At 34.9% G+C, this 288,358-nt stretch overlaps 1 pseudogene; it reads left to right on the top strand.

Annotated features, from left to right (window-relative positions):
* The first annotated feature begins 215,445 nt into the window (after positions 1-215,445).
* Positions 215,446-216,177, top strand: LOC150020259 (protein FAM204A pseudogene; annotated as a pseudogene).
* The last annotated feature ends 72,181 nt before the right edge of the window (positions 216,178-288,358 follow it).

The following is a 288,358-nucleotide window of genomic DNA, read 5'->3' as shown; positions in this document are numbered from 1 at the left end:
CAAAGGATTAATAAAGGTTTCTGGGTTTTGTTTATCTGTTTAATGACAGGAACAATATGAGCATGCTTTTTTTCCAAAGGGAACAATTTCTGAATCATTTACCACTGTTTTAAATGTTCTCTATATTACAGTCAATGATAAAAATAAAAATGTTCATGATCATACTGTACCTGAGCTGTGGGTTTCCTCTGGGATATGAGTATCTTATTTCTGCCATTACTGTAGATTGAAGAAATCTCAAAATTTGATGTTTCTAAAATAATTGTATATGTCTCTGGGTATCTGGAGTGGTAGTTGTTTCGATTAATGGGGCATCTGCTTAATAATTTTTTGTAGCAGTCTTTTTCATGACTCCCTAGATAAAACCTTCACTTTTTTATACTCTAAGGTTGTTATTAGCACAATGAAACACTTCTTGAAATGTAAAGAAAACAAGTTTTATTTGAGATATTCTTAACAAGACTCTGTAATCCATAAGGTAGGTTCAAAACAAACTATTTAGAAGAGGGTAATTAGTCCATCATAGCCAAGGGCTATTCCAGAGTAATATCTGTCTAGCTAGTCTGTGTTCACTCCTAGCAGCTACTTTTGAGCACTTCTGATGTAGTAGCTTAAACAAATTCCTTTTCACAATTATTTATGTATGTTAAGATGTTCTAAGTGTATACAAAAGAAAAAAATTCCATTTGACTATTTTCAAACTAAGATATAAAGCTAATGTAAATGTAATATTCCAAATAAAATATAGTATGACAAAATGAAGGCCAGTGTAATTATAAGCAACAAATAATCCTTTGTTTTATACTTATATACACCACAGATATTTTGGCTGAATAAACAATAAAATAATATCTGTGTTATGAGTTGTCAGGGCAGCCTTGCTCTGAGAAATCACCCCGAGACCACTGTGGGATCAGGCAACAGGTTTAGTGAGAGAAAAAGGGGGAAGAGGGAGAGGGGGAGAAGGAAATAGGGAATGGATGAAGGGAGACTTCCACACGGGACCATAGGAATTGCCTGCCTGGGCTTCTTCGAGCAGTTTTTTATACTTGCCAAACACACATTTTGGTGAGGGTGAGTTTGTTTATCAACATATTCAGTAGGTTGTTTACATCTTTTTGCTTTTCCCCACAAGGTTAGTTAACATATCCAGGCAAAGTCCATTAACATTTCATCTGAGAACAAGCTAAGTTCATCAGCATTTCCTATGGAAGTGGGATAGGAACAGGCTTATTTGCATATATCAAAAGCTCAGGTGGGCATTCTAGCTGCCTCCATGTTCTGACATGTGTGAGCCTGTGTACAAGTATATATGTGTACTGTATTGTAATTTATACATCTCACTAGTTTCTAAGGGCTCATTACTAGGAATGAGAAAGTTCTTTCTTGGCTGAGTGCAGTAGTGGCTATAATATGCAAAATTTTATACTTCACTTTTATTGTTGACACTATCACAGATGGAGATTTCCCCCACCTTTGCTCACCTCCACCCAGCCCCCACTTACTCTTCTCTCTGGCCATCACCACCCTGTTGTCTATAGGTTATAATATGTACGTTTTTAAGGAGATTTTCAAACAGAGGAGAATTGTTCTGTGTGATCTAGAAAACAAACAAGTTTGCAGTTGGAAAATTCAAGAGGAAAGTATAGCCACTGAAAAATGACAATAAATTGTGAATGGTCAAAAAACAGAAGAAAACTTGATCCATAATGCAGCCATGAGAATTTGGATTGATGATGTCACCTGGGAAATTGGGGATTGAAATGCTGAGCACTTGGAAAATATGAAGTGGGCTGAGGTTCATTTATCGGTACATATGATGCCATGACAGATTTGGAATGTGTGAAAAACAGAGCAAGCATGTAGACATATTCATACAGTTGTTTGAAAGTGTGTGCTGTATTAAAATCACATCTTTCAAAAAAATGGAAATGGACAAATACGTCAGAGAAACATGACTTTTATTTTCAATTTATAAAATTGAGGCTCATCTGTGTATTGTTATGTTAATGAAACTAACCTTATGTTATGAAGGACTCCAAGGCGAATATGAAGTTGTGACTATGTCACAGTTTCATCCTTGACTTAGCATCTTTCAGTAGTGTCTCAGAGCATGAGACACATGGCAAGAATGCTTACAGGATTTACGGGAGCCCAGTGATCAAGCCCTGCCTTTTCTAGAGCTTTGCTTTGAATTGTTATTCTTATTTTTTATTTTATATTCTGGAAGTCAATATACGTACTCTATTACTTCAGTAACTTTATATATATGTGTACGCATTAACATATGTATATATACACACACACATCTACATATAGTTCTTGTAAGAAAATGACCCCAATGTCTTCCTATGTGTCTGATTTTGTATTTCATATATTTTCTCATTATGTTACAGAACCCCTGGGCTGCTCCAATTGAAAACAAACCCACGGGCTCTTTAGTTAGGGGCCCAATTGCCCACCGCCAAAATTATAACTCTCAATACCAGAGTTTAGTGAAAAGAAAAAAAATTGTTTATTTAACAGTTATATAGATTTAGTTATTTGCAGATTTCTGTTGTTAAGTCTTATGTTCTTTAAAACACCCTTTAACACATATCCTTGCCTCCTCCCTACCAAACCAGGCTAGTTTTAGGAAAGTTAGAGAAACCGTTTCCCTACTTTCCAAACACAGTTCAGCTTTACCAGTAGCTGCCAATCATTCAATCCTGACTGGGGAGACCTCGTCTGTGTTATGGGGTCCACCAGCTTTTAATCCAGAACCTCGTGGATTCTCAGCCTCCTTGTAAACTGCATAGTTAGTCCTTTTGTAATCCACATGGTCAGTCTGTTCCTTTTCAAAGCAGCAAGGTACGTCCCTTCCTTAACATGCATCCTCAGTCCCAGTTAAATTCACACAGTCAGCCTCAGCCTCAGTCAAATCCGCACAGTCGGCCTCAGCCTTAGTCAAATCCACACAGTCAGCCTGGCTAAAATGTCTGACGCTTATTTTTAAATCCCTGACTACATCCTCTGATGCAGTGGGTGCGGTAACCAGTTCTGACCATTCACAGAACCTCACGCAGGCTCTGTGTGCTTTCTCCACACCATCCCCTAGTCCCAGTCCCCTCCCATCTACCTGAGGCTTTGGATGCATTAAAGCCATTTTGCATAAAAAAGACACTAGCCACCAACCTCAGGCATGTGGAGGCATTCTAAAAGCTGCTTCCTTCTCTCCATCCCCCAGCCTCAAACTCTGGGTTTTTTTGGGACACCCCTGTTTCTGTAACAATTAGATTATATGATTCATGAAGGATGTTTTTCCCTTGGTCAGGTATCTCAGTAATAATTAAAATGCCTATAAGTAGAATAACTGCTTAATAAATATTTGTAGATTAAGTGGATAAAGGATTACATCAAATACTCATCAATAAATTATTTTGGTAGGAAATTCTACTTTGCTATGGTACCAAAACACATTTGTTTTTTTCTAAAACTTAAGATAGTTCTAAACTATTTCTTAATAAATGTTTTATTGAAGCATTTTACTGTAACAATTGTAAATAACTATGAATATTAATAATGATATTTAAATTAATTGGGAACAAATTCTGTATGAGACTCTATGCATTATCATTTCCTCTACAACACTATGATGTAAGTTCCATTTATGTCTTCATTCCATGTTGCATATGAGCCGTTTAGACAGAGACAGGCAAACTGCATAAGATCACATGACTAGTGACTGACAGGAAAAAGGTATAATCCTGGCAGTTTACCTATGAATATTTTACTCTTAATTATTTTGCTAGGCTGTTCCATGTTATTTTTTCCTAGGAACTCAAAATGTTTAAAAAATAATGGTTGTATTTATTCTAGAAAAACGTGAAAATACCATTCACCAATTCATTCAACTGTTTATCAACTGCATATTAAATGTACATTCTCAGCTATACATTGGGATATAGATAATCAAGAATAGATGGGTCCTGCCACTTGAGGCTGACTATTCAGTACCAAAGCCAGGGTAGCATAGAGACTAACATGGTTGGCTCTGGAAAGCCCACTCAAGTCCACCTCTAGTTCCATGCCCTTGGGCTAGTAACTCCTCTTTTCTTCAGTTGTCTCATCTGTTAAAGTTACTACTATATGGAATTAATGAATTAAATACATATAAAAAGCTTTGTACAGAGAGTTTCACAAGGCAAACAATAACTTCACTTTGGTGAAAGGGTCAGACACTAAACAAATGAAAATGCTGGACAATTTAGGTACTCTAGGAAAAGGGAGCTATGTCTTATGTGAAAATTGACCAATAATCTATCCTGTGCTAAAGATGCCTAGAAGCAACATCTATGTATGCGATGAGGAATTAGTCCAGGAAAGCAAACTTACATCTGCTGTGAGATAAAATGTGGTATCTTGACTGTGACCATAAAAAAGAGAGCAAGACTTAGCATCAGACAAGAATAAATTCTCTAGGAATCCTTGAAAAATAGATGCCCTTAAACCAACCCATTTCAGAAAGATATTCAATCAAGACATGACCTCTCCCTTGAGCAGAAACCAACATGAAACCTTGAGGTTAAAACAAAAATGGAGATAAACAAATTCAAGTAACAAACCTTTCTAAAACTCTCTAGGTAATAGACCTTCCATACTTGGTTATAGCTATATCAATTTATTTTCCTGTGTCTTTCGGTTTTGAAGTCTATTATATAAACCAGAAATACAATAACAAAAGGACAAAATACAAAAACAAAAGAGTAAACAAAACCAGATCTAGTGACAAAACAATTTCACTCTTTGTTTGCATATCCATCTCATTGTCCAAATAAATTTCTGTTGATTATGTTCTCTGTCCTGAGAAAAATATTTTATGAGTTCAGTTGACATCATTAAAAATACTAATACTCATACTTATATCATAAAGTAAAATGTTAAATTGTTATATTTCTAGCGTAAATTAGAAACTAGTTATATAGAAACTTATTAAATAGTCAAAAATATTAATTCACTCAGAATCTGACATTTCCAAGATATTTGGAAGAGTTGTCAAATTTAAACACAGGAATTGGGACTTATTTCCATTTTTATCTATGCCTTTATAAATTTTTAGGTCCAAGTCAGATTCCTTTTTTAAACACTCAAATTTAGGTACATGGATAATATTCAGAATACTTAGTAATCAGCACTGTAGTATAAATATAGGAATCAACAGGTTACAGAAACAGGGGTATCCAAAAACCCCCAGAGCTTGCAGGCTGGGGGATGGGGAGAAGGAAGCAGCTTTCAGAATGCCTCCACATGCCTGAGGCTGGTGGCTAGTGTCTTTCTTATGCAAAATGGCTTTAATGCATCCAAAGCCTCAGGTAGATGGGAGGGGACTTGGACCAGGGGATGGTATGGAGAAAGCACACAGAGCCTGCGTGAGGTTCTGTGAATGGTCAGAACTGGTTACTGCACCCACTGCATCAGAGGACGTAGTCAGGGATTTAAAAATAAGCGGCAGACATTTTAAGGGGTCTGGTGATGCAGTTTTAAGGAAGGGGCGTACCTTGCTGCTTTGAAAAGGAACAGACTGACCACGTGGATTACAAACGGACTAACTATGCAGTTTACAAGGAGGCCAAGGTCTCCCCAATCAGAATTGAATGATTGGCAGCTACTGGTAAAGCTGAACTGTGTGTGGAAAGTAGGGAAACGGTTTCTCTAACTTTCCTAAAACTAGCCTGATTTGGTAGGGGGAGGCAAGGATATGTGTTTATGGGTGTTTTAAGGAACATAAAGTTTAACAGCAGAAACCTGCAAATAATCTAAATCTATATAACTGTTAAATAAACAATTCTTTTTCTTTTCACTAAACTCTGGTATTCAGAGTTGTAATTCTGGCGGCGGGCAATTGGGCCCCTGACTAAAGAGCCCGTGGGTTCTGTTTCAATTGGAGCAGCCCAGGGCTTCTGTAACAAACATGTAAACAATTTTATCTCCTTTTGTTACTAAAATTTTTTAATTATAAATTTTAAAAGTATTTAACATGTCACTTAACTTGTAAGACAGATTAATCAATTTACTCTGATAATTTTGAATCATCTATTGATAGTGACTATTGACAGACTGAGTCAACACTCGAAGGCTCTCCTTGTACTAATTATTCCAGGCACATGAGGGAGCAAGCACTGATGGGGAGATAGAGGGTTGGTGTGAGGATTCTTGGTCTCACAGGGAGAGGAGGGAGAGAGAGGGTAACAATGTCATACCATCAGAATATGCTGAGGTACTGTATACCGTGAGAACAAATAAAATAAACAGCTTCCCCCACTACAGACCTTATCACAAGGAGCCAAAATGGCCCCATTTGCTCATGCCAGCCACCACAAATGGATAGTTTTCCAAAAAGTAGATAACTGCAAAGTTATCTGAGGAATAAGGCATTTCCACATAGCAAACTCTGAACATCCATGGGTCTTCCTGAGTCAGGGCCTGGGCCCAGACAAGGCTAAGTATTATTGTATTTGTGTTTGGTGGTGGTGGGCGGGGGGGGGGGGGGGGGGGGGAGGGAGGGGCGCTGGTTTGGAGAGGAATATGCAATAAGCTCTGGGGAACAGCCTTCCCCCATTCAAGAACTTTTCAACCTAGAGGCGACTCACATCTGACAGAGCTAAAATATCTTCATCAACTTCACCCCACATGAGCACAACAAAATCTGTTCTCCAATTTCCAACAGGACCTGTGTGCTACATAAATCACATGCTGCATACTGGAATGTGTATTATTAAGTAATTTTATAATTTATTGAACAGTATACTATTTACCAACCAGGGCACCCATACTGTATCAATCTTTTTAATACCCACTACAGCTGTGACAGTTTAAACTGACTGTAGTGTAGACCTCTGATTAATTACATTTTGTTTGGCTGGTGTTCAGGGCTCGCTACTTTAAAAAAAATGGTGGATTAATGATGTTTGTTATAAGCTATCCCTCTGCTGGTGGTTTGCCCCATTCCTGCCATTCACTTTTATAATTTAAGCTAGTGCTGTTGAAGTTTGCTATTTCCTGCCTTGCACTTGCTTTATCAGCAAAGCACATGTTTGATTTAAGTACAATAATTTTACCCTTGAAAAATATTGTCTCAAATAACTCAGAACATGTGTGTCTAATAGTGAACAAGAATTAATTTTATTCTCCAGAAACATTTTAATTTAATTGATCTCAAGACCCTTGTCTAGGAGGACATATTAACTTGTTTTGCTTAATTGTTGTTATGGGGATTCAGTTTCCATTTGAACTATGTTGATGAATTTTCATAGTTTCTCTGTGTTTTTTTAAATCATTGTTATCTGTTTCACTATTGATCATTGAATTTTTAAGGTTTATAACTCTAGAATTTGTAAAAGTTAAAATACTAATCATGGTTTATAATTGAATTATGAGATGTCGTCGTCGTCGGCAGCCGTCCGTCTCGAGAGACGATGGCGTAGCTTCCTGAGAGTCTATCTGCACCGCCGAGAATGACTGTGCAGTCCGATTCGGGAGTGACAATCCCTGCCACACATGTTACAGGTGAAGGCAGATGGCTGTTGTTGCTGCTGCTGACGCTGCTTCCGCCTCGATCTTTTCTGGACCGCCTCCTCGTTGCGCGCAGCCTCCGCGCGTGACGTACCTTGCCTGACCGCGAGCCTCCAGGCTAGGCGGTCGTCTGCTTGTACTTCCCATGTGTTGAGATTGATGGAGCATTGTGTCATGTCCTTTTTGCAGATGTCTTTGAACCGCAGTTTTGGGCGCCCTGTCATCCTCTTGCCTTCTGCTAGCTCGCCGTAGAGGAGGTCTTTGGGGATACGGCCTGCATCCATTCTTTTGACATGGCCGAGCCACCTGAGGCGTCTCTCGCTAAGAACTGCATGCAAACTGCACATATTGGCTCGCTTCAGCACCTCGGTGTTGGGGACCTTATCCTGCCAGGCGACATGCAGGACGCGTCGCAGGCACCTCATGTGGAAGCTGTTGAGTTTCCTTTCGTGCCTTGCGTAGGTGGTCCACGTCTCGCTGCCATAGAGGAGAGTGCTGAGTACGCAGGCTTGGTAGATGCGCAGTCTGGTTTTCTCAGTGAGGCTGGAATTGTTCCACGCTCGCCGGTTCAGTCTGGCCATAACTGTGGCTGCCCTGGCGATTCTCCGGTTGACCTCCAAGTCGACTGACAGAGAGCTCGAGATGGTGGACCCGAGGTAAGTGAAGTCGTTGACAACCTCCAGGGTGTATCCGTCGATGGTGATGCATGGGGGAGTCCCCGTGCCTTGAGCCATAACATTCGTCTTCGTCAGGCTGATGGCTAGTCCGAACTCCTTGCATGCGTGGGAAAGGCAAGTGACTAGCTGTTGGAGTCCCTCTTCGGAGTGTGATGTCAAAGCTGCGTCGTCGGCGAAGAGCATCTCACGGATGAGCACCTCTTTGACTTTGGTCTTGGCTCGTAGACGGGCCAGGTTGTAGAGCTTGCCATCGGATCTGGTGTGAATGAAGACACCCTCGCTGCAGTCCTTAAAGGCGTATTGGAGGAGCATGGAGAAGAAGATTCCGAACAGCGTAGGCGCGAGGACGCAGCCCTGCTTTACTCCGCTGCTGACTGGGAAGGCCTCAGAGGTTGCGCCGTTGTAGGACACCGTGCTGTGCATGTTGTCGTGAAAGGACATGACCACAGCAAGCAGATGTGGTGGACAGCCAATCTTCCGTAGCAAGCTGAAGAGTCCGCTTCGACTGACCAGATCAAACGCCTTCGTGAGGTCGATAAAGGCGAGGTAGAGTGGTTTATGCTGCTCGTGACACTTCTCCTGCAGCTGGCGTAGGGAGAAGATCATGTCCACTGTTGAGCGGCCAGCTCTGAAGCCACACTGGGACTCTGGGTAGACGCGGGAAGCAAGGGTCTGCAGGCGGGCAAGAGCGACCCGGGCGAATACTTTGCCGACGACGCTGAGGAGAGAGATGCCCCGGTAGTTGTTGCAGTCGCTGCGGTCTCCTTTGTTCTTGTACATGGTGATAATGTTGGCGTCTCTCATATCCTGGGGGATGTAACCCTCCTTCCAGCAGAGACAGAGTAGATGGTGGAGCGGCTGTAGCAGGACTGGTTTCCCGCTCTTTAGGATTTCTGGAGGGATTCCGTCACTTCCTGGTGCTTTCCCGCAAGCGAGGCGGTCGATGGCTTTGCCGAGCTCTGCCGCAGTAGGTGGGGTGTCTAGCTCCTCCATGACTGGTAGGTCTGGGATGGCGTTAAGAGCAGTGTCTGTTACGGTGTTCCTCGTTGCGTACAGCTCGAGGTAGTGCTCGGTCCACCGCCGCATTTGCTGTTCCTGGTCAGTGATGACCTCACCTGTCTTGGACTTAAGGGGGGCGATCTTGGAGGGGATTGGGCCTGTTGCCTTCTTGATACCCTCATACATTCCTCGTGCATTGCCTATATCGGCGGCTTCCTGAATGCTTCTGCACAGGTTTAGCCAATAGGTGTTGGCACAGTGGCGGGCGGTCTTCTGGACTTTGTTCCTGGCAGCCCGTAGAGCTTGAAGTGTACTGGGAGTGGGCGTGACCTTGTAAGCCAGCAGGGCCCTCCTCTTAGCCTCGATCACGGGTTCCATTTCTTCCCAGTGAGCCTCGTACCAGTCAGCATTCTTCCGCTCTTTCTTCCCGTAAGCAATAATGGCGGAGTTGTATATGGCATCGCGGAGACGTGGCCAATTGGATTCGATAATGTCATCTGCCGCCACTCCCTCGCCGAGTGCATCTTCCATCTTGTTGATGAATTGCTGGGTCTTAACTGGGTTGCTGGCACAACTGGTGTTGATGCGTGGGCGACCCTTCATCTTGGAGTGGTGCAACCTCTTCGGCATTATGCGCACCTTGCTTACCACGAGGGCATGGTCCGTGTCGCAGTCTGCACTGTGGTAGCTGCGGGTGAGGAGGGTGCTGCCAATATCCGTTCTTCTGGTGATGACGAGGTCAAGCTGGTGCCAATGACGGGAGCGGGGGTGCCTCCATGACACCTGGTGGATCTCTTTGCACTTGAAGAATGTGTTTGTCACGCACAGGCCGTGGTGACACAAAAGCTCAAGCAGTCGCTGACCATTCTCATTGATCTTTCCTCTCCCAAAGTTTCCGAGGCAGGTGGGCCAGGCCATGTGGTCGGCTCCTACTCTTGCGTTGAAGTCTCCAAGGAGATAGAGAGCGTTACTTCTGGGAATCTTGGATAACGCTTCGTCCAGTGCATGGTAGAACTGTTCTTTCTCTTCGGTGGTGGCGCAGAGGGTTGGGGCATACGCGCTAAGAATGCTGACTGGGCCGAAAGTTGTTGACAATCGGAGGGTAAGTAATCTCTCTGTGCCTCCTGTGGGTGGCTCTATGGAGTTAACAAGCGTGTTCTTCACAGCGAACCCAACACCGTGCTGTCTTGGTTGGTCCGGAGACTTCCCTTGCCAGTAGAAGGTGTAGTTGGTTTCTCTGATAGTTCCGTTGTCGGCCAACCGGGTCTCCTGTAGAGCCGCAATGTCGATGTTTAGTCGTGCCAGTTCCCTATTGATGACAGCGGTTTTCCTGGCACCCTTGATCCACGGAAGGTCTGCAGTAAGTCCGGGGCACATGGTCCTGATGTTCCAGCTAGCGAGGCGAAGAGCCGGAGGCTTCTTTCTTGTTGTTTGCTTGGAATTAACTGGTGCGGGTGTTTTGTGGCCCACTTTTCGAGAGGCGCCTCTCTGATCCCCACGCACCCAGTGGGGCAGGCGAGCCATGGCGAGACGGTAGCTGTCCAGTGAGGTGCGATGACCTCTCCCACCGTCAGAGGAGACCCCTGGCGCTCGTTTCCTTCGCCAATCGGATGAGCTGATAACCGGTATCTGTCTCCTCCCGTGTTGAGTCGACATCTTGCGATGACGCTGGAGTGTCCTCTCAAGTGAAACTGAAGCTACAGAGCCTGGGCAGGGTGATATGGAGGGTCTGCTGTTGCCCATGCAGCAGACCCCCCCTCTCTTCGCAGCTGAAGGGTCCAAGGGAAAGACAAAGTCAATACAGCTTGGCTTCAGGTGCGCCGCAGGAGTTGCCGGTGTTGACTACAATGTCAAACCGCCTTAGGGACTCCGGCTCCGGATTTTCTGTCGGGGTTTACTCCCTTAGCCTTTCCCCTGAAGAGGTATGCCGCAAGGCAGCGGAGGTTTTTTGGGGTCAGAGTTTTCCTTCTCTGATTTTAGAGATGTCCTTCCTCTTTCCTCCTTTACAGTCTTGAGGGCAGCATTTACAGGCTAAAATAGAAAACTGGCAGTGTAACCTTCTAAGCAGATACTACCAATACCCTGCTTGGGTATACTCACCCAACAATAAACATCTCTTAAATGTCCTCCAAGTGCCATGCCTCGAATTAGTAAATGGCAGTGCAATGGCAGCCAAACATTTGGATCAGTTTCACTAAGTAAACCACCAACACAAGTAGGTTTTTAAAACAATAGAATAGTGTCTCATTTTATTAAAAATAATAACTATTTTTAAGCAACTTACCAGCAACACTGAATAAAAACCTGGCTGTGTTTCCCACTGTTTCAACTGCTCCTCAGCTGGCTTTAACACAGTGGCGTCGGTTGGTCCCGCGCCCCACGCTTGCAAGTCCACGCGCCACCGCCCACTGATGCCGAAAGCGATGTAAGGAAGAAAAAAAATACATTTCAAAATATTCTAATTTAACTGCTTAAATGAATTTTATTGAGATTAAACACATAAGCTTATAAGTGATACATGTAAAGAGAACAGATTTATATGTTTGCATGAAAGAAAGATTTTAAATATTAGGCTTGAAGTTGCTCATGATTATAAACTACTTGAAATTGAGGAGAATTTCACAATATAAAAACATTAAATAAAATACTATGTGTATATGTCTATATTTTAAAGTTAACCTTAAACTCTATAAACATAAGGCATATTCTGGGATTTACTGATGGAAAGCATGTTGATCCCAGTGGGAAATGGTTTTTAAAAGTCTCTTAACTGTGTTAACTAGTGACAGAGATGAAGCCAGGGAATTAATCAAGGAACATATCTCAAAGGGCTTCTCCAACAAGGTGAAGCTTTGATTTCCTCCTGAGGAAAATGTGAGGTCATTAATGGTTTTTTAACTCTCACATCATTCATGCCTCTGCCATTGTCACGTCCTCAGAGACATCTTCCCTGACTGACTGATCTAAAATGGAAGGTTTTTAAAATTATCTTTTTGTTCCCTTTTTATTATTGCCCATAGTACTGGCCTTGCCTTCCATTATTTTATTTATCTATATTTTATATCTATGTGCTTAATGTCTAACTTTCTCATCAGAGTTTAAGCTTCACATGAGCAAGAACCTTATTATTTTTGCTGTTATTATTATTCCCAGAGCCTGCAGTAAAACCTGGTACCTAAGCACTTTAAATGAATGACTGCTATTATAATAAACACATGAATTGTATATAATCAGTAAAACTTTATCTATGTGTTAAAGCATGGGCAATGTCACCTAATCAGAAAGTAGGTAAAAACTGAAACTAAGAACACAATAGTCACAAAGCAGCCTAAAATACAGAAGGTACAGATATATCCCGTAATGTCAGTGCTTTAGGAGTGTTGAGGAAAACCTGTGCCTTTTCCATAGAGCTTATTTACTATTAATTACATGGCTATCTGATTTAGAGGACTATATCAAGTTTGAAAAGCAGAATATTAGAGAAACTGAAAGGTGGTCCATATGTAACCAGAGCATGCTTTTGGAAACTCAAAAATGATCAGATCACATTACTCCCTGGACATGGTTGAATAGTTCTTCCCCCACACTTCTTGTCCACTTAGAATCTGTGAATGGGACCTTTACCAGATATAGTGTTTGCAGATGTAATCAAGTTAAGAAGAGGTCATACTGGATTAAGGTGGGCCCTAAACCCAATGACTGGTACCCCTGTATGGAGAAGGGGATTTGGATGCATACTGAAGAAAGAGTCATGTGAAGACAAAAGGAGAAATAAAAGTCATACAGCTACAAATAAAGAAATGCCAAGGATTGTAAGCAACCACCAGAAGTTAGAAGGATGTACGGAAAGATATTTTCTTAGAGATTTCAGGAAGAGTATGGCTTTGCTGTTAACTTGATTTCAGACTTCCGAGCTGGCTTGGTCAAGTCCTATGTCATCTAAAATTTTTTATTTTCAAAATAAAAATTTTATTTTTGCTTATCATTGTCAGGAAATTTTTTGAAATTTAAAAAATTAATAGCAATGTAAAAATAAATGTGAATGAGTTTTTTAAATAGAAAATAGATTTTTGCCTGAGGAAAAAATGACCCCAATATTACATTTTATTGCCATATATATGATATTAACCAGTTTTGCATCTGTTAGAAAATTCATTTTAGCCTTTCTTATATGTGTACATGTATGTTCTTCATATTTCCTTTGAAACAGTTTTAATATCTCAATGGTTTCCTCATTAATGAGATAACATAAGTCACTGACATACATTCATTTTATATTTGTATAAATGTCAAGATTTTGCACTTTGAAAATTAAAGTTTACCATCCCATCCCACATTCATTTCAGCTGGAAAACCACTATCAGTGAATTATTGAATTAAAATCTCAGTCATGTAATACGCAAATCACTTTTTTCTGTTTTTGAATTATACACGTTTCTTAAATATATTTTCTTAAAGAACAAGCAATATCTACAAGCCTGCCTGCCTTAAGTTCATTAAGCAATTCTTTGACTATCTGTAAAACCTGATTTTACAGACAAGCTACGTGTATTTTTAAAAATCCTTTAATTTCTCCACTTGACTCTTACTACAGGAGAAAATTTGAAATAGCTGATCTAATCCTACCAACATATGCTTAATAATGCCAATTTAAAAGTTAAGTCATTAAAACAGGGTTGTCAGATAAAATACAGGAAACCCAGTTCAATTTGAAATTCAGATAAATAACAAAGGGTTTCTAGTATAAGTATGTACCATGCAGTATTTGGGACACACACCTATTTCCCTATAATAAATAGTATTTACTTTTACCTAAAATTCACATTTAAATACTGTACTATATGTTTATTTGCTAAACCTGGCAACTTTACACAGGTTGGAAGTGATACATGTTGAATGGAGCTGCCTTGCAGTTTAAAATCAACCAGAAGAGGGTATGGGGGGGGGAATAAATGGTAATGGGAAATATACAATAAAATTTTAAATAAATAAATAAAATCAAGCAGCAGAATCTAGAGAGGGAGGACCTCTCTATAATTGAATTACTGCCTAAGCCACATCTATTATTAATAAACACTGTACCTCAGTGCTGAATTGTATCCACTAGTAAGTAGCCTGCATACAGACATCTATGCTAGCTGAGGTGTTTCTGGCCATGCCACGAATACATGCCCCAAAATTAAATAGTCCCTCTTTACTAAGTGTCTTAGTCCATTCAGGCTACTACAGCAAAGTACCATAGACTGGGTGGAAATAGAAATCTGTATAAACAATAGAAACAAAAGAAATATATTGCTTACAGTTCTGGAAGCCAGAAATCTGAGACCCAGGTTCTGGTGAGATTTCTCTTCTGGGTTGTAGGCAGCTGACTTCTTAATGTAGCTTCACACAGTGGAAAGAGAGCAAGAGACTTCACTTGATCTCTTTTATAAAAGCAAAAATCCCAGTCATGAGGGTTCCACCCCCATGACAAATGACCTCTCAAAGGCCCAAACTCCAGATATTATACCATTATACTGGGGGTTCAGATTTCAACCTATGAATATGGGGAGGACACAAGCATTCAGTCCATTGCATTCAGGCCCCCCAAATGTAAAACTGACACTCTCTTCTGGACTTCACTATGCCTTTTGCCCCTGCTCCCCACACAGAGGCATGTTAGTGCTAATACTTGCAAGTTGCCTGAGGTCCACCTTGTTGCTAAAAGCCCAAATGTACATACACCTTTCTAACTTTGCTTGAATGCACATTGGAATCACATGGTGAGCTTTAGAACACTATGATACCTGGGTTTCATCCTCAACAATTCTGATGTAACTGATTTGGGATCCTTCAGGTGACCCTAATGTGCAGCCAACGTCCAGGTGACACTGATGCTGTTAGTCTACAGAACCACTGCCATATAGAAAGTGCCACTCACCTATGCATACAGCCAAGACCAAAATACTAGGTACCCTCTGGTTTAATTTTGTTCCTATGCTTCAATTCAATTGCAAAAACCAAATAGATTTGGTCTCTACACATTAACAAGGGAAAACTGTCCCATCCTCCAAAAAAAGTTCAAGTTTTCAGCCCAACTTCACCTAAAACCTACCCACACACTTATTTTATTCATAAACACATCGACCAAAACAACCACCTAACTTTACACCTGTTGCTTCAGTGTTGGGATCTTTTGGGAGCCCTCATAAATATCATCTCTTTCCATATCTAGGTTCTAAATAAATTGAGGAATAACACAAAGGAAGGACATCTTGGGAACAAAATATCATCTTAGTTTTGACATATATCAGGTTCAAGGACTTGAGTGTACCCCTGTACTTGGCCTAGGCCTACAGTAAGTCAACCTAACTCTATAGGTATTAAGTCAATACATTAGTTTCTGATATTAAAGACTGAATAAAATATCAGTTTTTTACTTAGAGAATTGATTGATGCACATCATAGAAAATGGTATCAGGAAACCAGTGTAGTCTGAGTAAAAGAAGTCAGTTTGGTAATCTTTTTGCATTACTAATCAATCTTTGGCAGTTTAGTGGATCAGTTTCCACATGAAACCTCTAAATGTCACTTAACTAGATTACTCATTTAACCTGAAATTGTCTGCTCACTCCCTCACTCACCCTATTAGATTTTAAGCTCCTTTAAGGAATGAAATTATTTCTTTTACCCTTAATCCCAGTATTCTGACTAGATTAATGACATTATAAATATCAGTTTAATTATTGTAATATAATACAATAAGCACCACTACCAAGATAGAAGAGACAGACATCTCTATGATCTTACCTGTTACAAAAAAAGCTCTAAGACACAGAAATGATGGAAGAGACATCCCAAGAACAGGTACCAATTCATGTAAGTGGAGGAATAAAAGAATATGTTTTCACATTTGGAAGATATCAAGTAGTGAATAGACCTGGAGACTCGTGCATATAAGAGGGTGTACTTGCTTTGAAATATGGCTGGAGTCACTTTATGATGCATCTGGTAATCATTCTAAGAGATTTAAAGGCCTATGTTTTCCTCAAGCAACTATTATACAAACAGCTATGCAATTCCCAAAAGGAAAAAAAAAAGTACTTTTATTGCACTGGTGGACCTATAAAGTATAACAAAATAAATTACATTGCCTAAGCTGGATCCTGTTCTGATTGATAGCTACATGTAAAGCTAAAGATCTGCAAAACTTTCCTTCATCTCCAATCTGTTTGCCTGGAAACACATGAATAAAAAAAATATATTTTCTATTCAGGGCTTTAGATCTTCCTTTTGATCTTTTAAACAAAAATAGTAATAAAAATAATAATAAAAACAACAACAAAAATAATTCTTATGATAATATCTGAGAGTTGGGTAGGCAAACTGATTAAAGCAGAGAGCCTTTGGAGTTTGAGTGCAAAACTTAGCTCTGCCTTTAACAACCTGAATTACATCACCTACGTGTATCAATCCCTTTGCTGTTGGTGAAAATCAGGCTCTTCCATGGGATCACAAGGAAAACATTCCAAGGACTCATGAACAGGAGGTTATGATACAGCAAGATGAATCATTCGGGTAAAAATTTGCCCCTGGGTCCTGGCTGGTGTGGATTGAGCATTTGCCTGCGAACCAAAGGGTTGTCAGTTGGATTCCCAGTCAGGTCACATGCCTGGGTTGTGGGCCAGGTGCCCAGTTGGGAGCACACAAGAGACAACCATACATTGATATTTCGCTCCCTCTTTTTCTCCCTCGCTTCCCTCTATCTAAAAATAAATACATAAAAATTAAAAAAAAATTTTTTTTAAGAAATCTGCCCTTGGGTTTCTAATTTCCCATCTCCTTCCAGCCCGCCGTGGAAAAAGTCAAAACTTGGCCTCAGCAAGGCCAAAACAAAGGCTAAGGCCCAAAGTTTCTGCTTCATACTGAAGCTTAGTCTTTTGAAACCCATACCATCTGCTCCAGGCCCCAGAAGCTGCTAGCCTTGAATGGGCTCCCAGGCAAGACAGCACATGAATAAGCAGAGCAAAGTGCCTTACCTGGTGGGTGAGAAAGAGAGAAAGCCTAAGCTTTTTTTGTTCCCATTAACTTGGGTTTGGAACAGAACAGGTGTTTTACAAATTAACCAATAAAACTTAAAAAATTTCACAGGCTTTTTGATGGGTCCACACTTTAGTTAGACTGAGGACCTCCTTGGTCAAGCACCTCCCCTTGTGCCCCCTAACAATTCGGTACTGGAGCTGGGGAGAGAGGAGCCTTAATTCCCTTGGCAGTGAAAAGCTGTAATCCCCTGGAGTATGAAGCTATAGCTTCCGGACAAAGAAAACGCACTTATGCTCCTCAGTTATTAAGCTCCATGTCCAATATCTTTTTCTTCCTTTTTTTCTAATGATTAGGTAACTACCTATGGTAACATTCCCCCTTGAAAACCTTTAACCTTGTGATCTCACAATGGTAAACAGATGGTCTCGTATTTTGTAGGTGCTTCTTGCTGTTAAAGGAGAGTAGTCCCGCCTATCCCCAGGCGCAGAGGGTGTGCCTGTCTGCTAATGAAAGAAAGGAGCCTTCCCTAGGAGGCATTATATATGATGTCTAGAAGATAATGATATCTAGAGGATGATGATGTTGGACAAGCTGGCATCCTTGTCATATTCTACATATAACAAATCTGACAAGGAGGTTAAAAGCCATAGTCCACAAATGAGGAAAATTAGAGTAACCAAAGGTCTGGTAAGAGATAAAAAAAACAGGTGACAAGACAGGAACTAACTCTACAGTGTCCCTGACTAAGTTGGAGGAAGGCTTCCCTAGAGGAAAGTGTGTCAAACCTGATTGAAGCCCTTTTCTTTACCATACTCAAATTAGGCTGAGGGAAACATCCTAAGACTTTCCCCTGAACCACTGTGGACCTTTTCTGTCCAAACCATTAGGTAAGAAAAGGGAAGGCAGCTTCAAACAAAGCCAATAGACCACCCCATACTTCACCCACTTAACCATCTAGTCCTGACAACAAATCAAACCGGCCAAACTGTACCTTTATTTCAGGAGACATTGAATCAGATGAGCTTCTAACATAAGTCCCATACCATGTAAATTAGCAATAGGTTAAAAAAAAAAAGGTCATAGGTATACACCCTATGAAAACAGAAGGAAGAACATGAAGGTTAATGAATGCAGCAAATTATAAACCAGCGTTTGAGTCTGTAAGACTATCGGTTGAGGAGACTTCCAAGTGAAAGCCTTTTGCTAGAATAAAATTAAGCAGTGACAATTTAATAGATCTTACTTATCTTTGCTGATGTCATCAGATGCTAAGGTAAATTTTATATGGCATATACAGACACAACATTAGAAAAAAGTTTTAGTTCCCAATAACTTCTAGTCCAAAGACAGGAAGAAGAAAATAAAACATGCGTCTGGAGGGTTGAAGAAAACTAGAAGAATTCAGGAACTAGTTAGCTCACAGTCAAACAAAACTTCGAAGACAGTTAACTGCAATAGAGTCTAATATTCACAACTGGGCATTGTGATTTCCAGCGAAACACAATTTCTCTCCTTAAAATCATCTTCATTTTAATCAAAGAGACTGCATTAAGTCCAGTTTTAATTTGGCCTGATTATCTGCATAAACACAACAAGCATAGCCATTGATCTTATAGGGTCTTTCAAATCTGCTTTGCTGAAATTTCACAAGGAATCTTAGATTGAGCTCCGGGAAAAGAAGTCAAGCCACAGTTGCCATCAAATGCTGCCGGCAATACCTTTAGATTGGGTAAGGTCCTTACATTTTTGAGGTTCCCAAAAATATCCTGATGCTTCTTCCTTGCCATCTTTCAGGTAAGTAACCTTTGTTCCTTACCTGGAAAGACTGCCATGAACCATGTGACTAAGCAAGGTATAAGGCTATTTCTTCAGTGGGCTTTTATTTGCTTCAAAAGTCAGTCCAAATTCCTCAGGTTTTCTGCTGACATCCAGAGTCCAGGCATGTCTTCTTTAGTCATTCCAGCCAGTCTTAGTTCATAAAACCACAATCAGAAACTGATCTTATTGAATTTATGCAAAGAAACATATTGCCATGACTTACTCATGAAGAATTACCGAATTCCAGAGGGATCAGGTAGGAAGGAAAATATAAAGCAAAAGGAAAATTCTTGTACTTTTGACAGTGAAACTCCAAATCTGTATTAGCTAAAAATAAGCAATTTGCAGTCTTCAGAGTAGCAAACACATTCCATAATTTTTAGAAACATAGGCTTCTTCAATGGCAAACACACACTTCTGAGAGACATACTTCTACAAGACAGGTACTATATAGCAAAACTCACTAACTTAAAAGTTACAGCTGAATTAAATTATATTGATTTGCTCAGATGGCCAAAGCTTTCTCTTTTGATAAATTCTGCTTTCCAGAATATGCATTTTAAAAGATGACTCAGATAAGAGTTCTTAGAGACCAGGTATTTGTATTTAAAAGATAGACCTTGGTTTCCTACAGTCAATTATTTATAAGCACTTTTCTTAAGAAATATAGAGTTAAATTTTTGCCAGTGTTCAAGTGTGCACCCTAAAAGAAGGTCTGTCAAGGGACTGTGAAAGGAGATTATATTGCCTATTGTCTTCAGGGAGAGAAAACTTTCATCTTCGTAAAACAAGAATATATTGGGCACCTGATGGGAATTGAGTGTCCCCAATTTTCCCTAGCTGCACTGTTGTGTCACCAGGGCCAAGGATTCGTACATGACCTCCACTGCCAGCCTCAGCATCCTGAGACTCCTGTGTAGCTCTTCCCACACGGGGAGCTGAGACTTTCCCAAATAGCGAGACAATTGTCCAGGTGGTGATCAAGTACTGCTATGGGCTTTGTTTAACACCACACAGGCAATTCTATGGCCTCTGGCTTTCCTGGAGGTTTCTATCCTTGCCTCTGTGCGATGTGTACCTAGTACCTCCACTGCCTTAGGTAGAAAAACTCATATAAATAACCTTTAGCAGTTGGGCAAGTCCTAGCAGCCTCAGTCCTTCAGGAGGCGGGGTAAAGTGAGGCAGCCTCCCCTAGGAGGGGAGGGAGCATTTCCTGTTATCCTGGCCAGACAGAGATTTAACACTCCACACCCTAAGAAAAGCCTATTGGTCTTCTCTAGGGAGGAATTTATAAACCTTTAGTCAGTCCCCAAGATCAGTGACCACTTACGTCTGAGGCTTTTTATTTATTAGTTATACCTATAAGGGCAGAAACAAGCAGCTGTGTTTCCATCAGGAGTGGAAAACAGCAGCTACGGATCCCAGGGGGACACTCTGGTCCCAGCAACTGCTTCCACCACCCTAGCAACATGCAGTTGTTAGGGGTGGGACCATGGGTCACTTGACAGCAGCAGCTCCAGCCAGTTGGCTCTCTCTGTGTCCAGGCTGTGCAAGCTTCCCTGTGTGCGGGAGAACAATGCTCTAGCTGGAACCCCTTACCTCTGGCGTATGGCCCAGGCTTCACTGAGGAAAGCTGTGCGTGGAGCTGCAGCCTGAGCCTGCAGGGGCTGGGGACTTGAGCAACTGCCTAAAGAGCAGGGATTCCCAAGCTGCAGTCTGGGCAGCTTACCAAGTGCGGTCTCACCCAATGAGGCGACAAGCCCATTCTGCTGAGCTGCAGGAGGTCAGGAGCCTGTGCAATCTGAGCTGCAGACAAACAACAGGAAAAGACAAAAGGAGAACTGAGCTGTGTGCCCTTGTTGCTCAAAGATTGGCTGGGCTTGGCATTGGTTTACCAAGGTCCCCCATTTTGCACACCATGTTGGGGGTGCCACAGAGGAAGGGGATGGAACAGAAGGATGAGGCCAGGATAAGGTCAATGTCCAACTACCTTTACTCCCTTTCTTTATAAATAATTAGCTTGCTACCTTCATTTGTAAAATGGGCTTATTATAATATTTATCTCATAGACTTGAGTAAAGAATACGAGGTGGTCCAGAAAAAGTCCAACCATTGTTAATATAATGAGAACAGATTGTATAGCATTGATGTGACCTGGCAGCCATGGAGAGAGGAGTGGAATGAATGCACATGCATGAACAATGATGACTTCACTATTCTAGTAAGTGGGGGTGGCAGATGCCATTGAGTGAGCATGTGTCCTGTGTGGCCATCCCATTCAAAATGACTGCGCAAGTAGAACAATGAATCTGCGTCGAATTTTACATTACGCTTAAACATTCCTTCATGAAATCTATCCTGATGATTCAGAAGGCTGCAGCTATAAGCAACTGGTGATTGGCAGCTTCATCATGAAAGCACACCCACGTATGCATCATGTCTCCTGCAAAGTTTTTTGGTTAAACATCAGATCACTCAGGTGACTTAGCCCCCCATTACTCCAGCCCAGTTTTGATGCCCTGTGACCTCTGGCTTTTCCCAAAACTAAAATCACCTTCAAAAGGGAAGATATTTTAGACCATTGATGAGATTCAGGAAAATATGACTATGATAGGGCAGCTAGCTGATGGCAATTCAGAGAACTGTGTGAGGTCCCAAAGTGCCCACTTAGAAGGGCACTGAGGCATCAGTGTCCTATGTACAATGTTACTTGTATCTTCTTCAATGAATGTCTCTATTTTTCATATTACATAGCTGGATACCTTCTGAACAGACATTGTATATGAATTGATGAGTTAACTCCTTGTTAGTACATTAATAAAGCCTACATAAATAGTATCTGTTACTAATGACAGCAGCCTATTCTAAGTGCTTTCTACTTATAATAAATATATTTTTCTAATATTTACTTATATTTGCAATAAAATGGACATTGCATAAGGCAATATCTGTGTTCTTAACTTTGGATCTAACAATCTCCAGGTTTTGGTAAAAAATTAAATTGTGATTTTATACTCCATCTGCAAAAGTATTTGGTAACAGAAGTCCTACCCAGAAAAGGGAAAGTTGTTCACCTAGAGAAAATAGTATTTTCCTACATTAGGAAGCAATTTATATTCAGCAGTAAGTCAGATGTTATGTATTCAGAGCATGATAAGGACTGGATTTGTTTAAAAATCTCTCTTAGTCTGCAATGTAGAAATGTCACGGTATCAAATGCGTATAGTTCATTGCCAGTTGAAAGAAAAACATTCCATCAAAAATAATAGTATAGTTTATGAGCTTTACTTATAGATATCTTGGGTCTTGTGCTATAAATGCTTTTTAAGAAGATATTTAGGTCAACTGACATTATGGAAATGTTTTGTATAAGAGTGATATAATTTTATGTACTTTTTTTTCTTTGAATTGCCATTTAATTCAGTATAAAACATTCTTATACATAATGTACAAAATTGACATATAATGAATGGTGTATAAAAATACAGACATAGAGAAAGAGACTTATGTATTATTCTTGAACACAACCTTTTACCTTTCTCATGTTTCTACTACACTTTTTTAAAATATTTTATTTATTTATTTTTTAAAGAGAGAGAAAGGGAGGGAGAAAGAGAGGGAGGAAAACATCAATGTGCAGTTGCCTCTCATGTGCCCCCAACTGGGGACCTGGCCTGCAACCCAGGCACGTGCCCTGACTGGGAATTTAATCGGTGACCTTTTGGTTCACAGGCCTGCACTCAATCCACTGAGTCACACCAGCCAGGGCTACACTCCTTCTTAAAAGAAAAGAAAAATACACCATATGGCTCAAGAAATTAATAAGGTTAGTTTAATAATTGAGTAAAAGTAAGGTATTAAGATTATTTCTATTTCACATATTTTTTGGCATCTCTAGTATTAATGACCATCCACTTGTTCTAAGAAATGCATTTTTTTTATTCACTGCATTTTTGTTTGGAGATTCAAAAATGTCTAAATATCATGAATAATTCAACTTATAAACTGTACTTCAATACCCATGGTTTGTATCTCTGAATTTGTAAGGGACCTGGAGGATTATATGGGATTATTTAAATTATGCTTTGAAGAATTCTACATAAATTAAGTTACTGTAAACATTAAATGTATCATTACTAGCTAGTTTGTCTTACAACATTTTTGTGCTAGTACCATATTCCAGAATTAATATACTATTCAAAGCACTCAAACTGTTTTTCTCATAAACATATTTTATATTGAATATAGATATTTATTGACTGACCCAGACATAGGCCAACATAAAATGTGTATTTTTATTAAGTGTCACTTTGGGCCAATGCAGAATTTGCAAAATTCTAGAGGATAAATAACAATTCTAGAGGCAAATGCCAATGGTATATGGTTATAAAGAAAAAGCAGAAGTAGAAACAAATGAGATAACATTAAAATAATCACTTACCGTTTAAAAAATAGTAACTGATTCTCCTTTCAGTCTTTTGAGAGTCCAGAAACACTGTGCTTTTCTTATTCTTATTCTCCTAGACAGACCTCAGTGGGAAGCTTGTAGACATTCTCCTTAATAACCTCATTAGTACCCTTTCATGTACGATTTGCTGACTATCATGATCTTACCCCTGAAGAGCTGTTGCAAATAAGTTTCCCTCTGTACTCACAGAAACATTTCATAGAGAACCTCTGGTGAACACATCTAAGTTTCAGACATTTGTTTTCCAAATGCCATCTGTTTTGACATAAAAATATTCTCTAGGAACTAAGAGAATAATGTAATGAGGGGAAACTAACACTTGTCATAGACTTCTAAGACATTTTTTCTTATCTGGTTTTAAAAAGAAATTGAAGACCTTCTAAAGTTTCTTTTTTTTTTTTTTTTTTTTTTTTTTTTTACCATGAGTTTACAATAGAATATCAGCTTAATTTGTCGATGTCAACTTTGAAAAGAAATATACATATAAACTAAAGCATCAACATCTAGTACGGTAGAGTTTAAGAGCATTTTTTGTTATTAACTGAATTCTTATTAATCATGTATGATTAAAATGGTGATTTTTAAATGAAGATCAAACAACAGAAAAATGAAAGTAATGGCTCTGCTCTAAACATATCTATACCATGATGTGAATTTATACAAAATCAACACTTCAAAAGAAATTAATGGTTTAATGCAAAAAAAAAAAATTATTATTTTAATGTGATTATTTGCTTGCTTGTTTTGTTTTGTTATTTTAATGAGGGCACTTTATTTAATCTGGCTTTCTTTTATTGGAAATCTACTTCCCTTAGTCTTAAGTTCACAATTTCTAATATGCAGGTCTATCAAAGTCTATATCTTTATAGATATTTTCATCTATGTTCTGCAAATCTGTTTCTTTTATTTATTTTCTGTTTTCACTATTGAATTTTCAGCATAATTAATTCTGCTGATTTATCTTAGTAGTAATAAGATATGGTGGCTTGATTGAACTGATACATTTATTTGTATTCCAATAGAAAGAATTCCAGATCACTTACTTTTGGATGACATTTGGTGATATTTTTAACCTCCTTTGTCTCTGTGTCATTCCCCATTTAAATACTTGAGTTAATCATACAGCTTACCAAACAGGTTAATGCAAAGATGAAATGAGTAAGGCATTTAAAAGGACCCAGGATTCTTCCCTAGAATGTAGTGAATATAAATATAACTTTAAAGTATAGGAAATTTAAATATAATTAAATATTTTTAAATAATTATCCTTTAGTTACATGTGTTATATTCTATTTAACTCTAATTTCCTTTTTAAATGAAATGGTTATATTTTCATGTTGTATATAGTAATGAATTATATAAATCTAAAAATCTTATAGCATTAAATATAATTTTATACTTGAGATGTTTCTATTTGTTCTTGACCCTGCTAATTAAACCATTATCTTTTGAACTATACTGTTATTGACTATTTATAGCTAGGGGATATCTTAATATCTAAGTTTGGGTAGTTTAACTGGAAATATTTGGGGGAATTAATCAGAAGCAAAAGGCATAGTGGCAAAGGTATGAGAAAAGATACAGAAAGATATAATCCAGTGTAAAGATCCATTTTAAAATACCTTTTAACAAGTTATTTTGAAAATTGTTTATGACTCTTCTTTATAAACATTAAAATCTTCTATTTATTATATCTGTACTATTAGCTTGCTTTTATTGAATGTCTAGTTTCTTACAGAGCAGAAGCCTGGAAGCTATACCAACAGCAAGGAATGGCCGAGGAGAAGGAGAAGGTCAGGGAGGAGGGAGAGAGCAGTCTAAATGACAGGGGAAGCAGGAAAGAGCAGGGCTGGGGTAGCCAGGGGAGGAGAAAGGGGGTCGGCAGCAATATGGAATGGATGCGGAGAGAAAGGCTGAGGCAGCGAGCCAGGCTGCTGGGCGTTTCCCACCTCAGCAGGACCCGGTTCAGCACCCTGGTGGCGGGCGTTCAGGAAGCTAGACCACAGAGGTCAGAAATAACTGCATGTAAGGATATAACATCCAATATAAGCTATTCTTTCAATGCCTCCAGCAGAAACAAGAAGAAAAAGAGAGCATAGACAGGAAATAGAGCTTCCAGGCTTCTGCTCTGAGCGCTCGCATGACCCTGTATCTACCTTCTGAATGAGTCTGACTCTCGTGTTTTGATTAGAATGTGGGGAAGAGTGAGTGGGTGTCAAGTGCTTCTGCTTTGAGGCGAGATGACTAAGAAGATGATGGTTTGCTTATAAAAAGAAGCAAAGTGAAAAGAAAGAAAAGGAAGGAAGGAAGGAAGGAAGGAAGGAAGGAAGGAAGAGAAAGAAAGGAAAGAAAGGAAAAAAAGAAAGAAAGAAAGAAAGAAAGAAAGAAAGAAAGAAAGAAAGAAAGAAAGAAAGAAAGAAAGAAAGAAAGAAAGAAAGAAAGAAAGAAAGGAAGAAAGAAAGAAAGAAAGAAAGAAAGAAAGAAAGAAAGAAAGAACTGTGCTGGGTGGGGCTGAAAAAAATGTATTTTAACCTTGGTATTTCTTAGCTTGAGACTGGGAAATCTGGGTAGAGATGTCTGGCCATAAATTGGAAACATACAGACTTCGTATGTTATACAACAGATGAAACCTTTGGAGTAGTCAAGACTGTAAAGTGAGAAAAGAATTGATTTGAGGATAGAACCTTGAGAAATGCCTACATTTAGGTGAAGAGCCAGTGAAGAAGGGAGTGTACGGGAAGAGAGTCAGGTGCCCTGTCGAGGAAACAAAGAGAACCAATGCAAGAAAATCAAGTGTCAGATGTCCTGGAGGTAATAGAAAATGAGCAATAAAAAAGGCCATTTTATTTGGTGGTAGGCTGTTGGTGAATTTAAAGTGCAGCATAGCGGCATCTTTAAGGTGCTTATAGTTTAAATAATCCAAGGAAAAGTGTTTTTCTAATCTGTTTAATCCAAGGCTTAAATCCAAAGTGTTTTCATTAGTGTCAAAGACAAAGTTAAGTGCTGGTCATAAGGGGACTTCTGGCTCTGAGTTTAACATAGGATGCATTCCAGCCACTCCAATGGAAGGGTTCTAGTCTCCTGAAAAAATGGAATCATTTCTTCTAACGACAAGATGCCAAGCAAAACTGGGATCTTTGAGTTCTTTAGAAGGGAGGGCAAATATATCCTCTAGGATCCCTAACTGCACAGTCTGTGACCCTCAAATTCTTATCTAAGGAGATCAGATCATTAAGTCTTGTTTCCTTGGTTTTCAGTAAATAAGTCAACCAGGCCAGTATCTTAGATCCTGCACCCCAACTATGAATATAATTTTATCAAACAATGTGATTTGTAAATGTCTCATTTTTCTTTCAGGGGGTCAGTCCATCAGAATTTTGCTGACTTCACTTTTGCAACTGGCAAAATGACTGGACACCTCTTCACATTAAAAGGAGACATAGATTCAAATATAGCTCTTAATCTTACCAATAAAGCTTCGCTAGCATTCTTACAAAAGCATTTAGGTAAGAAACTAATGTTTTTTTCATGCCACAAATCAGATGACTCTCAGGACAAAACCGTCTGTCTTAATACAGCACTAGTCTCATGTTAACAGTTTCCAATTTAACATCGGAAGTCAGTTTGAAAACAAAAATTTGAGAAGTCAGTTTTGCTGCATTGTATGACATATGTGCACCCTGGCTGGTTTGGCTCGGTGGATTGAGCATCGGCCTGCGAGCTAAGTGTCGCTGGTTCGATCTTCCAGTCAGGGCACATCAGAAAAGGAAAACTCTGACTCCAAAAAACCTCCGCTGCCTTGCGGCATACCTCTTCAGGGGAAAGGCTAAGGGAGTAAACCCCGACAGAAAATCCGGAGCCGGAGTCCCTAAGGCAGTTTGACGTTGTAGTCAACACTGGCAACTCCTGCGGCGCACCTGAAGCCAAGCTGTATTGACTCCGTCTTTCCCTTGGGCCCTTCAGCTGCGAAGAGAGGGGGGGTCTGCTGCATGGGCAACAGCAGACCCTCCATATCACCCTGCCCAGGCTCTGTAGCTTCAGCTTCACTGGAGAGGACACTCCGGCGTCATCGCAAGATGTTGATTCAACACGGGAGGAGACAGATACCGTGTCACTCCCGAGTCGGACTGCACAACCATTCTCGGCGGTGCAGATAGACTCTTAAGAAGCTACACCATCGTCTCTCGAGACGGACGGCTGCCGAGTTTCTTACAAATAAAGCTTCAAGAAATTTAGCTTTAACTCTTGGCTTAAATTATCTTTGAAATATGGGAATTTCTAAGTCAAAGGAGAAAAAATGGTTATATTAAAAATAGATGAAAATCATAGTCATATTGTTTTAGTTGTTTATGAGAAAATATATTTGTATTTGGTTTTCTGTCTTAAATGATTCCATATTAAAATACATTTCACCTTGGCCAGTGTGGTTCAGATAGTTGGAGTGTCATCCCATAGACAGAAAAGTTGTGGGGTTGATTCCCAGTCAAGGCATATACTTAGGTTATGAGTTCGATCCTCAGTTGGGGTGTGTGCAAGAGGCAGACAATTGAAGTTTCTCTTTCACATCAATTTGATGTTTCTCTCCCTCTTTTTCTTCCTTCCTCTATCTAAAATCAATACAAATCATATCCTTATGAGAGGATTAAAACAAACATTTCTATTCTAAAATATGATAGGCCTTTTTCCTTTAAATGATTTAATTACATTTTTCACAATGATTTTTTCTTAAATTAGCACATTTTTTATTAAGTTGATGTGAGCTTGTAGAAGACTGTTATCCAAATGTACTCAAACTAAGGTAATCAAGTAACAGTTTTACCATCACAACATACTAGAAAAATACTTTAATTGCTAGGGTAGCTGCCAAGCCATGCAATAAATGGATCTGAATTCTGGCTCAACTAATTTGTGTAAAAATTTTGTATATCTTTGTGAGTATTACATTTTTTAATGTGAACTAGAAAATATAAATGGATATTATTCCTGCTAATTAACAAATTAATAATAAATTATTAAATTAATATTTTAATTATGACAAAAGTTTGGACACAACATAGATTAAAATAGTCTTTTTTAATATATTACTGAGTTTTAATAAATTCTCTTATAGAATTCTCATCTATTAGCAAAGATAAAAGAATATAAACAATAAATGTTTTCCAGTGCAATTTTTGTTTTGTAGAATTATGACATTTCAAAAGTGCATTAAAATTACAAATATTATTACATACAGGATTTATAAATTAATATTTAACCATTTGAAAAAATAAGCTTAGAAAATAAACATTTCCTATAAGAAGGAAATAACATTCTAATGATCTGAAACTGTAGGTTAATGATGTTTAAGGATCTCTCTAAAGGACAAAATACTGCTTTAAAACTAAAATACCATGACCTGAGATTAAGAAAGATATTGGTAATACCATTCTCAAAGTGTATTTTTTGGAGAGAACTATAAAGGGAATGAGAAATTTAAAAAGAGGAGCATATTTAGCCATCAACATTCTAATCACTGCAGGTTTTTTCTCTATGGCACCAGGGAGGATTTTACAAATTATTATAATATAAAATACTATATTTTACACATAAAGACATATTTATCTTTAATTTTTCTCCATTTTTACATAGTTTATCCTCAAAAGGTCATCTTCATTTATGTCGCAAGGAATATAGGAACCAAAATTGATGCCCTTTCTAGATTTTCATGTCCACTTCAAAATTGATCCACTTTTTTAAAAACAAATTCTTATCTTTTTCTCTTACCCTTTCATTGAAAAAAACAATAAACTACTTTTTTTTCTACACTTTACCTTATATTTTAGCTATTTCTCTAAGAGTTCCTTCTATAATTTATCCTCTGTAATGGATCAGGATATAGCATCTAGTTACTAACTAAACACTAATCTAGGCACTTCTGTGAAAGTATTTTGTACATGTGATTAACCCCTACAGTCACTTGATGTTAAGTAAAGGACATTATACTGGGTGATAGAAATGGAACTCATTTATTAACTGAAAGAATTTTATAGCAAAGCTGAGGTTTCCCTGAAGACGTAATTCTAACACTGCAGCGCTACAGATTTCCTGAGACATACATGGAGAACTGTAGTGAAAGAAGATCCTCCAAGTATGCAAAACTAAGCAGTGTATGACAAAGGCAAAGGAGGACTTTAATACTGAGATAGAATGGCCCATTCTGTGAATACCAGTCAGCCTCTTTCCCTAGCCACTCCTGTCACTGCCCTGTGAGGTCATGAACAAAGTGGTCATGGTAACAGGAATGAAAATTACACATGGGCAAAGCAACATAAACTTCCATTCACCAAAGATGATCCTTGAGTGACACCCTACCACCATCTTATCCATTAAAAAATAAGTCATTCTAAAGTACTTTGAAAAAGCATGGTGGTTACCAGAGGGAAAGAGGGATGAGGTGAGGTAGTAAAGGGTAAAAGGGGTCAAATATATGGTGATGGAAGGAGATTTGATTTGGTTGGTAAACATGCAATACAACATACAGATGATGTATTATAGAATGATGTACATGAAATCGTTATAATTTTATTAACTGATGTCACCCCAATACATTTAATTAGAGAGAGAGAGAGAGAGTATGTGTGTGTGTGTGCATGCAGATAATTAGTGGTATTTTTTTCTAAAGAACAGACAATGACAATGAAACCATAGTTAAGTGAGTTAGTTGGAAAGATCTTGGAAGGATCTTTCAAGACAAAAGATATTACAACCTGTTTTTTATTTTTTAATTTTTATTTTCTTGTTTGTTTATTTATTTATTTATTTTTAGAGAGTGAGGAAAGGAGAACGAGAGCGAGAGAAACATCACTGGGTGGTTGCCTTTCACTTGCCCCCAACTCTGGTCCCGGCGTGCAACCTAGTCATGTGCCCTGACTGGGAATCAAACCAGTGACACTTGGTTTGCAGGCCAACACTCAATCCACTGAGCCACAGCAGCCAGGCTTTGTTCTTATTCTTAATGAGAACTTTGATGATGCGTAAAAGAGTGGATCATTGTGAATCAAAGCCATTGGTGAAGTGGATGTTGGCCATTGTACCAAGGAGCAGTAAGAGCTTGAGAGAACAAAAAGCAAAGGTTATAGGTACAGATAGATAGGTTGTTAGATAAAATAATGATGATAGTTCACTTCTGTTAACTTCTATTTTCTCAGGGAAATAAGAAGCACAATAATAATCAGAGAGAGGAAATAGAGAAAGCGTGAGTATGTACATGTATGGCATGTTAAGAGAAAGGAAAGGTATAAACCAACTGCCTGAGAGAAGTTAGTATGTATGAAAGGTACACTGAAAAAAAGTTGGAAAAGAAAGTACATAATATAAAACTATCATAAAAATCTAAATTTTAAAATACAGATAATTAAAATATTTTATTTTTGATAGGTTTTAAAATAAACATTTATATTAGATAACATAAAATAAAATTTTGAAATATAACTGATAATACTTCAAGAGTATACATTTCAATGTAAAACCTATTTTGTTATATCTTTGAAAAGTAACATGCCTTACCGTATTGAATTTTCAATGCCTTGTCTACGAACTTTTAAAACTAACTGTTCTTATGGGCAATATGCCCAAACAGCTTGCAGTTTGTTGAGTCATTCATAGATAGCTGAAACTGAATTCTAACCATCCCCAGTGGTGGGAGTTTAATCATTTGGATCACTGCTTGCTCTGGAAACAAACTGAGCAGAAGTTGAAATTATCGTCCTCCCAACCTCAATAAACACTCTCAGTGGCATTGACCTATTTAAGATTTCCTGGCTAAACTGCACCAGGCTTCACTGAAACTCAGACTATGTTATCAATACACAGTGATGTCCACATGGCCCGCAACTATTTATTCTAAAAGAAAAAGAAAAGTCCTAACATCATCACCCCCTTGCCCCACAGGTTCATTTATTCTTCTCAACAGGTAGAAACATTTCACTCAGTATTTACTGAACATCTTCTGTGGGCACAATACCAGGAAACTGGTGATAGCAAATGAGCTAGATTATATTGTTAGCAAGCAGATGTTTGAGCATTAGGTGTCACCTGCGACTTGTGGGGTACTTGACTTAGCTGATGTGTGAAAACTCAGCAAAGCAGCTGGAATCCTTTATGTGAATGTGTGTGAGTTTTTTGCAAGGATATCAGTAAAAATGTAGTTCTTAGGAGATTGTTTTCCTGGTGTATAAATTCAGAAACCTCAAATATCAGAGCTCTGTTTTCACCAATAACAATGAAGACATCCATAGAAGTTATGGAAAATATTTATGCATTTATTCCTCTGTCTTGCCACTTCTCTCCAAAAAATGAGTTTTAATCAACAGAAAGATGAGCTTACAGAGTTAAATCTGAGATAAAACCAGGCTACCATTGTAAATATAAATGGATTTTTCAATTTTTTTAAATCTGTGAAATATATTATTAGATTAGAATAGTCAAAGGGATCCTAAAGCCATTGCCTCTCTAAATGCTGACAAAATATAGCCACTCATACAAAAAAAGAAGCCTTTTTATGCCTCAAGTAAATCAACTAATTTCCTATGATTACCTAGAAGTATTGATTAGTAAAACAATTCTGACTGACCTGAATCATCCTCCTAATTTTAATTATTTGGCGCATTGCTCTTCTCAGCAATGACTCTTTCACACTTCTTCCTTTTATCCCATGCTCATTGGTCCCCTCTCTCTCCCTTTTTAATCTCATTCTCTATGGAAGGAAACTTAAAAAAAATTAAAATGTATATATAACTGAGATATTAATCTGATTGATACTTATCCAAAATCATACTTCTGGTCTCCTCAGCCCAAATTTTCTCCATCAATCTCAGTAGATGACAGCTTAATTCTTCAGATTACTCAAAATCACAATTCTAAAGTCACCTTGCTAGATGACTGGTCTCCTTGCTTCATGTCCCACACTCAAGTTATCAGCAAATTTTCTTGGCTCTATCTTCAGAGTATAATCTGATTCCAACCACATCTCATGAAATACACCAACACTATTCTTGTTCAAGCTATCAATTGTCTCACTGCTCTTAGTAACGCCCAAACTAGTCTCATTTCTGTTGCCCTTGCCCTCTTCATCTCATTCTCCATGTTAGGCAAAGTAGTTACTTTAACATCGAAATCAAATCAGTTTATGCTTATTACATAGAGTCCAATGGTTTTCCATCTCTCAAATTGGCCTATGAGGTGCTACATGTTTGGTGTCCTGCCCTCTTGTTCTGATCTGGTCCTCTTTCAGTCTTTAGCTTCTTTGCTCTACCATAGCCATACATGTACCTGCTACTTTACTGCTCCTTGCTAATGCCAAATACATTCTAGCATTAAGGTGTTTGCATTTCTTTCCACTTGGAATGATCTTATCTGGGGTAACTCCAAGAACACTATTGCCCCTTCCTCCAGGTCTCTGCTCAAAAGTCAGATTGTTGAGATACATCTTCATTTCCTAGCCCATGAGAAATCACCCTCACTTCCTATCCATACATCTTATCTTCACTGAGAAAGACTTTTTCTCATAAACCTTATGTGAAAGAACAAATATTGATTTCTCCATGTATTTTCAGTTTCCTGGCATGTAAGTGTAAGCTCTATTAGAGCAAAGGTTTTGGTGTTTTGTACAATACATCCAGGAGTTTTAAAACATTGTTTAATCTTTACATTTATTATTCTAGGTCATAGCCTACTTATACACTTTTTATTTTTTCAACAAAACTTAAAAACACATTTAAAATTAGATTATATTTTTAACTGTCTAAAACAAAACCCATATGGAGATTGGACCTAATCTCCATAGTCCATCTACTTAATAGTGGGAAATAACAATAAATAAATTAATTAATTAAAACCTCAATTTCTTTGAGAGGTTCCTCAGTGTCTTCCAGTGAGCTGAAGTGAAAGAAAGGATTCTGATTTTCTCAATTCTTAAGTAATTCATCTAGAAGAGCATATGGATTAACACAGCAGATGAGAGAAAATGAATGCAACATCTATAAATAAAAATACTACTAGAGAGTTTGTCACTGTGTTTTATGAAATTCTGCTTCTAGATAAGAGTTTAAAGGAAAATGTTCTTAATATTATGAAAGTATAATTACACAAAAACCAGGAAATAACCTCAGCAACCTGAGTACCCTCTTGTAATTGTTATACAAAACAATTAAAATTTGGAATTCCAATTTATAAAAGATCTGAGAGCCCGGATCACATTGTACGGTTTAGGAAATCTCTTTCTCTTAATCAAAAACACTAAGTGACTATGAGAGAGCAAATCAAAAACAGTCATCATAGAAGAAATAGAAGTGGCAGTCAAATGAAAAAAACTTGAAATGAAGTAAAGTATAATTTTACATATAATCTTAAAATTTTAAATATATGACATGCAAATATTAGATCCATAAACTCTCCCCTGTGCAGAGGGCAAGGAGAGACTGAAGAACGAGGGACACCACTCCAGGTTGGTAGGTGGTAGTTTTAATAAGCAAAAGACTTTCATATGAGGCTTGTCTCAGGAGGTTACAAGACAGTAGATCTCCACACCTGATGACCAGAATCTTAAAAGTTTATAAAGAGACCTTAACTGGGGTCACTCATGTATTTAGTCCTGATGGTCTCAACAATACTTTATTCTCTCAAAGCTACATTCTCTCTTGAAACAGCTCTTTGTGGGGAAACCTTGGGTGGAAAATACATTCCAAGGACAGGAGTGGGAATGAGGAGCCTCCAAGTGACAGTCTCCAGTTCAAGGGTCAAATTGTGGTCACATCCTCTTGATGACCTACTCCAACACAAATATTAAACAAATGCATGTTAAATATAACCAACATACCATTAATGAGGAACTATACAATGTTTAAATATATGTTACTTAAAAACATTTTGAGTTTCTTGGTGTTTACAGGCATTAAAATTGTTCGGATAAAAGTGTTGGGTTGGATGTAAGACTTTTCAATGTTCTTTTTCAGGAAAGAGTTGTTTTACAGTTAGATGGTGGCAGCTCTATGTTATCTTTGGAGATGCTGGAATATCTGGCTTGATTTTTAGTCAAAATAAGGCTTCCCTTACTAATAATTTGTGATACACTGTTTAAAGCCTGAAAGTCCTCTGGTAGCAAGGAGTGTTTGTTTATGGATGCCTTTCACCTCCTATAACAAGTTAGGCCATTGGCTTGGCTAAGTAACCATAGGGACATAAGGTACACTGCTGGAAACATCTGTCCGGAGGCTCCTTGAAACCAAACTTCATTGCACAAATCTTGAAAGTTCAATTCAAAGACAATGTTTATCTTAGCGCAAATAAAGACCTCAGGAAGGGTAAGCTTTGATGTCTCTTGGACTTCCCCCTAAGGTTGCCTGAACTCTCTTTCTTTTGCCTTGATTACAAGCCTCGCTTGCATATGTTCTGTAGTCTCACAGGCCCTTGGAGTTATCTCTGTAATATTTGCAATTATACAAGGCAATTAAACAACAACGACAAACATGCAACATCACCAAAATAAAGCCTTTGATGTAATCTTTTGTAAGAGAGAATTCTTTGCAACTCTCCTAGATAAAAATGCACAACCTGATATGTAACTCTGTGGTACCTGGCTCTGATTGAACAGTAAATAGCAAATCAAATAAAAAATACATTCTTTTAAAGAGTTAAATAATTCTTCAGAGGACTTGTGCTCAAGTGAAAGGACATACTCTTTAACCTTTTTTTTATGTCAGTTTTGAAACATTTTTCTTAAGAATGATAAAGTAAAATTGATATGATATGGTAGTTATTATATTTTCTCCTTTCAAGATATAATGATAATGCTCTTTATTCACTTCCTGGGGAGTGATATTTAGAGGACATATTTAGTAAGATCCAGGGAAATTTATCTAATCTGCTATACTTAAAGTTATCTTTGATAGGGATGGAAATCCCTTAAAGAACCTACACATTACATTTGTTTAATCTAGATATAAATTAGCACAAGTACATGCATTGTGGGAAACTTACATAGTGCTGGACAAAAACCTCTGAAACAATGTACCTTGAATTCTTTTAAGCATTAGAAATAGCATAGTGAGCAAACTGGACATTCTGCTAGTCTACTGTATAGCTAGAGATGAAGGGAAGAAAAGAATTATATGAAAGCTTAAAGTGAAACTAAGAAAAGGGGAAGGTTTCTTCATAATTTTCTTGCATATTATATATATATATATATATATATATATATATATATATATATATACATACTATTCAGACCATATATATGAGAGTTTTACATTTGTTTCTTAATAAAAGGCAAAATTAAGATATAACATATATCTGACCACAGCTTTCAATACATTGAGCCTCAAATGATACAAGCTAATATCAACTTAAAAAGCATGAAAAGCTTAGAGCATAAATGATATTTGAAATGTAAGATGTCCTTTTGAAATACACAATTTTTAAAGAAGATTTAAATTTTGATTTATACACAGCATTACTGTGAGGCATTCATTGACCATTCAGTTATTTCCTAAAGTGTGAATTAATCCACAGAATCTTAAATACTTTTGTCTGGTGTAATGTTTGACTCTGAGTCTCAGGAAATCACATTTTATATGATTTTAATATATGCTTCCATCATTTAAATAAAAATGCAAAATATGAACTTTGATATAGGAGATTTTGAAGGTCATAGTTTATTTCACAAGATATAATTTGAATGTAATGTCACATTTTTCCTTTATATAATTATGTGTATAGAAAGTATTTATTTATGATATTTCCTTTGTTGCTTTTTTCTAAAACTTTTTTAGCCTTTATAATTATGACTAGTTATTCCAGGAGGTGCCGGAATTTAACTACCCATTTTGTTGCTAATGGCATCGAGATCTAACAGTGCATAGTTAACTTTGTTCTATCAAGAATATTTTTAAAGTATTTACATAAAAGCCTAGTCAGACATTTCTCACAGAATCAAAGATTGATTTTTATCTTTAATTTAAAGAAAAATAATTTGTCTAGAAAATATATTCTATTTAAATTCTCTGGAGATTTTATTATGATAATTATGAACTCTGCTTTTTGTAAAATTAAATTCTTTGTAATTAACTGAAAAATAATGTGCAGCAGTGTTTTCAAACTGTAAAAACAATCTGGTCTCAAAGATTAAAGTACCTCATTAGAGCTAAAATATAATGATCACCTGAGTATTTTTCCAGCAGACTAATTTTGTTTTACAGCTATATTTTTACCACATTTATTACAATATCTTTATCACATAATGAGAAGTGAGTATGTAGGTGCTTAATGCTGACAAGCTGGGAAACTTGCACAAGCTCCTAGTCCAATTATGGACATGTTCTAGAGGTCAGAGGAAAATGTAAGACCGTGAAGAGTTACGTTATATCAGTGAGAAAAATAGGAGAAATAAGAAGTACTCTGACCTGATGAGGAACCGAAGTGGGAGAGTTGAGGAGGGTCAGTCCCCAGATCTCAGGGATACATAAAGTAATAGGTGGGTATTTGTGAGCCTTCTTTTTCTCTCAGACACATTCCCTGAGCAAATTGTTGTTCATTAGCCAAAATAAAACAGAAAATGTGTGCTCCAGAGCCACATCTGAAGGACCCAAATCCCAGTCACTTGGGACATGGAGTCAATAATTACAAGTATAGGCAGGTGCGAGGGTGTCCCCTTTATTCCCTGCTCTATACATTCAGCTGACTACACAGGAGGAAAGTTTTCAGAAGGGAGCAGAGTGTAAGGAAAGGGCAGAAAGGATGCCTTAAAAGGTCTAGCTCTGATGTGTCTTTACTAGTATTGAAAACAGTCCAAGAAAAGGAACATCTTAATGGAAAACGAGTTCATACGCAAAGAAACAGAGGTAATGCTGGTTCCAGTATGGTAGCGTAAGTACAAAAGAACAAATTCTTCCTACTAATTACACTTAAAACAAGGCTCTTAAATGAAAACCAAAGCTTGTAGATTTCAGAGGCAAGTCAACTTGGAGAAGCAACTCTCAAAGAGAAGATTTCTGTTTTTCTTTTTTAAAAACCAGACTCAGCTTTTTAATGGCTATTTTTATCAAAAGGAAAAAAAAAGGTTTATTGAGGTTCAATTGAAACAAAAGAAGTTCTTACTGAACATATACAATTGGATGATTTTGGATATATGCGAACACCTGTGATACTATCATCATAGTCAAGGTAACAGACATATCCGACACTTCCCAGAGTTTACTGTGTCCTTTGCTTTTTGTTTGTTTGTTTTGGGGTAAGAACATTTAATGTGAGATCTACCATCTTATCAAACTTTGAAGTGCATAATATCATGTTGTTAACTATAGACAATGTTGTAAAGCAGATCTCTAAAACTTACTCATCTTGCATAACTGAAACTTCATAGCCACAGAAATAACTTCCCATGTCCCCTCTTGCCCACAGCTGGCAACCAGTACTGTATCCTCCGCTTCTAGAAGTTTGGCAATTTTAGATTTTTTATAAAAGTGGGAATATACAGTATTTGTCTGTCTGCACCTGGCTTATTTTATTTAGCGTAACATCCTCCAGGTTCATCCATATTGTTCATCCAAACAAAGGCAGGATTCCCTTTGTTTATAAGGCTGAATGATATTCCATTGTGTGTGTATATGAAATTATCAATTTATATATTGATGGGAAGGGGAAAGGCTAAGGGAGTAAACCCCGACAGAAAATCCGGAGCCGGAGTCCCTAAGGCGGTTTGACGTTGTAGTCAACACCGGCAACTCCTGCGGCGCACCTGAAGCCAAGCTGTATTGACTCCGTCTTTCCCTTGGACCCTTCAGCTGCGAAGAGAGGGGGGGTCTGCTGCATGGGCAACAGCAGACCCTCCATATCACCCTGCCCAGGCTCTGTAGCTTCAGCTTCACTGGAGAGGACACTCCAGCGTCATCGCAGGATGTCGATTCAACACGGGAGGAGACAGATGCCGTGTCACTCCCGAGTCGGACTGCACAGCCATTCTCGGCGGTGCAGATAGACTCTTAAGAAGCTACACCATCATCTCTCGAGACGGACGGCTGCCGACGACGGCTGCCGACGATATTGATGGACACTGGGTTTGTTTCCTTATCTAAGCTATTGAGAATAGCACTGCAATGAATATGAGTATGCAGATTTTTTTTTCAAAAACCTGATTTCAATTCTGTGTGGTATACACCCAGGAGTGAGATCCCTGGGCCATATGCTAGTGTTAGCAAAACAGCAACTGGAATTCTACTGCCTGCAGCTCCATAGGCAAACTCTGGAGGCAGAGGTTTGATAAAAAGGAAAGAGATCATTTATTCAAAAGCTACATAATTTTGGATGAGTGGCAGGCTTCTGTCTTAGAGCCCATTTCCTTTAAAAGCCTCCCAAAGAAAAAATAAAGCTGCCACCCTTTGCCAGGCCAGACCAGTTCTAGGCTGCACCCCGAGTTCTTTTGGAAAACACAGGCAGTTGCCCCGTGATGATCCGATCCAGGTGGCTTCACTGGTTCCTGGTCACAGTCTGGCTTCAGGTAGTTTTTGGACCATGCAACACGGGGCCAGTCATTAGTGCTGCCACTGCTTCTCACCGGAGGGGCCCTGTAATGCTGCCAGACCGTGTGGTCTCCAGGACCTGAGGGTCTGCGGACAATGCTAGGCCCTCGCCCCAGGGGGCGGGTGAGGGAAACCAGAGAGCCGGACCAAGTCCCGCCTGCCCTCCGTTTAAATCTTCAGCCCATCTTGCCAGTCAATCCAGGCTGGAGTCCATCACACTCATCAGCCTGCACACTGTCACTGCCCCTCCTCCTGCCGCCATGATAACCTCCATGCTACACGTGTGTTGTGACATTTTCAGTCCGTGCAAACTCTGTGCAAGCTTCCTCCGACTTTGTCACAAGCCGCACTAGTGTGTTTACCCATACCTGTGGGTATGGAAATCTATCAAGCACAGGCTGCAGCTCCAATTCTTCTCTCTCCAGTGCTTCCTAACTCGTTTCCAGGGTCCCTTCCCTCAGTCCAGCTATCTGGCCAGATTCCCTTGTAACAGTAGTTCCACACTTAATTTATTGAGAAATACCTGTATGGTTTTCCAGAGCTGCCGTGCCGATTTACAACGGCAGTGTACAAGGGTTCCAATTTCTTTACAACCTTGTCAGCTTTTCTTATCCTTTTTAATAACAACTATCCAAACAGTATATGAAAGGAGATACCATACTTTTTGATTTGCATCTCCCTGATAATTAATGATATTGAGGATCCTTATACCTGTTAGTCATTTGTATGTCTTCTATGGAGAAATATCTAATGTACACTGAAAACTACACCATTGATGAAAGAAAAGAGACACAAATAAATGGAAATATAGTCCATGCTCATGGATTGAAAGAATTAGTATTGTTAAAATGTTCATACTATCGAGAGCAATCTACAGATCCAATGCTATTCCTATCAAAATCTAAGTATGAAAACTGTAAATAAAGTGAAAGGTCCCTTGAATGCCTTATCAGGAGCCCAGCATTTATATTCTGAGAAGGGAAAGGAATGCTTTGGTCATTAACAGTGGTGTCCAGAACTCCTCAAAAGGTTAGGGTCACTAAAAAAAATTTTTTTAAAAGGGCAGGAGGGAATGTTCTAAGTTAAAAGAATTGGTGGAGTGACTTCATTGGCCATAGAGTTTCTTTCTGACATAGTAAAATGTTTTAAAATTGATTTTAGTGATAGAACACATGTCTGTGACTATACTAAAAACCATTGAAGTATATTTTTAAATAGGTGAATCATGTGATATATATTAATAATTATTTAAAAATAAAAACAGTGAAAGCAAACAACAAAAAGTAGAGGCATATGTATGGGATGAAAGTATTCAGCTTTGTGACAGACTGGTATGAATATGGTGAACTGCACTCCATGCAATAGTTCAAGAGGCTTGTGAGGTGTCAGCATTTCAAGGTCTGAAATCAGGGGCTTTCTATATAATACTTATTTAATATACTATATCCAGAGTGCAGAGAGTAAATTGGAAAGGAGTGCTGAGGAGTGAAGCTAGGAAGGTACACAAGTTTATCTTACTGATGGGTCATTGCTGATGAGGTAACGTTCCTCAAATTCTCAGATCAACAGGAAATTCAGAAGTGGCTATTCTCCAACCCCAGACACTTGCCTTCTGATATTTTCTTTGCTGATCTAATAAGGGGAAAACGGCAAGAAAAAATAAAACTTCATGACTCAGATATCTGAAGCAGTGACACATGAGCTGAGCTGAATTATTATATCAGCATTTATGACCAAATACTAGCCAATGACAATGATAAATGGAGTTTGCTGAGATCTCGGAAGGAGCCCAACATATTGCAACCCTCTGCCATCTGAGATCTATACAAACAGAAATAAGGAAAAGTATTGAGGTAGGTAGAAAAAAAAATGTTTATTTTTATTACAGATAAAGGCTAAGTTAGAGGGGATAGGGTTTATCTGCAAATAGTAAGTTTCCTGATACTGAACCCCAACTTCAGACAGCTGTACCCAGTGACCCAGTGTCCATGCAAACAAAGCAGTGCGGGACGAGGCCAAGCCTGTCAGTGTGAAAGGCTTGCCAGACCAGAAAAGAACTCAAATTGCCTATGGGCCAAGTGTTCCAGACAATGAAGACAAACTAAACAGAGCTTGCCCTGTCCATTCTTCTAAAGGTACCATTTTCTTAAGGAAAGTGGGTCCCCTGAAGGAAAGGGGCAAGAATGTTATACTAAAGCACTCCCATCACATGAAATAAAACATGAGTGCAAAAAACGCATTCTATCACACAGAGGGATTCAGTCTTTAAAAGCAGCAAGGTAAAGGCGAAGGGATCAGGAACGGGAACACCATTGTACTGGATCTTATTTCCTAGGCTTTGTAGTCAGTATATTAAATATGATCACTTATTTCATTGAAACATATAAGATAACTTTTAATACCTTTATCTCTTGCTATAGAAGAAGAACTGAGAATGAGTGGAACTAAATTACTCTTCCAAGACTAAATTACAAATAAATTAGCTCCCAGGAAGTATGAGAAATTTGTGTGGAACACAATGCTAGCCAGTGCATTTACATTTTTAGCCTATATTGAACACATTCAAGATCTGGAATAGAAAATCAGTCTTAATATCTGCTTTATTAGTGAAATATTTTTAATATTCTGTGTCATTGTATCAATTTTAAAACAGAATTGGGCATTCATTAATCAACATAGAGCAAATTTATTAAACCAGAAAAAAACATTTTCATATTTAATTGAAAAATACACTTTTGACCATTACAGTGAATGATGATTAATGCCCACAGTCCAGTGTTCTGAAGATTATGGTGACTGGTTACCATATTCAGAAGCTATAGACAAATTAAGGAGAAAACATTTTGTATTAGCAATAATTATTTTTTACCAAACAGTGAAAGGACCTTTTGTTCTATAACAAGCTTTTTTAAGTATATACATTTTTACCACTTTAGAATTGTTTTGTGTAATAATGATATAGTTTAGGAACTTACTAGAATTTTAAATGGACAGTTATACATTTTATTTTTATCTACCTACATTCTGCCAATCTAATTACAGCTTCTACATATAGTATTATTTTTTTTGTCAATGTAACTCTGCATCAAATTGAAGATATACAATTTATAATATATTTAGATTTCTTAAATCTGGATAGTGATTATCAAATAAGTATTCTAGCCAGTATGAGTTCATAAGCAATATCTGACTTGGAATCAAGGTTATAAAATTCATATAAATTTTTCTTAATTTCTTTAAATTGACATAATTAATCTTGGGAGTGACATAACAATCATTTCTGTTATATGCTACATAAAAAAGGCCAACTGAGATACAATGTGGAGGTCCATATGAGAGTCTGAATAGCATCAGGCGAGGATCTTCACAGACATCTGGGAGGCTTCATACCACACAATATAATTTTATCTTTAATATTTCCAAAACTAATCTCCTGAATATCTTTCTTCCTTAAAGACCTCCTCCCAGTCTTCTGTGTCCCTGGAGGAAGCTTTGAAGTTAAACAGATACATCTGTTTCATGCCTCATCTAATTCAAGAGTATATGCTCTTCAAAGTGCTATCTCTGAAAGGTGTTCAGAATATGATTAGTCTTCACTATCTCCAAACTCTTACACTTGTACAAACCTCCAATACTGATCTCCTGAACTAGGGCAATAGCTTTGTATCTGTTTTCAACACTTGTATTGTACCCAAATCTGAAGCTTGATAGCTACACGATAATTAGAATGATTCTTCTAGAATGTATGGCATCTTTTCACTCTTCTCCCCAAAACCATGTAATAGCTTTCCATTTCACTCTAAGTAAAATCTATACTCCCTAAAATAATCCAGAAGTCTCAAATAATGAATATCTGGTACCTTGCTCTCTTTATCACCCACCACTCTCTACATCAATCATTTCATTACAGACACAATGGTCTCATTTCTATTCCTCGGACATTCCAAATTTGCTCTCAGTCCAAGGTCCTTACACTTGCTCTTCCCTGTATCTAGAATATTAATTTCTCAATCAACAACATGGATCCCTTACTTCTTCTATCCTCTGTTCAAATGTCAACTTACAACAGTAGACTCTTAGAGCATCACTATAGAAAAACAGCCACTGCCTCTTCAGTTTCATACTGCATTTCCAGCTTTATTTATCTTAATAACAATTATTGTGAACTTAACTTATTAAATAATTTTAAGAATATAAGTTTAATGAGAAAGGTACTTACACTTTTATTCTTCACCACTTTATTTCTGTGTCCAAATACTACAAATAGTAAACTTTCAAAGAATATTTCTTGAGTAATTAAATGTTGACTGTGAAGCTCTTAAATTCTGTCAGATTAGATCATAGAATGAATTTGAACTTTATAATGACTTACTCATTTTCCTAATATGCATACTTTATGGAGTGTACTTATAGTGTATAAACATTTGATAATAATATGAAATAAATATGAACTTCTTTAAATTTCTATTTGACTTTCAATATTCAGGACAGTACTTTAAGCTACATGTATATTTTATGCAAAGTGGCTCTAAAAATAGATAGCCAAAATTTAGCTCAGCCATACAAATGCAGATTTTTTTTTGCCAAAATAATCACAGGGAGGTATGAAAAAAAGTTGAAAGTATTATTCTGTCAGAAATACTTCTCCATAGAAGTAGGAGGTCAGAGAAATAGAGGTTTATCTTAACATGTCCCAGCTCTTCTTTCCCTCATGACCACCATCCTAACAGGCATACTGAACTTAACCAATAAGCCTCTGCCTTCCAGATGTACATCTTGTCCTTGCTCAGAAAATAAGTTTATTAGAACCTTCCAGATTCTGCTCCCACCATTATAAGGCAGCTCCAAAAATAGCATCCTCTGCACTTTGTTGATCCTTCAGAGTTGCTGATAGGCAGTTTCACTTGGACTCAGAAGCTCCTCAGAAGCCCCTGATGTGACTTTGAATAGAAGTGTCTCCACTACAGGTTCTTGTAATACTCCAGGATAGCAATTTACTAAGTAGCATTCTGTTTCCCATACTACATTGTCAAAATAGCCATTTAAAGATTATACAATGAAACAAGAGCATATCAGGGATCTATTTCAACAATAGTATGGCAGTAATATATTAATGGCCCAAATCCTTTCAAATTATTAAATAAGCAATAAAATACCAAAATCAGAACTTTCTACTTACTTGACAATTGCTTATAATTTCATCCTTCCAATGGCTACTAACCAAGAGGTCCTTCAAAAAACCAAATAGATGGGACCTATAGCTGCAGTGGGAAAATTGCAGTTCTGTGGGCTGCCTGTGAATAGATGTGTATGTTTCATTAGTGGAAAATTACTACGGCAGTGCATGTGTTCTATGCACCCAATCCAGCTTTTATCAGAAATAAGAAGATAAGATGTCTTGTTCCCTATATAACTTGATTCTTTTTCAATGAGTTTTCAATATGTAACACCAATATGATCACCGTGTGTGTGGGTTACACTTTTCATGTATAATTGTCAGGGGAACCGTAAGCACTTTGAGAAATGAGTCATTGAGCCAATTCATTATAATTTCTAGCTTTGTGAATTTACTTTGTCCTAGGGAATCATTTTGGGTTTTTGTTTGTTTGTTTGTTTTGATTTGGTTTGGTTTTGGTTTTGGTTTTCATTCATGCAGATACCAAAATGAAATAGGCTGAAATAGGCATTTCCTTACAGATTATGACAATGCCAGAGAATGAGAGGTCAGCAAGTAACCATCTTCCTTAATATTGCCTTTTTAGATCCTAAAAATGTTTTAAACTCAATCAAGAGGCAGGTCAAACTGCAAGAAGAATTAAAAAATATATCATATGTATCAAATTTCAAGTCATTTATAAGCAGCAAGTACATTTTCTAAGATTAAGCCTGACATGAAAATTATGCTACCTGCTTGTAAAATCTATTTCTCTCATCTATAAAAGAAAAAGACTAGACAGAAATATAATTCATTGATCTTAGATAACAAGAATATTTCTGTATGTGTGGCTTCAGTAAGGATGAGACATTAACCTCGCTCAGAAGTAGATTAATCCATCCAAAGAGCATTTAGTAATTTTCATGAAAAATTTACTCATGCAGCTTTTAAAGTCTTTCATGACACAAGTTTGCCTTCCTTTAGAGATAAATCTACCAGATGAATATGTCTTAGAATTTTAAGCAAATATAACTTATTTTTATTAGTCAGAGATGGCATAAAGTTATGCCATCTACTTACTTTATGTGCCGAATAATGAATTTTATTCATTGAATAAGTAATCAATACTGCATATTCAATTCAGTTCTGCCTTTCTGATGAAAATTAAGTAGTGCTGTTCAAATTATTTAGTCTTTTTCCTCTCAAAAAGTCATTTTCTGTAATATCATAAAAAAACTGTCCATGAGTGTGATTTTTACTGCTGCCTATTAGATTTTCATCATGAATGATGTGGCAAAAATTTAGATTGCCTGTAACACAGAGATAATGTTTTCTTATGTTTTGCAATTGACAAATTGTATCTTGACTTTGTGTGTGTGTGAGAGGAGACAGGGGAGGTTAATGACCAGTGTGTTAGTACAGCAAACATTTCCCTGTTATGTCCCTCCATTTTGATAGTCTAGGAAATCAATCTATTAATAACAAATTATATCTTTCAACCAAGTAATCAATACTAGTTAATGCATTGTTAAAATTGACATTAATCACAATCACTTTTTCAGAGATAGCATCTCTCTATTCCATCTTACAATTAACAGCTTAATGTAATGCTTATTTAGTAAGCATGCTAATACCTGCTTCTGTATTTAAGAAATACTTTTCACTTTTCTCCCAAATCAACCGGGGAAAGAATGTCTTTAAAAAAATGCCCCCAAAGCCACATCTCTTAACATTATAAGGTGTTTTAAAAATTGGGTGGTCATGCAAATTAATTATATAGAGAAGGTAAAGCACACTATATCCACCTGCCAATAACCACATGGCAGTTGCTCCCAATGCATGTTATTTATGTGTGCTTTCTGGTGCAATTTCAAATAACTTTCCAGCTCACATTACTTTCCCACATCAAGATTTACTATAGGTGTAGCATATACTCTGTTGTAGAAGTTAGAAACAGAGAAAGATATACTTAGAATACTAGAAATAGGTCTTTTCCTGACATTGTCAGAATAGCCTATTTTGTGCTTTTCGTTCACTTCCAAGAAATATTTTTTCCTTCATGAAGTGTAGAACGAATGGTGCAGAGAAGCTTAAGTCTTCATCTAAAAGCTCACAGATGCATTGAATCAAGATCATTAAAATGACTGGTTTGCATAAAGTAGTCTGTATTCATGGCATTCAGCAGGATCATTGCCTCAGACATGACACTAAAAAATATCGGTTAAGTAAAACTTAGTTTAAAAAATATCTGAAACAGAAGAAGAAAAATAGCATGCATATATTTCTGAGAGAAATGCTTGCAATTTGGGAGGACAAGTCTTCCAATGTTTAAGGATGGATATGATAGAAGTTAGAGGATGCCTTTATATATACAGAAGTTATAATCAGGAGCAATGAAAGGAAGCTACAGAGAGACAGATTTTAGACCAACAGTAACAAGAGTTCTTTACTTCTATTGCCATAAACCAGATTAGCTCTCTTAAATAGCGAGGTGATAGTCATCAGTTATAAATCTTATAGGCATGGTTCCTGAATTTGGTAAAGTTTAGAAGAGATTACTAATCAGATTCAATTTGTTTCCTAGACTATGAGTTTATATTATCCATATAGCACATTCTAATCAAATTACCTTTGTTATTTATAAAAATCAATTTAAGGTAATGTGCAAGATTTTTGACCTTTTCCCATGCCAAAAATATCTTAGTAGAGAGAGAGATCCATGTTAATCACAATGTGTTATGAATGATTTTGGACTTCCCAATAGGTATTCTTTCTGTAAAATTTTATTCGGCTCTCCAAAATGATATACATAGTATGTCTTAACATTCATATTTATCCTGCTAGAGAACATGAGGATTCTTCAGATGACTCATCTTATTTTGACAGTTATTATTTTTTATTTATCTTTTATGGACCCATTGGCCATAATCAAAATTTTATGAAATCTGAATGTCAGAGTTGCCTGTGGATTTATTTAGAGTAAGAGTAAAGAAAAAATGTATTGTGGAGCTGAAGAATATATTAGCTCATGCTATATCTGAAGGAGAAGGTACAAATTAAAAAAAATTATTTTAGCCAAATACCTCTCTGAGCTCAACTGATTCTTATTGAAAGGCAAGTTGGCAAGTTTCAGGAAATTTTGAATCAAATTGTAGTGTCTACTTCACTAAGGTGGAAGTAGGGTTCTTATTTTATTACATATGGTACTTCCTCTGCCCTACTCTTCATCTTCTGTTAGAAAATTGGAATGCCTACAGTCTGTGGCAGAGCCTCCACACTAAGTAGACCACCCTTTAGAAACAACAATTTAATTCAACCCTTGGCTGATGTTAGTTACTTTCAGCAGCTGAATCTGGAAAAAAATCATTTTAAAGACAGGACAGCAGTGGAGACTTTGAATATTTCTGAAAGAAAAGAAAAGAAAGAAAGAAAGAAAGGAAGGAAGGAAGGAAGGAAGGAAGGAAGGAAGGAAGGAAGGAAGGAAGGAAGGAAGGAAGGAAGGAAAGAAAGAAAGGAAGGAAGGAAGGAAGGAAGGAAGGAAGGAAGGAAGGAAGGAAGGAAGAAGAGTTACATTAGAATCCCGCTGGCATGCTTCCTGAAATAGGTACCATCTTTTTCATGGACTAAATGTTGTTTTCATTACTCTCTGTTATTAACACTAAGAGCTCCACTGCTCATTGTTGAGGTAGGATTTAAGAGGAAATGTGCTCCCAAATAAAAGAGAAGAGGGCTTTAAGCAAACTAAGTCAAGGGCTTATCTGAGCTTCTCTGGTGTTTAAACAAGATTTGCTTAAAACTAAATATAAGATTTGTTTTCCAAAGTCCAGATTTGTTGCCTGCAAATATAAATCTCATGATACTTGCATGCTATTTTTAAGATTTATTGTCACATGGGTATCTTTCATATATTATAATCTTTTTTTTAATTAACACATTTTTACATATATAAATTATTTTCCAAAGGAAATTTTTACCATTGCTGCCAAGTTAAATAAGTCATTCCCAGCTAATAAAAGATGTAGAAGCTCAGGCTGGTGGTTCCTTTGGTAAAAACATGCCCTCAAAGACTTGTAGATTGGTACACTAGTCTATCACTCAGTTCCACGAGACCATAACATCACTTAAAAGGAATTTTTATGCATATCAATTCTTCTTGTTAAGAAACAGCTCTTGGCTTGATTCTGGACTGGGAGCTGATAGAATTAAATCTCTATCCTTGGAAGACTGCATGACTATGAGAACTGAACTGAAAATTATCTATTCTGCCAAACCATGAATTTCGAGGTGCTAAGATGAAGTGGTATATGTAGCATATGAGCTACATATGAGCAGGTTTGGAAAACATAAATTCTTCCATGAGGATGTGGCCTCTTCTCAGGACAAACTCTCTGTATTGTGTTGCCTCTTCTCCCACCCATACTTATGAATTCACAGAGAATCTTCTCTCCAGATCCAGTGATAAAAGAAAACACATTGATTTACTGCTGTTACTGCATTACTGCCTGAATCAGCGGATGCCCAGGAAGACAGGAAACCTTTTGTGTGGAAAAAGTTTTAAAGAGCACAGCTCAGGTTTGAGTTTAAATGGAAGGAGGTATGAGCCAGGCAGGGATCTAAATGCTGGGCTTATCTAAGTGTTCATTACAATCAACAGGGCCTTTGAAAAAGCTGAAATTGAGAGATTGCCAAGTACAAATTTCTGTCCCTCCTCTGGTGGCTGGACTCCCAAGAGCAGATGTGAAGTCAGGGCCCATGGTCACCAAATATGTTTTGTGCATCCAGTTTAATTTTCGTATTAACTACCTGTTAACATCCACTTTGCTTGTGTTTTCCTGATGAAATGCTAACATATGTCACAACAAAGAAACCCTCGTCCATAGAACTTTGTTTCTAGCTCACTTCTCTGCTCTCTGAAGTTGGCGAACTCCTCTGCACTGCATCTCAGAGTCTAGTGTCCTGGGATTGATCTGGTTTTGCTGCTTCATGACATCATCCAGCCCAGGAAACCAGAGAGAGCTCCCCAGATGTTTTAGCTATTAAGCCCAGAAATGATAGGGGTCCCTTCTCACAGGCCAGTACTATTTAGTTGGAAAATACAGAGCTGTGCACAGGTATAGAACCCAGCGTTGAACCATCATTACAAGTAGTCACAGCTCAAATGGTACACAATCCCCATTCTTACTATCCATGCATAACGAATACATTAAAACAAAATGTTATAGCTCACAGAGGTAGAACATGGATCAGTATATTAAAACAGTATAGTGAAAAACCAAACATTTGTATGAATTTGAGTTTCTTGGAACACTTAAAAAAAGAGAATTTTCTTTTTGAAATAGGAAAGTGACAGAGACATTACAATCCTTTCAATCTATCCCTGGAACAAATTGGGAAAATTAAACAATATGAAAGCAAGTATCCTTTTGATGGACTTTTATGTAAGATATTTAAACTATGTATGTGTCATAGACTACATATCCTGACTGGGTCCTGACAAGTATAACATGAAATAATGTGTTTGAAAAGTAGTATTTTACTTTAGGAATATTAAGAAGTAACTGGATTGAGAAAAAAAGAAAAAGGAAAAGAGACTCACAGACATGGACCAACAGTGTGGTGACCGAGGTAGGGGAGCGGGGAATAAGGGGACTAAATAACGATGGGAAAAAAATTAAAAATATATACGGATGATTGAAAATAAAATATTAAAATTAAAAAAGAAGCATCAGTGAATAGTTCTAGATCTCACATAGAGTCTATAACTAATTTACCTTAAAATACTAAATGTAACATGACCTTGGTTCTGTTTCCACTGTCCTCCCTGTCCCTCTCATTCACCTTGCCACCTCTCCACCCCACCCCCAATATCCCACACATGTGCTGCCTTTGGATTCCTTAGGATCTCTTAGGTTAAACGTATAGTTTAGGTGCTGATACTCAAGCGGGATTTATTATTTAACAACAGTCATTAATGCCAACATTTCTGAGTTGAAAAAGGATTTTGTGTTTTTTCAGACTCAATGAGTACACTAATGCTTTGCCTTCTCAGAGATCAGTCACCCCTCCGTTCTCCCCCCAACATTAATCCATCCCCAGCATCGCTCCCTCATCACCTGTATAACTTCATAGATTTCTTTTAAGTGGCAGCTGTATTTGACTCTTCTGTTGGTCAAAAAATAACTTTTTTTTTTTTTTTCTTTCTGGGTCATTGGGAAAAAGGGAGTTAAATGTGTATAACAAAAAGCTTTATATTGTGACTACGTAGGTTGTAAATTTCTCTTTGGACGCTGAAAAGCTATTCTGTTTGAGACAAAAGCAAGAAATAAATTTACCTATTTTTTTAATCAGAGTAGAAAAATAATTCTTATCAACCAGGAATCTTGTTGTTTTTACATGGTATTGTTATTTCCAAATGAGAACAGAGATTTCAGGTTCATTGTTCACAGTGAAACTGAGGATCCTTATGACTTTGATTGAATTTAGTTTAAATCCTAACTCTAGAAATAGTATATATATATATGCCTATATTCCTCACAGAACTAAGTCTCCCCCCACAACACACACACACACAAATAATCAGCACCCCATAAACAACTGAAGACAGTAGCCCAGACCTAATAGTCACATGGTCTGAAACTGTGGCAGGCTAAAGATAACATCTTGACTTAAGTTATGTTTCAGCTCCTGAACCCTCAGGAGAAATGACCCCTGGCTATTTTCCCATGAGACCAGACAGAGGGACACAGAACAGACATTAGAGCTGTCCTCAAGACCTAAAGAAATAATTCACCACACTTACCTCACCTCTGACCAATCAGCTCCCAACATGATCCTGAACCCCCAACCCACAGTGTCCTGTGATTTTTTCTGATATAATTTGTAATCTGCACACGACCAGTGAGTTCAAGTTTTTGAGCATTAGCTGCCCATTCTCCTGGGTGGTGCCATTCATAATAAAATAGCCAATATTTTTCCACTGCAGTTCTCAGGGTCTAGTGTTTGGCTCTGCTAGAGCCAGGTAGATGAATTTTTTCTGTTCTATAATAAAAAAATGAAGAAAAAACTCATTGCCTTCAGAAAAAAATAAGCAAAAATAGAAGTTTATTTAACTGGTGAATTCAAACAATTGAAATTGGTAGTAATAATTATTGATAAAATATAATCATAATAATCATCAAAGTCCTGGCTATAAGACTTTTTTTAGAGTAGATTTGTTAGTCATGAGTTTAATTAATATTGTTAAAATTAGAAGCACATCAACTTCTGTCTGTAAATTATTTTTTATATAGCCAATTGTATGGTAATAAAAGGAAATTATGATCTTTACTATAGAATGTACTATGTTTATGTTCATAAAACTCAGTGTAATTCAGAAATCCATTACACATACAGCTTTCTATGTACCGTGTCAGACTGTAGATGTAAAAAATAATAATATTATATATCCATTTTTAAAGTCAAAAACGTTTTTTCAAAACCAGATTTGGAAAAGATTTGGGAATTTTTTCTCTTTTATTCCTTTTTCCACTTTCTTTTCTTTTTTTATTTTCATCTTAGCACATCCTAATAAAGAATGAAAGCATGCTTATTGGCTATTAATTTACTGAATAGACTTTTCTTTCTTATGTTTCATTTAAGAACAATAAATAACCATACTTATACTAAAAAGAAAAGAAAAGAATACTGAAGTTAGCTCATTAAACAGTACACTGAAATTTGTTAAATTCTGATAAGATTCTTGTTATCTAATTAGGTTAAATTTTTTTCAATTATTTTGAAAATGTGTTTCAAGATTCTGTATAATTTAACCTCTAAGAGTAATAGAGACCAGTGAAACATTGAACAAATGATGATGTTACTTAGCAAAGATCCTGGCTTTCCAGGGAAGGTAAGCCATTCGCCAGTGAACTAAAAGAGCAGAGGTTAATTAAACCTTTAGTTCAGAAAAAAAAAGGGGGGGGGGGAGATTTACAGTGTTAATTTACTCACCCAGGTTATCTCTTTCTGGACTGGTATTGAGTCCTTAGTCAGCTACTCAAAAAGTCAGAAATATAGTATCCATGACACCATTTACTGATTTATTCAAGTGGAGCTTAAATAAAACACCTTCCTCGTGTGAGATTCTAATTTGCAGCTTGTGTTCAAAGAATCTTACCAAGAGTAAAACCATGTCCCCTCCATTCAACTCTTACCTATTTGCAAGGCAAAAGTTGATGATGAAGAAAAAATTAGAAGAAACTAGTTTCTCCTGTCCACAATCACTGGAATAATTTTGCAAAGTATGAGCTAAAGATAAAGATCTTCCATTAAAAAATAAATAGGCCCTGGCTGGTGAGGCTCAGTGGCTTGACCATCGGCCTGCGAACCAAGTGTCGCTGGTTCGATTCCCAGTCAGGGCACATAAATACGTTGCATGTCAGGTCCTCAGTTGGGGCGCCAGTGAGAGGCAACCACACAGTGATGTTTCTCTCCCTCTCTTTCTCCTTTCCCCTCTCTCTAAAAATAAATAGATAAATAAATAAAACAAACAAATAAATTATAAAAAAATGAAAATAAAATAAATAAAATAAATAGACATTGATGATGCTTCTGTACAGACGGGAATAAGCAGTTTAGGACAGAACCCACAAATTGACAAAAAGCTATGACTTTTGGCTCTACCTCATCTTCATATAAAACCAATAAAAACTTTTGGAATTACAGAATTAAGACATCTAGCCCAGCCACCAATCTTGACAAGTATGAGGTACAGCATTCCCTCACTTATCACGGGTATTACGTTCTAGACCTCCCCACGAAGTAGGAACCTTACATTTATTCTACAGTCTTAAACCTACGTAACATTAACAACATACGTATACAGTACCGCAAAATCCCGTGATATAGCGAAGAATCTGCGATAAATAATTAAATTAATATTTTTTTAAATCCCGCGATACGGTGAGGCCATGATAAGTGAACCGCGATATAGTGAGGGACTACTGTACTTCCTAGTTCCCTTACAATATCTGTTATCACTGTGACTCTTTAGTCAGCTTCCGAAACTACAATTAATAACGTAGTTTATACATAGCTCTGATATTTAGCAAGATCTTCCTGTTTTTAAAAATATGTTCTCTAATATATATATATATACATATATACACACATATATACTTCTCATATATAGCAATTTTTACCTAAATTTATCCTTAAATACAGAATAAAACTAATCATTGACAAAAATAATTATGTGTTATAGTATGAAACAGAGCAGCAATTTCAGAAGCACAAGTATCAAATAAAGTACTTGCAAGAATTTTTTTTTTACTTTTCGTTACCTGTAATATGGGATCCACATTTATGAAATTAAATGCTATGACTTTCCTTGCTAATCTAGCTGATTTTGGAATTTTGGCAACATTCTATAGCATAAGGTAAATATAGAGCAATATATCCATAAAGAGAAAGTAAAACAATTTATACAATATTCAGGATTTTATGAAATTAGTAGAAGTTATGTCAGATAACTGCAAAGCCAGTTGCAAGGAAGTGATGAAAATGAACTGGTGGCTGTTACATAAAGACATTTAAATTAAACTGTGATATAATTTGATAGGAAAAATTGTGCAAAATATTCGACATGATTTGCTTTTAAAGATTATATTATGCTAAATGAGAAAGACAAATGCCATATGTTTTCACTAATATGTGGAATCTGACAAACAAGATAAACCAACAAATAAACTGGAAGCAGACTCATAGACACAGAGAAGAGACTGCAGCTGTCAGAGAGGAGGAGAATGAGGGCTGGTTGGAAAGGTGAAGAGATTTAGCAATAATAACAACAGCAACGACAGAGATAACGGTATGGTGATTGCTGGAAGAGAGGGTGGAGGAGCTGGAAGAGGGTAAAGGAGTGATAAATGGTGGCGGACAGAGACTCGACTTTGAGTGGTGAGTGCACGACGCAGTGTGCAGATGATGTATTCTAGAATTGTATACCTGAAACATGTATGGTTTATGGTTTTATTAACCAATGTCAGCCCAATAAATTCAATTAAAATTTTTACTTACTTCAAATTATAGCTAATATATTGACTCTTATTTTTAAGTTACTATTTTCTAGATAAATTCTGCAACAAACTTTTTTAAATAAGCCAATATAAGAATACTACAAAATAATTATTATAATTTTTATATGTACCTATCCACAATTAATTAATAATTTTATGTATAAAAAAATTTTAAGCCCTGGTTGGTGTGGCTTAGAAGATCGAGCGCCAGCCTGAAAACCAAAGAGTTGCCAGTTGGATTCCCAGTCAGGGCACTTGCCCGGGTTGTGGGCCAGGCCCCCAGTTGGGGGTGCAAGAGGCAACTACACATTAGTGTTTCCCTCCCTCTCTTTCTCCTTTCCTCCCTCTCTCTCTAAAAATAAATAAATAAAATCTTTTAAAAAGAGCTTTTTATTTTTTTCAATGTAGATATTTATTTTCCAGATAAAATTTCATATTAAATCCTAGCACGGTAAAAGTAAACTCCTTCGTTTAAATGTAACAAAATCTGAGTGTCATGATCTTAAGCCATAGGAGTTCATGGCACATAGTTTGAAAATAAATTAACAATATTCAATTATGTGGACTTTTTATTGTTGAGCATTGTTTTTAAAATATTGATACTATTTTCAAAGAGTTAATGAACACCTTTTTCTCACTCAATATTTGTACATTACTCTTATTATAGTCTATGCATAAACTAAAAATTTTTAAAAAAACGACGATTCTGATAATATGTGATATTTTTGAGGGCTTTGAATATATACAGATGGCCCTTTGTATCTGCAGATTCAACAATCCCAAATTGAACACTTCTGGGGGGAAAAATTACGTTGTTGCTAATGTGTGTTATGTGTATAGGATTACAATTGTTGCATCTATACCTAACATGTACAGACCTTTTTTCCTTGCCATTAGCCCTTAAGCAATACATTATCACCACTCTTTACATAGCACTTATATTATGTTAGAAAATATAAGTAACTTAGAGATGATTTAAAGAGTACAGAAGGATGTGCATAGGTTATGTACAAATACAACATCATTTATATAAGGAGCTTTTGAGCACCAGTAATGTTGATATCCATGGGTCTCCTGAAAATAATCTTTCCAAAATACTGATGGAGGGCTCTATACCAAATTACATCCAGCATAACTTTTTAAAAATATGTCTAACAACTTGTGTTTTATTGAGCTGTTTTTGTTTTACTGCTGTCTGTATTGTCTGAAAGTGTTCATTATTTTCACTCCTGACAGTTCTTCCATTACAACATTTCTTTTTTTCTTTGAGGTAAGATATTATCCTTTGTTATTTTTATTTTTTCTGTATTTTTATTTTTATTGCATTTTTTCCATTATTATTTAGCCCCCATAGGCCCCCTCCACCCCAACCCCCTGCAATCACCACACTATTGCTCACATCCATGAGTCCTTTTTCCTTTTTGCTCAGGCCCTCCACCCCCTAACCTGCTCCCACCATAGCTGTCTCAGACAGTGGAAAGATATACATCATAATGGCACATGGCACACCCATATTAGAACATAAGCTTGATAACATCAGTAAATTAGCTTATCGTATTCACCTTTTTATCTCCAAAAAAGATATAGCAGGGCTTTGCTTTCTACATGGTTGGTAATTAAGAAATGCTTAAATAATGAAAGCTGAAAACAGAAGTTTGAATGAGTAATGAAGCTGCTTGCTTAGAAAAGTTAACATGCTCATTAAAGATCAAAACAACAATGCAAAAAGAGAGTTAGCATGATTAGCACCAGTCATGTGATTAGCAATATCTCTTAATCAAGTGAGCCAACCAACTATACATGTGATCTGTTAAATTATTGCCTTAAAAATATATGACAACACCGTTACTCCAAAGACACAAGTCGCAGCATAAAAACTGTTACTTTAAATATAATAGTATGCATACACATTTTAAGATAGCACTGGGGCGGAGGGGCAACTGAGGCATAATTGTTACCTACACCCAAAAGTTTCCTTGCATCCTTAAAGAGGCTAATCAGTTTGACTTACTCATAAGTAGTGCTTAATAATGTCATTTTATTGTTATTTGAATCAAAAAATATTTGGTGAAAAATATAAAATTCAGTATCCAGATTACAAAACATACCTGTAAGATAATATTTTAGATTATATTACCAGAATTATGTCCCTATCCTCTCAACTGAGGTAACTTACATATACACAGTAGAGTTCTAAAACCACTAACAGAAATCCGTCTTTGTCTATATAAGATGTACATCAAACTTTAATGTATCAATAGACAAAAATATGCTTTAGACATAGAGTTGATTTTATTACTCTGTTTCTGTAAATGTCTTTTTAAAAGATTTTTTAAATTAATTAATTAATTTTTTGACAAAAAATTACTTTTTTTTGTTTTTTCAACTACAGTTGCCCCATTTCCCCCCATTGCTCCCCCCACCCAGCCCACCCCTTCTCCCTCAATCATAGCCTCCCATTGTCCATGTCCATGAGTCATTTATACACGTTCTTTAACTAAACCCTTCCCTTACTTATCCCCCTCCCCCATCCCCCCTAATAACTGTTATTCTGTTCCTTGTTCTAGTTAGTTCATTTGTTTGTGTTGTTTCATAGTCTCCTGTATTAGGTGAGATCATATGGTATTTTTCTTTCATTGCCTGGTTTTTTAAAATATTTTATTTATTTATTTTTAGAGAGAGGGGAAGAGAGGGAGAAAGAGAGGGAGAGAAACATCAATGTGTGGTTGCCTCTCATGTGCCCCCCAACTGGGGACCTGGCCCACAACCCAGGCATGTGCTCTGACTGGGAATCAAACTGGTGACCCTTTGGTTTGCAGGTCAGCACTCAATCTACTGAGCCACACTGGCCAGGGCTGTTTCTTTACACATTTGATCTTAGCCAAAAGGCCGAGAAGCGATAGGGCTGTTTCTTTAAATCTTTTTTAAAACAAGCCAATTGATCTCTGATATTTTTGAAACTCCACAAGCTAAAAACTCTTCTGCTATTATTATTTTTAATATTAACATATTGTTATATTCTTGAACAAAAATTTTTAAACACAAATATCCAGGAAAAAACCCTTGAACTATTTTAAGACTATGTTTCATGTAATAAGACACTCCATTAAAAGCCTTGGTGTCTCTGTGTCAGTTTCAACTCATGGCACTACACAGTATCATATGCTTGGATATTTTACTTATTACTCTTATACCCCCTTGACTTAAATATTCTCCACTTTGGATCTTGAACTCATGCATTGATTCAGAATTGATGACTCTTTCTTTGTGTCATCCTTAGAGAGTTGGTATGCCTATTATTGTACTCACAACACTGCCATGCATGCATTTGCTTGTGTGTATCTCCTAATTAGATTTCTTTATATTTGAAGATTTCTTTATCACAGTGTCCGCAGTCTATGGCATAGTATCTGAATCACAGTGGAAGGTCATTTAGTGATAAATGATTTGCCTTAAATATTAATGACTAAAATGAGTACTTAAGCTATTCATGGATTAAGCAATTGTATAACTGAATTAAAACATCAGAAACATCATAAAATATAACAGTCACCAAATTTTCTGTACATCTCGTTTTTTCACTATTCCTATGGCAATTAACTGTCTCAAGAATTTTAGCAAATTTACATATACTGACTGCAACAAACTGTCCTCAGTGATTTAATTTTATATAAATTCTGTTGGCACTGTACATGAATTTTTGGTCTGTTTTGTTAGTTAGTCTACCTCACCAAACTCAAGTTAAATATATGTTATCAACAACAGTGGTATTTTATATTGATTCTAGTATTTTGTAACATATTATTAGTTAAAGTCAGTAGTTCACTGTCTTGTGAGACATCACAAACAGATCAAACAGATCAGGGAAAATGTCTGTTTTCACCTGGGATCTGATAGCAATCCCTAGCATATAGTCTTTCCCAGCTTTTCACTATAATTCCCCATAAAGACAAATAAGAAAGCTCGAAGTTTAAACATTTAAAACTAAGATACACCTATAATTAGTTGGAAGGCTCCATTAATAAGATGAACAGGCCTGTTTCGAAAAGAAAAGTATAGCATCGAATATAATCTATAAAATGTAATGAAAAAATATTTTTAAAAAAGTCACCTATCTTTAAAATGCAACTGTTTACCTAAAAGTAGGTAGGTAGAAGGACACTTAGTACCCCCTGAGGTATTAATAGCTAGTCTAGAGAGTTCAGTAAGTAACACAGCAGAAAAGTGGTTATACTGGCAGATGAAGTTGTGTTTTAGGTAAGGAAAGACAGAGGCAGAACTAGACCTAGTAGTCCTGAATGTTACTAATAACAGAGAAGGAAGCAATGCATTTCAAGAAACAGAAATGAACATGATCTTAGGAGTAGGTGCTACCTTGGTACAAAAGTACTGCATTTATTGAATATCCACCAGGCCAATGGGGATAAGAAAACAGCAAGTATAACAGGAATCCCCAGAGATGCTTTTCGAAAGACACATGCTTGACCTCTACCCCAGTTCTCTAATTTTAGATACAATTTCCAAAATGTTGTAGTGAATAGGAATCACTGAGGCAAGAGCCTATGTAAAATACAGAGCTCCAGAATCCATATTCAGAAAATTTTCTTTCATTAAGTCTGGCATAGATTTAAGAGTTTGAATCATATAAATTAAAATATTTATTAAGCATTCACTATGTTCCAGACACAGATTTAAGGATTCTCCACCCTCATGAAGCCCACTCTAGTGGGATGCTAGAAAGAACTCGAAACAACAAATAAAACAAATTATATACTGTTACCAGTTCATAAAGTTGTTGGGTTTTTTTTTGTTTTTGTTTTTTAAGTAACAGTATAAGAGGGTAATGAAGGGCTGAAAAAGTCAAAGAAGTAAAAGTTACGATGAAAAATACTGTGGTTATTAGATCTCATTGAGAAGTAGCATTTGGGCAATTTGAACAACATATTCTAGTTATGCAAAAAACAAGTGGTCATGGAAGACACTTTGTGGAGGTGGAAGAGGGTAATTATTTTGTTTTTAACCAGGAAATTCTCATAAGCTTCTCTCTTCTCTCAACTTTTACTCACCTACCTCAAAACTCTGAAGATGTTATAATTTCATGAGAAAGTCAAACAATAATTAATTTTACAAAAGACAGAGTGAAAAATTCTAACAAAAATGTTTCATATAGAGATTTACATTCTTGGGTTTCTGGTTTTTCTATCTGGTTTCACTCTCTTGTTGTTACTGAGATCCATATATATAGAAGAATAATGATTGTATAAGCAGCAAATTTTTTTAAAGATTAATGATGGAAATATGTATTATATATTTTTCTCTGTGGTGTTTGCATATCTCAATATTTTCTCAATGTGTCTGTTTTATTCCATACATTTTCTAAAAAATGTCTACCTACTCTATTATTTATTCAACTTCACTAATTATGCATAATGTTGCATGAAAATAGAGCATCTACAAGAGAAAATAGATGGAATAAATGTTCAGATATATCATTCCACTCTTATACATTCTATGCATGCTAGTATGGGAAAAATATTAGATTGTGCTATATTTTTAATAAGTTATTCAAGGTCAATTTAGTGAAATTGCAAAAAAAAATGCAATATTATTGTGAATTGTTGACAACAAGGCCCTTTCACTTTTCTTACATAGCTCAATCATTAATTGACCAAACTTTACAGATGAAAAACGGCTTTTCATCTTAAGGGTCTCAGTACCAAGCTCTCCCCTCTTCCACGTTCGTGTAATGGGATCACCCAGGTGCCAGTGTGTGTGCCAAGTGCATCAGTTTACTCTCATTTATGAGTCCCTACATTTGGAAACTATTCATTTGTCCAATGCACACACTTTGATTAACTAAAATCTGTGATTGCACCCTTAGAATACAACTTTAAACTGATAATGATACTATAAATTGATTTTATAATACATTGTAGCATCAGAAACTCTAAGGTATGTAACAACAATAATAGCAACTCAATTGTATCAATAACAATAAGAATTACAAATCTAGTTATGCAGAATTATGCTCCTGCTTTACATGCTAATTCATAAACTCACTGAATTTTTATTTTTAATCCCAAACTATCCTTATTTCTTCAGACATTAATTAAAACACATTACCCTTTGAAAATGGAAAAGTTCTGTACATTGATAAAACGAGGTGGTGGTCTGTGGCCAGTTCTAGGTGAACAGGTTCCATGTTCTTAACATTTGCCATGATGATGGGCATTAACAGGTTCCTGGGCTGGCAGCACAGTCAGGCAAAGGAAAAATTATGTGAGATAAGTATGTGAACTTCCATCTCTACCAGAACTGGACACCTGTTGCTTAGGCTTGGGAGTGTGAGTAGGGTAGAGGAACAAGTCCCACTGTGCAGGGCCTGTACCTAGAGAGGCATTTTTTTGTTAGCCTTCTCACTTGAGAGCTCCAAGTTTGTGCTTGAAAGTTGTACAATGGTAAGGCTGCATTCAGAAAGTTGAAATCAATGTATCTCTTCACTGCATTAAAAAATGACACCAATTTGGCAGTGATAAATATTGATGGATACGCTATTTCATTATATAAAATTTCAGAATTCTTACAGCACGTACTAATGAAAAAGAAAGCACATGCATTTAGTCCAAGTAAAAGCCACACTTAGAGATAGTAACGGTGCCCTAGATATAAGCAATACACATACGTTTCATCCTCTTTTTCAAAACTGATTTTTTTCTGGAGAATAGAAGTACTGACTCTTGTCATAAATACAGGTGGGTTGCTATCTGGGCCAGTGCCTTGCTCTTTTCCCTCTGTGAAAGCATCTCTCTGGATCCATATTTTCATATGATTTAAACTGAATTATGAAAGCTTAAAAACTAAAACATTGGAACTAGAAAAAATGTTAATAATAATCTACATGGTACTGCATGTATCAATAGGCCTATATGATAATGTAGTTCAAGTTACCACAACTGACTGTGACATTTGACCTAAAAAAGGAAAGAAGTAGATGAGAGAGTATAAAAATGTGGTGGGACCAATGGCTCTGAGTTCCAATGAAATTGAGGAAGAAAAAGAAATCTCAAAAGATAGAATGGATATAATGATCCAAAGATGGGATTCTGAAAATGAAATTATAATGAAGACATATAATAGCAAGAAGGAGTATTCAAGGAAATGAGGGGAGCTAAAACCACCAGAAATGTTGAAAATACAAAACTGATCAAATCAATAATGGATGAACAAAGATTTACCTGAAATATTGCCAAGAGAAAGATGATCCAATAAGTCATTATTGAAAATAGAAGAGAGAAAACAATAAAACCATAAGGTTATAATCTCCTATTCAATACATGTAACTTTTATCTGTTATATTCTGTGAAATATAACAGAATATAACTATACAATTGTTTTTTATTCCTAACAGAGTGCACAGTTTCTTATCCCTTGATAACAAACATCTTTATTTCTGCCTCTGAGCTCTCTCCATGCCATTTTCTTTTTCTTGTATACTTCCTTATCTCTGTAATTTCATATCTCTCAACTTAATTATAAAACAGCCCTACATTCTAGGAGATTTTTCCAGATAAACTCTACTATGTTCTGAACTTTTATTTTCTCCTCAATGTTTTGACATTTGCCCATGATTTTTTATTGCATAAACTTGACACATATTGAGAGTTCTTTCAATGCTAATTTTATGCATATTTAATTTATCAAACTACACATAAGCAAGAACTGTGTATATGAAAGTATATAAAATATAAATTGTAGATAGATGATGGTTATAGTGTACTAAGACTGGGTATATATATTCACCACTTTATTTAAAATATTTTATAGTAGCTGATTTTATTTGTATTTTTTTCACTGCAAAAAAAAAAAAAAGGATGTATACCTGTCTTATACTTATTAGACAGGTTGCTTTTGTCATGTTGTAACAGATAGCCAGATGAAAGAATTATGAGTTAATAAAAATAAAATGTTTTGAACAGTACCTGGCATACAGTAAGTGTTGAATAAATATTAATTTACTTTATTATCTTTATATTAAAAATATATGCAGAATATAAAACAAGCTAACTGGAAATGAGGAAATGAGGCCAAAAATAAAATAATATCTTCCCAGGAAGTTCAGAAACAATAAGCAAGAATTTTTGGGAAATATAAAAATATGACTTTCCTTCTCCTATATATGACTTAAATAAATGTTCTCTTTTGGTAATATAATTTGATGCAATGTGCTAATTGCATAAATTATTGAGTTATACAGCTATTCATGTAACTTGGCTTATTCTAAACCCCTAATTCCTAATCTATAAATTGAATATAGGTAACAGTACTTACCTCATAGAATTTTAGCAATAATTGAATAAGGAAAGTTATATAATATGCAATGAAAAATTTCTTTTTTTTTCATTATTATTATCATCATAATTATTTATGAGTTGGGGTATAAAGAGAAACAAATAGTAAGCTAAGATATATCCAGCACTTATTATCATATATACCTATCACTACAATGATCACAGGTAATAAAAGTGTACATAATACTATCTCTATATATTAAATTCTATATGAAATGACAGTCTGAGTGTGACTTCACTACTGGTGAAGAACTTTTAAATATCTTTACACAGAAAATCATCTCCTCCTGAGTTCCCTAGAAGCTTCCACCCCTTATGTTGGCCAAATAAACCTGAACTTTCTTGCTCTAACCTAAAGGTGCTTCTTAGAGTCACATGAGTTTGCCTCCCTTAATACAAAGATCAGTATGAAGTCTAAATTCAATTAAACAGTTATAAAATAGGGTGAAGAAAATTTTTATAGGGTCAAACTTACCCTTGTGTGCTGCTTATTTGGTTAAGTTCTAGGTTTTCATTTTGGTAAACCAACCAAGAGCAGGAGGTTTGTTTAATGCCATGAACTCACTCAGAATGGCGAGATGCTAACATGCTGGAACCAACAATGGTTTCCCAGGTCTCAGGTCACCTCACCCTAAGGAATCGTCGTCGGCAGCCGTCCGTCTCGAGAGACGATGGTGTAGCTTCTTAAGAGTCTATCTGCACCGCCGAGAATGGCTGTGCAGTCCGACTCGGGAGTGACATGGTATCTGTCTCCTCCCGTGTTGAATCGACATCTTGCGATGACGCTGAAGCTACAGAGCCTGGGCAGGGTAATATGGAGGGTCTGCTGTTGCCCATGCAGCAGACCCCCCCTCTCTTCGCAGCTGAAGGATCCAAGGGAAAGACGGAGTCAATACAGCTTGGGTTCAGGTGCGCCGCAGGAGTTGCCGGTGTTGACTACAACGTCAAACCGCCTTAGGGACTCCGGCTCCGGATTTTCTGTCAGGGTTTACTCCCTTAGCCTTTCCCCTGAAGAGGTATGCCGCAAGGCAGCGGAGGTTTTTTGGAGTCAGAGTTTTCCTTCTCTGATAATACATTTTCATTAATTGGAACAGCCAAGTGAACTGCCCTGCACAATTTAAACTTGTAGCTCTTTGGCTTTTGTTTCATCCAGTAAAGCATTTGTGTAAGAAAATGATGGGGTTGGTATAAAGATCCTCATTTGGGCAAGTCATTTGTGGCCTTGCATGTCAGCATAAAGGGTTTGAGTGTTATTCTAAAAAAAAATGAGATGCTATTCAGGAAGAGGAAGAGGCATATGTAGGAAGAATGGTCTAACATACAATATTTTGCAGAGGGGAGATTTGCAAGCACAAAACCAGGTAGAAGAAAATGCAATAGTCATGACAAATGACTGCAATCAATATAGCATTTTGGAAATATAGCAAAATAGTCAAGCATCTGAAATTTTACAAAGGGAAAGTAATAGGCCTTGGTAGAGAAATAAAGCACCGGAGAAAGAAATACATCTCTAAGGTTTTAAGCCTGTATGACTACAAGAAATGTAGTCTCTTTGGCAAACACAAGAAATAAGGCAGGGAAATGGTCTTGAGGTCAAATAATTTATAGTTTTAAAATGCTGTGTAAAATAAGGTAACAGAATATCAATAAGAAACATGTCTGCACAGAAATGAAAGCCTAGAACTTAGAAGAAAAGACCGAGCTGAGGCGGATTTGGGAGACATTTATAGAGACAGATAATCAAACAATCTAAACAACTTTACTCAACTAAAAGCTTCAGTTTCATTAGAAGTTATGTATCTAAAGCCAAAATGTGTTACTTTGATACTATTCTTAAAATTTTTATAACCTAATTTTTTAAATGGATTACTTCTCATGATAATAAATTATAGTATTATTTATCATTTATTGTAATTCTGTGAAACTTACTTGTATGCATTATATATGGCATGTTTATTAAGCAATACATTACATTCCCAAACAATTTAGGATAACATTATCTAACTACATTATCTAGATGTATGTTTATATATCTTTTATTATGAATGATGGTTCAAATCTTTCATAACAATAGCTATGATATAAATTATAGTAATTTTTCTAACCCTAATTGGTCTATTCATATTTGGGTAATGTGTAAAATATGCAATAATTATATTTTTCCATTATCAAATCAGTGTATTTAATTACACAGCATAATTACCAACCTTACATTATAAAAGTACAAATATGTAAAATCGAAAAACATAAATTCAGGATATGTTTGCATCTCAATTTCAATTTTTCTTTGATGAAGGTTGTGCAAAGTTACATCTATTTGTGTTCATTATTCTGAATCAATACAGCAATTCACACATTAGTCTAGACAAATGTAAATCTGAAACACTCTGTGACTATTAGTTCATAACAGCTGCAAACTGAAAACAAATCCTCACTGATGTACAACTAAATATTATATACCAAAAAATTAAATTGCTTTCTTTTTGGTTTGCTTTCTAAAGTAACTTTGGACAAGTAAACTTACTTCTCTGAATCTCGTTTGCTCTTTGGTAAAAAGTACAATATAAATATATATAAGTAAAAATGATCTAAAAATTACAAAGTGTTGAGATGGATCACCCAGAAATGTCCTATAACTGCGTGTTGTGTCAAAACAATAGAAACAAAACAAAAAAACAAAACAAAACATAAATAAATAACTGCTATTGACCTCATAGGAGGTCACAGAAAGAAACTTTGTTTTAAGTTAGTGATCGTTGCATAGCCATAGACAACAGTGGAGGGACAGCCAGAGGGAAAGAGGTGGAGGTGAGCAAACTGGGGATCACTGGGGGCAGAAAGGGACTTTGCTTTAGGCAATGGGTCCATGATGCATCGTGCAGGTGACAGCTCAATAAATTCAATACTAAAAACATTAACAATGGTTGTTTTGTTTACCTGTCACCTCCTTGTCATTTTTCAACCTACTTTACTCTCGTTAATGCCCCCAATGTTACGTTGAAACTGGTCTAGAATCTAGGCAATGTTGTTCTTATTGCTAAAAATCAATACAGGATACATCTAGAATTCTAATTGTAATTTAAGAAGAGCTACCATATCAAGGGAGAGTTTGGGGAAATCCCAGCCCCTGTCATTTCCTCTATAACTTCCTCCTCAAGTCACAGTAAATGAAAATATATAATCTGGTCCCCTATCTGCCTCTAATCCTATGACTTCAACCCCCTTATTGAAGCTTTCTTAAGTAAAAATTCTGGAGCTGCCACCCAAACCCACCTGTAGAGAAAATGGAGTCAGTCAGGCTCCCTCACCCAAATGTCCAGGCATGAACAGTTTAGAGATACTAGTTAGAGATCTGCATGCACAGAGCACTTGCCGTGATGTAACCAATGATGTCATACTCTGGCACACAGCCGGCTTTGTCTATGCTTAGTATATAGGGGGATGGGACTTTCTGCTGGCACAGATAACCCCAGCCCACAGAATAAAGGCATGTCAGACATCCCCACAGCTCCATGTATTTTATTCCATCTTCCCAAATTCCAGTTGAGCCTGCCTGGCTTTGAATGTTTGCAAAACACCGTCTCCTCCTTCATGTTATGCATATTTTTTCTGTGTTCTCTCTCCCAATTTTCTAGAACATGTATGGCTGCTTTTTCATGGACACTTGCTGATACTCCTCTTTTCTCTGGCATCTGAATGCTGGAAATCATTAGAACTTGACTTTAAGTCTTCCTCTTTCTCAACTATATTGTTTCTATAATTAATCTTATTAATTCCTTGGCTTTCTGCCAGTTATATGATGCTTCTCCTGAAACTTATATATTATAGATAGTATGGAACTAGTTCTTGAATTCCACAATTAAGTTCAACTTCTCATTTGATATTTTCACTTGAAAGCTTACACGAACTTTCATTTATCATTCCCCAAATTTAACAATGTTCTTCAAAACATATAGCAATAATGCCAGTCCAGTCAACTGAAGTCAAAATACTGAGAATCATCCTTACTCATTCACTCTCAATATCTATTCATCAGTGAATTAATTTACGTGTACTATCTAAAAATAATATCTAGTAGAGCTATTTCCCCACTTCTACTGCTGGTTACATTCTCTTCTTCTACTCCTACTTCTTTAATCAATTCCCCGCAGAAAATCAGACGGTATTTTGAAAATACCCAATGTTTATAATAGGCTTCCAACTGTCTTCACATTTTCAAAAGCCCTGGGTTATTACCCCCTGCTTATCTCTCTAGTTTTATCCACTGCCAGTGTTTTGAACTACTTACAGAAATCTTTCTTTTAATTTTTTAAGATACTCATTTCTTTCCTGCTTCAGGGCTTTTTATAAACTATTTTTTTTCATGGAAGCATGTAGCCCACTCACAGACCACATTACTAATTCTTTTCTTTTTATTCTTCCCTAGGTGTCTACTCTTAATTCAGGTACCATCTCGTATCTCCTATAAAAGACCATTCCCAACTATTTATAATTCACATACCTCTTATTATCTCTTGTAAATTTGTATATTTTACTGTGATAATAGCTACAAATTACAATTAAGTATCTATTTGTTCTTTTAATCACTTAGTGTCTCTTTTTACTACTTCATTTGTACCCACGAAAAAAGCAAGGACCCCTATACATCTAACAGTTACTTCCGTGCCTGGTACATTGTACATTCACCTATCAAGTTTATGTAGAAAATAAAGTAAGGAGAATTTTTAATTATAAAATCTAACTAGTAGTAGCTTTCTATATTTGGCAAATTGTCAATAAATAAAATACATTGGTACCTCTAGCTCTAAAGAAACCTAGGCCATTTATATATTCTTACAAATAGTTGTATTTATTTTATTCTTCGCCACAGTATCTTTGTAGTACTTTCATCATCTGTAGCAACCTGTTATCTATATTCCATTATTGCCTTTAATTTATGAATAACAAATCTAAAATTTAGATTAAGTGAATAATTTTTCTAGATAATAGAATTAACAAAGAATAGAACAAGAGATGTTACTAAGTTCTTTGAATTCTGAAAGCAGATAAAAAATATTCCCTCAGATGAATACATTTCAAATAGAAAGTTCTACTCATCTGTACATCATAATTAACTTTGTTATTTCTCCATTCGTCGGCAGCCGTCCGTCTCGAGAGACGATGGTGTAGCTTCTTAAGAGTCTATCTGCACCGCCGAGAATGGTTGTGCAGTCCAACTCGGGAGTGACACGGTATCTGTCTCCTCCTGTGTTGAATCAACATCTTGCGATGACGCTGGAGTGTCCTCTCCAGTGAAGCTGAAGCTACAGAGCCTGGGCAGGGTGATATGGAGGGTCTGCTGTTGCCCATGCAGCAGACCCCCCCTCTCTTCGCAGCTGAAGGGTCCAAGGGAAAGACGGAGTCAATACAGCTTGGCTTCAGGTGCGCCGCAGGAGTTGCCGGTGTTGACTACAACGTCAAACCGCCTTAGGGACTCCGGCTCCGGATTTTCTGTCGGGGTTTACTCCCTTAGCCTTTCCCCTGAAGAGGTATGCCGCAAGGCAGCGGAGGTTTTTTGGAGTCAGAGTTTTCCTTCTCTGATGTACCCTGACTGGAAGATCGAACCAGCGACACTTAGCTCGCAGGCCGACGCTCAATCCACTGAGCCAAACCAGCCAGGGGAGTCCCCTATATTCACAGCAGCACTATTTACAATAGCTAAGTGTTGAAAACAGCCCAAGCACCCATCAGGAGATGAGGGAATTAAAAAACTGTGGTGCATTTACATAATGGAATACTGTCCTACATAGCAGAAAGAAAGAAAGAAGCCCTTCTTTTTGCAACAGCATGGATGGAACTGGAGACTCTTATGCTAAGTGAAATAGGCCAGTCAGTAAAAGACAAATACTATATGACCTCACTTATAACTGGAATCTAATGAACAAAATAAACTAATGAGAAAAAATAGAACCAGAGACATTGAAACAAGGAACAAACTGACAGCTGTATAAGAGTAAAAGGGAGGGGGAAATGTTGGAAGGGAGAGGAAGGGATTAGTCAAAAAGCATGTACGAATGACTCATGGGTATGTGCCTATGGGAGGGTATTGACTGTGGGAGAGAGAAGTGGGCTGGGTAGAGGGGGACAAAAGGGAAAAAACCCCTCTGAGATGACAAATAAAGAGGAATATTTGTAATGTAGTGACTGTGTGATTAATGAAAAATGATATCTAATTATACATGAACTGTTACTACTGTGGCCTTTTTACATCTAATGAATCAGACAAGTTATTTTTTATATGTTTATTGCAGCATTATTTACAATAGCCAACATTTGGAAGCAGCCCAAGCACCCATCAGTAGATGAGTGGGTAAAAAAAGTCAAGTAAAAGACAATGAGGCTGTTAAAAAAAAAAAGTTGTGTTACAGTTACACAATAGAATACTACCTAGGCATAAAAAAGAAGGAAACCTTACCTTCTGTGACAGCATGGATGGACCTGAAAAGTATTATGTTATGTGTAGTCAGTCAGAGAAGAACAGGTACTATATGATATCACTTACATGTGGAATCTACTGTATAAAATAAGGTAACAAACACAATAGAAATGGATTCATAAGTACTGAGAACAGATTGACTGATGTCAGAGGGGAGAGTGGTTGTGGGGCTGGGTGAAAAAAGTACAGGGATTAAGCAAAGATTAAAAAACTCATAGACACACACAACAGCATGGTGATTACCAGAGGAAAATGGGGTGGGGAGGTAAAAGAGGGTAAAGGGAGAATAAAGGGTGAAGGAGACTTGACTTGGGGTGGTGAACACACAATACAATCTAAAGATGATTTATTATAAAATTGTACACCTGAAACACATATAATTTTATTGACCAATGTCATCCCAATAAGTTCAATGAAAATTAAAACAAAAACTTCCACTAACTTTTACTATAAAATTTCAATCAAAGAAATAGCAAATGTATAATTCCTTAAATATATTAATTGTTAATTTTAGGTGCTGCCTTATTTTAAAATAAATTCACTAATATTACATTGTACATTACACATTAAGTGAAACTAAATTGGTAGGCAGTATCTACATGACAAAAATAAAAGCAATATATTAATGTTAATGTGAATAATTATTTCATACATAAGATAGGTCATAAGCACCATTTGTGATTTAATTTTGTATAAATCAAGATGAATATAATGCAATGGTGTTAATAAAAATGATACATAATAATATTGTCATGATTTCAATTAGTTCATTGTTGAGTAGATGATGAAAAGGAGAAAATGGGAGTAATTAGTTCCTGTAGCTCAATAAAGCATATAGAAATGAATGCTTTCATTAATTACTGGAGAAAGTTATGGGGAAAATGTTCTCCTCCTTGGAGAAGATTACATCAAATACTTGTTTTTGATGGGCCAAATAATTATTAGATGCCTTACATCTGTTAAGTGCTATAATTATAAAGTACCTTCCATCTGAACAAAGTGCCCATCTTTATGCTTCCCTCTGTTTTGTATTACATATTTTATTTGCAAAGTCATTGGAAAACCCGAGATAAAAAATAAATTCTCATAAATGCATGTCTTTTCTCTCTCTCAGTGGCCCACAATTTCCCACTTGAACTAATATCTCTTCCCATCCTTTATCATTTACTAAATATTGGACATCTTAAGATAGCTTACTCTTTAAATTCATCTTTTAATTTACTTTTTTTCCATCCCCATATGCAATCAATTTAATTAACAGTTAGTTATATAAAATCTTCAATTTAATTCAGTTCAAAAAATCAATTGAATAATACATGTTTCCAGTACAACATGTCTTATAGAGATCTAAAAATCTTTAAGGAATAGCTCTTATCATCAATGAACAGAATGTATGGAGAACCTACTAGAAGGATACATGAGGAGCAGCAAGAGAATACTGACAGGGCTACACTAGATGCATGGAGGACTGGGAGGGTTGTGGGAATGGTCCACAGAAGTGCTGTTTGAGGTGTGTCTGGAAGGGTAAATTACTTTTCTATGCAGGACAGGTGACAGTCACAACAGTTGGAGGGAAACATCTATAAATGTGAGGGGATAAGTGTAGGAGATAAAACTAGAGATAAGCTAGCCTCAGATTTTACATGAAAAACTAATTTTCTCCTGAGCAGATTGACCTGATTAATTTTTTTTTTGAGGTGATTCTGGTAAAAATTTTAGAGTATGCTAAATTCAAGAGAAAGAAGAAGCAGATAGGAAGCATATGTTTAAAAAAAAAAAAAAAGTCCCAAAAGGAAGAAGTGTATGACAGCCTTACCTTTGTTTACTGTGTGGACTATCATAAAATAATTTTAACGGATCTCTTCATATTTCCACCTTCTACTTCCATGTTGTATGATTTATCATAAAATAATCTTATTTGACATTGCTGCATTTCCCTCTGCTATCACACAGTGTATTTTTACTTTTGTTAAAACCATTATCATTATTTTGTTAAATTGATTTTCATTTTCTCATCACAAAATACACAATCTAATTTTGTAACATAGGTAAATATCAAAAGGCCACATTTTTCTTAACTGTTTATCCCATGTACACATTTGGAAGAGAGAAAGAACCCACTGATAGGCTTTACAGACAAGTTTAGTTGAATATTTTACACCGCCTTTAATTTAGTCCCACAGACAAAACCATACCTATTTTAAACACAAGTAGCCTTACAAGCCTATGTACTGCTAAAGAATGTTCTGAATTACCAGTCATTGGGGAAATATTGAATACCAATGACAGAAATTTAAACCTCAACAGTGTTAACCAAACTGTTTGCATTTTTCTTTTGACTTAACACATTAAGATCTTCAAAGATGCTGACCCTACAAGATTCATTTCTACATTTCTGAATTCAGGTCACTGATGAATTCATTTTTGGTTCTCAAAAAGTGAAGCTAGCACATAAACATTTCAAATTAATATAAACCTCTAATTGTTTGTCAGACTATCATGGCTAGACAGCATGTAGCATGGTAACAGGGAAACAATATTACCATAGAAGATATCTACTTTTTATTGTACTATTCACAAACTGTTAATTAATTCATCGTCTACTCACCATTTACTGCAAATTAAATAATTTATTCTTTACTATTAGCTGATTCCAATTCTCATGTATTCTTCATTTTTAATTAAGTTGAGTTTGAGTGATTCATTTATCTCTCTTTTTTTAAATTTTATTTGAGCACAAAAGTTCAGTCAATGATATATCTTGTCTATTCTGGTTCCATGATTTATTGACTAGATGTTCATTTCAACTTCAAAAACAATAAAAGTCAGCAATATCTTTATATCTACCCTGAGGTATTTTTTTTTCATTTGATAAGTAACATTTCTATTGTGTTTCTATGTTCAAGATAACATGTCCATTGACTTCAAAAAACTATGGAAGAAAAGGGAATTTATGGAAAGTGTTATTCAGTGTCAAACATAATTTGAAGAAAGAAGTAGGAAAAGCATTGCTCTAGGGAATACCAATATTCTCACTAAGATGAGGGAGAAGGATGGTCACCAGTCTTCCTCAGTAATTCTGAATGAAGAAATATTTCGTTCCTGGTTTCTGCACCCTCAACAACTAACATAGGTTTGGAACTGAAAGCTCACTAATGCTTCTTAGGACCAATTACATGATCTCTTAGCATGTTCTAGACAGTTTTGTTTTTGTTTGTTGTTGTTGTTGTTGTTGTTGTTGTTGTTTTTTTGCTGTAAGATTCTCAGCATAAATTATTCTATTCATTGCCTTTGGAACTCTAGCCCAAACTAAAACTGAAGTAGTCTTTAAAGAAAGAAGGAACTCCTACTACCAGTGACAGCATCAATAGAACTGGAGAGTATTTTGCTTGGTGAAATAAGCCAGGCAACAAAATAAAAATACCATATTATCTCGCCTAATATAGGAATGTAATGAACAAAACAAACAAATGAGCAAAATAGAACCAGAGGAATGAAAACAAGGAACAGACTGATGGTGACCAGAGGGGAGAAGGGAGGGAGATAAGTGGGGAAAGAAGAGGAAGAGTCTAGTCAAGGAATTAATGTAAATGACCCGTGAACATGAACAACAGGGAGGGGATTGACTATGGGAGAGGGGCATGGGTAGGTGGGGCAGGGGAGAGCAATGGGAAAAAATGGGGGACACTGAAATAGAACAAACAATCAAAAAGGAAATTTTAAAGAATTCATCATTATACATTTAAAGTCAGAGAATAGAAAAGGAGCAAAATCAGTTGTATTTGTGTGTATATCTTCATTTCCACTTAAATATTAGAATATTTGGGGGTTAGGTTTCTGTACATGCAAGACTGAAAGCTTAATTGCTTAGTTTTCCTTACATTTTATCACATATTTTTTTGGAGGGCTGAAGCTAAAAATCATAAATATGTAATGGCTCCAATTATATGACTGCATTATTTTTTATTGTCAAGAAGAAAGAAGAGTGAAAATTATATTTGATACAAATTTTGCAAATGGCAGTGATGGTGGTATTAAGGAGCATAATGAAAGAGACAATTGAGAAATGTGGAATTCTGGCAGAAAGTATTACTTTTTTTATTAACTAAGGAAATTAGGTTTAAGTAGTGGGTTAGTCAGGGTTCTCCAGAAAAAGAGAACAAGTAGGATATATAGATATAGATAGATATTGATAGATATGAATATAGACATATAGATATAAATACAGATGATATAGATATAAATATATAAGAAGAGGTTTATTATAGGCATGTATTGGCTCACATGGTTATGGGAGCTGAGAAGTCACCTGCTATACTTCATGGAAGCTGAAGAACTAGGAAATCCAGTAGTGAAATTCAGCCTGAACCCAAACACCTGAGAATGGGGTGGTGGTGGTGTAAGTGCCTGTCTTAAATCCAAAAGCTCAGGAACTAGGAGCATCAATGTCCAAGGGCAGGAGAAGATGGATGTACCAGCTTAACCAGAAAGAGCACTGGCCCTTTTCACACCTTCTTGTTCTATTTGGATCCACAAGGGATTGACCGATGCCTGCCAACAAGGGTGAAGGTGATCTTCTTTATTCAGTCTACTGATTCAAATGCTAATCTCTCCCAAAAACACCCTCACAGACATACCCAGAAGTCATGGTTTTCAAGCTATCAGGGTATGCATTTGCCCAGTTAACATATAAAATTAACCATCATATGTAGGTAGGCAAAAAAGAAAAAAAAAAATCTGAGGCAAAAAAAGGCATTTCTAGTTCAGGTGACTAAGGAGCACCAAGAAACTTGTGATTGCATCTTTCTTTTACATACTTTCTAACCCCTTTATATTAATAAATAAACTAAGTAAAAGTTTGAGTTTGATACTTAAAACTCATCCTATTATTTTTCAAATAGCAGTCTTCATAAAATTTGCTACTTCAGAATATAAAGAGAGCTTCAAAAAGTCCTATATTCTATAAAGAATGAATAATACTTCCTTTTCATGACTGGCAAACGTAAGGCTAAATAAAAGCAATTGTTAAGGGGTAGTCTCCTGATCATTGCAGAAAAGTGGTTCCTGTAATCATTTTCTATTAATGCATTTATTAAGATAATTATATGCTTTTCTTCTTGTAATCTGTGATTAATAGATGGGCTGTTACACTGTTCACAAATTTCTGAGATGAGTCCAATCGATGACATTACACTTACATGCATTATTGAATTCATTTATTTCTAACATTTTATTTAGATTATTACAAGTTCAAAATAAAACTTGTCTACAATTCTCAATTCTTATACTTATCTGATTTTGTTGTTTGTTATAACTGATTAAGTAACAAATAGTTTAGTGAGCCTTCGTTTTATTTTCTCGACATTTTGTAAATTATTGCATATATCTTCTTTTTGATTTTTAGATAAATATTTATCTCAGTATAAGATTATAAGATATTTTCTTTTTATGTAATAATTAAGAGTGCATAGCACGTATGTGTATGTTATATAAAAAATATCAGAAACCATTCAAGAACTCACATTACTTAAAAAAGAATTGAATAGACTATTTTAAACAATATAGTAGTGAGAAAAACTCCCCCTTGTTTACCAATCTCAATCAGATACCAGACTCTCTTTTAGAATAACAGATTTATATTTGAAGGTAGAAATGGTATAGAACAGAAAAAATCACAGAATACATATACTTTTTCTGGCTTGTTTAGTAACATAAATAATTTCCCCCTTTCTCCAAGTCTATAACTTCAGTATAATCCAACAATTTCTTTCTCAAGCATGTTGTTTACAAAAGTATATAGAGTGAGATTTGTGTAAACAAGTAACGATGAAGATTAAGTGTCTTTTCCTTTAAAAAGGGCATTGGATTATTCCCTGCTAATGAAACCATATAAACTCACTCTTTGATTTTGCTGTGCTATCTTCTGTCATGTCTCTATCTTTGTTCTGTTTTTAAGACCAATCTATCTTAAAAAACAAATAGTGTGCCTTCTTCATACATATAGTTTTATTTGTCAGCATTATTTGGATATTAAAGTGTTAATTTAAAGGACCAAAGCGAATTGAGAATCTGTCTCCTTTGCCATTTGTTTTCTTTGAAAAAAACTGTCAAGAGAGGGAGGCATTCTATTTTCATCATTGTTCCAGAACTGACTTTGAAAGTCTCTATCCTCACATGCAAACACAATTACAGTTCATAGAAACTACATTAGCAGTGATCTAATTTCTCACTAATTTTATGGTTTTTGTTTAAATTAATAATACAGAAGTCATAAACATGTCATCTGCTTTGGGGAATAGCAAAAGCATGACTTGTGGCTGTACTTATAATCACAGGGGTCACTTTAGAGGTTATGCAATGACCCAGTAATTAATGCTAGAAGGTATGAACAGCATAGTTCCCTGTTTATTTTGAATAATCTAAAAACAAATCTTTCCCATAGTTCCCTGAGTCACTTTTTATTGCTATTTTTCATTTTGATAGATTATTTTGAATTACAGGTAAAATCACTTATTTTAGAGTAAAATAATAAATATGCTATGACATTATTATGCTTTTTTTGTTTTTGCTTTGGGAAAAAACAACCTTTCCTCATGAATAAATTTGCCTACTGCTTTTTATTTATTGCTCTGAGTGCTGACACCAATCAAGAACTTATACAATTTAAGCTATTTTTATTGATATAACATGACTCTTTATTATATAATTTTATTGGGTCACACAATATGTAAGATATAATCGATGACACACAGAAGGCTGTATGATTCTAACTTCATTTCTGATCTTACTTCCAATTTTGAAAATAACTATATGTTAACTAAAATGTCTTACCTAAGTCTTTCAATTTCACACTTGATTTTTTTTTCTGAAGTCATGAATTTGCTAATTCTGTAAACTTTTTAACTACATAACATTATCATTTACTAACTCTGCTGGTACAAGTAACATCCCATTTTATTATCTTACATTAAATTTGGATTGTTCTCCCCCATAATAACATGTGTGGATGATCCTGACTCAGTCAATTTCCAGGTCTGGTCCCTCTCTCTAAGAAAACTTTCCATGAAAATGCAGGAAATCTCCACAGCCATTGACGCAAACTTCCACTGGAACTTCACTTTACTCCACAGGCTGATCAGCTTGCAGCTGCTGACACTTCTGTCTCCTGGGTCACTTGTCTTCTGTCATTGTGTCAGGGCTGATGCCTCACTCCCCCAGTCTTCTCACCTTCAGAGTTTAAATCCTCCAGCTCTTCTCTACTCAAACAATTAAACATAACATTTTTTGGCTTCTTTCATAGTATAAAGCAGTGATTAGGGTTTGCCTTTTGTATATTCCAGTTTTTCTTTTATTCTTGCAGATACACACAAATTAATCTAGGGGGTAAACTGAGGCCAGTCCCTAGGAGACAGTGCTTAGGTATATCTGGAGTGGTGTTGTAAATGCTATTTTACTTATTTTTCATTCAAACTAGTGAGTCAATACATTGAAAAGTGCCATATAATTTTTCAATAGGTTTTCCAGCTAACTTAAAATTTCAAAATATCATCCTATTTATTATATTCTAAACTTCTTATATGAACTTTGAATAATGTAAATTAAAAGATGATATGTTTTTACACAATCACTCATAAAATAATATGAATATAGGTACATATGTGTATAGATAAACATAGACATATCTGTGTATATATAAATGTATATAAAATACTATAGTTGCATTATATTAAGAGAGTCCAAGTCAGCCCTTTATTAATGACAGGAGCATTTAAGATCAGGTAGAATAATCAGGGTAACCTGGAGTGTTACAATAGATTAAATAATTTTTGCTTTATGTTCTGCTTCTCCTTATACCTTACTCACTCTTGCAAGATTAATCCTCCTAAATAATAACATTCTAGATTCCACAACCTGTACAAATATCTCTGATGACTTTTACTTAGCTCAAAACAAGAGGCTTCAACACTGTTTTAATTTTTGTCTAGGAATAACCATGATAAATAATGTTTATTCAAATAAACGATTCCTCTGATATCATAGTTAAGATTATCTGGGTGCTATGTATAATTCATGGCAGAAGTATAATATGACGAGCTGTTTTTTCCCACTATATAAGCATATCACCATGCTAGTGAATGATAATGACTTATTTCTGGACTAAAATAAAACTCATTCTAATTTATATTTTTAAAAATATAAATTATGTGCTCACTTTAGAAATTAATTAGTAAATAATCTCTTTCTAAATATTCTGAGTTACAGCATCACAAATGTAAACCATTTACTTAAAGGTTAAATTTTATACTCAAATTATGAGTAGAAGCCCTGAACAATGCTCCTCATTACTTCTTTTTCCTTATTTTCCAATATTCCTATTCTGCAGTCCTCAAAATATACATCCACCCATGGCACCTGGGAACTTTGTTTATATCATTTCACCCCCCCTTCTGTTTTTCCTTCTCCTAGTGCAACCTCCTTTTAATATTTTTTTCTTTTTTAAAAATATGCTTTATTGATTATTCTGTTATGGTTGTTCCTATTTCTTTTCTCTTTGTTCCCCTGCACCCAGTTACCCCCTTCCTTACAGTTGTTCCCGCTCCCTTAGTTCATGCCCATTGTTTGTACATATAGTTCTTCTCAACATCTTCCTATCTACTCCACTCCCTCCTACTATGCTTCTTAATTCCTGCATCATCTCCCTCCCTTTCCTTCCTTTCCTCTCCCCACTGACCTACCCCCAAAATTTTCCCCATACATATAATTCTTTTCCCACTCTCATTGCCTACTTAGTTTGCCTTTGTTTCGGTTCCCTAGCTTCTGTTGTTGTTGTTGTGATACAGGTTTCATCTTAATGTTCATAGTTTTGATCCTCTTTCTCCTAAACAAGTCCCTTTAACATTTCATACAACAGTGATTTGGATCTGATGAATTCCTTCAGTTTTACTTTGTCCTGGAAACACTTTCTCTGTCCTTCTATTCTGAATGACAGCTTCACTGGATAGAGTAATCGTGGCTATAGGTTTTTGATTTTCATTACTTTGAATATTTCTTGCCAGTCCCTCCTTGCCTGCAGAGTTTCTTTTGAGAAATCAGCTGACAGTCTTATTGGGACCCCTTTGTATGTAATTCCCTTCTTCTCTCTTGCTGCTTTTGAGATTCTCTCTTTATCCTTAAGTTTTGACATTTTGATTATAATGTGTCTTGGTGTGGTTCTCCCTGGGTCCAGTGTTTTTGGAACTCTCTGTGCTTCCTGGACCTGTAAGTCTATTTTCTTCCCCAAGTTAGGGAAGTTTTTGCTTCATTATTTTTTCACATAATTTTTCAATTTCTAGTTCTTCTTCTTCACCTTCTGGCAACCCTATGATTCAGATGTTTGCTCGCTTATAGCTGTCCGATAGGTTTCTGAGCCTCTCCTCATTTTCCTCACTTCTAGTTTCCTCTTTCTGCACTGGTTGACTGTTTGTTCCTTCCCTATGTTTCAGTTTGTTGATTTGATCCCTGGTTTTCTTGACCTCACCACTAGTTTTGTATGTGTTTTCATTCATTTCAGCAGGAATAGCCTTCATTCCTTCCCCATCTTGTTTAAGATCTGCTGTTAGGTCTGTAAGCATTCGTATAACCAAAGCTCTGAACTGTGCCTCAGAAAGATTTCCTATCTGCTGAGCCATTAGATTAGATATTTGCTGGCTGGTCAGCTGCGTCACCAGGATCTCTATCATGATCTGTGCCATCCTGACAGTCTTGTGTTTACCTTTGCTTCTTGGGTGGGACTGTCACACTTCCTACACTATAAGGGGTGGAGCTCCATGCACTTGTCACAAACGGGCGACTCTTCTTACCACACTATGGTGTTTTGCGTGGTGGTGGGGGTCCAAGATGGATTCCTGCTGTTCATTCTCCACTGAGAGACAGGGAGCCTCCTCCTCTGTCCCCACGCCATCCGGCCCTCACAGACGGTGGCAATGGGGGTCTGCCTTCCCCGGCGTTGGAATCGTGAGCTGACGGGTTTGGTCTGCAGCTGAGGGTGCTCCCCTGGTGCTTCTCGCCTCCCCTTAAATACAGGTGTCTGTGCTTACCGCCATCCCACAGCTGCCATCGCCAGCACAGTTTGAACTCTCCACCCTGGCTTCACCTCTCCTACCCATCTGGATGAGCACCACTTCTTTATAATTTCATATGTTTGACTTCCATGTAGCTTTCTTTTCTGGAACTTCTGGTTATTTCTGGTTTTGTGGTAGTTGTATTCCTTCTTAGTTGTGGAGGGAGATTGAGTGTGTGAGCCTAGGCCTCCATCTTGGCTGGAAGTTGTCTCCTCCTTTAATCATTCTTGATAAACAAATATATGTCATGGATCTGAGCATATAATAATCAAGTCACTCCTTCAAAATCAAGTAATATAACCAAACAAGATTAAAGGTTCTGGCTGCCTGTCACCACAAAAGCCAAACTTGTGAGACATTTGCTGGTGCAAAAGGAAAAAAAGTTTTATTCAGGTGCTGCACAACCTGAGAGAATGGCAGACTCCTGTCTCAAAGCCCACCTCCTCTTTCTGCCATGGGAAGAGTCCAACTGTCCTCAGCAAGGCTAAGACAAAGGCCAGTGTCCAGAGTCCCTGCTTCATTACAAGGTACAATCCTTGAGAGCCTGCAGGAAACTGCTAAGCAGTCTTAGTCCCCATCCAGGTGGCTTAGCTTGTTCCTGGCTGCTGGCCTTTTGCTGCTGGGACCACATCGTCATGTGCTCGCAGGCAAGACAGCCTGCAAGTGCACCCACTAGTGCATCAGCTAATGGGTGAGAGAGAAAGAGACTCTATCCTGGAGGCGATGGGCAGACATTACCCATGGAGAACACAGGTAAGTGCACCGCGTGAGTACAGGTCACCAGTAAAAGCAGAGCTTCTTAGTTCCCCTGGGATTATATTAACTTTGCCGTGAGATGAACCAGGTTCTTTCTCAATATGAGCAATCAACTTTCCAGACTTCCATGTGCTTCAGGTGGGCCCATTTCCCAATCAATCCCTTCTTTCCCCAGGCTAGACTGACTGCCTCTTTGGTCCAGCACTTCCCTGTGCGCCATTTTGTTTTATGGCAGATATGCCTGCCTTCCATTGGTCCTATGGCCCAGTCTTAAGGGGCAGGGGATGGCTTTTTTTCTATCCAACTAACTTGATGGCTTTCTGCATGCTCAATGTAAGAACCTCCCCCCTACCACCCTCTTGGTCGACTGTGGAGACTCCCTGGCACTGTAACTAATTTTTATGGTAACAGTAGGACTCACTATTCTGACAATACATTTGATTAATTAATTTTATATACTCCCACACATGTTTTTCTGTGTATACATTATAGACACTATATATTATATATGAGGTCTGTCTGGAAAAAGTCCAGCCATTGTTGATAATGGTCTGTGCAACATTGCTGTAACCTGGAAGTCGAGAAGAGTGGACTGGACTATGCAGGCACAAACAACAATGACTTCACTGTACTAGTCATTGGGCGTGGTAGATGTCCTTGAGTGAGCATGTGTACAGTGTGGCTGTCACATTTAAAGTGACTGAGTAGAGCAACAAATTGCATAAAATTTTGAATTAAGTTTGAACATTTCTCCATAGAAACTATTCAGGTGATTCAAAAGACTGCAGGTATAGGCAACTGTTGACTGGCAGCTTCAATACAACAAAGCACCTGCTCATTTATTATATCCTGTGCAAAACTTTTTTGGCAAAAAAATCAAATTACTCAGCTGAGTCAGGGCTCCTACAGCCCAGATTTGGTGCCTTGGGACTTCTGGCTTTTCCCAAATCTCAAATCACCTTTGAAAGGGAAGAGATTTCAGACCATCGATGAGATTCAGGGAAGTACAATGGGACAGCTGATGGCGACTGGGAGAACTGTGTGAGGTTCCAAGGTGCCTACTTTGAAGGACACTAAGTCGTCATTGTCCTATGTACAATGTTTATTGTATCTTATGTCTTCTTCAACAAATGCCTTTATTTCCCATATTACATGGCTGGAAACCTTCTGGACAGGCCTTGTATACTTCATATTACCACATGTGTGCATATGTGAGCACACACATATAGCATATATACATACATATATATATATATATATATATATATATATATATATATTCTGAACTCACTATAAAATATATCTATCTATCAGTTGATGTCACCTGTCCTTGAAGACACATGGTATCACCTCTGTCCAGTTCTCCTATAGACAAAGGGGCTAACCAATATATGAATTCACAGGAACATACACTTGGATGATTTTAAACTGCTTCCAATTAATTCCAAATTTTACACCTGGTATGTCATACGGACCTGAACACTCAATTTAGTCACTGATCACCTTTTCAGAGAGGAAGAGGGAGAATTAAGTATGTTAGTTATTTTGTGTATTCTAAACTTCAATGAATTTTGAAGATAATGAAGGACATACTGTTTGATCATTGTTTCCTCTCTTCTTTCTGATCTTTTCTATTCTCCCCATAATTTCTGTTTGCTTATTGTCCAACATACAATCTGCACAAGTCTTGCCTTTATACTAAGAGTGACATTCTCATCTCATGTTAGTTATATTGGTTCAGTCACCCTTTGTAAATGAGTTCAGAATTTAATAGCTAAAAATTTTTAACAGAATAATTTATTCTCAGCAAACTACTTTTTCTAACATATAAGCTCTGATATTATAATAAAAACACCAGGTAGAAAACATTTTTTCTCAACTTCATGGGTGTTTCTTAATAAAAACATCTCTTGCTAAACTCTGAAGGTTGAATGATGACAAAATCAAGAGGTCTTCAGAGATTTCTTTAATAGCTATGATATCTCAAACTCCAGAGTTGTTTATTCATTTTCACGGCAGAGTGGAGTTCCAACATGTCTCTCTGCTCTTGATTTTAATGCAGCATATATTTGTGAAGAATGAACCAAGCTATCTTATTTTCCTTAAAAATTAATATCACAAAGAGTAAAATTAACAAAAATTCCTATATTCAAACAAAACAGCCAAACTTTTCACAAGCAACTTAAATTCCAAAAGACGCTATCTCTAAATCTGGATTCAGTTTCAAAAAAATTGAAATGCAACCTCAATTCTAGCATTACCTCCTCATAGATGTTATTACCAAGAGACAATACTTTAAATAGGAAATAAAGACAAATTAACACAGTTTTTGAGCTGCTGCTTATGTGAGGCATGGTGATAGGTGTTTGGGTGAATGTATTTGCCAGAACGAAGCTCTGAGTTAGTTACTACTCATACATCAAATTAGAAAACTGAAGCTGAGAAGCAAAGTTTTCATTCATTAATTTAATAGTGGGGAAAGGTGAGGGGTTGGAGGGATCAAGTAAAAAGGAAAAAAGGACTCTTGGATGTGGACAACAGTGTGGTGATTGCTGGAAGGGAGGAGGTATAAGAGGACTAAATGGTAATGGAAAAAACACAATAAAGATGAAATTAATCAATCGATAGATAGATAAATACATTGTCATTTTTAGTGCCTAGAACAGTGATACTTGAAGCGTGATCCACGAACCAACAGTATTACCATCATCTGGGAGCATATTAGAAAAATAGAATCTCAGGTCTTTTGCCAAGACTCTGAGTCAGAATCTTCATATTAACATAAACTTCTGGGTGATTTGTATGAATCTTAAATTTTGAGAAGTATTAAGTTAGAAGTCTTTCCCAGATTTTATTCCTTACATTCTCTAATTTAAAAGCTTAAAGCATATTCTTTGGGAGTCAAATTCAAAATTGCCTTTAAAGCATGTATTTATCTATCAGAACTGTGTAACATATAAGCAACTTTTTAATGTACTACATCATATGTGTATATTCTCAATAAACCATGATAATCACAGTGACTTACTGAGAGTTAATAGCATATGAGATAATAATTAAAACATAAGTTGTACTTCTCTATCTTCACCTCCCTCCAAACACAAGTTTTCATATTTCTAATTAATATGAAACCAGTAACAGCTTGGAGGAGATTCCCAATTCTGGAAGCTGAGCATCTGTCTGCCTCCTGATAGATGGGTTCTGGCCTGTGATGGATGAGCTGAGCCAGATTATGATTCAGAAACAGAACCTCACAGGTTTTATTGCTTTGGTTTCAGATTTGGTTTTCAACCACAGATCCTCCTCCTCCTCCTTCTCCTCCTCGTCCTCCTCCTCTTTCTAACAAACTAAGTATTAATCTTACATAATATGTTCCTATTTTGTTAACTGTACCATTACTGATTAAAATGTACTATTACAACAAATAGATTTTCAATATTTTAAAAATCACAATCTTCTCTTGCAAGGTATATTGTTGTTTGATCAAAAAGACTAGTTAATTTTTATTATCACCCTAAAGTGTATTATTGTAAAAGAGGAGTTAGCTAAGTAAACAATGAAAGAAAGGATGCAAAAATGTAAAAATAATTTCAGCAATTTTTTGGTGCATTCTATGAGTAAAAAGGAATTCTTAATTCTTATGATGGAAAAAGAATTGTGAAATAATAAAAATCCAACACAGAGGGTCCATAATTCTAAATTGATTTTGTCTCTCATCAACTGTAATTGCCAATTGTCTGGAAAAAAAGTAGGGGCTTTATATGATCACACAACTAAAGACAGTGTTAGGAACATTGGGTAAAATTCCGTTGGTTGTGCCTTTCTTCCTGTACAAGTTCCGGATTCATCCTGACTGACATCATGGATACCAAATCTCAACACAGTCCTGGACTCAGAAATGCACATTACTCCATCCAGGGAGAGATTTCCTTTACTTAAACATTTAAAAAAATAAATAAAAATCTTCAATTCTCTCTTATTGGCCTTACCTAAGTCACCTTTCTCACTACTAAATCAATTATACTGATAAGTTCAAGCCACTCCCAGCAACTTTATAAAATATATAAATGTTGTTGCTATGAAATTTGGGAGGCCTTGAGTGAGTGATAGAGAGACGATTAACAAAATTTAATGCACTCAAACACTTTTAAATTTCTGCTCAAAATTAAAGACATACCACTCAGTAAAATTATTTTTATTAATCTTATTTTACTCATAAAGCATAGAAAATTTGAGATGTTTCTCTATTCCTACGTTTTTCTTTCATATTTTCTTTGTACATTTAAAATGGAAATGTCTTATTAGTTAAATATAGAAGCATCCTGAAATTAATTCCACTTTTTTAGAACATGATTACAAAGTACATTGGAACTTACAATGTGTATCCATTTCACATATAATTCGGTTTTATACTAAATTCTAAAGTTTTTCTGTGTGTGTATCTTGTGCATGTATATGTGTGTGTGTGTATAGATAGATAGATAGATAGATAGATACATACATACACATATACATACATATATGTTCCATTCAGAAAATATCCAGCCACGTAATATGAAAAATAGAAATATCTATTGAAGAAGGTACATGATACAAGAAGCACTGCACATAAGACAACAAAGCCTCAGTCGCCTTTAAAGTCGGCACCTTGGGACCTCACACAGTTCCCCCAACTGCCGTCAGGTGCACCGTCATACTTTCCTGAATCTCTTCAACAGTCTGAAATCTTTTCCCTTTCAAAGGTGATTTTATATAGTTTTGGGAAAAGCCAGAAGTCACAGGGCACCAAATCTGAGCTGTAGGGGAGCTAAGTCACCTGGGTAACTTGATGTTTCACCAAAACACTGCACAGGATGTGATGCATGAGTGGGTGCATTGTTGTGCTGAAGCTGCCAATCACCAGTTGCCCATAGCTGCGGCCTTCTGAATCTTCCACATAGTTTCCACAGAGGAAAGTTCAAGCTTGATGCAAAATTTGATGCATATTCATTGCTCTACCCACTCAGTCATTTTGAATGCGATGGTCAAGCAATGCTCACTCAAGGGCATCTACTGCTCCCACGGACTAGTACACTGAAGTCATCATTGTTGACACGTATGCATTCCAGCCAGCTCTCCTTGGCTGCCAGGTTATATCAATGTTGTACAAACCATTCTTGTTATATTAAGAATGGCTGAACTTTTTTCTGGACAGACCACGTATGCATATCTTTGTGGGCAATGTATATTAAATGGCAAAAAGAGTTGTTTTATAAACCATTCGACTTAATTTGTTTATCTGCAGCAAAGGGATTGAAATATCCTTTTTCTAAACTCGATTATGAAAATTAAGTAAGAGGGATTATGATATCTTCCTGCTAAACTTTGTTATATCAATTAAATACGATAGAATAGTGCTTTTCCCATTTCTTAGAAATTAGGTGGAGCTCAGTTAATGACTTTCCTGTCTTTTATCTTCCTGATTGACTAGAAACCTCATTAGTATCAGTGGTTACATTTTTCTTTTCTTTCTTTTTTCTTTTTTCTTTTTTTTTCCCAGAACACATTTCCAGGCATGGAATTGATATTTAATAATCTTGAATTACTGAAAAGAGTTTCAAACGTTACTGGGACTAAAACACCCAGATAAATAACATTGCTGCTAATTACAAGTCATAAATTAGCACTTAGAAAGTCTCTTTTTTATCTCAAGACCCGTGTTTTAATGCCTGTTTCCAAGTGTCTGCTCTTTAGGTGTTCAGTGAAAAAGGACCTGAAATTAGTACCGATTTCCTCAGAAATGAAATCAACAGGATATATTTATCAAAGAATTCACTTTTCTCATGTTTCAGATTTATTCACATGTACAGCTCAATCATTCACTTAGCATGGATTTAATTGGGATCCTAAAGTAATTATAGCACAAAATCAAGTCTCAGATAATGAGCAAGGTGTCGATTTCACTCTAGGGCTATGACTATTTCATTTTCCTGTTAAAAAGTCTGTAACAGCTCCATTAATGATCACAAAATATCTCTGACTGCTGCTTGAATAACTTTTAATTTAAAAGACACATCCTATGACATTTTATTGGTAGCAGGTATACAAAAATAATATTATTTACATATTCTTATCCCACCCCATCATGCTTTTAACATTGTTTCTGTAAATGATGACTTATAAATTCATATGCAGCTACAGACAAACAGCCTGTTTGCTTAAGAAATTCCAGACAGCAGTTTTCAACCTTTTTCACTTCATGGAGCACGTAAACTAACTAATAAAATTCTGTGGCACACGAAAAATATATCTTTTGTCAATCTGACAAAAATTAGGTATAATTTTGATTAATTCTCACAGAACAACTTTATGTTGGCTGTTGTCACTGTTTTATTTGACAACGTGAGGAAAAATTTGTCAGTGCCCCTGATTAAATAGTCAGGCATTATATGTTTTAAAAATTATTACAGCACACCACTTGAAAACTGTTGTTCTCACAGCTAACCTCAAAGGAAGCAGACTCCAGTCTTAAGGCATTTTAGCTCCAGGAAGTTTTCTGAACTTTGACCCCAAAACCAAGTAACAAAAAGCAGCCCATTGCTTGCCTGGCTCTGAGATGGTTATGGGAGCTGGCTGTGCTGAACTGCACACAGTACTCTCAGGGAAGGGTGAGACCACAACACCCTCCTTCCTCTGGTTTCCTTTGTTCTGTCTTTCCTTTCCCAGATCACAAAAACCCCTGCCTGCACTGGTTGGTCTTTGTGACATTAGTCCACTGCCTTCTTGGGCTATCAGCTCTTGAATAAACCAACTTTCCTTGCACCTGCTCTTGCTTCTTGATCGAGAGGCTGGCAGTCAAACGTGGGTTTGCTATTAATTCAAACATAATCCTCAAAAATAAATTACATCACTAAAATTTATATCGGCCTGGCTGGGTAGCCAGCTCTGTTGATTAGAGTGGTCCCAATATGCCAAGGTTGTTGTTCAATCCCTGGTCAGGGGCTCAGGGCAAGAATATAAGAATCAACCAATTAACTCACAAATAAATGGAACAATAAAGTGTTGTTTCTCTCTCTCTCTCTCCCTCTCTTTCTCTCTCTCTCTTTCTCCTTTCCTCTTTCTCTAAAATCAATAAAATAAAATATATATTAATACTTGCCAAAAGTCTACACATTATTATATCTTTGAAGAGTGATTGAGAAGTTTCAAAACAAGTTCATAATCTCTTCACTTTTAATTTACAGCAACCACTCAGCATGAACGGACTGTTATCTTCATTGAGCAATTATAACTGAGCAACTGGGGCTTGTTCACATGGAGTTCGTGTATGTCCCAACAATTAGTGTTGAGAAAAACAGGTCTTTATTTACAATATTCCAACCTGGGTGGGGGACTGGGAGCACTTGAGCTTGGAGCCCTGTTCTTCCATGACACTCATATTTCCCTTGCTCCCCAAAAGGCTAGAAGCCAAAACCAAGCCCAGTAGTTCCCCATCTCCATGTCTGTCATCTCTCTTCAGGATCTGGGGTATGTTGTCTTTAGCTTCTGTATAAAGGAAAGCATGTACCATGTTGTACTGGATAATGGCGAAGTCCAGGAAAAACACAAGTCCTAAGAAAGTGTCCTTTCCATATGTCCTGAGTTCCAAGAGTCCTGATAGAGTCCCGGACTTCCAGGCAGAGTCCTTGGTGGCTTTAGAGTCAGCTACAGTGGGCAACGTCAAAGCAGCAGCATGCCGGCCTTCTTATTAGCCCAGGCAGCATGGCTGAATCTTGATCACAAATCGCATAGCCGCTTGCTCATCGCTGCTACATTGTGCTCTTCTTCCCATGGCTGCTACACATGCTCCTTCTCTCAAGGCTGCCCACCCTTCCTTTTAAATCCTGACTTTGAACTTCCTACGTGACCTCATCTCCAACTCCTCCCACAATGAGCTACATTTGTCAGTTTTCCCATATTGCTTACATTCTTTTGTCTGGCTGCCAATTTTAGTCACAGGGCCTTCACCTCCCCTGGCTAAGTCAGGCACACCTTTTGCCCCCCAACCTGCCATAGATACCTTAAAAGCTGCATTATCTCCTTCCCCTCTGCCCCAAACCATGAACTAACTGTGGGGAATATCTGTACCCTGTTTCACAATGAGAAAACAAGTTCAAAGTGGCCTCAAAGGTCATGGTATGAGTTGTAACTCAAGACGGAAACTACAGTTGTTCTGTACCTGTTTTAGTCTCTTTATACTGTACAAACCGGATTCTACTTTGTGGCAAATGTAAGGGGCAGATTTTATGAAGAAAAAAAAAGTTGGTAATAGTTCTAGGTGAATATGGATTTCTTATGGAAACTGATGTAAAACATAGGGAGGAATATCATAAGAAGATTGCCAGAGTACAACGGCAAATCTTGTTAGCTGTGACTATTTTAGAGCGGGGAGAATGGACATGCATACTCTTTCCAGGAGCAAGAGGTTTACAGGAGCATATCATTCACACCTAGAAATGCAGGTAGAAATATTGGGGATGTAGCTGTCTGATCTAGAGTTCTGGGAGCCAGTAGTCAAGATTATCCTTAGAGTTCATATTTGCTATGTTAAGAAACATAACTCTTTAATCCATATAGAGAAAGACATCAATGTTATCTTCTTTCCCACTAGACTGTGAGCTCTTTGAAAAGTTCTGTAAATATATGTTTCCCTTGGAACTAATGCTGCATAGTAGTCTTTCAACAAGTATCTGTTGAATGAATGAATGTAATGACAAGTTCAAGTAAAAAGAAAAAAATGACATAAAGGAGAGACTGAACACAAAGCAGAGAAACCTCTGACTTCCCAATTCCTTCCTCCAATTAAATGTAAAAGAAGACTTATTACTTGCTAAAGCCTGCATCACTATATTTTCTTCTGTAAGATATATTTATATAATGATAAAATTGTTCTAATCACACACATAAACATAATTGATTAATTAATCTTCAGTCACATTGAGAAGAGTTGTCTTATGTTTTTCATATGTCTGAACCATGACTTCCTTACAAGGTTGTGAAGAAGAACCTATCATATCTTTCTACGCTTCCCACAGCATGGAGTATTCTATAAAGCAGGGACAAACACAATTTAAAAGTGTGTTGGAAGCAAATAATTTTATAGTGTTGCTCTAATTAAGCCTTTGTTTTCAAGTAGCTCTCTGTAGTAGATAAGGTTCTAATTAAACTTAATTTATGACCAAGTCAATTCATTTTAATAAAAGTAGTTTCTCCATCCTTATTCTGAGAGTTCAGCAAAATACATTCTCAATACTCATTCTAAAATGGCAACTCTAGAATTAAAAATACTTTAACCAATTTTTTGAATGCCATATGTTGTTAAATATCACTTTCTGTTCTCTTTATATATGACCTGAAAAATATAATATAGGGCTAATGAAATAAAAAATACCAACCACTAACATAAAGAAATATTGAAAGTATACTTTGAATTAAAATTTAGCAATGCATTATTCCATTTATGTACAATTTAAAAGCATATCATATATTCTTTATGGTCACTTGCTTAATCAGTAAAATTATAAATCCTTAGGAAGAGGAGATGCTCAAACACATTTGGTTATTAGTGACTTCTGTGTAGTAAGAAGGGAACTAGAATGTGTATTTGAAGAGAATTTGAGGGTTCTCTAAAGAAAAATAAACAATAGAATATACCTAGCTATATAGAGAGTCATGACGAAGGATTGGCTCATGAGTTTATGGAGGCTGAGAAGGCCCCTATCTGTGTTCTGCAGGCTAGAGATCAGGAAAGGCAAAGGTGTAGTTCTAGGTCAAATTTGAAGACCTGGGAACCAGGAGCACCAAAGTCTGAGGGTAGAAGAAGATGGACAACCCAGCTCAACGAGGGAGCAAATTCATCCTTTCTAGATCTTTTTGCTCTATTCATTGGGTTTGGATCATGCTCATTGGCATTGGTGAAGCTGATCTTCTTTAGTCAGTCTACCATTTAAATGCTAATCTGTGCAGAAAACACACTCACAGACACACAAAGGAATAATGTTTTCCCAGCAATAAGGGAATACCTTAGCTCAGTGAAACAGAAAAATAAAATTAACCATTGGCATATAAACTAATTTTCTTAGGTAACACTATACACATAAAACACGCACTGTGTCATCAATATAAGGAAGATATACATATCATCCATATAAAGCACTAAGCTAGAATATAGTTCATGCTTGAAAAGAGAGGAGTGTCGGGCACCTAGTTTTCCTCAAGCCAAGGATTCAGAATCTTTAGTAGAGCCTCCAGAAAGATGAATGCTCCAATGAGTTAATCTCTTTCATTTTCTTAGCTGAAGCCTCACTTGTTTTGATAATGATCAGATCACTTGCCTAAAATCATCAGCTGTTGCACATTCAGAATAATATATGCATATAGTAAGTATCAAGTGTCAATAAAATTATATTTTATTATATACTATGACTCTGAAATATATTGTCTTAATCTATTATTCATATCATGTAATCATTTCTCCACAACTTTAACAATTTGAGGGAACAATGGTAAGCACCATAGCATAAACTCTAATGCATAACCTTATTGGTTAACATAAAGTATATTATAAAAATAATGACAAAAGTATCAAAAGTACCCCTACTATTACCACTTCTAATACTACTACCTCTATTTCTATTACTACTACATTTTATTGAGGTCTTACTCTATTCCATCAGCTAAAAAATTTACATAAAGTATAATCAGACTTTAGACAAATAAAGAGTAACAAGTGATAGAATAATATATAGGTGGCACAATAATGAAGAATAAAGAACATTTTCAAAATTACAAATATTATATTTAAGAATACAAATTTAGTTTAGTTAGCATATAATATAGGTTGCATTTTTTAAGTTATATAATGCCATCAGTTGAATTTAAATTATAAAAATTCATACTGATTATCAATGTGTCTTACTCACTGTAGAGGCCAAAAGATACTAAGATTAAACAGTGAATGTTCTTTGTTAACGATATAAAAAATTTTATAATTAGTTTATATCTTTTAGTATAGGTTAATTAACATGTCATTAATTTAATGTTATATTAAATTAATATAGGGAAAATAACCTAGTTTCCTTATTGGAGAGAAGCATTATATAATTTTGTAATATTCATTTTATTTCATTATTATATCTGTTGCAGAAATAGAATTGTTTTTATATTATGTAGTCTAAAATAAAATTAAAGGTGATATTTTTTTTTCCTCATATGAAAATATTCATGTTTGCTATCTTTTAGTAAGAAACAATTTAGTAAAATTATTTTCTTTGCTAGCTACTGATTATAATCTAAAAGAAAAATAGAAAAGAGTCAGGAAGGCAACAATTCTGCTTGGTTATTATTTCTCTCATCATTTCAGTTGCTAAATTCAATTGCCAAGGAAAATAAATGCATCTAAGTTTATATAATAAAGAAACATTTTTTTCTCAAGATCACAAGTGACTATTATAAAAACTATTAAGATACAAAGAAATTTGATAGCCTTATATGTGCTTGTTACTAGTTGTTTTATAAATACATACTGCTCTAAAGTAATACTTGAAAAATTTACCCACTATCATAGTATCCAATTTTTAAAACATGGACATATCTGTCTCTATATATCTTATTGGCTCATTATTGAATTTCTTTCTTCTCTCCACATTCCAGAGAACACAGATGCTACTTTGTCCCATGCTTTTTATTATTGTTGCTGTTGGAGTTTTTTGGCACAAGACCAAACTTGCCACAGAGGAGAAGCAAGAGGGCATGGATAATGTTAACAATTAATTAACTTCTCAATGTTTATCCAAGGACCAGGATCATCACTGTAATAGGCATGCTAGCATCTTTTATTTCATATACCCATTAAAAATAAATTATTTTCTAAAAATATGTACCTCTTAGAAAATTAGAGTATTTTTTAAATGACTGAATATACATTTTTGAACAAGTAATAGCAACTGCAAAATGCACATGTGTTGATGAATGAATGAATGCTGTAAAGAAATATCATTATGTGTTTCTGATTGCCATTGTAACAAAACCACAGAATGGCTTAAAACAACAAGAAATTATTATCTGACACCTATGAAACTCAGACGTTTAAAATGAGTCACACGGAGCTAAAATAAAGATGTTGGTGCATCTACCCTCTTTCTAGAGTCTCTGTGGGAGAATCCATTTCCTTGTCTTTTCCAGCATCTAGAGGCCACTTGTTTTGCTTGGTTCGTGGCTCTATTCTACAATAAAAAATGACAGTGAGTCTTTGTCACACTGCTATTTCTCTGGCTCCCTTCCTGGTGGTTTCAGGAATTGTAGCCCAAGCCATGAGCCAGGCAGCGCCTGCCCCACCCCAGGAAGCCTCTAAGTCCCACCCCAGGAAGCCTCTGAGTCTCAGTGGAACACCGGAAGGCTTTGCTGCAGACCAGGACCGAAGGCCGCTCAGAGGGTTCCCATGGGAATTGGATTTAAAGAATTTTTATTATGCTTTTAGAGCTTGCTCTGCTTTTCTTATCTCTTAGTTAACTATAAACAATGTGTAGCAAAGAATGTATGAAACCTTACACCTAAAGCCGGTGTGGTGTCAAGATGTTTAATAGACCCTGCCACAGACTGGTCACACTGTGCCCTTCATATTACTATCTATAATCAGTAACTGCCAACTGTAATTCAGGCACCAAAAACCTAATTGATGATTTATGAATTTGACCTTGTATCTCCCATCCATGCATACTTTTCTCAATAAAAGGCATGAGGAACAGAGGTCTTGTGCTTTCTCCACTAGAGGGAACAGCCGCCTCCCATCCCCCCAGACAGAATACAGTGTCCTGCATAAATCTCTTCTGCCATTGTCCTGAAACCTCTGCTGGACAGAGAAGTTCCCAGCTGAGCCGGGGCATTGGAGGCAGCTCAGCCACACTTTTCCAATTCCTTCTTTCACTTCTAAAAACCCTTGGGATTAGATTAGGTCCACTGAGATAATCCAAAATAATTTCTTTCTTTGAATATCAGGTCAGGGATTAGCAATCTTAATTCCATCTGTAACTTTAATTTCTTCCTTTACCATGAAACCTACATAGTTACAAATTCCACAAATTAGGACACAGAAATCTTTGGAGTGGGAGGGAGTCGTCGTTCTTCCTATCATACCAAGATACTTTGTAATTAACTTAAAAGGGAGACAAATTCTGTAAAGAGTTTTGTCAATTATTATAAGAATGATAGGTTTCATCTTAAATAGGAACAAATTAAAGGATTTAAGCAGAAGAAACATTAATAATTTAATTTCTCTTTAAAAGATCACTTGTGTGTAGTATACAGAATTAACAGAAGGAGTTAAGAGTGAATTTCCTGAGGAATTAGATAAAAGGTATGAGAAAAAAATAACAAAGCACAGATCTTAACATATTTACATCATATTTGGGGTTCCAGTTTAACTAGCTGCAAAATCTTAAAAATGCTGTCTCAATTTCTCCATGGTTAAATTGGGGATAATAGTGATGCCAAACTCATAGTTTTTATTTTATTTTCTAATAAAATTAAGGTAATGCATGCAAAAAAACTAAAGTGTTAGTACATCATTCGTTAATAATTGTACTAGAGATAGAACTGCCAAGTGACTGAATGTAGATTTCAAATAACTATTGATAATGACTCTCAGTTTCTAAAAGTCAAGGCTTTTTTTAACAGCCAAGACTGGAGTTGGAGCATGTACCCCAAACCCCTACTTTTTTATGTGATGAACACAAAATGCTTGAGAGAAGTCCAAAAACAAATGTAGAGAAATTATTGCGTGTAACTTCTATTGCTCAAATGCAGGTTTGGAATTGAGAAGAGAATCAATATGTGTTGGCTTAGTCCAATGCTATTTTCCTTCATATAGAAGATGCTATGGATTGTACTGGGCACCATTATATTTTTGTAACACTCAGAAAGAAAAAAATAAAATTTGCCAGTAGAAACATGATATGCAATCAATGTACAACTAAATTTTTGATGTTAAAATATAAAAGAAATTTACAGCTCAAAGTCAGCATAACAGAGTTGACTCTTTTTGACAATTTGTGAGGAGATTTTGACTGGTTTTGACAACTTGTGAGGAGATTAAATCATCTAGGTAAGCAGTGTAGAGTAAAAAGTGAAGGTCTTGGTGAAATATGACACTTAAGAGAATAAATTGAGGGATGAGCAGTGAAGAAATAGAAATTATGGATAGAGTCTTTGAAGCTTGGCTGTCAATGGAAAGGAGCTGTAAGAGGACATGATGTCTGATATTCTTTTCCTTTCTTTTACTAAAGATGGGAGCAATAAGCGCATACTTGAATGTTGAAAATTAATTCAAAGAACCAGGAGGAGGAAGAAACTAATTATATAAAAGAATGACATGTAAGAAATTAAAAGGTGTCCTGTACAAGGGCAGTCATATGGAGAAAAGTGGATGGGTTTTAGGACACATGTGCAGTAATGTTTTCCTGACTAGTAGACAGAACACTTTGTCCCTAGACCAGGAGCAAAGAAAAGACCACCTGCAGAGATGCTGGAGAGAAATGGTGGCAGGAAGGTGAGGAGTTCCTTAGGATGACTTCAGTTCGGTGAAGTTGAGGCAATGTCATCCACCAAGAGTATTGGGGCAGAGATCAAGTTCAGTGGTGCCATGGGAAAAGGAAAAAGGTATGAAAATCACTGTAGCAAAGAGTGAATGAATGAAGTGAAACTGACAAACACCACATGATTTCACTCATATGTGGAATCTAATGAACAAACTGAACTAGCAAGCAAAACAGAGACAGACTCATAGATGGAGCACAGATGACAGCTAGTGGTTGGGGGGAAGGTAGGGAGTAGAAGGATTGAGCAAAAAGGAAAAAGGACTCATGGGCATGGACAGCAGTGTGGTGACTGCTGTGGGGAGAGAGGTGTAAGGGGACTAAATAACAACGGAAAAAATACAATAAAGATTAAATTTTTTAAAAAGGAAATTTCATTGGAAGGAGATAAAAGAAATTTACCTCAAAGGAATATTGTAAAAATTAACTGTTTAGCCTGGCAACTAGTAAGTGAAGCAATTATCATGGAACAAATTCCAGGTAATAAAATATTTTTCACTGGCATTAAGCTACTTTTTTAATGCAAAAGAATAACTGAGTTCATTCAACGTTGTGGTTTAGCAAACAAGAAAAACAGCAATGGTTTTAGTAAATTTCCTTCAGGGTCAAGATGATTCCAGATCATATAATTCAAGCTGGGCAAAGATGCAAAGGCAAGAACATATATATCACTTTGTCCCATGATGAAGGATATGAACAATGTCCTGAACTAATAACAGGAACTTGCTTGAAGCATATAATGTAGGCCATGTGCTAAAATTACAACAAACCATGCACTATCCACAGCAGACGAACACATGGCAATACCGAAGCTGCATGTACAGTTACGTGGCAGGAGTGTCACAAGAGTAGATAGCTTAATAGGAAATAGGAGCGATGGTAGCCACTGGACAGAAGCATGGCTACTGTGACAGCTTAGCAATGTTTAATATCTCTTGGACTACCATACTCATGAGAAAGAAGGAAACAGATTAAATGTGGTACTTTATATCTCACCATGCTAGCTTTGTATAATGGTTTTCATATCATACCTTTATTCTTTCACGCAAAAACTCATTTAAACAATATTCTGGTCAATGAACGACTCCTAGGAGTGCTGCAAAGGACAGAAATGACAAATCTAAGTCCTCAGTTACCTGCCATGTTGGTGAGAAAAACAGGTTGGAACAATGACCGCTTCAGCCATGAAGGAGACATACAAGATTTGTATGAGGCCATATACAGGAGTATCCTGAGTCCCACTGAGATCTCAGGGCACAATAGATGTCAGCCAAGTGTAGACCTCAGGAACCATGTCTTAGGAAGAGGGCGCTCTATCTGCAATGACCACGAACAGAACAGAATACAGTTTGTATAAAATTAAAAGACATTTTGATCAGAGTGTTGAGACGGAGAGGAATGTGTGTTGGAAAATGAGGCTGGTAGCGTCCGCAGCAGCCAAATAACAAAGTACTGCAGGTTTGGTAACTCTGGCTTTTAAACCAAAACCAGTAGGAAATACATTGTATCATACATGAAAGATACGTAATATTTCCAGTAAAAATGTATGTCACACTCACTGCATTGTGGAAAGTAACCTGGCGGCAGGTGACATTAGACACACTATGGATATATAGTCAGAGAGGTAATAGAAATCAAAAGATGATGATGAAATTGATGTACACATCTATGAGTGTGTAATGTGAATATATATATGTGGGAATACAGACAGGGAGTCTCTCTCTTTCTCGGACACACACATTATAGACAACAAAAGAGAGACTAATAGAAAGTGGGATAATAGATTATAACGGAAACAAATTAAACATTGCTGACATTACCTATAACTATCACCACAAAATATATTTATCCATAATAAGTAGAACTAAATGGAAATTAATATTCAATTAATGATTGTTTAAGTATTTTTGAAAATATAAAGGGCACTTCTACAAAGTTTGATAGTAAATGTGAGAAATATTTCATCACAAATACATGAAATATTTAGCAGTTTGTATGAAATGGCTGAAAATAAAGGCACTGTAAGGTATAATTTATAGACATGCTCTTCAGTCTCCATTTGAAAAAAAAGTAACAAGAGTAGGCTTTAAAGAACAGGAATTAAAAAACACAATTATTCTTCTGCGTCTCAATGCATTTCTCTATACCTTATAACTTACTGAAATATTTATTGACTAAAATGCCCATATGGATAACTTTTTTTCTTCTCACTTCAGCCAGATTTTATCAGGAGGCATTTAATTTTGAAAATATGATACTCATGTTATATCCTTTTATCCACATATCCCATGTTTGACAGAATCTGTCCTCCATCCCTGTTGTGACAGCAACTCTTTAAATTTATCAGGAATGATTATTAACCTTTTTTTTTTCAGCCTGATCTCCCTCTGCAAGCCAGATTTTTCCCTGAACTTTTTCATCCAGATATATAAAAATAGTTTTCACTAGAATGGTAAATATTCAAACTGTTTTTAACAAGAGTGCCCATACCACATCTTTTATTATTTAGGTCTTCCACCCAGAATAGAAACTGATACTGAGAATCAAGGATTTAGCTCTGGCTGATGTGGCTAAGTGGACTGTGCACTGACCTTTGAACCGAAGGGTCATTGGTTCAATTTCCAGACAGAACACATGCCTGGGTTGTGGGCCAGGCTACCAGGTGGGGGTGTGAGAGAGGCAGCCAATCTATATTTCTCTCACACAGTGATGTTTCTCTCCCTCTGTTTTGCTCTTCCTCTCTCTAAAAATAAATTGTAAAAATCTTTAAAAAAAAAGAATCAAATATTTAGTTGATACAACTACCTTCATAAATGTCAACAATACAAGGGGAAATCCCCCAAACAGAATTTATTTATAAAAAGTGTCTATTTATTCTTTCATGTTTAAACTTCAGTCACCTTCAAAGTACTCTCCATTTGATGCAATACACTGATCAAGATCTTTTTTCTACTGCTCAAAACAGTTCTCAAACTCATCAAGTTTGATGTCTTTTAGTGCTTCTGTCATTTTTGTTTCACCTCTTCTATATGAGCAAAACATTTCCCTTTGAGAATTTTTCTAATGGGGGGGGGGCGTCACCCAGGGCAAAATAGAGTGAACAAGGAGGGTGGGCATGGGGGTCGTATTGTTTTGGGTCAAAAACTGCTGAACACTCAGCACAGTGTGGGCAGGCGCCCTCGTAAGTCACCCATCTAGAAATGGGAAAATACATTGAAAATGTCTTCCGAAAATTTTACTAAAGCCAAATGCAGCCTCTCACAACAATGTCAATAGGTACGGTACTCTGATACAGATGGGCTCCTAGAACACTAACCTAGTGGAGGAAGCCTATACTACAAGGGGCCCGCCCTCGCTTACTCTGTGTTATATAAATTGCTCAGTCAGAATTCAAGTAAACTTAACTTATTCTCAAATATTTTATCAGTTTGGTCACATACCTTACCAACATATCCAAGTATTTCAGGCAATGACAAAGATTATCTTCCATGAACTGCGTATAGGAATTGATAGGCCTCATTTTTTTAAACTACATCACTTTTATGATTCCTGACAGTCAGATGGGAAAAGAGAAACAGATTACACTATCAGTAAAGTCAGTTTAGAACTTATATGAGCAAAACACAAAGTCAGTGAAAAATCACTGCACTCCCAAGAAAGAATTTAAAAAGTTTACAAATACGTTTTGTGATACATGTTGATGAATCTGATCATTCTGACATCACTATAGGTGTTCTTAAAAATAAAATGTACAAGATATATCTATGTATGAAAGACCTCATCCTTTTACAGACAGGAACAGTCCATTTACATTTTTTTTAAAAGATATGAAAGGCCAACTGAAACGAGTTACATCTGACAAGAGAAAGGATTTATGTAGTAATTTAGATAGCTGCAGGAACAGGTTTTTATCATGGTTGACCTGGTGTGACTCAATACTTCCCGCTAGAAATCCTCTGATTTGAATTCTCATTAAGTCATGTAAAACATCACATTTCAACATAGTATGTAGTTTAGAAATAAAGGCTATTAAGTTTTCAGCAGCCACGGAAAGCCTATAATTTATATCTTAGATGATGAGTCTTCAGATGCTTTAAAACTGATTGCATTTACATTTTTTGCTTTAATCATGTCTGTTAGCATTATAAAATGATAGCACATTGTTATATGCATGCAAAGCTAGTCTTTCTGACTTATGAAAAATTAAAATACAACTAGAAAGTTTCCCCAATTTATATTCTCTTCTGTGTTACTGAAAATACCTGAAAGCTTATACCATTTATTTTGAAACTAGCATAAGTTTTTAGGTCTTAAATTCAGTGCAATGACCATGAAGTTCACAGTTCAGTACTACACTCATTATGGAAAGATACTTTGATCTAGTGTTCAAAACTAGATGGAATTAAAGATGGTGAAAGAACTTTATCATTTCATGAGTATAGTAACTCAAAATAATAAGTTCTAATGATGAAATGTTGATTGTGTAGCAACAAAATAGCATATATATATATATATATATATATATAATATTGCTGTTACAAGTATGGCTGATATATATATTTATATACATAAATATATATATATATTTATATACATAAATATATATATATATTTATGTGTGTGTATATATATATATATATATACACCAGCATTTTCTAGAGAAGATAATTCTACATATAAACTTCCATTGATTTTTAGTGCTTGAGATGAGGACATACTATGATAATTTTCAAATTGAGAATACATAACCAAGACAGCACAAACAAGAATGATAGTGATTTTTAAAAGTGTGCATGTAGTGATAAATGTTTCAGTCACATCCAGAAAATCGGCAGTTATGTTTATAAAATAATTACGCCCATTTATATAGAAAATAAAACCGTCAGTGAGTCAATACAGTAACCACAGTTTTCACTCAACTGATGACTACTTGAATATTAAAAACAGTTTAATCCATCCTCACACTCTTTTGAGCTGAGATGAGATGCAACCCTGTATTCATGTGTTAACACCAACATACTTGATCATTGCTCTCGTAGAATCATTTTATTATGCTGGCTCTTCTGTGGCCAATGACGAAGGCTGGAAGGGATTCATATTATATCTACTCGGTTATTAAGTTTTGCTTAAAATACTCCTATGGCTTCCTATGATAATTAGAAAACAAAATAATATTCTTCACCATGGCCTTTAAAGCACATGAGCTGCCCTAAACAGAAAATGTAAATTGCTTACATTTGTGTGGTTACAAATAACCATACAACTAGCAAATGGTATAGTGGAATTTCACACTTTTTATTAGCTAAATCTATTACATTTCATGTACAGAACTCTACCTCTCCATGTCATTTAAGAGATTAAAATTTATTTGATTATAGGCATATACGATCTCATTGAATAATGTATTAAATATCCCTAAGTACGAATTTATCCATTCCAAACTGAATAAACTCAGGGGAACAGAAGAGTAGGTGGCAGGTCAAAGGTCATGCCTCTGTTTCTGTTTCTTTAAGAACACTTTTGAACTGGGAGTAAATGCTTCCCAAGCCAAGCAAACTGGGTCATGGAGCTCACCTGGGAATTTTTTTTTATAAACATAGTATTTCATGTTTATAAAGACTTTAAATGTATGTATAAACCAAAGCAGTTCAGGAAAAATGTTAGATTTCAGCAGAATCTATTTTTTAAATAACCTGAAACTTCTTGTTGGTTGTTATCCTCATCTTCCTAATTTGAAAGCATAATAGAAGTAGTAACCTCATTTTGTAAAAAATGCAAGAGCTATAATTTTATACTCTCTGCTAAGCATAAATATAGTGAAACCAAGTGCCATATGGCTCATCATTATAAAAGTTAGTATTTTCACTTGCTTTGTAAATCTCTTTAATTTTACGGAGCATAGAAAGAAAACTAATTGCTAAGTGAGGTCACAGCATTCTCTCTCTGAAGCACCGAACATTCATAAGCTTAGTACAATGTTCTTAGGAGAAAAGTAAATTATACTTGTAAAGTGAAATTATTTATGATGTAATTATTATTTCCCTAGCTTTTAATGAGATGTATGTTTACTGAGCAACTATCAAACAAATTTCACTACTGTATTTTTAGCCAAATAAGATGAATTCATTTAAAAGTGCAATAATGAGCCCATTTAGTAATTGAGTATAAATTGGTTTTCACACAAATGAGAACTTTCACGAGGCCAAAATTAAACTCTTTATAAAACTGATATAAAATTATTTAGTTGTGCAGGTATTATATATTGTCTTAAGTTTTTCTTGATACAGCAATTAATTAAATCTTAAAAATTATATTTATTTTGTAATATTATATTTTCCATTTGCTAATTTCAGTATGCACAGATGCACTGTATAATGAAGAAATACCATCCATGGATTTTTACTTTAAGCAGTAAAAATGGTTTCCATTACATGCAAACTACTATTAATGTGATTCTGCCTCTCAGTGTGGTAATAATAAACATAAAGTCAAATATTTCAGGAGTTACAATGTAACTTTTAAATATCAGGCAAATAGACTAATGTTAAGTTCAAGCTTCGGTGGTGGTGGTGATGGTGGTGGTTGTATATACGTGTGTGTGCACATGTGCATTGAACAAAATTGGTGACATACTTTTACTTCATCTATTATATAATGTTACAAAGATTTCAAAATATTGATTGTGTGTTTTTAACATTATTTAGAAGACATGACATGTGTCACTTATCATGTTAAATTGGAAAAATGTATTGTAGTCATGGATCTTTCACCATTTTTATATTTATTTCATATATTCAAAAAGGCTTTCATTATCTCTGTATTATTTTAAAGATAAATATATACATCAGTGTTACATATCTATGTTATCTATATAAAAGAGAGTAAACACCACAAGCACAGTAATATTAGATTAATACTAGATATTAGATTAACTAGTAGCATACATTAAAAATATTTTTTCCTGTGTAAGTTTTTCTAAATGACACACTCAGAAACATGAGGTCTGGCCAGAAGATATCCAGCCATGTAATATGAAAAATAGAGACATTTACTGAAGAAGATACAAGATACAAGAAACATTATATAAAGGACAATGGTGCCTCAGTCCCCTTCAAAGTAGGCAGCTTGGGGCCTCACACAGTTCTCCCAGTCGCCACCAGCTGCCCTGTTGTACTTTCCTGAATCTCATCGATGGTCTGAAATCTCCTCCCTTTCAAAGGTGACTTTAGTTTTGGGAAAAGCCAGAAGTCACAGCGTATCAAAGCTGGGCTGTAGTGCTTGGGACCTGAGTCATCTGGGTGATTTGATGTTTTGCCAAAAACTGTACAAGACGCGATGCATGAGTGGGCACCTTGTTGTGTTGAAGCTGCAAATCATCAGTTGCCCATAGCTGCAGTCTTTTGAGTTATCTGATTAGTTTCTTCACAGGAATATTCAAGCTTAAAGCAAAATCTGCTGCAGATTTGTTGCTCTACTCACTGTCATTTTGGATGAGATGGCTCGCTCAATGGTATCTAACATTCCCACTGACTAGTACAGTGAAGTCATCATTGTTCACATATGCACATTCTAGTCCACTCTGCTTGGCTACCAGATTACACTGACGTCATGCAAAGTGTTCTTGTTATATTAACAATGAATGGAATTTTCCCAGACAGACCTTGCAGTAATTATTTTCTGTTTTTAAGTTTATATAAAGGGTTATTATGATTTTCTTTTAACCCCCTTATTGATATGGAATATAAAACATATACCCAAAGACTTAAACAATACAAGAATCACATAAAAGTAAAGCTACACAACACAAATAAAAATCTCCTGGTATGCACAAGGTTCTCTCAGTGTTGTAGTCACCAACAAGATCATTGGAAAAGAAAAAAAAGCAACTTTGTTTGGATTTTGAATTTATTTCTAACTATATAATACTGGATAGTGTTTTTTATACCCTATTGTAAATACTATATTAACATTACGAGTGTTTTTTCATATCAAATTCTATTATTTCTGAGGATATCCTATGTCAATTATTATAAACAAGGAAAATCTATCTGGTTGTTAGAAAGTATATCAAGCGTTTTCAGTTATTGGTTCAGTAGGTGATTTGATCAATTATCCTAACACTTGCAGGGAGTGATAAGTAAGTACTCTTGTGTTTGATATTTCTAAATAAAAACAAAAACAAAAAATCTTCTTGTAAATCATTGAGAGGATGAATTTTAAAAATAATACATTTATTGAGAGCATTTCTCCCTTTCAAACTAAATATATCACATCCCTTTTTGTTCCTAGGAATGAACCAAATACATACAGTTCCTGATAAAAGATGCCTTTTTCAAAGTTTGCTCATAATAAGAAATTTCACATTCCAATTTCCCCTCCCATAAATTTCATTTGAGAGTGAAACACTGTGGAAAAAACATTTAGAAAGAAATTTTTACAGGAATGTAGTTCTTAATAGTGCTATATTTATAGACGTGGCCACCCAACAGAGCATGTAGGCAGTAACCATTTGCTCAGTGTTTGCTTGCTACATGCCAGAAAAAAGGCTCAAGACACATAATGGTGGGGAGAAAAGGATTTGGTCCCTGCCTGCTTAAATATATCAATTAAATGCACTAATTAAATAATCATAAAAAAGAAATCAAGTATTTAAAATGTCATATAGAAAAGATAAACATCATTAAGAGAAGCTAAACTGAAAGATCCTTACTTGGAGCTCTCCATACCATTTTAATAATCCTTCTTCAGATGCTCAAAATTATATCTTCCCACTATTTTGAATAGTCTGTGTCATGTTGATTGCCTTCATAGTCTTAGCAGAAACTAATTTTCTAAGTTGACACACTAATTTGGATTAAAATGACAATATATTTATTTTTAACAGGGAGCTATATCCATGGTCCCATAAGTATGTCTCCAGTGATTAAAAGTTCAGCATCATCACTATAGAGCAATGAGCAAAATGTATGGCTACAAGGTATATACATGCATGCATTTATACCACTGATGACTAATCATATTGTGTCCTTTAGACTCATACCTTGAACTCCCAAAGTTACCAAAAAGTGGTTTCTGATTTATTAGATAATCCAGTACAGTTCTTAAATACAAATGAATTAGAATAGAATTTAATAAGAGAAATAATAAAATATTCACACTCTAAAGCTATGCCACACAGAACCCTGAAACCACTTAAGGTGATTCATAGGATCCTGAAACAATACATTTCTGTCAAATCAAACAGATTTAAACTAGTTCCTCACTTTTACTTATACATTAGACTACTTATCACTACTCACTTATGACCTGATCATAAAAATATTTAAATCACTTCAATTTAAGATAACTTGCCATTATTCTAATTTTGTGATTTAAAACCTATAGTTGAATAAATAAATATTTATTGAGATATTTTAACTTTCCTTTAAAACATGTATTGGTTACTTAATAAAGTTAGAATGTTATAGCAAAAAGATAACAAATGACAAATGTTTAATACATACCAGAAAAATTAAGTAGTTTAAAATGTAATTTTTATTCTCCAAAGATTCTAAAAATGTATTTTAATAATTTAGTGCATAAAATGACAATATAATGTAGGCCCTCAAAATTAGAACATTCAAAAGCATGAAATCAAATCTTAATGTTGCCTTAACCAGGTCAAGATCAAGGTGTAGGTAAACATGGCTCACCTCCTTGCACAACCACAGCAAAAATTACTACTAGACTACAAAACAAATATCACCCATAATAGTCAGAAAATTGAGCTATATGAAAATCCAACAAACAATGAATTAAAAAAGTCACAATAATCAAGGTGGGTAGAAGAAGCAGACATGCAGAGATACATGGAGAAGCACAGGGGTACAGAGATGCAGATCAGGTGGTCTCACAGCCATGCGGGGTAGATAAAACCAGGAAGGATACCTCAAGAGCGATGGATCCCAATCCCTACATTAGACCACCCAGCCCAGGGTTCTGGTGCCAGAAGATAAGTTCCCATAACTTCTGGCTGTAAAAATAAGTGGGGATTGGGGCAGTGGAAGAAACTTCAGGATTTTCAAGACTCTCCTCTTAAAGGTCCCACAATGGACTTAGCACTTACACAGACACTCCCCCTAGGCTTCAGCAGTGGGGCAGCAGCTAGAAGGGCACCAGTGACATATGAGGAGAAATTGAAGTGTCTAACATCAGGGCAAGTGCTTGGGGACAGCTTCCTCCAGGACAAAACTCAAGAGGCAAGGCAGCAGCATTGTCCCTTTTTGAGCCCTCCCCCACACAGAGTTATAGAGTGGTGACACCATATCTGAGACTCCATCAAACTGGTTCACATGGGTTGCCCCACCCTGTTGATTACCTAAGGCTTTACCCCATCCAACTTACGTGTGCACTGTTCTACAACAGGCCATGCTACTAAGACAGGGAGTCAAAGCAGCTCTACCTGATACACAGAAACAAACACAGGAAGGCTGCCAAAATGAGGAGACAAAGAAATATTGCTCAAACAAGAGAACAGAACAAAACTCCAGAAAAAAAAAAAAACTAAATACAATGGATATAATCAATCTGTCAGATGAAGAGTTCAAAACACTGGTTATTAGGATGCACAAGGAACTCACTAGGTACTGCAACAACACAAGAAGGCCCAGGAGGAAATGAAGGTTATCCTAAGTGAAATAAAGAAAAATTTACAAGGAACCTAAAGAGGAATGGATGAAGCCAAGAATCAAATTAGTGATTTGGAATATAAGAAAGAAGAAACATTCAATCAGAACAGCAAGAAGAAAAAAGAATTAAAAACAAAACAAAACAGAGATAAGCAAAGGAGCCTCTGGGATAACTTCAAACATATCAACATTTGAATCATAGGGGCTCCAGAAGGAAAAGAGAAAGAGAAGGAAATTGAAAAGTTATTTTAAAAAATAATGAAAGGAAACTTCCTTAATTTGGTGAAGAAAATAGATATACAAGTCCAGGAAGCACAGAGTTTTAAACAAGATGGACACAAAGAGGACCACACCAAGACACATCATAATTAAAATGCCAAAGGTTAAAGATAAAGAGAGAAATTTAAAAGCAGCAAGAGAAAAGGCATTCCCATAAGACTGTCAGCTGATTTCTCATAAGAAATTTTGCAAGCCAGAATGGAGTGGCAAGAAATATTCAAAACGATGAAAAGCAAAGCCCTACTACCTAGATTACTCTATTCAGCAAAAACTATCATTTAGAATTGAAGGGCAGATAAAGTGCTTCCCAGAGAAGGTAAAGCTAAAAGAGTTCATCATCACCAAGCCATTGCCATGTGAAATGTTAAAGGTACTTATTTAAGAAAAAGAAGATCAAAACTATGAACATTAAAATGGCAATAAATTCACAACTATCAATAATTTAATCTAAAAAATGAACTAAGCAAACAAGCAGAACAGAAGTAGAATCATAGGTACAGAGAACATTTTTATGTTGGCTGTAGGTTTCTTGTATATGGTTTTTATTATGTTGAGGTATGCTCTCCCCATTCCCTCTTTGCTGAATATTTTTATCATAAATGAGTGCTGAATTTTATTAAATGATTTATCAGCATCTATTGGTATGATCATGTGATATTTGTCCTGCATTATCAAAATGAAATCAGAACTGTCCATACAGGAGAACATATTTGCCAATGACACATCAGGCAAGAGTTTGATCTCCAAAATAACAAAGAAATCATATGACTCAATGCCTGGAAGACAAACAATCCAATTAAAAAAATGGGCAAAAGACCTAAACAGACAGTTCTCTAAGGAGGACATACAGATGGTCCATAGACTTATGAAATGATGTTCAACAGCATTAGCCATCAGAGAGATGCAATTAAAACCACAGTGAGATACCACCTCATACAAATCAGAATGGCCATCATTAATAAATCAACAAACAACAAGTGCTGGCGAGGATGTGGAGAAAAGGAATCCCTAGTGCACTGTTGGTGGGAATGTAGATTGGTTCTGTCAATTTGGAAAAGCAATATGGAGATACCTCAAAAAATTAAAAATGGATTTGCCTTTTGACCCAGCGATCCCACTTCTGGGAATATATCCTAAAGGACTCAAAATGCTAATTCAAAAAACATAAGTATCCCTGTGTTCATTGCAGTGTTATTTACAATTGCCAAGATATGGAAGCAGCCTGAGCGTCCATCAGCAGATGAGTGGATAAAACAACCATGGGTCATTTACGCAATGGAATACTACTCAGCTGTAAAAAAGAAGAAAATTTTACCCTTTGCAACAGTATAAATAGATCTGGCGAACATTATGCTAAGTGAGATAAGCCAGTCAGAGAAAGACAAATATCATGCAACTTCACTCATATGTGGAATCTAATGAACAAACTGAGATAGCTAGCAAAACAGAGACAGACTCATAGATGGAGAGCAGGATGACAGCTAAGTGGGGTGGAGGATAAGGGGCGGAGGGGTTGAGCAAAAAGAAAAAAGACTTGTGGCCAACAGTGTGGTGATTGTGGGGGAGCGGTATGAGGGAACTAAATGGTAATGAAAAAAAAATACAATAAAAATAATTTTTAAAAAGAATAAATTGTTTCATGTACTCCCAGCTCTACTTTTGCCTCACCTTGTATTACAGAAATAAATTCAACAAAATGAGACAGAAACTTCACAACATGTAAGCTATGAGTAAGTGCAAGTCATATTGAAATGGCTAAAAATTGTATAAAGGAGAGAATTCCTCACGTGTAGTTATTTTCTGAACACCACCTAAGAGAAACTGTTAAAAAGCTGATAACATGAATAAATAATATGAATGAATGAAAGAATACAGAGTTATAGTGGTGATAATTTTCTATGCGATGGTTGCAGCAATACTCTAATGAAACTAACATCAGATTTGACAGCAAAACATCATAGTTTTGGTCCAGGTTTTGCCTTTGCCTCTGTAATCTTTTTTCAATTAACACCTTAAGCCTTAATTTTCATAAGTGCACTTCAAATCAGTACAAAGTCATTTGATATTATTTGTTTTATAATTTTTTAATTATGTAGTATGCAGTTTCTTTCTCCAGAAAACAAAAGAGTAAGAAAAACTCAAATGATGAAAGGATTCATAGATTAAGTAGGCCAGATGAATATTTAGAAATAATGTGGGACAAAAATTTTGAAGAATGAATCAGGAGTGAAAAACAAATTGGTAGTTCAAAAAGAAACAAAAAAAATAAATAAAACCAATGATATGGAAGAACTACTTGGAAACAAAATCTCAGAATGTAGAATAACAGGACAATATTATGGGAGAAAATATAGAATTTCCAATATAAGGAACTAGCCATTTATATCTCATAAATGAAATAATAGTAAGCAAGACAAATTGAATAGAGATAATGCTCAAAAATATAATACAAGGATGCATATCTGAAGAGAAAATAATTACGTACATAAAAGATATATAAGGCCATACAGACACACATATATATAAAAGGGTAAGCAAAAGCAGGCTTATAGTTGAGTACACAAAACACAGAATTTATTCTTTTAATATTATTTATCACATTGTTTTCTATACAAACAACTGTAAACCTACCTTTGCCCACCCCTGTATATATTTTTCAAAGTCAATGCCTTCTAAATGTATTGTCACTGTTTAGCAGCACGGAGAGTCATTTTGAAGCCTGCAATAACAGTGCCCTCAACACTCAGTGCCTACTCCCAGGTCAATGACATATATATTTTTCTCACATTGGAAGCACCCTACTTCTAGTTACTCACTTCTGTACCAGTCAGTTTTGGATAAGTTATGCAATAATTTAAGAAAGTCTTCGTGACTTAGAACAAAAATATTAACCTCTCTCTTACATGTCCATTGATGATTAGTTTGCATCTGCTTCCTATCTCCTTCAGTACAGGACTTACGTTATTTGATATATGCATAAACTTATTGCAAAGGAAAACAAACAACGTATAATAGAATCAAAGACAGGGAATCTCTTAAAATTTCTGCCAAAAGGTTATAAATTCCACTTTTGTAATTTTTAATTTATAATACCTGATTTTGACTTTGCAATAGAAAAATAATTCAAATATTGTGCAAAATTTGATAGAACACCAAAAATGACCATAAATTATTATGTTTAATATATTATCAGTCTACCAAATGAGACTTTATAATGCTTGCTATCAAATTATATAGATTTTCCCAACCCCTTGGATCTGGGAAGGCCTGGCCATTTGCTTTGGACAATAGGAAAGTAGTCGCGTTGACACAATGAAAAGTTTGAGAACTTTGAGGCCTACTCTTTGAATACATCTGCCACATGAACAGTCCAGACTAAGCTACTGGATGATGAGAGCCAAAGCCTCTATATCGCAGCAAAAATCCAGCAAATGCCAATCATGTGAGGAAAGCCATCCAGTACAAGTCAGTTGCCCAAACTGCCAACTGCAGGGAGCCCATGATTGAGCCCAGTTGCAAGGAGCTGAACCTCACCAAGGGCAGATAAACTATGCAGATCAGTCATGAACTACAATAACAGTCCAGCCAACACATTGTGGATTTTTAGTCATGCACCAAAATTTACTGTTATGTTGTCAGATATTTTAATAGAATTATGCCAATTAATAGTTTTCAGGTAATTCTCAAAAATATGGGAGTCTCCCCTTCCTGCCTTACTGTAGAATAGAGGAGAAATCATCCAGATTGTTTAATGTACCTGGATTTGTCTTACAGACAAAGAAATGTAGAGTACTGTATACTGAATCAACATATGTGCGCTCTCAAGTGATTTTGTTTTATGGTGCAATATATTATGAATCATCTTTCCTCTGAAAATGAAATATGTATTTGTATATTATTCAAAAGAATTTTGGTATAAAATAGATGTTAAAGTTATTTTCCTCTATCATTTTAGGAAATGAAAGGGGAAAATATAGTTCTACATGAAGTTCTCTACATTGATAATACACTGAGAAGCGAAGGGAAAAGACAGAGGGAGACAGGCAGGAGCTGAGCATGTATCACACAATGCCTTATACATAGCTATACACATTGCCAAGACTCATTAATTTAATATTAATTACCCTACTTCTTTTATTTTACTTTTAATTATCTTAACATCCTCTGCCATATGTGAAATATAGAGAAAAATAAAGGATGAATGACAAGTTGAAAAGAAACATAATCAGCAAGAAATGAATATGTTTTTGCAAGATTGCATTTTCAACTATATTCTAATGTGCTTGAGACCTATAGTAGGCAAGAAGAATTGAAGTTGGCTTGTGCTTTAAATTACTTTAAGGTTATCTAGGACATTCTTTGAAGGCAACCTAATAGGACACCGAGTGTTTTCTTAGATCTGCAATAAGCAGTTTTATTTTACATCAAACAGAGGTGAGTTTAATAGTTTGACCTAATTTCAAGTAAATAGAGCTCTTTGTGTAAAATACTTGGAAATATTTTGTTCTAGCATCCTCAAGGACATTAGGGAAATAGCTCCCTGTTATGATTTTGCTTGCAGGTTCATGAGTTGAACTAGCCTAAATGACCTGTTCTTCATAAAATGCCCTTTTAATTTGCTGATTTTGCTCCCAAGACATACAAGTCTGCTGATGTACTGATCACTAAGTTCTGTTCGGATAATTATTTCAGAATAATTTCCCTGAGCTGCAAGGCAGGTCAAAAGGGAAAAGGAAATATTACAAAGTTTAATGCTTAAAGGAAGGGTACTGGTAAATGTTTTCAAATTAATGACGTAAGTAGGATTGAAAAGGCACACTAACTCCAAATAGTTACTGCATTAAAATCATTCCTTACTTTAAATAAACACTTTATTCTGAACCCCTGAAGGGAATGATCTCAAAAGCATTTAGAATAAAATGCTTTATAAACCAACTTATGTGCAAAAATTGGTGCCAGAGAAATATACTTCATCAATGTGACAAATCAGAGCTTGGGATGGATATGTTCAGTCTTAACATATTTTATTGTACCATCTTTTATTAATGATTCCCCTACCAAGTCAAATATAATGTGTTTTATAGACATAAGTAGTTAATTAAAATTGTGAGTGAAATCTAAAGGAAGCTTAATATCACCATCTGTCTAGAGTTTTGCCTGCAGATAAATTGAAGGATTTGGTTATTAAAATCCATCATGTTCAGAATCTATACATGTGTTACAGAAAAGAAAAGAGACAGAAGTAACTACCTGATCTGTTCCATTTTAATGTAATATGATACAAAGTCTTTCTGAAAAGAAATGAATATACCTTTGCACACATATATCATATGATCTTATGTAACTAATCTAGCAGTTTTCAGATCCACTACATCCAAGTTAAAAGAGAGTCTGGACTACTTTATCCTTTGCTGTATAGTAGGGTTAAATTTGGTCTTAGCAATACGAAGATGATAAGAATTTAGCCCAGATTCACAGAGATTAAAGAAATACTAGAGTATGTATAAATAACCTATATTTAATGAGTGCTAGTTTTCAGGTACCTCTCTAGCCTTTCAAAAGGTAACATACACTAATAGTCTTATTCATATTAAATGACTAATTCAGTCATTTAAACTCTTTTCAGAGTTAACATAAATATGTGATCCCCAAACTGCTCATATAGAGGTAGGCAATTTACTTTTTCAATAAATAGCCAGATGGTAAATATGTACTTTTTGGTGGGGCATACAGTCTTTGTAACAACAGTGCTGCTGTAGAATAAGAGTAACCACAGATAATACATTTTAAAAATGCAGCTGTGTTTTAATAAAGCTTTATTCATAAAAATAAGTCTGGCCCACTTTTGCTAATCCCTGTAAGTCAATAAGCATCCTGAGAGATGTTAGTTGAGGAAATACTGCTGTTTTCAAATAAGGCTGAAAAATTCAGCAATGAACAGCTTTTGTTTGAGTTTGTACACATATTAGCATATGAAGACTTCTGAGACTTAAAACAAATCTCCTGAAATTTACTATCAATTAACCCTTAAAACAAATCTCTTGAAATTTACTATCAATTAACCCTTTTAAAAATGAGAATTTTCAACTAACTGAAATATACAAATGATGTCAGTTATTGTTATCAAATTAACAATTATCAATTTTACAATTTTAACGGTAATTTCTAAAAGCATATATTAAATAGAAATATTATAGAAATTCATTTCAAAATACATTAAGCAAAGAAAAGAAGACATTTCTTGAATTATATAATTTAAAGTTATCTTCCCAAATGTATGTTTCTAGCAAAGTTAATAAAAGATTACGTTTAGCAGAACCTGAGACACATTTTTACCTGGTGTGGATCAAAGGTGGTGACGTCACAGGGACTACAAGAATTTGGTTTGCCCAATGGAAAGACATATTTCTCCAAGAGTAAGGGAGCAGGCTAAAGTCATAGTTACTTTGTGTCATTTCTAAGCTAATTTTACTTCAGCCCAGGAAGTTTTAAATAATAATACTCATCATGAGCTTTGATAACTATGGCTAAAATTGTTCATTTCCAAAAAGACTGTAAATGTCAACATATTTTTTATAGATTTATTTAACTCTTAGAAATCATTGAGTTACTTGGTCCCTTCCAAAGATATCTAATATTTTCTCCATAAATTGTTAACAGACCTAAGCTTGTGTTAACAGAAAAAATTATACAGTAAAATATCTTAGTGATATTGCATATACATACCCTATAATATGATTCTACAGAGACAGAGGGAAATGGGGAAGAAATTCTCTAGAAAAAAATTAACTTCTCAAAGTCCAGAAAGTAATAGTATTTAAGTTATTTCCATACAGCACTGTCAACAACAAATTTTTATTGAGTATATTGTGTTATGACTAACAGACATGATTTCTATGTAGGATGACATTGAAGTTCTACATAAATAGAGCAGGACCAACTTCCATGAAACAATTTAATTTATATACAATCTTTTTTCTATGGTGTCAATATGAGAAAATGAAGGAATAGATTGTATAGCATTGGCTTGTGCTGTCTGAAAAGGTAAATGCGTTGCTTTAACAAGGCACATCCTTTAGTAGAGTTCCAGGATCACCAATCTATACTGTGAACAATCTTAAATATGTAATTGCTTTCATTGTTCTTTCAGGTAGCTATTACCAGAATTAAAATTTCCCCCTCATTGGAAAGTTAATTGAACATAAGATATGTTTATTATAAAATGTAAAACAATAGCATATATTCTTAAAATAAAATAAACTCATTTGCAGAAATCTCTTTTCCCAAATTCAAAATAGGAACAATTTTATATTTTAGTTTAAACAGTTTTCCTCTCAGTTGGTCAGAAAATGGCGTTTAGTGATTCTGCTGTCTGTCATAAAATTCCTTTCTCCTAACTGTGTTGTGCTAGGAAACTGTTAGAATCGAACTAGTTGAATCAACATGCTTTGTATTTCTTAAATATTTACTAACATATTTAAGTAACTGAATTCCTATCTTTTTTGTGATGACACTAAAAATTTTATGCTACTCTTTTCTCTAGGTAAATCATAAATAAGTTAAAGTTAAAATCCCAAATATAAGGTCATTATTTAATTCGTATATCTTGATCTAGTTTGAAAACCACAACAGGACTATAAAGTTATCAACATTTTTATCCTTTTTCTCTATCCCACACTATTATAGATTCTGAACATTTCTAATAACATTTTTTCCACTAAGAGGTGAACAATTACTAAGCTCAGATTATTCAAAGCTGTTAAACATGCATGGTAGATATACACACACACACACACACACACACACGTATATATATGTATATACACACACACACAGTGACCCCTCACTTATTGTAAGTATTATGTTCTAGACCCCCCCGCGATAGGTGAAAATCAGTGAAATAACACCTTACATTTATTTTAGTATTTACTGTACAGTACCGCAAAATCCCGTGATATAGCAAAAAATCTGTGATAAATAATTAAATGTAATATTTTTAAAAATCCCATGATACAGTGGGGCTGCGATGAGTGGACCAACAAATAGAGAGGGATTACTGTAATATATATATGTTTTACCCAATCAATATTACATAATCCAAATATTCAAAAATTTTTAATTAAATAATTTAAGTTAACTAAAATTCTGTCTTTTGACAACCCAGCAATTTTCCTTTTTATGTATATATTTTACAAAAATGTATGGGTATGCATAATTTCTTTCTAAAAGGATTGTGCAACTTTGGTTATTACAGAATTATACTCTCCCTTTAAGCAGCAATAAAACTACACAAAATATATGAAACTTGTTTTATCACTGTACAATAGGCATTGTAGAACTATGACCCACAAGAGAGGGAAGAAAATGAGATGATCCTTATGCTACCCCATTTCTCTGTTGGAAGACACACTAGGGAATTCTGAGAAGGGACAAAGATCCCAAGCAGAGCACAGCAGTTACACTGGGTGTAAGAAACTGACACTGACTTCAGATTTAATAGACCAAAAGTCTCAGAAATAGAGAAGTTGCAAATCAGAATCTCAGAGAGAGGGAAACTATGCAAAAAAGGAAAATTAAAAATAAAAGCTCCAGAAATTTGTTTAGGGCTACTTTTGCCTTTGTAGAGTATAATGGTATACATACATAGAGAAGAAAGCAAAAGGCTGAACAAAACAAGAGTGGGAGCCATGAGCTAATCAACCTCAAGAACTCACAGATTGCTAATAAGTGTGCAAGTTGCCATAAGCTAGAGGATATATCAAGGTATTCATTAGAGACAAAAAAAAGGGGGGTCAAACCTTAGTTTGACTCTCGAGAATAAAAGCTACACTAGACATCCCTAATAAAGCTTTTTAGACAAGACTTACATCTATCAAATTTAACTGCTAGACAATGTAGTTGCTTACCCAATAAAAGTCCAATACTCTTGAAAGAAAGACAACAAAATCCAAACACTTAATAATGTAAATTATGCTAGCCAGCATCAAGTAAAAAATTACAAGATATGTGAAGAAGGAAAATGTAGCCTATAATAAAGAGAAAAATTGGTTAAAAGAACCAGACCCAGAAATTATATGGATGATGAAATCGGCAGTCTAGGAAATTAAAAATTAAAACTGCTATCATTATTCTAAATAAGTATTTAAAGGAATACATAAACATAATGATGAAAGAAATAAAAGACATAGAAAATAACAAAAAGAAATTTCAGGTAATAAAACATACAATATCTGAAATGAAAACAATAACAACACTGGAAATTAGAAGTTATAGAATGAAAGATTAGTAAACATGGTAATAGATATTATGAAAGATGAAGAACAAAAATAAAACATATATCCAAAGAAAACACAGTCTCAATGATCTAGTAAACAACAGAAATAATCTTTTTAACACAAATCTAAAAGTTCATTATAATTTCAAATCATGTTACACTATCAGACACCTTGTTTGTTCCTTCTTTTAATAAGAAACCTGTAAATTTTCAGCATAAGAGTAAAATAAATATATTGTATAGACTGAGTCTTAAGTAACAATCTTAAGTGCACACTATGCCTAGAAAATAAATATTTAAAATGAGAATTAAGGAGAATCAATTCTATCAAGTGATAGAATTATTACATGCAATATTTTATTTTATAGTGATTATTTTAAACATTCTTAATAACTTAATTATTGTCTCCTTAATATTAGTTAATTTGGTTGTGCTGAATTATCCTTTGAATTGAAATTTTAAGAATGAATCAATGGGGATTTGCTAGTGAATTTTGGAAGAGGTGAAAACAAGCAAATACCTTCTAAGGGGCACAAACAATACAATGAAGTGATGGGGTAAGAGTTATTAAATAATCAAAAAATTACTAATACATAATTGGTAGATGTAAGATAAATCTGAAAACAGAAAATATTACTTTCACACCAATTTTTATGTACCTTAAATTTTAATCATGTAATCTAGTCCTTACTTTTATATCTTCTTTCATGTAATTTTTAGAACCCATAGCTTAGCTATGAAAATTTTCAAGTTACTTTTCGTTTTTAACAGACAAAAAAATGAAAGGTAGTTGTTTGTTGTGCAGAAAAGTAATTAAAACTTATGATTTAAACAGACTCAAAGAGACTTCTCAGAACAAAATGAGGTTATACATAATTACATAAACTAAATTAAATAACATATAGTCCCTGAATTTGTAGCAGACACACATTACTACAAAGAGGAACTCTGAATTTCAATTTATGCTATCCTTCAAAATCTCCTCGGCAAAGTTTATAGGCTAAATATGTAGCTAATGTGATTAAATATGCCAGAATGTTCAGTAATGAGGCCAGAGATCAAAACTAATCATATGAATCATGAACAGGAAAGAACCTGGAGGGCTATGATGATATTGGGAAAAAAAGAATTAAAACTAAAATTGCATGAACCCTGTTTTCAAGCATTAAGAAAAATGAGAAAAAGAAATATATATGTAATTTATCCCCAGCCATTGATGCATGTATTTATTTCTGACTTGTTTCTATTCATTCTCCAAATACTTATTGTTATTGTGCACTTATTGCATGTACTTAAATTAATTAGAACACTTAATGAGCTGATTCCTGTAGATAGACACTTGAACCAAAACTTCAAGAAACTCAAGTGAGCTGTTTTGTAAGTCAACCCACTTTTTCTAGAACAAATGTGTAAAAATTCTGTTAGGTTTCTCACTATACGTTCCCCAAGCTATCGCTTTTAAGAACTCCAAGCCCGTCTGAAGTCTTTAAGCACCGTGAAAGCAAATATCACATTTTCCCTCATTAATCAAGGAGTCTGTCCTATGTTTGCCTCTACTTTTCCATCTTACCTGATTTATTTGGTATCTTCTAAATCAATAGCTTGTAACTGTATGTTCTATGTGATATGATCACATTTTATAAACAACTGGGCTGTCTCTGATTTTCATCTGAAAACATCATTGGAAGGAGGAGTTTATAAAATAGATAATATTTGTTTGAAACCCGAAACATTTGATTTAATATAAAATGTCTTCTCCAAATAGTATTAGTGGAGGGAAATGTCTGCTACTGCTAGGGATTATAATATTAATATTTACTGAGAAAATACACTGTCGTGTTTTTCACACATACAATTATATTTAATGTCCCAGGCAACTAAGCAAATTAATATAATTTTGCTAATTTTCCACATGTAAAATATCAAGCTAAGCAAGCCTGAGAAATTGACATAGAAATGTGAAGAGATGACCTTTGAAGGCCTATTCATTCATTTAACTATTAACAACTAAAGCAACAGAAAAATATTGGCAAAAATTTTTGACTCACTTTTGTATATCTACACATTATATGAATTGATATCACAGATTTCTTCTGATGGTTGTTTTTGGTCCCAGATACACCAAATTACATTAGTAATATTTTCTATATATGATCATCTGTTAAATTTTTATTATAATATGATTCACATTCATGAACCTACTTCTTAAACAACAATGAAATTACATGTTTCTTATATATTCACATTTTCTCTTTTCTACCCTTGAACTTAACCTCCCCAGTGATTTTTCTCTTGGTTGATATTATAATTCCCCTTCTATTTCACTTTTTCAAGTTTTATTTCACTTATACGGATGTCCAAATGACACATGATTAAGTTTTGGTTGAACATTATATAATATCACATTAAATTCTTTCTTCTTCACCTCTTTTTTGACAACTCAACATCCAATTACTAGAATTCATTCATATTGTTGTTGTCCAATAACCCCACCATAAGATATGTCATTTGGTGATTCCACCACAAATTATGTATACTTTTTTCCTGTCAATAAGTATATGAATTTTTCAGGGTTTTTTTTTTAACTATTACTAACAGAAGAATGATACAAACATCATTTTTTACTTGATATCTGGTTTAGATATAGTAAAATTTATCTTGGTTATTCCAAAAAGTGAAATTCTGGGGAGTAAAAATATGACTGCTCAACCTAAAAAAAAAAAGATACTAATTTAATTTCTAAAGCACATTTCCCAGACTCAAAAATGAGTTAATAACCCTATTGATCCATATATTCTCCAGGATTTGGTATTATCAGATTTGTTAATCTCTCCTAATAAAAGTATATGAAATATTATTTCAAAGAAATTTTTGTTCTGCATGTCTCTAATCACTAATGAGGTTTTAGTCTTTCTTTAAATTATTTTTTAGTAATTTTTGTTTCCTTTTGTGTGAATTGACATTTCATGATTTTTGTTTATTTTTCATTTACATTATTTCTTTTGTATTAATGATTTATAGGAATTGGTAATTATTGGTATCAATTACTGATATATTCTGTCAATTTGATACTTAAAATATAAATATCAAAGGTGAAATAAAATGTTTCAGAGGAATAAGTAATGTGAGTGTATGTGATAGTGGGGAGGCTAAAAAGATCTTTCTCTATTATAATAGGATTGATCTTAAATATCTAAAATCCTTTTGGTAAATATAAATATTATTATACTTATGACAAGTTTTCATTTAAATTTTGCTATTACTCCAAAATTCTTACTGCTAGTAGTAAAATATAAAATATTTGCTAACTACTTAGTGATCAACATAATGCTTCAGCATTATAGGGACTTTAGAATAATATTACAGTACACCACTATTTTCCTTATTTTTCTCAACTTCTACTCAAAGCAATGTTACCTTCATTTCTATTAGAGATTAAATAGATTTGCTGGGCAATGTCCCAGTATACATATCACTTTGATTTTCACAGGTTAGTAAAGAGCATTTTCCTAATCTTTAGAAAAAGCTGCTACACCATATTCATATTTTTCCTTGTCTGGCTAATATAATATGAATTGTTCACCTTTCAAAATGTTTTATGAGTCTATCAGCCTTTGACCTTTTTAATACCTTTTTATTATTACACCATCTAGCACAATTACATTTCCATTGCCCTCCTGCCGATGATCTTCCTCACGCTGGTCATATATCTTGCCCTGTTGAGTTCTCCCTGTTACTGCTAACCTAGCCCTGAAACTGATTCATAGATATTCATTTTCTTTTGAACACTTATCAATACTTTTCAGATTCTGGGTCCTTTAATGAGTTTAAATTTTTTTGAAGATCTACTTCTTTTGGTGTCAAAATGATGATCGATTACCTGGCCCCTTCTTCTCCCTTCAATTTCTCAACTTAAGGATTTTAATATTTCTTTTCTGATATATCAATCAAAGACTGAAATCATTTCTTTTTAGAGGGATCCATTTTGGATATTGAAAAAGTGTAACTTTTCCAATTTTCTGTGAAGGATTATTTACATTTGAGAAGCTACCTCTCTTGCTTTACTTCATACACCTAATCCTCTACTTTGCCGCAATTGCTAGTCACTTTTATTCTTTAATCTGTGTTGCTTACTGAAATGCTAGAATTATGGTTCATTTCTCTTTTCTCAGGTTCCTTAGAGTTGCCACAATTTTTATTGTTTCATTAGGAAAAATAATTTTTGAATATTCAATATAGATGCTATAATCTATATTTTCTTTACTTCTAATATATGGGAAGTAAAGAAATATCATTTTGTCTAGTCACAACCATCTACAGCTTTCAGGAAACATTTTATTTCATTATTGCTTAATGATTCTAGTTAAAAACTGGCATTAAACTATTTAATGGTTCTACAGTACATTATCCTTGAAAGTCTGGGATCAACCCACCTTTCTAACACTACCACCCCAAGCATACTATTATACACTCTAGGATATTTTCCTCCATAGATTAACTCATTTCAGTGGTTCAGCCTGAAATGTAACCTCCTTTAAGCTTTGGCAGAGAAAATTCTGCTAAGAGTTCCTTAATACCCTGTAAATGTGGATCTTGCTCTGCTCTGAGCTTCCATCACGATTGTTTTGTCTTCCAATATAATCTGTAATATGACCTATAGATTTTATTATAACTGATGTTGTACTTGTCTGTCTTCCCAAGAGATCTCAAGTAATTGTAAATGTTATCTCTTAATCGTTTACGTTTTTTACAAGATACCTTACTGACAATTTTACTTAGTATTCCATAGAAGCTCATTATTTTCAGCATCTTGGGCAAACAAAATCACTGATAAATTCTTGAATAGACCAGTTTATGTTCATATACTTTAATACGGAAATAATAGAAAACCATCTATAATAGATTATCTAGAATGTTTTACTGGCCATTCCTAGAATTATCTGATCTGTTTGAAAGATCAATAGGTATTTGTCATACAACTTAATGCGTATGTTCTTATTGTTAACTCGGTGGGCCTGCTGAATCTTTTCTTTCTATTTGGAGATATTGCCAAATATGCCATACAGTCCTATACTTTTCTCTATTCACTTTCCATGGGTGTGGTTTAAAATCAGAAGTGTGAAATGCAGCTATGTACTAGGGACCAATCCAAGCCTAGTTCTTCTTTCTTTCTTTTTTTACCTAAGTAAAAGGAAGGAAACCTTCTAGTTTTATGAGGAGCAAACAATATTACCTCCATTGCTAATTCTTTTCTTAATATATTTAAGACTTCGTTAGTTGGCTGTTGAGTGGAGGATGTCTGCCTGATTATTAAGTATCAAACGTAAACCTATTGTCCATTTCCTCTAGTTGTATTTCTCCCTGACATACAAGGCAATTGAGAAACACATTTGACTTAGAAGGGCATTTTTAAAGGAGTATGAGGAATATTTAGTGATGCAGAAGTTGGTGAAGGTCAAGTTTTACACAGTGTTCTGGAAGTGAATCTCAATTTGTTTTGATGGATTGCAGTTGACAATTAATTTGGATCTTATGAATAAACATTGAAAGGTAGATTTCACTAAAGAAAACATGGTTCAGCCCTAAAAGCTCTATGTCTTTAGAATTATGAAACTGATTATAATAGTTATCAGACACTCACCTCAGAAAATATTCCACAAATATTCAGTGTGAACACATTCTATTGGGTTGTCCAAAATGTTCATATTTTTTCCATAAAAGGTACACTTTTTATTTTCACAAAAATTTTTATTGATTTGGGTATTTTGAGTATGTAAGCTATTGGCTTCTAGTGGGTTTATTCCAGGAGTGCTGCTAAACATCTTCCAATGCATAAGACAGCCTTAAAGCAGAGAATTGCTTGGCCAAAATGTCAATAGTCCCAAGAAACTTCACAAACCACTTTTGACAAATTCAATCAGTAACAGCACCTCCTCTATACACTGCACAAATCTTTTTCTTTTTTCATTTTAGTGGAATTTTTATCTTTCTTGAAGTAAGAAAGAATAATATGCCAAAAATGTTGCATATCCCCTTCCATCTTCAATGTTAAAATGGCTCCACAAAAATTCACCAATTTTGATTTTTTTTTAATTCACGGCTGATATGACAGCTGTCACAATATAATCTGACAAAATTGTTTCAAATAAAGTTAAAGACAAATAAGCACTACTAGAGCCATTGTAAGGAAAAACTAAACACATTTTTTGGCCAGCCCAATATTTTAAGTTCTCTCTGACAGCTTTTAGGTTTAGTGTCAACTGAAGGAGATTATATTTTACAGATTTTTACATATTAGAAGACATTGTGAGGTTTGGGTATTAGTGAAGTTGACTTAGCTATTAAGTGATGGGAATAAGTTTCCATTTGAGCATTCTGGCTCTACAGGTGGTCTTACCTACCATGATATACTATTGGTACTTCTATCTAGAAACAGAAATATAAAGTGGCCATGTACATCTGCATACTCAGTGTGTATGTGTTCTTTGTATGTGTGTATATTTGTAAGGAGAAAAAGAGAAATCAGTGAAATTAGAGAGAAATGAGAATGATATCATAAATAAGACTGAAAATTGCAAAATTTGTGATTCACAAATATAAACATAGTGTTCAGATAGTCTCTATATTTCCTCTAAATTCTATAAAGATATCCTCATTGCTTTATGATCACACTTATTTGAAGGAAAAAGAAGACAAGTGGTAAAAATAATAAGATTTCCAGTACTGTGAATCAGGCATTACCTGACCAGGTCTTCATGTTAAATGCTATATTCTTATTTAAATGTTCATGTCATTAAATTACACGTCTTCATTTTATCACAAGATGAAATGAAATGGTAGCAAAATTTAGTCACAGCATCCAATTATGCGGGATGTTTTTCTTTAAAATTTAATTAAACTGTTTTAGACTGTGCTTTTTGTTACAAACTAAAGCTTCACCGAATTATTTTTATTGAAACAAAATAATATCGAAATTGCCTAAGCAGTTTTATAGATATAATTAAATGTGCGAAGGACTTCTTGGGGTTTTAACTGTATAATTCCCATCACAGTCACCAGGGATCATTGGCTTTAATGGGATCGTGCAGTGAGTGCCGCATGCAACACTTCACAAAATTTGAATTAGGGCCTTTTGATTAAAAAAAAAAAAAAAAAAAAAAGAACAAATGAAAGTATTTGTATTATATAATCAATGTATACTGGGATCCTTTGTATTTTACATGCATTCCTATCCTGGATGTACTGCATACTTTATTAGACAATTTTTAGACAAAAATAAGAAACAACTGATTTTGTCCTTTTTTCCCCAGAAGTGTAGGTGTTATAAGGAATGAGAATAATAGTTAACAGTCATAAGATCAATTCCTATTAAAATTGATTTGATATCTTGTCAAAAACTAACAGAATAGGATACCTTCCTCTATGAAAGGCATCCAATATATTAAAATAAACAAAAAATATATATATAACTATTCATTTAACAAAAGTGAGAAACATGTACAGCATTTAAATCATGAAATGATGCTAAATCAGAACACACACACACACACACATAGATACAAATCTCACTAGTCTTGCTAAATGTTCCAGAACTAACTGATTTATTAGTTAATTGGCCAACTGATACAGGAACAAACATTCATGTAATGCACACACTCAACTCTGCGCTAAACTATCTTAATTCCCATAGCCGCTTTGTGGAAAAAGCGTTCTTTTTTATCCCTGATGCAGTGGAAGAACCTGAGGAAGTTACATAACTAGTTTAACACTACACAGTGTCTTTGGTTGTGCTTCCCAGGAACAGTCTGATATGAAGACCCCATGGTAGGGGTTTACTAAGGAAGAGGTCACAGGGAGCACCAGAAATTATGCAGGAAAGAACAGGACGGGGACAGGAAAAGCCTAGTAAGAGTGAGATCTCAGGCGGGGTCCCACAGAGGGGACTTTCAGCCTGATTCCTACATTTACTCTAGTCATTCGTCTGGGGTCACTTGGGGTTACAAATTTCCAGGAACGTCCAGATCTCTCTGGGTATGGGCAGCAAAGTAGGCTTGAGTCGCTTAAGGGCTCAATCTAGCAGTGGAACCAGAAAGTGTACTGAAGTGTATGTGAGGGGAGAGGGAGAGACAGAATATATGAGATCTATAATGATCTGATCAGAAAACTAACATAATCAACTAGACCAGCCATTTTCAACTGGTGTGCCACAAGAATCTTTAAAATATGTGGTACCTGACTATTTAGTCAGGGATACTGACCTCTCCTCCCTTAGGTTGTCAAATAAACAATGACAACAGCCAACACAAACAGTTATTCAGTGTGAATGAATCAAAATTATACTTATTTTTGTCAGATTGGCAAAAAAAATGATATGTTTTTGATGTGCCGCAGAGCTTTAGTAATTAGTTTACAAGCAGCATGATATGAAAAAGGTGAAAATTGCTGGGCTAGACAGACAGCCCATAAGCAGCAGGCAAGTTCTTAGCCTAGGAATTCCATTTCCAGAGGCCAAATTCTAATTTAAAAATTAAAACTAATAAACTAGTCTTACTTTTAATAACACAGGCAGGGGCTGTGTCCAAGCAACAGAAAAATCCATGTGACTTTTTCCACATCGAGGAATGACTGAATCTTTGAGATTAATAAACATGCCAGTGTCTACCTTTGCAACAATGCCACATTGTTTTATGTAAATTTATTTCTGTATGCTTTCAGTTTTAAGATGAATAAATTCTGGGATCTATTGCACATCATGTGGATTATAATGAATAAACTGTTATATACTTGAAATTTGCTCACCACATAAAAAAAAGTAAATATATGAGGTGGTGGATGTATTAACTTATTAACTGGTTGTGGTACTCATCTATCAATATGCATACGTGTATTTATTCATCACATTATACACTTTAAAATCACATTGCTTGATTTACTGTTTTGTGTATGCGATGTGTCATTTTTCTCTTACTGCATTCAATATTTTCTCTTTGGGTTTGGCTTTGAGCAATGTCATTATGATATGTCTCCATGTGATTTTATTTTATTGCAATCCAATGTACTTCCTCTTCGATATAAGTTAATGTTTTTTCCCACATTTGGGAAATTTTTAACTATCATTTATGAAGATATTTTCTGCATACCCCTATGTTTACTGTTCCCATTTTGATAAAATTAACATCCCTCTGATCCTTATAATCAATTTAAATAGTGAAATCAGCTACAGTTCTCTTAAACATCACATTTTTAAAACTATGAAAAACCATAAATGATTTTCTTTAAGTAAGCAAATCATTTTAATTCTACTTCTACTGTGATGATAAACTTTTTTTTCCATCAGTTTAAAAGGGAAATGAAATCTAGGATAAAAGTTACATTGAAAAAAGACAATGGATTTCTATACATAGTTCATCATATTTAACCCAGGATTTTGATGGTGAGGTTCACAATCTCTTTTCATCCTCTCTGTTTCAGATATTAAAAGGGCATGTTTACCTTCAGCAAAAGTGAAAGGGAGAAGCAGTCTGTAGTATGTCTCATGTATTTTAAATAGCAAATTCATCTTTTTGATTGTGGTCATAAATAAACAAAAATATCCCACGGTGTTAAAAAGCAGTACTTTTTCCTGTGTTCATGTTGAAGGGAAGCTTCTTTTGAAATAAATAAAAAGGGCATTAAAATTATTGGAGAATTGTGTTGTGGAAAAAAATTATGATTTATAAAATAAAGTTACTGGCATATTTACAATGATGTATTTGGATTAATGAGTGTGGCTCAAGTTTTAATACAAATATTGTGTTTATATTTGCTATCGGACCTGATATCATGAAGATATATTCAGTTATCTCATTGGATCACAACTTTTCTGAGGAACTTACAGATACCAGTTAGTTTTCCATGCAGTTTTACTTAGAAAAGTAAACAAATGATTAGTGAAACTGTCAATCTTGAAAGAAAAATGTAATTATAGAACTTAATGCTTAGAACATTAATATAATTTATAAGCATTTTATATATTTATTTACCCTATTTTATAGATATTATTATTTCTTCATGATATAAAATAAGTCACGGAGAGATTAAGTGAAATAAAGACAAACTGTCAAGTTTAGGATTTAAAATCAGTCACCAGACTGCAAACTCTGTCATCTTATTATACTCCTTTGTTATACAAGAATTTTGAGAATTACGCTTCTTTGGTATACAAGAATTTTGGAAATTATGCTAACAGTATGTATAATTTTCTCATTTTCTGCATCATAACTGATGTCTATTCATCAATACAGTAATTGTTTAACATAGCTGATATCACTCTATGTTTTAAAATTGTGAAATGGCAGAGGTAAATTCAGGAATCAAAAATTCTAGATCACTTTTCACTATTAAATTATTTAAATTCATTCACTTACAAATGGATGGACTATGCCAGTCATTGGAAATATAGCTGTAATAGGATAAAAAGAATTTGTCTTCATAGAATTTATATTCTGATGGCAAAATCAGAAAATAACATGTAAACAAATAAGAAATAAAAAAACTGCAGGTTGTAATAAAGTCTTTGCAGGGTGGTAAATGAGTACACATTGGGAAGAGCTAATTCCAACAGGGTAATTTCCCTGTGAAAGCTCAGCATGTAGTGGACAAAAACATCCTAATGCAGGTTAAATGCTACAGGAAGTACAGGAAGCCACACTCCAGTGAGTAGACACAAGTGAAATGACCACAGTTGAAAAAATAATTTTTGGTATGGTTGAGAAAGCAGAATGTCTGCAGTAAAGTGCAACATGGAATCAATGTGAAATTGTAGAGATAGTCAGAACGAAAGTACTGAATGAGTGTTACAAGAGCCCAGTACTTATTTGTTGGAAAAGTCTGCCCTATTCACAGTAATGGCTTCTTCTCATAACCCTGATTTTGGACCTATTTCCCCATTAGAACTAATCGTTCAGCTTGGATGTTCATATTTACCTTCCTAGGGATTTACAATTAAAAATGGAGCATACAATGTCTGGGAATGGTAGAGACGCTGAACTATACCATTAGAGGCATTCAATCCATGAGGTATTTGAGCTGAGAACCAAGGACCAGTGGAAGTATAATTTTAGAATTTTAGGTATTAAAAAGAAGGTAAGAAAAACAACATGATAAGTTCGATTCCTGTCAAATCCCTAAACTAAAAAATACCAAGATAGTCCTAATATTTTTAATGAGACTATAACAATCCACAAGGAATATAAAATTGCATATATTCTTCCTCTTAAGAATCTTTTTGGACTTCTGGCAAAGATGGAGGCCTCGACTGACATGCTCCATCTCCCTCCACAACTAAAAAGGACTATGACTACCACAAAACCAGAAATGACCAGAAGTTCCAGAAAATAAAGCTACATGGAAGTCCAATGTATGAAGTTATAAAGAAGTGGTGCTCGTCTGGACAGGTAGGAAGGGTGAAGCTGAGGTGGAGAGGTCAAGCTGTGCTGGTGGTGGCAGCTGCAGCAATGGCAGCGGGACAGTGGTAAGCACAGATACCCATATTTAAGGGAAGGCGAGAAGCACATGGGGAGCACTCCTGGCTGCAGATAAAACCCATCAACTCGCGATTCCAACACCGGGGAAGGCAGACCCCCATTGCCTCGGACTGTGAGGCCTGGATGGTGTGGGGACAGAGGAGGAGGCTCCCAGTCCCTCTGCAGAGAGTGAACAGCAGGAATCCATCTTGGACCCCCACCCCGACACAAAGCGCCACAGTGTGGTGAGACGGGTCACCCAGTAGTGATGAGTGCATGGGGCTCTGCCCCCTATAGCATAGGAGGTGTGACAGCCCCACCCAAGAAGGGAAGGTAAACAAAAACTGTCAAGATGGCAGGGATCATGATAGAGATCCCAATCACACAGCTGACCAGACAGCAAATACATGATTTATTGGACCAGCAGATAATCTTTTTGAGGCTCAGTTCAGAGCTATAGTTTTAAGAATGCTTACAGAACTAACAGCAGATCTTAAACAAGATGGGGAATGAATGAAGGCTAGTCCTGCTAAAATAAATGAAAACACATAAGAAACCAGTGGTAAGGGAAGGAAAACCAGGGATCAAATCAACAAATTGGAACATAGAGAAGGAACAAACAGTCAACCAGTGCAGAAAGAGGAAACAAAGAGTGAGGAAAAAGAGGAGAGGCTCAGAAACCTCTGGGACAGCTATAAGCAAATGAACATTCAAATTATAGGATTGCCAGAGTGTGATTAAGAGGAACTAGAAATAGAAAAATTATGTGAAAAAATAATGAAGCAGAACTTCTCAAACTTGGGGAAGGAAATAGACTTACAGGTCCAGGAAGCACAGAGAGTTCCAGAAAAACTGGACCCAGGGAGAACCACTTCAAGACACATTATAACCAAATTGTCAAAAATCAAAGATAGAGAATCTTAAAAGCAGCAAGAGAGAAGAAAAGAATTATGTACAAAGGGGTCCCAATTAAACTTTCAGCTGTATTCTCAAAGAATACTCTGCAGGCAAGAAAGGACTGGCAAGAAATATTCAAAGTAATGAGAAGCAAAACCCTACAGCCACAATTACTCTATCCAGTGAAGCTGTCATTCAGAATAGAAGGGCAGAGAAAGTGCTTCCAGGACAAAGTAAAACTGAAGCAGTTCATCAGACCCAAACCACTGTTATATGAGATGTTAAAGGGACTTGTTTAGGAGGAGGATCAAAATTATGAACATTAAAATGAAAACTGTATCACAACAATCAACAACAAAAGCCAGGGAATCAAAACAAAGGCAAACTAAGTAGGCAATAAGAGTGGGAAAATAATTATAGGTATGCGGATCATATTGGGGGGAGGTTAGCAGGGAGGGGGAAGGGGAAAAGAGAGGGAGATGGTGCAGGAATTAAGAAGTATAGCAGGAGGGAGTGGAGTAGATAGGAAGATGTTGAGAAGAACTATATGTACAACCAATGCGCATAGATTAAGGGGTGGGGGCAACTGGAAGGAAAGGGGTCATTCGGTGGAGGGGAACAAAGGGAAAAGAAATTGGAACAACTGTAACAGCATAATCAATAAAACATAGTTAAAAAAATTATTTTCTTCAATCTCTCAGACAAATGAAAGAAAGGTCTTCTAGATATGACATTTATATAAATTAATAAGCAGTACTTGTACTCTTAAAATTTAACTACTTCAATTTTTATCTTTGGTCCACATAGTTATTTTTTCTAATTATATTTTACTGATTATGCTATTACAGTTTTTCCAACTTTTCCTCCTTTGCCCACCCTCCATCCAGCATCCCCCATTCCCTCAGGCAATTCGTACAACTTTATTCATGTCTCTGGGTCATGTGTATATGTTCTTTGGCTTCTCTATTTCCTATACTATATCTTACATCCCCGTGGCTATTATGTAACTACCAATTTGTACTTCTTAATCCCCTCACCTTTCACCCATTCACCCACACCCCCTCCCATCTGGCAGCCATCAAAACACTCTTTATCCATGATTCTATCTGTTCTTCTTGTTTGCTTACCTGATTTTTTAGATTCAATTGTTGATAGATATGTAGTTATTGGTATTTTATTGTTCATAGGTTTGATCTTCTTTTTCTTTAATAAGTTCCTTTAACATTTCATATAATAATGGTTTGGTGATGATGAACTCCTTTAGTTTTTTTCTTTTCTGGGAAGCTCCTTATCTGCCCTTCTATTCTAAATAACTACATCAATTTTTTAGAGTGTCTTTGATTTGGATATTTAGCTATTTTGCCATAAAATTATATTTTCACCACATTTCATCTATAGTTACCTTATAACTCATTTCTTTGACTTAATTCTTGTATTTGGAACACCACATTTAAAAAGTTTAACAGACCCATCATACTTACTTGACTGAGTAGGAAAAAATGTTTTATGTCAAACTGATACCTTTTATAAAAAAACATTTTGTTTCTAAATATCTAGAAATAGAGCAAAGTTAACTTTGGAAGTAGAATAGTGGTCAACAGGCAAATCCCTAAGGCTTTATACAATGTTTTGTACAAGAAAATTTAAATAAAAGGAGGTAAGACCATTTAACTTAAGATAAATCCACTGCCTTCATGCTTTAATATCCAGAATACATATTATATCTGTTATTGATACCAATCTTATGGATTAGCATAAATGAACAGTCCTGGATAAGGAGGACTGATTTTATGCTTGGCATCCTCTTATTGTCTCTTTGCCATTCAACTCAATTAAAATATACTCTTACAAAAAGATAACTAGAACCTTGTGCATAAAATTATTTATAATCTTAAAATAAGAATTTCTGGTACATCATATGGGCAGTGACTTTATATTTATAAAAAAACTACCACAAAAATTAATGATGTCTTAGTAAATAATAATTTTACTTAAACTATAAGCAAAGAATTACTCTCACAAATACAGTCATTTAAAGTTCTGCTGACATCATCATTTTATTATACCTGAGAAGAAAATTAATGTTTTTAAACAGGAAAGTATTACAGCCTTTCACATTGTAGGTACACACATTATTTGACCACATCAAATGTTTGAAAACTATAAGATATATAATAGCATTTACAGTTCAAACTGCCCATCAGAAATATTTCCTGAATCAGATATTATACTAGGCATATCATAATATATAGAAAAATTTTAAATTTAAGAAAATTTAAGAAATTATCTTCTCCTTTATGTTACTTCTTGATTACTGGTTGAGATTAGAAAGCATGGCCAATTATTACAGGGCTATTAAAAATTCCACCTGGAAATTATATGCATGAAAATTGTCCAAAGCAAGTCCAAAATTCATATCCAATTTGGAGGGAGTAAAAGGATGTAATTCTATTATACATCTGCCAGAAGAAAACCATAAATATTTAATGAAAACTCTGATGTGTGTGTATATATATATATATATATATATATATATATGAAATATAAACATAGGAGAGAAGTAAAATGATTTTTCTTTATCAATAAAAGTAATTGAGTTACTAAGCACAAAGCATAGTAAAATGAAAACTACTGAAAAATTCTGATTTTCAATAAGGTGGTTAGTTGCCCTAATAAATGTGATAGAAAAATATTTTAATTTTAGTAGCACTTAAGTATGATTTTTGACAATTCCTTCCAAAATGTTTAAGTAAAAAACCTAGAAATATGAACTTCTTCATTAATGCACAGAAAGTACATGAATAAAATTATAAAAGTCTATTTTGAGACCAAGGAAAAAATCAGTCTATTTATGTGAAGGAATTATGTTGTTGACAGAAAATTTGCAATTTTGTAACAATGTTTTATGTCTCTAAATTTATCTATACATTTAATGTAATCAGAATACAAAATTTTATAACAATATTTCTTAGAAATTAAAAAAATGCTCTAAACGGTGTAATGAGTCTAGCCAGAAAACTTTAGTTAGAGGAAAATTGAATAAAAAAGAATTGGCCTTGTGTGGTATGAGAGATGGGTGGCTTCAGCACTAACATTCTGAGTAGAAAAGCACACTAAATCATAAAACTAGACCAGTGTTCTGAACATTCCCCACCATACAAGGTTTTAAGGTTTTAGCCCTCTAATTTTTGGATCACAAGAAAGTCCAGAGATCCTGAGAGAGGAAAAGGGAGCATATCAGGACTTGAAGCAGGGACTATTTACCAGACAGTATAGAAATGTTTAAATTCAACATTTTGACAAGTGGTTTAGATGTACAAGAAAATAGCTATATATTATATGACCCAGAAAACTCTCTTCCCTATATTTACTCAAAAAATTTAAAACATTTATTCACAAAGATATATGCACCATTGTATTCATTGCAGCAGTATTCATGGTGGCCAAGACAGGAAAACAACCCAAGTGTCCTTCAATAGATGATTAGATAAAGAAGTGGTACATATATACAATGGATTAGTATAATAGTACCACAAGATATAGTGAAATACTGCCATTTGAGACAACATGGATAGACCTTGAGAATATCATGCTATGTGAAATAGATGAGACAGAAAAAAGTTAAGAACCACATGGTTTTACTCATAGGTAGGATGTAAAACCAAAAACAATAAATGAAGAAACAAAGAAAACAAACAAAAACTCAGAGATACAGACAACAGTATGACCGTTACTAGAGGGAAGGGGAGTGAGAAGTAGTAAAGTAAAGGGGGTCAAATATATGGTGACAAAGGGTGTTTTGACTTTGGTTGATGGGCACACAATGCAATGTACAGATGATATATGATAGAAATGCACACTTGAAAGCTACATAATCTTATTAACCAATGTCACCCTAATAAATTTAATAAAACATAGCTATATACCAGCTCTGAGTGTGGTTTTGTGCCAAATTAAACACACAACCCTATTAAATTATTTTAAAATGCCATGGTAAATATGGATTTTTACAATAAGATAGGTTATAAAACAACCAACATCCTAATCAAAACTTTCATATCGGTAAAGGCTATCTCATAACCAAATGAATTCCAAAGGGGTAAAAGAATTATCTTGTCCATTCAGCCACATACATTGACTCTATCATTTTAAATCACTCTGTTATACTTTCAGATTATACTTTGAATCTATCACTTTCTATTTATCTCCCCAGTCAGCAAAATTCCAAGCAACCACCTAAGAAATCAACTTTTTCTTGCTTACCTTCTACTGGTTTCACAATTGCTTCTCCATTTAACTCAGAGTGGCTTCATGAAAAAGCAACTTAAGCCATATGTCCTTACACTGTATCTAGTAGATTGATTTTTTTCACTTAAAAGAAAAATTAAAACTTTATACTATATATTATAAGGATCTTTATGAACTGGGTCCTGCTGAGTTTACTCTTTTCAGCTCATGCTTTCTCATCATGATCTGGTCCCACTGGTCTCTGAGTTTTAACTCTGATTGAGAGCTTTGCCACCTCAGAGTCTCTGCAGAGTTTGTTCATTCTGCATAGAAAACATTCCATCAACATGTTTCAAAGTGATTTCTTCTCATCTTCCATATCTGCCCTTAAGTGTCACCGTCTTCAACAGGTTGTCCCTGAACATTACAAGGAGGGGCAGTAACAATGATATATGTTTCACTTATGCCATTGATTGTAATCTGTATTTACTTTATATACTCACATCTTATTTATTCTCTGTGTCCCAAACTAGAACACTAACTGTTGGCCAGTAATGGCATATTTAGATTCAAAGTAAGTGAACAAGATAGGGCATGAGCCTGGTTAAGGATTGTTTTCAGAAGGAAATGTGACCTATTTTACTTGTTACCTTTTATGTTTATAATTAGTGTAATTATAAAATATCTGTACAATGAGACCATAACTATAGACTTATTCATAAGTAATGTACCTGGGCACAAAAAATAATATCAGAAAATGAAACATATAGGGTTCCATTTTACTGAATAAGTTGTACATAATTTCAGTATAATGAGTACTGAATGGCAGACTACTTAGCATTGCTATGTTTTACAATGAATATAAATAAAATACCTACATTTTGACATACTCCAAGTAAAATTGAAAAATATGTAATAATCTCAATGACTTGTTTTGGATTGTGACTCAGATAACCATTGTAAATTTGGGACAAAATATTTTAAACAATGATTATTTGTTGGAAATCGGAGAGACCACAATCACACAGAACACAACCTAGAAAAGAGTTCAATCCTTGAAAGAGGTGAACTACAGAGAATTCATATTTATGTGACTTGAACCCTAACACCATTCTCCAGGTGATTAGAGAGAACGCACAGGGAAGTCTTCATAGCTGTTGGCTTAAGTGTCAGAGGTTTCAGGACTGCATTGAGGGGAGAAAGCTCGAAAGGAGGGTGCCATGTAACGGGAATACAAAAGCTCTGACTAGAAAGCCTGTCACGTCCTTGGCTGACCAGTGAGCTGCACATGGGTGCAGGGGACTCTGCCTATCCCAGGGGAAAAGCACCACGCTCGCCTTGCTCATTTTTCCCTCTCTCAATCATCACTGTCCTTAATCATCACTGTCCTGTGTGCTGCCTGTCTTCCTATGTCTGAAAACAATTTTTCCATCTATTTTTGCTATACTTTTCGTTATTTGAGGCAGGAAGCATTACTTCATTACAGCTTGAAGTGTAATCCCTCCACATCAAGCCTCTAAAATTTCATAAGAAGATTTAGGAAGTTTTGGAGTAAATTTCATAACATTGTCCACCTATGTTATATGTTATTTTATAACTACTTTCAATGCATTGTACACAAACTAGGGGATTTTTTTAATCATGTACACAAAGATGTATAGTTTCACAAGATCTAAAGTAAAGTGGTTCTTGTTATTGTTTTATTTTAAAGTTGTATTAAAATATGAGCTTTTCACTCTTTGAAAACTAGTAGATAGAAAGTGTGGGATAATTTCCTAAATAACACTTTTATATTCTTTTCACAGGAGGGAAAGAAAGCAAAACAAAACAAAGCAACAAGAGGTTTTTATGCAGCATGAAAACTTAGCTGCAATTCCCTTCCAAAAGATCTTGCCAAGGATGGGAAAATGATTTACATTAAATACCAGTATATTTGTGCCTGGGGTCATTGAGAGGAAGAAAACTTGACTGCCAGGTCAAATTACAAAAATATATACAACATAACTTGTCAAAAATTTGCGCAGTGATATTCTTAGTGGCCTGGGTGGGGTGGGGGAAATCCAATTTTTAACATATTTTCTCAGCCCTCTAAGTGAAATATATTTGAAAGAAAGAAGTCAGAAGAAAATTTACAAAATATTCATCTACCTCTCATAGGTAATAGATGGAATAGTGACCTTGCATGGCTAGCCTGGAACTTTACACGTTTTGATTCTGAGCCGTTTGAAAGGCCCGGACTCAAGAGACACACCCGTTTTACCGAGCCAGACAAGCCTTCTGTGTTTCCAGAGCCTTGAACTGACAGTTCTGGAAGTCCCCTTGAATGTCTTTGGGTAATCACAAAATTTAAATCCAAACACCCAGAGACAATGAGGATGTATTTCAGACATAAGAGTGGATCAAAGAGTTTTCAGCTTCCAGGAAGGAATCGATATTCTCAAGAGTCTTGTGCTTTTTCTCTCTCTGAAACATGCAGCAATAGTTAAAAATTAGTGGAAATTGATTGAGTTGGTTTATTAAGTAGCTGAGTTCTGTCTTCTGAAAAATAACATTAATCAGCTCTCTAGACCAGCCAGTGTTGTCATTTTCTCCTGTTTTCTCTCCTTCTGGGAGATTTTTAAGCATCTTTATCTTCCAGTATTTCTATTAAGTTTTACTTTCTGCTATCTTCCTTTTAACTTCCATTTTTTGGTATACAATTACTTATTACAGCTTTCTTTTATTATGAACACTCAAAAGTCTAAAAATATTAATAGTGATCCTCTAAGTTTTATTATCCCAGCCCTATTTCTATTTCCTTCTATTTATATTTGTTTCCTGTTTCTCTTTTGTTTCTACTTTTAATTTCAGATGTTTTCTTTAGATATAATTTTCTTAACTTTGCAGTGATCCTTGGCTACCGCCTTGTATACAGTGATAGAAAATTAAGAATCTGACTGAAAAGGACCACTCGCCATTACCCCAACCCTACACATTCCCTCAGAGTCTCTAGAAATTTTCTTTAAAGTTCATCATATTTCAGAGGGAAGACTACCCCAATATCCTAAATGGATTGTAAACCATCTGGTTACCAACATTTTTCTTATCGCAAGTGGAAAGTAAGTAGTGGTCCATACATTCCATAAATGAGCATTTACTTAATGTCCCACGTGGAGCGTGGTACCTGAGTTCTCCATCATGTCTGATGTAAAGAAACCCCCAGGCTTCTCCCAGGGTGTGAGGAACAGTCAAGATAGTGGAGTAGGTTCACTGGTCTCTTTCTTTAAAAAAAAGACTGTCACACAATCCTCTCATTTTTATTTCTCCATCCATCTCTCCATCCATATAATCTTCAATGTTTGACATATTTATGAAATAAATTGATTTCTTATTTTTGTCTTATAATCAGAGCTTTTGGTTCAAATAATTCAGTTTTCACTTATCTATCTTCTTCATATATATAATATATTCTTTTCTTTGTTTTTGTCCTCGTGGAAAATGCCTTTAAAATCCATTATAGTTATTTTAGTGATTTATGGACATAGTATAATTAATTGTTCAATAATTGGTTTAAATAATACATTTTAGTTTTCTTAAGTACTTTCACTCTTAATATGCACTAGTTAAAATAATTAAAGTCTGCTAAAAATACCACCATACAACTATCAGCAAAACTATTATACATATGCATATAAAGAAGTATATTACAAAAATTACTCTCAGACACATTATAAGCTCACCAAGCAATAAAAAGTCTGTTACAAGGAAGGTTAAATATAAAAATTTCCTTGTTGTTCCTTTTATAGCATATTTTTAGCACAGAGGGTCAATGTGTAGTAGTGTCCTACCACAGTAGGTAAAAACAAAATAAGAACAAATAATTGAAATAAAAATTAATGGAGGTTCCCAGCTTATTTTCTAACAATATATAGTATAAATTTTAGTTTAAATGCTATACGTTCAGCATTTTCTTCTTAGGCAATCATTACAAAGAACAAAAAGATATATATATTTTTTTGGAAATACATTTTCTTGGTAAAGAATTTTCTACTTTTGTGCTCACCATCTATTAGACATAGGCACTATATCCTGACTGTATATGAGAGAACTTATTTATTATTAACAGAGTTTTATACAAACATGTATTCATGACATCAGTTTGCTCTCTTTAACTGTACCTCTGGGCAACATGTGAATCATTTATAAGTTGCCTATTGGTCTCAAAATTGAAAAGACTGGAAATTTACAAGCAGACCATGATGCACGCATACATGCATGTGTGCGCGCGCACACACACACACACATGCTTTAAGTGAATTTCTTTCCATAAAAAGCAGTTCCTTATTTAGTAGAATAATAAAAATTGAAAAACACTAGCTCTATTAATTAAGAAGGGTTTTCACAGGTAAATAGATATTAACCTAGTATCTGGAAGATAATTATATTGAGAGATTCTGATTGGATATAGTTTATATAAATGATTAACTACTATTAATATAATTAATTTTTTAATGCTGTAGAAAAAATGTTAACAGAATATCAGAATATCAAACCAGACTATCATATGTCATGGAAATAATAGAAAAAAAATCAAAAAGTATTGTAACACTTATCAAAATGTCAACACTAAAAATACATTGTTGACTACTGTGTCACTACACTACACAAAATTTATTACACCTATTGTGGAAATGTACCCTGTGAGATGACAGTCTCAGGTTAATTATTGTAGAAGTTCACTATATATTAAGAATATATTTTATTTTAGAATTATATTCATTCTTAATTTTATTCATGAACTCAAGCCATTTTGTATACAGAGCAAGGTATGTAACATAATGAATCTTATGGCCAGACATCAGTTAAAGAACTTTGTTCAAGTAAATCATCAACATCGTTTATTGTTCATAATGTAATCTGGCAAGATAAAATTATTTCTCACAATAGTTGTATAAAATGGGTGTGATTGGTGTCTCAATTTTATACATGAGGAAATTAAGCACAGTTTAATTTACATATACAGTGCAGGAGCAGGGAGGGAGAAAAAAAAAGAAAGTCTTTTAAATTTGTTAAAGGAGATGAGAAAATTATATTGTTCCATAAACTGTATGGTTTAGCTCTTTAGTATTTGTCTACCATCAAAAGACAACATGTCTCAAATTTATACAATTTCTCTAGTAAGATACATTTATAGTTAATCTCCGACACTATTCATTTTCATCTATATTGGGTTGCATAAAATTCACTTTCAGCAATGATGGTTATCAATAAAACAAGCAGATGGGAGAAATTGCCATCTTAAATTGGAGAAAATTGTCACAAAGCATTATTTTTCATATGCATGAGTCCTCAAAAGATTGTGCCATATCATTCAGAGTGACAATAGACATCCTATCAGCACAAAATATCATGAAATCCATGATAAAACCTTTGTGCTACAGCAGACTACTGCACTTGAATTAGATATACATTATACCAGAAAGGGAAAAAAGAATATTATATAAATATTACAAAGCTTCCTGTTGAATGAGATAATTTTTTAAAGGATAACTAATTATAGAAGGTTGGGAGTTAGCATAGAAATTTCTAAGACAGTAACATTTGTGAATGTAAAGCTATTCATTCTTGATTCATATTTTCTGATTTTCTATCAACGATTATAGCTGAATTCATTCCTCTGTTATCTTACAAAGGAATAAACATTAGATAGAAAAAATCTTGCCATACTCACTACTATATGGTGTTTAATTTTTTCTTTAATGCTAGTTGGATCAAAAACAAATATTAACCTTCTACATGATCACATGTTATTCAGAATGCCTTCCTTTGTAACTCTCCACTGTGACCTCACTACCATGAAAATTGTCCTATGTTTGTATTCATTATGTGTCTATCTTCCCATCAAAATAGCCAGTTGTTAGGAAACAAATGTTACATTATCATTTGCAAAATGCTGACACAAAGGAGATCTTTAATATGTGCTGACTGACTAAATAAATAAATGGAAATTTATTGCCTTTTTCATTATGATGAGAAATTTAGAGAATGTTTGCAGTGACAGTAGAACAATATTTGGGTAAGAAAGAAATATGACCAAAACAAAGTGGTCAACATTGGCAAAGGCTACAAGAGATTAAGGAGAACCAAGACCAAGAGGATGTAGAAGTCAGATTATAATGAGAAAGAATGTTAAAGCAAGGTGAATAAAAGACCAACAATAGGGTATAAAAAACAAATTAATATGTCTTGCAAAAATGGTTATAGAAACTCAATTCACAGCAAGGGCAAATAAGTTTGTTTGCAAAGAGGCTGATGAAAAGAAAAAAGTAGTACATTATGCAGTAGGAATGGAAACATAAAGAACCTGTTAAATCTATTTTTATGGCAATTTGCTGAATGATTCTTATAATTTTATTATACTCTCTACAAAATGGCATTCTCCAAATTGAGTCTATGATTTTATTCAAATTTGAATTGCATATGGTTAAACAGCAAAGAAAAAACATTTATAAACTAAATTTAAAGATCAATTTGTGTGTCTGTGTGAGTAGATACACACACAGACACACACAAATTTGACCTCATTCAACAAAGCAATTGAAATGGTTGGCCACAGCTAATATATGCATATCACATTTCTATTTATAAAGTATTTTACATAAATGGTATCTGATACAATGAAATTTTATGATCACAAGAAAAAAGAAAACAACATCTATTTTGCAAGAGCATACTGAAAGTCAGTTCAGGGTAGAAAACATGTATAGAATATATACTTTTGTGTTTCAAACTCTATGCTGAGTAATATACTATAGAGGTGTCTAAGAATTCCTTTTTTGAATAGGCATGTACTTTAATGAGAGTACCAAACATATAAATGGACCAACTCCAATACAGGCATTAAAATAAAAACATGTACAATGTCATGTGACAGCAAACAGGCAAAGGGCATATCAGAGAAGTTTGCTATAAGTGTTGATGATTGATTGGAACTGATTGAAATAAGAGGAGGTCAAGAATTATAGATTTCAGATTACAAGTTTCTGTACTACGCATACATATATATAAAATATTTGAAATTTAACAGACTTATGTTAATAGATGTTCAATTATATTTTAAGAGTTGGAAGCTTAAGATATCTTGAAGACATACAGTCCTGACTTCTAAGCAGTAAGTGAGGTATAATGAGGTAGAAATTCAGGTTGAAACAGAGGCTAAAGGGAGGTATTGGGAATTATTAGCATACTGATGGAATTTCTAATCAGGAGAGTAAATTAAATCAATCAAGCAAAACATGCAGAAAAAGAAGTACAATGGACTAGTTTACAACTCCTTGGGAAAGCCAGTGTTTAAAGGTCGAGTAGAAAAGTCAAAGCCCATACATGTGATTATGAAGGACTGGGGAAATGATTCATGTAAAAAAGTGTCATGTACACCAGAAGGAGTAGAGAGTTTAAAAGTTGGCTATTAAAACATCACTAGAGTCTCAGTTAGACAAACACTGAAGAAGCCATTGTAGAAAAACAGCTTTAATAGAAGAGAAAAAGTAGAAGATGTTCTAATATATCTGAGGACGTGAGAGGAATAGAAATGCTATTGGTGACGAGCTAATTTGTACAATACTTTGCTGAGAGAAAAGTCAAAAAACAAACAATCCAAAACAAGAACCCTGAAAGAAAAATGTGGAGAGCCTATAATATCAAAAGGCAGTTTAGGCAAGAAACCCACATGACTCACATACGTAGCAGGTTCATTGAATGGGTTGACCTTAATGGGGCACAAATAAGAAAAAGCTTCATTTTTATTCAGCTCTTCAGTTAGGCTCTGCCAATTCTCTCATACCTGCCCCTTGCTGATCTCTGTGAATCCCAGAGCTCTCCTTTTATTTTTATTTATGTGATTAGCCTCATTTTAGGGATTACTATTCATCTTCAGATACTACAAAGTCCTGTCTGGTCCTATGTCAACCTTTAATCTCACAACAAATACAATTATATCTTTTATTCTGGGTTCACATCAGAACCACAGCTTTGAGTTTCTCCCAGGGGCAGGTATGGAAGCATGTGCTCTTCTACTGCTATGTACTCACTCCCTTGTCTTCCCTACCTTACCCTGCAGCTACTGTTTCCAGCAGAGATGTAGGATGAGTGTACTTAGGAGAAAAAGAGAAAACGCATTTTATTATGAGGTATAGGTAGTTTTCTTTTTGTTTTGTTTTTTTTTTTTTTTTTTTGCTATCTATGCTTTGTGTAAACAGAAAATGTCCTGGGTAATACTGTGAGGGTTAATTCAGATAAGTCTCTAAGGTTCAGTAGATAATCAGCTAGCAGTCTCTTGTCTTCACAGTCATGTCAGACTTCACCAAAGAGCAATCTTGCAGACTCTTCACAAGGCTTGAGGTGCCAATAGCAGGAGCCATGAGACATGGGATAACAATGGTCAGCTTCCATGAAAATGCACTGTCCACATCAGGGATCTGTATTTCTATGCTTTAAGAGGACCTCCAATAATGTAAATAAGGGAAGTCTGGAAACAGCAACATGTAAATCCCTGCAACAGAGCTATCATTGAAGTTTGAATTTATGTAGTGTAGTCATCTATGATTTTTAGGTGGTGACACTAACTCCTTATCGTCTCATTCCAACTACAGAAGAGCCACCAGTGTGTCAATGGTTAGAGGCAATGGGACACGAGAATAATGACAGAGCAGAGGCTTCTCTTTCGTGCTGCAGGTCCTCGAGTCTAAGATTAGGTCTCAAACTCACTTGGGGGAAGGGGAATTTGAATTGGATGTGAAACCGATGTCTCAATTAGATTGAAAGTTTTAATGCTTGAAAATGCACCTAAATCATCAAATGAGACTAATTAAATAACAAAACGTAAATAATGAGCTAAACGCAGGATCAGAATATCCACTTAACTAAAATCACAGATCTTACTGAATGTCAGTTTTATTAAATAATTTAAAGGATATAGGCAAGCAGGAGGGTCAGTGAAGCAAAAAGAGGTCTGATAAACTGAGGCAGTTCCCAGGCTCCCATCCTTCCACGTCAGATACGCATCTCTAACACAGAAGAGATGAGGTTCTCAATGAGAGCTGAGGGGTGTGTCATACAGTGGCAACCCTTTCAATTATGACACATCTTCATTTTATATCAGAGATTGCATAGCTTACATAGAATTCTCAAGAAATCATGTCTCAGGGATTCTAGGTTCTACATAGTCTAGATTTATTCTTAGGCAGAGACATCCTAAAAAGGGTATTTTAATAGTAAGTTCTCTACCTCTTCTCAGATATTACTTGTTTTTCCTGAGGGGTCAGGAAATTAGTCTAGTTTGCTTGCTTTATGTATTTTTTCCACTTGAACTGGGCTCCATGTTTAAGAGATTAGGTGATATTTATATGTTACTTTTAGCTCTGGCTAAAAGGGGTTATCTTCTGGAAGGCAGGCCCCTTGTAGTATGGGCTTTCCCGGCTAGGTAAGTGTTCTAGGAACACATCTGTATCAGTGTACCAGCTGGCATTGTTGTAAGAGGCTGCGTTTGGCTTCAGTGAATTTTCTGAAGACTTTTGAACGTTTCCCATTTCATAATGGGCGATTTACAAACACACCTGCCCATACAATGCTGGTTTTCGACAGTTTTTGACCCAAAACAGCATGACCCCCATGCCCTACCCTCCCTAATCACCCGATCTTGCCCTGAGTAACTTTCTTGTTGTTGTTATTGTTGCTTCACTGGATGAGAAAAGTCCTCAAAGACAAATGTTTTGCCAATATGGAAGAGGTGAAACAAAAAACAGCAGAAGCACTAAAAAGCATCAAAACTGATGAGTTCAAAATTGTTTTGAGCAGTGAGAAAAACATCTCAATTGGTGTATTACATCAAATGGATAGTACTTTGAAGGTGACTAAAGTTTAAACATTTAAGAATAAATACATAATATTTTATAAATAAAATCCAGGGTACTTTTTATTCCCCTTCATATATATAATACCAAGTATTAGGTAGAATGTGAGAAAATATTTAATAGATAACACTTGTGCATTGCTATAAATAAAATATGACCTAGAAATCCCACTTTGTAATATATGGTCCAGAGACTACCTTGCACTGATTCCTGAGAGTATAGGAGGGTCAATGTTCAGTGTAACATCATTTCTGGTAGCAGAGAGTAGGAGCCAACCCTGATGCCCATCTCTGAACATCTGGGCAAGAAAAACATGAAAAATATCATTATAAGATGCTATTCATACGTTAGAAGCAAAAAGTTATATGTAATTGGCAATATAGCTACACATTAGGATCATGCTGTTGAATGAATAATGTTAGATTAGAAAATACCATTCATGTATATTTAAACATGTGTAATGTACACAAAATAACAACATATATTTTACAAGGGCTCATATTTTTGCAAATACAAAAAAAATATGTGCGTTTGGGTATATATCAATGAGGAGCAAAGTTATATGGATATATTGATAAAAGGAATAAAATTAATATTAAACATTAAAATAAGGTACCATTCTACTGATGATGATAATATGCTTTATACTAAGAAAATTAATTAATCTCAGTGACTTAACTTTTTATACCTCTTGTCTAAAAATAAATTGAGAAAGAAAGATGGGGCTCAAGGAAATATGTTTGGCTAATCTGATGAGAGTTTTATTTTTGTGAAGTATAGAAATAATTGTTGCTGTTTTGCTTTGCTTTCCTAAGGATGGGTGATATAATTACATATTTACAAGGAAGGAAATGGACTTTAAAGGAAGCAGTCACAACATAGAAAACAGTTTCTCAAAGAGTTAAAGCAACTTTTTCTAAAGTATAAAAGCTACCGAGTGAACAACATAAAATGGAAAACCCAAAGTCTGACTCCAAATTCATTATTTTCTCTAGCATATTTACAAATTGTGTACACATAAATGTAAAACTATTCAGTCTATTAGATACCTAGAATCATCTCATATTTGATTCTGATATGTTTATAAAAAATCAGTTTCTGTATTTATTTTGACTTATTGTACAAATTTAAATGTTTACCTAAATATACCTTTAAAGTCTATGCCAGGTTACTGTTATGACTACAGGGTAAATACTCTGGGAAGTAATATATGTATATTGAAAAATTGCATGGATTTAGGTTAAAGTTCTCTAGTAAAATTTTACATTTGAGTCTCCATGTTTCAAGTTAGTTCTTATAATATATATTAACTTATATATGCAATTATGATACAAGTATCTTTTATTTTATAGTTAATTCATTGTATACATTAGAAATTCTAGAAATAGCTTAACAGAATTATAGAACTTGTTTTAATTGTTGCATGTGCTTTAATTTATTCTACATAAACTTAGTAACATAAATATTATCTTCTTAATTCAGTAGAGCTTTATTCTTAGTAGCATTTAATAGTTTCAAATAAAGTACAGAGTTTGATATTCTACAAAATTAGAAGCCTATCTCCAGTGTCTAAAATCTCAGATATATAATTTTGCTTTTTAAATAAAGATTATCATATTAAATTCCCATAATTTTCCATAACTACAGTAAAATAATACCTAAAATTTCATATGCAACCTGTATTAATTTTTTATTAATGCATAATAGTAATAAAATATCCAGTTATAGTATCACATAGCTATGTTGATATTACTATAATTCAAAATCCTGTCTTATTTAATAGAAAAACATGAGTAGTTAATGTCATCACAGTCCAACTCACTTTATAAATATAAAGATAATACTGTCATTGTTTCTTTAAAAAAAGGAAAATGTACAAGTGATATTATTGGTAAAATACAAATGTTTAAAAAATTTTTTCTTTCTCGGTATGACAAATATGAAATGAAGTTGATGAATTCACTACAATGTATCTTTTCTTCTTTTTTCTCCCCTTCCCTGGTTTTAGGTTTTTTTCTTATAATATTCTCCATTAAAACTGCCTAAAGAATGATCAGAAACAATGACACAGGAAATAAGGACCGTATCATTGGTCACAGAAGATAATTATTTAAAGAAAAATAGCATCATATAAAGTTACTTTATCACTGACTGGATAAGGAAGTTGGCTTGTACTTAAAAAAAAAGTGGGGAAGCAAAATAGTTTGATAAATGAAAGCAATCAACTAGAGATGAATGACCACAATGATCTGACTTGTTCATTTACGAGCTTCTGGGAAACTTTTATACTTTCAATGAGTCTGAGAGTTTTTCTTTGCTTTTGGTCAGACCTTCATATAACTTATTCTTTACTCAAATAAAAATAATAAAAGCAAGAATACAAATTAATTCTTTAAAAAAGAGCTTCCCAAAACATACACATACTCTCACACACAAAAAAACTTGTTAATACTTCTCTTCCTCCTTTCTTCACTATAGGCATATCAACATTGCTTTGTTTATCATAATAGTTTTTTTTTTTTTTACATTTTTCTTATATTAACAATTAGTATATTGAATAACCAGAAGCTGTGAAATAAAAAGAATTGATTTCTATTTCTTTCAGTTATTATGATATCTTAGGCAAATCTCTTCCTCTATGAAATATAATCTTTAAATGCAAGACTAGTTAAAGACAATGTTTGTGAGAGAAGTTTGGAAGGAAGATCCTATTGTGTTAAAGAGTCTGAAATACCTACTTTCAAATTTTTCTACATACATAATGCCCTTGGCCCTTGTCATCTTTTGTTGTGGAGTCTGAATTTTCTTGTGTATAGTAAATATGCCTATATTATTTGTTGTGCAAATTAAATGTTTTATGAATACTTTCTGACATAAAATATGATTAATAAATAAAAATTTCCTTTCACCTCATTATTAAAGTGAAATATATATTTATTATCACAATTTACCAGTTGTAATCCTCTGTATTAAAACACTGCTGTTTAATAGGTACATTAAAATGTTACACATGAATTTCTGGTCAAGATGGTTGCATAGGCAGACATAGCTTGCCTCTTTGCACACCCACATCAAAATTACTACTAAAATATAAAACAAGCACCACTCAGAATTATCAGAAATTGAATGGAAGTCTGACAACTATAGAATTAAAGAAGCCACGTCCATCCAGACTGGTAGGAAGGGTGCAGATGCAGAACGGGCTGGTCCCTCACCAAGTGTTGTGGATAAAAATTCTGGAGGGATATTTCAGGAATGAGGAGTCCCATACCCACACCAGTTCCCCTAGCCCAGAATTCCAGTGCCAGGAAGATAAGACCCCACAATGTCTGTCTACAAAAACCAGTGGGGACTGAGTCAGTTGAAGAAACTACAGTAGCCCCAAGAAGTTCCTCTTAAAGAACACACATAGGGACTCTCCTACTCAGATTCACTCCCTCTGAGCTCCAGTACCAAGTTGACAGCTTAAAAGGCTCCTGTAGTATACAGGGAGAAATTGACGTGTTCAGCATCAAGCTAGAGGCTGACCATGGCCTGTATCACCCAGGAAACTTCAGGGCCAGCGCACCCAGTGGACAGCTACAGACCACATGGGACCACCACCATCCTGCCCATGCACAGTTAATCATCCAAGGAGGGTGAAGGTTGATGGTCAGTTGTCACAGCCAGTTTTTGCAGCTGAGTTGTCTGGGTAAATCCCTCCCAATGATCTGCCAACAGCAACCAAGACTCAACTACAAGAGGAGGGTGTACTCAGCCCACACAAATGATGCACATTGCGTACCCAGCTTAGGTAATAGGAGAGGCTGTGCCGCTGAACCCTACAGGACACCTACTACATTAGGCCACAGAAGCAAGACAGGGAGTTAAAGCAGTTCTACCTAATACATAGAAATACATGCAAGGAGGCTGCCAAAATGAGGAGACAAAGAAACATGTCCCAAATGAAAGAATAGGTCAAAACTCCAGAAAAAAGAGCTAAACAAAATGGAGGTAAACAATCTATTAGATGCAAAGTTCAAATCACTGGTTATTAAGATGCTCAAGGAACTTCATGATGACCTCAACAGCATGAAGAAGTTTCAGGCATGAATGAAGGATACAATAATTGAAACAAAGAACAGTTTACAGGGAAACAACAGTAGAGTGAATAAAGCCAAGAATCAAATAAATGATTTGGAACATAAGGAAGCAAAAAGCAATCAATCAGAACAACAACAACAACAACAAAAAAAAAATGAGGATAGTATAAGCAGTCTCTGGGACAGCTTCAAGAGGTTCAACATTCACATCATAGGGGTGCCATAAGGAGAAAGAAAAGAGCAAGACATTGGAAATTTATTTGAAAAAACAATGAAAAAAAACTTCCCTAATCTGGTGAAGGGAATAGACATACAAATCCAGGAAGCCCAGAGAGTCCCAAACAAGATGGATGTAAAGAGGCCCACAGCAAGACACATCACAATTAAAGTGCCAAAGTTCAAAGATAAAGAGAGAATCTTAGAAGCAGCAAGAGAAAAGCAGTTAGTTACCTACAGGGGAGTTCCCATAAGACTGTCAGGTGATTTATCAAAAGATACTTTGCAGTCTAGAAGGGATTGGCAAGAAATATTCAAAGTGATGAAATGAAGGGATCTACAGCCAAGATTGCTTTCCCCAGGAAAACTATCATTAGAATTGAAGGGCAGATAAAGAGCTTCCCAGACAAGAAAAAAACTAAAGGAGTTCATCATCACCAAACCATTATTATATGAAATGTTAAAGGGATTTATTTAAGAAAAAGATCAAAATTATGAACAATAAAATGGCAAAAAGTATCTACCAACATTTGAATCTGAAAAACAAACTAAGCAAACAAGAAGAACTGAGACAGAATCATAGATATGGAGAGACTTTTGATGGTTACCAGATGGGAGGTGGTATGGGGAATGGGTGAGGAGGTGAGGGGAGTGAGAAGTACAAATAGGTAGTTACAGAATAGCCATGGGGATGTAAAATACAGTATAGGGAATGAAGTAGCCAAAGAACTTATACACGTGACCCATGGACATGAACAATGGTGGAGGGATTGCCTAAGGAGGCGTGTGGGTAGAGGTCGGCAAAGGGGGAGAAATCAGGACAACTATAATAGTGTAATCAGTAAAATATGATCGAAAATAAAAAAAAAATGTAAATGTGTTAACATGAATGTTTTCATTGCTATTTTAAAATGAATTTATATTTTTTAAATTCTCAATAAATAGAAGTGTTATATACAGGGGTGGACACAGTAGGTTAATAATAATAATACTGCAATTATTAATAAAGAAATAATAATACAATAACTAATAAAACTCCGTGTTTCATATACTCACAACTTTAAACCTACTTTTTCCCCATCTCTGTATTTGTTCTAGGTTTCAGCATTAAACCATAAGATACAAATAAATGTTTAAGCATAAAAGAAAAAATTTAAAAACCCAACGTTATGAATTTTTATTTCTTACTATATTTCTTTTAATTTACAAAAAATTAAGTGTTAATGCCTCAAAATAAAATGTATTTCATGTAAAATATTTTAACTGAATTATGCATTCTATTAACATTTGTTGAGATATTTCTATGTTCTATTCTTTGTCTAAGATAAACAGATAATGAAGAAAAATAAGAGTATTTCAAATCATTCAAGGATAAGTGGGCTATTTGGGGACACAATATGGTAAACAAATAATTGCAATGAAATAAGGAAAGTATGGAGAAAAATGTTCAAACACTGTTAGAAAATACTGGCAATAAAACGACTACAGCATTCCCTCACTTATCACGGGTATTACGTTCCAGACACCCCCCTCTCGAAGTAGGAACCTACATTTATTGTACAATCTTAAACCTACGTAACTTTAACCGTACCACAAATCCCGCAATATAGCAAAAAACCAGGGATAGATAATTAAATATAATATTTTTAAAAATCCTGCAATACAGTGAGGCCACGATACTAACCATGATATAGTGAGGGACTACTGTAATTGCACAGAGTTGGAGAAGACCTCATGGAGAGATGAACATGTAATAGTTTTTTCAAGGAAAAATTAGGAGAGAGTGCCTCTCATGGCTAAAGGAAGAAACAAACAAGTAAATAACAAACAAAGAAGAACATCATGTATAAAATTTGAATGAATATCACAAGATGCCATGCCGTGTGTAGAATGCAGAAAAAATATATAGATATAATGTACTGCATAAATTATCCCTGAATTTAAATTTTTCTACTTTATTCAGAGGTCTCATTTTTAAAATATCAAGTATCAACATAGTTTTTACTATAATCTTAATTTTAGAAATTTAATAATCTTATTTTCATTATCTTATTCATTAAAAAACGATTATATACATATTACACATTACATATACATACTATGTATAGCATTCTGCTGAATTATTACTTTCCTTGTCCTTTTTTATTTTCCTACTTCTGCACAGGAGAAAACTAATCTGTAATTAAAGAGCATATATTTCTTGAACTATTTTCTATATACATTAATTATTAATTAATTCCAGACTCATCCATGAAAGCCTTTCCATGAAACAGATATTGTGCTAAATGCTAAACAATTTTTGAGTCAAAAAGAATAAATTAAGATAATCAAAAGAAAACCATGAACTGAGAGAATACATTTGCAAATTACAGATATCTGCTAAGGCACTTGTATCAAAAATATACAAAGACTCTTAACAATAATAAAGAATTTGATTAAAAAATGGGCAAACAACTGAGTAGTCAACTCACCAAAGAAGAAATACAGGTAGCAGATCAGCAGATAAAAAGATGTGCAATATCATATGTCACTAAGGAAATATAAATTAAAATAATGAGATACCACTATACATGCATTAAAGTATCCAAAATCCAAAACACAGAGGTCACCAAATGATGGTAAGACTATGGATCAACAGGACCTCTCATGCAATCCTGATGAGAGTACAAAATAATAGAGCCACTTTGGAAGACAATCTAGTAGCATTTTACAAAACTAAACAAAGTTTGACAATAAAATCACCCATCAGTCTCATAGACATCTGTTTAAATTAGTTGAAAACTTATGTCTACACATAAACATGTAAAAAATATTTATAGCAACTTTATTAAAACAGTCAAAATTTGGAAGTAATCCAAATGTCCTTCCACAGAGTGAATAAACAACTGCAGTACACTCAGATGAAATAATATTTAGTAAATTATGGGAAAGATCTGAGATTCTGCATTTTTTGAAGCTCCCGAATCATGCCCAATCCTATTTGTCAATGGACTGACTACATATTGAATGGCAGAGTTGTAGACTTCAGACATAAAAAATAGTGATGTTGAACTAAATTTCTCTACTGGTTTATTCTGTTGTATATTTGGGAATATATCATTCAATGAGATAAGTAATGAATGGGAACAGATATTCATGGGAAAAATAGTTCTCTTTTAGAATTCTTATTATAGAATTTCCTTTGATTTCTCCTCAATTTTTAAAATATTGCCTTACATGCCTGAAACATTCATCTGACCTCTTTTCACCATCAGAAAAGATTTTCTATCCAAAATTACACAATATTATGTTAGACACAAGTGAGTTTTAATACTGCTAGCACTTAAAATATATTTTCTTTCTAAATTTACAACCGCAAGAACAATAGTTTGTTTTTAGGTGTGTGCCATGTAAGCCATTTTATAGACTTTTCTGATCTGTACAAAATATACTTTAAGATTTAAAGGATAGTCTTCATAACCACAGTCTATAGGACAGGCAAAAACTATTAGTACTACCACCTGTAAAAATATATACTTCTGTAGATACTGTTTCACTAGCTAATTTATTGATTTATTTTTTACATATATTTCCCCCTCCAGAACAGTATCTAATTGACTTATTTTTTCCTAGCATTTAGTATATCATAATCATGACACTGTGTGTATGTGTGTGTGTTTGGTATTCAAGAAAACATATTCATTTATTGATACATCTTTTTTTATGATAATTTATCTTTGGAAATTGCTCTTTGGCTTATTATTCTTAGCCCTCAAACAATTTAGGTGTGTTTATATATAAAAATGAGGCTAGAAAATATATCAGTAGCTAACTTTTAATTAACTTTAAACACTTGCATAAGTAAAGGATTAGACTGTCCAATTTATATCGTTTGAATGAGGGATATTTATAATGCCCTCATGTAACTGACCAATTAGAAGAGGCCAATTTTCAGAAAACATACATTTACAAGAATTCTTTTCTTTTATTTGCTTCACCAGAAAATTAAATCCATGCAAAGTTTCTAAGATTAAGAAGAAATGGTTTCCTTTGTGCTAATCAATGTAGGCAGAGGTATATATTGTCATTCTGTTGTAAATAACAATCATTGCATGATTGGCTCAATGCTCTTAGGCTGGGCCAAAGGTAATAGATCACTCTGCATATTTACCACTTAGCTTTTTATAGTATACACTGTACAGTGGATTACTGACTTGAATTATTTATAGCAGCAGCATCTTATATCCTGATTGAAATGCATACTTTATAAGCAACATATTAAACTGAAAGAACTAAAGTTACCACTGGGGATGTTGTCTTCAAATATAAATGTAGCCTCAAGTTTTATACAGCAGTATTCCTTCTTTTATGATATATTTTTCGTATTTATTTTCCCTCACTAGTCGAATGTAGATCTTCACTTGGAAGAGTCTGCATGATTAGATTAACTGGAGGTGGCAAATTTAAAAGCCTACTGAGAGCAGGCAGGTAATGAAAAATAAATGACAAAAGCTCAGTAGCAGAAAAACAATAACCATTGGTTTGGGGCATGTGTAACAACAATAAAAAAATCATATCCTCGCTACAACGAGCAGCTGCTTCTCAGCCCCTGCACACGATCACCATGGAATGTGGATTTTCTGGATATCATTTTTTAAGGTTTCTTAAGTGCTGAAATATGCTTTTATAACCTTTCTGGTTCAGATTTATTTGTGGACTAGATATGCATTCTTATACATAATATGAGTTTTAAAGTCCACTTTGAAAACAGTGTTTGATTTAAAAAAAATTGAGCCGTTCATTCACATTCATATTTTCTCTGTATGTTACTAAAAATAGTTAACATTAATTGACTTCTTACAGAGTAACTATTGCCACATTAAATTTTACAGAAGCTTACACATTTCATCCACACAATAACATTATAAGTAAGACTACCCCCTTGTGGAGTGTATAATGATTTTTTCCAAGGTCATCCCCAAGAGGTAGATATGAAAACTGAGCCAGGAAATTAGTCTTCAGAAACAGGGCACCTACCCTTTTTGACACAGGTTGACTCAAATAGCGTACATAGTAAATAGGCGTGCCTGTATGCACAGATACAGAGGTAGCTCTATTTATCTAGCCAGCTATATAATAGAATTGTGTTATGCATATCTGCTTTTATCCAAGTGCTTTTATACTACAGATAGGTATTTACCTTCTTAAATTACTTTCCAAAACTATTAATTGCTGTTTCAACCACATTTGTTCATCTATCATTTTCTTTTATAATTCATTTTTTCTTACTTTGAGCAAGCTTAATCATTCAAAAAGCCTTTCTTTAAATTTTGTGCTCTTAACAAATTTGTTAAGCCTTCTTAATAAATGTCCATATTATACCTACTGCAGTATAATTACGTCTTTATTATTTCTCTGATTGGAATGTATGTCTCATATAATTTATTACTTAGAATTATAGTATTTAAATGCACTGATGCCAATCACATGTACTTATGTTGTTTGAAATAAAGGTTTTAGAATTTTTGAAATCAGGGATAAATATTTCTGCTTCTTTCTCTTCACTGCCCTTCCTCTCCCCCAAGTGTAGCCAACATTAAGGTCATTCAATAATAGCTTTTAAATTAAGGAAAGAATTAATGTCTTGAAAATTGTCAAGAAAACAATAATGGGCTCCTTCTGATTTAAAAACATAACACTAGTATTTTTTATGTATGACAGAGTTAAGAATAAAAAATTATTTCATCTGGGCAATGTTTTATTTTCTGTGCAAAATCCTGCTGAACGTTGAGTTAGGCCTTCTGATATCATTAAGAGTCCATGACAGGCAGAGAACTAAGTTCATGAAATTAACACCTCTTTAGGAATATGAATTACCCATTTCTAAGTCAAACCATCCTCTTGTCACATTTGAGTTTTTAACTCGCTTAGCTTTATGTCCGTTTTCAATGAAATTTGGATTTGAGTAGGTTAGATATAAAGGAAAAGTGGACAAGGTGTTAAGGAAAATCAAGTTGAGAACAAGAGAAGGTAAAGGGAGTTAAAATTCCCAGAATAACCACAAGCTAGTTCATTTCTGTTCAATTTATTTTCTGTAGTAATTTGCTGGTAGATATGGCAATTAATGAAACATAACATCAAGCTTAATTAATAAGTCTCTCTCTCCTGGCACACGGGCATACACACACTCACACGCACACACGCACACACTATACTAGCTCAATCTAACATTCTACCCTTTGATTTTCATTAAAAAGAGGAAAAAGACTATATATTAGAAGAAAAAATCATAGTAAGTGGAATTGTCAAAAATCTCACAATTATCTGGACATGTTAAGTAATATTAAATTAGTTGTTCATATAGACAACATGTTTAATTCATGTGTCTAATGCCTAAGCCCTATATACCTATCCTGGCACTGAGAATGTCTAATAGTATGTTTTTTTTTTCTCTGTTGATTTTTTTTTCAGTAAGGTTGGGTACTTTAGTTCAAACCCTTTTCCTAATTTTCATATACTTGTTGCATTTTTTAACTTATACTTCAAATAATATGAACACTGAGTGACTGAAGAAAAGCAATGATTTTCACTATATGCCTGCAGGGAGCTGATGGCATAGAGCTCGTAGTCCAGGCTGAAAGCTCAGGACTACCTTCCACTTCCCACATGTCCACCCCCTTATACCCACCTAGTTCAGGCCTCACCAGTCATCTGTTCACCTCCTTCTGCTACCATCTTATGGATGTTCTTGTCCCTTGACTATCCACTCCAACACAGTCTCCACAATTTATGTCAGAATGCTCTTTCCAGTGTGGAAGTCTGATTTTGCCACACTCCATAAAACATTTGCAAACACACTCTATTGCTCAAAGATCCAGACTGTGGTTCTCAAAATGTGGCCCCTAGACCAGGAGCATCCCTTGGGCATTTTTTAGAAATGCAAGTTTCTGGGCTCCACCCAGATCCACTGAATCAGACACTCTAGAAGAGGGGTCCAGCCATCTGAGCTTTAAGAGCCTTCTACTTGATTCTGATGCAGGCTCACAAACTATGGCCCCAAGACAACATTGTGGCCCAGCCTTGATCTTCCTGATTTCCCACTCCCACTCCCATCCACCTCACTTTCCATCTATCCCCAACCATGTAGCCTTTTGACCCATCAAAAGAGACTGTGTGTTTTCTCCTTCTGCTCCCCCTGCTGGGAAGGCCTCCCCCTTTTTCTTGGTGAGTACCACACCCTTTAAAGGTCCAGCATTAAAACAGCACTTAGGCAGTGCCCTTGGTGGTCCCACAGATCTGTCTCTTGCTTCAAAAGGATTTGGGCAGAATAGACCCAGGGAGGACACTTCTTCCAGCCTCTGACCACCCTCCATCCTCATTTCTAATCACCACCTTCAGAACCACCTCAGCCATCCTCAGCCTCCAAGACCAGCCTACACCACTTTATGACCTGAACTCCTTATTGCCAAACAACCATGAGCTCCCAATTTTGTCAGAATTATTCCATTGAGGCGGAGGCCCATCAACTTCCTGGGCCCCCTGCATCTGTGGACCTCCTACACCCACCTCTCAATGAGCTTCTATTTCCACCACGACCCTGTGACTCTGGAGGGCAATGGCTACTTGAGTTGGTAGAGAAGAAGCTGGAGGGTGCCAACATCTCTTAAAGATGCAAAACCACTACAGCAGCAGTCACATTCTTTTTCAGAACATGAGAAAGCCTCCCAAGATGAGTGGGGTAAATTTTGGGGTGCCATGGAAGCCATCATGGCCTTGGAGAAGAACCTGAACCAGGCCCTTCTTGGATCTGCAGGCTCTGGGTTCTGCCCGCACAGACCCTCATCTCTGTGACATCCAGGAGAACCACTGCCTGAATGAGCACATGAAACTCATCAAGAAGATGAGCAACTAACCTCTGCACACTAACTGACCCCCAGGCTGAACTAAGTGAGTAACTCCAAAAGGCTCACCCTCTAGCACAACTAGGAGCCTTTGGATCCTAGAGGCCTTTGAGGGGTCCCTCTGCATCTCCCTGGCATCTGGCATCCGTCTGAGCTGCTCCCTGCAACCACAAGGCAGCCCTTTAATTACCTGGTGCCCTCTCCCATGCCTTGGACCAAGTGGAAACAATAAATATTTTTGCAGGGGAAAATAAAAAGATTTTCATCATGACTTTATATCAGTCTGGGTCTATTTAGGAGACCAAAAATAAATAAATAAATAACAGTAACTTAAAAAAGGAAACTTTATTATAAAGAACCATTAACTTACAAAAGCATTAACTACTAAAAATGTTAAAGGGAATCTCTAAGACATCCAGAATTAGCAAGTGCAAATAGATGCATTCTACTACCACTGGACAATGAAGAAAACTGAGGTCTTAGGAGAGGTTCCTCCGCCCACAGCTGAGATTTCAAACTCTTTGAACTCGACATCACTCACTACCTAATGAGTAAGCAGTCTGCCAATAGCAAAGAAGCTACCCAAAGAACGTAGGCTAGTACTTACTGATCCACAGAAATGGCCTGCCATTGCCAAGGGAGGTGGGCAGATGTGAACTTGTTTGCAGGAGCAAACTGCCTGTCGGTGAGACAATTGCCTGAAGTTGCAGCTGCTGGGCCTTCTCTAGAAGCAACCGCATCCTGGGTACACAGTTGCCAGATGGTGGATGACAGTCATCTGTCAAAGCAGCCAGGCAGCTAGGGAGAGCATGGCTTAAAAGGAAGGGCATGGCTACAGTGAAAGAAAGGAAGGCTAAGCCTGGTGTGTGAGGGCTCCACTCCCACACTAAATGAAATATGTGAGTAGCACCCAACCAGAAGGGAAGTGCCTTCTTGCCATTGTCAGCCTACATATAACTCTTGTTCTTAAAAAAATATATTGAAAAATTAAGTAAAGCCTAGCAATATATCAGCTGGAAATACAGAAGTGTGTACAGGTTTCACAAAAGAAGGGAAGAAAAGTTTGGAGGTGGAGAGACTATGAATTCGTATATAGTCCAATCTTGTACTACTAAACACCTTTCCTTGAAAAAATTAACTTATCACTAGGACCTACCAGAGAGGGAATCTAGACCATTGTTTGTTTCAACCATTTACTCTTCCACTTATTCTACCATTTGTGTCTCTCATTTAAAATAATCTGGAGGCATGCTGGCATCATCTCAATAACAGAGTATTATGATATTATCTACTGAGTTGAAAGTAAAAAATCTGTATTTAATTGAGTCCCACCAAATATATTAATAAAATGCTTATTTGGTGGGTTCAGGTATATCATTAACCAATAAAGTCTGTGTACATAGAGCTTCAAAAAATTTTTCCAGCACACGTGTTTATAGTACTGGAGACATAGGATTAAAAAGAGAAACAAACATATATGTATGATAAAAAATCACTTCCAAGTTTGACTTTAGCCTCTGTTTTGATCTGGTTCTCAAAAGATTAAAATTAAAGATATTATTTATAAGATTTCAGATACTGTCCATTGTATGTAATGTGTTTCTTTAAAAGATTTATCAGAGACTATAATTCACGCTGATAAAATTTCATCACTAGAAAGTGACAGATTGACCAAGAAGTGGCCTCAATTTGAATCCCAGCACTCTTTCCATATTGTCTACATTAGAAAGAGTTAATAACAATTACTCTGTTTACCATCTACCACTCCTTCATCACCTGAATGCATTAAGCTTCCACTGTACTTATTTTAACCATGAGACATTATGTTTTTAATAGAATTACTTTCAGAATTAAATCGCTTCTTAGTAGCATGCATACAATTATCTAAAGTTCCAGGTTATGTGTATTTTACTTGACATACATTGTTTATTTTAATGTCAATATACACAAAAACTCTACCTTAGAATTCTTTTAAAATTAACAGGAAATGTAGCCTGAGGTGGAAACATTTAATATATATAAAACACCTGTTAAAGAGGACTTATGAAATGCCAAGCTTATTGTCTAAAATCAAAAGCCTTTTTTCTTAACTTTTTTAAACTTTCTATTCTAAATGTACATCGTTTGATCTCATTTTTATATTACCTTGTAGATCTTAAGAAAATAATTTCTCCCCTTCTTTAGTCAATGCAGAAATGGCAGGAGAAAATTTAAACTGATAGCACAACACTTCAGAGGCTCAAGAAATTACCTGAGATGTCTATGTACGACCATGTGATAAATGCCACTAACCTCTCTTGCCTCATTTGAAATGTTTCTTTGTTTGATATAAATGATATAGTAGTCACTATCTAAGGACAAACTATGTACAGAGGTCAACTGCATTAATGTAGCAGACATTTTGTTCCTAAGATATATATAATTTTCTTTATCTAAGAAAAAAATCACCATATGCTGCTATACTTCAATCTGTCATATTTCAGGGTCAAACAATTTTCTTAGTAGGAAGAAACAATTTATTTAGAGTATGCCAGTGTCCTGGAGTTAAGGTAGAGTTACCATTTCACATATTACCAAGTTTTAAAGTTATATTCAGATAGAAAACTGAGGGACCAGTCTATAGGAAAGACAATTCAGGTACTGAATGTTAGAACACTTTTTTCTGCCAAAGAATATGTTATCCTTTCTTTCAAGAATAAGCATACTTTAAGATTATTTTCCATTCCCTAATGAGGCAACACTTACAGAGACTTAAGGGATTTTAGGATCATATAGTACCTATTTAGTAACTCTACTTGGTTAACGTGAATGGAAGACTTTGAAGTGGAGGAAACTAATCAGGCTACACTGGTTTACTATACTGGCTCTAATATTGCCCAGGATTCACACGGAAGAATAGAGCCCAAAGATTTTATATGGTGCTGTTTTTTCACCCATCATTTGCTCCTTTCTCCATTCATCTTATATGTTTTGTACAACCATAATATGCCAGGAATTTTGCCAATACAACAGACATTTATATAGATCTCTGCCCTTACATTTACATAATTACATATGAAAGAATTTTTAAGAAATGTTAGCTCTAGGTAAAAAAGTTCCCCTTCCATTCCAAATTGGATATTTAGAACTTCTGGAGTTGAACAATAGACACCTATCTAGATGCAGGTATGTCAGAGGGATCATTCTTAGGTATGTAAAATGTGTCAGCTTAGTATCTTATTCAAGAGGGTTGTTTGATTACTAGCAGCATAACCTTAAACACTTCAACAGTTACAGAAAACAAGCAAGTAAGTTTGATTCAATTAATGCAAAATGCATTTAATAAAACACTGTGATTATACATGGAGTTTACCTATTTTCTCCCTTTTTTTAGTGAATGAAAAATAATCTTATTTTCACCCAATATGTGCCAAACAAAAGGTGCAAAAAAACTGGCATTGAAAAATATGAGCTTTCTGACAACAGTATTAGTCACATCCTATACACTGACCTTTCTAGTGGCAGGGACATTCAGTAAATTGTTACATGGAGTTGGCATTTTCTGAAGTAATAAACCTCTTCAATGTCAGTCATCTGCTTAGCAGGTTTACCACTTACCGACTGATGAGTTTCCAGCGATGTAAAAATCCACCAAAGTGCTTTACTGACTTTGCCGCTGTTCAAAAGGCACAGTGGCATGTTTCAAATAGTTAATAATATCATTAGAAGCCTCCAGACATTTAATTATCTATGACAATGGAAATAAGTGATACTTGACCAAGTTACACTCTTTAGAAATGTATGCCAATGGGACATGACTATTTGGCAGAGCAAGTTTTTCCATATTAATAAAACACCACTCTCAGGGGCCGCAAAAGGTTAGGAACTAGTAGATTTAAGTTAAGATTTCTTAGTTCAATGTCAGCTCCTAATTCTGTTCTTAATTGAAAGGTATGTGGATTTTAGCTTTTACCTTTATTCCTATTTAAAGTGTTGAAATTCTTGAATCTGATGAAATGGATTGATGGTAGACAATTGAGCTCTTCATTCCTCCTCTGGCTTATCTGAGTAACCATCCATAGATTTTATTAACACTTTTCTAAGTTGGTATCTGATCATATTATCTAACACATTCCAATACCACTTGACCTTCGGTAAAATTTGCTATTTGTTAATTCATGTCCTTTTTTGTATCAGTGCTTTAGCACAGTATGAAATTAATGAAACCACAGTGCAATATATAATTTCTCTCACTATAACAAGTTGCTTTAGCACATATTCACTGCATGAGAGAATATAAAGTGATTTTTAATATTCATTACAATCTGTTCCTGGAAACCCCAAAAGTAGGTATGTATGCACATGCATTTGTAGATAACTGTAGCTCACAAGTAAAATTTGAAAAAAAATACTACAGGTTCCTTATATACCCAAAAAATGATTGCCAAATCATAACATGGTTTTTAACATACTGTAAATTTATCAAACTTTGTTAACTTCCAACAGTAATAATAATAATAATAATAATGTATATATTTGACATAGGATGCTAGTCAGAATAATTAAAATGTAAAACTTTAACATATTTTTTTCATTATAAAAAAAACATGAATCTTCATACACACCATCATAATTTTTATGATATTTTGACTACTCATGTTTCATGTTATGTTGATTTATTGTCAAATTCACAAAATAAAACATTAGAGCTGAATTAAACCTGAAGGATATTTCCAATATGCGACTCTGGTTAAAGGAAAGTATGCAGCTTGGCTATAACAGAGCATACATAGTACGTGAGGGTCAAAGACTAGATCCTAGACCCTCAAACTTTTCACGTTCTTTTTTTTTCAGTTTTCCTTTTCTTTTTCCATGACATCCTTTTTTTCTGAGATGGTATGAAAGAGATATCATGTTATTCTTTAATGACCATGCTATAGATAGACTGAATGTTTATGTCTCAAAAATTTATATATCAAAACCTAACACCCAATGTGATAGTATCTGGAGGTGGGGGGTCTCTGAGAAGTGATTAGGACATGAATATTAGCCCTCATGAATGGATTTAATTCCACTGTTAAAAAGAGACCCCACAGAGCTCCCTTGTCCCTTTCAACATGTGAAGATAAAAAAAAAAAAAAAAAAAAATCTATCTATAAGCCAGAAAGTGCGCCCTCATCAGGCACGAATTTGCTATCACCTTGATCTCGGACTTCCCAGTGTCCTGACTGCAAAACATTTCTTTTGTTTATAAGATATCTACGTTATATATTTTTTGTTATAGAAGCCCATAGGACATGCTATGATAAGACATTTTAATTTTCATATTTATCTTGTTCTTCCCTAAAAATTTAACATTTTGCAATTTACTGTGCATAAATACAAACTAAACAAATGATCTTAACTGTTTCCTTCCTATTACTGATAAATTTGTCAGCTATGGGCTTGCATATAATAAGTTGTAGGCATAATTTGTGTATCAAGTAGTAATATTACCTACTCTTGCCCCAACTTAATTTTGAATCACAAAAACTTAAAAGCGGATATATTAAGAAAATACTTTTGTCACTATTGAGAAATGAGAGTTTTTTGTAGACTTTAAAATAGTAATATCTTTAAAATACATCTTATTCTAAAGATATGAGAAATGTAAACTAAAATAAACATGCTTAAAAGGAAAAAAATAAAAACTAGAAAGAACTCCTGCTGCTATAATTTGAAAAAGTAGTAGCAGAGCCAGATCAACTTTGAAGTCTCAGAGAGGAAGCTTACATTTACGGAGCATATAGCTTGCATACTTCAACCTCTACATCTTAATGATAAAAATAAAAAAATGATCCTGATGCTATAAAATAACTTATGGTCACAATGTTAGAACCTAAACTACAACTCAATTTTTCAATACTTAGCCCAAAATACTATTACATTTACCTGAAAAGAATGATAGCCAGATTTCATTCATTTGAAAAAAATTAGAATACTCACATGTATCAGATGTAAAAGTTCAAGATTTTTAAATTTGAATTGCATGTTAATTTTTAATTTAGGATATTGAGATAGAATTAGATAGTGTCTAATTCTCCAATTCTTTATTTTATTAAGTACAATACAGATAAATAAATTAATATAAAAGAAAGTCAATGAAAACAATAAAATGTCTCAAGGTGTTCAAAAGTGTTTAAATATATTAAACTTGGTCTGACATCAATATGTTTATTTTGAATTTGGCTTTGATAAATTCATATCAAATTTAAAAGATTTTTATTTAGTTAACCTGTACAAAGCAAATAAAAATAGTTTTTGAAATTAAGAAAAAAAAACATTGCTGTTTTTACATCTGAAATATTTGGCAAAGAGGATCTTAGTAAATCTGGCATTTTAATGACTTTTGACCCTGATGTGAATTTCTCACCTTTCAATAGCACTTTGCTACCTCATCTATAAAATGAATAGAAAATAAAATAGAGAGAAATATTTAGGAGAGATCACAACATATCCCAATGAGATTCCAATTTCTATACAGGCTTCTGAAATGACTAAAACAGGCTTTTAAAAAAGATAAAAATATAAGAACTCCACAAGTAGATAGATGATTGAAAGACCTAAATTAAAGATTTCTGGTAGGGGAGGTTCTAAAAATTAAATATTACACAAACATTTAAATGAATTTGGCTTATTTGATTCTGCAATATTATTTCAAGTTTATTCTTTTTTTTCTAAATTGAGTGTTCTTAATTCCACTATTGCAACCAATTCACCTAGTCAACTTAAAACCAACTAGGAAAGGTATACATGTGAAACATGTTAAGTAGGAAACATTTTTGATTCAATGATTTATCAAAAGGCAACATTAGTTAAAAGTTTTTTATTTCAAAATGATTTGTTGAATTTGAAATGCTAGCATAATCCGTTTCCTACAACGATCTCTTCAGAATCATACCCTTAGTACATAAATGCTCAAGAGCAACATCTAATTACTCCATTACACACACACACACACACACACCCCACAGTATTGTAATGCTTATTTTCAAATCAGCAAGTATAGTCAAAAGAGGGTACGCCAGTTTTTCAATATTAAAAAATCATTGTGGGAGAGAAATATGAGACAGAGGGACAGAGAGAGACAGAGAGAGAGAGAGAGAGAGAGAGAGAGAGTATACAAGTGTGGTACAAAGTTTGTATTGTAAAGACTGAAACTTTGAATTGGGGTTTCAGGATTCTTACGGTATAATCCTAGCAATGGAATCGCTGGTTCAAAAGGCAGTTCAATTTTTAGTGTTTTTGTGGAAGTTCCATACTGTTCTCCATAGTGGCTGCACCAGTCTGCATTCCCACCAACAGTGCACTAGGGCTTCCTTTTCCCCACATCCTCGCCAGCACTTGTTGTTTGTTGATTTGTTGATGATGGCCATTCTGACTGGTGTAAAGTGGTATCTCATTATGGTTTTTATTTGTACCTCTCTGATCCTGAAACCCCAATTCAAAAGGACTTATGCACCCCTATGTTCATAGCAGTGCTATTTACAATAGCCAAGTGCTTGAAACAGCCTAGGTGCCCGTCTGTAGATGAGTGGATCAAAAAACTGCGGTACATTCACAAAATGGAGTACTATGCAGCAGAAAGAAAGAAGGAACTCCTGCCATTTGCAACAACACGGATGGAACTAGAGAGAATTATGCTTAGCAAAATAAGCCAGGCAATGAAAGTCAAATACCATATGATATCATCTAATACAGGAAACTTATGAACAACACAAACAAATGCACAAAATCAAATCAGAGGTATGTAAACAAGTAATAGAGTAACAGTTACCAGGGGGGAGAGGGGAGGGCGAGAAGGGGGTAAGTAGGGGAAGGGTTTAGTAAAGGAACTAGTATAAATCACCCATGGACATGGACAACGGGGTGGGGATTGACTGTGGGAGAAGGGGTGGGCTGGGTGGGGGTGGAGAAATGGGGGGAAAGTGGGACAGCTGTAATAGGAAAGCAATAAATAAATCAAAACATTTTTTAAAAGACTGAAACTTAAGCAACTCTAAACATATTTGAGTTAAGTTTGCTGTAATTCAAGTCTTGCACACCATCAGATATCCAGAAATAAATACTTGCTGTGCACAGGCTTCAAACACGGAAGCAAACAGGATAAAGATGAAACAATACACCAAAATTAGCCCAAATAGTCCCCAACAGTCTCTGGCCAGGAGGAGAAAAACAATAAAACCACACTATAGTTATGATGACTACATATGTAGTTTTTTGGTTAAATATAGGTTTACATCAATCTTTATGAATGTATAAGCAAATATTGAATTGTGTGAATTTAGATGTCCTTTATTTTGTTATGCCTTTCCATGACATAATTTATAATAATGACATTTATAATAACCCAAATATTAGATTCTGCTTTTATTCTATGAATGTATAGATAGATGTTTATATGATTTATATTTACCTTCTCTATCAAAAAGTAATCATATTGAGGAAAGAAACTCCCCTATTCATCCTTTTATCTCTTAATAAAATGTCTCACATATATAATATATATTAAGTGGATGTCAAATACTAATAGAATCCATCATGAAGTACAAGATAGTATAACATGCTCATATCCACTTTATATAAATCATTACTTAATGTAGAATCATTTTACCTAATCAATTAATTCATACATAAAATCAAGTTAGCAACATGTTCTCCAGGTTATCTGTACATTTATCTGTACATTATCTATTCATTTAAAGAATTATACTTATTTAATGAAGTCTTCCTCTGCATGAATAATTGTTAGTGTCTCATATTTTAATCATCAAATGAATTTCAACAACTTTAGGCAAATCAATTATAAATATCCTATCTTTGGGAACAAATACCCTTTAATGTGCTGTATTATATGTTGGTATATACACTTTCAAATATCTTGACCCTTTAACAATACATTAAATAGAACTGTAACATAGCAAACTTCCTAGAAAGACAAATACAAACATTTCTAAAAAGTAATTCTAAAGAAACTTTTATTTCTTTAAAGAAAGTAAATTATATTTTGAAAGAAGCATTTAGAAAACTATTTCTGTCTAAATTTGAACATAAATTTTAGTAATATTGGCACTAATTACATTCAGTTGCCTGATGTTATTAAACTGCTCCTTGAAATCTTTTCACTGCATTTCAAATTTTGATCACACACCGTTATAATCTCTATCACAGGCATCTGTACTTCTAGCTTCAACAGTTCTAAAAAATAATTTAGTATTCTTGTAAATATGTTTATTAAATTAGGGTCAGACTAAAGGCTGATGTAGCCCCAGGAAACACTCAAATATACTGTATTCAAAGCTGTATAATTTATAAATGTCCTCATGAAATTTCTAATTGATAAAGAAAAAATATCCAGGCTAAGGTACTCATTTTAACATTATTTAATATATTTATATATCACGTTGTCATTATATGTTTATCAATTGGGGGCATATACCATTTGATAGAAATATTACATTTAAATTTTAAATAACAAAATTAAAGATAGATTTTTGATAATCATTGCTTATAGTCTGACTTTCTAAAAATAATATATAGTCTGAAAAAATCTATTGAAATCAAAAGCATATGCTAGCCATGATACATTGCATGATTAATTCTTTATATTTATCTATGTCTGAAAGTTAATAAAATAAACTCTAGATAAATAATATAATTACTTTTATTAAAAGTAGAGACTTCCAGCCATTTCCACTGAAGCCAATAATTTGTCAAGCTGCAAATAAGAGGAGTACAATTACCGGCAAAGGAACACTCTACTCTTCATGCAGAGTGTGCTCTATTCAGTGACAAAAAGCAGAAAGACAGATTCTTCTAGACAGATGCTCCATAGTCATTCCTATAGGCCATGCCATTTCAGAAAAGCATTTTTTAACCTTTCCCACTCTCAGTTCTGCCTTTCCATTTTGGGAACTGACTTCATCCAAGGTATATATCATATATAAATTATGAATAGCCTAAGCACACAGCCACTTACTTGTGTGTGTGTGTATTGCTGGTTTTTTGTTTTGTTTTGTTTTGTTTTTCGTACCACTTTGTCAGGGTCTAGAGTCTATAAGAAAACTTACTTGTTTGACAAGGAAAGTTTAACTATTTAAGTGCTACTGTTTAAATTTATCTGAGAAAAATACTTTTTAATGACTAGTCTCTGGAAGTTAATTTAGTTTTTCTAGATCACTCCACCCTTATGCAAAAATATTGCTGCAGATGTAATAACACTCTTTTGAGATATATGATAAGCAAGGACAAACTACGAATTTTGAACTCTCAAGAAATCCCCTAATGAAAACTTTTATGTCTCAGTTGCTTCCACTTCCTCTTTGTCTTCCTGGTCAACAGAACATAGAACATAGATCTATATTAAATCAAATGTCATATCAATTTCTTACCCTCTACAAAAGTCTTTTTAACTACTTCTATTATTTTTTAAATTTTAGTATATTATCTTAAATTTTATGACTTTTTCATTAAGAATTTAATGAAGTATAAATAACAACAAATACTTTAACTAGAATTTTTCTAATGTTCTAAGTCCCTGGAGATTTTTTTTGGGATTTGTTTTGTTCATTTGTTTTTGTTTTCAAAACAAAAATACCTTGGCCTAAATTTCACTGAAGCCCTAAGTTTGGAAACTTGGATTTAATGGTATGGAACACGTAATCTGATATCTCAATATTCTGATAATTCCACTATTTATATTTTCTTGATTTCTGTATCCTTGATCAAAAGTGGTTATCAGATTTTGATATGGTGAGGCCTAGAATCCAGCTCAGTTACTCTGGAGTAGAAAGTAGCTCCTTACATTTCACCGTATAATGACTGACAAAGAAGCAAGCTAAAGCAATCATTGATTGTAAGTATTTAAAGAGCAAAACACTTTTGTTTAAAATGCACCATGACTTATTTAATGGAATCATACATCTTTAATTTGGTAAAAGAGTGTACACACTATATATGACACTTTTTTTCCCTCTGCAGAGATTCTTGAACAACCTTGGCAAGTAGTAACCCAGTCTGCTAGACTACCCTAAGAACAGTTTTCAGATGTTCTTGTAACCCAAGTTTCTTCACTGAAAACAACATCAGAATATCAACTAATTAACCTCCAATTTTCTTTCAACTTATAATTTCTGAATTTCTTATTCATATGCCATGTGGTGTTTCTTGCTAATGTAGAACTTCCAACAGAGTTTGAAGGCCATATGGTTGGACCAGAATGAGTGAGAGAGATAATAAACAGAGAGGGTGTCAAGGAGACAAGGGGATATAAAGTATGTTTTGCTTTGGATGTTGTAAGAGGTAGTCAAATTCTGGATATATTTTGCAGGTAAAGCAAACAGATTGATTAAATAAATAGAAAATGGTAAACTACAAAATGCAAAAGGGAACTGTGAAGAAGATTTGGAAACAAGCTAAAGAAAGTATTAGTGTTTTCTTACAAAAATATTTTATTTATATTTAATACAGCTACACAAACAGTGAATTCTCCTTTGATGTATTCTGCAACATTGCTAATAGCATTTGGTTATATTGCATTGAGATGACAAAGTCAAAATATTTTTTTCTTTAAAGAAATATCAAGAAGCAGCATTGTAAACCAGGCTCCATTAGAATATGGATTTCTGTCTATTGGGTTTACTGCCTTCTCCCTATCAAGAATAGTGCCAAGGAATTCTATAAATATTGACTTAATAAACCTCACAGAAGTGTTATTTTTTTCCATTTTAATTACTGCATAAGCTCAAGTCTAGGATATAAAAGAAAGGCCCAAAAGGAAAGTACTCAGGTGTTCCAAGTGCCATTACCAGTAGTATCTCTAACCTGTCTCATGATATTCACCATTGGAGGAAGTTGCATGCATTTCATTGAGAAGTCTTTTTCTGAGAAGAATCTATTCATTTCCAAATACCCACTCAAAGAACACTGAAGGTTCTTCATCAAACCAAGCATCAATTAAAAAATCATAAAGATGTTAGGCCCTTCTTAAAAAACAATGATACAAGTTGGCCTGTCATATTTTCTCTTTAAAAACTGACTCTTACAGTGATTTTTTATTTAAAAGTTGTTAGTAGTGAGCTAAAGTCCAGGATTTTCTTGAAAATTACACAGTAAGATGCATGGCATGCTTGCATATGTAACCATGAATCAAATTTTACTTCAAGGAGTGTATGGATTTTATGCATATGAAGTAAATATATTGTTTTATCTATCATATTTCCCAAATATTTTACATCAGATAAAATTAAAATCCAGTAGTATTTCTATCTTGACAAAGTGTACGTTCATATTTTCAGACACTGCTATCTGAAAAACATCTTAAGCCTTAAAAATATTTATTCCCTTAGGATTTTTTATCCCAGTAGGATAGTTTTTGTGACTGCTGAAAAATGAACTTTCCTATAATTATGAAGAAGAATCTCTACAACCTGCAGCTGGTATAAGTGATGCATGATTGATTCCAAGACTAAACTACTCTTGGTAATCATCCTTTCCAATATATAAAAACCATGTGCACATTCAAATATCTGTATAATTTTCTCTAAACAGACTAGTGTTTATTTACTTTAATCAATATTTTTGTGCAAGGAAATATGCTGGATAAGAGGAGACTTAATGTGAAAAATACCTAAATTATTATGTTTGTAATGATGAATAGGTCAGAGAAGGAAAACTCTGACTCCAAAAAACCTCCACTGCCTTGCAGCATACCTCTTCAGGGGAAAGGCTAAGGGAGTAAACCCCGACAGAAAATCCGGAGCCGGAGTCCCTAAGGCGGTTTGACGTTGTAGTCAACACCGGCAACTCCTGCGGCGCACCTGAACCCAAGCTGTATCGACTCCATCTTTCCCTTGGACCCTTCAGCTGCAAAGAGAGGGGGGGTCTGCTGCATGGGCAACAGCAGACCCTCCATATCACCCTGCCCAGGCTCTGTAGCTTCAGCGTCATCGCAAGATGTCGATTCAACACGGGAGGAGACAGATACCGTGTCACTCCCGAGTCGGACTGCACAGCCATTCTCGGCGGTGCAGATAGACTCTTAAGAAGCTACACCATCGTCTCTCGACACGGACGGTTGCCGACGAATGATGAATAGGGTGAATTTTTGATATTATCTAATGGGTTATACAATGTAGCAAAGGCCTTGATAAATTTTATTTGAATTAATTCAAGTTATTCTTAAAATCCTCATGTGAATTAGTACTGTAACAATTCATTTTATAGATGTCATTACTGAGGTAAGGTAACTCACCCAAGATTAAAGATCTTGTTGGTAGAATCGAGTTTGCACCAAGAACTACTACTTATTACAGAGACCAACCTCTAGTTGGGAATATGCAGGTGGAGTTTTACAATGTCTTACAGGCCCTACAAGAGCCTTCATGTATGAACAAATGCTATGAGATATGCAGCATATTTATTATTATCCACCTTTTAAAAATGAGAGAATAATAGAAAAAGGAAATGAGACATTGATTTTATTTTAGTTTTTCAAGGCCAAACAAGTATTATGTTGAAAGAACAACACCTATAGCCTTAATTTTCTAAAAAGAAATCCAAAATACTCTGTACTACACTGTACTATGTCTATTCAAAGCACAAGTTTTCCTTCATATAGCAATATGGTAAAAATTATCCCCATTTTTTAGCCCCTGAATCAACATTTTTGTGAGTCATATTCAACACTGCATGAGCATAGTGTGACTTTATCATCATCAAGCCACCAGAGACTAGTCACAAATCTTCATTTGGAAACTTCAAGCAAGAATGCAAACCCATTATTAATATGACTATGTTTAATATTTGTTACATTGATATAGTCATCATTACCAAACTCTCTACATTATACATATTATATAGACAAACATTGCTTAAAAGAATAAATATATTATTTATGTAATTTAATTGTACCTGTAACAGAAGCTCAACTATACAAAAATAAAAGAGAGAGAGAGAGAGAGAGAGAGAGAGAGAGAGAAGACACTTTCATTTGTTTTTAATCCATTACTTCTTGATGTTTTAACATACATGTGAAGAAGTCAGCATGATTATTTTGAGTAGGTAACTTGAATTAATGAATAGAGGAAGCAGTAATTACTAACAATAATAAAAACACAGTATACATATGCATTGTATAATATATAATATAAATATAACACATTCTCTATAACATAACCAATTCATAAAATACTTAATATTGGCAATGAACTACATAAAATTGGGTTCTGCAGCTGATTTAGAAAAGTTATATTTAAGGTTTGGGGCAGGAGGAAGGTTAAGACAAAGGAGCTGGCTATTTGGAGTGAGTTTAACCACAGACATTTTTTGACATATTATAGAAATATAAAAATAAATGATTTACTTAAATAAAAATAAGAAATGTGTAAATACTAGAGTGTATGTATTGTCTAAAACCATTTAAAAGTGAAGATGGTCTCAGTAAACTCTGATTTTATTCAAAATCAGACCTATAATGGGGCATATAAGTAATCAACTTATATTCACAAGGTATGACAGTTTGACCCAAGATCAATGTACAGAAAAATAATAATCCATCCTAAACTTACTGAAAAAGATGAGAATTTTAAAAAGTCACTCATATAGTTGACAGTAATTGACAGTTCTTGACAGTGTTAAGTGAAGAGGTAAAGAATTAAATTGTCCATAAAATAAGCTAAGCATTCTTGTTTCTAGAAACTCTCACTAACTTTTGGGGAGTATTATTGAGGAACAGAGTTCATGGGGGAAAATTTAAAAAGAATAAGAAATAATAAAAATTGTTTAAATCTATATGGTCCATTAGGTTAAGAAAGAAAAATCATTTAAAAAAAATTTTATACTACTTCCTATTAATAAAAAGATAAGAACAAAAACATATAAAAATTCATCATATTAAAACATCCCTTGCAATGAGAGATTTTTTTACCAAGAAAGCAAGTTGTTTCAAAAATCAAGAATTCACTGTGACAAAAAAAAAATAATAATAATTCACTGTGACAAATTCATTGAAATTCTTAAGAAATAAAGTTTCTGTTCTCAATAAGGAGCAGCTCGAAGGTAGTCAAACATTCAAAACTCAGGTTACTACTGTCTGTTGTAAAGCTCAAACTCACTTCCAAGGCAGGGAGTCATTGCCCAACAATTGTCAGAACTACCATTACAATTTCTATGCCAGGAAACTTATAAATGCAAAGAATACATGAAGACTTAAAGGGATTTCTGACCTAATATTAAGAAGTCTGAGTGTTGTGCAGGATCTACGTTCATAGGTAGTGCTGGAGAGAAGAGGACTCCAGTTCTTGAACAAACAAGTAGGAGCCTTATTTCTCTACTGAAATTGGTGGGGGGAGATGAGAGAAGTAGAGTATAAATCTTGTCCAAACTTCTGTGAACTTAGAGATATGGAATAAGCTTTGTCTATCACATTAGGAGACGTTAATATACTAGAAATATACCAAATTGGGAATTTCTAACATTGTGAAACGTCTTGAAAACTTCCATTGCATTTACTCTGCACCACATTTGTGGGTGAATTTTGATGAAAACCCTCACCTTTTTTCTTTCTGGAGCCCTTACTCTACTCCTCAAGACCTCTCCTAAACCCCTTCACTTCATCACTTCCCTGACTTCGATGATACATTAGCTCTTGTATAAATCCTAAAGGGGGTATGGGTCATGTTATTTGTATTTAAAAAGTTATTTTAGTTAGAAAGAAGAATGTTAAATGTGTACTAACATAGGTTTAAGAAAGTTCAGTTTTCTCCAAGTTTGATGGTTTGATGATCTATTGGGTATGAGGAGTGATTAAAAAAATAAACATTCAGTAAAGGTTAAAATAGATGTTATGGTCCCAGTCAGGGCACATGACTAAGTTGCACGTCAGGTCCCCAGTTGGGGGCGCGAGTGAGAGGCAACCACACAGTGATGTTTCTCTCCCTCCCTTTCTCCTTTCCCCTCTCTCTAAAAATAAATAAATAAAGATATAAATAAATGTATTTTTTAATTAAAAAAAAATAGATGTTATAGGGAAAAAGGAGATTAAAGTAAATATGAAATACAGTAGGATTGTCCTGGCTAGTGTGTGGCTCAGTGGGTTGAGTGCTAGCCTGTGAACCAAAAGGTTACTGGTTTGATTCTCAGGATTGTTGGCCAGGTCCCTGGTAGGGGGTCTGTGAGAGGCAACCAATCAATGTTTCTCTTGCACATCACTGTTTCTTTCCCTCTCTTTCTCCCTCCCTTCCCCTCTCCCTATAAGAATAAAATCATTTTTAAAAATAAACAAGATAGGATTGCCAAATATTTTTGATAGTCTATTAAAGCTGACAATTACTATTTTTGAGTTTTAATATTTATTATTTTCTCTAGGTGTTTTATTATCTTCTCAGCTAAATTGTGCAATATGAAAAAGCAACTGAATATAACAATATTTGATTCAAACAGATGTCTTTTAATTCCCAGTCCATTTAAATCTACAGCTCTTATAATGAAAAACATTATAAAATATATTAGTCATATATTAGTTAATAAAAAACTACAATTTTAAAACTCATTTTTCATTGTTTCCTTCAGAATACATTTCTTTATATATATTAAACTCTAAGAATTCTTTTCATAAACACATAAATATTTTATTATCTTTCTTACCTCTAAGGATTAATTTTAACTATTGAAATTGTGGAAAAATTATGAGAACACTTGAAGCTTTTGCACCAAAGACAATAGCTGCAAAAGTTTGTTATTGAAATGAGGTAATAGGTTGCAAAAAGAAAAAAGAAAAAAATCAAATCAAAAAAATCAAATCTAAGATCAATCAGTACCTCTTCTCTACCTTATTCCAGAAAGCTTCTTGGAAATAGTTTGAGAATTAACTACCTTTTTCATTTTTAACAGGTTTTATATAATAAGTAAGAAAAGTAACCACATAGATACCATTATGAATCATTTATTCTCTCTCTGATCAAAAGCTCAACTGAGACCAACTATGATTTACCTAAAAATTTGAAGAACTGTGAATCATAAACCATATAAAATTTTCATGTAAATGTAAATCTCCTTAAATATGAAATCTATGAGGAAAATAAACTTCTAAGTAAATTTTAGGGAACACTTGACTGGAAGAGGAATTGAGAAAAATGGAAAGACCAAGAGCAGTTTCCAAAAATATATGGGGACTCATGTTAACAAAAACTAAAACCATCTACTAAGTATAACTCTACAATACATTTCTTTGTGCAATTCATAATCTCAGCTAATCAAAATACACATTCAGGAGCCAGAGGAACTGGCTAAAACATTTAAAGTATATATCTGATTTAGATGGGAGATTAGAATAGAAACTAATGACTAATACTTCATGTTTTCCTAAATTGACTTTTTGAGTAATGAGTAGTGATTCAGGGGTATCAATATCTGCATAGGGTGTACAAAAAAAAAAAAAAAACTTCAAGAGGAAAGCCAACAAAAAATGCTAATTGTTACTAAAGTTAACTATTAAGTCAGTAAAAATAATAACTTCCTCTCATTTTGAAGTATGAATTGTGATCACAGCTTTATGAACATCAGTCATATTAGTGTATTAGTGTATTATTGATGGTTTGAACTCCCAATTATAAAAGGCTCAGAAGACAGCTAATGGCTCATATCATATGAATTTGTAGACAAAATTAAATATAATACTTAATGAAGCATAGAGACTATTAGTGCTATTACCTATAAACACTTGCAGAAAATAGAAAGGAGGATTAGTATGTGTTGCTCCAAACCCTCAAGTGACATATAGTGAGGTCAACTGGAAAAAACAAGCAAATACTAGAATATTGTGAATGGATGGCAACAGTCTTGAATTTTAAACAGAAACAATTCTTACAAAGAATAAAATATAACTCTACCTTAGAACATTCTTTTAAAGAGTGTACCTATTCAAAGAGTACCATAAACACTTCTATAATTTTAGTCCGTAAGAAAAAAATAGCGTTATGAGTTTAATTTTATCTTGGATCACTTTAAACTTTATAATAATTAAAGAATGTAAAATAGCATATTAGGCAATGTTCTCCAGAGAAACAAAACTAATAAGAGATATACATTATACCCATTATTATAAGAATTGACTCACACAATTATAGAAGCCGAAAAATCACATAATCAGTGGTCTGAGAGTTGGAGAACTGGGAGTGAGGGGTGAAATTCAGTCTGAGTCTGAAGGCTACCACCTTTATTTTCTATTTAGGGCCTCAATACATTAAGCGATGCCCACCTTCATTGGTAAGGGTGATCTCCTTTACTCAGTTTAACAATTCAAAGGTTACCTCTTCCATAAACTTCACAGACACACACAGAAATAATTTTTTACCAACTATCAGGGCACCAATTAACCCAGTCAGGTAGATACATAAAATTAACCATCAAAGGTAGTATAGGTCAGAACATATACTTTTAACTTATATTAACCTAAATTGAACTCATGTCCCAGCACTAATGACCTATGCAATGCTACGAAATTAATACATCTCAATAGATGACTTTTGTACAATGATGATACTTTTTATAAAATAAAGGTAATAAGTGTCTGAACTGGAAGAAACCATAGAGATTATAAAAGTCAAGTCATCAATAAATAACAAATTTCATCTTTATTGGGAACTCTAAATAATTGATAATGATGTTCCAGAACATTGTATGTAAATCTTGAGTTGCTTTTATCACTTATCAGTGTAAAGTATTATTATCAATTAACTACAGCTGCCTTGGAAACAAGAATGGGAGGATTCAAGTGTCATGGATCTACCAATCCCAATTTTTTTAAAGGGCCATTCCTTTGAAACTTCTCATCCTCTCTTACAAAAGAAAAAAATATGAAACTCAGAGAGACTGTACATCTGGTAAGAATGTGGGCCTACCTGCTAGTCTTTTTATTATTATCAGAGTTTATTCTGTTTTGTGTTGCTACTGGAATTCTTAAGTAATAAAATAAAATTATTTTTATATATTCTTCTGATTTACATATACATAGATATATGAGGTCTGTCCAGAAAAACTACAGCCATTGTTAATAAAATGAGAATGATTTACATTACATTAATGTAGCCTGGCAGCCAATGAGAATAGACTGGAATGGACATGGGTGAACAATGATGACTTTACTGTACAAGTCAGTGGGTACTGTTGATGCCCTCGAGTGAATATGTGTACTGAGTGGCCATCACATTCAAGATGACTGAGTGAGGATCCAAGATGGTTCCAGAGTACTGGAAGCTCCATCCACCTGCTCCCAGATATGGACCAATCTTGCAGCTAAACCACAGAGGCAGCCAACTCAAAAATCCAGCAGAAAATGATACAGCGTGCATGTGAGAGAGATCATACAGGGATGGAAGTGTGGGGAGTGAGTGGGAGAGGGTGGGAGCCTGCCCACCTGCAGGGCACTGGGCAGCTGATCACCTGGGCTCTCCTAGCAGAGCAACTGCCAGTGCTGTAGTCCAACCCACCACTCTTGGCTGCGTAGAGTCTGGGCAGTTGCAGAGCAGCTCAGGTGCCATGAGCCCCAGGAGCAGAGAGAGAGGAGCAGGCCTGCCTGAGGCTGAGAACCCCTGGAAGGAGCAGCAAGTGTGGTCATTGCCACGAGTGCACCCCACCACTGCCCCATGTTATAGTATCACCATGGGACTCTTCCCAGCACCATCCAGGAGAGCTCCAGAGAGAAACTCTCTCTAAAACTGTCAGATGTTCTGACAGGCCAGCCCTGACTGGGAGAGACTTAGAAATTTTGGGGGTTGGGAAGCACATGAAGAACAGACCCCCAGGGGCTTAGTACTATAGCCTAGGGGCCATATAGAAACTTTTTCAAAAGAGGAGCTGAGGTGAGACCTGAGACTTGGCAGGAACCCAATGCTTACATCTGCGTGTGTGCACTGGCCCTGCAAAGAACTTAGAGAGATAGAGTCACAGAGAAGGGACTGAAGGACCCAACCCAGCATGGCAGGTGAGCAGGAGATCATACCAGGTGGAGAGTTTGGGCCCCAGTCTCCAGCGAGGAGACTGGGCCAGGAACTGAATGGCTAAGATTGGCTGCAGTCAGGCAGGATAAGCCCAACCCTAACCTGCAGGATTACAGGCTCTAAAGATTAATGAGGCCAAGCTCAGAAGCCCCCTGCTGGGCACAGTTCTGCAAGAGAAAGAAGAAAAAGTTCTGATTCAGCCCTTTACCAGATACTACAAACTACACTGTTCCTAGGGATCAGGGTGGAAAGATTAGAGACAGGTACAATAAGGGGAGTCCAGGACCCAGCCCAGCCTCAGTGCCTAGACAGAGCTGCTGACTGCACCAAGCAGGAAAGAGCTGCCCCTTGTACACAGATTGGCCCCTCACAAGAAACAGACAGTTAATTTACCAGAAACCAATAATAATGAAAAGAATCTAGGACAGACTATGTGGTAAGGGGGCAAAGAAACACTACCATTGTCTTCCATGAAGACTGAACAGTGGCCCACTGGGGGTTACAAGGGTTCCTACCCTCCCAATTGCACCAGAGACCCCTGCTGGAGACAGGTGGAGATAGTACCAGCAATCTTCTTGGGTCACTAAACGAACCACTTCTAGGCCCTGGGCTGATGGAAAGCCAGCAGGGCAGAACAGTGGGGTCCAGCCAAATCTAAAGCAGAGATAGCCACAGACTGTGGGTTGCTTGTAGTCTTAAACAGGCTGCCTAGGGCCAGAGTAGAACACCATCTGACATCACCAGGGGCTGATCCATAAAGAAAAAATAATAGTATACACTGGGTTCTACTGACATGAATTCCACCAGTCTTCTTCATGATTTGCATTACTTTCTCTCCTGCATAGCTTTTTAACATTCATTTCTTTTCCTTCAAGGCTGTGCCTATTATTTCACTAGTTTTTATATTTTAGTTTATTTCAAATCTCATATTTTGCTTCTCCCTTCTTTTACTCTAGTTTACCTTCTTCCTTCCTATTATTTTTGTTTTAAATTTTAGTTTTTCTCTTGCTATGTATTGTTTCTATTCTGTACTCTTACTATTTCTCCCCCAACCAGCCTCTCAAAACCATTTTTCTTGTCATTAGTCATCTCACATTTTTCCTCCAATTAAAATACCCTTATTCTCTCTCCACATTTATCAATCTTTGTTCATTAGTTGATGATGTGATGGCTATTGTTTCATTTTTTTCCATTTTATTTCTAGCTATTCACTACAAAAGAAAGAGAGGAAACTATAGGCTAATATTTCTGATGAACTTAGGTGCTAAAATCCTCAAGAAAATATTGGCAATCCAGATCCAGCAATACATTAAAAAGATCATACACCATGATCAAATGGGGATTCATCCCAGGGATGGAAGGATGGCACAATATTCACAAATCAATAAACATAATACACTATATAAACAAAATGAAAGACAAAAATCACATGATCATATCAATAGATGCTGGAAAAACATTTGATAAAGTATAGCACCCATTTATGATAAAAGTACTAAGCAGAGTGGGAATAGAAGGAACATACCTCAACATAATAAAAGCCACATAGGAAAAACTTACAGTCAACATCATATTCAATGGGCATAAACTAAACTCGTTGCCCTTAAGATCAAAAACAAAACAAGAATGGCCACTTTCAATGCTTTCATTCAACATAGTATTGGAAGTACTAGTTACAGCAATCAGACAAAAAGAAAGAAAGAAAGAAAATGCATCCAAGTTGGAAAGGAGGAACTAAAAATGTCATTATTTGCAGACAACATGATAGTGTACATAGAAAACCCAAACTTTCCAACAAAAATCTACATTACCTAATAAGTCAGTTTGGAAAAACAGGGGGATACAAAGTCAATATTCAGAAATTAAAAGCATTTTTGTACACCAACAAAAAATATCAGAAACAGAAACTAGGAAAAAAATCCCATTTACTATAACAAGAAAAAATAATAATAATAAAGTACCTGGGAATAAACTTAACCAAGGAAGTAAAAGACCTGTATTCAGATAAATACAGAACAGTGAAGAAACAAAGTAAGGAAGACACAAATAAATGGAAGCATATACTGTGTTCATGGATTGGAAGAATTAATACAATCAAAATGTTCATACTACCCAAGTCTATCTATAGATTCAGTACAATCCTTATTAAAATGCCAACAGCATATTTCACAGATCTAGAAAAAACATTTCAAAAATTTATATTGAACTAAAAAGGACCCTGAATAACCTCAGCAATATTGAGAAATATGAGCAAAGCAGGAGGGATCATACCTGATACCAAATTATACTACAAGACCATGGTACTCAAAACAGTCTGGAACTGACATAAGAACATACATATAGGTCAATGGAACAGAATAGAGAGCTCAGAAACAAACCCATGTCTCCACTGTCAATTAATATTTGACAAGGGAAACAGGAGCATAAACTAGAGTAAGTATAGCTTCTTCAATAAATGGTGTTGGGAGAACTAGACAGGTACATGCAAAAAAAAAAAAAATGAAACTAGATCAACAACTTACACCATACACCAGAATAAATTCAAGATGGATAAAAAACTTAAATATATGTTGTGACACCATAAAACTCCTAGAAGAAACATAGGCAGGAAATTCAGATATACCACACAGCAGTATATTCACCAACATATCTCCAAGGTCAAGGAAAATAAAAATAAACAAATGAGATTACATCAAGTTAAAAACTTCTGCATAGCTAAAAAAAAAATCATCAAAATGAAAAGGGTTCCAAACATATAAGAAAACATTTTTGCCAATGACACCTCAGACAAGGGTTTTGATATCCAAAATATATTAAGAGCTAATATGACTCAACACCAGAATGACAAACAATCCAGTTAAAAAATGGGCAAAGGAACTGTACAGACATTTCTCAAAAGAGGACACACAAAGGGCCCACAGACATGAAAAAATGCTCAACATCACTAGCTATCAGAGAGATGCAATTAAACCACAATGAGACACCACCTCATACTGGTCAGAATGGCCATCATTAACAAATCAACACACAAGTGCTGGCAATGACATGGAGAAAAGAGAACCCTAGTGCGCAGTTGCTGGGAATGCAGACTTGTGCAGCCACTATGGAAAACAGTATGGAATTTCCTCAAAAAATTAAAAATGGAACTGCCTTTTGAATCAGCAATTCCATTGTTAGGATTATATCCAAAGAATCCTGAAATGCCAATTCAAAAGAATCTATGCACTCCTATGTTAATAACTACACTATTTATAATAGCCAAGTGCTGGAAACAGCCTAAGTGCCCATCAGTAAATGAGTGGATCAAAAAACTGTGGTACATTTACTCAATGGAATACTATGTAGCAAGAGAAAAACAGAAACTCCTACCCTTCATGACAGCATGGATGGAATTAGAGGTTATTATGTTAAGTGAAATAAGCCAGGCAGCAAAAGACAAATACCATATGATTTCCACCTATAAAAAGAACCTAATGAATGAAGAAAACAAAGGAGCAAACTAGAACCAGAGGCATGCAAACAAGGAACAGACTGACAGTGACCAGAGGGGCGGGGAAGGGGGATAAGGGTGGAAAGAAGGACAAAGTTCTAGTCAAGGGACATGTATGAATGACTCATGGACATGAATAGGGGGTGGCTTGTCTGCGAGAGTGGAATAGGCACAGGAGAGTAACAGGGGTGAAAATTGGGACAACTGTATTAGAACAATAAAATATTTATTTAAAGACATTACTGAGAAAATAGAGCAATGAATCTGTATCAGTTTTGTGTTAAGCTTGAAGATTCCTCTGCAAAAACTATTTGGATGATTCAGAAGGCTGAGGCTTTGGGCAACTAGTGACTGGCAGCTTCATCAAGACTACATGCCCACTCATGCATCATGTCTCGTGTAGAGTTTTTTGGTGACACATCAAATCATCCAGGTCACTTAGCAATCCTATCGCCCAGATTTGGCACCCAGAGACTTCTGGCTTTTTCCAAAACTAAATCACCTTTGAAATGGGTGAGATTCAGGAGAATACAAAGGGGCAGGTGATGGTGATTCCAACCAAGGATTTTGCAGAGTGTTTAGAACAGTGGAAATAACGCTAGGAGAACTGTGAGAGGTATAAGGTGCCTACTTTGAAGGGGACTGAGATATCTTTTTCCTATGTGCAATGTTTCTAGACAGACATTGTATATTATCAAGTCAATTGAAGGAACCTATTTTATTTTTTATTTCATTAATGTAAAATAGAACAAATACAATTATGTGGGTTTAAAGGTTTAAGTTTAATATTGTTCTTTAGTGATAATGGAAATGAGGTACTGTGATTATAGAGAACACTTAAAAAATTAAATGGAAAGAGATAAGACATAGTCAAGAGACTTGAACTTCTCTGTTTCTTTCTGTTTACTTTTTTAAATTGTTGTTCTTTTACAATTGTTCCATTTTTCCCCGATTGCTCTCCCCTACCTTGCCCAACACCCCTCTCCCACAGTCAACCCCACCTTGTTGTCCAGGTCCATGGGTCATTTATACCAGTTTCTTGACTCGACTCTTTCCCTTCTTTCTCCCCTTTTCCCTCTCCCCCTTCCCCTCTGGTCAATGTCAGTCTGTTAAGTTTTTTAAATCTTTGATAGTTACAAGCTAGCAAGAAGCAATTTAAAGTGTGTCAAAATCACATTATTTCAACCTACTTCAACATGTAATTTAAATAATTCCTTTGAGTTTAGCTTCCATTGTAACAACTTCAAATTCACCATTTTGTGTTCCACAAATGTAGCATATGTAAAAGAACATTGGTGATTTCATCCATTCCTAGGGCCAGTCCATAGGTATCGTCTCCTTTTGCTTTAATGGCAAGTACACTATCTCTTAAAGTCTTGAGGGTGAGGAAGAGGTAATAAAGAGCAAAGCGGCTCAGATATATGGTCACAGAAAGAGCTTTGACTTTGGTGGTAAACACATTGAATGCAAGATACAGATGATGTATTACAAAATTGTACACTTAAAACCTATATAATTTTATTAACTGATGGAGGTGGGGAAAGGGAGAAAAACTGGGGACAACTATAACAGCATAAACAATAAAAGTAAAATTTTAAAAATAAAATAAAGACACATAAAAAGAGAAAAATTAAAAATTAAACAAAGTAAGTAATATGTCTCAAACACATACCATTTACTACAAATAAAATTTGATTATTGCAAGAGGAAAATGAAACAAACAAAAATATACAATAGAAACCATACCTTTTTATTGGCCAAATGGCAAAGACGTGGCATTTCCTGAATGACAAACTCCATTTCTCTTCTCTTGTTGCACAATATTTGCTCTGTTCTGAAACACATTTTTCTTGTTTGTTCTCTCATTATTTCCTTTGGACATTCTATCACATATATTGGGTATGTCTGCAAAACCCTCCCTAATGATGAACAAACATTTAAGGCAATGCTCTCTGGCAGAAGGTTTAAGAAAAAATATATATTAATTTCTAATTTTAATTTTATTTTTATACAACTTTGGTAATATATAATTTCATTATAAAATAGTATATTTACTTTGTGAAAAATTGAATATTTTTGTAAAGGTTGTCTTTGCTTTTCAAACTTCTCTATAATTTTTCCTGGCCACATTGGAAATTATTAATGAAACACCATCACAATAAATGGTATATGATATTATTAATGAGATGCTAAGTAGAAGCATGATAAATTACTTATTTGACATTAAGAAGATATGTACTTATAGTCTGAGTTCAAAAGAATTTTGGTATTCCATTCTGATATCTCTATTGGCTTCTTAACTTTACATTTAGGCAATTTCTTTTAGGTTTTGCTTTCAGGATGATAATACGCATCTTTAGTTTATCACAATATACTTAATGTTAATACTGTATTATTTCATCTAAACTGAAAGAAACTTGCAAAGACAATTTTAATATGCCCCACTCATAGTATTTTAACTGTCATATACTTTGCATCAACATTTATTACAAACTTTATATAATATTACACCTGTTTCTGAAAGAGTGTTATATTGTTAAAATATAGAGAGGAAAAAAGTCTACATTGTGAGGGGTACCCCCAAAATCCAGGATTTATTTATTTAAAAGTTGTGTATTTATTCTTACATGTTTAAACTTAGTCACCTTCAAAGAACTCTCCATTGATGCAATACAACCTATTGAGACATTGTTTCACTGCTCAAAACAGTTTTTGAACTTGTTGATTTTGATGGCTTTTAGTGCCTCTGCAGTTTTTTTGTTTCACTTCCTCCACGTCAGCAAAACGTTTCTCATTGAGAATTTTTTTCATCCAAGGAAACAAATAAAAAGTCACTCAGGGAAAGACTGGGTGAATACAGATGTTTAAGCATGGAGGTCATGATGTTTTTGATTAAAAACTGCTGAACACTCACTGTGGTATGAGCAGGTGTGCTTGGAAATCACTCATCATGCAATGGGCAAATGCATTGAGTCTTCAGATAAATATCACTAGAGCCAAATGCAGCCTCTCACACCACCACCAACTGGTACACCTATACAGATTGTTTCCTAGAACACTCACCTAGCAGGGAATCCTGTCTTACAAGGCCTGCCCTCCAGAAGATAATTCTGTTTTTGAGGGGTGCCTCCTTGTATACATATCCTCATACATTTATTATTTTTGGTGTACTTTATGTTCCCTTGTGGATCTGAGTTTCCATCTATTAAGTTTATCTTAGTCTAAATCATTTTACTTAACATTTCTTGTCTGCAGATTTTCTGGCAAAGAATTATATCTCTCTCTCTCTCTCTTTTTTTTTTTAATAATAAAATGTCTTTATTTCCAAAGGGTATGTTTGCAGAATACAGAATTCTTCAATGACAGGATCCTGTCTCCCCCCTTACAACACATTAAAGTTGTCATCTACTGTTTTTTATTATGCATGTTTTCTTGTGAGAATTGAGTCACTGTCCTTATATACTCTATGTAATGCTTTTCCCCCCTCTCGTTGCTCTAAAATTTTTTATTTTTAATCTTCAGTTTTATTCCACTTGACTCTGATGTGCCCAAATATGGTTTTCTTTGTTTTAATTATTGTTATGTTTTCTTGAAAATCTTGGATCACATGAGTTGTTACAGTCTTTTAATAATTTATATGTAGCTGACTTTTCCTTTAGGTTTAGGAGTTCATTTGTCTTCTACATATGGAAGACAAAATAATTTTCTTACTCCACACCTACCATTCGTACTGTGTCTTCTAAGGAAACCAGAATGTATTATGTGTTGAATATATTCTATTTACCTTTATGTATGCTCATAAACACATATGTTGGTTTTTTAAAATTAATATTACTCTTACTGCTCTGCACTTGGTACTCATTATTTAATGAAACATTATACTTCCAATTAAATAGTATCTAAGAAATGTCTAAATCATTTTTGTTAAATAGTGACATGTTATTGTTACCACTTTGTTTAGTTATAAGTAAACTATGATTATAATTATATTTTTAAAAGAACACTCTGCCCCATATCCAGAAAGAAAATCTTTAAAGAAAAAGTCAGATACTTAAAGATTTGGAGAAGTCATTTGAAAGGAAATAATATCTGGATTAAGAACTTAGGATAAAAAGGCAGGAGGAGCCTTCTAGGTAGACACTGCAGGGTGCATTTCTGTGGGCAACTACAAAGAATTTATTATTAAAAATTTGAAATGGAGGATAAGAAGTCACAGAAGATGACACCTGACTGACATTAATGGACCACACAATAAAGGTCCCACAAATGAGTTTCTAGCTGTTTTTCTCTATTTCAAACATAACAAAATAATACTGTTAAACTCATTTTTTTCCTTCTTTTCCTTAGTAAAAAAAAGTGTTAAATTCAACTCAGTTTTACTCTCTCTCGGATTGCTAAGTGCAGTCTCACTTATAAAGAAGAAAAGAAAATAAAAGTAGGTGGAACAATAATAATTTTTAATAAATATTTAGTTATTTATTGTTTTTCTATTACAGTTGTCCCATTTTTCCCCAATTACTCTCCCCCACCCTGCCCACCCCTTCTCCCACAGTCAGTCCCCACCCTGTTGTTCATGTCCATTGGTCACTTATGCTAATTTCTTAACTAGACCTTTCCCCTTCTTGCCCCATTTCTCTCCCCCCTCCCCCTGGTCACTGTAATTCTGCTCCTTGTTTAACAACAATAATTTAAAGTGAAATACAACTGCAGAAATACAATTACAGGAATTCATTAATTCAGTTAAACATTTGTCAACTATTCTATACACTTGCATTATTTTCAAGATTTTTTTATCAAAACAGTCTCATTAAGTTTTATATGTTAATCAGAATGTTTAACATTTAATTTATCCTAAGATTGTTTTGCATTAAGGTTTTGGATTCATTTTCATAATAATTTTGAAACAATTAACTCACAAGGAAAAAAATAACTTGCAGGTTTGTATAATTGCATAGATGTTCGCCTGCTACACTAGAAAAAGAAAAACAGGATTCTAAGATTTTCCTTCAAAGAGAAAATAAAAAGACAAGAAGATGCACACAATAAGTTCTTATTTGCTTGATAATTTTTATAAATCTATTATAAAAACTTCCTACAGTACATTGAGCTTAATGAAAGTGTGGTATAGAAAATTGTGTCTGAGTCCCTGAGATTAGGCTAAGCAAGTTAGAAAACTAATTACTCTATGGGAATAAATGTAATTATAAGAGACATAATAAACCATTGGAGGTGATTTATTTCTTTAATCCCATACTCCTACAGAAATTTAAAGACAAAAAATCAAAGACAGATATTTTCCACTCAGCTGTACCAAGTCTAGAAACTAAAATTTGAGAGAGCTATAGCTGTTGACTTTTCTTTGTTGAAAGGATTTTAAATGTGTTCAGTTGTGAAGACCATTAGAAAGGTGATTATAAGCCTCAATTTTTATATAGCTACTTAATTATTCCTAAATTAACTATCCCTTGAGCTTGTTCTGAAACAATCATAAGCGGAGGATATTGTACTTTACTTGTGTATCTTTATATTGAACAGAGGTTCATTTAAATGTTTCAGTTTAATTTAATACTTAATAAAATTTTATGCATGTATACAATTAAGTAATTCATTATTATGTATGTTATTTTATTTGTTCTATATATACCATCTTCCAAGTCCTGATCTATTGACCTTATTAGTTTGTAGATATAAAAGTATCAATTATGTTGAAAAAATTGTATTTCATCAAGCAGTATCATTATTAGTTTATTTAATAAATAGTATTGTAATGTTCTAGCTAAATTATATAACCTTACTGTATGTGGTCATTATTAAAACATCTTCCACTTCTTTTCATCATGGAGTTCTAAATGAAATTCGCTCTTAGTATGCCCCTAATCTCATATTTTTAATAAAGTGACTAGTAAATGACCTTGTTCATCCTTGACTGTGAGCTACAATGACAAACCAGGATTTCCATTGGGACGCTACCAGTGGCATCTTCGAAAGTAAGGTAGGATTAGCAATGACAGAACTTTAGAAGTTTCAGAATTCCAGTTCACCCTGGATAAGCTTGGATGCTTATCTGAAGCTTATTCGAACCCTCTGAATCAGTAAAATTGAGCTCTAAATGTCAAGAGGCAGACTTTCTGATGAGATTTACTATACTTCAACTTCTGTTCCAAACCAGGAAGACCAAGAGAATAAGTTCTCTTGCTAGTCCCTTGTGGCATTTTTCTCGTGTTTAATCAAAAAATAATAATGGAAAGGCAAAAGATAAAACAGAAACAGTCCAAACTTATTTAAATATTTGTTTCTATTTTGATTTAAAATTTTGGAATTGCAAAATTAGAACAAAATTTTATTTTTATTTTATTTTTCAAATCTAAAATGTGTCAGGGTCCAGTTTTCTCATTCAGTGACCACATGAAAATGGTGAGTTTATGTCTTTAATATGTTTTCAAGATTAATAAAAAACCAGTCTATGAAACTACTTCTACTCTCTACAAAGCCAGCTTGTCAACATGGATATTGAGCAAGCTCAGAAGAATTTAGGACCTAAGCACATTCCAGCCCGATGCTGAGAACAAGGACAGAAATTAAGGAGCAATATTTTATCTCTATAATTTTAGTTAAATCTATATAAATAAAGTTTACATTTCTACTTATTTATTCCAAAATATTGTTAATTAAATGGAATCCAGAGTGCCTGACAGTAGCAGCATAATAGTGGAGTTCATAAGCTAGCAGACACATTTCTTTCATTTTACTCCCAAGGTTGCCACTTATTTGCTGTCTGATCTTGAAACTCAACATTATCCTGGGGCCTCTGGTTCCTAACCTGGGAATATAGACAATGATAACACTTAATTCCTTAGAGTTGAAGACTTTAAAAATAAGTGTTAATCTCTTAGCACAGGCCAACTATAAAATGAGTATTAACGTAATAATTAGTATTAGTACTAGAGTTTCTCGCACACTCTCTGCTCCATGAAGTGTAGAAGTGGGGCTTTGAGTTTTTAAGCCTTCTCCTTTCAAAATATTACATTTCCATGCTATTCAAATTACCTTTCTTTGAGTCATGTATCTAATATTCTACTCTTCCACTTTTCTGTCACCCACGAGCCTCCTAATTATCCCCTGCCCATTCATTTAGGACATAAACTTATGTTCCACTGCAAGCATACATTTTGATAGGTACCCTGTGAAATGTGTCAACAACCGAAACTCTCCCTAAGTTGAAATCACTAATTTCTGAATCCAACTTCCCTGCATCTCTCTAGCTATCTTACTTTCTCACTTTTCCTTGATATCTTATTTTTTTTAATTTTTACTAGATGTTTATACTTTCCTTTAATTTTTATTGAATTTATTGGGGTGCCATTGGTTAATAAAATTAAATCAGTTTTCAGTGTACAGTTTTATAATCCATCATCTGTATATTGTATTGTATGTTTATCATCCAATGTCAGTTTTCATTTTGTCATCATTTATCCTTCCCTTTATCCTCTTCTACCTGCCCCCACTCCCCATCTCCTCTTGTAATCACCGTATAGTTGCCTGTGTCTATGAGTAGTGTTTTCTTTTATTAATAAAAATTCACCTTTTTCACAAGACCCCTTAACACCATTTCATTCTGACAGCTGTCAGTCTGTTCCCTGTATCTATGAGTCTGTTACTATTTTGCTAGCTTCTTTTGTTCATTAGATCCTACATGTAAGTGAAATCATATGATACTTGTCCTTTTTCTGACTGTCTTCTTATATCACTTAGCATAAGAATCTCTAGGTCCACCCATGCTGTCACGAGGATAAGATTTCCTTCTTTTTTACAGCCGAGTAGTATTCCATTGTGTAAATATACCACAGCTTTTTAACTCCTTCATCTGCTGATGAGCACTTAAACCTCTTCCATGAACATAAGGGTGTATATATTCTTTGGAATTAATGTTTTGTATTTCTTCAGATATATTTCCAAAAATGGAATTACTGGGTCATGAGGCAACTGAATTTTAAATTTTTTGAGGAACTTCTATACTCTTTCCCACAGTGGCTACGCCAGTCTGCATTCCCACCAACAGCACTCAACAGTTTGCTTTTCTCCACATCCTCACCAGCACTTGTTTGTCGATTTACTGATGGTAGCATTTTGACAGGTGTGAGGTGATGTCTCATTGTGGTTTTGCTTTACATCTCTCAGATGATTAGTGATGTTCAGCATCTTTTTATATGTCTATTGGCCTTCTGTATGTCCTCTTTGGAGAAGTTTCTATTCAGGTCCTTTGTTCATTTTTAATTGCATTGTTTGTTTTGATAGTGTTGGAGTATATAGTTTTTTATAAATTTTGGATACTAATCCCTTATCAGATGTATTATTGCAAAATATGTTCTCCCATTCAGTGGGATGTCTTTTAATTTTGTTGATGGTTTCCTTTGCTGGGCAAAAGCTTTTTAGGTTGATGTAGTTAAATTTGTTTATTTTTTTCTTTTGTTTCTCTTGCCTGAGAAGATATATCAGGAAAAAAATGCTGTAAGAAATGTCCATTATTTTACTGCATATGTTTTCTAAAAGCATATGATCATATCAATAAATGCATAAAAAGAATTTGAAAAACCCAGCACCCATTTATGATAAAAAATCAGTCAGCGAAATGTGAATAGAGGGCACATATCTCAATATAATAAAGAACATATGTGACAAGCCTAGAGCTAACATCATAATACTCATTGGGCAAAAACTAACAGTGTTTCCTTCAGGTCAGGAACACGATAGAGATGTCCACTTTCACACTCTTATTCAACATAGTACTGGAAGTCCTAAGCACAACAATTGGAGAAGAAAATAAAAATAAAATGCATCTGAATTGGAAAGAAACAGTCTGTCATTATTTGCATATTACATGATACTGTATATAGAAACTCTAAAGAGTTCACCAAAAAAAAAATTTATATATATATATGTATATATATATATATATATATATATATATATGAGAACTGATAAATGGATTTAGTGAAGTAACAGCATACAAAATAAATATACAGAAATCAGTTGCATATTTATACATCAATAACGAACTCTCAGAAAGGGAAACTAAGAAAACATTCCCATTTATAATTGCATCAAAAACCATAAAATATCTAGGAATAAATTTAACCAAAGATGTAGAACACCTATACTAAGAAAATTATAAGATACTATGGAAGAAATTGAAGAAGATACAAATAAGTGGAAGCATATACTGTATTCATGGATGGAAAAAATTAACATCACTAAAATGTTTATAATACAATGCAATCTATAGCTTCAACAATTCTTATCAATATACCAATGGCATATTTCACAGAACTAGAACAAATAATACAAAAATGTATATGAAAATACAAAAGACCCAGGATAGCAGCAGAGTTCTTGAGAAAGAAGAATAAAGCTGGAAGAATCACACTACCTAACATCAGACTATACTACAAGGCCACAGTAATCAAAACAGCATAGTATTGGCATAAAAACAGACAAATAGATTAATGGAACACAAGAGAGAGCACAGAAATAAACCCACACTTTATGGTTAGTTAATATTTGACAAAGTAGGTAAGAACATACAATGGGGTGAAGAGAGTTTATTCAATAAATAGCATTGAGAAAACTGGATAGATATATGCAAAACAATGAAATTAGACTACTTTCTTACATCAACGCACAAGCATAAACTCAAAATGGAGTAAAGACTCAAATGTAAGACTTGAAACTATAAAATCCTTAGGTTTTTTTAAAAAATACTTTATTTAAGATTAAATTTATTTACTTATTTTTAGAGAGAGTGGAAGGGAGGGAGAAAAAGAGGAAGAGAAACATCAGTGTGTTGGTTGCCTCTCATGCGCTCCCAACCAGGGACCTGGCCCGAAACCCAGGCATGTTCCCTGACTGGGAATTGAACCAGCATCCCCTTGATTCACAGGCTTGCACTCAATCTACTGAGCCACAGCGGTCAGAGCAAAATATTTAGTGTTAAAGATTTAATTTTTAGATTATTCAAACTGATTAATCTACTGCAACACTTCCCCAATACTTGGGATTATGAATGCTTATGGAAATATCACCCAGATATGTGAAATAAACCCCAATCACACCTTAATAATATCTATCAGTTCCATCAGCCCTTTTTCACAATGACCATTGTATGAATTCAATGGGCAATTAATGGTTGACTGTTTACTCTGGGGCAAAGACTGTCCTGGCCAGCAGGGATATACTAATGTAAACAAGTTTATTTTATGGCACTTTCCCTCTTAAAGCTAAGTGCCTATTTTGAGAGACCTGGTTTTTACAGACAATTACACAATTAATGTGCTTACACGTCGCATGAGTGTTATGGACTAAAGTCAATGAAAGTAGAAGATAATGTAAAACACCTACTTTTTAAAGGATTGAGCATTTCTGAGGATTTAATACTTAAATGGAAAGTTCAGGATGAGAAGAATCAGATACATGAGAAAATGAATCAAAATTGGAGAGAATAACATCAGTTAGGTGGGATAAACAGTGAGCAAGTAAGACCCCATGATGGAAGGGTGTGTTATAAAAAAAGGGTCTGACCACAAAAGCCATTTTTTAAAAGTGCAGAAATAATCCCTATTCATTAGAATAGGAATCTGGAATAAAAACCTAATGAATGAGAAGTTCAAACTATTAAGAAGATCATTCCAACTGCTCTATGGAGGGACAAAGGCTGGAGTGAAATCAAGACATCAAATCAGAAAGCTATGGCAGTACCTTGGGTGACAGGAAAAATAAAATGTCTCTAAATTAGAAATATATTTTGCAATAGGACTGAACTGGATGTGAGTTTAAAGGAGAAAGTAGAATCAGGGAGTCTTCCAGGTTTGTCCAGGAGCAACTGCTGGCGTTTACTAAGATGGAAAACTCTAGGGAAGCACATTGTGATTGGGAATATTATGAGTTTCTCAGACACCTATGTCAGTTTCAGACCTCTACTGAGAATCTGAAATCCGATGATTTCAACAATGTCTTGGGGATTCCTGTATCTGTACTTTCCCTTCTGATCTCCAATAACTATTTATTCTCATTTTGGTTGTTACCTCACTGCCCTGACCTGATCAACGTATTCAAACCCAACTACTTCGGCTCCCATGTTCACACATATATCATATGCACACACAGTATATGCATATTTGTGTGTTAAAATATATACAAACATATTTTGTATATACCCCATATATTTAAAAAATAGCAAAATCTCCAGAAAACACAATCCACTACATGGGCACAAATTCCCGCTTGAGTAATATATTTTCCAGGGTAGTTTCAAATTCACTGCTAGATCTCACCATAGGTATACATGCTGAGTTGCATAGATATACAGAGTGAAGTTAAGAGTAAGCAAATGACTCATTTATGCCAGGTCCCAAACTGCGACCAAGTAAGATCTAACTGTAAACTTAGCAAAAATATATAAATCTGTATGTGTAGATGATGTTTTTATGTCATAGTTCTAGCCCTATGTTGGCAAATTGTTATTCAATAAAAATAGCCAATAGTTGTGTAGAACAGGTACTCCAAAAGACACCAGAGAGGTATAAATGGAAAAGCAGTCTCTTACCCAGAGAGCTTATTGTCTTTATTTCATAAGTCATGACAATAAATTAAACATGAATGTGCCTGTGCATGCACACGTATGTGTGTGAGAGAGAGAGAAAGAGAAAGTTTTGTAATAAAGGTAAAAGACTTCAATATAATAATGTTATGATCCTGGTATTTAGACTGTCTGTGTTTTGACGTCAGCTCCAATACTTACTCTAAATTTCAGGCAATACATATCATAACAGCAAACATTTAGATTGTGCTTATTGGGTACTATGCAGTGTTCTAAATTATATATTTATATTAACTCAGTAATACTTATAACATCCCTGTGTGTTAGACATTATTGTACCCCCCTTTAATGGCTAAGAAAGTTAAGCACAGAAGGTTTATGTAACTTGCAAAAATTTAAAGAGCTGGCACAACCAGTGCTGGCTTTCAAATCTGAGCACTTTGACTCTAGATTCTGTGCTATTAATCTATTGCATTATTTATCTCTATTTTTAATATTTTATTATTTTTCTTACAGGTAAGAGAAAAAGATGGAAAGATTATAAGTAATGCTACTTCATAATGCTGGTGTGAATATTAAATAAGTATATTTAAAGCTCTTAAGATCAAACTTAGATCATAATAAAATTCTAGTATTAGTTATTACATATTTTGTACATTTAAAACAGCTGTGTAATAACTTTTACTAACATTTTAATTTCTCGGTTAATTTATCTAGTCACCTATAAATCTGGAGATCAACAAAGTTTTATTTCTCTAATTCTTCCTTATTTTTGTTCACCTTCAGCATAATATCCACACCACTTAAAACCATCATCCTTTCTTTTAGTGACCATTTTCAAGGGCAAATAAGTGCAAGCGTGGTGGCAGCGGTGTACTGACAGGATACCATAAGAGGAGGATCAGGTTTGAACACTAAGGTAAAAAATAAATAAAAATAAAAATTTAGGAACTGTCTCCTTTTTAGGAATGATGTTGGTGGAGAATTTATTTAACATAAATCCCTGAGTAGGAAAACACATGATCAGCAAACTGAAGTTGTAAGTAAATAATCAAAAAAATTAAAGACTCTTAATTTTGCTAAGACGGGACTTGTAGGTAAGCTCCGATTTTACTTAGAGATTTAGTATTTTGCTAGGTACCTCACTTCAGGTTGTCTCTCCTCATCCAGGAAGCTTATTTGCCTTCCTCAATAGTTGGGCTTAATTTGGCCATTTCACTAAAGGAAGGAAATGCTATGCCTCCCAACTCCCTCAGGTCTTGACTCTCCAGGTCTAAGCGAACCAGAACTGATATTCTTTTTTTATCAAGATATAACAGCAAGCCTTAAGCTTAGATAACAGCTATAACAGAAAAGCCAGGATTTTCACAAACTAAGATGCCAAAGATATTATGCACAATGTATTAGATTTTTTAATTTTGATCATTTTTACCGATATCTGTCCCTCCTCATTATCCCAAAGGCATCTAACATTTTTATTTGTATTTCATCTTTCAGTAATAAACAAAGAAATGAGGTAGAAAACCTTAATAAAACAAGGTGCATGATACATTGATGAAATGTCAACAGGCAGACTGCCCCTTTGGAATATATGTGACAGATTTTGTGCAATGAAACATTGTCAGAAAACAGGAAAAGACAGCAAAGAAATAAAGAAGGGTAAATTATTTGTAAATGCGCCAAAATGTTTCTCCTTTTCTTTTCTTCAAGGAAGGACATGACATTCAATCAAAGTTTAAATACAAATGTAAACAAAGCACCTTTACCAATGTGTTCTTACGGCCTCAAATGTACATCAGAGATTCCAATTGCATGTCTATCTCTTATGGAAAAAGAAAATGCTATAGCTTCTTCACTTTTAGGTCATGTCAGGATTTGTAATTGAGCTGACAATTATTACATCTATATTTCATAAATAGTTTTAGTTAATTAAAAACTTCCCCTGAGCATTTTACATTGCATGAATTATAAACATGCATATTTTAATGCATTCATATTTTTATATTTACATATAAATATATGTTAAAAACATATATCATAAACTGTTCAAAATATTCTAAAGTATATAATATTTAGGAATCAAAATCTGTGTCCCTGTTTTTTGAAAGTATAGAGCATGTTAGAGGGGAATTTGCATTTCATTAAAATTGTCTATGACTTCATTTATGACTGACCCAACAGGTGTATCTCTACATTGATGTACATAAAATGTACATGAATATGATTCAATGTTTAAGTGTACCACAAGAAAAAAAATGCTTCAAATTTAGATCACACAAAATCTTTAGAAATGTTTAAAATTTCGTTCAATTTAACAATCAAATTTATTGACATTTCTGAATGTAAGATGGTTATTTACATACTAAAAAAGTCAAATGTTCTTTATTACTCCCTTTTTAGGTTGGGAAAAAATGCAGTGAAAAATATCTACAAGTTCCACACAAATATGTACAGTGAAGCAAGAGTACATTGTGATTTTTTTTCCAAGAAAACTTTCATTCTCGGTATTTAACTTGAACAAGAGGGGAAAATATTAGAAACATGATCTGTGTTAGTAAAACACTAAGTGAACCTGAATGTTTATCAATAGAAATTTTTTAAATGATGGTTATGTATAGTATGAAACATTAACGGGTCATGAAGCATCTGTACTAGTAAATTAAAAATTCAGGTTTTAAGACAGAATGTATAGTAAGACCAGTTAATGTTGAGAGAAAGAGGAAGTTATTTAAAAAATCATTACCAGTATCACTCACAACCTAGAAAACTATTGACTATTACTTTCAATGTTCTACATTCTTATATCTTTAGAAAGCTTGCAACAAAAGTCATTATTTTTAAAATAAAATTAAAGATATTTTCATTAAAAATACACATTTTCCTTGCTGCACAGTCTATTTGGTAAACAATCACCCAATTCATTACAAAATAATTTCTTTTGAAATGTGTTAACTTTATATGATGAGTGATCCCTTCTTCAACTTGATCTGAAAGATACTCCAAGAGTGGGTTAAATTAAAGTAGTTTATTTCCTTCTGTTGTGAAAATAAAAATGTAAGCCTCACTTGTTTAAAAAATCAGCCAAATGCTAGAAACAGCCTAAGTGCCCATCTGTAGATGAGTGGATCAAAAACCTGCCATACACTCATGCAATGGAATACTATGCAGCAGACAGAAAGAAGGAACTCCTACCTTTTTGCAACAACATGGTTGGAACTGGAGAGAATTATGCTTAGTGAAATAAGTCAGGCAGCGAAAAACAAATACCATATGATCTCACCAAATACAGGAAACTAATGAATAAAACAAACAAGCAAGCAAAATAGAATCAGAGTAATATAAAGAAGGAATAATGTGACAGTGACCAGGGGGATGGGAAAGGAGGGTATAGGGGGAAAAGAAAGGGAAAGGTCTAGTCAAGGAACTAGTATAAAGGACCCATGAACATGGACAACAGGGTGGGGATTGACTATGATGCGGGGAGTGGATGTGGAGGAGAGCAGTGAGGAAAAAATGGGGCAACTGTAATAGAAAAAAAATTTTTTAAATGAGGAAATTTGGTATTTTTTTGAGGAGTAATATTACTAAAACTTACTGTTCTATCTTGCAGGTAGTTTTGTAAATAACCTAAAAAAAAATTATAGGCAACATACCATATTCCAGTAGAGAACTGGAATATGTAGATACATTTATGACCAGAAATAGCCTACCTAAAAACTTTAAAATACATAACATAAAATCACCCTTTCATAATATAGGGTTTTTTTCCTATGAGACAAGAGCACAAAACTTTCTGTATTATGTTTGAGTACTTCTTGACCCAGGACAATTCAATTGTGTGTACTAGGGTACAATAACTTACTTTTGCAGTAATCACTAGAATAAGTCACAAAAAAATTGGATTCAGAAGGCCAGAAAGAATAAGGAGACTCTTTTATTAAAGGGCTTATTTAAGTACTATTTACTTCCTGCTGATCTTTTATAAATCTTGCCAGTCTTATAGGTCTTCATAGTCTCCCCTCAATCCTCTTTTTATATGTTAGTACATTTTAGGAAAACTGATGCCAATTTCCCTCTGGTATCATTGCATTCAGGAAGAAAGAATAGAACACTCATACAATAAATTTAATTAGTAAATTAATGACAAACTGTATACATACAAAGGGAGTAATATTTCCATATTTCTATAAAAATGTATAGAAAGTCAGTTTATTTGTGAACTTTCTTCCCAATTTTTTTCATGGAGTCATTTTTTATCATGGTAAAATATAGGTAAAATCCCAAATGCTTTTAAGTAATATTAAAATAATTAAATACATAGAAACAAATACAAAAATCCCCCTTTTTCCTGAGAGGAAAAACAGATAAAAGAATCAAAAACTCAAAAAATAAAGAAAAACATATTCAATTCTCAGCACTTCAACGTTTTTCAGTCTGAGGGTCTCAGCAATTCTCCATTGCTTTATGCTGGGCTTCACCTGTGGGTTCTAAAACTCTAAGAGTTCTTCAGAACCACAAAATTTTACTCTTCAAGCTCTCTTAATTCTTACTTTCATTTAACCTCCTTTTTCAACCCACTGAGTCTTCCAATGCCTTGGAATTTTCTTTAACTCTGTATGTCACTTTCATAGCCCTAGCTACTTAGTCTCAACTTCTTGTGAATAAATTACTTTATTTTGTCATTAATAGAATTCTATCTCATTAATATCTTCATTTACCTAGGCTTCTTGTTCAGCCATACTATTGGGCAGCCTTAGTGTGTCAGTACCCAATTTCCATACTTCTTTTTTAAATATATATTATTTTATATTCCTGTTGTTCAATAACCATTGTCCCAATTTCCCCCCCATTGCTCTCCCTGCCCCACTCACCCCCCCATTCCCACAGTCAATCCCCACCCTGTTGTCCATGCACATGGGTCCTTTTTACTTGTTCCTTGACTAGACCCTCCCCCTTTCCACATTTCTTTTCAAAGAGAATACAGTGCATCAGTTTCTTGGGCCTGCAGTGGTTTAAAAGAACACACTTCTCTTAAAACAATCACACTTTCACAGGTCCACCCACAATCAGCATGGAGGACATGCTCTTTCCAGAGGTCCTAGAGGAAGATCCACTTCCTTGCTTTTTCCAGTTTGGGGAGCGGCCTTCCTGACAGTCGATGGTCCCTATCTCCATCTTCAAAGATAGCAGCACAGTATCCTGCTGCATCTCCCACACTGTCTTCCTTTTTGTAATCAACACTCTCTCTTATAAAGACACCTTTGATTATGTTTATGGCTCAATTAGATAATCCAGGATATTCTCACTATTGTAAGATCCTTGACCTAATTACATTTCATAGTTCCTCTTGCTACAAGGGTCCAGGAATTAGGACCTGGATCACTCTGAGAGCTGTCAGTCATCTTTACAATGCAGGTACTTTGCACTGTGGGAGAAAAAAATATGATTGTGTTGATGGATGCTACTCTAACGGTCTTCAGTTTAACCCAAGTCTCCAAGACTGCTGTCATTCTACTTAATGGTAAATTAAGAGCCCCAGGGCTCCCTGCATTATGTCCTGCCTCACTAGAGCAGACAATTCACCCTCGGTAAAATCTCTACAGCCAGTGCCTCATATTTTACTCTAATCCTTGGATTAGGATTATTTAATTAACCATACAAACAGAATTTGAAACCTGCCCCCATCTCAATTATTTCCCCTATTCACTCTTCAGCAAGATATCAATGATCCATATTCCAGGAAAAAAGGCAATATCTGAAAAACATTATGCTTTTTCATACCTTTGACATATGGGTTCTTCTCTAAGGAACTTTATCTTTACATCTCACTTAAAAATTCTGTCTTCACTGTTTACATTGTTAGTTCCAAGCCATAATACTGCTATTTCCACTTTCAAATGAATGCCCACTAAACAATTGTAAATTTAAAATTAATATACATTATTACCCTATAGCATATGACACCTGGACTTTTATTTTAACACTAATATTACCAACAGTATTAAATCATTTATGTTCTTCATTATGTTCAAACAGAATATTCTAAGTCAATTCTAGTTTCACTAAACTTCATACTGTAGGCCATACCTCAAAATAATAAAATTCTTCAGTCATATTTTAAAGTAGTCATATGTTTAATTAATTTAAAAAGGAAGAAATTATGTATAGTTTGAGGGAATGTTTGAAGTAACCCCTGCTTTAGAAGTAAAACTTTTCTTTTGCTAAAGTTGTAAAATCTATATCTAACAATAATGAGACAGAGTTTTAAGAAGACTTCCGAGTAGTGAATATTCTAAGTAAGTAATAAATATTTGAAGAGAAGAAGATTCAACCTAAAGCGTGGTAAAATTGCATATGCATATTGATTGGAGTGAAAGCTATTGAATAAAAATAAGTTAAAGATATTAGTTTAAGTTCTATCTATAACAAATATTTTAAACATTTATAAAAGTATAGTCTTGATGAGCTTTTTTAAAAGAAAAGTCAGAGAAACTAAAGAATCTATACAATAAAAACTACTGGCCATCCTTAATGATAATAAGAAAATTAACTTGAGGTATTTGTCTGAAAGTATAAATAAGAGAATAACTTGGCAATAAAACATATTCACAATGCAAACCTGAGTTCAACTTATTTCATAAAATTCATCAGAGAACCTTGATATAAACCCACATGGCAACGAACCCCAATTCAACATTTTACTTCAGGAAAAATACAGGTATATTTCAGGAATCTGGTTTTGTTTTGTTTTGGCTTTGCTTTTAAGTTTTTTAACAATTCTTTATGAAAACTTTAATATATAGCCAAGTTTGTAAGGCACTTAAAAGTTCAGCTTTGTAAGGTTTAATGGGAGAAGAGGGAGCTAAAAATAAAGAAAATTATAGACAGTAATAAAAAAGTTGGTTTCTTCCTTTTAGAACACACTGCTCCAAAATCTTTCTCTATAGAACCCCATTTATTTGTAACAATACAATGCAGTATGCTCTGTTATCACCTCCATTTTATTGATATGTTAACAGATGGTCAAAGGAATAATGTAAATTGTCCTGAGTGACACCAGAGCCATTGCTCTTAATAAAGTTAATAAGAGCTATTGCTCTTAATAAATTTTTCTGGTGACCTCAGATATCGTATCGTATCGGCAGCCATCCGTCTCGAGAGACGATGGTGTAGCTTCTTAAGAGTCTATCTGCACCGCCAAGAATGGCTGTGCAGTCCGACTCGGGAGTGACACGGTATCTGTCTCCTCCCGTGTTGAATCGACATCTTGCGATGACGCTGGAGTGTCCTCTCCAGTGGAGCTGAAGCTACAGAGCCTGGGCAGGGTGATATGGAGGGTCTGCTGTTGCCCATGCAGCAGACCCACCCTCTCTTCGCAGCTGAAGGATCCAAGGGAAAGATGGAGTCAATACAGCTTGGCTTCAGGTGCACCGCAGGAGTTGCCGGTGTTGACTACAACGTCAAACCGCCTTAGGGACTCCGGCTCCGGATTTTCTGTCGGGGTTTACTCCCTTAGCCTTTCCCCTGAAGAGGTATGCCGCAAGGCAGCGGAGGTTTTTTGGAGTCAGAGTTTTCCTTCTCTGATGTGCCCTGACTGGAAGATCGAACCAGCAACACTTAGCTCGCAGGCCGACGCTCAATCCACTGAGCCAAACCAGCCAGGGGCCATGACCTCAGATAACCATCTCCAAAAGACATCTTACTTTATGTACTTATTTGCTTATTTTTATTGATGTATGATTGATATACAATAACCCTATCAATTTCAGGTGTGCATCATAGTGGTTTGATATTGATAATACATGATAAAATCATCCCCAAAATAAGTCTAGTTCCCATCTGTCAAAATACAAAAGTATTACAATATCACTGACTATATAGCCATGCTGTACATTATATTCCTATGACACTTATTTCATAACTAAAGGTTTGTACCCCCTATTTTTCCTGATTCACAACTTGTTCCCTATTAGGTAACCACTAGTTTTCTTTTTGTATCTATGAATCTGGTTTTGTTCTTTGGTTTGTTTTTTAAATTCTGCACATAAGTGAAATCATACAGTATATATCTTTCTCTGACTTACTTCACTTAGCATAATACTCTATAGGGCCATCCATGTTGTTGCAAATGTAATTTTTTAAAAAGTTTTGTAGCTGAGTCATACAGATTTTATTGTTTGTATGTATAATATCTTCTTTATCCACTTATCTATCAATGGATATGGGTTGCTTCCATATCTTAGCTGTTGTTAACATTGCTGCAATAAACATATGGGTGCATAATCTCTCCAAGTTAGTAATTTTGTTTTCTTTGTATCAATACTCAGAAATGGAATTGGATCATATGGTAGTTCTATTTTTTAATTTTTTGAGGAACCTCAACACTGTATTCCGTAGCGGCTGCACCATTTTACATTTCCACCAGCAATGCACTAGGTTCCCTTTTCTGTACATCCTCATGAACACTTGTTATTTCTTGTCTTTGTCAGGTGGTATCTTACTGTGGTCTTGTTTTTTGTTTCCTTGACTAGTGATGTTGAATATCTTTTCATGTGCCTGTTAGCCACTTGTATGTCTTCTTTGAAAAAATGTGTATTTTGGTACTCTACCCATTTTTAATTGGGTTGTTTAATTTTGATATTAGGTTCTGTAAATTCTTTGTATATTTTTTTATATTGACCCCTTATCAAATGTAGACTCACAAATATCTTCTGCCATTCTATAGGTTTCCTCTATATTCTTTTCAAGAGCAGGTATTTCTTATGTGATTATATATGTGATGTGCTATAATAATTTATGACGAAATATTTCTCACTTCTACACCATAAGAGAAGTGAATAAATATTTTTGATACAATTCATATGGGTTCAAATACCAAGCTTCCTGAAATATTCACTGGAATAATATAGTTTCTCTTGAGATGAAGAAATACCTGGGAAAATATTCACCAGTATCCATACCAGCTATGTTTATAGCTCTCCACCTGAGTAAAATAGTACTATGGAGCTAAAACACAAAAATCACATGAACAAAAGACCTAAATATAATTTCACTTTTAAAATGCACTTGATCAATCTTTCTGGTCAGTACTTCTAGTCAACAGCTTCAGAAAAAAATACCCTTTAATACTCACTTTGACAAGGATTAAACAGCAAATTTAGCAGTTGAAACTACTGATAGATTAAAGAAAATTAGCTTTATAAGATCAGATTTTACAAATGTGTGCACGTGCGTGTGCATCTGCAGGGTCTAAGGGACAATGAAATCTAGACATAAGAAATATGGTTAAAGTTAACTAGATCCAATGGGGTGACACAAATGAGAGCATTCATTTCAGAATCCCCGTGGCTATTTGCTGGCTTTCCTAGATGTTTTTGAAGTTTTAAGAGATTAAATAGGATTTTACTAAGAGAAACCTCAGCTCTTAGCTTAAACATTCATCATTCCCGCAGCTGCCAAATTCAGTTGGCTCTACTGAACAATGCTTTCACTTACAAAATTCCAATTTTACTGTTAAAAACACAAATGATGCAAATGTTCTATATTAAAGCAAAAGAGTTCCTGGAACAATCTTTCCCAAACTGTCCATCAGCGATCATTGTTGCACAGGACTGTAATACCAGAAAATAATTTCTGTGGTCAAATACATTGAGGAAATTCTGGGAAAACAAACTTAATTGATTGCCTTTCTGTATTACTTAGCAGAATCAGATGAATAGCTTTTGTTAATCTTTAAAGAGAGGAAGGGTGAGTAAAATATGCAATGATTTACAAATATATTTATACATAGAATTCTAACATATCTGGTAAGAGCTTTCCCTCAGAAGCCATATCCTAAATATCAGTCTTATAGTATCATAAAGAGTATTTATTGCATTTGATTTCAAGACTTATAAAACTATTGCAGGGATGCCTCAATTTTGTATAGAAGAAGATAATTATTTCCACAAATATAGATCAATAATCATTATTAAATATTTCATTAGGTTTCTGTTCCTATCTGCCCTTTTTACCTACAATGCTTTTATACACTCTTTGGGAGATTGTGTATAATTATTGGGGACTTGAACTGCAATACTTCTTTAAGTACCAATTAATGAACATATATCCTGCTTATGTCCTATCATAGTACCACATCATTCATTCACATTGATGGTTGCAAATATATGGGGCAGTCAAGGAATAAAATAGGAGAACATTAATTGCTTTTCCCAGCAGAGTATTCATCCCATCATCACTTTGTTGGGGGAGAATTACTTCTCTGCATCAGGATCATGTGATGCAGTTAAGGCTGACTGTGCCCATATGATCTTATAACTCCAACCACCTACAGTCTGAGACCAGAATATGTAATGAAAGCAGGGTTAGAAAAAGGGAAGAGAAAGGAAGAGAAAGAGGCAAGGAGAAAAGGAGGGAGGGAAAAAGTGTGTGTAAGTGAGAGAGAAAATCATGGCTCAAAAATTATCTGAATAAGAAATTCAATGTCATATAGCATGAAATTTCAATGGTGAACAGAAATAATTAATTTGGGCACTTTATTGTCAGTGTTAAGAACTGGCTTTTAATCTGATCATTAGTAACTTCTTCCAACTCTTTAGTGAGGTGTTTGGTAGAACATACATGTGATAGTCATTCATTGTGCCCTTCATCAAAGTACAAATATGTATCTTTTGTTATTTGATAAACAAATATTTCCATTAACTCTATGAATTTTTCACTTCAAACATTTTTCATAACTAGTTTCATAAAATTATCATAAAAATGTGATTATAATTCATTTCCATATCACACTTGAATAATGATACTATGAGCAATTTATAACAAAGTTAATCAATTTTATATTGAAAGCAATATTTTATATTTATTCTGGAAAGCTCATTTGACTTTTTTAAAGATAGTGCTCTGTGATTTATTTGAAAAGTGACTCAACATTTTGATGGCTATTAGAGAATATTTCATTACACAAGATGATGGCTGAATGAATTACATTTCTTAAAAAATGTGTTCTTGACATTTTTCTTTTTATATACTGTTTGTTCTTAGTCACTTACATTTTTCTTTTTATTACCAAATCCAAACCCATATTCTATAGTTACAGGTTTCTGTCCAGGAATAGTTCATACCTTCTTTTCCATTTATTAAACTATTTCCGCTCTAAAACTCATTTGATTGGCTTCTCCGTTACATTCAGCACTTTCCTCAAATACTACCTTCACATAGTGATCTTCTGATGACCACATTATTTAAAATAATCACCTTTTATAACTCAACATCCTTTTACCTTAATTTACATTGCTCTCTAGAGATTAATATGTAAAATGTTGTTATATATTTATTTTACTATTTATTGTGTTTTTTCCCACTAGAATATAAAGCTTGTAAATTTGGAAACTTTGATGTGTTCGCTGCTTAATAGTCACTCTTAGGCACACAGTAAGTTCTCCATTAATTCTATTTTTCCAAACTTCTAGACTGTAGTAGTCATAACTGCTAAATGAGGAGATGTATTTTCACATTTAGTTAAACACCTTTGGAGTGATTTAAACATTTTATTAATTGAGAACCTAGAGCAATGTAATAGTATACATTTAAAATGGCAATTTAAACAGTGTAAACTATAGCATGCATATGTTGTGAAAGTGTGTTATTTAAGATGAACTGTATCTTGTTGATGATGTGTCAACTGATATTTCAATTTTTGTAGCATATATTCCACTTTTAAAAGTATAATCATCCTTGAGATAAATCTCACATATCAAATTTGTAAAACAAATGCCTTTACTTCTTAACCTTAGGTGCTGTGAGCCACTTCAGAGACCAATAGGAATGACCAATTTTTCACAGCCCCCATTTTAGAAAATATTTCTTAAAGGTCAAAATGTAGTTCTTTCTTATCTTAGCCTCTCATTATCTTTAAGTTTTTTAGGATAATGTGTGTTTATGTTCTTTTTAAATAGTTTAATGAAATAATAGATACAAATATAAAGTGATGAGAAAAATACATTTGTAAAATACATTTTTAACCCTAATGACAGAGTCACCACTTGCTTCTATTTCATTTCCTTCCAGGATCACTGCCTGGTTCCCAGAGTGCAGGGTGCCCGAGGCAGTAGTATCATGGAATTGACTAAACTCTCCACTTTCTATGAATGCTTCTATTGTTAGAAATAATCTCTAAGGTCCAAATCAGTGGTTAAAGCAACTCCTTTTTTCATCCTTTTAAATAATATATACTACAAGTATGCTGATGATAATCATTTTTCTTATGTCAGTTTTCTGATTCCTAAATAATGATGATACTCTCAGGCTATTACATTTGAAAGCAGATAGCACATTGCTTTCAGAATTTATTCTGGGAAGAACAACTCCAAATAGAAAAGACAACTGTGTTAAAGGGTTGACAGAAATGTAGTTGTTCTAGCTGTACTATGTGAAGCTGACACTTTCTCATAGCTGTATCTGCTCTGTGCATGCCAGAAGTTAGTACTTTCCTCCTCCTTTTCCTGAACTTTTTTTTATGCTTCCCCTAAAACCTTTCCTCTATCTGCCAACATGTCAAGGAAAGTTCTGATATTACTTTACTGACTCCTCACACAAAGGAGTTTCTATCAATTTGATACTTTTCCTAGGAGAAAATTGTACTGTTGAACATACTTATAATTTAATGAGCAGACAAAAGCTTATCATGCAAGTCGTGTGAAAATATATATTATTAATCATATAATCTACTCAGGGGCCATTTCTCCTATTAGCTATGCCTGAACCAGACATCAAAAAGAAAAATTGTTTGTTTTCATTTATGTTAATAAAAATAGAAAACAAAAATACATAAATAAATAATTTATTATAAAAGAACAGTTTGAGAAGGATGTTAGTTAACACATATGCTATAATTTCACATTGATTCAGTTTACTATAATAGTATTTATAAATTACTGATATGTATCTTGTTTTGTTCAATAAATAGAGCACTTCCTCACTATCAGTTGAAAGTCAACTCAATTTTACTTTTATTTAGAATAATTTTAATGCCTTATTCATTCCTTTGTTTGTTTTTTTAATTGGCTATAGGTTTATGCTGACCTGTCATTTATTTTTATTGTTAAATTCTATTTGAAACGCAAAATACTGGTGATGAGGCAATTATAATTGAACCAAGTGAGTCATCCCTTATAGTCTTCTAGTTAATTCATTTTATTTCCCTAATAGCCAAGTAAACCTTCAGGACATGAGACTTTTCATAAGGAAAGAATCATAAGGAAGTTGGTAAGAGAAGTGAGAACATAGACTGACTTGCTCATTTTTCAATCTTAGAACTTATTCACTTATAAAGGAAAGAAATGAAAGGACATGTCCACAAACACAATTTTATCTGCCATTAGGTTCAATAACTTAGCCTTATCATAGAGAAGTAACCAACCAAGTCAGTGGGTACTTTGGGGTGAGGGACCAGATATGGGAGAAAGTTAGGAGTAGGGAGTCATGGAGGTACTAATATACTTGAGTTTCCCTGGCAGCACCCAGTGTGAAGTTGGGTATAATTCAGAATCCTAACTAGGCCCCTGTGAAACACTGGGGAATATGAATTTGTCACCATCCCCTTTTGGACATAGTTTTTGGGGTTGAGAAAGGATAAATAAGCAAGAGGGGTTACCCACTGCCCACCAATTATGGGTTTCAATTCTTCTTCATGCTTTGAGAAGGGAAATACGGTATAAACATGCTAAAAGCCATGAAGTACTTTTCATAGTAAAATTTTATAACCACTTCGAATACCTTTCAGTGGTCTAGTTTGAATGTTCTGGAGGTTACCACGTAGTAGAAATTCCAAAATGCCACGACTAGTATGCTCATTTTATTTCCTGTCACTCGACTTTCCTAATAGTTTACTTTCAATGTATCAGTTTCAATTATCTTTGGCCTACTTTCCTGATTATTACATACACAGCAGTTACTCAATAAACTGTTGTCAACTGAAAGTAGAAAAGAAAGAGAAGTAATAGTTATTGAGCACCCAAGAAACATAATGCACACTGTTAGTTATTGTATTTGGGTTATTTCTTTCAAACATAATACAATCATTTGAAAAACTGATTATTACATTATATTTCACAGATGAATAAACTGATTTGTTAAGTTTCATTAAACAATTTTTACCCTTGTCATCTATCCCTGTGTAGTCAGGACTTTTTGAATTTCTGTCAGCAATGTGATTAAGGTCAACTTTAAAATTTCAAGAGCTTTAATTATTATTTATTTTGTATAAGTAGCATTAGAGGAGTAACCAAAGTGATATTTCAACTCATTTTCCTTTTTCGAAAGTGAATATGTCCCCATTTTTTTACACTGCAGCATTTTTTAATACATCCTGCCAAAGATAATGCTCAAAACCACATACATCTAAGCTAAAAATTCATTTTTGATTCACCAAAAATAAAGAGAACCCTGAACAAAAGAGAACACTAGAAAATGAATATAGAAATATAGGAGGAAATTAATATATATCCAGTTACAAAGTTAAAAGAATGATATCTAACCGTCGTCGTCGTTGGCAGCCGTCCGTCTCGAGAGGCGATGGTGTAGCTTCTTAAGAGTCTATCTGCACCGCCGAGAATGGCTGTGCAGTCCGACTCGGGAGTGACACGGTATCTGTCTCCTCCCGTGTTGAATCGACATCTTGCGATGTCGCTGGAGTGTCCTCTCCAGTGAAGCTGAAGCTACAGAGCCTGGGCAGGGTGATATGGAGGGTCTGCTGTTGCCCATGCAGCAGACCCCCCCTCTCTTCGCAGCTGAAGGGTCCAAGGGAAAGACGGAGTCAATACAGCTTGGCTTCAGGTGCGCCGCAGGAGTTGCCGGTGTTGATTACAACGTCAAACCGCCTTAGGGACCCCGGCTCCGGATTTTCTGTCGGGGTTTACTCCCTTAGCCTTTCCCCTGAAGAGGTATGCCGCAAGGCAGCGGAGGTTTTTTGGAGTCAGAGTTTTCCTTCTCTGATGTGCCCTGACTGGAAGATCGAACCAGCGACACTTAGCTCGCAGGCCGACGCTCAATCCACTGAGCCAAACCAGCCTATAGTAGAAATTTAATTGAATATGTTATTCAGAACTTTTAATGGAACATCTGTGAATTTTTATTATTCATGGCCTACAGATAATAGACACTTGATTTATATTGACCATAGAAAATATTTGTACTAATAATGTTAAAATAGATTAGTTTAAGGGCAAATTACATGCTATAGTTTATTGTGTTTTGAATATATATACCTCCTTAGAGAAAAAGCTGGAGAATTATTATTATATTTAAATGTCTTTTTTTTTTTCTTTCCTATATTTAAATGTCTTTTTAAGAAACAATACACTAAGGGGAAATAAAGAGGCTGCCTCTTTTTTTTTAACTGTTAAATTCTATCCTTTCTGACCTACAAACTTTATTGCCACTTTTACTTTATAAATTATATTTATACAGAGTCCTTTGGGTATTAAATCGCTTTTTCTACAAGTCTAGCTGTTTCTTATAAAATCATTCTCTTGGTTCACTGACAGCTCATCAACCAACAAATCTTAGTAGTGACAGACTCTAATGATTGAAGCACATATCTTGATTTCTCTTAGAATCTCAGTATATTTCTAATTCAATACTGACTTTAGCATTATTGGCTCCTTCCCTTTCTTACTGTCTCATTTCATCCATAAAGAATAAACTACATGTCAGGACTATAATCATTTGAACTGGGAGAATAAAAGGGAATAAAATAACATTAGTTCACTGTAACCCTGTTATACAATTTAGCTTGTTGTAAATGTATCTCTTAATGATTATGCCCAATAATAAAGGATACTATTCCAATTTTATAAAATTTTATAAAATTTATTTTTTTTATTTAATAGCAACCAAAGATCTGTTCAGTTTTTCTTACTATATTTCAAATTACCAAGTTTTGAAGCAATCTCTCTAATAAAATGTCATATTATAAATATCATCTGGTGACAATATTCATTTAGTACACCAAGTTCAGCTTGTATCTTGGAATATTATAAACATTCAATTGACAGACTAGCGTATACTGTGTATGTATCACAAGTCATGTCTGTTAAGGAAAATTTAAATTTCATTAAAAATTATTCCTTTTAGTTTCATCTAACATTTTATGTCTAGCATTTCAAAACAAAAAATTATAAAAAGTCTTATAGCATAAAGTCTAAATAAATTCAGTGCTGAATTCAGGCTCTAGGATTTTTTTTACCAATTTAAAATAATAAAATAAGCTTATAAAACATGTAGATCATGATTAACTTATTTTACAAGTATATATGAATACATATATACATATCCTATACGTATATATAGTAAATATATAAAAGATATATATATATATATACATATATATATAAACACAATAAAAAGTATATATTTAAAAGTCAAGCTACATATTGGAATAAAAAATAAGGCCTAAGACAATTTCAAAGATGGGATCTCATTCTGCTGTAAAATACGCCTAGCAAGGGAAGCAATTATAGAGTAAATATTTCCCTTTTATACATGGTCATGTGTGTGTGTGTGTGTGTGTGTAGTAGTAGTAGTAGTAGTAGTAGTCAGAATGACACTCCTCCCATCAAAGATGTCTATGTCCTAATCTTTGTAATTTATGTATAGATTACATTTGTGGCAAAGGGCAATTGAGATTGAGAAGGAATTAAGGTTGCTGATTAGTAGGCCAAATGTTAATTTAGGGAGATAGCCTAGATTTTCTAGGTAGATCCAACACAAGGGTCCTTACAAGTGAAAGAAGGTGTCAAAAGATTCAGTGTAAGAGTATGCAGTATGAAAAGGACGTGCCCTGCTGTTGTTTGCATTGAAGATGATGGAGAGGACCATGAGCCAAGGAAAGAAGTGGCCTCTAGAAGCTAGAAAAGGCAAGGAAACAGTTTCTGCCCTAGAGGCTCCAGCAGGAATGCAGCTCTGCTAACTCCTTGATTTAGCCTAGTAACATGTGTTGGACTTACAGGAGTGTAAGATGATAAAGTCGTATTGTTTCAAGCAATGAAGGTGATGATATTTTGTTACAGAGGCAATAGGAAACTAATGTTATACAATAAAAATTAGTATGTTTATACCTTAAAACACTTGTTTTATAATATCAATAACATCCAACGTGTATAATGCAAGGTTAACTATACTGTTTATTGTTTACCTTTAGCTTAAACCTTTTTGCCTATATATAGTATGTATCAACAGTTTTCAGATAGTATTTACTTAAGGGAAACAGATTACTACCAAAACAACACTTCTAAAACAGAATACATTTTTCCTAATTATACAAGTGTATGGTATCTATTCATACAAGCATTAAAGGAAATAGTAAAATGATGTTTTTGGAAGGAACTTGTTATTTTTTAAGGTTTGCATACCTCATATGCACACATACACACAACATCAGACATACGGACATACACACATTTTGTTTTATTTTTACTAAGATAAAATTTAGTGGAATTCACAGAACTTGTGCATTATTCAAAGACTTTTTAAGATGTATAAACCTAGGTAACCAATAACCTATTGAACAGATAGAACATTTCCATCCTCCAGAAAGTGTCCTTGTGCCCTTTTCCAGTAAATGAAGGCCGACCATCACCACGACCCTTCCTGCCACACACTCTCTGTTTATCCGTCCCCCTATTGATGGACAGTTGATTTGTTCTAGTTTGAGGCTATTATAATAAACATGCTGTAAACACTTGAGTACAAGTCATTCTGAGGGCATAGGTTTACATATCCTTGGTGAATTAACTAGGGGAGGAATTACTGGGTTAGAAAGCAGCCAGCTACATGTTAAATTTTTTATAAGAACCTGCCAAATAGATGCCCGAAGTGAGACTGTGTCATCTCACACTCCCACCAGCAATGTATGAGGTTTGGTTGTGTAATTACATAGTAGTATAAGTTCTCTAAACTTATTTTTTTTATTTCAAGATTCTTTGGCTATCTATGCCCTTATTATTTCCATTAATTAATGAAAGTTTGTCTATTTCTAAAAAAAATTATCCTAGTTCTTTTGGGGATTAAGTGGATACATAGGTACAAATAAAGAGAACTAGCATTTTACCTTTATTAAATATATAGTATGTAATTCATCTTAACTTATTATTTTAATAATTTTTATACAAGAGATACATAGCAGCTTTTGTTAAATTTATTCCCAAGTATTTTATGTATGTTAATAGTATTTCAAATGGAATTATTTTTAGTTTATTGCCTAAATGTTGATATTATATAAAAATATAATTGATATTCATAGTTATTTTTTATCTTTTCTATTTTTATAAATTGTTTAGGATTTTCTATGTAATCAATTATGTTATCTCTGCATAAACACAGATTCGTGTCTTTTTTCTCAACTGAAATCATCAGGACCTATGCCTCCTCTTTTATATAAAAGTATTTATGAACCTTGAAGAAGGATCTTTATACAACAACAACCAAAATACATATATATATACATATATATGCACATATATATGATATTATGATACAAACAGACAATTCCTATTGGTTTTGTTTCTCTTGAGAATGCTAATACTGTACACCATCTGAGTAAACTAAGATACTTTCTTTGCAGGTAAAAGTTTTAAAAAAATGCTTTCTCAAAAATAACAGCTTCAAAATAAGTTTTAAATAAATACATTTATGAAATTTCTTAATTGCAAGATTTTTATGATTTCACAAAGTAAAGATAAAAATACTATTAAAAAATTTACTTTGACCCCAGGGAAAGTACCATCTTTCACAAATTCTTATACAAATCCCATTGTCACTAAAGGGGATGCTCCCTGGGGAACAGTAATGTGTGATACACCAATACTGTTACAGTTCTATGAACATTCCTTTTATGTGGGACCTCACTCCTTCTAAATCTTGACAAAAGTCAATCCATTCACCAGTGCCCAGAGATCCAGTTAAATCCTTATTCCAGATGGCTGCCCAAAAATCTAACTCTGCCCACAGGGTAACTGTCCCACACTTCTCTGCCTTTCAGTGGTGCTCTTGAGTGGGTACCAATATTCTCTATCTTGTTTACTCAAACTTAATGCCATTCTATCTGTGAACCAGGCCCAGGACTTGTTCCTCCTCTTTTAGCTCTTAAAAGGGAACTAATCACCCATGAGGCCATCAGTATGAGTTGATGATAGGTGACATGGGAGTTGAGAGCACTTATTTATGTTATTTACTTTTGTCCTCTGGTTGTCTTAAGGGCCGATTCTAAATATAACGTTTGCTATAATATAATCTTCTGAGGCCACAATTCTTGACTCGGTGGCTCTGCCAAAACTAGGCTTATGATAAGCAGTTTGCTTGCTTGGTCACTTGATGTCTACTGTTTGGTAGCAAATTAGATCCACTCTCCAGAGGTCCCAAAAATCTGGGTATTCTTATGTCCACAGTATACATTTGATCCTTTTGGGCCCTAGATCTCTTCTGGAAATAGTCCAGCCATTGTTAATATAACAAGAACAGTTTGTGTGACATTGATCTAACCTGGCAGCCAAGGAGAGTGGACAGGGAAGTATATGTGTGAACAATGACTTCACTAGACTACTCAATGGGGGTGGTAGATATCATCGAGTGAGCATGTATACTGTGTGGTCATTGCTTTCAAAATGACTAAGTAGAACAATGAACCTGCATCAAACTTTGCATTAAACTTGAACATTCCTCTGCGGAAACTATTCAAACAATTCAGAGACCACAGCTAGACACAACTAGTGACTGGCAGCTTCATCACAACCATGCACCCGCTCATGTATCATGTCTCATGCAGAGTTTTTTTGAGCATTATCACATCACCCACGTGACTCAGCCCCCTACAGCCCAGATTTGGTACCCTGAGACTTCTGGCTTTTCCCAAAACTAAAATCACCTTTGAAAGGGGAAGAGACATCAGACTGCTGATAAGATTCAGGAAAATACAAGGGGCAGGTGATAGTGATCAGGAGAATTGTGTGAGGTGCCTATTTTGAAGGGGACAGAGGTGTCATTGTCCTATGTACAATGTTTCTTGTATCTTTTCTTTAATAAATGTCTCTGTTTTTTATATTACATGGCTGCATACCTTCTGGACAGGGGGAAGAAGGGGTTCTGTGGAGGGGAGCAAAGAGGGGCATCTGTAATAGTGTCAACAATAAAAAATTCAAAATTAAAAAAACAAAAAAATGAAAGCATCCTTATAAAACTCATAGCAACATAATACTTAACTTCTATTATAGATCCTGAGACTTTTTCTTTTTCTTTTTAATTATTATTTGTTTGTTTATTTTTTTAGAGAGGGGGAAAAAGAGAAAGAGAGGGAGAGAAACATCACTGTGTGGTTGCCTCTCACTCGTGCCCCCAACTGGGGACCTGACGTGCAACCTAGTTATGTGCCCTGACTGGGAATCGAACCAGCGACACTTGGGAGACTTTTTCTTTATTGAGGTTTTTCTTTGTTATTCACAATACCAAGTGTAAACCTCAAGCATATTGCCATAGCTGAACCTAAGTGTCATGACTTTCTATAACAGGAGAAAATTTTGACTTCTATATGCTTCTTTAAACAGTCAGAAGAAATGAGAGCCTGAACATCTTACCTCCATCTGTCATCCTTTTAGTTGGGAAGATCAGGGAGAGTTTTTGAAGAGCTCCCAATTTTTATTTCCAGAAAAGCTGTTCTTTTTTTTGGATGGGAGAGCAAGAGGGGGTCAGATTGAGTGAGAGAGGAGTGAGACAGATTCTCATTATTTCTATCAAGTTTTTTTCATTGAAAAATTATCATATCAATAACAATTTTCCTAAACTTTCCATTTTCCATTTTGATATAGTCTTTTGCTGTTTAAAAAAAGATTATTTCAGTGGAAATGGAGAGTGAGGGATATAACTAACATCTAAGATGCTTACATATGTTTAGTCAAATGATTATTTCTTAATTTAATAAAGAAAAAGTTAGAATAAATTTTTAGTCAAATTTACCTTATTTCCACCTTGTACTTAATTTTTAGCTCTCTTTCATGCTTTTGTTTTACTTACTCTAGTAACACTTACTAGAGAAAAATGCATATTTTATGGTTTTGTTCTTTGTCATTCAAGAAATAAGGGGCTTTATTTGGGTCAAAATAATTATTAAGATACAGGAATTGTACCTAGTCTTCATATCTCATGCCCTTCTTTGCTTCTATCTGACTCATTTTTTTAAATCTTGCAAGTACAAAGAGTAGTTTGGAATCTTTAAAATGTTTCATGCCTGAAACAGGTTCAAAATTAATAGATTTGAGTATGGATTATCTTGTTATAGAACACCAAGTTAATTGATAGAAATTAGGGTCTTCTCTGAAGAAAAATAGTTAAGAGAAAGCATTAAGCTTAATCAAAACTAATTCTGTTTTAATAGCTTGCTTTCCTGACAGTCATTTAAGTGACCTGTAGAATAAAATTGTGAGGGCTGTTCCAACAGACAGTATGGGGTTATTTATTATTCGTGGCTATTAAAACCTTCTGTAATCTATGAAAAGCCTAATGTAGTTGTTACCAATGACAACCAAACTTTCAGAGACTCAAACTGAAGACCTCAGGTCCTTTTTGAAAATGCAATTTTTATTCATCATAAATAAACTTAGATTCATCAATTAACCTGATCTGAATTTCCTTTCTTTTCCCCCCAAAAATGCAGGCTCATAGTTTGATAGCAGCCCTAAAAGTAGCTTTACGGTTCTATTGAGCTGGCTTCTGGTGTTAGAAATAAGGAAAGTTGAATATTTTAGAGTGAGACTCCCTAGAGAGTTTGGTTCCTGAAAACTCAGTTTCTTTGTCTCCGTGTAAATATCATAAGGGAAAGATGTAGCTGAGGTCAAAGATTTACACACTCCTATTTTTACTTCTAAGTAAACAAGAAAAACATGTATTAAAGGGAAAATTTTAAAGGCATTTTAAGTCACATAAATTTGAAATAAAGCATGTCAGGACTTAATAATACATATTTGATTATTTTGTGACTTACATTTTGATGACCACATCTCATTCAAGTGAGGAAGATTATTGATAAGGGAAAATCAGATGGATATAGGTTAAAATTGAGAAATATAAACATTCTATTCAATTTTTTCCTGTGGAATATATATATTTCTCAATTATCTTTACATTTGCAGGCATGTCTTGATCTTTTTTTTTTTTTTAATTTTATGTTTTGTTTTTTTAATTACAGTTGTCTTTTTTTTCCCCCCATTGCTCCCTCCTATCCAGCCAGGGATGTCTTGATCTTATTTGCAGGTTTATGTGAATCTTATGTGGATGTCGTAACTAACCAAGATGTCTCAAAAATTATTCCATGAAATATTAATTTCCTAATTGGTTATCAGTGAAAAACAGTTTTTGTATGAAATTCAAGTTTGAGAACACAGTATTCGATCACATGCAGTAGTTTTTGCATTGCAGCAAATCTAAGACTTTAATCTGCTACCATGAGATTTATCCAATAAAAAGGAGACATTGTTGGAACACTTTGTGAAATTATTTTACCATGACAAATGACATCTCATCTAGACTAAATTTGAGAATAAGGATTTAGACTTTCTGAATGTGTTTCCACTTTTGAAGAATGCATATGTATGCAACTGTCTTCTTGATAACCTTTTGTACCTCATTATACCCTTTGAACAAATCACTTATATTTTGTATAAATTTTATGCTTATATATTTCTTTATAACTCAAGATAAAGAATATTCTAGAGTATGAACATCAGCATAAAATGCAAATTTCTTTGTTTTGTTCAGAGATGCATTCACTCCTTCTACTCCCTCACAACATCATTAACAGCAGCTCTTATTAAGTCACTTCATGCCCCATATCAGATGACCCAAGTAGCACCTCACATCACTGGCCAGGGCCTAGAAAGTCAGAACAATTGTGATGGTTGAAAACAATGCAAAAGTCAGAAGAACAGAAATCACTGGACACAGGATAAACATTGCCTTAAGAATGTCAGTAAGACAATAGAGCACTTCAAAATCTCACAGTTGCCTACAATTTTATGTAAGAAATAAATTCATACATATTTCAGCTTCACAGAGGGTAGTCCATAGTTGTAGAGAAATATTAACATACTATTTGTCTCTCTCTTGCCTCCTTTCCTCTCTCAATAACTATATGTCAGAATATACTATACAAAACAATTTCAGTGTCATTCATTCTCATCATATATATATATATGTGTGTGTGTGTGTGTATATATATATGTATATATATATATAATTAGCTGCAAAGAGATCCACCAGGTGTCATGGAGGCACCCCCGCTCCCGCCACTGGCACCAGCTTGACCTCGTCATCACCAGAAGAACGGATATTGGCAGCACCCTCCTCACCCGCAGCTACCACAGTGCAGACTGCGACACGGACCATGCCCTCGTGGTAAGCAAGGTGCGCATAATGCCGAAGAGGTTGCACCACTCCAAGATGAAGGGTCGCCCACGCATCAACACCAGTTGTGCCAGCAACCCAGTTAAGACCCAGCAATTCATCAACAGGATGGAAGATGCACTCGGCGAGGGAATGGCGGCAGATGACATTATCGAATCCAATTGGTCACGTCTCCGCGACGCCATATACAACTCCGCCATTATTGCTTACGGGAAGAAAGAGCGGAAGAACGCTGACTGGTACGAGGCTCACTGGGAAGAAATGGAACCCGTGATCGAGGCTAAGAGGAAGGCCCTACTGGCTTACAAGGTCACGCCCACTCCCAGTACACTTCAAGCTCTACGGGCTGCCAGGAGCAAAGTCCAGAAGACCGCCCGCCACTGTGCCAACACCTATTGGCTAAACCTGTGCAGAAGCATCCAGGAAGCCGCCGATATAGGCAACGCACGAGGAATGTATGAGGGTATCAAGAAGGCAACAGGCCCAATCCCCTCCAAGATCGCCCCCCTTAAGTCCAAGACAGGTGAGGTCATCACTGACCAGGAACAGCAAATGCGGCGGTGGACCGAGCACTACCTCGAGCTGTACGCAACGAAGAACACCGTAACAGACACTGCTCTTAACGCCATCCCAGACCTACCAGTCATGGAGGAGCTAGACACCCCACCTACTGCGGCAGAGCTCGGCAAAGCCATCGACCGCCTCGCTTGCGGGAAAGCACCAGGAAGCGACGGAATCCCTCCAGAAATCCTAAAGAGTGGGAAACCAGTCCTGCTACAGCCGCTCCACCATCTACTCTGTCGCTGCTGGAAGGAGGGTTACATCCCCCAGGATATGAGAGACGCCAACATTATCACCATGTACAAGAACAAAGGAGACCGCAGCGACTGCAACAACTACCGGGGCATCTCTCTCCTCAGCGTCGTCGGCAAAGTATTCACCCGGGTCGCTCTTGCCCGCCTGCAGACCCTTGCTTCCCGTGTCTACCCAGAGTCCCAGTGTGGCTTCAGAGCTGGCCGATCAACAGTGGACATGATCTTCTCCCTACGCCAGCTGCAGGAGAAGTGTCACGAGCAGCATAAACCACTCTACCTCGCCTTTAGCGACCTCACGAAGGCGTTTGATCTGGTCAGTCGAAGCGGACTCTTCAGCTTGCTACGGAAGATTGGCTGTCCACCACATCTGCTTGCTGTGGTCATGTCCTTTCACGACAACATGCACAGCACGGTGTCCTACAACGGCGCAACCTCTGAGGCCTTCCCAGTCAGCAGCGGAGTAAAGCAGTGCTGCGTCCTCGCACCTACGCTGTTCGGAATCTTCTTCTCCATGCTCCTCCAATACGCCTTTAAGGACTGCAGCGAGGGTGTCTTCATTCACACCAGATCCGATGGCAAGCTCTACAACCTGGCCCGTCTACGAGCCAAGACCAAAGTCAAAGAGGTGCTCATCCGTGAGATGCTCTTTGCCGACGACGCAGCCTTGACATCACACTCCGAAGAGGAACTCCAGCAGCTAGTCACTTGCCTTTCCCACGCATGCAAGGAGTTCGGACTAGCCATCAGCCTGACGAAGACGAATGTTATGGCTCAAGGCATGGGGACTCCCCCATGCATCACCATCGACGGGTACACCCTGGAGGTTGTCAACGACTTCACTTACCTCGGGTCCACCATCTCGAGCTCTCTGTCAGTCGACTTGGAGGTCAATCGGAGAATCGCCAGGGCAGCCACAGTTATGGCCAAACTGAACCGGCGAGCGTGGAACAATTCCAGCCTCACTGAGAAAACCAGACTGCGCATCTACCAAGCCTGCGTACTCAACACTCTCCTCTATGGCAGCGAGACGTGGACCACCTACGCAAGGCACGAAAGGAAACTCAATAGCTTCCACATGAGGTGCCTGCGACGCGTCCTGCATGTCGCCTGGCAGGATAAGGTCCCCAACACCGAGGTGCTGAAGCGAGCCAACATGAGCAGTTTGCATGCAGTTCTTAGTGAGAGACGCCTCAGGTGGCTCGGCCATGTCAAAAGAATGGATGCAGGCCGTATCCCCAAAGACCTCCTCTACGGCGAGCTAGCAGAAGGCAAGAGGATGACAGGGCGCCCAAAACTGCGGTTCAAAGACATCTGCAAAAAGGACATGACACAATGCTCCATCAATCTCAACACATGGGAAGTTCAAGCAGACGACCGCCTAGCCTGGAGGCTCATGGTCAGGCAAGGTACGTCACGCGCAGAGGCTGCGCGCAACGAGGAGGGGGTCCAGAAAAGATCGAGGCGGAAGCAGCGTCAATAGCAGCAACAACAGCCATCTGCCTTCACCTGTAACAAGTGCGGCAGGGATTGTCACTCCCGAGTCGGACTGCACAGCCATTCTCAGCGGTGCAGATAGACTCTCAAGAAGCTACACCATCATCTCTCGAGACGGACGGCTGCCGACGATGATTAGCTGCATTGATAGAAGGAATATACATACATTTACATATATACAGACATGCATATATACATTTTCATATCTCACTTCCATATTCCCAGAGCCCAGCACAATGCCTAATACAGAACAAAGTGTACTTAGTAAAAATTTTAAAACTTCCTTAATTTTACTACATCAGTTATGTGTTCTTTAGTTATTTTTTGAGATAAAATTAAATCTAATTTTAATCCCACACAAACATACACACATCTATCATATACATTAGCAGAATATTTATCTCATTGAGATAAATTTCCACTGTGTTTTAAGTTGGATATTTTCAACTGAATGTTTTCTTGGCTGTTTAGTGAACATTGTTATAAATATGTATCCATAAATATTCATGGAAGGAGAAATATGAATATTTATAAGGAACTGGAAATTTTCTCTATTGGAGGACATTTATTTCTTGGAACTCCAGTATTAACAATAGCAACTACTATATTTCTCTTACCATGTGTTATCTTGTTAAGGGCTTTCTATAAACATTTCAAGAACCTCTAGGCAAAATACATCCAGAGAAACCATACTTTGTTTGCACTTGATTTTATTTAAATTAAATATTTGAAATGCTTTTTCCTGTGGATATTATGGGACAAAAGTAATGTATGTAAATAAACCAGTTTTGTTCCCAAATACACATATGTTGAAAATTTGAAAATACATCAAAGCTGGCATTGGTATTGGAACAAATAGTGAACTTTCAATATGAGTTAATTGCTGAAAGTTTGCAAATATTAATTTTATTTGAATTCTTATAGAATACATGTGTAAATGTTTATATTTAAAATCACAACGGTTTTTTCTCAGCTTCAAAACTAACTAATAAGTAAAAGCACAAATTGGAAATATATTAAGAATTTCCCTATTACTAATATAGATAATTGTTTTTAATATGGCTTACTTGATTTATACTTTTAAAACCAATGGCTGTCTGGTGGCTGGCTATTGACTAAAGAAACAACGTGCAGTGGGCTGCTGCATCCTGGCATGAATGAAAGTGATGTTGAATTGAATTCTGAACATGAAGACACATTAAAGAACTCTGGGCTTAACTTACAGGAAGATAAAAATGGGGTCATTACAAAAACAGAGATCTGAGATTTCCCTGCAGATGGACCAAAAACTGAAGCAGGGGCAAATGTAAATGCATATGAAGAGTGTTGTTCTGGAATTCCCTTACATATGTGGAATAAATTTCAAGAATTAAACAAAAAACACTCTGAACAGAAAATCTCAAATTCAAGATTCAAAAGGATAAAAGGAAAACATTCCAGAAAAGGTGACTTGAAGAATGTAGATGAATCTCATAGTGAACAGTTGTCAGGTGAAATCCAGTGGAAGGAACTCAGTATTTTGGAGTCCATGACAGGTTTGAACCTCCCTGTGAAAAAAGAAAAAACTGAGAAGTTGGACTGTGTAAAGAGCATAGACCAGTCTGTGAAAGTGTGGAATACTGAGAAGGCTGAGGAACTCAGTAACCAGCTAACTACTCCAGAACTTTGCTGTAAAAATTGCCAAAGTTATTGCCTGCCATAATTTTGTAAAAATCAAAAAGGATGCTGAAATTTCACAGGTTGCTCAAAGAATGAAGAAACTTGCATGAGGCTTTGAGCAAAGAAGAGATGGGGACTTAAAAGCAACATGGAACACTTGTAACTTGCCAGAGTTCTTCAAGACATAAGTCTTTTCTTGAATTTTTACTTGAGTCTTCAATTTCTCAATTGAGTGAAAAGATATTCCTGCTTATGTTAAATATGTCAGGAAACTGATGGAAGTAGAAAAATAAGCATAAAATTTGAGGGTTGATTATCAATTTTTTCCTAATGAGGTCATCTTAAAGTGAATGGAATAGAGTGTTCTGTTATTTGTACAAGGAATCTAAACATACAGGCAAAACAAACAAAAAAAAAAACAAAGAAACTAGATTTTATTTATTTATTTAGTTAGTTAGTTAGTTATAGAGACTGACAGTATAAAATCATTTTTACTTTTCAACCATTTGGTACAGCATAGCCAATGAGCTCCTTGTATGTTCTTATTTGTACTCAGTGTAACTATAAATATTCTGGAACAGTGTTTCTAAGATTGGCATTTGTTTACAATGGATTATTCATAAGTATAGAAAGTCTCAACTGATATTGTATTTAGAGATGACTTTATCTTAATGTTTTAAAAGTAATTATTAGCTCTTTATTGGATGCAGTAGAGTTGATACTTGATAGTCACACAGTAGAGCATTTGGTTTATTTTAGTGTACCTTCAGATAAAATATTTCAATAAAAAAGGACAAAATATAGTGTTTGGAGGATGATTTAAATTCAGCTCTGTCTGGAAATTTCTTTCTTAATATGTCTCTCAGCCAAACTGTTCTTTAAATTATGAGGTGATTCTTAGAAGAAAAAATGGAATAAGTATATTAGAATATTTTAACTCAAGACAATATAACTTTGAACCTTCTAAAAAATAAAATAAATAATAGCAATGGTCCAAGAAATTGGTAGTTAAGAGATATCATCTTTTGATGTTTCTTCAATTGATCTTATTTATTATTCATTAATATTTTCTTTTACAATAATAATGGTGACAATTATAAGTAACGTATACAATACTATGTGTCAGGTACTTATGAAATCACCTTTAGAAAATGAAATTCTAATTTTACACATTTTATAGATAAGGAAATGGAGACTGAAATATTTGAGCAGCTTGCCTAAGATGTCTCAGAAAATCAGTGTCTTGAGTTGGGATTCAAGACTCTGCTTTTGAGTTGGTCTGACTCCAAAGGTCTGTTCTCCTCACTTCTGCCCTACGATGTGTCCAGCTGAGCTCACCTATGCTTCTGACCTACAGAACTGGGAATGAATAAATGCATGTTGTCTTAAGCCACTAAGTCTGTGGCAATATATTACACAGTAAATAAAAATATGTTCTCTTTGAAGCAAGGTACCATATTGAGAGTTCAGTGTTTTTTCTGTCTCCTAATTGTTCAGACATTCTAAAGGGTCAGTAATTAGATCAGTCTTGGCAAGAGAGAGCACATGCTGTTGGGCCCATGAAGACTTCCATGACTACTCCTTGCATGGGCTATTGGAAAATTACATGAGTTGTAAAAATTAAAAACTAGTTAATATCTATATATTAGTTATGTTTTTTATCTGTGTTTTCTTTAGCAGTTGTTTTATCGTAGTTATTAGATGAAGGTTACAGGTAAACTTCAGTTCAAAATGTCAAAGGGCAGATGATAATAATAGAAATTACTAATGACACAAATACATAGTTGTTTATGAAACATTTATATTTATTTCCTTCCACAAGCTAGAGCAGTGAGCAAATGAGATTGAGAAGTGTAATAAGGACACTATTTGTATTAAAATTGGTCTATTGCTGCCTCAGCCACTTGAACTTTCCTGCTGGCATATCAGTGACCTCTACTAGAAAAAAAAATCTTTCTCATGTTTTGTTGAAGGAGGTTGAAGTTTCCTTACAGTGTGTATATCTCAGTTCACAATAAAACAAGTTCAACACAATCCAGGAAAGTTACAGGGAGATTGATACTCAGATGCTGAGTGTTTATTTGTGGTATGACCAGCAGAACCTTTGTGTCAAACATTTTTCTGTGGCATTAGAGGTCTCAGCAGTTTTGAGTATTAGAGATCTCTATCAGTACTTCCATAGATGGTTTACATTACTTTGTGTTATAGACTGAAAGCTTCTAGCTTCCCAAAATTTATATGTTGATGTTCTAATCCCCAATGTGTTGATCTTTGGAAGTGAGGCCTTTGGAAATGAGTAGGTTTAGATGAAATCATGCGGGTGGTGCCTTTATGTCAGGATTATTGCATGAGAAGAGAAAGAGACACAAGAGCTCAAGAGCTCTCCCTGTCTCCAATTTTATCCCCTCTAGAATGGCCATCTGAGCACATAGAAGTCAGCCATCAACAAGCTAGGAATCAGACCCTTACCATGAGCAGAATCTGTTGGCACCTTGACCTTAGACTTATCACCCTCCACCATGTGAGACAGAAATGTCTGCTGTTTCTGCCATTGAGTCTATAGAATTTTGTTATAGTACCCCTTGTTGGTTAATTGTATATCTATTTGACTGCAGCATGGGATTCCCAGATTAAACATTATTTTTGGGTATGTCTGTAAAGGTGTTTATGAGTGAGATTAGCAATTGAGTGGGGGACTCAGTAAAATGTGACATTAGTCCAGAAAGTACCCAATGACATAATATGAAAAATAGAGACATTATTGAAGAAGAATAGATACAAGAAACTTTGTACATAAGACAATGAAGCCTCAGTTCTCTTCAAAGTAGGCACCTTGGGACCCCACATAGGTCTCCTGTCATCTCTTCCACTGTTCAAAACTCTCTGTAAAATCCTTCGCTGTGATCTTGCTGTGCCTTCTCTAGGTATGGAAAACCAAGCTACTTCCATTGGGACAACTGGGCCTTCATTTCTGAATCATAGCTGTAGACCCAACATTCATCTCAGGTTATGACCTTCTTGAGGAAATCGGGTTCATTGGTAGAGGTTTGAATCAAGTCATTAGCAACTGTAGCAAGACATTCCTTCTGCTCTGGTAGCAGAAGCCACAGGACAAATTTTTGCATGTCACATTTCATGCCAAGATTCTGCATCAAAATCTCAGAATAGTAGTTTTTGGAATCCCTAGATCAGTTCTAGTCTTCACACTCTCAGTCACTCATCTTTTTTGATTGCAGCCCGTACATGTTCAACATTCTCAGGTGTTCTCCTTGTTGCAAGTCCTGCAGAACATGGATCACCTTCAACAGATTCTCGACCATCTTTGAAGCATTTGTGCCCCACTCTTATTTGTGCTGCTCTCATTGCATCACCCCCAAAAAGCCTTCTGAATCATCTGGATAGTTTCTGTGGGGAAACATTCAAGCTTAATGCAACATTTGATGAATTTATAGCTCTTCTCACTCAGTCATTTTGAATATGATGGTCACACAGTACACACCCTCACTCAAAGGCATCTACCACCCACATTGACCAGTACAGTGAAGTAATCATTGTTCACACATGCACATTTCAGTCCACTCTTCTTGGTTACCAGGTTACATCAATGGCACGCAAACCATTCTCATTATATTAACAATGGCTGGACTTTTTCTGGACTGATCTTGTATATGCATTTTTTTTAAATCCCTTCCTGTGCCCCCTCCCCCAAGATCTGTCAGTCTGTTCCATGTACCCATGCCACTGGTTTTACTTTGCTCATCAATTTATTTTGTTCATTAGATTCTACATATTTAATGAGATCATATGGCATTTGTCTTTCTCTGACTGGCTTATTTTGCTTAGCATAATATTCTTCAGATCCTTACATGCTGTTGCAAAAAGAGTTCCTTCTTTTATACAGCCAAAAAGTATTCCATTGTATAAATGAGCCACATCTTTTTTACCTGCTCATCTACTGATGGGTACTTGGGCTGTTTTCAGATCCTGGCAATTTAAATAATACTGCAATGAATATAGGGGTGCTTATGTTCTTTCGAATTAGTCTTTTGGGTTTCTTCAGATAAATTCCCAGAAGTGAAATCACTGGGTCATAAGGCAGTTCCATTAAAATTAACAAATGGGACTACATCACACTAAAAGTCTTTGCACAGCAAAGAAAACCATCAACAAAATAAAAAGACAACTCACTGAATAGGAGAAGATATTTGCTAATACATCTAATAGGGGGTTAATATCAAAATGTATAAAGAACTTATAAATCTCAACACCAATAAAACAAACAATATAATTAAAAATAAGCAAAGGACCTGATAGACACTCCACCAAAGAGGACATACAGATGGCCAATAAACATATGAAAAGATGTTCAATGTCATTAATCATCAGAGAAATGCAAATTAAAACCACAATGAGATATCACTTCCTATAACTACATGTAAATCTATAGTTATTTCAAAATTAAAAGGTTAATTTAAATAATTTGAACAAATAACTCAGTGGTTGAGATGTCAACATAAAATCCTGAAATAATAAATAAATAGAACTATAAACCACTTTACCTAAAAATATGCATAAACAAAATTAAAAGAGCAGCTGTAAATTGTGGGAACTGTTTATGTTAGATAGATATTAATATACTAATATAATAAAGGTATACTAAAGCAAAAAATTACAAAAAAATTATAATTTAAATAAACCTAGAGAACTATTAAAACTCAATGATGATTAATGGCTTTTGACAAAATACAATTTTGTCTCTCTAGCACTTATTTGAAAGTTAATCTTCATTAATGAAGAGTGAATAGTAAATTCTTTAGAAGCAGATATATATATTTCTAGATGTTATTTTTGAAAGCAATTTATCAATATGTACCAAGAGTTTTTAAAGTGGTTTTAACCAATGCCTCAGAAATTGTGTACATAAGACTCTACCCTTGGAAATGTAAAATGATAGTCTCTTTGAAAGCAGTTTGACAGTTACTTAAAATGTTAAGTTTAATTTATGTCACACAACAATTTTTCTGGACATATGGAAAAATGTCCACATAAAAATATGCACCTAAATACTTAAGAAAGAACTAATATTCAGAATGTGGAGAGAACAACAACAAATATTTATCAAGTAGTGAATGAATAAAAGAGATGTGGTATATCCATAAAACTGAATACTATTGTTTAATAGAAAGGAAGAACTGTTACATGTTATAACATTGATGAACCTTGAAAGCATTATTCTAAGTGAAAAAAGTCAGTCACAAATATTTAGAATAAGCAAATCAGTAGAGAAAGATCATTGCCTGAGAATGAAAATAAATATGGAGTTTATCTGAGGGTATTTTGAGGGGTACCATAAATGTTCTAAAATTATATTATGACAATGCACAACTGTGTGAATAAAAACCATTGAATTGAATAATAAATTTTAAATAATTGAATCATATGTTATAAATTATATGTCAATAACACTGTTTTTAAAAGACCATTGTGACATAACTTCCAATGTGAATAAAGATACACATACATACAAAAGCTTAACTTGGAATTTGATACCAAATGATAGGAGACAATCTAATGTTTAAACAAAATAAATATTATATCAGTTTCATTTTATGGAATGAAATATTACATGGAATTTTTAAAATGTTGATTATAAATTTCTAATAATATTTAACAATTCATACAGTATGTAAAGTACGGAAACTCACATAAGCATAGTATAAACTATACTATGTAGATAGTCCTATGTATGTACAGATTCACACATACATATTTATTCAAATAGCCTGGATATAAACATATAATAATTTTAACAGCTCTTTTACCTTACTAATATGATCATTAGCTTTTTATGGTTTTGTTTTGTGTTTTGGTTTTTATTCCCTTTGCCATCTTCTAAATTCATATAATTTACATATGTTATTTTAAAATATATTTTAATTAAAATGTTCAATTAAAAAAATTAAATATGATTTCCAAGAGCCTCATTGCTAAAGCATGAAAAGAAATAATTATCAATCTATTGATAATTTTACTGAATGCTATGACTTTAGTTTTATAATTTATAAAATGGTGATAATAATATATCAGAATGTTTACAAAGACAAAACAAAGTAAGTTGAAAAGCTTTTAAATGTACTTGATTAATATCAGAGCACCATCTCACAGGGAGAAAGGACTACTGAATTGTGAGAAATATACAAGAAGAATGATCCAGGTGAAAGTGTATTACCCATCATCCTCCAGCAGGATAAAATGCTGAGGGTCATCAAAAGAAAGTCATAGTAGGTCTTAGACTAAATTGGCTCTACTTCAACAAAGGACCAAAATCCCAACCACAATTTTCATCCAAACTATTGACATGCTTTTTTGTGAAGTTTTCATGAGTAGAAATTTTCCAAATAAAGACCTAAGAAAAAGCTGACATAAATTGCAATGCAACACCACTTCCATGAAAAGAATTAAAAGACAATTGATAGCAGTGAAACATATAGTAGTTGCAGGTTGTGTGTTTATTTCAAATTCCCCATAGTGAATACAGCCTCATGCAAATAAAATTATGACTCTACACTTGAATAAAACTTTCTGCATTTTAAATTCTCCCTTATGCATTGTCCACATTTTTAAACTGGATTTATATATTTTGTAATTATGGTGGAAGAATTATGTCTTATATCTATTTTATGAATGTGGAAAGACTCAAATAAATTACATGCTTTGATTTAATCACATGGCTAATAAAAGATAGAGCCATTTTAATGTACATTTTCTAAATCAAAAAGCATTTTTACTCATCTTCTCTTATATTTAAATAAACAAGCTAATAATTTTTTCTCTTTCTTTCATAAATCCTCCTGAAAGCATTAAATGGAGAAAGAATTTGTATTTGGGAATGGACATTTAATATTAATCTTAGGGGGACCTATGGCATTATTTCAAATAAAGAGTAGTTCCTGAAAGCATTAAATGGAGAAAGAATTTGTATTTGGGAATGGACATTTAATATTAATCTTAGGGGGACCTATGGCATTATTTCAAATAAAGAGTAGTTTAAAAAATTAATAGTATGGTAGATAAACTATACCTACTTTTTTTTTTCCATAATGAAGTAGAGCCTATTTACGCAGCCCTCAGTGTGGGCTGCCTTTGTGACTTGCTGTGACCAACAGACTGACTGTGTCTAAAGAGATATTGTATGATTTCTAAATGTAAGACTTAATAGATCTTGTAGCTTTTGCTTTTCTCCTCTTAGATCATCACTGCCTGTGCTGAGGCTCAGGATATAATCTTTCAGGATGAGACATATAATGAAGATAGACTCTGTGGAGAGAGAAGCTCAGCTGTCTCACTCTTGCCAGCCTTTGAAGCAAAGGCCCCCCACATGAGAGTTCGGCCTGAAGAAACTATACAGCCCAACCCAACAACCCAGTGACTACAAATCCTGAGTGTGCACAGCTGACTGGAGGTGGAGCAAAAACTAGCTATCCAAACTGATTGGTGCCCACATCACAAACCCACAGAATCATGAACTAATACCTAATTATTGTTTTAAGCCACTGAGTTTTGTGGTGGTTTGTCATTCAGCAATAGCTAGCCATGACTGATAGCAAAAGGGTTTAGGCAAAAACAGACCACTATCATCATGGGTTTATATTAGAAGGATTTATATGAAAAGCAGAAATAATATCTGTTCTCATTAGAAGAGGACTTGATGATGTATTAATGATGAAGCTTCATGATTATTGAGTGAATTTGAATTCTGATAAAAGCTCAGCTGGGCAATAAATTATATATGATGCTGATGCAGGGACATTTACATATATACTGTCTGAAAGCCATTAAATAATGCTGATGAAAATAATTTGTGATGTGTTACTTCATTATCTATACAGAGAACACAAAAAATAAATTAACTTTTTATGGAAGGTATATATTAAGTGAAAAGCCATTATTAATATTTCTAGTCTTATGCTTTGGATTCTTATCCATAAATAAGCATTTAATCAAATAACTCATATAACTATTTATATTTGTAAATTGATAGATTAGAAAGCTCCAGTTGTCATCATCTTTCATTATCTAGCTATTTTATTGTTTTTCAAATTACAAATCACAGTTTCTATAAAAACATTATAATTTGAAAGCTATTTATAAACAATTACAGTTTTCATTTTATTCTAAGGCATATTCACATAATAAATTACTTGAGTCAACAAGTTAACAAATACAATATAATTTCTCTAATATTATGGATTTCATTTTTTTTTTTCATTTTTAAATTAAATTCATTTGATAGCAGTGGATTTTCTCCATATAAATATTTCAGGGTTGGAAACCAAAAGTGTTTGTTTTGAAATGTACACAGTGTCAATATAACCTTGAAAAATCAAATTGACTTAATTTGTCTCTGTTTTCAATTTATTTGTTAAGCAGAAAACATTATTAATTAGAAGTATAAGTAATCAAGGAAAGATAATATAAATAACAAACACAAGAAGTATCAACAAGTCTAGTAAAGAAAATAATGATCAAATAAAATTGGCATAATAATCAACAAAAAACTAATGAGGTAGGAAATATACTATTTTTATGTGTCTGCTCTGATTCCTAAATGTCACCTGAGTCTTTACAGACAGAGAGGGCATGGGAGAGAGCAAAAGGAAGAAAGTGAAAGTGAGAGGGAAGTAGGGTGAATAGTGTTGGAGAGAGAAATCTCTGGTTAGGGATGATAGCCAAGATAAGCAATAAACTAGTTCACTAGGGACATTAATTCTATCCTGAATAGATTCTTCTCCAAAGAGGACATACAGATGGCCAATAGACATATGAAAAAATGTTCAATGTCACTAATTATCATATAAATGAAAATGCAGACCACAAGGAGATATCATCTCACAACCATCAGAATGGCCATCAACAATAAATCAACATACAAAAAGTGCTGGAGAGGATGTAAAGAAAGGGGAACCCCAGTGCATTGTTTGTGGGAATGCAGACTGGTTGGTGCATCCACTGTGGAAAGCAATATGGAGATACCTCGAAAAATTAAAAATGGATCTACCATTTGACCCAGTGATCCCATTTCTGGGAATATATCCAAAGGAACCCAAAACACTAATTTGAAAGAACATAAGCACCCTTATGTTCACTGCAGCATTATTTACAATCGCCAAGATATGGAAGCAGCCCTAGTGTCCATCAATCTATGAGTGGATAAAACAACCATGGGACATGTACACAATGAAATTCTACTCAGCCATAAAAAAGATGTCACCATTTGAGACAGTATGGATGGACCTGGAGAACATTATGCTAAATGAAATGAGCCAATCAGTGAAAGATTGATACCATATGATTTCACTCATATGTGGAATCTAATGAACACACTGAACTAATAAACAAAGCAGAGACAGAGTCATAGATGGAGAACAGATGACAGCTAGTGGATGGGGCATGGGGGATTAGGGGTGGAGGAACTGAGCAAAAAGAAAAAAGGACTCATGAATATGGACAAGTGTGGTGATTGCTGGGGGAAGGTTGGTTTAAGGAAACTAAGTGGTAATGGAAAAAAATACAATAAAGATTAAATCAAAAGGAAGGAAGGAAGGAAAGAAAGAAAGACAGAAAGAAAGAAATGGAACATATAAATGAAAAACAAACACTGAATGAAAAAATTTAGACAAGAGAAGCCACAAGAGGACCTCACCTATGAACTGAAAATTTTCCAGAGATTAACGTGCAAAGATTGACTTATTCCCACTAATCAAAGAAGAGAGATTTTATTTAACATATGGGTCTTCAGTAGTGACACCAGAAAAGACGTAATCTCAAAACGTGGCTAAATTATTCCTAGACTATATGTTTTTCTAGGCTCAGTGTGAGAGAGTTTGAAAATATTAAATTGATCTGCAACTTATTTATCAACCAGAAGGAAAGCCCAATGTTCTTCAGGACTACAACAGTAACACTCAACAATACAAAATTCATACTATTCGGTACCCAACAGACTATTACTAAACCCAAGAAGAAGCGGGAAAATGCAGCTTATAATCTGAAGCATTATTTACTGATAAATGGAGAATCAGAATAACAAAAGTAAAATAATTAAGATGCATGGCTATTAAAAATATTTATTTTAATTATGCTCCATCATTTCAGGGACATAAAATGCAAATTTAATGAAGAAAGTATGTAAAGATGTAAAAAAGGGACAAAAATTCAGAAATAAAAATTTCACAGCAAAGATCAGTGAACCTGAAGATCTAAAAACTGAATATTTTTCATACAAAGAACAAAGAGAAAAAATAAAGCAAAAAAAAAAATCAGTGTCCTATGGAGAATATTAGGCAGACTAACAAATGAGTAACTAGAGTCATATATAGGAAAATATATAAATATTTCTTTATAAAGGGTACTTTTATTGAAAAATGGTATATATTTGGGGAATTATTTTATTAGATCTCAAGTTAGGGTTTGGTTCATATACCCTCAAAACTAACACCTGGCAAAAGAAAATGATACTCCCATGTATCTTGTTTTTCCAGCTTTAGTAAGATATAATTGACATATAATAAAGTGTAAGTTTAAGGTGTATAATGTGATGATTTGTTATATAGTTATATTGTGAAATGTTTACTACAATAAGGTTAGTTAACACATCCCTCACCTCACAAAGTTACATTTTGTGAGTATGTTGTTAGAGCATTTAAGCACAACTTTCTTAGCAACTTTCAAGTACACAATATAGTATTATTAATTATAGTCAGCATGCTGTAGAGTAGATTCCCAGAACTTACTCATCTTATAACTGGAAGTTTATACTCTTTGACCAACACCTTCCCATATCCCACATCCCTCAGTCCCGGGACACTATCCATCTAATCTGTTTCTACGAATTTAGTTTCTTTTCAGATTTCATATATTCCAGTATATCTTTACTGATAAAGAAAATGCTGTCTTGACTGAAAACAATAACTCCCTTACTGGGAATAATTAAAAGATAAACATCAAAGCGCTTCACACTTTAAAATGTCATATTTGCCCGTGTTTAACCATTATTTAAATCTCCACACAAAGCTGAGTATTATTTAAAAGAATGATAATACCCTCTAATATGGATTCAAAAAGGATAAACACTCTGGGAAACTTTGTCTTCTTTTCAATTTTATCTTGACCCTGGCTCTGCTTGTATTTTGGTTAGCACAAAGATACATATGAAACACATCACATTTGATGTGTATTTTGACATTAAAAACGAAGCTCTCTGAATAAAGTCAGCTACATTAAAGAAAACATCATTTTAGCCTTCTTGTTGCATTTTTTCAATGTATTTATTTTAAAAATATATCCATGTAGGTAAGTATGAATAATTATGAATAGTAATCATTTTAATATGTCTATTTCTGTATATATGACAAGTTAAAGAAGAGATGCCATCTTTTAGAAGACTCTAAATAACACTGACAAAGCACAGTGGTATTCTTATGAACAAAAATATCCAGAAAATACTAATTTAAAAAAATATATAGCATTGCTCTTACAACATTTTGAAGGAAATTTAGCTATCTTTTAGTATTTGTTTTAAAGACAAAGGGTTGTTTGTTTTTAATTTGACGTGACAGCTAAACTGTTACTGGTTGTTAATGACTAGGACCCCATTTTTTCTTCTTATTCTAATAAACTGATGTAAAAATAGAGAGAAACAATATAGTCATTAATCTAATACGTAAGTTTCTGGAAATGGTGACAAAGAAGATTCTAACTTTATTCAGCTACAATTTTAATGGAAAGCTAAATTTTTGTAGAGCTAATTTCATTGAAAAGACTGCTGAGTTTATTGTGATGTTGACTCATCAGGATAGAAAATGGGCAACCTACTGCCATCCTTTTAAGTATAAATACTAGTCATATTAGATACTTATGAAGACTATAGACTCTATTATGTTTTCTTAAGAAAAGAATACCATCTTCTGACTCATGGGGTGTAATACTGAAAAGATGCATTTCCTTATTGTTCAGAAATGAGATATTTTCTTATTTTCCTAAATTCATTGTATTAATTATATTCACTACATTATTAGATTAGAGGGTAGATAAAGTTGTGTATTGATTTATTTCCTACATATATTTCTCCATAAAATTCTTCCTTATTTAAAATAAAAGTCTTAATTTTGAAAGAACATAGAAATTGGATGTTTCATTCTAATAAATGAAATGAGCAGATAGATCAAATTTTAGTACTGCACCTGTTTATGTATTGTTTTCATGGAGTTGCCCTATGTTTTTATAGGGTGCTCCTTTTTTTTCTCAATGTATGCTGCTTAAGTTTTAAGTAAGGATATGTATATGTTGCTGTCACTTGTTTATTTAAAAAGATTGTAAAATCTGTCATAAGCTCCAAAAATGAACTGATACAACCTACAGGTTATTTCAGCTGCAAGAGAACAGACCACTCTCTTATTGTCACCTGAGTTGACAATAACTAATGGTACAAGGCAAAAATGCTCTGTCAAACTCATGCAATGATAAGCATTTGCTACTTATCATTAGGGCAGAGTGCCTTGCATTATTTTGTGCTCAGAGCCATCCCATGCAAAGTGGTTAGATCCCCATTTAAAAAATAAGGGCAACTAAGTTCATTCAGAGAAGCCTGGTACATAGTGCAAGTTATTCAACAAGAAGGAGATGGATTAGAATTCAAACCCAGACCTGCAGGTTCCTCAAGTCCATGTTAATTTTAATACTCTGATATAAATAATAAAGTATTATGTTCAATGTAGATTACTAAAGAGAATTAAAAGTCCTAAGATGATAACTTAACATCTGAGGCAACAGAATGCACAATAGAAAGAAGCTCAAGTAATGGGGATTTTTTTCAGAATTGAATCAGGGTGAGCTGAGACAATGACATCCCTGATGTACTCATATCAAGACATCCCATTTTAATCAATCTCAATCTCAGTCTCTCTCTCTCTCTCTCTCTCCCTCTCTCTGTCTCTCTCTCTTTCCCCCTCCCTCTCTCCTTCCCTCCTACTTATGCATTAACTTTATGTCAGCTTTGGCTTTTTCAAGTGACACTTGAATGTCAGCCTAAATGTACACATGTGGTCCTTTCCACAGAATATTTCCTACTTTGTGTGTATGTGTGTTTTGGCCAGGGTCAGTATAATAAACTTCTCTAATAAATAACGTGGGCTCATACTGACCCTCCTGAAGACTACAAAGTGGGACCACAGTGGTGTTATGGCAGGATCATAGATTTTTATCTTCCTTATTCTGACCGATCCTGTGTCCACTAATAAATCTGTTGAGCTTTAAATATGTTATAATGCTACCTATTTCAACAGGATTATTTCTAGAATTAATGATAATAGTCATTAAATAAACTGCTTATAATTTATGTTTAATAAAATGTTTATAGCATTTTAATGCTTACAATACTTTTTCCTATTTATCCATAATTCTTTCCGAGGCCTGTGGAATTTTTTTTGAGCCATCATTTAGGACAATGTCAAAAATATTGGAGTTTTTGCTAAAAGAAAGACTTATTGCCATGGTGACAATAAATCACCTTTTTATTATGTACAATATGCTCATCTTATTTCTAATAGATAAATAACTTTATAGTATATGCATATCTCCCCAACTCATTGTCTCCACGATATACAGAGAATAAGTTGGGCTCAAATATAGCTTGGGAGTTGAGTGATTTTCCAAAGTTTATTTTCCAAAGTCATGATCTTGTATAGTCATTGGCCAAATTGAAATTATTTCATTTTTTATTAGATAATGACCTTTTTTTCTTCTGTCCTCTTCAGCATCTATCCTATTAGAAGAAATCTTGTCTTGCCTGGTGCTTTTATAGTTAAAGTTGATGGATTTAGTACAGATTGTCCAAGTCATTTTATCTTTACTTACAAAGGAAGCCAACTGGGTGATGGAATGATGCTTTATGGCACTAACAGTGCACTTCATTTGTAGTTATTAAACACTCAGCAGGCTCCTCACCACATTGACATTTGTTCCCCAGTCAAGGCCCCTGTTCGACATGGCCCCACTGTGTAAGGTGTCATTTACTGAAAATGAGAATTCAGCTTGGATAATTAATAAATGTCACAATCCTCTCAAACAAAAGCATAGCTTGATATATGAGAAATAAAATGCACAATCCAAGGACAAAGAACACAAGTTATCTTGGCATTATAAAGTTTATGAAGGATTAAGTGGACTTCTGACCCTGTCTTTTCCTCAATACAGGAAGCCTCTCTGAAAAATGCCTAATATATGGTTAGATGGTCTGGTTTTGAATTAGCACACCTTGGGCCATAAACTCAAAGGTTGTTAGTTTGCAAATTTTATACAGAGAAGAAACCTCTACCTCTAACTTGCTGTGTGAATTTGGACATATTACTTGACCTCTGTAAGCCTCTATTCTTACATCTGTAGAATGGGCTTAAAAATGCATTTTTTTAAGTGTAATTAGCAAACCAAATGGTATGACAAAGAGCTTATTTCAGGAGATTAATTGGTGAACTTTCTAAAAATTCCATAGTTGTTTTTATTTTAATAAAAGCTAGAAAAAAAAAAACCAAGCATATAATACCCATTCTTTCCAGGACAAAAATTCTCAAGAGGAAGCTAAGTAAGTAGGAATATTAGTTTTAGTATAAACTTTTAAAAATTAAGTATAATAAAAATACAGGTGATCTAAAGATGAAAATTACTACATTTGTACTTAATAATTGATTATGAAGCATTTGGAAAACTTTCCAAGTGATAAAATTAGATTTCACCATTATTGTTATTATTGGTGGTGGTGGTAGTGGTGGTGATAATAAAAGTAATAGTAGTAATAGTCGTGAATATAGTACTATTAGGTGTTAACCAAAGTCTACTTCCAGTTATTGGTTTGCTTCTGTTTTTTTAACCCTTCATAACCACTTCTTTCTTGGAAGAAATTCAAAATAATTCTACCACATCCTAACAGAGAATAAAATTGGCTATATTTTAAACATTAAATTATTCACATATGTATTGACTGTCATTACCACCATAAGTGCAACTTCAAGTTTGTGGCCACACACAACTGCTAAATTATATTCTCCAGGAAAAACAAAGGAACAGTTAACTCACAGAGCTAATGCAACTCAAAGGAAGGACTAAAATATTTAAAATGTGATTCCTGTTTATAAACATTTTTGGTTCAAAAGTTCTTCTGTCATATATTATTTCATTTGATATTTACAATGACAGCAGAGGAAAGCAAGTAATAATATACCATTAACAAATGAGAAAGATGTGACCTAGTGAAATTAAATGCATAATCAAAATTTACACATGTTGTATTGGAAAAAGAATTATCTCTCATTTAAAAAGAAAAGCAATACTGAAGTTATTTTTTGAATAAAATATCCAGAAAAAAATTAAATGAAGTATATATAAAGATTTTGCATTTTAAAGTCAAATTTCCCTATGTTTACTTTCTTTGTCAAGAAATTAAAAATTGCATTAAAAATAAATGTATTTTGACTTCCAGCCAAGATGGAGGCTTAGATGGACTTGCTCGGTCTCCCTCTACAATTAGAGAGGAATACAACTACTTCAAAACAAAAGATAACTAGAAATTCCAGAAAATAAAACTACACGGAAGCCCAATGTACAAAGTTATAAACCAGCGGCGCTCTTTGGGCAGGTAAGAGTGAAAGTAGGCACTGCTGTTTGCGGTCGCACCAGGGACAGCAGCAGGGAGAGCAATCCCAGCGGCAGGGAGAGCAATCCCGGCTGCAGTCGAACCCCGGCAGCTCCCGACCCCAACGCTGGGAAAAGCAGCCACCACATCGCTGAACAGTGAGGCCCAGAGGGTGGGAGGACAGATCCCGGTCTAGCGGAATAACTGCGGGAATCCATCTTGGACCCCCCACCCCCACATAAACCGCCACAGCACGGCGAGAAAGGTTGCGGATTGGCACCGGTCGCTGGGTTGTGACGAGTACACAGGCACTGCCCCCTATAGCCGGCCCAAGAAAACAAAACGCATCTGTCAAAGTGAGGCAGACAAGTATAGAAATCCCGGTGGTGCAGCTCACCAGGTAACAGATGAAGAACCTGACAGATGAACAAATAAGAAACCTGTCAGAGGCTCAGTTCAGGGCCATTGTTATCAGGTGTCTTACAGAATTAACAAAAGATCTGGAAAAAGATGAGAAAGAATTGAAAAACACTCATACTGAAAAGAACAAAACCACATATGAGACAGATGGTGAGGAAATAAAATCCAGAGTCCAAATCAACAAACCAGAACATAGAGAAGGAACAAACAGTCAACCAGTGCAGAGAGAGGAAACGGGAAGCAAGGAAAACGATGAGAGGATCAGAAACCTCTGGGACAGCTATAAGAGATCGAATATACGGATTATCGAATTGCCAGAGGGCGAAGAAGAACTAGAAATTGAAAAATTAAGTGAAAATATAATAAAGCAGAACTTCCCAAACTTGGGGAAGGAAATAGACTTACAGGTCCAGGAAGCACAGAGAGTTCCAAAACAACTGGACCCAGGGAGAACCACTCCAAGACACATTATAATCAAAATGTCAAGAGTTAAAGATAAAGAGAGAATCTTAAAAGCAGCAAGAGAGAAGAAAAGAATCATGTACAAAGGGGTCCCAATTAGACTATCAGCTGACTTCTCAAGGGAGACCCTGCAGGCAAGAAGGGACTGGCAAGAAATATTCAAAGTAATGAAAATCCAAAACCTACAACCATGAATACTTTATCCAGCGAAGCTGTCATTCAGAATAGAAGGGCATAAAAAGTGTTTCCAGGACAAAATAAAACTGAAAGAGTTCATTAGATCCAAACCACTGTTATATGAGATGTTAAAGGGACTGGTTTAGAAAAAGGAGGATCAAAACTATGAAATCTAAAATGAAAACTGCATCACAAGAAACAACAGAAGCTAGGGAATTGAAACAAAGGCAAACTAAATAGACAATGAGAGTGGAAAAAGAACTATAGGTATGGGGAACATATTGAGGGGAGGTCAGAAGGGAGGGGGAAGGGAGAGGGAGGGAGATGGTATAGGAATTAAGAAACATCGTAGGAGGGAATGGAATAGACAGAGAGAGGTTGAGAAGAACTATATGCACAACCAATGGACATGACTTAAAAGGGGGGGACAACTGGAGGGAGGGGGGCCACTGGGTGGAGGGGAGCAGAGGGAAGGGAAATTGGAACAAATGTAACACTGTAATCAATAAAACACATTAAAAAATATTACAAAAAATAAAAAAATAAATGTATTTTTATAAACATAAAGCTGTCTGTGACATGAATACAGTTATGGTTTGCAAATAAGATTTTTTATTTCAGGGAAATAAAGCAATTAGGATATAAAATCTTACACTTTAAAGGATTAATAGAGAACATGTAAACACATACTTCAAATAAAATTACACTAGAAAACACTAAGAATTATTTAATTTTTACTTAATCAAATTGCATAAAATTATTTCTATTTAGGAAATGACTACTGTTTGCCACATTTCCCTTCTGCCACACATTCAGTATGTGATCTTTACTTGTATTATGAAGCAGTTGTCATTATTATATCTTACATTTCCCAAAGATGCAGAGATAGGTTGGTTGGTTTATATGAAATTCCAAAAGAATAATTCAATATCTGCACATTCTTCATAAATAAATAATGCTTCACATTATGCTATGGTATTGATCTAAATGACAGACCTTTGCCCCTTCTGTATCACCTTTACACATTCAAGAGAGTGTCCCAAAAGTTTTTATTTTTGAAGATTACCTATTTTTGATATCTTTATATATACTACTTAAGAGTTTCATTACTCTATAAACATCTTCATTTTTTCTCATATCTTTAGGTGATTTTTTTCAGCATATAAAGCAAGGAATATTTCCTTTTGAGGGTAGAACTTAGAAATTTCATTTAACTTTTCCATTTTCAAACATTGAATGTCATAAAGTATTCAAAGAATTATAAAGAGAGGTCTTGAATCCATTCTTCTTTAAGCAAGAGTGGAATTAAATTACAGAATATATAATTTGTTTCAAAACAACACACTTATAATAACTACATTTACTGTGCACTACAGTGTACTAGATACTACTCCTAGAAATTTATCTGTAATAACTCATTATAAAAAATTGATAAAATGAATTCCCGATGTACTTCTTGCCAAGATGGAGGCCTAAACAGACACGCTGCATCTCCCTCCACAACTAAGAAGGAATACAACTACCTCAAAACTAGAGACAACCAGAAGTTCCAGAAAATGAAGCTGCATGGAAGTCCAACAAACAAAGATATAAAGAAGAAATACTCATCCAGACAGGTAGGAGGGGAGGAGCCAGGGAAGAGTGGAAGTGGTGTGGTGGTGGCAGCAGCAACAGTGGCAGCAGCAGGAGAGCAGAAAACGTAGTCACAAATTTTTAAAAAGTGGGGAGGGACACCTGGGGAGCGCTCCCAGCACCAGACCAGACTGCACAGCTCATGATTCCAGCGCTGGGGAGAATAAAGTCTCATTGCTTCTGACTGTGCAAATCAGTGGGGGTTGTTTTATGGAAGGAGTACAAGCTTTGATGGAAGATATATTCATGAAAGGTATTGAAACAGCATAAACTATAAATAACTACAAGTTTTTGAAGCTTTCAGCTGAGTTCATACAAATTTGTAGTCATTGAAAATAACTTATTTATATTGAGTATTTAATACTCAATTCAAAGATTTTAGCAAAAAATGAAAATGTAAAAATAAGTGTAATAATATTGCCAGGCTTTTTTTCTTGAGTATTTTTCCTTTTAAATGTCACTTTTTTAAAACTGAGGGAAAATATATTTGTACAATATTAATAATCCCAATTTGACAGATAACATAAAAAACATAGTTTGTAAATAAATGACTCCTTAAACAGATATCTGATATTTTTGGCTGGTGTGGCTAAGTGGGTTGAGTGTCGTCCTGCAAACCAAAAGGTCACCAGTTCAATTCTTGGGGAGCGCAAGAGGCAACTGATCGATGTTTCTCTCACACATTGTTGTTTATCTCCCTCTCTTTCTCTCTCCCTTCCCTTCTCTCTAGAAATAATTAAATAATACATTTAACAACAAAAAGCTAAACAGATGTCTAACTCTCTAAATAGGTGAGATATAAACTGTTATAGTGATTTTATTTTTAATTCCAAGGGTTTGTTTTTTGCTGTATAGTATATTTAATGAACCCTGATTATATGTTAACTACTATACAAGATGCCAGAGAACAAAAGACTGGGGCAGTCTTCACAGCATGTAAGCTTTGCAAATTGTGTCTAGTGCAGTGGTTTTAAAACAGTAGGTGTGTGTGTGTGCCAGAGAGGTTTTATTGTCTGATTTCAAGGGAATTTGGAATTATCTGAAGATATTCCTGGTTGTCGCAACTTGGGAGAATGGAAGGTGCTCTGATCACATAGTGAGTAGAGACTACAGATGCAGTGAAATATCCTACAATTCACAGAACAGGCTCCTACCCCCAATAATCATCTAACTCAAAATGTCAGTGGGGCCACTGTTGAAAAATGTGGACTATAGAAGACCACCAGTTTGAAAGTAAGAGTTAGGTGTAAGAATGGAGAATTACCTTTGATGCTACCTATCCAAGAATATAACTCAGTAATATTCTGTTTGTTTCTTCATCTAAAATGCCACTAGTTCTGACTGAGTACTGTAGACTTAGATTAAGCAGAAAAAGATCATGGACATTGGATCCATCAGCAACTTCTTATATCACTCATTTTCCTCTTCTCTAAAATTGGGAAAACACAGAAAATATAGGATTTTTTAATAGAGCTGAAGTATATAATATGCCTGGTATATGGGTGACTTGAACATCCCAATTGAACTACATTTTAGTATGAGTCCTGTTCAGAGGGAACCTGAGTAAGCACTTGGTTGCAGGGTTGTAAGTGATATATTGGTGTATTCGGAAGGTGAACCCTTGAGGCACAAAGGAGATAGCTTCCAGAGTGAGTCAAAGAAGGAAGAAATGCGCATATGAAGAAAGATTGCTCAGGTCGCTGCTGTGAGAAAGAGAGGCTATCTGGTGGTGCCTTCAGAAAGCCCACAGAATTCTCCCAGAGTTGTACACCTTGAAAAAGAAGGGCAGGAACATTTATATCCAGACTGTCATTCATCTTTTATCGGGAATTTTCCCCAGGAGTATTAATTCCCTGACAACACAGCCTTACTTGCATAAAAGCTGAAGACTGGATGAGCTCCCTGCTTTGGGGAAAGTTGTTTTGCTGGTGTTGGATGTGGGTTTCTGACGGGGAAGCGGTGGAGGGACCAAGGTGCAGGGAGTCTAAGCCCCCACTGAACTGTGTGCCACAGAAATCAGATGTCAGCTAACAAAATGTGGCAAGGGAAACAAGGGCCTCTTCTACACCTCCTTATAGTAAAGAAAATATGATAATTTTAAAATAATAACTTTAATTATATATACAAGAGCACAGCAAATACAAAATACCAAATGGCCACTTTAAGATGTGTGATGCTTATATTAAACTGTGAACAAGCCTATGAGATTATTAAACACACACTTTAAGAATCCTGTTTTTCTTGATGATTGATGGATGAGTGAAATGCAACAAACATAAACACACAAACACAACCCAGTAAATAATAGATAACTGACAGAATCCTCGAAAATGGTCTTAATTCACCTGTTAGCTATGTGATACTGCAGAAACATTATATATTTTAAACACACAGAGCAGAGTTCAAAAACTGTCTCCGAGTGAACCAGGGCAAAGTGTTAATGAATCTGAGCAACTTTCTTTACCATCAAAAGTGTATGTTAATATGCTTAGACAAAATCATTATTAAGAATGAATAATTCATAAAAGACTTGACAAGGAATAACTGTCAAGAGCTATGAAGGGTCTCGGACTTTATGCTTCTGTAAGACTAACCAGTTAGCCCGACACAGTTCCACAGATGGCAGAAGACGACGAGAGGCTCCTGGGTTAGAGCAGAAAGACAGCTTATTACTCACAGAAATAGCAGAGGACAGAGTATCAGCATTCCCACTGTTTCCCAGAGCTCCAGTTCTCACAGGGTGACAACAAAAGGGCCATATAACATCCACACATGAAGTGGGTTTTATTATATTATAGGGAGAGGAACCCTAAGGTTAGAGGACCCAGATCTTTCTTCACAATGAGTCTGCTTGCTTTTTATTTCAAAAGGAAACAGTATATATAAAGGACTGCAAGCAAACCTGCCCTTTGCCACAGACTGTCTCTATTTTCCATAGCTATTCACAGCGCAAACATCTTAAAAATATTGTCAGTAACAAACTATTGAAATGACCCCTAAGAGCATGGTCTTAGGTACATATGCACAATGAAACACTACACAGCAATAAGAAAAGATTAAATACTGCCATTTACTGACCAAAATAAGTCAAACAGGAAAAGTCAAGAACATATGATTTCACTCATAGATTGGATATAAAACTGAAAGCAACAAATGAACAAACAAGAAAAAAACGAACAAAAACTCAAAGACACAGATAATAGTATGATGACTGCCAGAGAGAAGGGGGAAAGGGTAGTAAAGAGTGAAAGGGGCCAAATACATGGTAATGGAAGAAGATTTGACTTTGGGTGGTGGGCATATATCACAGAATTGTACATTTGAAACCTATATAATTTTATTAATCAATGTCACCCAAATAAATTTAGTTTAAAATATATAGTCAGTCAATTAGTTGTTCTCTCTCCTTATAAAAGAGATGTTTTAAACTAATTAGGACTATTTGATATGCTTAGAATTAAATGGAAAGCTTTGCCAAATAAAAAATCATAATAACTAGTCCTCTATTTGTATACATATATTTTATTAAAGTGGATGTTCTAGAGGTTATATTAAAAGCTCCAAATGTCTACAAAGTTCTGATATAATTTTATTTGTAATATTAATTTTATCTTAAAATATTATTACAGAAAAACAAAGATCTTTGCCAACTGCAAGAACCATGGTCCTTGTCTGCAGCAAGAAGTCACTGAAGACATACAATCATCCATGATGACCCCTAAAAGATTTCAGAGATTGAAATATCCTAGTGGGTAAAGAGACAAGTCAGGAAGCCAGGACAAATGAAATAAGGAAACTGAGACATTTCCAAGCAGCTATCTAGTAAATTGAAAAATCCTATCTTACCTAACCAAGGATGTAGAGTAAATGGTTTACACTTTTCCTCCCAAACTAGAGGCTAAAAAGCTTAAATCACCCTACTCATGGAGATAAATAATAGAAATCTAATAAAATCAGCCATGCCATCCATCCCCAAGGACTGATGAAGTCAGTAGAATAAATCTAATTTTGGTGCATCAGCACAAAGCTGATGAATACTCTATTGAGATCCTCCCCTAAGACATCCCCTAGAATCCTCACCTTTGGAAGACAGATAAAAGCCTTGAAACAAAGGGCCCATTGTAGCTTCTCCACCTCTGGAGGACTCCTGCACCTTTCTGTCTTCCTTCCCCAGCACATCCTCTCTGGAGCACGCCCTCACCTTTCCCTTCACCTCCTTCTTCCTCCCAGGTGCATTACCTTTGCCTTTCTCTCTCCTAAGCTCCAAATGCCCTTCTTTTACCTCTGTGACTTATTTCCTGAGCCTATGCAGTCCATATGGCTCACCTTTTCTACAACTATGACTTTCTAAGTAACTTTCTCTTATAATTGGAGTCTGGGCTCTGAATTCTTTCTTAGCTACAACTTAAGTACCAAGGTTACTGAACCAAGGTGTAACCTCTGGTGTCATTTCACCAGTAACAGAAGGATTGCCATAGACCTTATTTCCACTAAATTCTAAAAAAAGTTAAACAGTTAAATATATATAATGTATATTATATATTATACATACGGTGAGAACAAATACATACATTTATTAGATATTATATATTGTCGTCGGCGGCGGCGGCAGCCGTCCGTCTCGAGAGACGATGGTGTAGCTTCTTAAGAGTCTATCTGCACTGCCGAGAATGGTTGTGCAGTCCGACTCGGGAGTGACACGGTATCTGTCTCCTCCTGTGTTGAATCGACATCTTGCGATGACGCTGGAGTGTCCTCTCCAGTGAAGCTGAAGCTACAGAGCCTGGGAAGGGTGATATGGAGGGTCTGCTGTTGCCCATGCAGCAGACCCCCCCCTCTCTTCGCAGCTGAAGGGTCCAAGGGAAAGACGGAGTCAATACAGCTTGGCTTCAGGTGCGCCGCAGGAGTTGCCGGTGTTGACTACGTCAAACCGCCTTAGGGACTCCGGCTCCGGATTTTCTGTCGGGGTTTACTCCCTTAGCCTTTCCCCTGAAGAGGTATGCCGCAAGGCAGCGGAGGTTTTTTGAATCAGAGTTTTACTTCTCTGTATTATATATTATTGACTATATATTAAATATAATCAGGACAATGTGAGCTCATGTATTCTGTTCACAAGATGTGGGAAAATATGAGACACCTATAGAGAATTGTTTTCCACAGAACTACTCCACATATTAAATATCCTCAATAGTTTTTTGCTGTTAAGGAATATAACATATATATAAATATAATTTAATTATAAAACAATAACTTCAAAAACATAAACTTAAAGTGCAGCACACATAGCTTAGATTTTCACACTCTCAGAATTTAAAAGTTGCATAATTTGTTTAATAAATGAGCCTTATAATTAATGCTTACAAGATAAGCTTTGAGCCATATTATAATGTTAAATTTAAATATGCATATACTATATTTGTGTACTTAATGATCCTTTGCATACATAATGCTCATAATTTGACTCCTTGGAATAGTAATTTGCCACAATAACCCTAGAAGCCTTTGCTTTTATATTATAACTATTCTCTTGTTGTTGCCTGCATTTAAAAACATTCCTTTACCCCTCAAACCTAAATGGGAAATGTTTCTAAAGTTTAGTGACAACTGCTCTGCAAATAACCTTCACAAAAATTATCTAGCTAAAGGCATAAATGATGAAAGGAGATTAGATAAGTGGAGGAGAAATAACCTTACAGCATACTTTTAATTTTATATATATGCTGCACTTTTTAATTTTCTCTCATGTGATCATTGGTCCATTCAAAATCCTGATGGTATTTTGATTACATTCACTTAAGAATTAAGGACCTGTCTCATGGTTTAGTGGCTTGGAAAAACCACTATTGGTTGGAAAAACACTCAAACAAATAAGTAAATTAAAGCAGAGCACATGCACATATAAGTGTATGTGTATATACACATCATATTGCAATAGTAGACTGACCAACCTATCCACATAAACATTTTATCTTTATTCAGATATAGTACTGATTACCCAAAGAAAATACTTTATCAATGTAGGCCTTATCTGGAATTTACCTACTATCAATAAAATGAATATGAAGCCAAACAATTATGACTTTTAAAAAGTTCAAAACTTAAGGATAATATTGGAGACAAAAATGGATCTGATTTTCTCATATTTTGCATTCTAAATGCTTTTATTCAGGTAAGAGGTACAGTCAGAGTTTAAGTACATGGGACCAAGAGGTCTGGCATAATACATGGAATCTACATGATTGATTTTGTATTCATTGCCATATAATTGCTAATTTAAGAGGGAAAGTCAGCTATGATGAAAACACAGAAGTGTCAACTATAAACTCACAGAGAAAAAGAATATTTAAGAATCAGTTATCAAAAGAAACATCTAGCAGCATTGTTGAAGTAGAAGTCATGAAGTTGTGTGTGAAGAAGGGTCATGGGAAAAGAAAATTTCAAAGTTTGGCACAGAGTTCAAGTAGTTTTGGGAGACCATATATATATCAGAGATCACTAAACAACCCTCTATAAGGCAGAGCTCAGAAGTCAACCGTTCCATGATACCATTCGATTCTTCCAGTATTAAATTCAAGTGAAGTGCAGCAGGGAATGGGCCATGAAATGTACAATATACTAGAAGGAAGTATAAAAGAATTAAAGAATATGGTTTCTGCTCTCATTTTTTTATTTCTCCTAAAAATGTATTATTCCTATCCAAAAAACCCTGATTATATAGTTTTATATATTGTATAACAGTGTTTTCACACATCAGTCTTCTAGTCACAAAACATCAAGCTTTTCAATGAAGCAATTATTCATTTGTTAATATAGTACCCCCAAATTGATTAAATGCCTACCTTGTGATAGATACAAATAGGATTTCTTCAAATTAAGGTATTGCTGTGATCAGAGACAGAGAACCAGAAACTAATGACATTACTGGTACTGACTATAGTGTAATTAAAACTATGCATCCAAGACTAGCAAGAGCATCCTATGTGCCAAATGCTGTTTTGGTAAGAAATAGGGATAAATAAACAACCATTGCAGACATAACCCTGCTGCAGCCACACTATAGTAACATAGGAAATGCAGACAAGGAAATAAGCAATTATAATAAGAGATTGTAAGACTATGGTCAGAGGGCATGCAGGAAGTCTACTTAGAGGACACACAGAAGAGAAGGTCAGGTGGTAGTTTGGGCATTGATCTGAGAAAACATTTATTGCAAATGGTAGCTAAAATAGACCTGAATGGTAAAGAGGAACTAGGTAGACAAGTGGATGGGGTCTGTGTGTTTATGTGTATGTATGCATGTAGAAAGTGGAGTTTCCACAGAGAATGTGATAGGCAAAGAACAGGGTCTCAACTAAAGCAACTAAGTTAGAGAGAATGAAGCATATTCAGAGATAGTAGTTTAATATAGATAAAACAAATAAAGTATGGGCTAGAGTGATAAGAAATGATGCAATAAAACATTTAGGAAAAGCTTTAAACAGGCTTATTAGTAATTTTAATTTTTTCCCTGAGGGCAATGTAATGTATCAAACCATTAACTTTTAACCTTATATTTAAAAAATGTTGTATGTCAGTTGTATCTCAATAAAGCTAGAAAAAAATAATAAACATCCCCCAGAGTCAAACTGAATAAAATGGTGGGGGGCCATAAGACGTGATTCTAGTTGACGAGTTGGAAAGCAGTACTAGCATAGTAGTAATAGGACTCGGCAGAGGTCCCAGTGGTACTTAGACAGTATAATCTGCAGTGTCCAGTATTTGATGTAAAGACAGAAAAGGAGATGTCAAAACCTTAGGTATTGGGGGGGCAGGGAAATATTAAGGTTTAACTTATGGGGGGAAGATAATGAATGAGTTTAATTTTGGGAATATTATTTTTAAATGTCTGTGATTTACTCAAGAGGAGGAGTCCTGAAGAGGATCAGATACACATCAGAAGATCCATAGAGAGTGAAAGATCTTTTTATGGAAGATATTTCAGAATCAACATATAGATGGTGGCTGACATAGCAGAGTATAAAACATCATTCAGGGACAATATGTAAAAATGAGGACCTAAGAAAGAAGCTTGGCCATATATAGAAACAACCTAAGTGTCTGCCAGTCATTGAATGGGCCAACAATATGTGATATAAGTTCTTTTAAGAGGAAGAGAGAGAAATGATGGTAGCTGAGAAATGGAAAAGATTGAGTAATCATTTGTTATAGTTTTTATGTGTATTTTAAATGTATTTGTCTCTTTATTATACTGATGGAAAGGCGATTGAGATGAGGGAAAAATTTAAAACATAAAATAATAGAGGATAATTCATAAAACCAAGTCTCCAAACACATGAAAAAGGGTGAGCTGTAAAATGAAGCCAGGGTGATAAGCTGTACTGAGGAGGGACAGCCTTTATATATATGATAAGAAATAAATGGAAAGTTGTATATGCCGATATAGGTAAGTTTTCAGCTGTTGTGTTTAGAAGACTGTTACAAATTATACTACTCTAAGAACTAACAGATGAGTACATCTATTGAAAAGACAGAATGGGTGAATTATGTGAGTGAAGGAGGGTAAGGGTTTACAATAGCCCCTGTGGAAAGTTATGAAATAGTAGCTAGGAAAATATAAAGAACTATTGTGTAGCACAAGTAAGGCAAGAGACCAGGAACATATATATATATATATATGATATCAATCTGTACAATTGGTTGACTTCCTTCAGGACCTCGTATCAGTTGGCAATAGACTCTGAGAAGGCTAATGGTTGCATTTTTTCAAGACTGGAGTTTGGTCAAATAAGACAAAAGAACAAAGGCACAGCAAAGCAGAAAATATTGAAATAAGTAGTTGAACATATCAAGGACTCAACATAAATTTTTTGTTATTCTGAAATTTATTTAAGACATGTAAAGTTTAGATAATAATTTCTGTTTGGAGATTTTATAAAAGTACATGATATAAATGTTTGTATTGTGTCTAGTATACTATTATAAACAAGTATTCCAAGCAATCAAAGAGTAGTGGTTTTCTTTAGCATTATGTAGAAAATCTTCAGAGAATGATAACGTTGCTATGTTTTTGAAATTTTTACAGAAATTTTAGAAAAATAAACAGAATGACCTTCAGAATGCATTTTGAACCACAGCCATTACTATAAAAAATCACATTACACAAAACTTCATTATATACATTACATAACATGATCAGAGTAGAAGAGTCTCTTCCACTGAGTTAAATATAGAAATGAGGAGAGAGTTGTAAATGATAAGACCCAAGACTTTCATTATAATAATAATGTAAAATTGTTTGGATTTTGTAACAGGCTTTGGAGAGTAGTACGAGATAAACACCTCTAAGAGCTTTCAGTGAAATAGGATTTTTGTTTGGGTACAAATGTGGAAGTTCTACTGACAGAAAAGGAAGAAAGGGGCATCTGGGAATGACTGAATTTTTCCCTATGGAAATAAAAGAACATTTGACACCATAATGGAATGGAATTGTACTAACAGATCCCTTTTGGTTACTGTGCTGGATGCAAAAATTTATACATTTTACATATCTAAAATACTGTTTTAATATGCTTGAGGTGTTCTCTCATGCTAAATTTACTGTCAATATTTTCCTGTTCTCTTTACAGCACTGCCTTATGTTAAACCACTTTTTCATTATCTACAGAGTTGGCATATGTTACCCAGTATTTTGGAAGTCTCTCAGGCTCTGAAGAGACTGAAAAGCTATCTTATCTCTGAGAGTCTGTGGAGATGCTTGATACCTTTCTGGCACACAACCAGAATAAACTGCTTACTTGGCCATCTCTTCCTAATGTAGTATATCCCATGATACTCACCAACATAATTACATTGAGATGATAGATATTCCTTTGCTCAATTCAGAAAAGTCAACTTGATTCAAGATGTTAGCCTCAAAGGTTTAAGAGCTTATTCTACTCATGAAACAAATCCAGACCTTATTTCTAAATTTCAAAGTAAAAGTACAATGAAATTAAGTGTACCATTATAATTATACTATTCTGTATATGCCATTTATTGACAGCATTTTACTCAAATTATTTGGTCTTCTCCTATATTGTATAACCTGATACTCTATCCATTTCAGCTGTTATGAGGCAAATAAACACTAGATAGACATAGTTTATCTAAACTAAATATTTTTTTTTTGTCACACATAATCCCTGGTTCAATTTCTGCTGATTCATAGAATTTAGAATTACAAAATCTATTCTCTTACATCAAATATAGATAGAAATTCCACATCATATTTTGTGAACAATTTTAATGACACAATAGTGGGAAATGGGCACTAAAAATTCTAGAATGCATGTTTCTGTGCGTTATAGTACAAAAAGTTTATTTGCAGGTTGCCTCTTCATCCCAGTCTTGCTGCCATTGTTCAGGCAATGCCTTTAATGAGATTGCTCTAGCAACAGGCTTGTTTCTGCGTACCCCTCCCACCCCCATGCTGACCCCACACCAGAAGAATCTAATTCAAGAAGTTCTTTCTTCCTAAAGTACCTAAGAAAAGGTAATAAGCCCATAGTCTACATTATGTCTCTCCTTGATTTATTTTAATATTTTTCTTATTATTTCTTATTAGTGAAGCTAGCCTTTTACTGGACTTAATGCAGCCTCCACACCATAGCCAGACTGGTCTAACTAACTCTTCTGGGCATACCATTCACCTATTCAACAGGCTTCAAAATATCACTAGTTTTTGATTATATCTCCTCTGATTAACAATCTCAAAAGAAATTTCTGTGATTTGCTTTTAAGTGTTTCTGCATATATCATCAAGATGTTCTTAGGGTTCCCATATAGCCTATGTTTAAGATAGATTATTCAAGTCACATCCTCCAAGTCAGGTGAAAATATGACTTGTCATATTCCAGTTCTACTAATATTAAGGCAAAAATAGTAAAACATTTTTTACTTAAATAGCATTTTAATTAGTTCAGATCTCTCTCTCCAAAAAATATAAGTTCCAGGTAGCACAAAATACATTTTATTAACATTTGGAGAAATAATGTAACCTTGGATGATGACCAGATTAAAATAATTTCTTTGAATAAATAAAAATAATGTATAACATTTTTGTTTTGAAAAATGATCTTGCAGGTATACATAAAAACATTTCTGCAATTTCTAAATTTAAAGCCTCCTTCCAAAAACTGCTAATTAAATTTCCTTTTAAATTGTTCTGTAGAAATTAAGAATCATTCCAAATCAATGTTATCAATGTGCTGTCCTTGTGAATGTTCTGAAACAAAATGGCATAACTAAATTACGTGTCTATATTCACTTCCAGTGAACATTTTTTTTTGCATCAGTTTCTTGTTTGTCTAACACTTTATGTAATTCTAAAGATTAAATAAATCACACAATTATTTAATATTTGAAAAACCTTTATACTGGTAATTTTTCTATAGTGTTAAGTAGTTATAATAAGATAACATATATTAATTATTAATATTTATTTTTAACTCTTATTTGTATATGGTTTATATTTTATGGTTATTTTTAATGATAGCTGCATGTTGAACTCCCCAGGAAGTTTTTAACAATACATATTTTTAGGCTACAGGCCTGAGCAATTGAATATGATTCATGAGTTGGTGTGTGAGAATTAGTATTTTAAGTTCCAGTTGATTCTAATGTATAGCCAGGTCTGCAGACCACTATTTTAATCAGCCAGAAGTATCCACATTTCTTTGGGGAAATTTAGGTGTGTTATAAAATATATGAAAACATAAAACAGAAATAATAGAAACAAAATTTTGATTTCTAAGAGCTGGTTGTGTTGAGAAGAAAGGTCTCAAAGTAATCAAAAGGGAAGACTCTGAGGGAATCAAGGCAATAGTTCCTATTGCAACAATTTGGATGGCAAGAGGTAGATCATATTATCTAACTCTGCTGGGACTTACCGGGCTGGCAAGCTGAAGAAGAGAAGGTCATGACAAAAGTAGATATGAGACTTCTGAAACAAGGGGATCACACCTGCGGATGGAAAAAGATCATTAGCACCTAAATACTGTCCAGGACCGTGCCTGATCAATAACATGGACACCTGGGAAAGTTGAATCAAAGCATGAAAAACTCCTGCAACTATTTAAGGTAAGACTTTCTGTTAGCAGAGATGAAGAGCCCTCTTCCCTGAACTCATCTTCTGATTGGTCTTTGCTGAGGATTTTCCAATATGCATGCAGTCTGTGCATGAACAAGAAGCAGAGACGTCGTTTCACGCAGTAAGACTTTCCTCTGATCCACTTATAGTATTCCTAAGTTGAAGTGTTTCTTTTTAAAGCTCCAGAGCTTGCATAATGGCTAACAGAAAATCGCTCATTAGGAAGATAACACACCAAAGCACATGCACCTGGGTGATACAGATGACTGACAAATTTTCCCCTGTTATATAGCCATTTGTGAATTGATTCCATTTTACTAATCATATGATTCCACACTACGTTATATGACATGGCCCTATCATCGTAAGACTCCATCTAATTTTGGAAGACTTAAACAATGAAAAAATATTGGGAAAACATATTTGACATAAATGATATTTTAAAGCACTTGATTCTTTAAGTTTTGGTGTGAGAGAAATAGAAAAAGAAAGTTACACTTTTTTCCTTCTTCCCTCCCTCTTTGCTCTGTCTCTTCTTTTCCTTCCTTATTTTCTTCCTTTCCTTTCTATTTTCTTTAATGACTTCAAATTATCTATATATCAGCTTCTAAGATACAAATCTTTTAAAGGGTTACTGTATGAGGTTCATTGTCTTTTGGTATTTTCAAGTCTTGAAAAGGAATGCATATTGTAAATTCTGAGTTTATTGAATAAAACAATTATAATATCCATGCTATCTCAATGTCACAATTTAAAAGATCAAACTACAAAGAAGATATTCAGAATTCATAAATAGATGCTTTTAAATATGGAAAGATATACAAAAATCAGTAATAAAATTGTCTTATTCTATCCCCTGAAATTTCCCATTTACTCAGGCATTTAATTACCCAGAAACAAAGCTTGTCAATTTAATAGCCTGAAAGATCAATCTCAGATCATTCTTTCCTGACAAAAAAAGAAATTCAATTATGCACGGTCTTTTGGATCTATAAATATTCTTCCTTACTCTTCTCTGGCTCCATTTTCATCCCTTTATCCTAGCAGATGACAGTTAATTGCTAAAATGGATAACATATATAAAGATCACAATATGTTTTTCAATTTACAATGCAGTCACAAATTTTCCCTTCCATCTTAGTATCCTAGAAAAGGTTCAGTTCATTTACTTGGGGATTTATTTACTAGCTACTAAGAAAACATAATTATATATTGAGACTACATGTACTTTAAACGCCAAGTACCCCATACAAGGCACCCAAGTTCTGAATCCAACAGCTATCATTATCACTCAATATGTGCTGTATAAATTAGAAGTTCATTCTTTCCCTGTAAATAACAAATAGGGAGCTATTTCAAAACATGATTTCTGTATTTATATCAATCCACCAAATAGCATATATATTTTACTTAACCTGAAACTTACATTCATATGTAGAAAGTAACTTGTCTACCACTCACATGCTATAGAAAAAAACTTTATTGCTAGGCTTTCAGTTTCCTTATTCTTAGAGTGATAAAATAAATGATGCAAACCTTATGTAGTTGATTCTAAGATGTATTTTTTCACATATTAAGCTTTTAAAATCAACATTTCCTTAGAGTCAATATAGGAAAGGACTGCCAACTGCAACCTAAAACACAGTCAGAAGAGAAGAAGGCAAGGATCAGAACCAGAATCAGCTATAACACAGAGAGTGTGATTTTTTTAGACAGAAAACTTAAAATACCCATGATTCACATGTGAAGGTCTCTAAGGAAAAAAAAAAAAGACATGTAAGAACCAATGGAAAATGTAAGTAGGAAGATGGAAACTACGAAGAAATCAAAGGCAATGTGAGGAATCAGAAAAATTGCAACAGAAATGAGGCATGTTTTTGTTGGACCTTCTTAGGGGGAAAAAAAGAGAAAAGATACAAATTACCAATATCAGAAATAAAATGAAAGAAAGGTCATAATACTGATGTCATGGCAGTAAAGGGATAATAAAGAATATTATGAACAACTCTGTGTCCACTAATTTGATAACTTATTATGGAATGGATCAGAGAAGGAAAACTCTGACTCCAAAAAGCCTCTGCTGCCTTGCGGCATACCTCTTCAGGGGAACGGCTAAGGGAGTAAACCCCGACAGAAAATCCGGAGCCGGAGTCCCTAAGGCGGTTTGACGTTGTAGTCAACACCGGCAACTCCTGCGGCGCACCTGAAGCCAAGCTGTATTGACTCCGTCTTTCCCTTGGACCCTTCAGCTGCGAAGAGAGGGGGGGTCTGCTGCATGGGCAACAGCAGACCCTCCATATCACCCTGCCCAGGCTCTGTAGCTTCAGCTTCACTGGAGAGGACACTCCAGCGCCATCGCAAGATGTCGATTCAACACGGGAGGAGACAGATACCGTGTCACTCCCGAGTCGGACTGCACAACCATTCTCGGCGGTGCAGATAGACTCTTAAGAAGCTACACCATCGTCTCTCGAGACGGACGGCTGCCGATCTATGGAATGGAATAATTCCTTGAAAGCCACAAACTACCAAAACTCATACAAGGAAAAATAATCATCTAAGTATACTTAAAACTAATAATGAAATTGAATCAATAATTAGCAACACTCTAGGATTATTTCTTTTTCTAAAGTTAATTCCAGATATCAAAAAGATTATCCATAAAATCCCACTGAAGTCTTAGTGAGAAAATAAAAGGCTATTTGTCATTTCTATACATAATTATGGCAACACAGAAATATATACATTTAGACTGTTCTGAATGTTATATTTTCAAGTTAAGTTAAAAGTAGAGTATGGTTATTGGCTATCAACTTTTAAAAAGCAATTTCTTTTAAATTAACCATTCAATTACTAATCAAAGGGAAGACTGAGCCATTTTTTGTATGTTTAAATATTCAAAAAGACAAATGATAAGAGTTGATTGAAAATCAGAATATATTTAGAGTACAGATTTATGGTCCTGAATGTATTAATTTCCTATTATTACAATAACAAAATACTAAATTACCACAGACTTTGTTAGTGACTTAAAATAACATACATTTATTATTTTACAGTTCTGAAACTCAGAAGTCTAACACTGTCTCATGGGCTAAAACTGACATGTCAACACAAAAAGTTCTTTTATGTAGGCCCTATGGGAAAAGCCATTACCACATTCTCTTAGGTATTGGCAGAATTCAGTTAGTTGCATAAGATTATCTAAGGTTTCTATTTCCTTCCTAGCTGTGAGCTGGGGGCTGCTCTCAGCCTCTAGAGGCCTCTATCCTGGCTATCCAATTCTGAGAACTAGTGACAGGGTATAGATTCCTCATCCTGCCATTTCTCTTCCCTCTTCTTCCATTGGCCCATCTCTCTGACTCACACTTTTGGCTTCCTCTTCCACTTTCAAGTATTTATGTGACCAAATTAATAATCCAGGATACCCTCCCTCTTTTAAGGTAAACTGATTAGTAACATTAATTCTATTTGCAATCGTAATTCCCTTTTGTCATGCAATGGTAACATGTCCACAAGATTTAACACCAAGAATTAGAATACGGACATTTTTGAGGAGCCATTATTCTGTCTCCTCACTAGCTTTCCAACAAAATATTAAGAGTTCTTATTTAACCTTTCACAGAGACTGGTTCCATGGGGAAAATTAAAACAATGACTATAAGGTAGGATAAACTCATATTGGGAAATAGACTCAAACAGAGTGGCCTTGGAAATTTAATGGTGCATATTCTCATGGAAGGCATCTTCTGTTTCAGTTTAGTACTTCCTTTACTTGTTACTGAAGGAATAGGATGTGAAATAGGAAATGATTTAGTTCTGTCCCACACCAGCTTTTAGATGAGTTATGCTGGAACTCTTTTTCCCTGTGCCTGTGTGATAAATCAAACAGAACCACTGAGGAAGGCAAAGAGGGAAAATGGGACAACTGTAATTGAATAAACAAGAATAAAAAAATAAAAAGTCATATTCAAGCATTAACAGTTGTATTTGTAGGTCTTGTAATGCCTATTCCATGCACATTTCAAACTTGCAATCTCATTCTTATCAAAATTCCTTTCTCTTTAGGATGCAAACACATTTCTCACCTATTGGGATAAACTTCAAGGTCCAATGTTTAATCACTAACAATACATAAGTGATATTTCATAATGGGTACTAAAATATAGTTTGCATAAGATATGTCAGATATCTGTAGTAGTCTAAATGTGTAAAGGAAGCCTTAAGTCTATTTAGTGTTATTGCACCAGACATATATTATACTGTGGCCATCAAGCATAATGATTATAAGAGCACTGGAGTCCCAAAATTTGGGTCACAATTCTGGCACTCTCTACTTCTGTGTACTAGGGCAACTCTACGAATATTTTTATGCTTCAATTTCCTTGATTGTAAAATAAGATAATAATATAGCTCAAGCAATAGGGTTATTGGGTATTATTCAAGTAATACATAAAAAGGTATAGAAGAATGCCTAAATAAAATATGCACTAATTATGATATTTTTATCTTAATGTATATAAAACCACTTACATCTTTAATATGCTCATATTGAAGGGTAGAGACTTGGCATTTAAGCCATATGCTTACTGAGGACTGATGCCAGTTGAATATATAAAATACAGCGGAGCTACAATTATTTATAACAACAAAATTTAAAACAATAGGAAATAATCACATACATGAAAGAAATTTTGTTTTGCATGCTAAAAACCAATTCCCCTTGCAGTAAATATTAAGTTATTTGTAGTCTGCAATATTTAAAATTGCATATAACATGATTATGCTAGTCATGCTATTTTTCATTTTGACCCTTAAAATAATAAAAACTATACTAAAGTAAGTTTTAAAATGCTAATGAAACTTAAGAAACAACTATTTCCTATTCTCTTCTCATAAAGTTAATTTAAAGAAAGTTTTTTCCCAATTGAAAAGATTATACCAATATCTGCGAGCTCAAAGATAAAAACAATGTAAAATATTTATCATTCGTTTAATGGGTCAGTTTATTGCTCTTAGTACAAAACATTTCTGAAAATTTCTTTTTATCATTGAAACTATGGGAAGTGTATAAAATAGTAAAATATTCATATTTTATTAACTCTTTACTTCCTTAATTTAAATTTTAATTAATTTTTTTTCTTTTTTTAGTGGAAAGCTGAAGTCAGATTAAGTAATAATAATATCACAAGCCCACTGGTCTGGGGGCCTGGGATAGGATTGTAAGTGTGAGCTAAGCAATTTAATTTAATTTTGTAAGTAGATAAATATAATATTCCAGGCTGTGATAAATCAAAAATAAATGAGGGAATTGGTCTGAACTTAAAGAAGCAGACCTTGGCTAAATCTCCCTAGGAATTTCAAAGTTTCATTTATTAAATCAGTAAATCTAGGGAAATAAGACTTGACTTTACTCAGATATTATAAGAACTAATTCATTCTTAAAAGCTTTCAAAAACACTAATTATAAGCCTGACATTAAAATTAATAACTATGCATACCCAATGCTTCATATTTGTATTAGATCAGCCTTTATAAGTAGAAAGAATAAGGAATTGTCAGATGTATTATGAATATAGTAATTTCAAGGGTGACATTGAAAATAGAAAGTATCACTTACTGAGTGCTTGATTATATATATGCCAGGTATTGTAAACATTACAAGTGATTCATAAATTAAATGTCATTTTAATTTGTTACATGATGGAATTATAGCCTGTCCTAAGTTATACTGGTCAATGTAGAATTCAAACTCACTTCCTTCTGAAACCATAGTCTGTGCTCTTCTACCAGTAGCTTAGGAAAGATCCTCATCTAGATGTATCTTCTATGCCTCTCTCATGAGGTCACCAAAAACTTAAGATGTTGTCTTTAATATATTAGTGGAAAATAAAATGTAAAGAGCCTGTAAAGGATATATAGATGATGAGGTAGATAGATAGATAAATGATAGACAGACAGATAGATATGGCACATATTGGCAGCATTTGGGTAGCATATTAGAGAAGTGAACACTGAGTTAGGAAAGCCAAGAAACAACAACAAGAAAAATATTAATGGGATCCTAATATGAGACAAGCACCTTAATGCAAATTATTTGACTTACTACTAATATAATCTGAGGGACATGTCATAATGTCAAGTCAAAAATGGGAGGCAAAGAAATTGTGACAAAAATTTTTGTTAGGAAGAAGCAAACATGAAATTCAATTCCATGTTTATTCAAAAGAATCTTCTTTATCATGAAAAATAACTTAGCAATGAATCATAGTATTTCTTCCACATCTAAGAACACACAGACTGAAATTGGATCCAAGGTGGCGGAGAAGTAAGTAGAAACTACACTAACCTCCTCCCAGTACCAGTCTGGACTTACAACTTAATTGTAGAGAAATCATCTGGAACAACCAACTTAACACTAGCTGGAGAGAAGTCTTATAACCATGGAGAGACAGAAAAGGCCGCTTCATCATAACGTGACCTGTAGGAAGTGCAGAAACACTAAAGGGCTGGCTGGGCTCCCATGGGTGGCAGCTGAAGGGACTGAGAAACAGCTCAGCAGCCGGGAGTTCCCCCTGAGAAGGCAGAATCTAAACCCCCAACTGGGCTTCCCAGCCTACAGCAACAGAGAGGAAAGTAAAATAGTATCCACCACTGAAAAGTGAAAAGCCACAGGGTTTCTTACTGACCTGAGAGAAACAGCTGAAGAAAAAGAGGTCTTATGCAGACCACGTACAAAACCATTTTGGCACCCACTTACCCTGGGCTCAACCAGAGGGAGGGCAGAGAGGACTAGAGATGCTTGGAGAGAATTTTGGGTGGTGACTTTGAGGGGAGAACTAAGGGAGCAGCTGACCAGGTCCCAGTGCTGACTCATTCCCCATATTGCAGGCAGACCATTCCCCTCCAAGTGGCACCAGCCTGAGGGGAAGCAAAAGCCTTGCCTACAGGATTAAGCTGCCACACACTCAGTCCTTAAACCTGATGGCTGATCACAGACTGACAACTAAAGAAGTCAGACAAAGGCAGTAGATCCCTGGAAGTCTCCAACAGGTTGCCTAGGCCCAGACTGGTACACGATCTGATGGCAGCAGGGGCAGATCCAGGAAGTGCAGATCAATCTAAGAAGCAGCAACAAATAAGAAGAGTCGCAAAAATGGGGAGACAGAGAAACAACTCCCTATCAAAAGGAAAGAAAGAATCCCCAGAAAGAGTGCTAAATGATATAGAGGGAAGAAAACTATCAGTCATGGAATTCAAAACATGGATTATAGGGAAGCTCAATGAGATCAGCGAGCTCAAAGAAAACTACAAAGATCTCCAGGGAAACTTCAAAGAACTCCAGGGAAACTACAAGGAACTTACTGGGAATTACACCAACAAGAAAAAAAAAAAAAAACATAGAAATTATCAATAAGAACCAGGAGGAAAAGAAGAATACAATTTCTGAATTGAATAACACAATAGAAGAAATAAAAAACAGGCTAGAGGAAGCAGATCAGATCAGTGAGCCAGAGGACAACGTAGAAAAAAATTCCCAGACAGTGCAACAAAATGAAAAAAAGACTGAAAAAGAATGAAGAGGTTTTAAGAGAGCTGCAGAACAACATGAAACATAACAATATCTGTATCATAGAAATTCCAGAAGGAGAAGAAGAGGAACAAGGGATAGAAAATGTGTTTGAAAATCTAATGACAGAAAACTTCCCTTACTTGATGAAAGAAAGAGTCACACAAGTCCAGGAAGTACAGAGGGCCCCAATGAAGATTAACTCCAACAGGCTTACTTCAAGACACATCATAATTAAAATGGCAACATTCAAAGACAAAAAGAGAATCCTAAAAGCAGCAAGAGAGAAACAGATAATAACATACAAGGGAGCTCCAATAAGGCTATCATCACATTTCTCAGCAGAAACACAAGCCAGGAGGGAATGGCAAAAAATATTCCAAGCAATGAAAAACAAAGGCCTACAACCAAGAATACTCTATCCAGCAAGGCTCTCATTCAAAATGGAAGGTGAAATAAGGAGTTTCCAAGAAAAAAGAAGATTAAAAGAATACATCTCCACCAAACCAGTATTGTAAGAGATGCTAAAGGATCTGTTTTAAGAAGATTAATAAACAGAGTGAGACAGAGAGAAATACAAATACAAAGGGGGAAAATGACAATGAATAAGTACCTATCGGTAATAACCTTAAATGTAAATGGATTAAATGCACCAATCAAAAGACAAAGGGTAGCTGAATGGATTAGAAAACATGACCCACATATCTGCTGTCTACAAGAGATCTACCTTAGAACAAATGACCTAGACAGACTGAAAAAGAAGGGATGGAAAATATATTTCAAGCAAATGGACATTGAAAAAAAGCTGGGGTAGCAATACTTATATCAGTCAAAACAGATTTCACAGCAAAGGCCATAAAAAAGAGACAATGAAGGACATTTCATAATACTTAAGGGAAAAATCCATCAAGAATATATAACTCTTGTAAACATGTATGCACCCAAACATAGGAGCACCTAAATATGTAAGGTAAATTTTGAAAGACTTCAGGAAGAATATAGACAGCAACACACTCATAGCAGGGAACTTTAACACCCAGTTGTCAACAATGGACAGATCTTTGAAACAAAGAAACACCAAGGATATTGAGACATTAAACAACACGCTAGATCAAATGGACTTAATTGATATATATGGAACTTTTTACCCCAAGGAAGCAAAATATATATTCTTTCCAAGTGCACATGGAATATTTTCAAAGATAGACCACATGTAGGACATGAAACAAGCCTCAACAAATTCAAGAAAATTGATATTATATTAAGCATCTTCTCAGATCACAATGGCATAAAATTGGAAATCAACCTCAAGGAAAATATTCAAGAACATTGAAACTCATGGAGAATCAATAACATGCTATTAAATAATTAATGGATTACAATAACATCAATGAAGAAATCAAAAAGCTTCTGTAAACAAATGATAATGAACGCACAACAACCCAAAACCTATGGAATACAGCGAAAGAAGTCCTGAGAGAAAACTTCATAGCAATACAGGCCTACCTAAAAAGGATTGAAGAATCTCTAATAAAAAATCTAACCCTACAGCTACAAGAACTAGAGGAACAACAACAAAGCCCAGAGCAAGTAGAAGGAATGAAATCATCAAGATCAGAGCAAAATTCAATGGCATAGAGACTAAACAAACAATTCAAAAGATCAATAAAACCAGGAGTTGGTTCTTTGAAAAGATTAACAAAATTGACATGTCTTTAACCAGGCTCATCAAGAAAAAAAGAGAGAGGACCCAAATAAATAAAATCAGAAATGAAAGAGGAGAAATCACAACCAATACCACAGAAATACAAAGGATTATAAAAAATTATTACGAACAACTGTATCACAAGAAATTTGACAACATAGATGAAATGGACAAATTTCTGGAGACATATAATCTTCCCAAACTGAATCAGGAAGAAGCAGAAAGCCTCAACAAACCAATAACAACTAGTGAAATTGAAGCAGTAATCAAAAAACTTCTGGCACACAAAAGCTCTGGACCCGATTGCTTCCCAGGTGAATTTTACAAAACACTTAGGAAAGAACTAACTCCTATCCTTCTCAGACTATTCCAAAAATTTCAAGAAGAGGGAAGACTCTCTAACTCTTTCTATTACCGTATTACCCTAATTCCAAAACAAGGTCAAGACAAAACAGAAAAAGAAAACTACAGACCAATATTGCTGATTACATAGATGCTAAATCCTGAACAAAATATTGGCAAACCAGATCCAGCAACACATTAGAAAGATCATACACCATGATCAAGTGGGATTCATCCAGGGATGCAAGGATGGTTTAATATTCACAAATCAATAAACATAATACACCACATAAACAAAATAAAAGACAAAAACCACATGATAATATCAATAGATGCAGAAAAAGCATTTGATAAAGTACAACACCCATTTATGATGAAAACTCTCAGCAAAATGGGAATAGAGGGAGCACACCTCAACATAATAAAGGCCATATGCAAGAAACTTGAAGCCAATATCATACTCAATGGGCAAAAACTGAGAGCATTCCCCCTGAAGTCAGGAACAAGACAAGGATGTCCACACTCTCCACTTCTATTCAACATAGCCTTGGGAGTTCTAGCCACAGCAATCAGACAAGAACGAGAAATAAAAGGCAACCAAATTGGAAAAGAGGAAGTAAAACTGTCATTATTTGCAGATGACATGATAGCGTACATAGGAAACCCTATAGACTCCACAAAAAAACTACTCGACCTAATAAGTGAATTTGGCAAAATAGCAGGATATAAAGTCAATATTCAGAAATCAAAGGCATTTCACACACCAACATTAAAATATCAGAGATAGAAACTAGAAGAAAAATTCCATTTATCATAGCAACAAGAAAAATAAAAGACCTAGGCATAACCTTAATCAAGGAGGTAAAAGACCTGTATTCAGAAAACTACATAACACTGAACAGAGAAGGAAAACTCTGACTCCAAAAAACCTCCGCTGCCTTGCGGCATACCTCTTCAGGGGAAAGGCTAAGGGAGTAAACCCCGACAGAAAATCCGGAGCCGGAGTCCCTAAGGCGGTTTGACCTTGTAGTCAACACCGGCAACTCCTGCGGCGCACCTGAAGCCAAGCTGTATTGACTCCGTCTTTCCCTTGGACCCTTCAGCTGCGAAGAGAGGGGGGGTCTGCTGCATGGGCAACAGCAGACCCTCCATATCACCCTGCCCAGGCTCTGTAGCTTCAGCGTCATCGCATGATGTCGATTCAACACGGGAGGAGACAGATACCGTGTCACTCCCGAGTCAGACTGCACAGCCATTCTCGGTGGTGCAGATAGACTCTTAAGAAGCTACACCATCGTCTCTCGAGACGGATGGCTGCCGACGACGACATAACACTGAAAAAAGAAATTAAGAAAGATTCAAATAAATGGAAGCATATACCATGTTCATGGATGGGAAGAATCAACATCATTAAAATGTCTATAGTACCCAAAGCAATTTACAGATTCAATGCAATCCGTATTAAAATACAAATGACATATTTCACAGACCTAGAACAAATATTTCAAAAATTTATATGGAACCAAAAAAGACCCCAAAGAGCCACAGCAATCTTGAAGAAGAAGAACACAGTAGGAAGAATCACAATACAAGGCCATGATAATCAAAACGGTCAGGTACTGGCATAAGAATAGACATATAGACCAATGGAACAGAATAGAATCAATGGAACCCAGGTCTGTATGGTCAACTAATATTTGACAAAAGGGGATTGAACATAAAATGGAGTAAAAAGAGCCTTTTCAACAAATGGTGTTAGGAGAACTGGACAGGGACATGCAAAAATATGAAACTAGACCACCAACTTACACAATACACAAGAATAAACTCAAGATGGATCAAAGACTTAAATGTAAGCAATGGCACCATAAAAGTCCTAGAAGAAAACATAGGCAGGAAAATTTCAGATATCCCATGTAGCAACATTTTCACTGATATATCTCCTAAAGCAAGGGAAATAAAGGAAAGAATAAACAAATGGGACTACATCAAATTAAAGAGTTTCTGCTCAGGAAAAGAAAATATAAGCAAGATGAAAAGGGAACCAACCATATTGGAAAATATATTTGCCAATGATACCTCAGACAAGGGACTAATCTCCAAAATATAGAGAGATCTTATACAACTCAACAATAAGAAGACAGACAACCAAATTAAAAAATGGGCCAAGGACCTGAACAAATACTTCTCCAAAGAGGACATACAGAGGGTCCATAGACATATGAAAGAATGCTCAACATCACTAGCCACCAGAGAGAGCTAAATAAAAACCACAATGAGATACCACCTCACACCAGTCAGAATGGCCATCATCCACAAATCAACAAACAACTTATGCTGGTGAGGATGCAGAGAAAAGGGAACCCTGGTGCACCGCTGGTGGGAATGCAGACTGGTGCAGCTGCTATGGAAAGCAGTATGGAATTTCCTCAAAAAACTAAAAATGGAACTGCCTTTTGAATCAGCAATTTCAGTGCTAGGATTATACCCGAAGAATCCTGAAATAGCAATTCAAAAGAATCAATGCATCCCTATGTTCATAGCAGCACTATTTACAATAGCCAAGTGCTGGAAACAACCTAAGTGCCCATCTGTAGATGAGTGAATGAAAAATCAGTGGTACATTTACACAATAGAGTACTATGTAGCAGAAAGAAAGAAGGAACTTCTACCATTTGCAACAACACGTATGGAACTAGAGAGAATTATGCTTAGCGAAATAAGCCAGGCAATAAAAGAAAAATACCTTATGCTATCACCTATTACAGGAGACTAATGAACAGCACAAACAAATAAGCAAAATTGAACCTAAGGTATGTAAACAAGGAGTAGTCTAACAGTGACAAGGGGGGAGGGGGAGGGAGAGAAGGGGGTAAGAAGGGGAAGGGTCTAGTCAAAGAACACGTATAAATGACCCATGGGTAAGGACTGACTGTGGGAGAAGGGGTGGGTAGGGTGTGGGGAAGCAATAGGGAAAAAAGTGGGACAACTCTAATAGAAAAACAAACAAACAAAAATTTTTTGTGGTGAAAAAAAAGGAAAGCAAAATAAATTAATAAGTGAACAAGCAACTCCACCCCCCCCACCCCACCCCCCCAAAAAAACACCTCACATGTAGAACAGTGAACAAAAGAAAATGTAATGTATGGAAATACAATTTTAGTGAATATTAGAAGGACAAGGATTTTCCTTCACAATGTATATTTTTCTCCCTACCTGATCCCTCCAGAATTTGGCATTCTGAAGAAGTAAGCAATGACATAAAGTTCTTTGCATAAAACTAATAAGACCAGTTGTTAATAGAGGTTTTCTTGACCATGACTTTGACTGGAATGGCATGCCTAAAGGAGACATGCTTGGCCTCTGGTTGTTACCAAAAAGCCCTGAGGAACTGGCATTGACTTTTGAAGGTAAGAAAAGCCCACGAGAAAAAAGGCCTGGTACCTTGGTTGTTTGTGCAGTCCATGGCAATCTTTCCAGGGAAGAAACGAAGGTTGCCTTCCTGTAAGATGGCTAGAAGGGACTTTAAAGCACAACTGAAAACCCGAAGGACTTGGAAAAGACAGGGGTTTACAGGCAAGGCTGAATGGCAGGTATGTGGCTCAGCTCCTGTGTCCTGGAGGGCAGACTGAAGGTCACCCTAAAGGTTCCTTGTGTAAGTTCCAGCAAAGCAGACGTCAAGATCATAACTGATCATTTGCTGCTCTTGTTGTGTTTATGCAAACAAATCTGATAAATTAAAACTGGACTTAATGCAGTCCCTTTAATGACAAGGAGGATAATCTTAAGGAAAAAAATTGCGATTCAAGGAAAACCACAATGCTCAGTGATAGACTATAAAGTAGTGCAGCTAACTGTCTTTACAGTTTATTTTCATTTAAAGTTTGTTTCCATGTGAAAGTTAAACTAAGTCTGTGATATCATCAAAGATGTTTAATTTACAGGCAAGAAGAATGTCAAATACCTTGCAAATGGATTTCTATGCAATAAAAGAGTCTTGCAAATATAGAGACTGGTTTGTGGGTTATGTTGCATAAATTAACATGTGTGTTCTGTTTTCATAGGACATAAGCCTATGATCTCATTACTTGAGTGATTGTCCCTATGTATAGGCCTCACTTAATCCTGTCTGCAATTGCTGTCTCCTGAGACTCAAGGGTCTGGCTGAACTAAGCGGCTGGGTTGGTGAAGTATGGGGTGGTCTGTGGGCTTCACTTTAAAACTGGTTTCTCTTTTCTATCCTAATGGCTTGGACAGAAAGGGCCCAGAGGTCTGAGAGGGGGGAAACCTAAAATATTTCCCTCAGCCCAAACTAAGTATAATGGGCAAAAGGGTTTTGGACAGGTGAGATGTACCTGGCACACCTTCCTCCAAAGAAGCCCTTCTTTTCCCTAATGTGGGACATTGAAAAATTAATCCCTGCCTTTTTTCACCTAGTGGTTATGGACTGAATGATGTCTTTTAACCCTGTTGCCAAATATGTTGCCCCCAGAATACAACAAGAATACCAGCCTATTAAACCAAGCATGCCATGGTCCAGGGACAGCCAACTGACCTGGAGTCTGCACGATCCTTCCCCATATGGGAAGGTCACCTTCCCCTTCACACCCCTACTCTTATTAGGGATTTCTGGACCCAAGGGTAGGTAGGACAACAACCATGTCCAGCTTGAAGCAGCAAGAGGAGCTTGAGACCTTTACCCATTGTCCTTTATAAGGTTATAAAGGGTCTTAAGTCTGAGAGGGGTGAATTGTTATTTTTTATTGTATATTTTTATTGTTTTATTTTTTATAACAATAAAAAATAATTAATTGATTTTACAAAAAGAAGAATATAGGAAAGGGTGAAGCCAAAGAACTTGTATGCACAACCCATGGACATGAACTAAGGGGGCTTGGATTGCTGGGGGGAGAGGGGTACTAGGCAGTGGGGAGCAAAGGGGGAAAAATTGGAACTATCATAACAACTTAATCAATAAAATATACAAAAAAAGAACACACAGACCCAATGGGATTCATCTTCACTCATTAGATATATGTCAGACTGACTTATCACTGAGCTTATGCATTGCTGCATTTTACTTTCTAAACCAAAGCTGCTGTTTTCTGAATAAACTTTTGCCCCCTAGTTTTCAAGAGGAGTACAGGTGGTATTTTGAACAATTTTCCTTAGACTGGCAAAGCTGGAACTGCAACTGAATTTGAGGCTTCACACAGGGTTGAAAAATGAATGGAAATTATATTTCCTATGTATGACCAATAAAAATTTTCTTGAAGGAAAGCATCTCAGCTGAAAGACTCTTTGATTATATTATGTGGGTCTTATGTGAGTTACTCACATATCTAGTGGAAAATGAAAACAATTATTTTATTTGGGGGGGGAATTATTTTTAACATTTTTATAGAGTTGGTAATTAAACAACGTGATTTCTTTTTATTTTCCCAAGAATAAATAGATGTATCACAATAAACATAACACTTTAGTTTTAATATCAAAAAATGAATAGTTTTAAAGCCCACAGTGGCCTAATCTAAATTGAGAGCTAACTTTATAATTTGATTAAATGTTTATTTTCTACCTGATAGTCTCAAAAAATACAGTGATGTCTGAATCACTTTTATATAGCTGATATTGAAGCTGGTAATGTGTATAGTATTGCGTAAGTAAAGTCTATAGAAGGCTCTAGAGTAAATCCTCGAGGGCCTCCAATATTGATGAAAGGAGATTGAACATGTAAAGGAATTAAAAATAGCAGCCAGAGAGATATAGTATGAAAGAGGAGAGTGCTGTCTCATGAAAATCAAGTATCCAGAAAGTTTCATTTAAAAAGTGAGAAATATATAATAAAAAGGCATTGAAAAATGCCTTTTGAAAATAAAACAGAGGCTATTCTTGAATAAATGAAAATGGTTTTGATGAAGTTATGAAAGCAGATCCAGATATAAGTGAATTGAGGAGTGATGAATCTAGGGGGGAACTTAGTTGAAAGAAGATAATAAGTAGGTTGTCTAGGTTTCAGTGTAGGTCCTGCTGAAGAATTGCATATTTAGTATTTGAAGCAGAAGAGATTAAAACATCTAAAAATATGGAAGAGAAGGATGAAGTTGTAAAGATGTTAATTATTCCAAGAGAGAGTTGGGATATTTGGTTACTGTAAAATTCCAAAGAAATTTGAAAAGCATGGAATTCAAAACACAATTTTGGAGCTATCCTGGATTTAGAAAGGACCACTTTCTCCACTGGGGAAACACTGTACAGGGAGATGGGAGTGAGAGGGCTGGACATGGTTACAGAAATTAGTAGAAGAAATCTTTGGGAAAAAATAGATTTCTTTCCAAAATCTTTAAAAAGAAAGAAACATGGCCAGTCATTGACAAAAAGGTAGAGAATGAGGAATTGTCAGAAATAGTAGGATATAGAAAAGATGTGAAATAGTCATCCTGTACAATAATTGGAATTAACATTTGTAAATCAATAGAGAACATAAGTTATTTAAATAACAAATCAGATGTTCTATTACAAAAATTCTTGTGATTCATTATTGTGTTACCTTTCTGCAAAATGTATCTATTTCAATAAAAGGAAGTATATACCAATAAACTTTATATAATCAAATGTCCAAAAGAAGTTTATTTCCAAAAAATTCTAGGTATGAATAGAATTTACTGAGCACGAGGCTCTTGAGTCAAATATCATGTCTGAATTTTGAAAAGGACGATATAACTTTATGACCAGTTATGCTGCTTGGAGCTATGTAGATAAAGTAAAGGTAGTTAGTCTTCAGGCTTCAGGATATAAACTGAGAACCAGCATGGCTCTACTGCAATTGAATTCATTACTTAAATGCTCTATTACTCATGTATCACATAAAATTATCAAAAAGATCATATATAAGCAGTCCTAGGGACAAAAATGTTCATTGAGACAATTTTGGTACATTTTCAATATGTTATCTGTAAAGACTTAAAGCATATGCATGCTCAATTTGTATATTTGTCAATTTTTACTCTCCACACAGAAAAAGAAATGTACCATGAAATAACTCTTAATAGCGAAGAAAACCTAATTACATATTCACCCTAAAGCTGTCTATTAAGGTCAACAGAAATGACAGAAGAGCAGCACTTAAAGCTTGGTAAGAGCAGGTGCAGAGGTGTGAGCAGTGGCTAACTCTATTTTCTTTTTCAGATAGGACTTGATTGTTCAGTTCACACTCCTTCAGCAACACATACTAAATCATCATTTCACTTTGCTCTTTCTCAAATAAACTCTCAGAAATGAAAATGATGCAGTAAAATTTTTAAATGCCTGTATGCACACTTGTAAAAATTGAACATGGGGGGATTTAGAAACAAATTCATATAATTTTCAATTTAAGAATTATTTAATCTGTTAAATAATACAAATTTATTGAATGGTATATAGATCATCTATTGGTTTTACTATTGCAAAAAACAACATCACTACACTAAATTGCAAAACACTGATATTTGGTCTGTTATTTGGTTAAGAAATTCTACCAATGCTATATATGTCAGTCTATCCTCATTTCATCAAAATGTAGTCGTCTGCAGCTAACCTATGGTTAAAATATTGTAAATTTTCAGCCTAGTAGATTTTTCTTTTTAAATAACTGCTTAATCCAAAAAAATAATAAAAATCTACAACTTTGTACAGTGCAAACTATAAACCTATTTTCATAAGAACAATGATCCTTGGTTTACCACTAATAAATAATATACAGGATATAAATATATTTTAAATATGAATATATATGTACATACACACATATCCTTCAATCTTTATCATCCTGAGACTCAAAAGTAAATTTCATCTCTGATATTTCAAAACTGTGTGTATCCATATGTTAGATAAGCAGATACAAATATATATATTTTTAGTCCCTGTTGAACTAACTATCTTGAGGTCATGAGTACAAATTGTATACTAAAAAAGCACAGCCTCATATTAAATAAACAAGGTAAAATCTCTTTAAAGAAGACATCTTTTACTTAAACTTGATTTCTTATTTTGTATATTTTGATACAACTTAAAACCATCTGTATTTTTTACAAATATGTACGTACTTATCCCAAGTAACTCATCTTTATTCAGAGAAACAGATACAGATTCATGATACTGCTTTCCTTATGTAATGAGAATTCCACACATAATATTAATTATAATTTTAATACAAAGAGCTATGCTAATGATAACAATAGTGATGATAGCTAGAATTTATTGAATACTTACTTTATAACAGAAACTATGCTTTACATGCATTATCTCATTTAATTTCTGTCAATCCTGTAAAGTGTATTATTGCTACAGATTCCTTGCTTCTAATCTTAATACCCTTCCAATAGTCCACAGTTAACTCAGCAGTTATAATGAAACTTTTCAAAAAGCAATTTAACCAATTGCATTCATCTGTTCACACCCAACAGTTGTTGCTTACCCTTGTCAGATTAAAAGTCAAAGAATTTATAATGTCTAATAGGGCTGAAGTTTGTTACAACTAGCAACTGAATTACAGGGGGACCACCAAGAATAGAAAAGTGGAGGCTCGATTTTAAGGATAATGTAGATTTGTGTAAAGACTGACATGTTTACCAAACTCATCTACTTGGCAAAATTCAAACAGCAATCTCTCCACTCTAATAGGCATCAAGTAAAGAGTTTGCCCAATTCTTTCAGCTTTTCACCTGTTGCTTTTAACAGAAACCTCAAGCTCATAAAGTTCAGGATCAGGCAAACAGTACAGGGGAGTTTATACACAGACATCAGAATTCTTTCCTTTCCTGGATACCCCCTCAATTTCGGCCATTCTAATAGACTTAAATTCTCTCTTCTGAAACCTCAAGTCAATGAAACTGACTTTCTGCTTCTTTTTCAGTCTGCTCCATGTTACAGTGACTTTGAGGAAACGTTATATAATTATGAATGTCATCCAGTAAGAGTGACTTTCATTTATCAAGGGTTAACTCTATTTTAATATCTGCCTGCATTGGCCACCCTTCAGTTCCTTAGAAGAGTTGATTTATATTGTGTACAGTGTTTGTAATTGTTATTTGCAGTAGTAATCCAATCAATGTCAGGTACTGTGCCATTTCTAGAATGCTCTTGCTATTTTTTAAAAAAGAAATCACTCACACCCCGGTTGATTTACTATAAATTATATTAATAGAAATCTAAAATATTGGAGTTAGATGTTTTATCTACTAATATCTATGGGTAGATGTTTAATTATATGGTAACCAATTCCTATAATAAGGATATGACTTACAGTGCATTAGAAAGCATTTTTCTTACTTATTAATAGCCTTAATAACTATAGAGCCTTTAGTCTACATCACATGCTATGCTTTATATTAAGTGTACACTGGTATTCAAAACAATTATAAGACAAAACATATTTCATCACCTTTTTTTTTCTCTATGTTTATATTGGGTCATCCATCCATCATTGATTAGATTATAACTTGCCTCTTGAAAACAAATGGATTAATAAGCTACTTGTTTTATACCATTAATATTTACCTAAATTTATACTTTCATTTTTTAAATTAATCATTTCATTATTTATTCCTTATCACAAAAGAGTTTTAAAAGAATTGCATTTGAGAAGTAGAAAAATATTGAACATGCCAAAAATATATATAAATCATATTAGAGTCAGCTAAGGATTTTAATATAAGAAGAGAGGTGTATAGATTTTTATAGTCCGGTAATTTTCCAGAATGAACAATAAATGGGATAGAAAGTGATTTCTCCAATCACATGTCAATAATTTTGCATATGGCATTTATTCATCAGAGGTGGGAGAATGTAATAGCATAAAATTCAGATTGGATTTCAAACTATCTAGAACCAAAAACCCAGAGGAGCAGTGATATATAGTAACTAGACTCTGGTATTGAAAATATACAACACACACATGTATATACATAAAATCTATATTTTTATAACTGTAAATGTTTAAAAAGTTATGATGTACACAATCACAAAGCCCTTCTGCTGTACTGTGAGTGTGGAAAAGTTCTGCAATAAAAGGTGATTAACTTTCTCTACTGCACGCTTCAGCAGAACAAGTTCCTTTTAGTGTTTTGTGCCCACAAAAGCCTTCCTATGCACAAACAAAGGCAGGATCTCCCTGTAGTGGCCAAATGCCTCGTTTATAAAAATGAAAAACTTGAGTATTAAAGTCTGGATATTTAACCATTCCCCAATTAATTTATTGAACTATATACTACTTTCTTCAATACACTTTGGGGCTAAACGTTTTTCAGTGGAGTTTCCTGAATGGCCTATTTTACTTTTCAAAGGGAGTAAAAATGGGAGGTTTATTTGTCTCCTTGGAAAGGTTATGAAACTATTTTGTAAAGCATTTCCCTTGGGGGCTTTCCAAAATAAACTGGGCCAAATCTACGTCAAAACTCAATGAACAAAAGCTGTAAGAAAACCAGACTTTTTGAACCAGCAGCTGGACTACCTGCAGCTCTCCTTAACAAGTGGGCCAATTCCACCTGGAAACAGAATGAACACCAGATATAAAAAGACCAAGACTGTTTGAACCAGCAGCTGTTGTACCTGCAGCCGTTAATCTTTCCTGGCAATCTGTTAGAGACACACATTCCGCAGGCTAACAGGACTAAGCACCTTCTTGCTGACTGCTGTGCCTCTGGGACACACTCAGTAACAGTTCTTTTCGCACATGTGTGGAATGTGTCAGCTGTACACTTAACATAAAGAAATAGCAACTTTTATTTCAATTTGGTCGTGAAGAAGTGACTATTAACACTCAGCCTCAGTAAAGGAACAGAAATTCATCTGTTGTTTAGCTTGCAGTTTCACCAAAAATATATTTGAGAGATTTGAAAATGTGCTAGCAATAATACTAACTGAAATAAAACCTATATTCACAATAATACAGTACCACAATATGATCTATAAATTAATTTTAAATATCAAAGATTATATTTTAAATGAGACATAAGGAAGCCCATTGTGTCGGCCACAGTTCTATGTAGTATACAGATATTAGCTCATTTAACCAAGCACTTAAGGTGGAGGAATCATGAAGACCATAAATCCAAAACACTGAGAAATAAATTACCCCTGATACATAATTGATAATTGACAGAGCTGGGACTCAAACACAGGTCATATGGATACAGAGGCCATGTTCTTCATAATAATGCAATACTGTAGGGAGATGAACGACTACTGGCAACATTTCCTTCAAAGAAATATAGACTAAAATATGCAGGAAAGCTTTGAATTTTAAGTAGTGTAAAATATATTATCCACACCTTCACATATTGACTGTGGTTTTTAATTTATTTGCACATTATATTGTTCCAAATACTAAAAAATTACTATAATATGTTTAAAATATCAATGATATGGGACAATTCTCTAAAACTATTACATGCTCAAGAAATTTAAGACAATTAAGGTACAATATGAAATGGACAATTTGACTGCTCCTTCTCCCCAGTTTTCAGTTTTAAGCTGTCATGTGTGATTTGTATATAATATTTACAGGCAATCTAGTGGTAGTCTAAATTGTTTAATTTGTGAAATATAATTTTAATCAACTCATATGATCACAAATATAAAGGTAATTTTATTTTTATCATAACTGGCCAGTTTTTATTATGAAATCCAGATATGAATTTCTGGGTTATGCTTATAATCATGACCTTTTAATGAAATATTAACATTATTGTGGCAGCTAAAAAATATATGTATATAGATTTCATTGAAAAAAACAATTCTGACAAAACACTTTGATTTCAGACTGATTTTATAAATGTTATATTTCTTAGCTTTGTATAAAGAAGGAGTCATAAATAATCAGTAATATCAGTATAAATCACAAGAATATTCAAGCCACAGGAAAACTTACTGTTGCCTGGCATTTTCTTCATTAGATCACTCTTAACTAGTGATGTTTTTTTCTGGTTAGAATCCACCTATTCCTGTATAATCTAAAGACTTCAGATGCTAAAGATAGACAAAGTTTGGTTTGAACTCAAGCTTCAGCATAATTTAGTGGTATAGCCAAGGACATGGGAGTTACTGCTTTTAAACTTTCATTTTTATTATGGGGATAATAATAAAATCTATCTCATACAATCGTTATGAGTACATTAAATGTGAAAATTTATAAAATACCATCATGTCAGGGATAAATACAAGGGTGGGCAACAGTAGGTTTACAGTTGTTCATATGGAAAATAACACAATAATTAATAAATAGTAATACAAGAACAAACTCTGTTTCATGTACTCCCAAGTGTAAACCTACTTTTGCCCACTTCTGCATATCATATTGAACCTACTAGCATGAACAACCATTCCCGTTTACCCAAGAACACTTGGTTTTACCAATGAAATATCCCAGTCCCAAACCAAGACAGTTGATCACCCTATACACTCACATAAATACATCTTAAATATATGTATCTTCATACTTTTGAAAATGCAATAAAAATTTTTAAATAGATGATAGATAGAGAGGTAGATACATAGATAGATAGACAGGTAGACAACTTAGTAATATAAGGTCTGTCTATCCAAAATTTGACTTTTCTAGAATTTAACGGTCAACAATATCAAAAGCAGAGAGAAAACAGCCACTTAGATAACAAAACAGATGTCTAAAATTTCATGAGTACAGTTCATGTGTTTTATTCATGTAGGAAGTGATCCTCAAATTCATCTATCCCCCCAAACAATTTTATCAAGTTGTTCCTGATTTTGCCAACTAATAGAAGCAAGAACACAGGATGAAGAAGAGAGGCTGCTATTGACAATAATACTCAGAACTGAATTTCTAGCTCTTCCTAAAGGGAAGTAGTCTTCAAACAATAGTACAAAATGTGCAAGGCTGTCATAAAAATTATTACAATTGAACATGTAAAAATAGGAGATTTCATTCATACAATTTAAATTATGAGCTGGTAGGTGAGAAGAATATAGAAACATGAGCAAACATGAGCAAATATAGTCATTTATTGGAGGAAAGAGAGGGGAAAGACAATGTGATTAGTCTTGTCTCAAGGGACAGCAAAAGGAAATGCAGAAAGTTGACAATATGTAGCATTATATATATGACATTTTACTTTGATATTATTATAGAAGAATTTTATTTACTCATCTAACAAGCATTTATTGGTGAACCAACCATGTTATAGGAATACAATATTGAAGAAGAGACATAATGCCTCCGTTGATTTTACCCTAGAAGGATAAAAAACTAATGAACAAGATAATATTGAACAGTAAAAAGGGCTATAGAAGAAATAAAGCAATCCAATAAAGAATGACTCAGAAGGAGTCAGGGTTGGCCTCTCTAGGGACATGTCATTTGAGCTGAGATTTGAATAATGAGAAGCAAACCACCTACCATGGGAAAAAAAAGAAAGAAAGAAAAAAAGCCTGAGGAGCTTTCCAGTGCAAAGAAAGGCAGGCTAAATGCCTTGGGGAAATGAAAGATCTGGTCTGTGGAAGAGGAAGAGTAAAGAGGCTACTGTGGTTGGAGTGTACTGATGAAGAGTGATGGTCATCTGAGAGTCATTTTGGACAAGGAGACAGGGATGAGACCACGTAGGCCATGAGACCATGATAAGGTTATAATAAGAAGTCAGTGGAGAATTTTAAATGGAGAATCTGATTTATATGTGTATTAGTGTCCTAGGGCTACCATAACAAATTGCTACAAATTGAGTGACTTAAAACAACAGAAAATTATTCTCAGTTTTAGAGGCTGTTCATCTGAATCAAGATGTTGGTAACGCTGTGTTCTCTCCAAAGCCTTTAAAGAAGGTTTTTCCTTGCTTCTCCCAATCATTTCTGGATGTCCCCAGACATGTCTTGGTTTGTGGCAACATGAATTCAATCTCTACTTTGACATTCTCATGGCATTCTCCCTGTGTATCTTGTCTTCAAAGGGCCATCTGCTTATAAGGACACCAGACATATTGGATTAGAAACCTACCCTACCCCAGTATGGCCTCACCTTAACTTAACTAATTATATCTGCAATGTCCTTATATCCAAATAAGGTTACATTCTGAGGTACTGAAGGTTAGATCTTTGACATATCAATTTTGGGAGATGCAACTTGACCTATAACAACATGAACATGAGATTACTTTTGACCCTCCACAGAAAAGGAATCGGGGAAAGAGTGGAAGTGGACTAGTTAGGAAGTCATTTCCATAGTTCAGGTAAAGATAAATTAGTGTCTTGTTCTAAGTTATTAGTAATGAAGATTAAGAGAAGATACTGTGGAGAGAAATGAATCAACTAGCTTATTAATTAAATGTGAAGGATGATCAAAGACAGACTCAATTATAACTCTGGTGTTTTTAATATTAACAACTAAAGAGACAAATGGTGACATTCACTGAAACGGGAAATACTGGCAAAATAACCCAGAACAAGTTTGAGGTGTAGGAGGAAGTGTGTCTGTGTGTCCATGTGTGTGTTGAGAGAGCTGTCTTAAAGGTGCTTTCCAGTATAAAGGTCCTTTCTACATAGACGTAAGTATATATTTGGTATTAAATGTTAAGGTATAAATAAAAGTCTGTGCAAGTGGCTTTTTTTCTCTATTGGTAATTGAGGTAGCAGAAGTTAAATAAACTCTCCTGTAAGCCATTAACCATCTTTATGAGGAGGTGGGGGCTTCTTGAAAATGTCATACAACAGAGTCTAATATTGTTGTAAATACACTAATAAGGGTCCTTCCTGGTAGTAGACTAATTATATCAGCTAGGAGGAGGATTCTTATCTATATAATGCTCTTGCTTTTGGTAAATAAATTTAGAATCTATAGGTTTATGGGAAAAAAATGGCACATAAACTGGTATATAAAATAGATGGGTTTAATATATTAAATGCCCCAAGAAGTGTCAGATAATATTTCACATTCTTCATTTAGAGACTCATCTATTCTGGGCCAGAGCATGCATATCTAATGTAGTAAAGGAAGAATCTAGGGAGACACCCTTGATAGCTCTGTTCTCTCTCTGTGTTTCTGTGCCTTTGATAGCTTGCAAATTTGAAATTATTATTAATGCTTGTCACTGGGTAATATTTCTGATTCATGTGAATCTGACTTGCCAAATTTATCATTTTTGTTAGGTAGTAATTATTCTCATTTCAATCCGCTTCTGCCTCTACAAGATGGTTCCCTTAGAGCATATCTTTACAGAGACTAAGAAAATCTAGAGTAAAAAATGATACTTGTGAGTCAGAACTGTCACAAGGCCCACTGACTTTTAGTGATGGCTACTGCTGCTTGGGGTCAGAAAAACAAGGGGTATAAAATAATGACTTTAGATATTTAAGATCATGGGCCTTTAAGAAAAGTTTCAACTGTATTTTTATACCACTCTTTTCTACTTATTAGTGTAGAAAACCTATAATACCTATTGGAAGGAGTCCAAGGTAGAAATGACAAAATCTGTATAACTGTTGGTGTTTAAGTAAAACAACTTATTAGAAAAATGTGAATGTTTTACAGTAAACATTCCTTGGATGTCCCGGATAGTTAAGATATCCTTGTCCACATATCAAAGATAAATGTTAAGAGAGAGCACTCTATATCAACTATTTGGACATTATTAACTAAGATACTTGATATAAAAAAAGTCATGTGACTACAGTATACAGTACAGGAATACAGTCAATAACATTGTAATAACTTTGTACAGTGGCAGAGGGTTATTAGACTTACCGTGGTGATCACATGGGAAAGTATGTGAATGTTGCATCACTATGTTGTACACCTGAAACTATTATAATATTGTGTATCAACTCTACTTTAATAAAACATACTCAGTATACAAAATTGGTATTGTCATGTCACAAGCATTTATACAAACCAATGTTTTTATTTCCAAAGTCCTTCCCCTTCTTCCTTTCTTTAACTTTCCCCACCCCTCCTGGCCATTCCCACCTCCAAGAACGATTTGGGAAAGATGGCCTCTGTGGAACACCAGAGAACAGAAGAACCAGCTATCACCTTTACAATATGTAAAAAATAAAAAACAATTTTGTTTTACCAATTTGATTATTACTTTAAGCTTTTGCTGCATGTCATAGTAACAAAAGAAATGGTCACTTCAGTGTTTTCAAAATCACTTCAGACCTTACACTCTGCTGTTCTCCCTGGGGTGAATGAGATTGGGGGTCTGTGTCTGATAACCCATTAACATCTGCAAGGGCTTACATATGCTGATACCACATGATTCCTGGCTTTTCCTCCTTTGCCCTGCCATAATTCACAAAGGGTAAAGTCCCATCCCACCTCCACTGCCATAGGCCAAAGCGGTCATTGCTTTTGTGGCCTCTTATCACTTCAGAAAGACCTCTGGGTGCTTGCCTCTGAGTTGACAAATTGATATACCTGCTCCAAGGTCATTGGGCAAGCTGCTGCTGGCACCAATCAAAGCCAGTTCTTTTCTATTGCTATACCATGTTGGCAGGGACCCTTCTGCTAGCTACCCTCGACCAGGGTTCTGTGAGGGAATTAGGACAGAAGTCTCCTCTATACTTTCACTACCTAAAATATACAATCTATTATACTCTGCACTCCCAAACTCAGTTCAAAGTGCCTTCTCAGAGATTTCCCCCTTGACTCCAATCCATTCTAATTGAACTTATTGGGGTGATATTGGTTAATAAAATTATATAGGTTTCAGGTGTAGAATTCTAGAATACATCAGCTGCATATTGTATTGTGTGTTCATCACCCCAATAATATAAAAATAATATAAAATATTATTTTCTAGTAATACAAATAAAGTTATATCATATTCCAAAATTATCCTATATAGTTATACAATACCCCAAAACATAGTTCTTTGCAATGGTTGTAGTGGCAAGTAAATTGTAAACTTCTATGATTGTTAATTTGAAGTTTCTACTTGGCTAAGCTATAGTATCGAGTTTTTGGTCAAACACCAGTCTTGATGTTGCTGTGAAATATTTTTAATGTGTGATAAAATTTAAATCAGTAGACTTTGAGTAATCAGATTACCCTCCATGATAAGGATGGGTTTTATCTGATCAGATGATAGCCTTAAGAGAACATACTGAGGTCCCTTGAGGACGAAGGATGTTAATACAGATCAAATGACATGTAAGTAACATGAAAAATCAGTTTATACAATCATTTATATGTTTTCACAGTTAAAAAGAATACTATCCATGAAAATAATACATTTTTAAGCATAACACCCTATTAAACAGTTATTGAATTCTCTTTGTCATTTTAGAGGTGTAAAAGTGGAGATGCTATGAATCACAGCGACAGTGGCATTGATACAACCACAACTCAGCTCTGCTGAATCCTTTACTCAGTAGCTTTTGAAATTTAATTCTGCTTGAACCAAAGCAACAACAAGCAAACAAATGAATAAAAATAAAGATAGGGATTTAAAAATTCGGTCACTATGGAATCTGAAGTTAGCAAACTAATCAATAATTATTGTTTTCATGTTCCCCAATAAGTGAATTCTATAGGAAATTTGAATTAAGTTTAGTCCTATTCCAGTGCTTGGTGGCTACGTGATGCTCATAAGTTCTTGAGGTAAAAAAATTATGAAATAATTTTATTGTGCTATGAAAATATATGATGTGTTTATCTATCCCCTTGGGATTTAAATATGGCTTAGATTCAGAAAAATATTTCAGCATTTTAAACTTAATTATAGCTGTAAAAAATAAAATGTCTTAAGAAAATATGCTAAGTCTTTATAATGACCATTACCCTACAACTCTTCAATTTTACTGGAATGTTTGAGATTTCCTTTCATACTCTTTAAATGGAAAGCATCTTGAAATTATTCCATCTCATAAGTTCATAATTAATTAAATTTACTACTAAGACTTAGGACATGTACTTCATTTGCATAGCCATCTGCTGTGTTTACGGAAACACAGACCAGTTCCCTAACTTGCTAAAGTACTGTACAGCATCTGCAAAGAGCTGTTCCAGTGGGGGCTTGCCAAGTGTTTGCATGGTGTTTGCATTTGAACTATCACAGCCATGATTTATTCTAGCCTCTAGCAAGTCTAGTAATTTGAAAATACTAGACCTTTAAAATTTATTGATTTTTCTTAGCATTTATTACTCTTTGGTCAGAGCTTCAATGTTCAATTGGAGATACAACCCACTCATCATCTTGGTTCATGTTATCTGTCTGGAGATGCTGGATATGCAGAAATTAAAATATCTCTTAGATATCCGTGTGGAGGTGTAAAGTAGATATTTGGTTATATAATTGTGAAATTGTGAGGAGAGATATGTGATACAGATGTAAATTTGCCAAACTTGGTAGATGTCATTTAAGACATGGGATTATCTGGAGAATATGTCTTAAAAAAACTGGAACTATATGTTTAGACATCACTGTTTAGAGGTGGGATAAAAGGGAGGAGGAACCAGCAGAGCAGAATGAGAAGGTTCACCTAACATATAAGAAGAAAGTGAGGTGGCGTTGAGTTCCTAGAAGCTAAGTGGAAAAAGTGTACAAAAGAAGAGATGTGTACAAAGGCTTAGACGTTGCATGAGTAACATTGGTCACATTCAACAGAGGATTTTTGTTGTTGGGACAAACCTCTAATTGAAATGGGCTTAAGAGAGAATGGAAAAAGAAAGTTGGAGAAAATGAGTACATATATTTTTTTAGAAGTTTGCTACAAGGAAAAGAGCAATGATATAATAGTAAAGTTTCAAGTAGGTGTTGAAGGAGCATTTCTTCTTAAGGCGGGACAATAAATATCGCATTTTTTATATTGATGGGAGGGATCAAGCAGTAAAATGTTAATGGAAGATGAAGAACGAGAGAGAACTTACGGCGCAGTCATGCCTAGGCAGAAGAGAATGAAACCTCGTGGAGAAGTGGAATGGTGGGAATGGGCTTTCTGTATAAATAGAAGAGAAACGGAAGTCAGATGCTTGTGTGTATATGGATGTGTGGGCTGAAGATTTTGAAAAAATTTCCTCTGACTCAAATTGTTCTTTTAAGATTTGAACTCAGGTCAGAGATCAGAAGGAAATAAAGAAAAAGGAAAAGGTTTGGAGTACTCATTTAGGAAAGTGAAATAAGGAGATAGGGAAATATGATTTCTTCAGGCGGTATTAAGGAGCACTTGAGGTTATCGATAATAATATTAAAATGAGAATAGTCAGCACTGTTTTTGGTTTGGGTTGGTTGTGTGTATTTCTCTTCCTTAAATACATTTAGTTCTGGGGATACTGGCCTGACATAGATTTGCGGTTAGATTTAAGTAGGCAAGTATGCCAACAAGGGGGAGGAGGCAAAAACATTGATAGTGTGTGCAGAAGATTATAATAACTGGTTAAGAAAGGAAGTGAGGACGCAAGGACTTTAAGGGACACAGTTGATGGGCTCAGTGTACTCTAGATTCTGATGGAGCCAACGGTTTGTTATAATGTGGAGTAACCGTGAATAAATTTTTTTACAAAAAAAAAGTGGTGGTTGGGTCGTTGAATGCACACAAATAAAATATGAAAAAGTAACAGTTGTTACTAATAAGAGAGAAAAGACACAGCCTTGAAGGATAGGAGGTTCAAAGAGGCAGGTCCAGGAAAAACAATTTTAGGGTATTCGGAGAATGATGATGATTTGAGTAATGCTGAGGCGGGTGAGAGTGACCCAGGAAATAAAATATTCAGAATGAGCAGAGGAGCCTTGGGCTGTTGATGCATGTCACAAGGAGCAGTAGGGGGTGCGAGGGTCCAAAGAAATGCAACTCAAACCCCAATGTCTCTTTCTTATTTGTTTTACTCACTGCCATGCTCCGCTTACAAGAAAACAAACTGTAAGAACATAGATTTTCATGATTTTTGTTAACTGCTCTATCTCCCATACCCAGACAAATGCCTGACATTCAGCAGTCATGCATTTAGTGAATGAGTAAATATCACAAAAATAAAATATAGAAGAGGGAAATAGCTCAGACATAAAATATACATGTAATATGTTATATTGGAGATGATACACATTTGTTTATGGTTCAGTGATGACTGAGAAAGCAGTATGTAGTTCTAGTTGGAAAGGATGAATCAGAAAAGGCTTCTGAGAAAAGGTGATGCATGCCCTGAATTATAGGAATATGGTTATGTTCTTTCAAGAAAAATGAAAAGAGAAGGAGGGGTGACCATTATGCCAGTAAAAATAATTTACAAAAGAAGTGATGTGTGAGATATAAAATTTTTATACTTTGAAAAAGTGATTCTGTTATTGTTATTACAGTAACAATAATCATTGAAAATAATTCAACAATACATTGACAGGAAAAGACAATAAGTTACAATCTGCTTATTGAGATAGCTATTTATATTATTAATTTGGTGCTTATATATCTAAACATGTACATACATGAGTTTTTAAAATGCAATGGTACTATGACAGAAATATTTTTATGACTTGTCTTCTTAACACATAAATATCTGCCTCATTATATTTGGTAACAGAATGATAGTGATGAGGGATTTGGATGGCCTATGAATAATATACTCAAACATTTTTTTGTTCATTTTTCTTTAGGTCAGTGGTTCTCAACCTTTCTAATGCCGCAACCCTTTAATAAAGTTCCTCATGTTGTGGTGACCCCCAATCATAAAATTATTTTCATTGCTACTTCATAACTGTAATTTTGTTACTGTTATGAATCGTAATGTAAATACCTGATATGCAGGGTATATTTTCATTGTTACAAATTGAACATAATTAAAGTATAGTGATTAATCACAAAAACAATACGTAATTATATATGTGTTTTCTGATGGTCTTATGAAAGTGTCGTTAGACCCCCAAAGGGGTCGTGACCCACAGGTTGAGAACCGCTGCTTTAGGTGATTGCATCTTTCAGGTTTCTCCAGAGACACAAAACCAGTAGGATGTGTGTATGTCTACATATTATGTATCTACATTTATCTCTCTATCTATCTATCTATCTATCTATCTATCTATCTATCTATATCATCTACCTATCTATCTGGGTCTCTGCCCATCTATCTCTTCATTTATCTTGAGAGAGAGAGAGAGAAAGAGAGAAAGAGAAAAATTTGTTTACTTTAAGAAATTGCTTCATGTGTTCTCATAGGACCATGGGGGCTGATAAGTTCAAAATCTGCAGGGCAGCCAAGCCTATAGGCTGGAGACTTAGGGAAGACTTGAGGTTATAGTCTTGGGTGAAATCCTTCTTCCTCCAGGGACCTCAGTATGTCCTCTTAAGGCTATCATCTGATCAGATAAAACCCATCCTTATCATGGAGGGTAATCTGCTTTCTCAAAGTCTACTGATTTAAATTTTATCACATGTTAAAAAATATTTCACAGCAACATCAAGACTGGTGTTTGACCAAAAATTTGGTACTACAGCTTAGCCAAGTGGAAACATCAAATTACCATCATAGAAGTTTACAATATACTTGCCACTACAACCGTTGCAAAGAACTATGTTTTGTTATTGTATAATTATATGGGATAATGCTTCACTTTCAAGAATTAATCAAGCTATATTCGATTATTATCATACTAAAAGAGACAAAAAAAAACTGTGACAGTTATAAAAATTTAACAACAAACAAATAGCATGATATGCCATCTTAAAAGTTAAACTATAAATGTTCTATTTATGAGCCATCAGGGTAAGAATTCCATGTAGTATAGACCTAATTTTGTTTCATTTGATCACTTTAAAGGAATGATGTGCAAGCAGTTTTTTTTTTCCAACTTAGGAAAAAAGTACAAACTCCATCTTTTAATGAATATCAAATCTGCCATTATTAAAAGTTCAGTGATATTAAATGTTGAAGTGTACATTATTTTGCCTATCCTGACAGCATGTTGCAAAGAGGAAAAATGATTATACTGTTTCTCTTTGAGGTTAGCAAACAGGTAGTTCATCTAAGTATCAAATTCAAGCCTTTTTTTACTTAATAAAATTATTGGGTAAAGTAATGAAGAAAAAGCAGAGATTAAAGATAAAATAACTGTTGTGAATAATATTTAAAACAGAAGAAAAAATAAAATTGCAGTTGGTAAATGACTGGAAATGGGGGTATGCACTGTAGACAAAGAGAAAGAAGTCATGAGGGTGAGGAGCAAGGGAAGAAGGAAAAACAGAGAAAAGAAGACGGAGTGAGGTGACAAAGGAAGAAAACTGCTTTTTGAATGGGTCAAACATATCTCTGACAGCTTATGATTTTTTAAGTGTTAGAGTTTTCATGTACAACTATGAATTGTTTTATGAAATTCTAGCTCTATTGGTCAATAGGTTTCTACAACAAAGTAGAAATCTTTGCTAATTATGTATGTTTTTAGTTTTGGGTTCATTTCTTGGAGAAATTTTTAAGGAAATGACATTTTTGCTCAAAAGAATATTTTTGCTCTTACTGGAATTCATCAGAAGCATTGACAGAAATGTCAAGACTTTGTATTGTAGATTACATTGTGATGTTACTATAGTATGATCTAAATTCACAATCAGTATAAGTATGGTAGAGGCAAAGCATGAACCATTTTGCATAGACCCAAAGGAAATGAAAGTCATTCACCTCAAGGCAAAAGTATGTGAGTGTATGAGATAACTATTAACTGCTGCCACACTCTTTTTAAGGAGAAATTCTGGCTTTCAAAAGTGAAGTGTAAACTAGTGCCAGTGTGTGATTGATCTTTAAAATTTAGCCTTTGTCTCCCAAGATTGCAATGCCTTTTATGGAATCCAATGTAAATATATATTCAGAGAAATGGGGCAGCCTGGTTTTATCTACGACAGTCTCTAGACAAAGTTAAGTAAGTTATTTCAAAATCATTTTTCTTTTTTTTGTAGATGTGTCTGTGATAAAGAGCAATTCCTGATGATCATGTGGAAAAGCCTGCAACTGTAATTCCATACTGATAGGTGTATAAAATAAACATTTACATATTATAAAATAATTATAATATACATTGCATATATGTATTTTTATATAATTATTTTATTTGATATCAAATGAGTAGACATATGTAAAGTGCTTAGAAGTACATGGAGCATGTAGTAAGTCCTATATATTTATTACTGAGTATCCCCCCTTCCATTTTATACTCCACACACCTAAAAGAGAATTGCTGACTTTCCCCTATACATTTAATTCCTCATTTTGTTAAATGTATCAAATCCTTGCACTTATCCAAATGAAACCCCAAATTCATTTTATAATTCTGTCTCTCCTGCTTATACCAGTTCAGACAATAATATTATATCTTTACTTTTCATTTATACATATTGTCTTTGTACCTTTCTCTGATAATTAGAGCATTTCACTGGGGTTGTACTGACTCCGCTTTTCTAGTTTCTCTGTTGTGTACATTACTGCTATGTTATCCTTCCCAAAATAATTTCCTTCCTGCTACTTGCCTGTTTAAGAATTTAAAATGGATTACTATAATCTAGTCAATGAATTCTAATCATCTATTCCTCATATCATCAGTCCCTCATGACTAAACATACATACTCAGCTCTTATCTTCCTCCCGCTTCTGCATATAGACCTCTCGTCGGCAGCCGTCCGTCTCGAGAGACGATGGTGTAGCTTCTTAAGAGTCTATCTGCACCGCCGAGAATGGCTGTGCAGTCCGACTCGGGAGTGACACGGTATCTGTCTCCTCCCGTGTTGAATCGACATCTTGCGATGACGCTGGAGTGTCCTCTCCAGTGAAGCTGAAGCTACAGAGCCTGGGCAGGGTGATATGGAGGGTTTGCTGTTGCCCATGCAGCAGACCCCCCCTCTCTTCGCAGCTGAAGGGTCCAAGGGAAAGACGGAGTTAATACATCTTGGCTTCAGGTGCGCCGCAGGAGTTGCCGGTGTTGACTACAACGTCAAACCGCCTTAGGGACTCTGGCTCCGGATTTTCTGTCGGGGTTTACTCCCTTAGCCTTTCCCCTGAAGAGGTATGCCGCAAGGCAGCGGAGGTTTTTTGGAGTCAGAGTTTTCCTTCTCTGATGTGCCCTGACTGGAAGATCGAACCAGCGACACTTAGCTCGCAGGCCGACGCTCAATCCACTGAGCCAAACCAGCCAGGGTTATATAGACCTCTAAAATGAAACATATAGATATCCTTAAACTTTAAAGTCTATCTTAATAACAACTTTTATAAATAATCAAACTAAGACATAATATACTGTTCATACAGTGAAAGATTTATACTTTAACTATAAAATGTAACCCTAAAGTATTATGGCTTTCACTATACTTTTATATTCTGATATTCAATTATTCATAGAATGTCTTATTTTCATCAGTCTGGTTATTACATACATTTATACCACACAAAAATGTGTCATGTTCTAAATTTAAGTTTCTCTATACATACTATGACCATGGTTAAATGTTTTCACATGTATGACTTTATATTTAATAGACAATAATAATATCTTGTTTTTCCCAGTTCTGGTGTAGGAACCTAATGATGTATCATAGAATTGTATACTTGAATCATAATTTTATTAACCAAAGTAATTTCAATAGATTTAATTTAAAAAAAAATAAAATAAAATAGCTTTGAAATGTTCTTTTTAGGGTCTCACAATCAAAATCTACAGCAGGAAGGGCCCTGAGGAAGAGTACTGACAAATTCTTTTTCTTTTGATAGCTAGACATGTATTATTAGGATGGGGATCAGAACTAGAAAAACATTTCAGAGTCAAAAAAAAAAAGAAACATAATAATACTTTTTAAAAGTTATAATAATTTAGCTAAATTGATATTGAAATGTCATTATTTAACATTTCAGTACAAAAATTATAGTCATTACTTAAATAATTTAAAGTATGAGAACCAAAGTATTTTAAAGAGAGTTAAAAAGCACCGTTTATGCTGCTAAGTTGGAGAAACAACAAGACTCTAACAAATAATGTGATTCAATGCCAAGGACAGTGCCATGCAAATTCCTGCATGGGCATTGCAAACCCCTCCTTCCTCTCAAAGTCTACCCTAATAAGACGGCTTATAAATAATCAAATCAAGACATACTATATTGTTCTAATATATGCCAGTGAAAATATAAGCCATTAGAATAATTCCCTGAAAGAGTTATGCTTTAACTACAAAATATAACACTGAAGTATTATGGCTTTCAGATACATTTATTATTTATGTTCTAATACATATAAATTTTCTTGAGCACTAATAATAAGAGATATGTAGTATAATTAGCTTGAAAGTGCCTATGATAGATATTATGAATGTTTTTACCATCATATTTATATTTAAAATGAATTAGTTTGTCAATTACTGAGTAATATTTAAATGCTCCTAAATACTAATTTTACAGACATATTTGTTATGGAGTCAATTAAACATAAAGATACATTTGTTTTCTTTTAAAAAATAATTATAAACTTTAAAAATTATCTTGGCTATGAACGTATAAAACATGCACACTTATGTACACACTTTAAGTACTTCATAAAAATGTGATATACATGTGTTTATGAAATACATGTACATACACATACACATACAAAATTAATGTGTAAAAAAAGTAAAAGACATCCCTTTCATTCAGTTTAAGATGCAGCCAACATCAGAACATTCCTGGCCTTTTAGTATGCATGAATTGTATAGTCTAATGATTGAAGGGACACATAAAACTTCTCAGAGTGTATGTATAAAAGACTTTAAGAAGGTAAATGAACCCCGGTATGTGCAGCTCAGTGGACTGAGTGCTGGTCTGAGAACCAAAGGGTCATTGGTTCGATTTCCAGTCAGGGCACATGCCTGGGTTGTGGGCCAGGTCCCCAGTTGGGGGTACTCATGAAGCAACTACACATTAATGTTTCTCACCCTCTATTTCTCCCTTCCTCCTCCTCTCAATAAAAAGAAATTAGTAAAATCTTTTAAAAAATAATAATATAAATGATATGGTTGTATGGGAGAAAGCAAAAGCAAACAACAAGGGCTTAAGATCCTTCCAGGCTTGGCTCATCGGGGTTCCTGCTCACTTACACAGAATGTGCTTCATCTTCAAATTGTAAGCCACCAGAAACAGAAAAACCAAACGGACAAACATCAAAATGATAATGATTTGTTCATCCAATAGGATGTAGGTATTACTTGAAAGAAATATTTCAGTTTAACAAATTTGTTTTTAATGATAAACAATTTGGTAACTCTTTACTTCTCTCATCACCATAATTTAAACTTTATGAAAACTATTAATAGATTGATTAAGTGCAATAGTCATGTAGTTGATTACACAGGGGAACAATTTTTAACATAATTCCTGTTAAATTCGATTTTTCAGCTGTCTTAGACTTAAATGGGCATGCTGATTTCAAAACTGCAGTGATTTTTCTTCTATCACGTCAGGTTTTTTCTCTACGGCTTATCTTAATGTGACCACTCTAGGCTGGATTGAGGGAAACACTAGTGCTCTCCTATTGGCTGGGAGCAAACCTCTCTCGAGTGGGGAGGGGTGGGGGATGACCTTGGCGACCAGTGACAGGTTCACACTTGTCTAGGCTATTCAGTTACACATGAGACAGTGTGGTGAGAGGTTGTGTGCTGCTCTATATAGTGAGTCGTATTCCGAAGTGTAGTCCGAGTTCTTGTCTGTTATACAAGGAGTTAGCAGAATTTATTTTTTTATTTACATACGAACTTATTTCCTTTCCTTCAGATCATGTCTGCCTCCGCTATTTCTCATTGAAAGTGCCTAAAAAGCCCTGATTCGTTTTGTTATATCTGTGGCAGTTTCACCATTCCCAGTCAAAGGACAAACATCAATGCATTTGTCAGGCAAGCATATTTTGCATATTTTAAAGTAAAACTTGGTGATCAAGATAAGTCTTGGGCCCCTCACAAAGTGTGTAAGCAGTGTGTTGAGAGTTTACAGATGTGGACGAAGGGAACATGTGATAAATTGCCCTTTGGTACATCTATGGTTTGGCAAGAGCCCAGAGATCATTCAAGTGACTGTAACTTTTGTATAGTGAAAACATCAGGATATAACAAGAAAAATAAGTGTAAAATAGACTATCCTAGTCTACCATCAGCTATATGGCAAGTGCCTCATTCAGCTGAAATCCCAGTGCCAGTTTTCATTGAACTGCCCTCTTTCAAAATACAGGAGTATGGTGAAGAACTAAGTGAGAGGAATGATAAAGATTTTGAAATTGAAGATGACTCAGTTCATAAGGGATTTGATCACCATGAGTTGAATGATATGGCATGAGATTTGGGGCTATTCAAAAAGGCTTCAGAACTCCTAGTATCAAGACTGAATGAGAAAAACTTGCTTGAAAAAGGAGTAAAGGCATCCTACTTTTGATCAAGAGAAAGTGCATTTCTGCAGTACTTTCAAAGTGATGGTGGCTTTGCATAAGGCCATAACACACATGGTTTAATGGAGAAATTGGGAATTCCAATCCATAACACAACTGAATGTTGACTATTCATTGACAGCTCAAAGTGGAGCTTGAAGTGTGTCCTTATCCACAATGGCAACTTATTTGGTGCAGTCCCAATTGGCTATTCAGTTTGTTTTGTGAAGAATATGAAGACATAAAGAGTCATTGATCTGTTGCAATATCACAAGCACAATTGGATCATCTGTGTTGACCTTCAGATGGTCTTCTTCCTTGTTGGTCAGCAACATGGATACACCAGGTATCCCTGCTTTCTGTGTATGTGGGACAGCAGAGCTCATGAGAAGCACTGGGTGGAGTTGAACTGGTCTCCAAGATCTGACCTCAAACCTGATGATCCAAATTGTCTACATGAGCCACTTGTTGACAGAAAGAACATTATATTCCCACCTCTGCAAATAAAACTGGGTCTCATGAAGCAATTTGTTCAAACTTTGCCAACTGAAGGAGACCGTTTCAAGTACCTCATTTTGGCATTTCCTAGACTGTCATTTGAAAAGTTAAAATACCTTAATATGTATGTTTGGTAGCAGAACTTTACTACTTGTACACAATTTGACTTACAGAAACAATGTATAGCATTTACATGAATAAAATAACTAAGTAAACAGTATTCAGGTAACTTTTTCATTATTTTCCTTTGTACATTTTGTATGATTTTTGGGACAAAGGGAGGGTATCCTATACCTTAAAAAGTTGACATGATACAGGAAAACTGCGGTCAGTTTTGGATTCAGATGCCAAAAGTTAGTCAAAAACAAGTGTCAGATCTAACTCACTGAAAACTGTGTTCCCCAGTGTTATGAACCAAATCTAATTCCACTTATGACCAATCAGCTTCCACTATAAGACATCTTATGGGAATTTTAGTTCAATCTTCTAATATATTTGGTCATCTTTAGCCATATTGTCATAAGTTTTGTTAAAATAAATCAAAGTAATCTTGTCAGTTATAATAGTATTACATCAAATAGCAGTTGTTATTGTTTAGATAAAGATCATTAAAAGCTATATCAGTTACAACTACAATATATTAAACTAAAATTTTTCTCAACCTCCCCAACAAATATGGTCTCATTCCATATACTTAGTGTCATGAGTTGGAACCTTAGTGGCCAAGCCTGATTTATTTGGGTTCCAGGTTTCTTGTAAGCATAAGCAGATGCCTTGGTTCATGTTACAAGAGGACAATGCTCATCCTCCCCTACACATACAATGCTATTCAAGTTTAAGAAGGTTTAAATTCTGACTAACTATATCCTTGAGTGCAACTACATTTTGTTTATGCATGAAATTTTGTTTCTTATAGAGCACTATGGAAATCAGGTTCTGCAACCATAAATTCTCATAAGGTAGAGGACCATAGTCTTCCATAAGTTCATTTCCGATGCTTCTGCTGCCAAGATCCTGGACCACTGTCCTTGAGCTATCTCTGCTTGCATCTGAATCATGCTTTAAAGCCCTCTGTGGTCAGCACATGTGTTCTTTCTCATCTTCATTCTCTGTTCTCTAACATGGAGCCTATCAGTGAAGATGTGTGTTTGTGTGTGTGTACCTGTGTGCTTAAACCTTGCTGTTCAAGTTTTGTCAGCTATACAAGCCATTTGTTATCCCTGTTCTCCTTTCAAGAGGCCAGTATAGACCGATAAGTCTTTTTTCTTCTGTATTTCTATCTTTAAAGGCAAATTTAATTTGTCCGAGGAATCTTAGACCTGTGTCCATTTAGCCCATTTCTCTAAGAACATTTCAGTTAATGCTGGTTTATCCACAAAACCTATTGAGAGTTTATTTCTTGAGTATAATATGAGCATCTCCTTATATATACATATATGTTTATAGATCTAAAATGTTGAGTTCCTCAAAATGGTGTAATTGTACCAAATATGCAGTGTTGGGTAACTGAAATGACTCATTAGACTCTTAAGACTACTCACATAAGACTGTAATAAATGCATAGGGCATGCCACAGACACAGAAAGAAAGCACAAGCATTGGAGGCCAAAGAGCCTTCCATATGCAACTTTCCAGAATCATTTCTCAATTGGAAAGATGCACTTCATGTTTTGATTATGAACTATAAAAAAATGTGTGAGAAATCTTAGTTTACTGGGGGTCTGAGAAAAAGGTATCCAATACCATCTTTTATATGCTATTGGTCATAGAGTCATGGTAGGCAATATAACTAGTTAAACAAGGTAAGCCATTAATCTACACATCTTTAAACAATACAGATTCTCTACATTGTTTAATGCTGTATAGACATTGTGGGAGTATACCTAATCTATATATCAGCTTTAATGGTAGTAAATATTTTATTTTGAAATTAATATAGCATAAACTTTCTTTTCCTTAACAGGTTTGGAACTTAAATGAAGAAAACAGAAATACCATTGATTGAAATTCTTCAAATCTTAACAGAGTGATGACTTGTTTCTATTAATTAATATTAACTCCAAGTGGGTTTTTTTGATATATTGCATTTTGCCTTTTATGCTTATCTGTGTGTTTTTAACTGTTATAAAACTGCAATTTTCTTGTGTGCAGTGATTATTGCTCTCTTATTTTCATTGTGCCTTTCCCTTGGAAGGAAATAAATAAGCCTATTAAGTTGAAATACCATTCTGCCTTCTTAAGCAAACATTATGGATTTTGAATATCTGTTATGGTCAGCAAGCCTGTTGGCGTTCACAATGTCATTGACAATCAAAGAGTCTACTGACACAATATTTTTTTAATTACATGAATATAAACTCTTTGTTCAGATTTATTATTAATGATTATTGTCTGATATAGCTGCCACCACAATTGGACAAATAATTAAAGCCAGTTTAAGCACATACTTATAATTAGTAATACCTTAACCTTTATAGAACAGAACATAATTTTATAAGCTTTTCAATATATTTTCAAATTCTAGCCTCTCATCAACTTGAAGATATATGGCAATTAAAAATTATATTTTTTGCCAGTCTTCAGAATCTGATAGCATTATAGCTTTAATATTTGATGTGGAGAGATTAATTTTATTATTATTATTTTATTATGTAGTTATTTTACAGAGAAACCTCATTATAATAGTTTAAGTAAATAAGTATATTGCCAAAATATGCTTTTTGCTATGCAGTAACCCAATTTAATTATTCAAATGAATCCATCAAGTGTATCAGGAAAATGCATAGCTCCTTCAAATGTAATACAGATGTAGTAGCATGCCATTTTCAGCTCTCATGAACTAATGAGGCATCTCATAGAACCGTTTTAGTCACAAAAGGCCACAAAGAAGGTCAAGATCATTGTGATCATCATTTGACAAGACTGAAAGGGGTTTGTTCTTTTTTATTGACTACACTTCATTATTTTTTTGTTAGAACAACTCTGCAAAATAAAATTCCAGTTTGTTGTTGGACAAAATTGCTTCACACATAGATCAAAGAGGCCAAAAAATAATAATAAACAGCAACGTCGTAGACAAAGATGGGAGGAAAAAGCAACCTTTCATCTTTAGCCTTTTTAACCATCTCATACAAACCACCTACTTAGACTACAGCTAAGTACATACACAAAAAGTTACTGGAATGCTCAGAATAAACTTTTGTTGTTGTTGTCTTTGCTTTTTTGCAAGTTTTTTTTCTTTTCTTCTTTGAGATTATAATGAACATGGTCACACCAGAAGTAAAGTGGGAAATAGGACCAAGAACACCCCAAAGTCTCGTTTGCTCATCCTGAGATCATTAAAAATGGCTGACCCATAATGCTATCACCAAAAATATAAAATGTAAATAAAAAATATAAACAAATTTTCCTCTTTAAAGTACTTTTCAGATAAAAAAGCAAGGCCTTGGAAGTTTTGTTGTTGTTTGTTTGTTTTTTTTCCTCCTCTGTTGCAAATTCACATTGTGCTTTTGGTTGGGTAGCATATAGCATATGTCATCTGCTGGTGGTGCTGCCCTTGGTGGGCCGGCAGGACTCTCAACCAGAAGGTGACCACATTTAGATGATTACACTTTAAACTTTAGACCTGCTTATTTTCTTTACTCACATTTTTGTTTTCTTTCCTCTCCAAAGCCTCGAATGTAACAAATAAATGAGACCGGAGGGATGAGGCTCAGCAATGATACCTCCATGACACCCTTTTCCCTCCTGGGCAGTCTTAATTTCATAGCATTGCATTCCTCTCGTTTTTCCCACAGATGTATCTTACACCAGTATCTTTGCTTATGAGACAACGTGTAAATTGTTGTAAGCATATATTTTATGAAATTGAGGACAACTTTTAAAGTCTGCAATTAGCTGTTCTCTTCAAGTGTAATTAATTTTATGTTAAAAGCTAAAGAACATTGTAAAATAAGTAATACGATACTTTAATGCTCATGCTCCAAAGATGTATAACCTTTGAATGGCTTAGCAAAATACAACTTTCAAAAAGAGAAATCAGTGAACAGAGCTTCTCTCCTTAATCCGTATTTTCTACCCTATCATAAAAAATCTAGGAAAATTACAGCCTCAAAGATCCCTCCCTCTGCCTTTGTTTCCTCTTCTTTTAAGAGGAAACAACAGAGTTGAACTAAAGAACACAGTTTCTGCCTTCTCTCCTCAGGGAATACCTCTTGATCCCTCTTAAAGTTCCAGAGTCAAAGATTCTTCTCTGTAAGTAGACAACATAACTGGGCACCATATATGGAATCTTTTCTCACTATAAGGATATTTTTTAATTCATTTTACCTTGTTTCATTCTTAGCAGTGTTTTCCTTACCACGTGCTATCTT

The sequence above is a fragment of the Furipterus horrens genome, unplaced genomic scaffold (assembly GCF_987537825.1).
Source record: "Furipterus horrens unplaced genomic scaffold, mFurHor1.1.pri manual_scaffold_2, whole genome shotgun sequence".
Classification (NCBI taxonomy): Eukaryota; Metazoa; Chordata; class Mammalia; order Chiroptera; family Furipteridae; genus Furipterus; species Furipterus horrens.
This window is presented reverse-complemented; position numbering and strand designations above follow the sequence as displayed.